This window comes from Pinus tabuliformis, chromosome 3_2 (genome assembly GCF_031772625.1).
Source record: "Pinus tabuliformis cultivar Carrire ecotype Pingquan chromosome 3_2, CPIR1, whole genome shotgun sequence".
In the NCBI taxonomy this organism is placed as follows: domain Eukaryota; kingdom Viridiplantae; phylum Streptophyta; class Pinopsida; order Pinales; family Pinaceae; genus Pinus; species Pinus tabuliformis.
Genome location: NC_142302.1, coordinates 888108706 through 888397063, shown reverse-complemented (window position 1 = coordinate 888397063; position 288358 = coordinate 888108706).

Genomic DNA, 288358 nt, shown 5'->3' with positions numbered 1-288358 from the left:
TTTTGAACAAATCTATCATATAAATTGTATATTTTAATAGTGTTTTGAATTTGTTTTGTAAGGATACTAGAATGGAATGAAATCAGGAGAAATCGACATTACCTGGTTCTGGTTGCTCCAAATATGAGTTATCATATGATCTTGCCTACTTCCCATTTTGCTCATTGGATATTGATGGTGGGTTAAATTATTTATGATTTTGTGTCAAGCCAAATGATTACAAAGTTACTAATTGGATGTGGCTATTAGAAAAAATTGAAAAAATGATAAATGTATGGTGCCATTGTTGGTTATCTCATGCGGGGAGACTAGTTCTCATCAAATCTATGCTTGAGGCCATACATGTATATTCTATGTCATTATCATGGATACCTAAGGGTATCCTTCACAAAAATCAAAGGTTTTGTTGTGGTTTGGTATGGTAGGGAAAAAGGGAGGGTCGTACTTTTGCTTGGATTAGATGGTATATAATAGCTCTTCCTAAGAGATGGGGAGGTTGGGGTATGAAAAAATTATATTCCTTTTCACAAGCTCTAGCTGCTAAAGTGGGATGACGATTGTTAACATCAAAGAGTTTATGGGAATAGGTTGTAATAAGAAAATTTATATCCCCCCTCTCAATGGAAACTTCTGAATAAGAATAGGATGATCATATCAATGATTTAGAGGGCAATATTAATCTCCTTTACATTTATCAGTTCTAGCTTAGCCTAGCATGTGGGATTTGGTGAGAGGGTTCCCAGTGGGATTGATCCATGGTATATAAGTTTCAATTATCACCTCCTTCCACCTGAATTAATTGAATTTTTGTCAGAGTAGGGAAAGAAGACACTAAATTAGATAGTTGACCTAGAAAATTCTACTATTTGGGGAAAAAATGGTTATTGACTCATGAATTGAATTTACCATAGCATTAGAATTAGAGGTGGCACCAATACACAAATGATTTTTTGCATAACATGTAAGATTACATGATAGAGACAATGAACTCATTTAGATCCATTCTTCTCTTGAGAAGTATACACCAAAAGACGGATATCTAATTATATACGCTGACTATCAACCATAAGCGATATCCTAGTGGTAGAGATTGTTATGGAAACTAAAGAACCAAGGAAAAACTAGATTATTTATGTGGTGTTTGTTAAAGAAAAAATCCCCACTAGAGATAATTTGAAAAGGAGATCCTTCCAGGGTCCAATATGGTGTGTGATGTGTAACAATAATGAGGAGAATGTTAATCACCGTTGGCAGGAAAAGTTCCCTAAGGCAAGGGTTGAAAGCCTCAACAGAGAAGGATAATATAATCAACAAAGAGAATTCAGTTAAGTATGCCAAACATATGAATTATCAAACATCAATTTGGAAACATAACTAGAGTCTTATGTTTGAAGATGTTCCCATAGGGTCCAAATCCTCTGCTTCCTCCAAGATGTGCAAACCAAAAAATAAACCACATAAGCATATACATAATGGACAATTCAACATGCATACATATTAATATGTTATATCATCACATATAAACATATAAACTATCATTCTTAATATGACAAAATATATCGGGAAGAAGACATGAGCTTCTTTATTGATTAAAAACAATAAGTATAGGAAAGATACAATTTGATCCATACCAAAGGCACTGACAAATCCTTCCTCAGATCCTTCTAGCCTGAGCCATGAAGGAACCCTCTCTAATAGGTGAAATTAGATGATAGATAAGGATTATGAGCATCTATGCAAAGGAAACCAAGGTTTCCTATAGACTGGGAGTGCAGGAGGCATGGAAAAGGAAGACTTGATATGGGAGAAATAGAGTATAATGTCGATATCCTTCTTCTTGAATGAATTAGGCCTACCCAAGGGTTGTATATATACCACCTCAAATTGGTTATTACAGTTAGGTCCAAAAAATAACATTTTATTATATTTTTTCATATTTTAAAATGTACACGTGGGTATAGCGTTATGGTAGCCACGTATGTACACAATTTAGTATGGGTAGAGTTGCGTATGGAATTTGAGATACAATTTTTTAGTATAAAGTCAAGTGAGCATAGGGAAAGGGATTGCCTAGGGCCATAAAAGAGCATCAAGTCTACATGAGTGTTGAATGATGTTATAACATATGCTCCCTAATATATGAGGTGAGAAGAGGAACATGATGGCCGAAATATATTAAGTATATAGAGAGGATTCATTCGAAAACCCAAGAGGAGATCACCATATTCCAACCCATCGAATACCTGTGGAAGGAGTCATAAAGAAAACTCATGTCTGAGGCGAGAATACCCATGCTTAGAAGTAGTAAAGCATGTATTCTACTGAAGTATAAAGCAGATCCAAAATGTATACATAACTGTATAGAAGGAGCTGAAGAATACATAGTGGATCATCAGATCATAGCCACAAAAGAACACAATGGAACTATGTCTCAATATCACATATAAAATAATATTTGATCAATGATGCTAGAAGATTGTCTGATCAATGATGTTGCATAACTGATCCTCATAAAAGTACCAAGTCATATAGGTGGAATAGTGGTACTACATAAACTCAGGTGCCAACATATAAGATGTTGTTGTGAAATATTGCAACATATAAAGTTGAGAGGTGTCACTGGCAAAAAATTGAAGGAGCTATCAAGTGAACCAAGATGCCGACACAACCCAAGGTCTTCACCAGCTGGAGATGGTACATTTCTAAACTATTGGAATAAATGAGTTGAAGTTGATCATGTGAGAAATCATTTGATTTTTGGTCATTGATGTATATTGTTAACAAACATGAGACAACTTACCAATAATGATAATGAATATCAAGGTACCCTAGTACAATCTAACAAGTGTGAATAAATGTGTTGAAGTCAAATACTTGAAAGAATATATCAATCAGGAGACATTGATGTATTCTTACTGTCGATAGCGAATGAGTCTACCACTGATGACTGCAAACCCTAAGATACTGAAAAATAACTCTAGACCTTGTTCCCATAGCAATGAGTTGGAGTTGACGGGAAAAGATCAACTGGAAGGAAGGCATTAAGGCATCCCACACCAACCAGCGTGAGTGTAACTCGCAGGCCAATAATTTGGAAGAACTTAGATGAAGAGAGATGAAGTAACCAACTCAATGTACATTTCTGGCATACATAAGATGCGGCTAGTGCATGAAAGAAATCCTGTGAACCAACAAATAATGAAAGCTGACACAGAGGCGAGGAATCCACCAATAGGTTCAAATTGGAATCAAGGAACTGCATGAATCCTAATGCGTGATAATGTATGCTAACGTCGAACACAAGGGAAACCACTCAGTTAAAGACCCATAATGTTGATCGATATTGAACATAAGGTCACTTATCAATGATATAAATAGGGCCAGAGTGCAACTCTAGGTCTAATCTTAGAGCAATTTGTTGAAGTCGATAAGAATAGACCCGCCAGTAATGGGGACCTTATTAACCAGCATGAGTAAAGGACCACGTCACTGATGTGATGTTGAGAATAACTTGACAAACTAGGTGTGGCTGACAGAAATGAGTCAAGAGACACTGCAGAATGGGCAACAATAGGTTTACTTCACTTGAATAAAAGAACGACTCAATGTGACTTTTTGGAAGCATAAAATAACTTTGTATAAGTTTTCAATGCAGAAGGCATTAACAAACTCTCCATATGATTGGAAGAGATAACCAACCAATGGAGGGTTGATTCAAGAACAAGGTTATGGCTTCCGTAAAGTCAAACTAAGTCCCATCCTGATGGAGTAAAGAATTATTTTAAGTGCTTTGTTCAAGGGTGACACAACTGACTCTTGCTGCCATCAAATGATTAAGAAATTGTCTCGCTCCCGCTCTTTTTTTGGATTATTTTATTTTATTTTTTATTTTGTATTTATCATATTTAACTCTTGAAAAAGAATAAAATAATGCCTATGGTACAGTGGAGAGAAAAAATGTGAAGGGAAAGTGCACTAGTTCCTGGGACTGGAACATTCCTATGCTCAATGAAAGGTGGCAGATGTTGGTCATCGACACTAAGGGGGTGTTCTGTCCATGGAAAAGGGTGAAAAGTCACAAAGGATAATGAATGCATGGTTTGAACTTGCAGAAAAGTCATGGTAAAAAGTGGCTTATACACAAGTCGAAATGAAGTCGGATTAAGGCCAGAATAGGTGAAAGTGGTGTATATGAAATGCAATAGTACAACTCCACACATGGAACCTCTAGGGTATAAATGTGGAATAATAATGAAGAAGAAGAAGAAGAATGAGACTTCAACACACAGTCATGGAATAACCAAAGAGGACTCTTGAGCCTACTCAATATTTGTAGCATGGGCAACATATGCTAGCGAGGTTATAATTAGGAAGCTCATGGAAGGAAAGGTTCTACCACTATGTTACGATTTTACAAGATGATGAGTGAGAGAGGTTAAAAAATTGCAACATAATGGGGTCGACCATGTGGCTAAATATCGCAGTATGAGGTCAAGATGCATAATGCAATGAAAAATTGATATTTCTTAACCTATATGCCATTTTAGAATATGATACCTGCCACGTTAGGTTAATGATCGTGGAGTGGAAGCAACAGAAAAAGTATCACTAAGTGATAAAAAGTCTTTGTCGCCCTGAAAAGGACCTTTCCCAACACTTCAAGCAAAGGTCAAAAGTTCATAAAATAAAATAATAAAGTTTAAAAAATGAAATTTTGGAAAGTGGGTTTTAAATTTTGACTATAAAATAGAGTTTTAGACATACCCAATTTCATTTTCACCATCCAAGTGTTGAGAAGAGGGATTTTGGAGAAAATTTGGGAAAAATTGATCTGACCAATTCCACCAACGAATCTAAAAAACATGAAATCTAAGTAATTCATGACCTCAAACTCATTCATTTGATAAAAAAATTCATAGATTAGATTGAAATTTTGAGATAATTTTTTAATTTTCAAAATCGCTTTGCATGTATGCGGGTCTGGGCTTTCAAAGTCGCATATAGAAAGTCCTATACATAAGTTAATGAAAGGAAATCTTCATAAATACAAGACTATTTTTTGTAGAAGCCGCGTACGTGCAGAGTAAAATTTAAAAGACAAATTATAATGAATGAAATCTCTCAATTTTTCAAGGTTTCGATCATTTAAAGGGGAGATAGCACACTGATGTGGATAATGAGGTTTTAGATGATCAAGAATCGTTGGATGGATTGAAAAATTGTGGATTTCTCAAATTATTCATGATACCCAATATGAGAGCTCAAAATAAATTATTAGAAATGTTGATTCATTACTGGGACTCGGAGCAAGATAAATTAATCATAGATCAAATTCCCTTACATATCGAAGTAGAGGATATCTACTTCATTATAGGACTCTCCCAAAGAGGAACAATAGATCTGAAGGGGAAGGCCTGTGGCGGCCTTAATGTTGTTGATTACATTGTTGTGTACTATGCACCAGGGACTAACAAAGTCGGTTCACAAGTCCCAAAACATATCATGAACTTGTCGATCAAGGTAATCCTTTTTACCATGGCCAGGATAGTAGGTTCATCTTTGTTGCATCAGGCCTCAAGACCAACTATGTTCTTGGCTGTATAATGCATAAAACTAGTAGTATATGATTGGTGCACAACGCTCCTATTCAATATGAAGAAATAACTGACATCAATGAGACCAGGAAAGATAAATAAATAAATTCAGCTATGGCACAATCCTCTACTAATTTTTATTTGAGTGGATTCCTGCACTATGACCTAGAGTAGCATTTTCTATCAGCAGTCCTAAAGATCTAAGGATGGCCAAATGGGTAGATCTGATCAAGTGACTTCGCGTAGGCGATTTCACTCTAGTGGTCTTTGATGACAAGTTCTTCCACAAGTGGGAGAAATAAGTCGTGGCCATAGGGCATTACCCTTATGTTGGACTAGACTTCTAAGAGGACCCCAAGTTAGCACTACCTGAAGGAGCGCATGGGGAAATATTGGTGAGTTTTTTTTATTTTTAATATATTTGATTTTTTTGGATTTTTGAATATAATCTCAAGAAATTTGAAGTCCTTTTTTGTGAAACAAAAATCCTTACAATGTTAAATGGTCATGGTGTAGATGTGGGAACATTGAGACCTGAGGGTCTACGTAGGATAGGCATCATGGGAGAGACGTAGCGAGAGTAGTAGTTGAGTCTTAGAGAGTCCTCCATATTGTATAGAGGAACTTGGAGGGTCTAACTTGCCAAGTTCTAATGGCAGCGATAGAGGACCTACTCGAGGCTATACAGAGACAAGTGGTTAAGTACCACAAGGGTGGGTGTGACTCTTTTGATGAGTGGTGAATGCCATTGTCTTCTACTAGGATGCTCATCCAGGGCAGGGCCCACAAACTTAGTTTTTAGATGACTGATATTTTTTTATATGGACATGATCGGGCTTAAGCCCTAATTTTGAGGACATTTGTCCACATTTTGTAATATTTTGACACACTTATCTATCTATATACAAATATTTCGTGATGACTTGATCATATATACAAATGATTATTTGATGTTTTGATTTTAATGTGATGAATGATTGATATGCCAATCCAATGCTTGGTTAGCTATAGAATCAACAAATGCATTATTTGATCATGGAATGTGAATGAAAGTAATAAAATTAAATGATCTTTGCAATAATATCACTCTCAAATATTGATGATGTAATAAAGGATCCCTCACACAATAAACATTATTTAATTGAGACACAACCAATTGTGAGTCCAAATAAACTACTAATGATTCAATACCATAAGATATTTCCTCAAAAAGTAAATTAATAACGACATTGTACTCAGCCATATTATTAGAAGCAAGACCAATACACATGCCTCTTGCAACCAACAACTGACCAGATGGATAATGTATTACCCAAGCGGTAGAAGCTAAATTTCGAGTATGTCTACTAGCACCATCTACAAATCCTAAATACATCAAATCGCACATCGAAACATGCCAAAGCAGATCCAAAACACCATCATAACCATGACACCTATAGATAGAAACTAAAACTATATATAATATTTAAAAAACAAATAAAATGCTAGGCAAGAGCCTAGGAATAATATTTCTTGAGATAGAGCCCATTTCTGGGCTCTAACAACACATTCCCTTCAAAATCAATCAATTCATAAGCACCCTTCTTCAAGACCCTTTTAACAATGAAATGATCATACCACATAGGTTTGAATTTTCCTAGCCCCAAGGTATCTTTAACTTGGTTATAGAACAAGACAAAGTCACCTTCAAATAAAACCCTAGGTTGTACGGACTTGTCATATTGAGATTTGACTCTTTTCTTATTGGCCTCATTCATTGTGGTGACATCCCAACGCTGCTCATCAAGATGTTCCAAATGAATAAGGTGCTCTTCAAGACTTGAGGTGTCTGGAAGAAGTTGGACTGCTAACTTGAGAGATGGAATCTCACATTCTATAGGAAAGATCGATTCCAAACCATAAACCAACTGAAAAGGAGTGAAACTCATAGCAGTCTTAACATACATTTGGTATGCCCATAGTGTAGGATATAGCATGATGTGCCAGTTGGACTTTGCTTGATTAATCATCCTTTGCAAGATAGTCTTAAGGGATTTGTTAATGGCTTCAACTTGTCCATTAGCTTGAGGATAATAAGGAGATGAATGGTCCTGCTGAAATCCCAGTTTTGAAGCCAACTTAGACATCATTTTATTTTGAAAGTGGCTACCATGATCAGTGACAATCTCTTTAGGGATACCGAATCATGAAATGAATTGATTAAAAAGGAACAAAGTTATTGTCTCATCATCATTATTAAAAGTGGGCATAGCTTCGACCCATTTCATAAAGTATTCTACTGCTATGATAATGTACTTGTGTCCCTTTTCCGAAGTTGGGTTACAAGTCGTAAAATAAATTCCCCACTTAGTAATTGGATCGACAATGACAATAGGAAAAAGAGGAGCTAGGTGAGCGCACGTTTTTCCAATATAAACTTGACAAGGATGGCATTTTTTAACCACCTCAATACAATCTTTGAAAATCAAAGGCCAAAAATACCTTGTACGCAAGATTTTTTGAGTTGTAGCAAACCCAGATAAATCACCTCCAAAATCCCCACTATGGCAGTCATTCAAGATTGACTCAACTTATTCTAAGGTTAAACATCGTCTAAGAATTGAATCAACCCTGCAACAATATAAAGTATCACCAAAAATTAGATAATTCTTAGCTAGGTGACGTAATTTTTGGCGTTCATCCTTAGAAAAAGAATGAGGAAACTTCGAAGTCTAGAGATATAAAATTATGTCTCCATACTAAGGATATTGTGAGGAGATAAGAAAAATATGTTCATCCAGAAATGATTCTTCATAAGGACCATCTCCTTCAGAAGGAGATTTTGAGATCAATTCTACAAAAACCAAAGACTTCATCGATTTATCTAACATAATTTTGAGATCAAATTCTTGCAAAATAATAATCCATTTATTATATTTTCTACTAATCACTTGGCTACTAAGTACAAATTGAAATGGATTGACGTAAGCTAATACAAATGATTTTCTCAATAAAATTTAATGACGGAGTTGCTGAACAACATGAAATTCTACTAAAGCCAATTTCTCAATATGAGAATACCAGAGTTCAGGATGGACTAAGCCACTACTTATATAATAAATCACTTGCTCTCTAAGGGTATCATCTTCCTAAACCATAACCATACCGATTGTTTATTCTACCACCATGAGGTACAAAAGGAAATCCCTGCTATAATTAGGTGGACTCAAAAGAGGATGAGAGTTCAGTGCATTTTTCAAAGCATCGAACGAGCATTGATTGAATTCGACCTAAAAAAATGGAACTACTTTCTTCAATAAACACATAAATCCTTTTGTGATCTCGGTGTAGTTCAAGATAAATATCCTTAAAAAATGGCTTTTCCTTGGAGAATTTGAAGTTGACAAATATTCGATGGGGGAGGAAACTGAAGTATTGCCTCAACCTTGAAGGGATCAACATGAATCCCTTCATTAGAAATGATGAATCCAAACAACTGACTAGATGTAACTGTGAAAACACACTTATTAGGGTTCAAACAGATTTTATAATAATGACATCTCTTAAAAACTAGGTGAATATTTTTTGGATGTTCCATTATATTTCAAGAGAGAGGATCTAAATCATCCAAATAACCTTCAATTATAGGTCTGATGTTGTGGAAAGCACATGAGATAGCCCGGTGAAAGGTAGCCCCAACATTTTTAAGGCAAAAATTCATTTTCCTATATGAAAATGTACCCCAGGGGAAAATAAAGGTTGTCTTATGTTGATCTTCAAGATGAATTGTTATTTGATTATATCCAGAAAATTCATCCATGAAAGAAAATATTTCATTCCTAGCACACTCATCAATAATATGATCTATAAACAAAGTGGGGAAATTGTCTTTTGGATAGGCTTTATTCAAATCCCTGAAATCAATGCATACACAGATTGTTCCTTTCTTTTTGTCCACAGGGACTAGATTTGAAACCCATTCAGTTAAAGGAACAGGGTAGATGAAACCTGCCTTAAGCAACTTCTCTACTTCTGCCTTGATAGTCACAACTTTCCTAGGGTTGACCAGTCAAATATTTTGACACACAGGCATTTAGTTTTCGTAAGTATTGATCTCATGCTAAACAATACTAGGATCAATCCCAGGAATTTCCTCATAAGACCAAGTGAATACATCTCTAAAATCCTTAAAGAGATCGGTGTAAATTTTGATTTCTTCAGGGGAACACTCAGCTCCAATGAAGATATTCTCGGTAACATTGAGATTCTTGGAAACTTTCATTGAAACAGGTTCTGAAATTTTATTCATCTTATCTTCTGTAAAAATATGTGTTGGAGCCAAAGGGTTTAAAGTTTTATGAACACTTTCTTGAGAACGAGGACTAGATAAACTTGATTCCACTTTATGCAAATCAGGGAGAAAATAGGACCAATGATGCAAATCATCCAATGTTCTCTTTATACCAGTCATTTCTTCTAGGATTGCCTCCTTAAATGGTAAAACAATATCAAGGCAATCCATAGCTAAAGTTGAATCAATTGTCCAAAACAACGCCACATCATCTAATGATAGATTGATATGCAATTTCTGATGTAGGTATATGATAAGCCATTCCACCCACTTTACCTTATTCTAATGTGGTTATAAGAGGGGGCAAGGGCCAAGGATCTGAAAATAATGAGTTCTAAAAGAACATTGTTGAGGGACCATCCAGGAGGATGTAATGGCATTAATATGGGCAACAGGAGGTGGAAGATAAAAAATAACTATAAAAGAGGAATACATTCCAACTCCTAAATTCTCAATAGGTTGTTTGGTATTCTTCACCAAGGGGATAGTGGAGTTAGCAGATTCATTAGGTTCATTGGGAGAAAAGACTAATTGATCAATCGTAACAATTCTCCCTTCATAATGAAAACATAGGATGCGAAATAAACATGATACTATGGAATCCATCGCATAAACCCAATTCTGACCCAACAAAAGATTATAATTAATATTAGCATCAACTTATCTCTACTTCCACATTATCAACATTTCCCCATACATAAATAGGGAAGGCAGGTAGAATCCCATGAGGCCTATGAGAATGACCATCGAATGTGGTTAAGAGAGTATGAGAGGGAACAAATTCAGGGGAACCGATAACTTTCCAACATGACATAGATATGACACATGTGGAATCCCCTTCATCAACTATGGTTCTAAATATGGTTGTCTTGCGATACGTAGATTTAATCTAAAAATTCATATGATGAGAGAGTCTCTTTTTCACATTTGACATATCAAATTTAATCACTAGATATTTTTTCGGGTCAACTACTCTGATTACAGTGAGAAAAGCACTCCTTTGCACAAGACACAACTGGAGTACCTCTAACGCCGAAATAGCACAAGGGATCTGAGCTAAATATTCAACAATGGAATAGTTTTGAGCATCCCTAGCATTTGGATTATAAGTTGATCATTTTGAGGAGCCTTTTGGCATCCAAGGTATAGGTTCAACTGCGGGCCTCTCTATATGAAGAGGTCCTTGAGTATTAGAAAAAAATTTAGCCTTAGAAGATTATGGCTCTTCATAATCATGAGCTCTAGTCAAAATTCAACATGAGACTTAACCATATACACATTAGATGTGGATTCCCCTTCCTGGTTCCCCCTGTAGGGGTTCCAGTTAACATTCACGCCAACAAGTAATTTCTTTACTTGGGGAAAAGCGTTAGTAAGCACAGTCTGTGAACTAGAAAAACCCTGTTGGGCTAACAAGCACTGAGCATCCTCAATATTTGGGTAAATATGAGTAAGATGATCTCCATTGCATAACTTGCATGGGAATTTAACCTTGTTTTTAGACCCCTTCTTACCCTCACCAGTGTCTTCACTAGGTTTATTTGCATTCCCTTTCCCTCCCTTACATTTTTTCTTGCCATGCCCTTTATTCTTCCCATCAGATTGTTGATTTCCTTTAGGATTCAAGGACTAAAAAATATTCACTACTAAAGGTTGAGAAGGAGGTGACACTGATGGCATAGTCTATGTCGCAAAAGTAGATTGTAATGATAACTACTGTAATTGATTTAACAAACTAGTTGTATTACTATTGATTGATCCTACAATTCTGTCAGCATGGGAGCTTGGTTTCAGTTTGGTGAGATTGATTTTCAACCTAGGAGCATTAGGGAAAATATTATAGAGGGCTCCAAACTAGTAATAAATAAGTTCTAATTGTTGGGCTCTAAAGATAGCTCGTTCTTCAATGAACACTCCTGAAATTGACACATCCTTAGATATATTCAATTGTAATGATTTCAGAAACCATTCTAGAACAAGTTCACCACGGATATAAGCCTTGATTAACCTCTTCCTTTTGTGCCACTCTTGAATATGGTCAAAAATATGGGTAGCCTTGTCTTGTTCAAAATTAGCCAAAAGTTCATTTATGACATCATAACAGACAAGAAACTAAAAGTGGTTGAGAAACATTGTAGCTAACTCACCAAACGTAGAAAACGACCCCATTTTTAACTTGATACACCATTTCGTTGCATTTCTAGTTAAGGTGTGTTGAAAGAGTCTCAACCTAATTAAATCATCAATCAAGGAATTTGATGAGCACCATAAGTGGAAAGTGGTTACATGGTTAGTCGAATCCTCACCATAATTCCCTTCAAATTTTTGTATATTAGATGGAAGTTTAGTAGGGACCGAAGGCCAAACCAGGTTGTAGTGGATCAAATCATTAGTCAATTTTGAAAGATTTGGAAAATTAAGAGTTTTTAGGAATGGTAAGTGCATAGGAATAACAAAATTCCAAAATCAAAGAGTGGAATTCCCAACATTCAAAAAAGAGTATCTTGGATTTTGAGAGGCACCAGGCTGCTAAGGATTACTTGTAGAAGCGACTGAACTATAAGGAAAACCTTGTAGTCTAGGGGTATATAGAGGGTATCCACCCCTTACTATAGGATTACTAGTCATAGGAAAATTTCCTCTTGACGGAATATTATATGAAGGGGAGAGCCCCTAGTAAGGATTCCAAGCACTAGCCAAAGGAGGAAAAACCTGTGCAATACCAACAGGAGGGAAGGGCATACTCCCCAACTGACCAAACAAATGAGAGATATTTCCAGACCAAAAACCACTAACAGAAGGATATACCAAGCCCTGGCTCCCTTAAAAAGGATTAACATTTTGAGCATGGCCAGAGAAAGACATTGATCCTACATTTAACAATAGATTGGAAGGAGGAACATGTCCACTTCCAAATGAAAAACCGTGTAAACATGTTGAACCACTAGGCATCAAAGTCATAGATATGGGAGAAACAAAAGGTAAGGTTGATGAGAGTGAAGAAGTCCTACTAGATGGCATTCCAAAGGGATAATCACTAGTGAAAGGAGCATAATAATGGGTTCTCCTACCTGAACCTGGAATGGAGGTAGAGCCAACAACAACCGTAATAGGTGTAATAGTAGAGATAACAATAGTACCTCATCCTACATCTAAAGGAGTATGTACACCAACTGTATCGGCAAACATACTTGTGCTACTAACATTAACCATTACGAAGAAAGAAGGAGAATGGACAGGGCTAGCTGGCCTATGAGTCAAAGTACCCATGTACGATACAATGTAAGGAATATGAGAAGGAAGAGGTTCCATAGGATTCATAGGAGACTCAGAAACATCTTCAATTTCTACTTCATCTTCTGATTAGAAGAGTACTCTAGCAAACACCAGAGCATTTCTACTTGGATTATGGACTAGACTAGGTTCACCTATGAAATAAGAGCCCTTGGAGAAGGATTTGTCTCCATTTCATTAGCTAGAACTAGTTAAAAGGAACCAGGAGAATTACTCCTACACCTTCTAGGTGAAGACTTGACACTTGCAGGTCAAAGCCCATGAAGCCTTCTAGACCGACGAACTAGTCAATCAGCCACTTTTATATATAAATAACAATTAGAGACTCAAATCACCTACGAAAAGCTAGGAGAATTGAGAACTTTGTAAAAAAATTGTAAAGATACAACCAAGCAAGAAAATTCCAAGTATTTTTGCTCTGGTGATTAGGAACGGACAACCAAATACAAGAAAGAAAAGATAAGGACCTCCTAAAGGTATTTTGGGATGATGAGGGCCCAAGGCTACCAGTGAAGGTATCAAAAGCAATTACGTTGACCTCTAAACAATAGCCTTTGTCGGTGCAAGTAACCAAGATTTGCAAGGGCAACCTCTAGAAGTACTATGAAATTGATGAAATGTTTGCCTTAGGTACCATGGAAAGGAAACCTGCAGTCCCTAGGAAACATTCGTGGGAGCGCGATCCAACAATGAAGCCAGGAGGAATAGTTGTGGGAGTGTGATCCAACAAGTAGGAGAGGGTGTATCTCTCTTTCCTTATATTCACACATCCTCGTGCTTGACTCCTGTGTTAGAGGAGCTTTCCTGGATAGCTTAACGACACTGGATTTCCACTCATTAATAAACTTATATACTTTCAGTTTAAGTGGAATTTGAGAGTTTAGTCTCCACACACTTATTCCAAGGCCCTAATATCCCTAGAATAGTTGATGTTTCTATGAAAAAAAGAATAAATCTAGTTCATTTTAATTTTAAGCGCTAATCTTAGTTGGTTTTTATTTAAGACAAGGGAAGCGTAGGTGAAACTGATGATGTTTTGATGCAAAAGAAATCAATAGAAAAATCAGGCTACATGTGAATGAAACATTTATTTTTCTTCAATGAAAGAGATTTCTACAAGGGTTCTATGAGAAACCTAAAAAAGAAAAAACCCTTTTTATTTTTCTTTTAAGAAATCATGCATTCAAAACCTATCAAAAAATACTAAATGATGTCTAAAATGCATCTACCTTAATGCACACTAGAATGTAAATGCAAGATTCAAGAAAAGGTTCAAAGATGAGAAAATGTTATCACAAAGACAAGGGCCAATTGAACAAACAAGGAGAAGAAAATCCCAAAATAAAAATAACTCCTCAAAGAAAAAAGAATCTTAACCTTTAAAACAAGAATTCACACATTTTCCAAAACTCAAAAGACTACAAAGCCAAAAAACAAAAGAAAAGAAACACAAAGAAAATGTTTTTCTTTTTCTTTTAAAGATTTAAAGAACCAAAAAGTTCAGAAATGGAAAGAAAAAAACAATCTCAAGACAAAAAACATGAAAAATACTGAAATCCCACTGGTCACCAATAATCAAAAGAAAAAAACTTGAACAATATTAGATACTTAATCATTTCAAATGATTTGGCTATAAAGATACAAAAGACTCTGAAAATCAGAAAGATTCCAGAGAACTGAAACCTCTCATTCATTCAAGAATCACAAATCCTTTTCGAAAACAAGGAAGAGAAAGCAAAAAGAAGTCAACTTTTGGGTGAAAAAAAAGCAAATCAAAAATTAGGTTATCAAAAAGCAACAAGACCTGTTCTAAAAGCATAGAACAACCTGACTCTTCACAAAGAAGATTTGGAACCCAAATTTAAGCACAAAAAGCCTCAAAGAATACAAACCCTAGATTGACATAGGAATTTCTCAAGAAAGATAAAATACACCAACAACAACAGACATCAAGGTGATTTCGGGCCTCATAAACATCAATATATCATAAAGAAACTTGGTCAAGACCTCAAAAAAAGCCATAAATGAAAAAAAATCAGATTTGTACACAACTATTTAAATACAGTTTCGTGTGTACATGTGACTATGTCTGAAGAAACACGCGTATACAAAGGTTTCTTTGGAAGAAACTACGTATATACACTATTGTTTATAAGAAAAAAAGTGTATAAATGGAAAACCAAGGAAAAAGCAAAAAGAAATCCCAAACCTAACAAATCAGGTTGACTATCCAAATTACTTTAGAATCAAGAAGGCTAGAAAAAACTAAGAAACAACAAACTGAACCCAGATCAAAGAAAAACAATCAGGGAAAATTTTAAGGATGAAAATTTGTCTTCAAGTTTAGAAACCTTGGCGAATCTTACTAGTCCCCAAATTCCAAATTATAAAATGTTTTTTGATATCTTTATAAAAACATGCAAATTTCTAATAGTTTTATATATAGTCCTTGTATAATTTTGGAAATTTTTAAGGTAAAAGATTTTTATACTATAAAATTTGGGCGAATCATTTTTAGAAAAATATGGAAATTGGCGAATCATTTTTTCGGAAAAACCATTGAAAATTAGCTCACTTGCGAATATTAGCCCCTAAAATTTTCCATGAAAACAACCCTTCTAGGAAATACTTGGTGGAATTCCCTAGTGGATTTGCCAATTCTGTTGGTGGGAAAAGTTCCCTAAGGCAAGGGTTGAAAGCCTCACCAGAGCAGGATAAGATAATAAAAATAGAGCACTCAGACAAGCATGCCAAAGGTATGAATTATCAAACATGGATTTGGAAACATACCCAGAGGTGTTATGTTTGAAGATGTTCCCGTAGGGTTCAAACCCTTTTCTTTCTCCAAGATGTGCAAACATGCAAATAAATCATAGAAGAATATACATAATGGATAATTCAATGTGCATGCATATTATTATGTTAGATCATCACATATAAACATATAAACTATCATTCATAAGATGAAAACATATATCAGGAACAAGACATGAGCATTTTTATTGATTAACAACGGTAAGTACAAGAAAGATACAACTTGATCCAGGCCAAAGGCATTGACAAAGCCTTCCTCTAGATCCGTTCAGCCCGAGCCATGAAGACAACCTCTCTAATAGGTGCAAGTAGATGCTAAATAAGGATTTTGAGCATCTATGTAAAGGAAAAAAGGGTTTCCTAGAGACTGGGAGTGTAGAGGGAATGGGAGAAACAAACTTGATCTGGGAGAAATAGAGTATAATGTTGATATCATTCTTCTTGTATGAATTAGGCCTACTAAATGGGTGTATATGTACCACCTCAAATTGGTTATTTCAGTTATGCCATGGGCTCCTGTAGGTGGGATTTCAGTAAAACTTGTAAACCCCAATAACAAAAAATAGTATTTTATTTTATTTTTTCATATTTTAAAAAGTATACTGAAGTATATTATTATGGTACCCACGTACATAGATGATTTAGTATGGGTAGAGTCACTTATGTAATTTGAGATACTTTTTTTAGTATAAAGTCAAGTCTGCATAGGGAAAGGGACCGCCCAAATCCATAAAAGAACATCAGGTCTACAAGAGTGTTGAATGATGCTATAACAATCACTTATTTCTACAATGTACATATTTTTCACAAATTTGGAACCTGATCTATCAATAACTTGATATTCGTATAAGATGGCAAGGGGGATAATATCAATGGTTCTTGGATGTCATGATGGGACACAACACAGTCACATAAACAAAGGAATATCCCTCTTATGGTATCTTGGGGAATATGGCTTGGTAGGAATCAGAAAATATTCCATGACTCGTTTAAACAGCTGGAACAGATCAGAGCTCAAATAAAGGTTATTTACAATATTCTTCCTAACAAATAGCATCAATAGAGACCCCAAAACATTATTTCTCAAAATATTGATCGTACAATACCCTGGGCATATTTTGATGGTTCATCTCAACAAGGAAGAGGTGGAGGTGGTGCAATTCTCTATTTGAATGATAACCATTTTTTCAAATTAACAATAGGTTTGGGTATGTGTACAAATAATTATGCTTAGATATATAGCCTCAGATTGCTTCTCTTGTTTTTCATTGAAAAGGCCTGTCGCCAACTATAGGTCTATGGAGATTCTAGAATCATCATTAATTGGTTTAATGAGCAGTCAATATGTCATGTGCACACATTCACGAATATTTTGGATGAGATTATTTTATTAAAAGCATAATTTGATCATGTTTCCCATCATCACATCTAGAGGAAAAGGAATACACTTTTTGACAGTCTATCCAAGGAGGCCTCACAATAGGAGCATGTTATTTGGTTTATTTCTGAGCATAATGGACCAAAACATTACCAATATTACCATAGACCATTTGTTGATAGGCCTTAGCAAGATGGTGCACTAGTTTGACTTCACATGATCTATTCAGCATTTTAACAGTTTTGTTTATTGTATATATATAAGATGATAGTAGAAGTCATTTATGGACTGATGGTTTGATATATTTTTGTAAATTTTCAACATTTGATCCTGGATTTTAGTTTATATTTATCAATATTAACTTTTTGAGGTAGTTTTGCAGAGTGGTCTCAATAGATCACCATTTTGGATATGCTTTTAAAAGCATATACAACATGTAATTTTCATTATTTTATATAATCTAAATTACGATATTTTCCTTAGGGGAAAAAATTATTTATTATATTTATTTATTTAGAAGGATTACATGAGAATATGAGAGAAAATGGTTAAAATGTTGAATGAACAGAGTTGGGATGATGCTAAATGAAACTATTTAGATTCAAGCTCTATAACACCGCCAAAGAAATTTTTTGTTGCATTCAAAAAATCATGTTGATTTATTATATTCATTTGTAAAATATTTATCTTTTATTACTTATAGATATTTGTGTCTATTTCACTAAATATGATGAGTTGGAATATAGAGGGAGTACCAAAAACCTTAGTTTTATTTTAAAAAATAAGTTTGAAAAATAAAGAAGGCAACATCTTCAAAATGGTAAACTTGACAACACCCTTGATCACTACATTTTGAAAGGGCTCAACACCATCCAATATCAAGTAATATTAGGTGATTGTGAAAATATTGGAAACCTTGGTCCCAAAAGTGATTTCTCACTTTTTATTGTAGATATCCCTCATGATTTCAATATCCAAAACATTGGATATGATTGTCAGCCTTATACTTATTGTTAGCATTCTGTAAATCCCTTAAGGTTGAGGAAAGGGATCCCAGAGGTAACCACAAACCACTTGTAGGTTAAGGTCCATTCCCCCTAACCTTGGAGAGGGCTCTCTCACTGGATCAACTATCAATCAAAAATATTGATAGGATATGGATTTTAGACTAGTTATTAAGCTCAAAGGTAGATAATATAAAATTTGATGAAAATGTTGGAAGTGAAGGCCACTAAAGTATAGGATTATAGCACATTAGGGCATGCATGAGCCATCAAGATAATAGAGGAAAGGAAGGTGCACATTCCAAGTCAACTGTCGATTGTAGTATAGCGAAGCATGAAGGAAACACATAAACATTTAGTCAAATGCGACAGAGCATATGGTCATGAATTCTATTACATAACTAATGGCCAAATATTTATAAGAACCATGACAAAGCAATAAATAATTCTATCATGTATAAGGTCCACATTTATCTTGAGCATATACGAATGAATTCAAGACAATAGCTTCAAAAATGGATATTAGATTAACACAAAAGAAACACAAACTTGATAACGCACACCACAGGAATCTCTGAAACTAATAACTCAGTCTGCTCTGAGCTTTTATTAAAATGTTTATAGTGCCTCTTCCTCTCAACAATTCTCCATCCTCTGTTACACTACACATTTAGCCTTTTATATTATTTAGGCCAAATGCCAGATACATTGCAGTACATCCTAATAGAAACAACAAGATTTGGGACGAAGATAGAAGAGAATTTTTATCCTTATCTGCCCAGCTTGAACAACAACAATCTTACCAAACCTATTGATACAATTGTCCAAATTCTTCTGAAAATATTTATCTGCTTGCTTTGATGCTAAAAATCTTGTTAGAAATCCTTTGAATTCCTTATTGGGTCACCTTCGATCAATCAAAACCATAAGGCATGGCAGAGTATAAAATCATGACTATGGAAAGGATTTAAACCATAAAACTAGTGAGCGGTAACCATAGCCTTGTGTCGCAAGTGTTAAACCCTTTAGCTTGGACAGGGGGGCAATTATTTGTAGTATTATGATATAAAAATGGTTCCACCACATATGACATGGGACCACATATATATGCACCTGGGCCCACACCTTGTGTTGATATCTCTTGGCTCTCTAAACTCTTTATAACCATGGGCTAGCCCCCATATTGAAGCTCATGTCCTGGCAATTCCAATCGGCGGTTTCATTCGGTTCACACATTACATTGTGTTGATTGTGATCACCAATCACCTTTTGCGTGTGGCCCTTGGTCCTGTGAATCTTCATGTGCCCATGTTCAGCCCTCTTATTAGAGCCCCTCTCCCGAAGGTTTTCAATTGGAGGTTTCACTCCGATGCACAACAAGCCTCAACCTCTGATTGTCTATATGTGATTGTTGACATAATCACTTCCACGTCATCACCACATCACTGCCACGTGTCCACCATATGACCACATCATCGTTGATGTCAAACACCACATGGCATATCGAAACCAATGAGCATGCGACATGTGTCTCTTTGGGAGGAGAGAGAAAAGGTCCGACCTTCCCTATTTTGGTCAACCATTCCTTTGTTATTTGGTTTTTGTCCCTCCTAAATATTTACCACTAGAGACCTAGTTTATCGCAATCTTGATGATTTCAAAATGTGACCACACTGCCTCCATTACAAATAATCGATGTGCAATGTTCGATGAAGCTTGGACCCCTGACTGTCGACCTCGCCAATATGTCAATTACCAACATTGCTCTATGATCTGATATGCAATATGCGATGAGCTCTAGACCTTCGAACTGCGAGATGCATGATTTGGAACTGTCGATCGCTGATTTGTGATATCGTTGGTTTTCTATGACTTGGGTTGTTTACCTCTCCAAACCTCCGATATGTGGGATCCACGACCCGTACTTAGGCATTTTCCCTCTGTTTTCAGGTTTTGAAAGGGGAATTTCAAATTGCTATAACTTTTGATTCTGTGGTCCATTTGGGGAGTTCTATATACCATTAGAAATATTCTTCAGAGCACTTTCCAATGGAAAGGGTCCAATGAAGCTTTGAGTCCTTTCGATATTTGAAAAATGACCTCAAAATTCCCTGTCTAGACCAAATGACCTCAAGGACTAATTGACTCCTTGGACAGGCAAACCTTTAGGCTATGACACCTAGTGATTCATAGGCTAAATTGACCACAATGAATAGTGAGAGAATAACACCATTTATTCCTATTATAGGACTCTAACACTTACCAATCTGTAAATACGGTGGTTACATGATTTGTGGAAGTCACAACACCACTACTTTGCATATTTTTGATTTTTCACTAAGACATAGAATTAGGATTAGCACTATCAAGCTTCAAGGGAAAAGTGAACTCAAGAAGGTAGCTTGTTTGGTAAGACATTTAAATTGTAAGCTTATTGGTTAAAATTACAAATTTTTTTACTTAACTACAAGCTAATTGAATTTATACTATCTCATGTTACATGAAACATCCCAACATTAGTATCTTTAGTAGTGCTGTATTTGCACTAGTGGTATTGAGAGCATACTTGTTGTATAAAAGATAAACCTTATAATATTATTATTTTGAATGGAAGACATGGATGAAAAAATAATCATTTAATGATTCATAATTCCATGGTGAATATGAGGGAAATAAATGTGGAAAGGGAGAACGGGGGATTCACTGGGGGAGCAATGCCATACCACTTGCATTCATATTGGGGGATATATATTGAGGAAAAAATGACATAATATATTGAGAATATAATGGGGGGTAAAGGGTTTTTATATTGGAAGGTATAAAAAATGGACCTCAAAGTTAATAAAAAACTATAAAGGGGTATAAAAAATGTATACCTACAATATCTAGTGAAAGTAGGGGTTTTTCAAATTGGGAAGGTGTATTGGGTTCGTATTCATAGGGGCTTAAATAATGTGATTTTTAGAGTTATTTTCCGATGTGTAGTCAAATTAGGGGTATTTTTTAGTATTCCACAAATGCACGTGATATGTTAGAGGTTCATTGAGTGAAGCCCCCATGAAACAGAGATCATTGACATTTATCAAAAGCCACAATCACTTATTAATTATCTTATAAATACATTTCTAGGTGAAAGATATTGGGTTTTGGATTTGTTCTCAAGTTTAGATAAGATTTATGAAATAACATATATAAAATCAAGCTTAGATCTTTATTATTTTCATTTATATCTTTTTACACTAATTTACTCGATTATTTTTTTTGTTTTTGGTGATTAGGAATAAAACTAACATGTTATTACAAAAATGAAGAAATTGCATAACCATTGACATGACCCACTACAATGAGAATTTATTGAGTAAAGGATTAATGCTATTAAAGTTCTTCCAAATGAAATGCAAGAAGCTAGTTTGAGGAAAACATATTTTGGTGAATCATGTGTGAAAAAAATATCAAAAGAACCTCAACCACCATTTTATGGATTGTTTGGAAAGAACACATTTGGGAACTTGTGAACATCAAAGATCCAATAAAAGTGAAAAGTGACCCATCAAAAGCACATAATATAATGGAAGAAAATGTTGATGACAATCTTGAGGATGGCAAATTTGGCATTAATGATGTTGATTTATTTAAGTTGTACTTAAAAAATATGTTGATTTTTGCAAAGTGTTATTAAGTTGTAGTTGTAATGTTTAGACTTTGAAATTTTATTATAAGAATAAATATCCATTTATCATTCTTATATGATGAACATTTTATTATGTTGATACGTGTTCTTATTTCATGTTATGGATGTGGGTTTGAGGAATTTTATTTTTTTAAATGTATGGACAAGATTTCATGAGCGTGGAATATTTTTCGTGGTATAAAGAACTAGAGGACTGTGATTTAATTAACCAGTTTCATCTTGCATGTTACAAAAAGTTTAATAAATATTTGAACATAAAACTTGAAACGACAATTTGTTTACGGGTCATGAACATTATATCAATAGAAAGGGTGGTCTTGTCATGAGCATTACATCGACAGAAAGGTGGCCTCTTGCCTACTCATACATTATGAGTTACCTTACGAAACCAATTCCTTTACGCATCCTCACTGAAGGAGCATTATATTGATAATCAGGTTGCCTCTTGCCTACCCAAGGTGGGAACGTTATGAATTATGTTACCTTGAACCTTGGATGGTAAAATGAGAAATAAAATTTGTATTTTGACATGCATGCTCTTCATCGGAATATTGTGCTATGTTCATGGTCAAGCGCTCAAGCCATCTGGCTCAAAACATGGAGAGAAATTTATGGGATGGAAGAAAGTATCATGGAGCAACATTATTGCAATCAAGGTTCCCATGAAAATATTGTAGAAATTTCTCACTATAGATCACCTAATAATGTAATATACTAAAGCAAAATACTTGATCTACTTCTTCAAACAAACTTGCGGAAGCTTAATCGATTTTGAGCAAGATAAAAAATAACACATATAATAGATGAAGAAGAAACAATTACACATGAACACAGAAGAATACTCTGGGGAAAGCCTCAGCTAAAAACCCCACTATCTGTATTATTATACAAGTGGAAATATCTCAGGATTACACAAAGCTTTAGCTCACAAGCTATCCAGCTCTCAGTACAATCCCTCACTACTACTCATAGATAGAATAGACAACACATATGCCTTCCTTCAATCCTCCAAGCCTCCTATTTCCTTGCACAGTTTCTCCTGGGTCCTCAAGCTGCCACTTGTGTGTAATTACCTCACACACTTCTCTAACCTCTGAAATAACTACGCAATCCTGAAGGAGATGATTCCTTCTACATGGATGAATTTCCTTTATAGGAAAATTGCTCCAACTGATAGTACATTGTCCCTTCCTTTAATCTCAACTGGGTCTCTGTATGAACTGACATGCATGAGTTATTTATGAGAGAATATTCAATTATCTGGAGAACACTAGTTGCATGCATGCATGCATTAACTGACTGAACTCACAATTAGTTCCCCAAACTGTTTGGAGCTAATCTAACTGGACTTAACTCAGTTAATTGAGCTAACTAATTACAACTCAAATAAAACTCATCCTTATCTCCTTAATTAAGAGATAACTTCCTCAATCAAAGGGATAATTTTTGCATGTCGTCACATAGACTTCATGTTTGATTTTCTCCAACTACTTAACTCAAGATGAATTAATTAATTGTTTTTCAAACAGCTAGTAAGACTAAATTCGAATTTTAATTCTCAATTTTAATTCAAGGACTAATTAAAATTGGAATCTATCCCGAAATGCTATTTATAGCAATGTTATTTATAACATTTCTATTTTTTTCTATTTCCAACAAAGTTGGAGTATATCCTTAAATGCTATTTATAGCAATGCTATTTTTAGCATTTCTTGTTGCCATTTTCAACACTCCCTCTCAACAAGAAAGGCATTCAACTCGAAACCTATCCTGAACCTTTGGAATGTTTTGCATGCAACACTTCTCTCAAGTGTTGTTGCTCCAGCAACTCCAGAAACAAAAATATCCAACCTAATTCAGAATGATGCCTCTGTCATCAAAGTCTCTGACTACTATTGCCTTTGTCGACTGAAAACTTTGCACCTCTGTGCTCTTTAGTATCTGACTGCTCTAACCTCTATCACTTTGATCTCTAACTGCATCAATCATACTGATTCCTCCTGCTGCATATGTGTTGTTTCTGATCCTATCTCCCAGCATTGCATCCGCACTGCACCTCCTCTCATCTTGTTGCGTCGTGTTTCCCACTATTGCACTGCAACTCAGTTACTAAGAAGTAAGTAACTGATCTCCCAACTGACCTCCCTGTTGGGCTAGAAACACCCTCTAATGCTGAAGATTCCCTCTTTCACTGACAAGTGCTCCCTCTTTGACCTCTGCACTGCTACAACAACTCCTTTCATCTCGCACCATTGCACACCGCTCTGTGCCATCCTGCACTGGTGCAACACTCCTGTGCCTCTCGCATTACTGCAGTCTGCTAGCTCTGCACTATCTTGGGACTCCTGCACTATAGCTCTCTCTACTACTCCATCCACATTTGTCTCTACCCACTCAGCCAATCCTATTACTCCTCATCAGGGCTCCCATAACAACGTCTAATCAAAGAGGTTGGGTACCTCAAGGATCCTGCCCCTATTTCAGCCTTCTTAGGACTATCACTTCACATCACCCCACTTCCCACCTGGAGGTATGGATGCATGTGATCCCTCTATCCACTTGGCTCGAAATTCCCCCCTACTAGAGGTCTCTGCATGATTGGATGCCTCCACTCGGTCTCCTCTCGGCTTCTCCAGTTGTGGCTGGTCCACAACCTCCTGAAGCTACTTCACTGTTGGCATTATGTTTTTTTGGTATGGCTGTATGTTACAGATGTTGTACTTGATGGCAACTCCCGTGGCAAGGCTCTCAGTTTGTTGAAAATTAAGAAGGACGCAGGAAACCAGTTCAGAAGGTGCGTACCCGCAGGTACACCATGCAGGATCCGCGTCCAGAGACGTAGTCTAGCCGTTCAGGGGGTGCGTCCACCCAGTGCACACTTTTCAAGGCAGAGAAAAAGCACGTGGGGGTTTCTTGTGTGGTATCTAGCCGAAGGTTTTGTGTTTCTATTGTGTCGGATCGTGGTATTGTTCCATGTTTTGAGGAGGAGCTTGCCTATATAAAGCAAGGAGATCATTTGGCTAAGGATGTCTTTGGTTGAATATCCTTTTGGGTGAGATCTGATCTAGATCTAAAGAAGGCGAATCTACTGAAGGACTGAGATCTCTTTGGCGCAAGATCAGATCTGAAGATCTGACTGTTTGGGTTACACTTAAAGTCTTGAAATCATTCATACCCGGAGGGACGCAGGTACGGTGAAAGGAAAGCGCGCCGGGACGCAGTGCAGAATCAGGAGACCTGCGTGGGGACGCAGGGCAGACGAAGTTCAGGTGCGTCTGGGACGCAGTTCAGTAACTGGAGATCTGCGTGGGGACGCAGAGCGATCAAGGTTCAGGTGCGTCTCTGAAGCAAAGGACGCGGCGCGACAGTGTTTTTTGGTGCGTCTCTATAGCAGAAGGACGCGGCGCGATAGTGGTTTTGGGTGCGTCCCTGTAGCAGAAAGACGCGGCGTGATAGTGTTTCTGGCTGCGTCCCTGAAGCAACAGAACGCAGAGCAGTTGAAGGAACAGTGCGTGGGCACGCAGCGCAGCAGAAGGATATCTGTGTTTGGACGCAGAGTAGCAAAAGGTTAGATGCGTCCGGTCGCAGGCCACAGAAGGAAAAACTGCGTCTCTGTTCTATTGATTGTATTTATCTGTTGATAAGGTGTTCTGGGTTAATTCTGTTATTACTGATCTGTAAACTGTAGTAGACAGTAACTGTTATGTACTGGATGATCATTTGATGCTTTATGAAAAGAAGTAGAGAGTTGTAGCTCTCTGCAGGTTGCAGCCTGCGTACTGGTAAAGGACTGCACCAGTACAAAATCATTGTAAAAGGAGTTTCTAATTTGAAAGAAGATAGAGACATATTGCAGCAGGTGTTTTTCACCCACATTGGGTTTCCACCTTACATCTTGTGTTCTTTGGTGTGACTATCTATTTTCTTTGTTCATGCTCATTATTTTATGGTACTGATATGCAAGAATAATTCAAAGATCAAATAAGGAAGATTTATTAAATTGCTAGATAATACTGATTCACCCCCCCCTCTCAGTATTATTTCCAACAATTGGTATCAGAGTAGGTCCTTCAGAGAAGCTTGATCGCTTGAAGGTAGATCGTTCATCATGAGCAACTACGAGAGAGAAGCATCAATCAGGCCACCGATTTTTGATGGGACAAACTTCAATTATTGGAAGGTAAGAGTTACTGCATATCTTCAATCTCTTGGTACAGAAGTTTGGGACATTGTAGAAACAGGCTATGCTTTTCCTTCAGCTACTCCTACAGATCCAGCTGAGAAAAGGAAGTATGAAACAAATGCAAAAGCAGTCAGTACTCTATTAGGAAGTATATCCCAAATAGAATTCATGAAGGTAATGCACTTCAAATCAGCAAAAGAGATATGGGACAAAATGGTCACGAGCTATGAAGGAGATGAACAGGTAAAGCGAGCTAAACTTCAAACTCTCAGGATTCAGTATGAGACTCTTAAGATGTATAATCATGAAAGTGTGGCTAATTATTTTCTTCGGGTAGATGAGATTGTTAATTGTATGAAAAATTTGGGTGAAGAAATAAAAGAGGCTATAGTAGTTGAAAAGATTCTAAGATCATTATCCCCCAAGTTTGAATCTAAAGTATCTGCAATAGAAGAAAAGGAAAATCTCTGAGTTCTCACTATGTCTCAGCTACATGGAATTCTAACTGCTTATGAAATGAGAAAGGGAGGTCCATCAGACAGAAGGGAAGCTGCTTTCAAGGCATCAGGCAAGGAAGATTACTATGAAGCAAGCCATGTTCCAGAAGAAGAGGAAGAAGAATCCAATTTTGTCAGAAATCTTCAAAGGGGTTCTGGAAGGTTCAGAGGTAAGCTACCTTTCAAATGCTTTGCTTGTGGAAGAGTAGGACATTATGCTGCAAAATGTCCTTATAAGGATAAAGGAAAGGAACCTGCTAGATGGAACAAGAAACAAAGTGCAAATAAGAAAAGCTACTACACCCATGAAGATAGTGATGGTCTATCAAACAGTGATGAAGATGAACGAGGTAATGAATATAAGTTATTAATGGCATTTGAAGATGATGATTATATGGATGCTATAGATGTGGATAACCTTTATGATGAAATCACTAGACTCAAGAGATGTATAGAACAAAAGAATGTGATCATTGATACTCTACAATTTCAAATTGATGAAAAGGAAAAACATCTTGAAAAACTAGAAGGAGAAATTGTTGGTCTTAGAAAAGAGATTGAGAAAACAAAAGCTATTAATCTTAAGTTTGTCAAAGGATCTGAAACTTTGGATAAGATTATCAATGTGCAGCGGTCTCCTCTAAACAAGACAGGTCTGGGCTACAATGGAGAAACCTCTCAAGCATCCACCTCAAAGAGTTATCTTGATGCAGCAAGAAGAAATGAGCAAAAGAACAATGAAGATCATCAGGTAAAGCAGGGACAAAGTACAAACAGAAGCTATCAAGGGTAATCCATCTTAAGGGTGAACCAGCCACAGGTAAAATCTTCTCAATTCGGTCCAAGAATAGATGAAAATAGAAATTACAATCAGTTGGCTGGCAGATTCAATAACCGCAGAAGTTTCTTCAATGGACAATGCTTTTCTTGTCATAACTTTGGTCACAAAGCAGCTCAATGTGTTGCATATAAAACAATCATGACTAGGGAAGCTCAAAAACAAAGAAGTATGACAGGGATTACAAAAAGGACCTATAACAACTTTTCGGTTCTTGAAAATGAAGTCGAATGTTCTATTTGCAATAACTTTGGTCATGAAGAATCTGAATGCAGGAGTAGGTTTCAGCAGAAAAAGGAGCAAGCCTCAAGCACCAAAACATGGAGAATAAAGGAACCTCAAACAGAAAGATGTGGAATAGCATTCTATGCAGAGGGACAGGAAAATCTATGGTACATTGACAGTGGATGTTCGAAGCATATGACAGGTGATAAAGAAAAACTTGAATCTTATTCTGCTCTAGAAAAAGGAAAGAAAGTCTCTTTTGGAAATGATACTCCTGCAACTATAAAAGGAAAAGGCATTGCTCAGTTAAAAGAAAAGGTCAAAGCTGGAAATGTTTTGTATGTTGATGGATTGAAGCATAATCTTCTAAGTGTCAGCCAGATGTGTGATCAAAGAACCGAGGTTATTTTCAGATCGAATGGATGTCTTGTTCGTGATCTTGATACAGGTAAAACAGTACTCAAGGGCAAAAGAACTCCAAATAATCTGTACATATTTGAAGAAGGACAACAACAATGCTATCTGAGCAAGGATGAAGAGCACTGGTTATGGCATCGAAGGTTGGGACATCTAAGATTCTCACAAATAAGGAAAGCATGCAAATATCAGGCAGTTCGCGATCTTCCAGATATTAAAATTCCTGACAACACCATATGCAGATCATGTCAGTTTGGAAAACAAACCAGGACTAACTTTCCAGAGAAAGAAGGATCAGCTAGCATGCCTCTTGAGCTAGTACATACAGATACATGTGGCCCATTCAGGAAAAGAACACCTAGAGGAGAGGAATACTTGATATTATTTATTGACGATTTCTCCAGGTTTGTCTGGTTAGGACTTATGAAGCACAAAGATGAAGCTTTCGAAAAATTCAAATCCTTCAAAGCCTTGGTTGAAAATGAATCAGGTCACAAAATTAAGTGCCTCAGATCCGACAGAGGTGGGGAATTTACTTCAAATGAATTTTTCGATTTCTGTGATGAACATGGGATAAGGAGAGAATTCTCTACAGCTAGAACTCCTCAGCAAAATGGATTTGTTGAAAGAATGAACAGAACAATCCAACAAATGGCTCGTGCTATGCTTGATGAATCAGGAACTCCCGCAACTTTCTGGGGTGAAGCTGCACATGTTGCGGTTGTTATTCTCAACAAAACAAATGTCCGGGTGAACAGCACTCAAACTCCTCATGAGCTTTGGAGTGGCAGGACTCCTTCGGTAAAGCACTTCAAAATCTTTGGGAGCAAATGCTATATCAAGAATACTGATGAGCAGCTTGGCAAACTTGAACCTAGAGCAAATGAAGGCATTCTTCTTGGCTATTCTCCACATAGCAAAGCATACAAATGCTACAATAAAAGACTTGGCAGAATTGTTGACAGCATTGATGTAGTGGTTGATGAGAAGGGATACATTCCTAGGCAAGTACATCATGAAGATATAGAAGAAGATGAAGGCTACCCTCAAAGACAGAATAATGAAGAAGAAGAAACCCAAGGAGAACCTCAAGAAGAACCAGAGGAACAGACAAGAATAGAAGAGAAAACTCCATCCAGATATGTTCAGAAGAATCATCCAGAATCTCAGATTGTGGGGCAGAAAGAAGCAGGTGTACAAACAAGAAGAACAGTTGCAGAAGCCTCAAGCTATTTGGCATTACTCTCCTCTACTGAACCACAAAATGTGAAAGAAGCATGCAAAGATGAATGTTGGGTGAAAGCAATGGATGAAGAACTTGAGCAAATCGAAAAGAACAACACTTGGGAGCTGGTTCCTAGACCAAAGGATAAGAATGTTATCAGAACAAAATGGGTCTTCAAAAATAAATTGAATGAAAATGGAGAAGTAATTAGAAACAAAGCCAGACTTGTTTGTAAAGGGTATGCACAGCAAGAAGGAATAGACTTTGAAGAAACTTTTGCTCCTGTTGCAAGACTTGAGGCCATCCGAATGTTCCTTGCTCTCTCAAGTTTTCAAAACTTCAAAGTATTTCAAATGGACGTGAAATCAGCCTTTCTGAATGGAGACTTGGAAGAAGAAGTGTACATTGAACAGCCAGATGGGTTCATTCTTGGAAATGATCCAAATCTTGTATGCATATTAAAAAAGGCCCTCTATGGTCTCAAACAAGCTCCAAGGGCTTGGTACTACCGGTTGGACAAATATCTTCATCAACAAGGTTTTTCAAAAGGTTCCGCAGATAGCAATCTGTATATAAAAGTTGAAAATGACAAATTGCTAATACTTGTTGTGTATGTAGATGACATTATTTTTGGCAGCAATGAAGAAGCTATGAGTCAAAGCTTTGCCTCGGTCATGCAGAAAGAATTTGAAATGTCCTTGCTAGGAGAACTGACATATTTCCTTGGTTTGCAAATCCAACAAAAGGAAGGAGGAATCTTTTTATCTCAAACCAAGTATCTCAAACAGATTTTGAAGAAATATGGCATGGAAGATGCAAAACCAGTATGTACACCCATGGTCACAGGATGTAGTCTCAGTGCAAATGATGAATCTGCAGCAGTACATCAACCAACCTACAGATCTATGATTGGAAGTTTACTATATTTGACAGGTACCCGACCAGATATCATGCATGCAGTTGGAATAGTTGGAAGATTTCAGGCAAATCCGAAGGAGACTCATCTTCAGGCAGTGAAGAGAATTTTCAAATATCTTCAAGGGACTCAAAATTATGGCTTATGGTATCCTAGAGATACAGATCTTACTCTTCATGCTTATACAGATGCAGATTGGGCCGGAAGCGTGGATGATAGGAAAAGCACAAGTGGTGGTGCGTTCTTTATGGGTTCCAGACTGGTATCTTGGTTCAGCAAGAAACAGAGTTCGATTGCCTATGTTGCTGCTGCATCTTATTGCACCCAACTTCTTTGGATGATGCAGACTTCGCAGGATTTTCAAATCACTTGTACACCACCTATCCCCATCTTATGTGATAACACAAGTGCAATCAGCATCTCAAAGAATCCGGTTATGCATTCAAAAACCAAGCACATACCAATCAAATATCATTTTCTCCGGGAACAAGTGCTTGAACAGAAAGTCAAGTTGGAGTATGTTCCTTCTAAGGAACAAGTTGCTGATATTCTCACCAAACCATTGCCCAGGGACACCTTTGAGTACCTCAGGCAAAAGCTGGGGGTTGTTGATGCATCATCTTGTTGTTGAACCTTTTCTGATTGATGGTACAGGTTCAGGGGGAGCATATAATGCATTGTTGGCATTATGGAGGATGGTCAGAAGGAGATCTTGGAAATAGCTGCAATATGTCTCTATCTCTTTCATGGTGGATTATGGTTCTTTGTTACAGATCTGGTTCAAGGGAAGCATGATCTTAGGGGGAGCATACCCCTTTGCCCTTGATGTCAAAGGGGGAGAATGAAGCTGAAGTTTGTGAGGTTGCCATCAAGTCCAAAGGGGGAGATTGTTGGCATTATGTTTTTCTAGTATGGCTGTATGTTACAGATGTTGTACTTGATGGCAACTCCCGTGGCAAGGCTCTCAGTTTGTTGAAAATTAAGAAGGACGCAGGAAACCAGTTCAGAAGGTGCGTACCCGCAGGTACACCATGCAGGATCCGCGTCCAGAGATGCAGTCCAGCCGTTCAGGGGGTGCGTCCACCCAGTGCACACTTTTCAAGGCAGAGAAAAAGCACGTGGGGGTTTCTTGTGTGGTATCTAGCCGAAGGTTTTGTGTTTCTATCGTGTCGGCTCGTGGTATTGTTCCATGTTTTGAGGAGGAGCTTGCCTATATAAAGCAAGGAGATCATTTGGCTAAGGATGTCTTTGGTTGAATATTCTAGATCTAAAGAAGGCGAATCTACTGAAGGACTGAGATCTCTTTGGCGCAAGATCAGATCTGAAGATCTGACTGTTTGGGTTACACTTAAAGTCTTGAAATCATTCATACCCGGAGGGACGCAGGTACGGTGAAAGGAAAGCGCGCCGGGACGCAGTGCAGAATTAGGAGACCTGCGTGGGGACGCAGGGCAGACGAAGTTCAGGTGCGTCTGGGACGCAGTTCAATAACTGGAGATCTGCGTGGGGACGCAGAGCGATCAAGGTTCAGGTGCGTCTCTGAAGCAAAGGACGCGGCGCGACAGTGTTTTTTGGTGCGTCTCTATAGCAGAAGGACGCGGCGCGATAGTGGTTTTGGGTGCGTCCCTGTAGCAGAAAGACGCGGCGCGATAGTGTTTCTGGCTGCGTCCCTGAAGCAACAGAACGCAGAGCAGTTGAAGGAACAGTGCGTGGGCACGCAGCGCAGCAGAAGGATATCTGCGTTTGGACGCAGAGTAGCAAAAGGTTAGATGCGTCCGGTCGCAGGCCACAGAAGGAAAAACTGCGTCTCTGTTCTATTGATTGTATTTATCTGTTGATAAGGTGTTTTGGGTTAATTCTGTTATTACTGATCTGTAAACTGTAGTAGACAGTAACTGTTATGTACTGGATGATCATTTGATGCTTTATGAAAAGAAGTAGAGAGTTGTAGCTCTCTGCAGGTTGCAGCCTGCGTACTGGTAAAGGACTGCACCAGTACAAAATCATTGTAAAAGGAGTTTCTAATTTGAAAGAAGATAGAGACATATTGCAGCAGGTGGTTTTCACCCACATTGGGTTTCCACCTTACATCTTGTGTTCTTTGGTGTGACTATCTGTTTTCTTTGTTCATGCTCATTATTTTATGGTACTGATATGCAAGAATAATTCAAAGATCAAATAAGGAAGATTTATTAAATTGCTAGATAATACTGATTCACCCCCCCCTCTCAGTATTATTTCCAACATTCACCAATTGTGGATCCTCCATAATTGTCTGAAACTTCTTCTGGCGCTGCATGTTGAGAGGTAATGTACTCTCCCTCTCAACCACCAAGTCTCCAACATTTGCCTTGCTCCTTAAGGCTTTGCATGCATCTTGAACCTCAAGAGCATACAAGTTCTTGGCTAGCACACCAATCTGTTTCATTTGTCCCGTCGTCATGAAATTTTTGGGAAAAAGAGTTGATTTTAAATTAGCGATAGCTCCCTCATCTAAACTCCGATTCAGCCAATTTTTTTTGGAATTTGGGTCTTTTTCGGCAAGGAATCCAGATCTTCTATTTGTTTCTGAAAATTTTGCATAATAATTTTTAGATCTACTTTGAAAACTCGCTGCCCAAAACTCAAAACTTTGAAATCTCTTCTGGTATATTGTTCACCGCTTTGATCACCTTTGCTCTGATACCAAGTAGAAATTTCTCACTGTAGATCACCTGATAATGCAATATACTAAAGAAATATACTTGATCTACTTCTACAAAAAAACTTGCGGAAGATTAATTGATTTTGAGCAATATCAAATAGAACACATATAACAGATGAAGAAGAAACAATCACACATGAACATAGAAGAATACTCTAGGGAAATCCTCAGCTAAAAACCCCGCTAGCTGTATTATCATACAAGTGGAAATATCTCAAGATTACACAAAGCTTTAGCTCACAAGCTATCTAGCTCTCAGTACAATCCCTCACTACTTCTCATAGACAGAATAGACAACACATATGTCTTCCTTTAGTCCTCCAAGCCTCTTATTTCCTTGCGTAGTTTCTCCTTGGTCCTCAAGCTGCCACTTGTGTGTAATTACCTCACACACTTCTCTAACCTCTAAAATAACTACGCAATCCTGAAGGAGATGATTCATTCTACATGGATGAGTTTCCTTTATAGGAAAATTCCTCCAACTAATAGTACATTGTCCCTTCCTTTAATCTTAGCTGGGTCTCTGTCTGAACTGACATGCATGAGTTCTTTATGAGAGAATATTCAGTTATCTGGAGAACACTAGTTGCATGCATGCATGGATTAACTGACTGAACTCACAATTAGTTCCTCAAACTGTTTGGAACTAATCTAACTAGACTTAACTTAGTTAACTAAGCTAACTAATTACAACTCAAATAAAACTCATCCTTATCTCCTTAATTAAGGGATAACTTCCTCAATCAAAGGGATAACTATTGCATGTCTTCACAAAGACTTCATGTTTGATTTTCTCCAACTAATTAACTGAAGATGAATTAATTAATTATTTTTCAAACAGCTAGTAAGACTAAATTAGAATTTTAATTCTCAATTTTGATTCAGGGACTAATTAAAATTGGAATCTATCCCAAAATTGTATTTATAGCAATGTTATTTTTAGCATTACTATTTTTTGTTATTTCCAACAGAGTTGGAGTATATCCTGAAATGCTATTTTTAGCATTTCTTGTTTCCATTTTCAACAAAGATATTCAATAAACTCAACTCAAATGTTTGAAGAGTAAATAAATTTCCCATTACAACATTACCTTCCATTTTTTAATATGTTTGTTGTTTTCTTAATTTAATATTTCCAGCGAAATTGACACCATATTGCTTCATTTATGTTTGGAACAGGAACATAAACCCAAAAAAAAGTGTTATTAAGAACATAAGGCAATGATAACTAGATATTTTCTCATGTGTGATAGGTAATCCCATTGATGACTGTTGGCATTGCAACACCAATTGAGAGTGCAACGAAAATCAGTTGCTAGATTGTGGAATTAGATTTGGAATGGAAGCCATTGGTGGAAAAAATGGTAAGTTTTATGTTGTTACGGATACCAGTGATGACGCGATGAATCCATCCAACAGAACTCTGCCTCATGTTCTAATTTAGGATGATATTCGAGAGAGACATGGTCATACAACTCAAAAAATAGCTCATTATGAATAGTTTCAAGACTATTGATGAACGAGGACCCAACCTCCACATTACTAATGACTGCTAAAATTGTTATTATTATCATTTACAGATTAAATTATTAATTAAATGAATAAATGTAGGTGAATTTATTAAAGCAAGAAGATGTTATTTGTCATCGAAAATATTGATGTTGATTTAAAGTTTTAATGTGAGAAACTACATAAATGGAAAATAAAGAACTGAAGAGAATTTCATTTATTTTTCATTGTGGACATCTATAAAAATAGATGTTTAACATAATGCTTAATTTGTTTATATTTTTATTGTAATATTTTGGAGGTACGTTTTGATTTTCCATGCCGAGAAAGGAACCAACCATTTGTTAAAGGAATTAACTAATTCAATAATTGCATTTGTGTGATTTGAAAATGGATAGAAGCTGAAGCAAGCAATGCTCTCCTCAAGATCTAAGTTTCATATACTTCACCAACTTTGATAGTACTAAATTCCATGTTCACTAATATAGAAGAGAAATTTAAATGAAGGATATAATTTAAGGATGAGTATAATGACATTGTAGGTGTTCTCTCTATGGAGTTTTCTAGGAAAACATTGTTCCCCTGGCCAATCCTTGTGCTCTGTTTTCATCCTCCTTCATCCCATCAAAATTTGACACATGGAATATCACCACAAGGAAAGGAATATCTCCTTCCAATGCCTCACCCCTTTCTTCTTTTTTCATTTCAACAACCCTTTCTTCTTTTTTCTTTTCAATAATATCACCACAAGGAAAGTCAATTCTCCTGCCAATACCTCACCCCTTTCTACTTTTGTCATTTCAACAACCCTTTCTTCTTCTATATTTTCAATAATATCACCACAAGGAAAATCGATTCCCCTACCAATACCTCACCCCTTTATTCTTTTGTCATTTCAAAAACCCTTTCTTCTTCTCCTACCAATACCTCACCCCTTTCTTCTTTTCTCATTTCAACAACCCTTTCGTCTTCTATCTTTTCAATAATATCACCATAAGAAAAGTCAATTCTACTGCCAATACCTCAACCCTTTCTTCTTTTGTCATTTCAACAACCCTTTCTTATTCTTGTGCCAATACCTCACCCACCCCTTCTTTTGTCATTTCAACAAACCTTTCTTCTTCCATCTTTTCAATAATATCACCACAAGGAAAGTTGATTCTCTTGCCAATACCTCACCCCTTTCCCTTTTTGTCATTTCAATCAACAACCATTTCTTCTTCTTCTGTCAATACCTCACCCCTTTTTTTTTTTCATTTCAATCAAAGACCCTTTTTTCTTCTTCTGCCAATACCTCGCCCCTTTCTTCTTTTGGCATTTCAACAACCCTTTCTTCTTCTATGTTTTCAATAATATCACCACAAGGAAAGTCGATTCTCCTACCAATGCCTCATCCCTTTCTTCTTTTGTCATTTCAAAAACCTTTTCTTCTTCTCCTACCAATACCTCACCTCTTTCTTCTTTTCTCATTTCAACAACCCTTTCTTCTTCTATCTTTTCAATAATATCACCACAAGGGAAGTTGATTCTCCTGCCAATACCTCTCCCCCTTCCTTCTTTTGTCATTTCAACAACCCTTTCTTCTTCTCATGCCAATAGCTCACCCCACCCCTTATTTTCTCATTTCAACAACCCTTTCTTCTTCTATCTTTTCAATAATATCATCACAAGGAAAGTCGATTCTCCTGCCAATACCTCAACCCTTTTCTTTTTTGTCATTTCAATGAACAACCCTTTCTTCTTCTCTTAGCTAATGCCTCACCCCTTTCTTCTTCTCCTACCAATACCTCACCCCTTTCTTCTTTTCTCATTTCAGCAACCCTTTCTTCTTATATCTTTTCAATAATATCACCACAAGGAAAGTCGATTCTCCTGCCAATACCTCACCCCTTTCTTATTTTTTCATTTCAACAACCCTTTCTTCTTCTATATTTTCAATAATATCACCACAAGGAAATTTGATTCTCCTACCAATACCTCACCCCTTTCTTCTTTTTTCATTTCAACAACCCTTTCTTCTTCTCTTGCCAATACCTCACCCCTTTCTCCTTTTGTCATTTCAACAAACCTTTCCTCTTCTATATTTTCAATAATATCACCACAAGGAAAGTCAATTCTCCTTCCAATACCTCACCCCTTTCTTCTTTTGTCATTTCCACAACCCTTTCTTCTTCTCCTGCCAAAACCTCACCCCTTTCTTCTTTTGTCATTTCAATAACCCTTTCTTCTTCTATCTTTCCAATAGCCACAACCTCATGAAGAGATTCAACTACTGGTAATTTCTTTAACGAGTTTGGCTTCTTCATCCACTTGGGCACCTTCCTTCTCAGACTCTAGCTGGGCCAATCCTACTTTGGGCCCTATTTTCATTCTGTATTTTTGAGGTTGAGGGAGTAAACACATAGGACAACATCAAAACCACTTTGGAAGATTGGATCTAGCCCTGCCAGCTTTAGAGAGGGATATCTCTATTTAATTTAGCTATGTTTTATGTGAATTTTAGGCTAGTTATGAATGTACTTGTTTGTTTTTATTTGATTGGTCTGGTTGATTATACTATCATAATTCCATTAGGCTATGGAGTCTATAAATAAAACTGGATTTTGCATCAATTTTTAGAGGATTTCTCACAGGGCAAGCTAGGTTGCACTATTTGGATCTTTTCAGAAATTAAATGGATAGTGGAATAGTAGAAGTGTAAGGTTTAGTAGAAATCTAGGAGAAATTAAGAATTATGAGATTTGACTTCAGTGGAAAACATTAAAATTACCAACAGCCAAAATAGGGTGCTCTAAATAACAAATCATATTTATCATAGTTTCTGTTAAGTAATTTAGATTTTATAGAATTAAAAAGAAAGAAAAACAATGTTTAAATAGATAAACAGAAGAGGCACAACACCATTTGGTACACCACATGAATCCTGTGAAAGGTCCTTATATTATTGATGCTCCATTGCTTTGAAAAATACAATAAGCAGAAGAAATTACATTCAGAAATCAATCCTTAATACTTCAAATAGTGAAGAATTTATAATGAAAATTACAAAAAATCGTTGTCAAATAGACAGTGTATTATTAGCCTAATTACAAAAAATCTGATCTAATCATGGCAGATGAATAGGCCACGTAGGCAGCTGAAAAAGAAAGGTGGCCATGTTTTGATGGTTTCATTTGCTAAGTCAACCTGAAAGTATGTTTTGTTGTTGAACTGATCACTGTGCTAGCTATTGTGCTAGAAATTGTTTTACTTTTTTTGAATTATCCTTCATTCTAGTAAATCGACCAATTCTTCCCATCCCTTTTCATTTGGTACTGCCAATTTTGTTACCTTGCGGTAAATTTCATCTACCTATGTGTATTTGGCAAAATTCGGCTTAACAGTAAAAATGTGTTTTACCTCATTGTGTACATGGAAATCATTTGACATGGTTTCCAAAAGTACCTTTGCTTTCATACTGCCCTTAATCCCATTGAAATTGATGCTAATTCTATCCATTTCTTTCATCTCTAGGATATATTCTTGTTGAGTGATTAATTTGTAATTTATTACATAAATGTTGGGCAATCCATTATGGATAAATGCTTCAATTCTGTTAGTGAACTATTTACTTGCAGCTCCAAGGTTTAACATATTTCTTCCAACTGATCAATACGGTTCCTCTTTGTCAAGAATTTCTTGACTTCCAGAATGGTGGCAATTCTATCTTTGATCCCTAAATTTTGAAGCTCATACTTGGACTTTGAGTTCAAGAACCTGATAATGTTAGAGGCTTCTGTGGGCATCTCTCCCAACTTCTCTCTTCCCTCCACTATAGTTTATGTAGCCTTTTCTATCAGCTCTTTCTCCTCAAATATGATTTGGATAGAAGTCCAAATATCATTCATAGATTCCGCTATATTCATCCAAATGATTTCCTTGGATTAGGCTGTTTGACCAATTGAAGTGTCTCTCTCTACCTTTTGCAACTTCTCCAACAATTTTTGGGATTTTTGCATTTCAGTAACTCGAGCAGCTTCAGCTTTGGCCTTTTGCACTTCCAAAGCTTTGAGTTGGCCCTACAAAGTATCAATCTATTTTGAATGGAGTGACATGTTCTCCAGTGTCTTTGTTACTTGTTCAACACTCACAATCTGAGTGGAAGAAGTGGCCATAGTGGTTTTCCCTATTGTTGAAAGTTGGGAAATGGGTATGGCATCTAGGGGGACAATAACCATCTTTTGACTATCCTCTTTTTCCTTTATCATTTTCTCCATCTTTGCCTCCATCTGCCTAGTCTGTATATTTTGTTCTATGATCAGTTTCATCATATCTGCCTTCCGTGATTCACTTTCTTCAATGTTCTTGGTCAATGGATCCTTTGTGGCTGGCAGCTTGAGCTGCTTTCTCAAGGCTGCGATGACTAGGTTTTTCTTTTTAATAATCTCCTTAGCAGAATTAAAATCTTTGGGATCATATCCTATCTTAACCACCAAGTCTTCCAAAGACTTTATCCTATTATCTTTGGCTAAGGAGCACACTTTCTCCATATTCAACTATGATTGAACATTGGAAAATGAAACCTGCAATTTAGATAGTGACATAGCAATGTTAATCAAAGTGGAGGATATCATTTCACCAGTTTTCTTGTGCATCTCCATTTGATCAATGGGATGTATGTCTTTAGTGCTGAATTCAAAAATAGTGCTCATGTAGTCTGCTGCTAATTTTGGTCATGGAATTTGGGTCTCAAGAAAGGCCATCTGCATTTCTCCATGCTCTGTGTCAAAGACTAAAACAACCTACTCTATGATCTATAGGTATACTTCCAGAATCGGTTATAGGTACTATTTTTTTAAATCTCATTTCTAAGATTTATCTCCCTGTACCTATCAAAAAATGTCTTCTCCTTTTTTGTTTGGACATTCTGTGATTCTAGCTTAGTTTCCTTGTGACCCTGTGAAGATGAAGGTCCAGTAGGAGATGTTGTGAATTTTCTAGTTGCAGGTGGTGAATCTGTGATTATGATGGCAACCTGCTCCTCAGTCTCTTTGTCCAACTCTACTCTAGGAGTTAACTTTGTTCTCTTCCTGTAGCTGATCCTGAACTCTTTAGCTTCACTCCTAGTTGTTGATGAAGATCCTTCTTCCCTCTGTCTTTTGCTTGATTTTTCCTGAGGAGTGGGTGTCTGCAAACTGGAAGTGGAAAAGAGTTGTTCTTCAGCTTCCTGCAAAGTGTTTTCTGTCCATTCTAGCTGATTGGCATACTGCTCTATTTCTGGCCTTGAAGTATGAATGTAAGGAGTGCTTTTGTTCTCTACTCTGAGCTTTGAAATGATGCCATAGGGGTCATAAGACCATGTAAAGCTCAAACTGAACTTCATTTCTTTAAGTATCTTGTCTGCTTCTTCACCTGTTGTTCTTGTGTTACACACAAATAGGCCCACCTGTGTCTTTATTTTGAATTGTGACTTCTTCTTGGCCACTACAAAGTGGATGTCATCCGAATTCAACATTTGTCTAATATACTCCAGGGAAAAAATCCTCATTGGGAGGTATTTGGGGAGTTTATAGGGTGCCAATTCACAACCATACACCCTGATTTCTGTATAATTTTGGTATAAATACCAATCCCCAATCTTTTCTTGATCTATCAAGTGCAGAATTCTCTTGATTTCCTCACTAATCCTGGGTTGTACTGCACTATTCAGAATGTTCATGGCTAGATGAAAAAAATCCTCAATGAACTTCTTATAAGTGAAATCCTACTGTTCTCTCATGACCAATGAGGTCCAAAAGATCATTGGATACTAATTTCCTGCATCATCAAGCTTCTGTAGTGCAAAACTGAATTTGTTTGGCTGATAGTAAAGGAACATGTAAATCAAAATGGAGGTGTAATTAAACACCTGTTCTGTAGGAAACTTTATGAATTGTTCATGAATACTATCAGCCAAGAATTGACTGAAATTGAACACCAAGGAGGGCTTTCTTTCTATGGAAAATATGGAGAGGAATCATAAATTGGGCTCATCTACCCACTGATCCGATAATAGCCTAAAATGTAGGAAATCATGGATATAATTTGTTTGGCCTAATCAGGGAATATGGATGAAGGATATGGAATATTCATTTTAGGAAATTAGGCATTCTCGGGCAAGAATATCTCAAAGATTATGGCTCTGGTGGCGAAATCCAGCTTCTGATAAAGTTGGGTGAGGGCTTCTAAGGAGAAAGGAGCATTATTTTCCACAGTGGGAGCCAACATCATTTGGTCAATGGATTGGGCAGTAATTGTGAAGAGAATGTCACCTGTAGGGGAAATGATAACTCTTTGGGTAGGGACATAGCATGCTTGACACCTTTTGGTAAATTTTGAGAATTGGAAAGTCAAGGGGAAAATGTAATGGGGGAGGTTGGACTCCTAGAGCCCAATTTCATCGGTCTTATCTGCATGTTTATCTTCTAACCAGCAATATAACTCAAGAAAATCATAGTCACATTGGGCTTCATTAATCCTATAATCCCTATCAGCCAGAGGGGTATGATCTAAGTCTATAGAAGGGGGAATCAAAGGGTTAACAGGTTTGTCTTGGGTTTTGGTCTTTGGAGGCATGATTGTAACAATATGAAAATAACAGTAAGAGAAAAGGTGGCTTATCAGGAATTAGTTGAGGTTGAATGAACTATCAGAGAAAATAGAATAAAATCCAACAAAGCAGATATGTTTCAGGTCAGCAATCTAGTGGGAAAGGTAATCGCTGTGTCAAGCTGTGAATAACCGAGAATTAATAATGAAAAGGATAGTGGAGATGATTAGGGAGGATTTATGAAGGGTGAGGAGTGAAAACCATTGGAGTTGGCATGGGACCATTAAATTTCGAACGGTTACCTAGGAAAATGAAATTAATGTCGAACGATTATTTGTCGAGAGGGCATTCAATAAGCCAATAGTTATGCAACATGATGGGAGGAGAATGGCAGAGGAATCATGGTGGGGTGCGGTAGAGCGGGAGAGGGAAGAGTGGTTTTCAGAGGAGGTAGTAGGCAGTTTGCGATTTTGGTGGTGGGGTGCGAAATCACAAGAGGGCGACACGTACGGGATGGGGCCCAGCAGGAGAAACAACTTTTCGGACCTCCCTGATGGTAAAGGCAGGATGGAGAGGGGGGGTCGAATGTGTATGACGGTCGTGGATGAGGAGTGGGATCTGATCCCGAGGCTGTTGACTGTAGTGTAGTTTAACCAAATACGATAAAGCAAACATTTGTTCATATGTGCTTTTTAACTTTTTCTTTCCCAACTTAGGATAAGAGAAAATATAAAACATATAAAAGTACTTTATCCATGGCGCACATATTTTCCTTTTCATCATATCCTTAAAACTTAGGATAAAAATTACATATGAAAATATTTACCAATAATCTAATCTACCTACCCTTAGCTAAACTAGCATTTTTATTTTTTCTCTAGGGTGCACTTAGACTAGAAAACCCACTTTATTTTCTTTTACACAAAATGAAAACTATCTAACCTATCCCTTATTTCTTCAATTGATCCAGATTAAACAGTTGAATCAATGTCATTTTCTACCTAACTACTGATTTTCCCATATTAAATTGTTGGGCAAATCTTTATTCTCTAACCTAATTTACAGAAATTGAAAGGAGTTTAATCATGATTACATTGTATGATTAAACTAAAAACTAGTGATTGTGGCATTTTGAGCAAGCTGCACACAACCTTTATTTTAATAATAATGAAGAAGTCTAACTATTAGTAGTGGCACTTAAACTTGCAACGCTTTCAGTATTATTCCTTTTTTTATTTTTTCTTTTGTTTGGTGGGGTTCAATATTTTCTTCTTTTTCAATATTCTTGTTTTTCTCTTTGTTTTTCTTATTTAAACCCTCTTTTCATTTTTTACTCTATTTTTCTTTTATTTGGAAATCATTGGCAGATTGACAAGTATTTACAAAATATGATTCTTGAGATACAATAATCAATTACCTTGAGATCCTATAAATTATAGGACCCTAACAGGCCCTTTCACCTCTTATTTAGCCTTGTGATCTTGAGAGTCTCATCAATTTGATCCAACCATAAGCATTCATTCATTAATTGAATGAATGAAATTTTGGGTCGCAGAAATCCGCAGCGGAATATCCTCATCCCTGCACACCAACAAACTCAACTTTATCGAATTTCTCTACCTTTGGTGCAGCTGTGTCCATAGACGTGTCATATCTTGCAGATATTGTCCTAAGGGTCCCGAAACAATGGAGATTCCAAGAAAGAATAAGTGTTGGACAATTGAATATCAAAGCTGGAAAAGAGATAAAATTTGATCATAGCAGGCCTTGCAGTTAAAATTTCTTAAGGATATGTTCTTTCCAACATAAAATCATAATCATATATTATAAAATGATATAAAAATTCTATAATTTCAGCCAAAAATCATAACAAAATATACATAAAGGCCAGAATAGATGATTTTTAGATCCAAATGTTGAAATAAATTGTGAAGACAAAAGTTGTTGAAGGGATAAACAAGCTTACTAAATAGGATTAGATAAACTGCTTGGAATATTTTAAGAACATAAAGGAATAACTATATAAAACCTAATGGGAACAAATGCATTTGGAGATGAACACACATTACATCAAACAAAAAATCAGTAGATACAGAATAATTAATAATAACAGTAGTTTGGAAACCATTGTCAAACAACAAAACTGCAAGCCCATAAGGATTATTGGATGAAAGCAAAGAACCGTTATGGAATGGAATGATGTTTACATGATATGATAGAAAAATAGACAACCAAATATGATAATCCAACATCTGCAAACAGTTGGTGCAAATCTCCAAACCATGGTAATAATGTGGGTGTGCAATAAGCAAGGAGTTACATTTGAGCCCTCAACTTCACCAACTATAAGCATGGAGCAACATTTGAACCTCAGCTTGGCTAACTCAAAAAAGGATAAAAATAAGCATAGCATGAAATAGGCCTTGAATGGAATCCTACCTCAACACAGAAAATTGTAGGGAAACTCCAACGCAGAAATTGCAAACCTTTCCACTGGTTTTAACACCGAAAAATGAGGATAGAAACGAGGACAAGAGATACATTCATAAATACTGAATTACAAGCTCCACTATATGAAATAAAAGAGGTGACCCATCTACTGGAGATGCAAAAGATTTGGTAAAGTGACAGAGAAAAAATGAAGAAATTTATTGTGATATCTTCTGGAAACCAAAAGGAGTCCAGAAGTCAGGGAAACACATCAATCAAATCCAAAGAAGTACACAAAAGCTAAAAAAATTTCATCTATAATCCCCAAATAAGCCTTTCTTCAGACATAAAAACCTGCATAAAAGCATACACAATACATCTTATTTAAATTTCCAAATGTAAGAACAAGCATATGAAATTTAGAAATCGGGGGAAACCCATTACAAAACACACAATAGGGTTTTTTAAGTGTAGAAACCTAGCATGTTCCTACACTACAAATCACCAGAAATCAAGGAACAACTTCAAAAACGAAAGAAAAATTGTAACTAAAAATCACCAGAAATCAAGGAACAACTTCAAAAACGAAAGAAAAATTGTAACTAAAACTTCAAATCTCACTGAAACCATAATCCAAACTGAAAAAATAATAGTAACTGCAAATTTATATAACACTGCAACAAAAATGGAAATGGGAATGGTGATGCCTTTAGCTTTTAGTAAGAATACTTTTATTATATGCCCTAATGCTACTTACAACATTCTCATTGATAACAAGGAGAAATATTCTGAAATTTTATACACCAATTGGGATATTTTTCTAGCAAAACAAATTGAGGATCCTAATGTCAAAAAATAAGAAGACTGGGAAGATAAAGAATACATTCATTACCCAGAAGACAAACAAGTTGAGGGATATGATGATATTTGGTAGGAAATTCCAAATCCATATGCCACAAAGCTAGAGCACTGGGATGATGAGGAGGATGGTGAGTGGAAAGTTCCAACCATTCTGAATTCAGTGTACAAAGTACCCGGGAAGCCAAAAAAACATCAAGAATCAAAAGTACAAGGGAAAATGGGTTGGGGACAATGTGTATAAGGTTTGACATAAGAAGAATTTGACCCTTTAGGCCCTGAATTTAATTCATGGAAATCACAATGAGACTATGAGGAAGAGATGGAAATTCTAAGGAAGACGAAATCCCCATATATAGTGAAATGCCACTGTATTTTCGAGAAGAGAGAAGAAATTTACTTCGTTTTGGAGTAAATGGACGAAGGGTTATAGGAGAAAAGGAAATCCAAGATGGTGTCTAAGAGGTTGTTGTCGAATGTGGCGCGGTAGGTTTTAGAGGGCTTGAGATATCTGCACCATCACAAAATTGTGCACAGAAACATAAATCCCTCCAATCTACTGATAAACAGGAAGTAAAATTTGTAGACTTCAAGGTGAGAAGAATTCTATCTCAAACATTAGATCCCTCCAATACATATGTGGGTACCTGTGCTTACATGAGCCCCAAGAGATTTGACCCTGAGACCCATGGTGGAAGGTGTAACATATCTCCAGTAGAAACAGACTCCAACTAGGCCAATTGTTGCTTCTCTTTGTCACTTTGGAGTGCAAACACAAGAGGGTGGTAAGGCAATCATCTTAGGCAGTAGGGAGGCAGTGCTCAGGAGCAAGCGTGTAATTGATAGAAAGGGAAATTACTCTTGCAACATTGATCATTCAAATGCAGTATGTGTGGAAACAAAACCAAGCTAAAGAGCCCATGATGAAGGCACTGCCATTGAAATAAAGGCGGTGTTGTTGTTGTTTGTAGTATGTACATGCACGTTTGCAATTACTTGGAGCCTTTAAGGTTAATGCAAGGATTTTTTTAAGGTAAACGTTTTTGGGAAGGATTCTTTTCAGGTATCTCTCTTGGTAATTAGCAAACACTTTTTTTATTTATAGGTAAAAGGTTAAATAAATAGTTAACCATGGAAAAAGGGTAAGCAATTTTGAATTTTTGAATATGTTAGGTATTTGGTGTATATTAATGATTTTTAAAATATTTTATAATTTTGAAATAGAATTTAAATTATTTTTATTAGTTAAAAGATGTTTTTTAATTTAGAAAATAAGTTTTTTTTTTTACCTCTTTACATATCATCATTAAATCTAACACCAATAAAAGCTTACTAATTTAATATTATTAAAATTTATTAAAACAAGCCTACCAAATAACCTAATTTTCTTGTTACTCATTACAAACCACTATTAAAAAAATGTATTTATTTGATAAAAATATATATTTTATACTAAAAAATCATATCATATCAATTAATTTCAGTGATGACTTAATTGATATTGATAAATTGTAAACAATAACCATTACATTTTCTTTATTTAATAATACAATTATAATAAACTTTACCCAATTAAAAAAAAACCACACAAATATCTCAATCTTACAACCTCAATTTCAACATAGATATGATCAGTTTTATTGATTGTTTCTAAAAAAACACATAAGAATGATATGGTTTACGGACTTTGGGATCAATATGTGGGGTTGGCGACAAACATTGTTCATCCTAACCAATGAGATCCATCCATTAATTCAATAGTGGGTTGTCGAGATGATCTTTCCAAATCTTCTATTTGTTGAGTGTACCCTTGCACCTTTAGGGGAAATTGCTAGTTTATTTTTGGTTGTTAAATAATTTTAAAGTCTTCCAAATATAAAAGTGTAACTCCTTGTGTATTTAAATTTGCAGTGTCTTAAGAAATTGTGAAAAATATATATATATTTTATAAACTATTATTATTTTTAAATATAATTATATTATTTAAAAGTTATTAGGGCATCTTTTATTGAAAGTTGGTAGGTTATTATTATTTTTTAATTCAAAATTCTATATTTTTAATTATAAATGAAATATGATGGTATAATCTCTTAGTTTCCTTTACATTATAATGGACATAATTTTAAATATCACCTAGACTAAATCTATGGGTACCTTTTCACATTCATTTAATACAATTAGAAACTTACCATGCAAATTATGAAACAACAAATGACATCAAGTAGAGACATGTTTATCTATTCACATTTAAATAATATAATTATCAAATTACCATGCATGATGGTATAATATGTTAATCTCCTTTGCATTAATGGATATAGTTTCAAATATTAACTAGACTAAATCTATGTTTACATTTTCACATTCACCTAATACAATTACACAATTACCATGCAAATTCTGAAACAACAAATAACATCAAGTGAACACATGTTTATCCATCCACTTTTAACTAATACAATTATGAAATTACCATGCAAATTATTAAATAATGAATTTGTTTTATAAAACTAACGATTGGGCTTTAGCCATTAATTTTAAAATGATAGAATTGATGTCAATCAATATATAATAATCATGATTATTAATTTGGATGTGCTATTATAATATATTATTATATATTTCAATGGCATTATTAATTTGGATGTGCTATTATAATATATTATTATATATTTCAATGGCAATATAAGTGTAGTTTAATATATGTCTAATTTATCTATTAGAATTTTTTGTTATTTTGGGTACGTTTTCTAATTTTGTTCCAATCTTAGCTAGTTTTTCTTGGAATAATAACTTTCAGTTGTGTAAATTATAGAATTCTAATGCCTTAAGAATTTTAGAATGATGTGGTAAATCCATTTATGGATTTAAAAACACATTTTAAGCAACTCAAATTCACAATCATAAGAGAAATCATATCGTCTTTAGAAAAAAAGGGAAAATAATCCAATAATTATACTACTCCAAATATATTATTACATGTTCTCAAAACATTGCAATTAAATATATTACATGTAATGAAATGAAATAATAAGATTTCCTTAACAAATTATTTTGGAATTAGAAATTATTTGATACAAAATTTTCACCATTCTTTTAATTATTATAAATTACGTAAATAAAATAAAATAACTTAAAATTTATTCCATATATATCTTCTCTTGAATGTATTTTATATAGTAATGCATTTTGTGAAACTATCACAATCATGTCAATAGTTGAAACAAACAAAATAAAGTGGTATTGGAATAACTATGTTTATCTTTATACATCTTTGATTAAGGTATGTTATTAGGTTTAAAATAGTAATCCTAGGGTTTAAAATATTAATCCTAGGATTTATAATATTAATCACAAGGTTTACAATATTAATCTTAGGGTTTATAATGTCAATTGTAGGGTTTATAACATTAATTATGGTGTTTAATATTAATACCGGGGTTTATAATATTTACTTTAGGGTTTATAATATTAATATTAATATTTGTAATATTAGTCTCAGGGTTCATAATCCTAGGGTTCATAATATTAATTTAAGGTCTTATAATATTAATCTAAAGGTTTATAATATTAATTGTAGGAGGCTTTAAGCATAAGGTTAATAAGATCATTCCTAGGGTTTATAATATTAATAATAGGGATTATTATTAATCTTACGGTTTATAATTGTAGGGATTATAATATTAAGTTTAAGGTTTATAATATTAATATTAGGGCTTATAATACTAATCCTAGGGTTTAATATTAGAGTTTATAATATAGAATATTAGTATATAATATTAAGGTGTATAACATTAGGATTTAATAATAAGGTTTTCAATATTAATCTTATGGTTTATAATAGGGTTTATAAACCCAAAGGATTATTAATATTATAAACCCAAGGGAATAATATTAAATCCAAGGGATTAATATTATAAACCTAAGGGATTAATAAACTCAAGGGATTATATTATAAACCATAGGGGTTATATTATAAACCCTAGGGATCAGTTTTATAAAACCAAGGGATAACTATTATAAGCCCAAGGGATTAATAAACCCAAGGGCACTAGGATCCAACACTAAAATCACGCTCTCCTACCTGTGCTAACATAAGCTCCTCGCAGCCTTCACCTCTTGCCGTAGCCATGGCCCCTTCGGAGCCTCCTTTAGCATGGGATCCCCCTCCAAGATCGCTTCCTTCAGCTCAGCAACCTCCAGAAGAGTCTAATACAACATTCACCAGTTTGATCTCTTCATTAAGACCTCCTCGAACAAGACCCTCTATCTCCAGATTTGTAAAGAAACTCGAAGATATCCCATAAATTGTTTTACCTCCTTCCTTGCCCCGCCAAGCAGCTCTATCGTTATCAAAAATAGGTTTGGTGGGTCATTTTATAGGCCTTTGGCCTTCTCCAAAATCTGTGTGGAAATGGGTTGAACGGAATTGGTTACACTCAACCCATGGGAAAATCTCCATTCGCTTCTGTGGTAAAGGATTCTTCACTTCTCATTTTTAAACTAAAGAGGATAGAGATCTAATATCCAAGAACAAACCCTATTACATGGAAACAAGGGCAATCTATCTAAACAGGTGGACGCCAGATCTTGATCCTTAGTTGGTTGTCCTAATTGTTGTTCTAGTTTGGGTGTGTCTTCCTCACCTCCCCCTCCATTGTTGAGGAGATGAGTCGGTAAACACAATAGGAAATGCAATGGGAAAATACATAAACATAAGTGAACCAAAGGAGAATATGCACACTTCTACAAGGATTTGTGATGACTTTGACCTAGGAAAAGGACTCCCATAATCGGTAAAGATAAAGGTTAATATTTGAATGCATAATCAACAACTAGAATATGATAAGATCCCATTTAAATGCAACTTATGCCACGAGTATGGTCATTTCGCTAATAGATGTCCAAAACAATAAGAAGCCAAAGAAGTAGAAATTCAGGAAAAAAATGGGAACCAGTAAAAACAATTACTGTAAATAACACATCAACCTAGTAAACCCCATCCTCATCAGCTTATATTCCATCAAGCCCCCTCCCCCACCTCTCATTCATCTATCCCGCAACCCCTCTCATTTATTCCCATCCTCAACTCCAATCCCTTTGGACATCTCAATTCTTCCCTCGACCCTCTACTTGCCTCTCTTGAACCCGTTACCCCTTCTTCATCCCCCCCCCATCCCCTCCCCCACCTTGGCCCCTCCTCCCTCCCTCTCATTTCCCTCTTCTCTTCCCCCAATATCCCACCCATCCCCCCCCGACCCTCCTTTGAAATAATTCTCACAAGAAATCAATCAAGAGATTCCTTTCTCTCCTCGGACCTACAAAAAAGACAAGGAAGAAAGACCAAGAAGGAAATAAGGGGCGAAGTAGCTGTAAAGGAAATGGTAATGGTAACACAACAACCAATGGACCCTTTTCTTGAAAAAGTACGAGAAACAAGGCGAAAAACCATCATTCTAATAGAGGGAAAGGTCCCTTTGCACCAAGTCAAAGCAAGTAATGAATTTGGTCTCCTGGAATTTTTTAGGACTGGGACATTCTACAAAATTCAATGCAGCAATATACCTCTTATCAATGGAGAAACCAGATATATTCATGATCCAGGAAACAAATATTAATGAACAAGAAATGGGAAAAATAATACAAAAATTAAGGAATTATGATGGATAAAATGATAAATGTGAATTGCAAAATCAACAAATAGACTAAAATTGGATCAAAACAAACTTAAGAAACAAATTATCTGATTTGAAAATTTTTCTTTACAATGTTTATGCTCCAAATCACTACAAAGATAAAGAGTCATGCTGGAAATCCCTCAAAGGAAACTTACTTCAGGATCAAAACAAAATCATTATACTAGGAGGCAATTTAAACTTGGTTCTGAACATTGAGGAGAAACCTGGAGGTACTTTTCATGTTGATCCATCTCTGGACACCCTTGAAAGTATTATAGAATGTCACAATCTAATGGAAATTCCTCCAAAGGACAAGAAATACACTTGGAATAATAAAAGGATTGGTAAAAGCAATATAAAAGAGAGGTTGGATTGAATCTTAATACAAGACAATATGAAATTTAGCTCTGTTTCATAAAAAATCATCCTCTTAGCTACTCTGATCACAAACCAGTGGCAAGCAGCTTAGGGACAATAAAAAATTTGGGTCCCCTCCTATTTTGATTTTTTCTCTCTTGGAACATCAAATAAGAAGTGAACCAAATCATTGCAGCAACGTGCGTGCAAAAAATCACGAGCTCGCCAAACTATGTGTGGGAAACAAAACTAAAAGCTGTGAAAATTGATCTAAAAGCTTTGGGAAAAAATAATCACAGGGAACCATAGAAAAGAAAGGAATAATTACAAAAATAAACGGAAATAGTTCAGAAAAAGACAGAATGCATGGAAGACACAAAATATGACCAATTGAAGGATAAATAATTACATTGGGAAATCTATAGAAACAATAGGAAAGAGGAAGAAGAATGGAGGCTCAAATCTTGAAATCTTTGGATACAAGCTGGGGACAAAAACACTGCATTCTTCCATAACACAACAAAGATGAGAAGAATAATAAATCAGATTGACACAATAAAATGTGAAGGAGATAAAGAGATCAAAGGGCAAGAGGCACTTAAGAAAGAAACACACAACCATTTCGAAAATCTACTAATAGTTGAGCCAGTAAATTGAGACTTCGAGAGCTTCATAAAGCACATTCCTAAGAGGATAAATGAAGAAAAAAATTCAAACTTTTGAAAGAGGTCGAAGAAAGTGAGATTCAAATAGCTTTATGGAGCCTCTAGCTTGATACAACTCCTAAACCAGACAATTTTTCAATAGCTTTATATCACTTCAATTGGGCCATAATCAAAAAAGATATTATAAGAATGATAAAAAATTTCATTCAGAAAAATAAGTTGGGAAGCTATACAAACTCAACCTTCCTAGCCCTCGTCCCAAAATAAGAAATACCTTCAAATTTCAATCAATTGTGGCCTATATTGTTATGAAACTCATCATATAAAATCATCACCAAAATCCTTGCCAACCACATAAAACCTCTCATATCCAATTTAATTTCAGAAAATCAAGGTGGGTTTGTTCCCAACAGACAAATTGTGGATAATATCATGATCATTCAAGAAGAATTTTGTTCCAGTTTAGCAATAAATGAGCAGGGATTCATTCTAAAACTTGACATGGAAAATGCTTTCGATAGAGTCAATCTGTCTTTTTTATCAGTTCTAAAAAAGATTAGCTTCTCTATTGAGCTTATAGAAATAATAAAAGCATGTATTGTCGGCCCATGGATAGCCCCTCTCATCAATGGAAGGCCGAGTGAGTATTTTCAAAGCTCTCAGGGATTGAGACAAGGCTTCCCCTTGTCTCCCTTCCTCTATATATTAATGGCAAACTCATTGAGTAGAAATCTTGAACACTACAGAAGAAATCACACCTTAATGGGTCTATCAATAAGCTCTGGAATCAAAAGTATAAATCACTCCCTCTTTGCAAACGACACTCTTTTAATGGGAGGAGCTTCTTGTATATTTTCCCAAAGATTAAAAAAAGTCATGGACTATTTTATGGAAACATCACGAGGTCTACTCAGTAACAAAAAGAGCAGAATTTATGGATGGAATGTACTGTCCCTCACCCTCCAAAGAATTGCACAAATTCTGGAGATCCCCCTCCAGGAACGATGGAACCACTTCCCATCTTTGGGACTACCAGTGTCAAAATAAAATATGAAAGAAGAATTGTGGACAAAATACATCAATAAAATGAAAAAAATATAAAATTGGGGAATGATCTGGCTTAATCTAGCCGATAGAGTAACCCTAATATAGTCAATGCCGACAACTCTTCCCATCTACCAACTTGCAACAATTTTAGCCCCGATGAGTATTCACAAGCAAATAAAAGTAACCATAAGGAGCTTCCTTTGGCAAGGAGGGAAATCATAAACGAAAAAATTCAGCCTCATAAAATGGGAACAAGTTACTTCACCCTATGAGAAAGGAGGACTCTCAATAAGACTTTTGAGACTGATGAATTTGGCCCTATGATCTAAAATAACTTGTAGACTCATTACCAGGGATAATTTGTGGTGGAAACAGGTGTTGGAATCCAAATACCTGAAGCATTTTCACTCCTCCCTCCTCTCAGAGAAAAATCTAATCAGACCCTGCACCCAAATGTGGAAACTTATCAAAATGGTCCTACCTCTCATCAAGGAGAACACTTCAAGACTGTTAGGTAATGGTCGAGAGATAAATATATGGGAAGATAGTATAATGGGAAAGCCCCCTCTTTCCATCCACCCAGAAGTTCAAAGGTTAAGAAGATGGATGAGATCAAAAGGGTTATGTACTTTGGAGTCAATATCTCAATTCGTTCAACATGGCAACGAATGGAAAGAATGGAAGATACCTTATTTACCTCAAAATCGTAAACAACAATGGGACTCTTTTATCTCTCTTCTCAAAGGAGTATCCCCAATCAATCAAGAAACCCAAGACTCCTTTATATGGGATCCTTATGGAGGAGATTATACAGTGAAATCAAGATATCTAAAACTTCATGAAAAACAAGGGAACCAGGACTGGTCTCCATGGAAATCGGTTTGGAAAATTGAAAGTCTCACAAAAATAAAATTGTTCATGTGGACTCTTTTAAAAGGAAAAATCCTTACTATTGATAACCTCATAAAAAAAGGATTCTTCAGGCCCTCTCGATGTCCTATGTGTTCCATGGTAGAAGAGAGAAATCCAACACCTCTTCCTTGATTGAAACTTTGCAAAAGAATGTTTGACTATGCTTATAAGTCCCTTGGAACTAGATGTGAACGTATATCGACCCTTCAATGTGCTATATTTAGCATGAAAAAATGAGTATCCTTATTCTCTCAAAACTAAGAACACCATTAAAAGACATTGGATAAGCTTACCCTCCTTTCTCTGCTGGAAAATATGGCTCGCGAGGAATAAACAAATATTCGAGAACTATAAGCCAGAAGTCAGCAAGGTGCTCTCAAAAGCATGGGGGCTAGCAACATAATTCCTATCAGCTAAAGGAACAAAAACCATAGACCTCAATCAACTTCAACAAGAAGAAAGAACGTGGATCAGCTACGCAAACAACAGGCCTAAACTGTCAAACACACCCAAAAGGAAAGAGGTCAATAAGAGCTGGAAAATCTGATTAAAAGAGGAAGAATTCATCCTATGGTTGAACACTCTTAATAGACCATGTCTTTTCTTTAATGGAGCATAAAATTCAAACCCGAGGAAACCAGGTGCGGGCAGCATTCTTATTGACCAAGGTAGCATAATTCCATCACTTTTGAGTGGGGATTGGGCATGATCTCAAACAACAAGGTTGGGGCATATGGACTCCTTTTGGGAGCAAAAAAACAAAAAAATATTATGAACCCAATTATTCTGGGAGAATCCTCCATTCTCATTTAAGCCATGGTCAAGAAGACTAATCTGAAAAATGCAACTCTGAGCCAAATTAAAAACAGGATCAATCAACAACTAAAAAACTTGGGACAGGTCACCTTCATGCATATCTTAAGGGAAAGTAACAAAATTGCAGACACTCAAGAAAATAATGTAGTGGCACGACCCTCGGGAGAAGTTAGCATTGAAAATGAAACATTTTTTCTACCAATTCCATAATCACTCCTCCAACCTCACAATCCAATCACAATCATTTCGAAACCTAGATTGGATTACATTAATATCCACACCTTTCTTATCAAATATGATACATAATCTCATTCAAATATTTATTGTTTATTCTCTCTGCCCAACTTCGATTATCATGATCAACTTTCCCCCTCATTCTTCATGTGATCTCCCTTCATCCTTCTCTCGCTTTTTGTCTCCTCCCCTCTTTCTCCCCTCATATTCTCCCTTCCTCATAGCTCATCGCACTCCATCCCATCACATTTCTTCTCCCCACCACCCCTCCCCCCACTCTGTCTTATCGGTCCTCCATTTGTTCTATTCCCATGTCTCCCAATTGCATTGAGCATCATCTCCTTTTGTTAGCTTAAGACAGGTTGTATTCTTTGCCTCGAGCCTCCTAGCTCTTCGAAATCTATCTATTGCTCAGTATAAGTTGGTGATCCTATTGAACAGCTGCAACTCCACTCAGTCTCCTCTTTCTCTACAAATACTTGTTGATCCAATCCCTCCTTTGTCGAGGACCCTTTCTCCTCACAACTACAGCTAGAAATGTGCAAAGGCCTTCATTCGGTGCAAATGGAACATGGATCCTTTGGATCAAGCATCCAAGAATGAGAAATGTGTCTATTGTAGAACCAACAAGTATATGATTGATCAGTTGAGAGAAATAGTCAAAGAAATTTGGCGCCAATCAAATACGAAAATGCATTTCTAATGGGAAGACTTGCCAGTCATAACTCAGAATTGAAGCTCTTAATAATCGATGTGCACGTCTGGAGGATTCAATCACATTCCTTAAAGGAATTCTCACTAACCAGACTGGAGAAAATTCAGTCTCTAGGGTCAAAGAAACAACAACAAGCCAAAATAAGAACCCTCTGTAAATAAAAAAAATGGGATCTTTTCGTAGTTTTTACCTTGTATCAGCAACCGCAACTCAATTTTTTATCTAATAAGTTTCTATGAAATGTAAATGTCAAGTTTTTTTGCAACAATTTTTAAGAATCTACAAGTAGTTAGAAGTTGGAAAACTAGGATCCTGTGAACTTAGTATCTCATTAGATTGGGATGGTGCCTTATATTTTCATTCCCTCTCAGTCTGGCTGGCTCCAAAAAACCATGCAATGGGAGCTTGCTCCTTTCTCTTTTTTGAATAGAAAAACCAATACCCAACTTTTTCAAAAATAAAAATAAACCCAAGCAATTATTAATATTATAAAACAAAGGGATTATAAAACCAATGGAATAATAATAAACCCAAGGGATTAATCTTATAAACCCAAGGGATTAATATTATTAACCAAAGGGATTAATAAACCCATGTGATTATTAATATTATAAATTTAAGGTATTGATATTATGAACACAAGGAATTAATAAACCCAAAGGATTAATATTATAAACCCAAGGGATTAATAAACCCAAGAGATTATTAATATTATAAACCCAAATGATTAATATTATAAACCTAAGGAATTAATAAACCAGAAGGATTAATAAACTCAAAGGATTGATATTATAAACCCAAGGGATTAATAAACACAAAGGATTAAGATTATAAACCTAAGGGATTATAAACCCAAGGGATCAATAAACCCAAGGGTTTATTAATATTATAAACCTAACAGATTAATATTATTATCCCAAGTGATTATTAATATTATAAACCCAAGGCATTAATATTATGAACCCAATGGATTGGTAATCCCAAGGGTTTATCAGTATTATAAACCCAAGAGATTAATATTAAAAACCATTGGATTAATATTATAAACCTAAGAGATTAACAAACCCAAGGGATTAATATTATAAACCGAGGGGATAAATGTGGTTGACTATGTTAGGATTTATAATATTTATACATTAACACATGTTCATTATCATTGACTATTGTTGACATGGTCAACTATAATCAACAATAGTCAACATATCTCTCATGGTGAACCATACTTACCTCAACAATCATGGTCTATATATAAGTGACCTATAGTGAACCATTGTGGATGGCCATGGTTGATCATGGAGGCTTATAGTGGATAGCTAAGGTTAACAATATTAATCCCAGGGTTTATAATCCTAGGGTTTAATATATTAAACATAGGGATTATAATAATAATCTTAGGATTTATTATATTGGGTTTTATAATGTCCGAATATTGTATTAGGGTGTTGTAGACATTTTTGGGCACTGCAACCCCAATCATACATGTCCATAAACCAAGGGCTCCTAAGTCCCTAAAAGTCTAAAGGAACAAGGTCAGTTGATTACATCATCTCCCAGAAGTTATCCATAGAAAACAGCTCAGAACTGGTCAAAGCAGGACCATACAGACTGCCCAGTGCAGAGGGTGCAATGCATCTCATCTGCCCAGTGTAAAGGGTGCAATTCATACTGGAAATCCCTTCTGTAGGGTGTGATGGGCGAGAGTAGACAAATGGCAAAGGTATTTCGCAAGGTGGATCATCATGGAATCTTCCAGAAACTTCTCCTGTGACACTTGCCTCTCTGAATTCGCCCAGGGATGAGTAATATATCATCAATCTCCAAGTGGAATCAAGAACTATCAGAGAGAGGACACTGATAAAAATCCCAGACGCTGACTCACCCCCCTGCAATCATCTATATATGGATCCCTCATCCCAGAGATCCAGAGGCTGAAATTTTGTATCTTGTAAGGAAGTGCTGTTGGTTTCTTGGTGGAATATCATAGTGTTGGGTGATCTAAGCTTTTCATGAGGTGAAGAAGGGCTTTCATGCTGGGAGGATGATGCTGGGTCAGAACAATTGGTTGTAATCATCTTTGCTATTCTTGAGATTAAAGAAAGCTATTCAAGTTTTCCTCCACATTCTTGTATGTTTGATGATATATGCATTTGTGTGGTCAATATATATCTGGTCCTATATTGTTTATGATTGTAGATCTTTGTTCTTCGATAGTATTATGCTGCTTTGATTCCGCAGGTGCTCTTTGAAGCTGTGTAGACGAAGGCAAAGTGGCAAGGATCTGTCAGAAGGGAGAGGAACCAAGCAAGGAACCAAGTGCAAGACTGAGGTTGGTGTCCTTTGTTCCCCTCTTATCTACTTCTCACAAAGGAAAGCGAAAGTAGTTTTAGTTTTTTTGTTTCTAAGATAGCTACCAGTCTTAGTGGGACTAGCAGCTCCGAGTGGAGACTATATTTCCCGATAATAAAATGGCGACTCCGCTGGGGATCGAATAGATTGTTTTCTTGTCTATATTTTTTTGTTTTATAAACTTACAGACGGAGCCTGAAGTCAAGCCAGCTAGCCTTCAAACTGCATTTGCTATGCAAGTGAAAAGTAGATCAATGTTGCTTCAGTCTATCTCTGGGTTTTGTTTATAAACTGAACAATCAATTTGCGAACCTTCTAATTGCCCTAGTGGTGGCTCTAGTAACCTCATTAGATCAACCCCTATGATTTCTATTTACTGACTATCATTAGCTCGGCCTAAATCCCTGAACTAAGCTGCAAACTGTGACTCGGAACTAAGTTGAAGTCTCGTCCCTAGACCATCGCACTTTCTCCTCTTGGGAATCTAGATGCATTGCACCTCCTGTGTGCAGTAGGTGTGCTACATCGCACTTTCCTTGTGTTGCAGGTGCGCTGATTAGACAATACCTCTTCTGCTCTCAGATTTTGGTTTCTGTGTTCACTCTCTTCAGCTTTATTCAGGAGTTTTGCTGTCTGTGATCAGTATGCCACTGTAGAAACTATCTTCCTTTGCATGATTTTTCCTCCATAGTACAAATAATTGTGAATTTTTTTATGTATTGTGCACCATTTTCAGTTCTCTTTTACAAAGTAGTAGCATAATCAAACTGTCGTCTTTTGATTTGAAAGTGTCGCAAATGTCATTTTCAGTCAAAGAAAAGAATTCTATTGTTCTTGACGGTCGATTATACAGTTACTCTTGTATTTGATTTGAATTAGTAGTTTTTCAAGTGTCGAAAGCAGTTTTCAATTCAAAATATCAAAGTGTCATCATTATCTTCCTTTCATTTTTGAAGAGAAATTTGTTAGTACTGTCGCTTTGAAAAGATAATTCAGATTTGTACTTAGCATTCTTCTTGTCATTCACACATTAAGAAAGCTAAAAACAAATACATGCATGTGCATTTGCATTTAGACTGCTTGTTGGTTTGATTTAGAACAGTGCATCTAGTGTGTGCTCTCTGCTCTATGTTGAAAGAATATCGTCTCTCTTTCTTTAGTAGCTAGGATTTTCATTGCAAAAAGAAGATTAAAGGATTGTTTATCATCTTAGATTGCATTTTAGGAATTGTATATCTACATCACGTGGTGAACCTGAAAGGCAAATTTCTTAAGAAAGATCAACTACAAAATAAATTTAATGAACCTAAAAATGCTTTGTAACCTAACGCACAACATCTAGAAGTCTAGGCTAGAGACGTATTCCGGTGTCATAAAGCCTGGTAACTATCGCTTTCACTGTTGGTTGGGTGATTCCTCCTCTTTGAGACGACAAGTGCTAGTACAGACTTGTGCTTCCATGTACCGTCGAGTATATATTGGGAGACCACAATAGGCTATATCCTTTATCCATAGGAAGCCGTGTCTACCGCCCTATCGATCGCAATGCACTAAACACAGCATTCAGGAAGATTGACTGTCGTACCTAAAAAGGATTCTGCAGTTTTGCGATTGGTTTGGTAATCCATCTGTCTAGATTTCCAGAGTAGTCTCTTTCGTTCCTTTTCAGACTCCTTAAAGGAAAAGGTCCATCTGAGCACTTGTCACTTCAGGCTCATTAAAAATCGAAGGCGACTAGAGTCATCTTTTGTTTTTTCTTGACTCTTAAAAATTGAAAAAACAAGTTGTGTCGAAGCGTCTAAAATTCATTTAATTCGGAAACATTTTCCCCTTTATTTTTAGTTGATTGATTAATCTGCAATTGTGGAAGAAAGTTAATTGAAACTCCGTCGTTCGGGGAGACTTACGAGTCAACCGTATTTGTCTCCAGAATCAAAACTATTCCGGACAAAGCGAACTTGTTTGACCGGATCAAAGTCCCCTGGTCTGGTTGGAACAAGTGTTTCAACACCCTTGGAGACTCCGGTTACTCCAAACATTTCTGGTATCCCTGCCTCTGCAGAAGAAGTTCTGTAGCCACTAGAGGACAGTACAATTGATCCTAGTGTGAGGGTAAACACTTCTATACCTGAACCGGCTCCATCTACAGCTGATTCGGAAGGTGTTATTCCCCAAACATCTGTCGCTGCAGAATCTATACCTTCTTCGGCACCGGAAATATTTTACAGACCTGACGGTCTGCCTCTTCCACCTGGATTGATTGTTATAGAAGAGATTTTGGAGGATCTGTCATCTAGTGCTCCATCGCATTTTGGAGTTGGGGTCATCCTATATCCTTCTTCAGAAATTAGTCTACCGTTATCGGAATTTCCTGTAGAATCGCTAGGAAATCTTTTGGATAGACTAGATATGTCTGAACAACCGTTAACATCTAGGACTATGTCATCTGACACAGCGGTGGCAGAACTTCTTGCTGCCACTCCAACAATGTTCGTCGGCGTACCATCTGTCGCAACTAGCTCTCAATTATTGGATGGGATCCATCCAGGGGCTATTTCGATGGTATGGTCTATTCTCGTTTGTTCGTCCAGAATAATATCTGGAATCTCTTATGTTGAGTCTTAGCAAATTGATCCTTCACAATGTCAATTTGGGCAATTGGGTACTCAAAGGCAAATCATTACCTTAAGCACTAGATTACCGCTATATGGGGGGCAATATGCCCTTCCATTGTCTCCTCCGGGAGGTCAAACATACGAGAGTTCACAACAGAATTCAAGTTATGCTATAATTACATCCAGTGGTTGGATGCCTATACTGCCTCAACAACCAAGAGTTGTATATTCAATGCAACAAAGTTTTCCTATGTCAAACATCCCCACTACACCGGCTATTGTGATGGTGTCACAAGTACAAGTGTTACCTGTTGTATGCCAACCTCAAGTCTCTCAGGTCACAATCCAACAACCCCTTGTCTCTACAATGCCACCACAATCATCGATTAGTGGCTCCTTAACTGGAGTGACCCAAGCTCAAACGGGTACCATTACCCCTCATCTTGGTCAAACAGCCAGTATTGGACAACAGCACATGGTCTCACAACCATGGCTAGTGCAATATCAACAACCGCAATTCCAACAAGTTTACCAAGGATCTGAGCACCAAATCTTTGCAAGTAATGGGCAGCCGTATATTCAAAACGGTCAACGTCAACCATTTCATAATGGTTATGCCCATCAACCTTACCAAAGTTATCAGCATCAAATGCACTATGCTGGTATGAAAAGACCCATTGCTCAGGCAATCCCATCTTATCCTGGGTATGCTTCACCGAACCTGAATCAATAGTTGCCCTTCGTGGCAACTTTAGATTTACCAGATCTAAATCTGCTAACAAACGATCCAATCGCTTATGCACCTTGGTGGCCAACGATTCCTCATAAACTTCCATCACATATTCCTAAATTTAATGGAAATCTCGGTGAAGACCCATTGAATCATGTGATGACCTTTCACCTGTGGTGTTCATCTAACACTGTAAATGATGATTCGATCAGGCTTTGCCTTTTTCAGCGAACGTTAATTGGTCTGGCAGCAAAATGGTATATCGAATTGCCTAGACCTTCGTTTGATAACTTCAGTACCCTAGCCACAACCTTTTTAACCCATATTCAGTTACCCATAAGGTACGAAACAGGAACAGAGCTTCTTACCAATTTCAAGCAAACGATAGCCACTCACATATACGATCATATTCGTGAGTGGCAACGTCGTCATAGAATGGTAAAAACATATGTTCCTAATCAGCTGTTGGCTGAATGGTTTATTAAGTCACTGTTAAATTCTATTACAGAAGATGTGGCAAAGGGAGGAGTCGTCACTAAAGAGCAAGTCATTGCTCGTGTGCAATATTTAGATTTGATCTATACTCAGTCTGGCACGCTCTACGATAAAATCCCTGATGCTCTTAGACCGGAATTTTCCATTCCTCCCTCTCCTAAATCAAACAAAGACTCTCATGCCAGGGACAACGTGATAGGAACAACCAGCACAAAACCCATAAAGGCTAAGTCGAAAAAGGCCTGTACGGTTTCAAGTCAAAATGCAAATGAATAACTTCTTGCCTCGGAAGTAAATTCCGTATCGACTGACAAAGGCAAAGAAACCAAGCAACCAGGAGGCAAGAAGAAAAATAAAGGGAAGAAGAAGAAACAGGGGGAGTTGTCCCCTGAAAAATCTTCTGCAAACCCTTCTGGAGATAAGAAACCAAATCGTCCATGCCTTATATGTGATGAGGATCATTGTACAAGAGAGTGTCCATATAAAGCTGAGCTTAGAAAATTCTTCAAGAATTCAAAAACCTCGGCGGTATTGAATGATCCATTTCCAAATCTAGGAACAAATCTGGTTGCTAGTGACAATGCTTCCCCGTCCCAAGTGCTAATGTTGTTGGTTTCGAAGCAGCAAAATGATGCTTTGATATCGACAAGGAATAAAGATTACGGAAATCCACAGCTGTTAGACAACAAGGCTAATGATCAACCTAGTAGTTCGACAACAACTTTGACCAAAGTTGTGCCACCCCTCATTCCTGAACTAACGATAAAGCCGCCAAAGGGAGTAGTACACAAATTGACATTTAATCCTCATGCCAGAGCAGCACAACATTATAATATAGTGGAGGATCTGGCCAAATCGCCATCCGCTATGTCGACACTTGAGGTACTGCAAAATTTCCCCTCTCAAAAATAGGCTTTATTATCAGCGATAGGTGGGATTGAACCAATGGATTCCAATCCTTTGTCCTTTAATCACAAAGGATATGACCCTCAGTTACCAGCTCAACTAGCTTTCCTGATTCAAGTGAAAGCCCTCAACAAAACTGTTCATCGAACAATTATTGATGAGGGGGCATCTACATGCATAATGTCGATGAGTTGCTGGAAAGCTTTAGGATCTCCACCCTTGTCGCGATCTTCGACAACATTAAAAGCATTTGATGGACGAATGTACACCCCATATGGGATTTTAAGTAACTTGCAAGTCGAACTGGGGGGAAAAACAATAAAAATAGATGTTGAAGTAATCGACAAAAACCTCGATTACAACATCCTATTGGGAAGGCCCTGGATATATGCTATGGCAGCCGTTGTGTCGACCTACTTCAGGAAGATTGCATTTCCTTTTCAAGGAGGAATTACAATCGTCAACCAACAAACATTTCTCCCCAATGGTTCACAAGTTACGGGAAGCATTCCGATGATCCACAGAAGCCCTCATTTGCTTAAAAATATAGGAGTAGGCCTACTAAAAGACCCTATATTAATGGGGACTTTTTCCCTACCGCCTCCAATCAATCTGGAGGAAGTGGCAATGGTGGGAACCTACAATATGATATCTTCTATTCTAAAGATCTCAGAAAACGATATTATCATGGATCATCTGTAGGTATTGCCTCCAAGCCCAATAGAAATATTGTAGCAATCAATGTTTTCAGCATGGGAGGCAAACCCAAATCAATGCTCATCAAGCGTTTGGATAGATAGGTCTAAGGAATATGGTACCCCTTCAGATCCTTGGTCACAAATACACGCTGCAGACGAAGGAATTGTTCAGTCGATGATGACTGATGGGGCGCCATGGGAAGATTACCACCATCATTCCCATCTTCTGGATTACAACGAAGATACTCCTACTGACCTTCATCATCCCTCAGTTTTTGACTTTCTATCAAATACTGTAAACATGGTGGATTCAGAGCGAAACTTGTCCAATATTGAAGAGACTATCGCCATAAATATCTCGACCAAAACAGATGTTGTAGAGAATATTCATGTCAGCAAATCTTGTTCTCCTTCAGAACTAGAAATATATCATGCTCTTTTTCGCGAGTTCAGAGATGTCTTTGCTTGGTCGTATAATGAAATGCCAGGAATTTACTCGAGCATAGTTGAGCACAAAATTAAGATGTATCCAGATGTCAAACCGGTAAGACAATGGCTACGGTAGGTGCACCGCAAGAAAGCCGCTACCATCAAGGCAGAAGTTGAAAAACTTCTCCATGCTGGTTTTATTTACCTGAATCCTCTAACCGATTGGGTATCGAATATTTTTCCTGTAATGAAAAAACAAGGAATGATTAGAGTGTGCATCGATTATAGGGATGTAAATCAAGCTTGTCTGAAAGACAACTACCCTACACCCTTCATTGACCAGATAATTGATGAATGCGCCGGATGTGAAATCTTTTCATTTATGGATGGATTTTCTGAGTATAATCAAATAAATATCCGCCCACAGGACCAATCAAAGACTGCATTTATTTGTCTATGGGGCACATTTGCATATCGCAAGCTACCCTTTGGTTTAAAGAACGTAGGGGCAACATTTCAGAGGGCAATGAAGTATGCCTTCCATGACATCAAAAACATCGTTCAACCATATCTCAACGATCTTCCAGCTCATTCGTGAAAGCAAACCGATCATCCACAGCATTTGAGAGCGATATTTCTACGCTTCCGACACTACAAGATACGACTCAATCCACACAAATGTGTGTTCTGTGTCAGTTCTGGTCATTTAATTGGCTTTGTGGTCTCAAAGGACGGGATTCGTCTCGACCCATGTAAGGTTCAAGCAATCATTGATTTGCCTCCACCTTCAAATTTGCTTCAGATTTAGAAACTCCAAGGGAAAGCAAACTTTCTGAGGAGGTTCATTCCAAATTATGCCGAACTTGCTAAGGGTTATACATGTCTATTGAAAAAAGAAGTACCCTTCGTCTGGGATCAGGTCGCGCAAGCTTCCTTTTATGCTTTAAAGCAATCTCTAATAAAAGCATCATTAATGTACGCTCCTGATTATCAAAAAGACTTTAACCTGTGTCTGGCTGCAGCGGATATGACCATCACAATGGTTTTAGTTCAAGAAGATAATGGAATTGAACATCCTATATATTATTTGAGTAGAAACTTAAATGATACAGAAAGAAAGTACTCCTACGTTGAAAAGCTAGCTCTAGCAGCTGTTCAAGCGATACAGAGGTTTCGACACTATGTCCTCTTTCGAAAAACTACCATTTTGTTAGATTGCAACCCCACGACTTATATATTGTCGCGACAATTTCTGGGGGGGAAATATTCAAAATGGATAGCAATTCTACAAGATTTTGATCTAGAATTTATAAAATCCAAATCGAAGAAATCCCTAGTTTTCGCGGAGTTACTATGCGATCTCCCATCATTGTCCAATGATGTAACATCGGAAGAAGTGATCATGGACGAATCTTTGTTTCTAATATCTTCAAGCCATCCGTGGTATGGAAACATAATAATCTATCTCCAAACCCAAACATATAGGTCTAATAACTCCCGCTCGGAACAACGACGCATTCTATTCCAAGCAAAAGACTACATGATGGTCGGTGATACACTTTACCATCGTGGTGTCGATACAGTTCTGAGGAGGTGCCTCACCCACGAGGAGGCCGAAAAAGTCCTAAATGATTGCCATTCAGGCGCATGTGGGGGGCATCAATTTGGTTACACTACGGTGCAAAAGATTTTATGAGCAGGATACTTCTAGCCAACAATGTTCAAAGATTGCATAACCGCATTCAGAAGTTTCCATGCATGTCAAATCTTTGATCGAAAAACCAGAATAGCACCCGCACCTCTGCTACCATTAGTTGTTGTTGGGCCATTTGCAAAATGGGGCATAGATTTCATGACATGTAACCCCACCTCAGCTAGGGGGCATGGGTATATCATAGTCGCAGTAGACTATTTTACCAAATGGGCCGAGGCGATGCCTACATTAAACAACAACGGCGAAACGACTGCCCTCTTCTTTTTCAATCATGTAGTCTCAAGATTCGGCGTTCCACAGGCACAGATCATGGATCGCATTTTTGAAATCACATGATGGTTGAATTGGCTGCCAAATTAGGGCTGTCCCACGACAGCTCTACTCCATATTATCTGCAGGCCAACGGACAAGTTGAGGCAATCAACAAGGTCCTAAAGCGAATGCTGCAAAGGATGATTGGAGTCCACAAAAGGAGCTGGCACCTGATCCTGTACTCAGCCTTGTGGGCATACTAGACATCGGTGAGGAATACAACTGGGTTTACACCCTTTCAACTGGTGTATGGCCTGGAAGCAATCTTACCAGTTCAGTTTGAAATCTCATCCCTCAAACTTGCGGTCAACCTTCTCCCCGAAACTTCAGAAGATGAGGCTCGTTTCTTAGAACTAATCCAATTGGATGAAACCCATCGTGATGCCACTTTGGCTAACGAAGCCCATAAGAAACGAGTCAAGGCGCAGTTCGACAAGAATGTCAAACCCCGTGTCTTCTCAGAAGGTGACCTGGTCTTACTTTACAACCACGAATCTGATAAATTGGGAGTAGGTAAGTTCAAGTCTTTATGGATGGACCCCTATATTGTTAAGCTTGTACTAGCAAAAGGAACCTATGAGTTAGTGGATTATGATGGGATTCCATTAGCGCAACCCTGCAACGGGTTGTACCTTAAGCGTTACTATGCTTGACTCAAGATAGTAACCCCTATGCTTTTGTTACATTTTTGTTTTCTCTAAGGGTAATTGTTTTGGTTAAGTGACCCACTTTCACATTTGTTTCAGATGTCGGACCTATTGGAATCATTTTTTGGATATGTCGATGGAGTGAGTCGTAGTTTGTAGAACCTATCTTTTGCGGCCTGGGCCATCTTTGATCCAAGCGGCGAGTTAGTGAGTTTTAGAGGGGTATGTATTGGTCGGTCAACGAACAATATTGCTAAATATAGCACATTGATGGAGCTCCTCTCTGATGCCATTACGTGTGGCATAAGCTGACTCATCGTCAGGATAGACTCACAACTCGTCATCCTACAACTCACCGGTATCTACTCCGTATGGAATCCAGCTATCTATCGCATGTTCCTAAGGGTCAAGATTTTGGAAAGGAAGTTTGATTCTATTCAATATCAGCATATTTCCAGAAACTTAAACACATTAATGGACTCATTGACAAATTATGTGTTAGATAGACATTTGCAACATTTATAAAAGAATCATTTCATCAATATTTGCATCAAGATCACATAACTCAACCAAAATAAAGCTCCGAAAATCAAAAATATATATATAACTGTTTATGGTTTATACATAATGTTATGTAACCAAGACAAAATCAGTCAAATGACCCAAAACTCAAAATGCTAGGGGGCACCCTAGTCTAATGATGTTGGTGATAACAAGTCATCACCTGTGCAATCATGCATAAAAGCCTAGTCCATCGACTCGGCACGCCAGTAGTATGTCACTGCAACCTCAGAGGCAGCTTGTCGGTCCTCACATCCGGAATACCAAGAGTGAGGCCCTCGACCTAATCCTGCAATGCTGAAAGAGTCTCGGCCACATCAAGGTTGCGAAGGATAGCCCTCCCCAAAGCCTCTCTGTTGACGGGAAAAGTGTCTATTCAGAACGACCCTATCCCACTAAGGTGTGACAGTGACCTGTTGTGGTCACCAACAACCCCCCTCTTTGTTTGATATTAGCAATAACACCAAGCAAAGGGGGACCCTTAACAAAAAAATCCAAAAAATATTTTTATCAAAATTTTTGTATTTTAACTCCCTAAAGCTAGATCGCATTGCGAAGAGAGAGTGAAGCATTTCCTATGCGCATAAATAAGCTGCGAAGAAGCGACGCGAAATTCATCGCATCGCATATATTGAAAGCGCTCTTAAATGAGAAACTTAAGGAATCGCCGACGGCTGATATGCGAAGTTGCATATCGCAACATCGCATAAGCAGCACACAGTGATTGAATGATAAATCATAGATCTTGCGATCTGCGATGAATGAGACTATCAATTCCTGCGATGACACTTCTTGACATCGTAATCCTCGATACTGCGATGTGAATCGCAGAAACCACTCATCACAAGATTTCCTTGACATAGTCTGTAAACCCAAAATTGAGCGCGCACCTTAAGGGAAATTAATGATTGTACGCCTGAGTATCCAAGAATGATTGTGTTGTGTTTTTCGAAGAGTCAAGTCATTATGAGTGTCATGATTATGCATTCATTATAACTTAAAGCTTTCATGTCAATCTTTTCGTCATTTCTCTTTTCCTTTGCGTAAACTGTAAGGCAGCAACTAATATAAATCAATATGCATGAAACATCTAAGGAAAAGGGGAAAGCGCCAATACTCGGAGAACAGAGAGGAGATGCCTTCGCAAATGGATGCCGCATGCAGCAGGACCGCGGATTCCAGAGTATCACTCAACAGACACTGATGAAAATATACTATCCAAGACTCAGAGTCAAAGGCGCACAAAAGCAGGATGTTTACAAAAGATCCTGAAGCTCGGACTGGGTAAAGCAAAAAGAAAAATGCTAAAGAGGGAGGACGCTCCAGAAAAGCCTGGAACAAAGAACGGAAGCAATTTTCAATACAAAAGATTGTTCAGGCAACGAAATCCCTAACTCATTGAGTCATTCGCAAGGCCAGAAACCGAAATAGCAACAGCACAATCAGTTTGAAAGAAATCTGGGTTATACTAAGTATACACACAGCGAATACATCCAGCCAGAGGAAGATTTTCGAAAATATCTTCTAGTTTGTCAGAAAGAGGTGCCAGCTCTTGTTATTTCTACTTTTATCGCTCGAATGAAAGGAAAAGACAACCAGCCGACTCTGTCCAGGCGAACGTTGCATTGCTTACAACACTAAGGAGCAGATACAGAAACGGTTAGAACTTAGATTCAATTTTTAGAAATAAATTTGTTTTAGTAAAAGGGAAGTCATTTGAAGCCGTTTCCTAAATTTGTGTAATTTAGATTAATTAGTTAGTAGTATTTAACCCTTCTCATGGCATTTGGAGAAGGGTCCGGAAATTTGTCAAAAAACTTGTCCTCAGAACATGCACTTTTGCACCCTCGGAGGGGGTTTTTGATGAATGGATGGATAGAGATTTATTTATGTTTGCATTTTAATGTCTGCTACTGATGTTGCACTTCTGTACTCTTAGTAGATATTAGAACAAGTAGAGATAAATCGTTATTGCTTGAACTTTGTGAGTGAAATCAGTCATAAATGGTACTTTTATCTCTTGACCAATTTCTGCTTATATTCTTAGAGTGATATGCAGCTGAGTTGTTTATATGTTAATGTATGAATGTGTGGGTTACCATTTGGCACTTCTGTACGGTGGAGTCATTTATTTGTGCTTGACATATGAATAACTTATTATGCGATATGTTGTTCACAACTGTTTTGCCTAACTTTTTATGCAGAATGGTTTATCTTAATTGATTTCTATTCTTATGATAGCTTAATGATCTTTATTACCAGTTATTGTTCGAAATCTTTTTAGATCGCATAATAGAGGAAATCTACCACGGGTTAGCATAGATTAGATGTGTTGTTTTTGTTAGATTACAATAGCATAGAGTCAGTTTAGAAGTTAGAGTTAGATTAGCTTAAATTACTTCTAGATCAGCATCATCAAACTCTACACACACACACACACACCCTAGATTGGGAAACTGGTCCCATTATCCCCAGTCGGACCCACTATACCAAACGGACAAGGAGCTTCCAACCAAGTTCCGGACCGGGTGGGTATCCCCCTTGTTGTTGACCCGATTTCCGGGCCCTCAACATATTTGGCGCTAGAAGGAGGGCACGAACTATGAATGGCACCTAAATCAAAATCTAAATACCATTCTGAGAGTAAATCACCCTCATCAACTCCCCCGACTTCTCCAGTACGGTTAAACTCGGAGTTAGAAGTCGCTCGAGTATCCACCGCTGCTACATACCCTAATATTTCAGACCAACTTATCGTTGAACCTCCTGAAATTCAAACTCTGATTCGTAAACTCCAGGGATTCTCTATTTTTAATCAGAGGTCTGATAAATCTCGAAGCAGCGTGACTTCGCAGTACAATCCTGCTCATCCCCTGACCAGATTGAAGAGTGAAAAATTTGGCATCCAACCAAGTGAACTTCCTCTCCCCACTAGGAAAAGAGCAAGGAAAACACCACCAGAGTCTGACAGTGAGACTCTTTCATCTACTTCGTCCATTTCAACTCCCTCACCGCGAAGTCAACCACCCACATCTTCATCCCAGATCACTCATCCATCTTCCACAACCCTTCCTCTTCAATCATCAAAGATCATAATATCTTCATCTTCTCAGCATCAGGGACCATCCTCTGCACTTTCATTAATTAGCAGCTCAACGATGGCCCAGTCTCCATGGAACAATCCTGGGGCGGTTTTAATGCCTCCACCCCTGAGTCCAATACCAGCCCATCCTGAGAAATGGCTACCTAAATTCAATCCAGAAACAGGCATGCTAGCTGAAGAGCATATCAATAATTTCATGCTTTCTGTTAATCTCAATGGAGTTACCAACGAGGATGCTGTTGTCTGGCTTTTTCCCTATACAATGCAAGGAACAGCCGGGTCATGGTACTTTTCGTTACCTTCCGGGTCTATCACAAGTTGGGACATTTTTCAAAGTCAATTCCTTACCAAGTTCGGTGATGACAGATCAACAGCGACATTGATCAATGACCTATCCAATCTTAAAGCTGAGGCTAGGGAACCCATTAAAGATTTCAATTTACGGTTCAATAAGATCCTCAACAAAATTCCCGCTGCTTCTCAACCCAGCGAGGAAGTAAGATGTGAATGGTATATCACGGCCTTACCATCAAACTTGGCTATCTTCGTAGATAGGGCAAACAAGACGACCTTAGTTGAAAACTTGACAGAGGCGTTAGCAGTAGAAAAGCGCGTAGTAGCCCTAGAAAAGAGATCTGCAATAGAGGAACGCAAATCTAAGAAAATCTCTTTCAAAGAAGACACCAAGAAGAAACAAATGAAAGATCCTTTCAACATGGAAGGATTACAAAAAGTGTTAAAGGCCATGTCCAATGAGATGATTGACATAAGAAAACAAGTAGCAGAAACTTCTTCAAAAAATCCCTACAGAGCTTTTAAAAGAAATCCTCCCATGGATGTGAAACCACCCAATGCTGTCTCAAATGTCGAATATGAAGAAGAAGAAGAAGAGAATACCACTGAAGGGCAGACCGATGATGAAGAAGTTGTGGAACTACAAGGAATGTGGGATTTCATCCTCCCACAAGAAGAAGATCAAGAAGCATTTCCGGTTAGCACACGAAGCAAAAATCAACTTGATCCTCCCCAAACTACCCCTAAACAGAAGGGCGCAAGCCCTGCAACAAAAGATAAGGTCGCAACAAAGAAAACAACCGCTAGAGCGACCCAATTTAGCCCAGTCCAATCAGATCAAGCACCTCCATCAAGAAAACTGATAGTGTCGGATGAAATGGAGTATAACATTATCGATGACATGAAAAAGACTAGGGCTAATATCACTCTTTACGAGTTGAGCAAATTGAAACATCAACAGAAAATAATGATGAAAGAATTACATGCCGTGCCTACTACATCTTTACCTACAGCTATAGCTTCCCACAACATGGGAAGACCTCCAACCAACACGATCAATAAGATTGATCCAAATGACATCGCCTTGATTGGAGGAAGATCAAGATCTCATACTCCTCCTTTTCCTCTCACTTATGAAATTTTCAATAAAAACGTGCACAATTGCTTGGTTGATTCTGGTGCTTCAACGAATATTTTACCCAGATCAATATGTGCCAAATTGAATGTTCAACCACAAAAATCCGCAGTGCGCATAGTTCAACTTGATCGATCTCAAGTCGAAGTGATTGGTGAACTTAATCAGGTGACCATAAGATTGTCGTCTAACCCAAAGGTATGCCAGGTTATCGACATTCTAGTAGCTGATATCCCTGAATTCTATGGTTTGATTCTTAGCAGGGATTGGTCCGAAAAACTCCACGGATATTTCTCAACCGACTGGTCGCACATGTGGTTACCCTACAACGGTAAACCGAATCAAATAAAGGTTGAACGAGAGTTGCACCAAAAGTACATAGTGACGGAATTGGAAGGAGAGAATGAAGCAATAGCATACAACAGCAGTATCATAGGCAATTACTCGGTAGATTCTTTCCTCGGCAATTTCAATGCTCATATTTCACCTTACCTAGAAAATTCAGTTTTGTCCCAAGTTGAAATTTTTTCCCAAACTGATAATTCAAAGTGTGTTAATTTTTTTGATAACCTTGTAAGTACATCTTTGTTTTGGAAATTATATTTTGATGGCTCTAAATCTAACGAGGGAGCAGGAGCAGGATGCGTTCTGATTAGCCCAAACGGAAATAAGACCATGCTTACGTGCAGACTTGAGTTCGATTGCACAAACAATACAGCGGAATACGAGGCCTTGGTGCAAGGCCTATACAAAGCAATCGGGTTGAACGTTAAGTATCTTCAAGTTTTTGGAGATTCTGAGATTGTCGTCAAACAGGTACGTAACACCATACATTGCCTGTCAAGTCATTTGAAGCACTATCAATCTTTAGTACAAGATCTGACTGCACATTTCATAGCATTCAATATTTCGTCAATCCCAAGACTCCAAAATGCGAGCGCAGACCTGTTAGCTAACGTAGCCTCTAGACTTATTCCCTCCGAAGATTTTAGTCCAGATAGATTCTCAATAGAATTAATCTTTAGACCATCCATCCCTGACAACATCACCAACTGGAGAGTATTCAACGACGATCCTGACATTGTAAATTTCCTCACTTCTGAAGGATCCTACTCAAGCCAAATAATGGACGAAGACCATCATGATCACCAAATGCTACAAAATAGCACTGATAATGCTATACCTAAATCGGTGGTTGAGTTAGAAGACTTATATGATTTAAAAAGTTGGTTTAAAAGGTCTGCCAATTCTAAACTCTATAGTTCGACTCTGAACTATGAATTAGTGAACCTAGGAACCGATGAGAAGCCACAAAACGTTAATCTAGGCCACAGCCTAGCCCCTGAAGAAAAATCAGCATATATCCGTCTTCTGAGACAATACAAAAATGTTTTTGCCTAGAATTACGATGAGCTGAAGACATACGACACTTTTATCATTCAACACACTATCCCTATGATTGACAATGAAAAACCTGTCCAGCAGAAACTCAGAAAAATCCACCCCAACTTAGAAAATCAGATAAAGACTGGGCTAAATAAGTTGTTGAGAGCCAGAATAATTTTCCCCATCAGACATTCCAAATGGGTATCCAATATGGTGCCCGTTAGAAAGAAAAACGGAGATATTAGGATCTGTATCGATTTCTGAAATCTCAACAAAGCCTGTCAAAAAGACAATTTTCCCCTCCCACCTATGGAGCAAATATTACAGGCAATAGCAGGCTCAGAATTAATGTCTTTTCTGGATGGATTTTCAGGATACAATCAAGTGCTGGTACATCCCGATGATCAGTTAAAAACCACATTCCGAACTAAATGGGGCACATACGCATATCGTAAGATGCCATTTTGTCTGATCAATGCCGACGCTACCTTTCAGAGAGCCATGGACATCGCGTTTAAAGGTTTAGTCAATAAATTGGTAGTGGTTTACCTGGATGATATAACAGTGTACTCCAAGAAGCGAAGCGACCATCTCAAAGACTTGAAACAAATCTTTCAAAGATGTTTAAGGTATGGGATTTCACTTAACCCAAAGAAATCTTTTTTCGCATTAAGTGAAGGGAAATTGCTAGGATTCATAGTGTCAAAAACTGGTATTCACATTGAACCTGACAGAATCAAAGGAATTTCCGAAATATCCATACCCCATAACAAAAAGGCCATGCAATATTTCCTTGGTCAAATCAATTTTGTAAAAAGGTTTGTCCCGGATTTTTCACGTATTATTTCTCCTTTACAAAATATGATAAAAAAGAATTCAAATTTTAAATGGGGTCAAGATGAGCATGAAGCATTCAACTTGATCAAACAAGCTATCATCAACGCTCCATCTTTAGCGACCCCAAATTTTTCAGAATCTTTTATCTTATACACATTTTCCTCAGAGAAATCTTATGCCGCGATTTTAACTCAAGCAAATCAAGAGAAGGCGGAAGCTCCAATCGCATTTTTTAGCTCGAACTTACAAGGTGCTGAACTCAATTATTCAGACGTGGAGAAATAGGCATATGCTGTTTTCAAAGCAATCAAATATTTCAGACCTTTCCTACTTAAAGCCCATACCAAAGTCGTAGTACCATTTCCAGCGGTAAGAAACCTTCTGATACAGAGGGATGTGGGCGAAAAGAGAGCAAATTGGATTACCGCCTTACAAGAATACGATCTTGAGATCAAGCCAGCAAACATTGTAAGAGGCCAGGGCTTCTGCAAAATGTTAGTTGGAGCATCGCAAATTCCTGATAACTCATCTGAAGAGGTACATACATATGAGGTAAGCCTAAACAACGCAGAATCATTATATGCTGACACCATTTATTATCTTAGGAACGGGTATGCTCCATCACACCTGGACCACACCAAGAAAAGAGCTCTAAGATTGAAAGCTAAACAATACCAGCTCATAAATGATGTTCTGTTTAAAAGGAATTACGATTCTGTGCTTCTTAGATGTCTTGAGAAAACTGAAGCCGAAAAGGTTTTGCAGGAGCTCCACGATGGACCAGCAGGTGGACACTATGTTGGAGAAGCTACTGCACATAAAATCTTACGTGCAGGATATTATTGGCCCACGCTGTTCAAAGACTCATACAATTACGTAAGGAAATGCCAAATTTGCCAGACTGCTGCAGGGAAACAAAAGAAATCATCCCTTCCACTACAGCCGGTTAACATCGAGCAACCATTCAACCATTGGGGCTTGGACATAATAGGTGAGATCGTTCCTCACTCTTCTAAGCAGCATAGGTATATCCTCATGGCAACAGATTATTTTACTAAATGGATAGAAGTAGTTCCTCTCAAGACAGCTAATTCTGAAAACATTATTGAATTCATAGATCAATTTATCATCACTAGGTTTGGATTGCCAACGGCCTTAATGTTTGATAATGCATCATACTTTTCTGGAAATACAATGACTGAGTTTGCACTTAAAAGAGGGTTCAAACTGAAGTATTCTGCCAACTACTATCCGCAAGGTAATGGGTTGGCTGAATCAACAAAAAAAAACCTAATCAGGATTATTAAAAGAACAGTCGACCAAAACCAAAAGAATTGGCACAAAGCGCTGGTAAATGCTTTATGGGCAGATAGAATTACGAAGAAAGCTTCAATCGGCACTTCTCCCTTTAATTTAGTTTATGGGAAAGAAGTGGTTCTTCCAACTCACTTAGTCATTCCCTCTTTGTCTTTAGTACAATACATCGATGAAGTATCTACTTCCTCCTTACAATTGAGACAAATGGAAATAATCAAACTAGAAGAACGACGAGAACAAGCTAAGAAAACCCATGCTCACCACCAAGCGCTAATAAAATCCTCTTTTGACTCAAGCATAATGACCAAAAAAAGCTTTCAGATGGGAGATTTAGTTTTAAAATGGGATAAGGCTCATGAAGAAAAGGGCAAACATACGAAATTTCAGAAGCTGTGGCTTGGTCCTTTTCAGATTGTAGAAGTCATAGGCCCATCGACGTTTGTGTTGCAGGATTTGGCAGGTAGAAGAGATTCTTTGCCTGTGAATGGATAGATTCTTAAAATGTATTTTCCATAGAAGATCATTCTTCTATTTTTGTAGGATAGTTTTAGTTTTTTATTTGTTTTTCTCTTTCTTATAAATAAAACCCGTTGTAAATGATCATCAAAAAGGATTCATGAAAGAGCACACCAATTCTCTATCAGATTTTGATTTCGCTTGTACAAGTAGCAAACTTTTCGAAAAATCTGATTTTTATTATTGACAAATAGAGTTAACTTTAGCCTAAATATGATGTTAGTTTCAACCTCAAAAAACTTTGATGAAAGCAGCCTTTGGTAAAAAATTGTTTTATGTCAGCACAATGAAAGGTATCATCAATAATAAAATAAATATTCTCTGTAAAGCTGCTGTTTTCAAACTCTATTATTGTCGTCCAGAGCTTTCTTAAGGAAAAACAATGACTTCCTCCCTACTAAAGGGAACCGCAGCATTCAGAGAAATAATCCGAGAAAACACTATATCTCAAAGAATAAGAGGTCTCATCACGAGCCGGCTTATCATGATCACAGATATTATAACTTGCTGACTTTGCCAATACTGTCTATCAAAACAGGGCAACGACTCAAGATTGTTGCAATCAAAAGACAAGGGGTCTCATCATGAGCCAGCTTGTTCAGCAAAAGTGTAAATCAAGTGAATGACTGTGTCATAATTTGGCCACCAAACCAAGACATTGTTCTTTAGAGAATAAAAAAGGAAAAATTGTCAAAAAGGATTTTTCTCTGAAATGTTGTAAATAACCTCAAGCAGGAAAAAGGATCATTACTGGATAACATGGTAACCCTGTCGAGGCTATGGATACTTGCGGGCAGCAGAGGCTCTACCTACGACAAATGAGCATATTTTAAAAAACCAGTACGCAGAGAAGACCTTATTTTATCTTTAAAAAAGACCGAGTAATGTCTGGTATGAATGCAAGAACTAAGCCTGAGGAAGCAGACAATTGGAATATGAAAAGGTTGAGACAAATTATCATTGACGGGATAAGGAGTAGTGTACTCTATCTGTCCATAACAAAATTTAGGCATATGAAAATTTTTTCTGTTTCGGAAGTGGAAATTCAATAGAAAAGCAGAGATAATTGGTTCTTCACAGTGAATCGCCATTGTTGTGGTCACCAACAACCCCCCTCTTTGTTTGATATTAGCAATAACACCAAGCAAAGGGGGACCCTTAACAAAAAAATCCAAAAAATATTTTTATCAAAATTTTTGTATTTTAACTCCCTAAAGCTAGATCGCATCGCGAAGAGAGAGTGAAGCATTTCCTATGCGCATAAATAAGCTGCGAAGAAGCGACGCAAAATTCATCGCATCGCATATATTGAAAGCGCTCTTAAATGAGAAACTTAAGGAATCGCCGACGGCCGATATGCGACGTCGCATATCGCAACATCGCATAAGCAGCACACAGTGATTGAATGATAAATCACAGATCTTGCGATCTGCGATGAATGAGACTATCAATTACTGCGATGACACTTCTTGACATCGCAATCCTCGATACAGCGATGCGAATCGCAGAAACCACTCATCGCAAGATTTCCTTGACATAGTCTGTAAACCCAAAATTGAGCGCGAACCTTAAGGGAAATTAATGATTGTACGCCTGAGTATCCAAGAATGATTGTGTCGCGTTTTTTGAAGAGTCAAGTCATTATGAGTGTCATGATTATGCATTCATTATAACTTAAAGCTTTCATGTCAATCTTTTCGTCATTTCTCTTTTCCTTTGCGTAAACTGTAAGGCAGCAACTAATATAAATCAATATGCAGGAAACATCTAAGGAAAAGGGGAAAGCGCCAATACTCGGAGAACAGAGAGGAGATGCCTTCACAAATGGATGCCGCATGCAGTAGGACCGCGGATTCTAGAGTATCACTCAACAGACACTGATGAAAATAGACTATCCAAGACTCAGAGTCAAAGGCGCACAAAAGCAGCATGTTTACAAAAGATCCTGAAGCTCAGACTGGGTAAAGCAAAAAGAAAAAAGCTAAAGAGGGAGGACGCTCCAGAAAAGCCTGGAACAAAGAACGGAAGCAATTTTCAATACAGAAGATTGTTCAGGCAACGAAATCCCTAACTCATTGAGTCATTCGCACGGCTGGAAACCGAAATAGCAATAGCACAATCAGTTTGAAAGAAATCTGGGTTATACTAAGTATACACACAGCGAATACATCCAGCCAGAGGAATATTTTCGAAAATATCTTCTAGTTTGTCAGAAAGAGGTGCCAGCTCTTATTATTTCTACTTTTATTGCTCGAACGAAAGGAAAAGACAACCAGCCGACTCTGTCCAGGCGAACGTTGCATTGCTTACAGCACTAAGGAGCAGATACAGAAACGGTTAGAACTTAGATTCAATTTTTAGAAATAAATTTGTTTTAGTAAAAGGGCGGTCATTTGAAGCCGTTTCCTAAATTTGTGTAATTTAGATTAATTAGTTAGTAGTATTGAACCCTTCTCATGGCATTTGGAGAAGGGTCCGGAAATTTGTCAAAAAACTTGTCCTCAGAACATGCACGTTTGCACCCTCGGAGGGGGTTTTTGATGAATGGATGGATCGAGATTTATTTATGTTTGCATTTTAATGTCTGCTACTGATGTTGCACTTCTGGACTCTTAGTAGATATTAGAACAAGTAGAGATAAATCGTTATTGCTTGAACTTTGTGAGTGAAATCAGTCATAAATGGTACTTTTATCTCTTGACCAATTTCTGCTTATATTCTTAGAGTGATATGCAGTTGAGTTGTTTATATGTTAATGTATGAATGTGTGGGTTACCATTTGGCACTTCTGTATGGTGGAGTCATTTATTTGTGCTTGACATATGAATAACTTATTATGCGATATGCTGTTCACAACTGTTTTGCCTAACTTTTTATGCAGAATGATTTATCTTAATTGATTTCTATTCTTATGATAGCTGAATGATCTTTATTACCAGTTATTGTTCGAAATCTTTTTAGATCGCATAATAGAGGAAATCTACCCCGGGTTAGCGTAGATTAGATGTGTTGTTTTTGTTAGATTACAATAGCATAGAGTCAGTTTAGAAGTTAGAATTAGATTAGCTTAAATTACTTCTAGATCAGCATCATCAAACTCTACACACACACACACACCCCCTAGATTGGGAAACTGGTCCCATTATCCCCAGTCGAACCCACTATACCAAACGGACAAGGAGCTGCCAACCAAGTTCCGGACCGGGTGGGTATCCCCCTTGTTGTTGACCCGATTTCCGGGCCCTCAACATGACCCTAGAAACAAACAGAGAAAACTACTTTCGTATTCTTCTTTATGAACTATAAACGAAGAGGAATAGGATGAACCAACCTGTGTCTTGCGCTAGTCCTTTGATCCAATCTCTCTCCTCTTTGACAGCTTCCAGCTACCTGCTCCCTTACTTGCCCAGCTTCACCAAGTTCCTATAAGATCACAGAAGAAGAAAACTACACAAAGACATGGATTTATATTCATAAATAGCTTAGGATCAGATTTAAACTAAACATACAAATGTAACAAACATCAATGATACACAAGCATGTAGGAGAAACTCAAATGGTTTTATTGATATAACAAGAAGATCCAGGAGGATTTACAACCAATGATTCCTGATCCAGCATCAACCTCCCAGCAAAGAATCCCCTCTTCACCTCCAACAAAGCATAAATCACCTAATACTCTGATATCTATCTCAAAACCAACAGCAATTCTCTGCAATGTACAAAATTCCAGCCTCTGGATCTCTGGGATGAGGGATCCATATATAGATGTATGCAAAGAGGATGAATCAGCTTATGATTTGACTAGTGGCTTCTCTCTGTCAGTTCTTGCTTCCACTTGGAGATTGAGAGCCTCTTACTCATCCTTGGTCGAACTCAGTGAGGCAAGTGTCATTGGATAAGATTCTAGAAGCTTCCATTGTCTTTCCACTTCGCGGAATGGCACTGCCATTTGTCATTTCCCGCTCAACGCACCCTGGTAGTGCATTTAGGTGCATTGCAACGCACCTAGCTAGTGTACTTGGGTGCTATGCAACGCAGCTAGCTAGTGGAGCAGCTGAAATGATCCTAATTTGACTGATTCTGAGCAGTTTTTGGTGGAGAACTTCTGGGAGAAGCTGTAATTTGTTGACCTTGTTCCTTTAGGGGTCGGAACAACACTTTTAGGGACTTAGGATCCCTTGGTTTATGGACATTTCATGCTTAGAGCTGTAAGGCACAAAAATGTCTATAACAGTTTCCCCCTAAAGTATGAGGTCGTTTATCGGGTGAAATGCTTTATTAGGAGGATCCGAAGTTCTTTCAATGCTGGGAGGAGACCTGTAATAAGATACAATACAATACATTATCTTCATACTATTTTCATGATCTAGCTGAGGCGGGCATTCCCATGCTCAGCTTTATAAATTCATTTTCATGTACATAGGACAGACAATCGTTTGATGGTAGACTGATGATTCTGATAGAGCCATCATCCTTTTGGTAGGATGATTATCTGTGCTGCAATGCTGTACATTTCAATGTCTTTATTTTTCCTGAATATATATCACAGCCCGGATGGATGAAACTAGATCCGGGGTCTTCAATCTCGTCCGATCTTCACTTGAAGTACAAGTCGATCCATCTGAGAAATGTTTTGAAGTCGAACATGGAAAGACATCGCTTGATTACCAGTCAATGATGTAAATTGTTAACAAGCGCGAGAGGAATCACCGATAATGATGATGACCCTCAAGGTACTGCAGTACAATTCACGTGGTGTGAATAAAGGACTTGGCGTCGAACACCACGCAAAATCTTTCGGTCGAAGGTCATTGATGTATACCTGTCGTCGGAAGTGAGAAACTTTCCATTGAGGCATGCAAGCTTCAAAGTACTGAAGGGGGTGTTCCTAGATCAACTTCTTGGATAATGAGCTGATGTCGACAAGAAGTGATCCGTCAAAGGAGGGCCTTAATGAATCCCACATCAATGACACGGAACGGAGCAAATGATTTTGATGGAGGTGAAAACGATCTGATGATATATGGTTTAGGATGGCGGTCATGAAAGAATGAAGTATAATGTATGGTAGTGGATGGGACACAGGTGACTTCTCTGGATGACTTCTCTTGAACATGTCGGCGACACTTATGTGATGGATTGGTAGCATTTACCCCAAATGTGGATGGTATGGCGTGACCATGGTGATGTGACCGGTGAATGAAACAACCCAACCCGACTCAGGCACGGAGTGGAAGTGTCATGTTCAAGAGCGACTTGCTACCAATAAAGATTCTTTGAGTTTTCTTCCCAATTTTTCCCCAGTCATTGCTGACCAGTACCTATTTATTTTTGTCAAGCTTGAGGAGGATAACATATGCTTGTTCTATAATTTGCCCTTCGGGCAAACCCATCGCTATGTTTTAACGAGCCTAGCGATAGTGAAACTCGTTCTCGTCTAAAGACAAGTTTGTCGCTATTAATCTTTTTAACGAGTTTAACGACAAAGATAACTCGGTCCTTTTCAGTTTTAGAGAGTCTGAAAAGGTACGTAAAGGTAACTCCAAAATTCCTTTTTCGTCATCTAATCCATTAAGTCCGAAAAAGTATAAAACAATACAGAAGGGATGAATTTTCAATAGTTTTAACGAGCCGAACAAAACAAGCGCTCGATCTTTTTGTGCAATAATCCCTCAGGTCCAAAAAGATTAAAATCTAGAGGAGGGATAGCACTTCCCGTCGCTTTAACGAGCTGGAAGGCCAAAACTCGGCAATCTTTTCATATTTTACGAGTCAGTTGAAAAGAGCTTAAAGAAGACTCGTCTTTTGAGGAACGAGTGATAAAATGGGTAGCAGCTGATTCCAGGTAAGGTTTGGAATTTTCCAATCACGGCAATGTCACAAGGATGGCTAGTGAAATCACTCTTCGCAGCTGTTCCTCAAAATGGGTAAACAATCAAATGGAGGTGAATGATCGGCCAATGGAAAAGTGGAGGTGACGGTGTAAACACGACCAAGGCTTTAATGGCTGAAATGATACATTCACGGTGGTTATTTACCGGGGAATAGTTCATTTTTTAACGAGCTTAAACGCGGGTGGAAACATTTTCTCATGTCTTATGTTTATTTTTTAACGAGCTTGAACTATGTGCTAAAACTGCTCGATTAGATGGTTTTGTTTTGATTTTTTACCATAAATAGATTTGTCCTTCCAAAGATAGTACTGTATTTTCAACTGCTTCATCAAACTAGTCAGAAATGAACAATATTTGCTTGAAAATGAGATTAAAACGCTAATATTTTACTTTGAACTACATAAAAGTAATTAAAAAGTGTTTTTACCTCTCATTTTACCATTTCATTTGAACTTGGTTTGTTGGAGCTTTGGAGGTGCTTTTCCCCCTCGATTTTCATCAGTTGATTTCGGGAGATCCTGTGGACGATTCTCGGCACCGTCTGGACTAGGTAGGAGCTAAACCTGAGCACTTTCATTTCATGGTTTCCATTTTGCTTTTTGACCCTGATTCCCTGCTTTTCTGAGCCCCTGGGGTTTGAGGGATTCGTTCTGCCATCAACGCACCCCCAGTGTATCGAAACCTGCGTTGAATGCTGGCTTGTATGAAGGCAGTTTGACATTCAACGCACCTAGAACAATGCTGTAGGTGCGTTGGGCGCAGAAAGGGAATTTGTTGCACAATTTTTGATGGAATTTTTGCTTGTTTTTCACCAAAATCAGGGTCTAACTCCTCTCTTGTTTGTTTTTTCAGAGATTTGGGAGCAAGATGACCCTTACATGGCGAGAATGTGAGCATGAAGAGGAGGACATGATTGCCCTACATGATCCAGTTACAGTGAACGCGCTGCGGAATTGTGGCTTGTTGAAGTTCTTCCGCATTTCTAACATGAGACAGCAGATCAACTTACTGCAGTATTTGCTCGATGCTTGGGATCCTATCAATCAAGTTTTTTAGATTAGGGGAAAATCTATCCCCTTGACTGCAGTAGACATCTATTTCTTGACTGGCTTGTCGAGGCGGGGTGCCCCCATCTCTTTGTCAGGTTCGGCCCGAGGAGGCGATTCTGTGAGAGATTATGTCCGTCGGTATTGCAGGGAAGGATCTCAGCCGAGTAAAGACGGCAAGATCATCATCCGTGATGTCACTGACAGGTCCCTTAGGACTATCCTGTTTACGTTTGGTAGGATGGCCGGTAGTGCGTCTCTTCATGTAGCCAACAGATCCTATATGCAGTATGCCTTGGAGTGCCTCCAACCGAAGGTGTTCAACTGGTGCGACGCAGTACTTCTTGTGATGAAAGAACAGTTGACCAAGATAAAGAATGGGAGGTTGAAGAACTTTGGGTTCGGTTCTATTTTGACCGCCTTTTCCTTGGAGAAGATACCACTGATGCAGCCGTAGTACATTGCACTCGATTTACCTTCTCCTACTGAACCACGTATGTAGAGATGGGTTGACCACATGTCTAGGCATGCTGGCCAGTCTCAGATTTCATTTTCTGATACCTTCTTCAGGTGGTTCGATCGTCAGGAGATGGTTTATTCTGAGTATCCATATGTTGGTATGGACTTCCGGGGTGATCCAGATTTAGTACTGCCGGATGGCGAGCAGTGGGGTGCTATTGGTAAAATCTCTGACCATATTGTTGTTTACTGTTTTTGTTTATAATGTCCTTGTGCTTTATTCTATCAAGACTTTAATCAAACTCATGTGTATATGCAGATGTTGGTCCTGTTCATCCAGTAGTTCGCCTGAGAGTACCAGTTGTTGCCCCAGCATGAGAGGCCGCCGGAAGAGCTATTCTTCGCGACCTCGATGTGGCCGAGACTCTCTCAGCTTTACAGGAGCAGATTGAGGACCTCACTCTCGGTATACCAGATGTGAGGACTGACGAGCTACCTTTGCAGTTACAGCGGCATACTACTGGTGTGCCCAGACGATGGACTCGTCTCTTACACATGATCGCACAGGCCGTGACTTGCTATCACGAGCATCATTAGACTAGGGTGCCCCCTAGCATTTTGAGTTTTTGGGTCGTGTGACTGATTTTGTCTTGGTTATAGAACATTATATGTAAACCATAAACAACTATATATAATTTTTATTTTCGGGGTTTTATTTTGGTTGAGCTATATGATCCACATGTAAAACATTGATGATGTGTTTCTTTTTTATAAATGTTGCAAATGTCTATCTAACACATAGTTTGCTAATGAGTCGGTTAATGTGTTTAAGTTTCTGGAAATGTGTTGGTATTGAATAAGATCAAATTGTCTTTCCAAAATCTTAACCCTTAGGAACATGCAATAAATAGCTGGGTTTCGGACGGAATATATACCATTGAGTTGTAGTATTACGAGTTGTGAGTCTAGCCTGACAATTAGTCGGCGTATACCATGGGTGATGGCATCAGAGAGAAGTTCTATCAACGCGCTATACTCAGTGATGTTATTCGTTGATTGACCGATACATACACCTCTGAAACTTACTAACTCGCCGCTTGGATCAAAAATGGCCCAGGCTGCGGAGGACAGGTTCCGCGAACTACGACTCGCTCCGTCAGCATATCCAACACATGGCTCCAATAGGTTTAACATCTGCAATAAGTGTAAAAAGTGGATTACTCGACCAAAACAAACCCTTTAGCGAAAACAAAAATATAACAAAAGCATATTGGTTACTATTTATGCATAGTAACGCTTGAGGTACAACCCATTACGAGGTTGCACCAGTGGAATTCCGTCATAATCCATTAACTCGTAGGCTCCTTTCGCTAACACTCGTTTAACAATATAGGGGCCCATCCATAAAGACTTAAATTTACTTGCTCCCAATTTATCGGATTCTTGGTCGTAAAGCAAGACCAAGTCACCTTCCGAGAAGACACGGGGTTTGACATTTTTGTCAAACTGCGCCTTGACTCGTTTCTTATGGGCTTCATTAGCCAAAGCGGCGTCACGACGGGTTTCATCCAATTGGATTAATTCCAAGAAACGAGCCTCTTCTTCTGAAGTTCCGGGGAGGAGATCAATTGCGAGTTTGAGAGACGAGATTTCACACTGGACTGGTAAGACTGCTTCCAGGCCATATACCAGTTGGAAGGGTGTGAACCCGGTTGCATTCCTTACCGATGTTCGGTAAGCCCACAAGGCTGAGTACAGGATTAGGTGCCACCTTCTTTTGTGAACTCCGATCATCCTTTGCAACATGCGCTTCAGGACCTTGTTGATTGCTTCAACTTTTCCGTTGGCTTGCGGATAATACGGAGTAGAGCTGTCGTGAGACAACCCCAGTTTGGCAGCTAATTCGACCATCATGTGATTGCGGAAATGCGATCCATGATCTGTGACTATAGCCTGTGGTACGCCGAATCTGGCGACTACATGATTGAAAAAGAAGAGGGCAGCTGTTTCACCGGTATTGTCTAATGTAGGCATCGCCTCGACCCATTTGGTAAAATAGTCAACTGCGACTATGATATACCCATGCCCCCCGGTCGAGGTGGGGTTACATGTCATGAAATCGATGCCCCATTTGGTGAATGGCCCAACAACAACTATTGGCTGTAGAGGTGCGGGTGGTCTTCTGGTTTTGCTATCAAAAATTTGACAAGCATGGCAACTTCTGACTGCGGTTATGCAATCTTTGAACATTGTTGGCCAGAAGTATCCTGCTTGTAAGATTTTTTGTGCTGTAGCATATCTAGATTGATGCCCCCCACAAGCGCTTGAGTGACACTCATTCAGGGTTTTTTCGGCCTCCTCATGGGTGAGGCACCTTCTCAGAACTGTATCAATACCACGACGGTAAATTGTATCACCGACGATCATGTAGTCTTTTGCTTGGTATCGAATACGTTTTTGTTCAGAGTGTGAGGTGTTTGGCCTAAATTTTTGGGTTTGGAGATAAATGATTATATCTCCATACCACTCATTGCTTGTAGATATCAGAAACAAATTCTCATCCACGATTGATTCTTCGAATGTTTCATCGTTGGACGACGATGGGAGATCGCATAATAGTTCTGCAAAAACTAGAGCTTTCTTTGACTTGGATTTTACAAATTCCATATCAAACTCTTGAAGGATCGCTATCCATTTTGAATATTTTCCCCCAGAAACTGTCGCGACAATATATAAGTCATGGGGTTGCAATCTGACAGAATGGTGGTTTTCCGAAAGAGGACATAGTGTCGAAATCTTTGTATCGCTTGAACAGCTGCAAGCGCTAGTTTTTCAACATAAGAATATTTGCTTTCTGTATCGTTTAAGTTCTTACTTAAATAATATATAGGATGTTCAATTCCATCGACTTCTTGAACTAAAACCATTGCGATGGTCGTATCTGCTACAGCCAGATACAGGTTAAAATCTCTTTGATAATCGGGGGTGTACATTAATGATGCTTTCATTAGGGAATCTTTTAAAGCATCAAAGGAAGCTTGCGCAACCTGATCCTAGACAAAGGGTACCTCCTTTTTCAAAAGACGTGTATAACCTTTAGCAAGTTCGACGTAATTTGGAATGAACCTCCTCAGAAAGTTTGCTTTCCCCTGGAGTTTCTGAATCTGAAGCAAATTTGAAGGTGGAGGCAAATTTATGATTGCCTGGACCTTACACGGGTTGAGACGAATCCCATGCTTGGAGACTACAAAGCCAAGTAAACGACCAGAACTGACGCAAAATACACATTTGTGCGGATTGAGTCGTATCTTGTAGTGTCGGCAACGTAGAAATATCGCTCTTAAATGCTGCGGATGATCAGTCCGCTTTCGCGAATGAGCCGGAAGGTCATCGAGGTATGGTTGAACGATGTTTTTGATGTCATGGAAGGCATAATTCATTGCCCTCTGAAACGTCGCCCCTGCGTTCTTTAAGCCAAAGGGTAATTTTCGATATGCGAATGTGCCCCACGGACAAATGAATGCAATCTTTGACTGGTCCTGTGGGAGGATATTTATTTGATTATACCCAGAGAATCCATCCATGAATGAAAAGATCTCGCATCCAGCGCATTCATCAATTATCTGGTCGATGAAGGGTGTAGGGTAGTTGTCTTTTGGACAAGCTTGATTTACATCCCTATAATGGACACACACTCTAATTGTCCCCTGTTTCTTCATAACAGGGACAATATTCGATACCCAATCGGTTAGAGGAACCGGGTAGATGAAACCAGCATGGAGAAGTTTTTCAACTTCTGCCTTAATGGCAACGGCTTTCTTGGGGTGCACCTGCCTTATCCGTTGTCGTGCTGGTTTGACATCTGGATACATCTTAATTTCGTGTTCAACGATACTCGAGTCGATACCTGGCATTTCACTGTATGACCAAGCAAAGACATCTCTGAATTCGCGAAAAAGAGCGTTATATATTTCCAGTTCTGAAGGAGAACAACATTTGCCAACATAAATATTCTCTACAACATCTGTTTTGGTCGAGATATTTATGGCTATAGTCTCTTCAATGTTGGATAAGTTTCACTCGGAATCCACCGTATTTACAGTATTTGATAGAAAATCAAAGACTGAAGGATGATAAAGGTCATTTTGAGTCTCTTCTTCACAATCCGGAAGAAGGGAACGATGGTGGGAATCATTCCATGGTGCTCCTTCAATTACCATAGATTGGACAATTCCTTCGTCGGTGACATGCACTCGCGACCAAGGATCTAAAGGAGTACCATATTCTCTAGACCTATCTATCCAAACGCTTGATGAGCGTTGATTTGGGTTTGCCTCCCATGCTAGAAACATTGATTGCTATAATATTTCTATTGGGCTTGGGGACAAAACCACTGCATGATCCATGTCGATATCGTTTTCTGATATCTTTGTGGAAGATATCATGTTGCAGGTTCCTACCGACGCTACTTCCGCCAGGTTGATTGGAGGTGGAAGAGCGAAAGTTCCCATTAGTATAGGATCTTTTAGTAGGCCTACTCTGATATTCTGAAGTGAATGGGGGCTTCCATGGATCATGGGAATGCTTCCTGTAACTTGAGAACCATTGGGGAGGAAGTTTTGTTGATCGACGATTGTAATTCCTCCTTGAAAGGGGAATGCAATATTTCTAAAATAGGTCGACACAACAGCTGCCATGGCATATATCCATGGTCTTCCTAGTAGGATGTTGTAATCAAGATTCCCATCGATGACTTCAACATCTATTTCTACCGTTTTTCCTCCTAGTTCAACTTTCAAGTTATTTAGGATACCATATGGGGTATATGTCCTTCCGTCGAATGCTTTTAATGTCGTCGCAGACCGCGACAAGGTTGGAGATCCTAAAGTTTTCCAGCAACTCATCGACATAATGCATGTAGATGCCCCCTCATCAATAATTGTTCGATGAACAGTTTTGTTGAGGGCTTTCACTTGAACAAGGAAAGCTAGTTGAGCCGGTAACTGAGGATCATATCCTTTGTGGTCGAAGGATACAAGATTGGAATCCTTTGGATCAATCCCACGAATGGCTGATAATAAAGCCTGCCTTTGGGATGGGCAATTTTTTAGTACTTCAAGAGTCGACATAGCGGATGGCGATTGGGCCAAATCTTCCACTATGTTATAATGCTGCACCGCTCTAGCGCGGGGATTAAATGTCGACTTGTGTACTACTCCCTTCGGCGGTTTTATTGTCAATTCAGGAATGGTGGGTGGTACAACTTCTGTCGAAGTTGTTGTCGAACTACTTGGTTGATCTTTATCCTTGTTGTTCGACAGCTGCGGATTCCCGTAATCTTTGTTCCTTTTCGAAATCAAAGCATCATTCTGCTGTTTTGAAATCGACAACATCAGCACTTGAGACGGGGAAGCATTTCCACTTTCAACCAGATTCGTTCCTGGGTTTGGAAACGGATCAGTTAACACTGCTGAGGTTTTCGAACTCTTAAAGAATTTTTTAAGCTCAGCTTTGTATGGACACTCTCTCGTCCAATGATCCTCATCACATATATGACACCCCGCAGAGGGTTTCCTTTGCCCAGAAGGGTTTGTAGAAGGTTTTTCAGGAGATGACTCATCCTGTTTCTTCTTCTTCCCTTTGCCTTTCTTCTTGCTTCCTGGTTGTTTGGTTTCTTTGCCCTTATCTTTCGATACGGCATTTACTTCCGAAGCAAGAAGTTCGTCTTTTGCATTTTGACCTGAAATCTTACGGGCCTTCTTGGACGTAGCCTTTGTCGATTTCGTGTCTGTTGTGCCCATCACGCCATCACCGGCGTGAGAGTCATTGTTTGATTTAGGAGGAGGAGGAATTGAGAATTCCGGTCTAGGGGCGTCAGGTATTTTGTCGTAGAACGTGCCGGACTGAGTATAGATCAAGTCCAGATATTGTGCATGAGCGATAACTTGCTCTTCCGTTAGGACTCCCCCCTTTGCCACATCTTTCGTGATGGAAGGTAGTAATGACTTGATAAACCATTCAGCTAATAGCTGATCGGGGACGTACGTTTTTACCATCCTACGACGACGTCGCCACTCATGTATATGATCAGATATGTGAGTGGTTGTTGTCTGTTTGAAGTTGGTAAGGAGTTCTGTTCCCGTTTCGTACCTTATCGGTAATTGAAAATGGGTTAAAAAGTTTGTGGCTAAGGTACTGAAGTTGTTGAATGAAGCTCTAGGCAATTCAATGTACCATTTTGCCGCTAGACCCGTTAATGTCCTCTGAAAGAGGCGAAGTCTTATCGAATCATCATTTAAGGTGTTTGATGAACACCATAGATGAAATTTCATCACGTGATTCGATGGATCTTCACTCAGATTTCCATTAAATTTAGGAATATCTGATGGAAGTTTATGTGGAATCGCTGGCCACCAAGGGGCGTAAGCAATTGGATCGTTTGTTAACCGGTTTAAATCAGGTAACTCTAAAGTTGCCATGAATGGTAATTCCGGATTCATATTAGGTGAAGCATACCCAGGGTAAGATGGGATCGCTTGAGCAGTTGGTCTTTGCATGCCAGCATAATGCATTTGATGCTGGTATGACTGATAAGGTTGGTGGACATGACCATTGTAAAATGGTTGATTTTGACCGTTTTGAATGTACGGTTGTCCACTGTTCGCAAAGATTTGCTGCTCAGAACCTTGGTATACTTGTTGGAATTGTGGTTGTTGGTATTGCACCAGCCATGGTTGTGAAGCCATGTGCTGTTGCGCTATACTAACCGTTGGACCAAGATGTGGGGTAATTGTACCCGTCTGGACGTGTGTTGCCCCACTAGTTGGCGATTGTGGTTGAGTCGCAGGGTCAAGGGGTTGTTGCATTACAACCTGAGAAATCTGAGGTTGGCATACAACAGGCAGCGTTTGAACTTGTGACACCGTCACAATAGCTGGTGTAGTCGGGATATTCGACACAGGTACACATCGTTGCATCGAATACACAACTCTTGGTTGTTGAGGTAGTATAGGTACCCAACCACTTGAGGTAATTCCAGTATAACCTGAATATTTTTGTGAAATCCCGTATGGATATCCTCCCGGAGGGGATAATGAAAGGGCATACTGCCCCCCATACGGTGGTAATCCTGAACTCAAGGGAATTGTTTGCCCTTGGGGACCGGACTGCCCAAATTAAACTCCAAACGGATCAATTTGTTGAGACTCAACATAAGAGTTTCCGGGTATTATTCCGGATGAACAAATAGGAACAGACCATACTGTCGTAATAGCCCCTGGGTGGGCTCCTTCTAGAGGTTGAGAGCTAGTTGGGACAGATGGTATGCCGGCGAACATTGTTGGAGTGACAGCAGGGAGTTCTGTTGTCGCTGTGTCAGATGACACAGTCCTAGATGTTGATGGTTGTTCATACATTTGTAGTCTTTCCAAAAGATTACCTAGCGATTCTACAGGAGCTTCCGCTTGTGGTAGAATAACTTCTGATGAAGAAGGATATAGAGTGATCTCGACTCCAAAGTGCGTTGGAGTACTTGTTTGAGGATCTTCTACAATTTCTTCAATTGCAATCAGACCAGGTGGAAGGGGAAGACCGTCAGGTCCGTAGAATATTTCTGGTGTCGAAGAAGGTGTGGAATCGACAGAGACAGATGTTTGAAGAGCAAGACTCTCCGAACCGGTTGTAGATGGAACTGGTTCGGTAACACAAGTGTTTACTCTCAGACTAGGATCAGTATCACTGTCCCTCTATGGCTGTTGAACTTCTTCTATAGAGGCAGGCATTCCAGAAATGTTTGGAGTAACCGGAGTCTCTGATGTCGTTGGAACACTTGTTCTAACTTTAATAGGATATTTGGAACCGATTAAACGAGTTCGCTTTGTCCGTACTGGTTTCGATTCCGAAGACAAAGACGGTTGACTCGTAAGCCTCCGCGAACGACGGGGTTTCAATTGACTTTCTTCCACGATTGCGGATTACTCGATCAACTAAAATAAAAAGGGGAAGTATGTTTCCGAATTAAATGAATTTTAGACGCTTTTGACACAACTTGTTTTTTCAATTTTTAAGAGTCGAGAAAAAACAAAAGATGACTCTAGTCTCCTTCGATTTTTAATGAGCCTGAAGTGACAAGTGCTCAGATGGACCTTTTCCGTTAAGGAGTCTGAAAAGGAACGAAAGGGACTGCTCTAGAGATCTAGGTAGAGGGAGTACCAAACCAATCGCAAAACTGCAGAATACTTTTTACGGTACGGCAGTCAATCTTCCCGAATGCTGTGTTTGGTGTATTGCGATCAGTAGGGCTACCGACACAGCTTCCTATGGATAAAAGGTTTTAAGCCTATAGGGGTCTCCCAATATATACTCGAAGCACAAGTCCGTACTGGCACTTATCGTCTCAAAGTGGAGGAATCACCCAACCATCAGTGAGGACAACAGTTACCAGGCTTTATGACGCCGAAATACGTCTCTAGCCTAGACCTCTAAATGTTGTGCATTAAGTTCCAAAGCGTTGTTAGATTCATTCAATTTATTTTAAGTTGATCTTTCTTATGAAGTTTGCCTTTTGGGTTCACCACGAGATGTAGATGTAATTCCTAAAATGCAATCTAAAGATGATAAGCAAACTTTTATCTCTTTTCAGCAATGAAAATCCTAGCTACAAGGGGAAAAGAAAGACACAATCTTTTCACAAAGAGCAAAGAGCACACTGTAAATGCACTTTCCTAAATCAAGCCAAACAGACTTTCAATATGCAAATGCACATGTGCATGTATTTGTTTTTCACTTTCTTAATATTGATGCCTAAAAAGAAAGTTGATGTACAAATCTGAATTTGCTTTCAAGTGATAAGCACAAACAAGCTTCTTTTCGAAATCAAAAGGTAGAGATGATTACGACACTTTATGATTTTGAAATAAATACTCGTTTCGACACTAGAAAGTCACAAATTCAAACCAAAGGCAAAAGTGAAAGCATAATCAACTGTCAACAGCAAATAAACTTTCTCCTAAGATCAAAATCGACAATTACGACAGATCTAAATCAAAGGACGACAGTATGACTATTCTACTTTTGCAATGGAAAACTGTAAATGATGTAACAAACACACAAAAACATCTACAGTATTTTTGTACAAAGGAGGCGGAATTAAGGCAAAGAAAAGGGGTTTTTAAACAGACACATATACTGATCACAGGCTGCAAAAATCAGAGACAAAACTGAAAAATGAAACACAGAACCTCAGCTGCACAAGGCTAGGCTGATCAGCGCACCTGTTACACAGAGAAACTGGATTGCAGCGTAGGTAGCCCTCTCGGGAACTGCGTTGAAATGCAGAATCTCTTCACAGAGCCTGCGCTGGGGCAGAAATGAGAATTCTATCCGGGTTCTGGGTCACGGTTTGCAGTTTAATTTATGGTTTTTGGCCGAGTAAAAGCAATCAGTAATGCACAATCAGAGGGTAGATTTAAAGGAGGTGTAAGAGCTATCACAAAGGGCAATCAGATCATTTGTGAATCAGCTGTTCAAATCATAAACAGATCTAGTGAATGGATTGAAGTAGCAGATGTCTACTTTTCATTTGTTAATGGCAAATGCAGTTCGATTGCTACTTCTAAGTTTATGAAACAAACAACAAGAGAAACACAAATAAACTAATTAGACATGATCCCCAGTGGAGTCGCCATTTTGTTGGCGGGAAAAGTGTCTATTCAGAACGACCCTATCCCACTAAGGTGTGACAGTGACCCTAGAAACAAACAGAGAAAACTACTTTCATATTCTTCTTTATGAACTATAAACGAAGAGGAATAGGATGAACCAACCTGTGTCTTGCGCTAGTCCTTTGATCCAATCTCTCTCCTCTTTGACAGCTTCCAGCTACCTGCTCCCTTACTTGCCCAGCTTCACCAAGTTCCTGTAAGATCACAGAAGAAGAAAACTACACAAAGACACGGATTTATATTCATAAATAGCTTAGGATCATATTTAAACTAAACATACAAATGTAACAAACATCAATGATACACAAGCATGTAGGAGAAACTCAAATAGTTTTATTGATATAACAAGAAGATCCAGGAGGAGTTACAACCGATCATTCCTAATCCAGCATCAACCTCCCAGCAAAGAATCCCCTCTTCACCTCCAACAAAGCATAAATCACCCAATACTCTGATATCTATCTCAAAACCAACAGCAATTCTCTGCAATGTACAAAATTCCAACCTCTGGATCTCTGGGATGAGGGATCCATATATAGGTGTATGCAAAGAGGATGAGTCAGCTTATGATTTGACTAGTGGCTTCTCTCTGTCAGTTTTTGCTTCCACTTGGAGACTGAGAGCCTCTTACTCATCCTTGGTCGAACTCAGTGAGGCAAGTGTCATTGGAGAAGATTCTGGAAGCTTCCATTGTCTTTCCACTTCGTGGAATGGCACTGCCATTTGTCATTTCCCGCTCAACGCACCCTGGTAGTGCATTTAGGTGCATTGCAACGCACCTAGCTAGTGTACTTGGGTGCTATGCAACGCAGCTAGCTAGTGGAGCAGCTGAAATGATCCTGATTTCACTGATTCTGAGCAGTTTCTGGTGGAGAACTTCTGGGAGAAGCTGTAATTTGTTGACCTTGTTCCTTTAGGGGTCGGAACAACACTTTTAGGGACTTAGGATCCCTTGGTTTATGGACATTTCATGCTTAGAGTTGTAAGGCACAAAAATGTCTATAACACTCTCCTGCGGGAACGGCAACTGGTGCTCTCAGACATACTGCTGGCCGAACTGGTCCAATATCTGCATCAACACGTGAGTTTTGATTAGTATTGATAGAAGAAAGCACGAGAACATTATAAAAATAAACAATAAACAGAGATATGGTCAGAGAATTTACCGATAGCACCCCACTGCTCACCAGCCGGCAGCACCAAATCCGGGTCACCCCGGAAATCCATACCAGCATATGGATACTCGAAAAAAACCATCTCCTGATGGTTGAACCACTTGAAGAAGGTATCAGAAAAGGAAACCTGGGACTGACCAGCATGTTGGGCCATAAGGTCGACCCATCTCTGCATCTGTGGCTCAGTCGGTGGAGGTAAGCCAAGTGAAATGTACTGCGGCTGCATCAGTGGGATCTTTTCCAAGGCAAAAGTGGTCAAAATGGAACCATAGCTGAAGTTCTTGGATTTTCTACTTTTTACCTCGGTCAGTTGATCTTTCATCACAGGGAGTACTGTGTCGCACCAGTTGAACACCTTTGGTTCAAGGCATTCCAAGGCATACTGCATATAGGACCTGTTAGCCATGTGAAGAGCCGCACTACCAGCTAGTCTAGCAAAAGTGAATAGAATGGTCCTTAAGGACCGGTCAGTGACATCTCGAATGTTGATCTTGCCGTCCCTACTCGGCTGAGATCCCTCTCTGCAATACCGGCGAATGTAATCTCTCACGGATTCGCCCCCACGAGCGGAACCTAATAATGAAAGAGGGGCACCACGCCTCGATAAACTGGTCAAAAAATAGATGTCCACGACAATCAAGGGGATAGATTTGCCTCTGATCTGAAACACCTGGTTGGTAGGATCCCATGCATCGAGAAGATATTACAACAAGTTGATTTGTTGCCTCATGCTAGAGATGCGGAAAAACTTGAACAGGCCACAGTTCTGCAGTGCAGTTACCGTAATTGGATCATGTAAAGCAAGCATGTCCTCTTCTTCATGCTCGCGTTCTCACCATGTAACAACCATTTTGCTCCGATGAATCTCTGCAAAACAAGCAAGAGAAGAGTCAGGGTCCTGATTTGGAAAAAAACAGGCAAAAATTCCATGAGAAAACAGTGCAAAAGTTTCCCTTCTCACGCCCATCGCACCCCAACAGTATACTGGGTGAGATGCATACTAAATAGCCAATGGCCAAGCCAGTATGCATCACACCTTCCGATATAGAAAGGGTGCAATGGAGCCAGGGCGAATTTTCAAACCCCAGGGGCTCAGAAAAACAGGGAAACATGCTCAGAATTGAAAAAGGAAGGAATGCATCTTAAGAGCTCAGGTTTAGCTCCTACCTAGTCTAGACAACACCGAGAATCATCCACAGAATCTCTCAGAATCAGCTCATGAAAATCAAGGGGGAAAAGCACCTCCAGAGCTCCAACAAACCAAAGTTCAAATGAAATGGTAAAATGAGGGGTAAAAAGCCACTTTTAAATTACTTTTCATGTAATTCGAGTAAAATATTAGTGTTTTAACTCATTTTTCAAACATATATTGTTCATTTCTAATCGGTTTGATGAAGCAATTGAACAAGCAATACAACCTTTGAAGGAACAAAGTGGTTAGCGGTGAAATCAAATAATCAATGACCATTACCATGAGCAGTTTTTATGAGGAGTCCAAGCTCATTAAAAATTAAACCTAAGCAATGAGAAAATGTTTCACCCAGAGTTTAAGCTCATTAAAAAATGAACCAATCCCCGGTAAATAACCATTGTGAATGCATTATCATCAGCTTTTGAGCCCTGGTCGTGTTCTTACCATCACCTCCACTCTATTTTAGCTGATCATTCACCTCCATTTGATTGTTTACCCCTTTTGAGGAACAGCTACGACGAGTGATCCTGTTAGCCATCCTTGTGACACTGCCGTGATTGGAAAATTCCAAACCTTACCTGGAATCAGCTGCTACCTGAAATTATCACTCGTTCCTCAAAAGACGAGTCTCCTTTAAGCTCTTTTCATTTGACTCGTAAAATATGAAAAGATTGCCGAGCAATTGGCCTCTCTAGCTCATTAAAGCTACCGGAAGTGCTATCCCTCCTCTAGATTTTAATCTTTTTGGACCTGAGGGATTATTACACAAAAAGATCGAGCGCTTGTTTTGTTCGGCTCATTAAAATTACCGAAAATTCATCCCTTTCGTATTATTTTATACTTTTTCGGACTTAAGGGATTATATGACGAAAAAGGATTATTGGAGTCTCCTTTACGTCCCTTTCAGACTCTTTAAAATTGAAAAGGACCAAGTTATCTTTGTTGTTAAACTCGTTAAAACCAAATAGCGACAAACTTGTCCATATAGACAAGAATAAGTTTCACTGTCACTAGGCTCGTTAAAACATAGCGATGGGTTTGCCCAAAGGGAAAATTATAGAACAAGCATATGTTATCCTCCTCAAGCTTGACAAAAATAAAGAGGTACTGGTCAGCAATGACTGGAGAAAAATTGGGAGGAAAACTTGAAGAAACTTTATTGGTAGCAAGTCGCTCTTGAACATGACACTTTCACTCCACGTCTGAGTCGAGTTGGGTTATTCTGTTCACTGGTCATATCACCATTGGTCCATCGCACCATCCATATTTGGGGTTAATGCTACCAATCCATGTTAGTGTCACCAGTATGTTCAAGAGAAGTCGCTCAAAGAATTCACCTGTGTCTCATCCGTTGCAATACATTCACGCTCCATTCTTTCATGACCGCCACCCTAAACCCTGTATCATCAGATCATTTTCATCTCCGAAATCATTTATTCCGTTCCGTGTCGTAGATGTGGGATTCATTAAGGCCCTCCTACGACGGGTCACTTCTTGTCGACATCAGCTCATTATCCAAGAAGTCAACTTAGGAACAACCCTTTCAATACTTTGCAGCTTGCATGCCTAAATGGCAAGTTTCTTACTTCCAGCGATAGGTTTACATCAATGGCCTTCGACCGAAAGATTTTGCGTGGTGTTCGACGCCAAGTCCCTTTTTCACACCACGCGAATTGTACTATAGTACCTTGAGGGTCATCATCATTATCGATGATTCCTCTCGCGCTTGTTAACAACTTACATCGTTGGTTGGTAATCAGGCGATGTCTTTCCATGTTCAACTCCAGAACATCTTTCACATGGATCAACTTGTACTCCGAGTGAAGATTGGATGAGTTTGAAGACCTCAGATCTAGTTTCATCCATCCGGGTTGTGGTATATTCAGGAAAATAAAGACATCAAATGTACATCATTGTTGCACAAATTATCATCCAAATCAAAGGATGATGACTCTATCAGAATCATCAGTCTGCCACACAGACGGTTGTCTATCTTATGTACATGAGAATCAATTTATAAAGCTGAGCATGGGAATGCCCGCCTCAGCTAGATCATGAAAAATATTATGAAGATAATGTATTGTATTATATCTTATTACAGGTCGCCTTCCAGCTTGAAAAAACTTCAGATCCTCATGATAAAGCATTTCACCCGACATCAAAAGATTAACGACCTCATGCTTTAGGGGGCAACTGTTATAGACATTTTTGGGCATTGCAACCCCAATCATACATGTCTATAAACCGAGGGCTCCTAAGTCCCTAAAAGTGTTGCTTCACACCCTAAAGGAACAAGGTCAGTTGATTACATCACCTCCCAGAAGTTCTCCACAGAAAACGGCTCAGAACTGGTCAAAGTAGGACCATACAGATTGCCCAGTGTAGAGGGTGCGATGCATCTCACCTACCCAGTGTAAAGGGTGCGATGCATACTGGAAAGCCCTTCTGTAGGGTGCGATGGGCGAGAGCAGACTAATGGCAGAGACAGTTTGCAAGGTGGATCGTCATGGAATCTTCCAAAAACTTCTCCTGTGACACTTGCCTCTCTGAATTTGCCCAGGGATGAGTAAGAGATCATCAATCTCCAACTGGAATCAAGAACTATCAGAGAGAGGACACTAATCAAAATCCCAGAAGCTAACTCACCCCCCTGCAATCATCTATATATGGATCCCTCATCCCAGAGATCCAGAGGCTGGAATTTTGTATCTTGTAAGGAAGTGTTGTTGATTTCTTGGTGGAATATCATAGTGTTGGGTGATCTAAGCTTTTCATGAGGTGAAGAAGGGCTTTCATGCTGGGAGGATGACACTGGGTTAGAATAATTGGTTGTAATCCTCTTTGCTATTCTTGATATTAATAAAGTTATTCAAGTTTTCCTCCACATTCTTGTATGTTTGATGATATATGCATTTGTGTGGTCAATATATATCTGGTCCTATATTGTTTATGATTGTAGATCTATGTTCTTCGATAGTATTATGCTGCTTTGATTCCACGGGTGCTCTTTGAAGCTGTGTAGACGAAGGCAAAGCGGCAAGGATCTATCAGAAGGGAGAGGAACCAAGCAAGGAATCAAGCGCAAGACTGAGGTTGGTGTCCTTTGTTCCCCTCTTATCTACTTCTCATAAAGGAAAGCGAAAGTAGTTTTAGTTTGTTTGTTTCTAAGAGAGCTACCAGTCTTTGTGGGACTATCAGCTCCGAGTGGACACTAGATTTCCCGATAACATATGGTTTAATATTGTGACATTGGAATGGTACAAAAATATATCCAACATCGCATTATGACAAACATTATCTCAATGTGATAATCAATTTGACAATTATTGTCACAATGTTACATTACATTACAATTTATTCAACATCACATTTTAACATTACAAAATGGGATTTAAATTATGGTTTATAATATTAGGATTTTTAATCCTAGGGCTTATAATCCCTTGGGTTTAAAATATTAATCCTACATTTTAATATTATTCCCTTTGATTTATAATCCCTTGGGTTTATTAATCCCTTGAGTTTATAATATTCGCAATTCCTTAGGTTTATAATATTAATAATCCATTGGGCTTAAATATATAGAGGAGAAACACGGTCTCTGTGGGTTGCCTTATTGTGGCAGCCAGGTTTTGGCTCTAACCAAGCATCGTCTTCCTTGTAATATCCCCTATGATGGGTTTTCCTTTCCATATTTCACCTCTGCCTCTGTCCAGGGCCCTTCCCTTTTGAGACAGGTAGCTCATTTCATTGTTCGTTGACCATTGCGACCTACTTTTCTCTCACCATGGATTCGTTAGGGACTAATATGGCATCTCAGCCTACCAAATTATGAGCTTGACCTCAAGTTCTCATGGGGTAAAATTTGTCAATGCCTCTTCTATGGAAGGTCCTATAGAGAATATTTGTAATGCTCCCTTGTCGTCAAGTTTGGCATCAATGTCTGAGTCTTCATGCATCGTGCTTCCTCCAAACCAGGTTGGCTCCTAAATGGAGGTGCCCCCTCAAACCTTGTATGATGTCATCAATTTATTTATTGGATGTCCCACTTCAGGGTCGTCTCCTTCACATGGTAAAATAATAGTCATCTCTAGATCCCTCTCCAATGTTTCCCTTGTTCATGATTCCCCTATCATTGAGGTACCACTTATGGCTGAGTCTATAATTGAGGCTTTTTTTCTCTGAAGCTAGACTAATATGCAGGTTCAACGGTTTGTGGCCAAATTTTCTTGAACTCCATTCTTGGATATTTGAGCAATGGAAACCGATTATCTCAAACATTGTGAACATTTACCCTCTGGAAAGGGATTTTTTTATAACAGTTTTCAACAAAATAGATGACATAGATTTTATTGTTGGTTCTAGTGCATGGTTCTTGGGAAGTGCAGGTATGTAACCTTGGTTCCCCTCCTTTGACCTCTCTCAGCTTCAATTTCATCTACTCTGATTTGGGTAAGGCTCCCCAAGCTTCCCTTTCATTTGTGGAACCTTAACTCTTTGACTACAATTGGCAATGCCTTAGGAAAATTCTATTGCCAAAGTGAGGACATAAGACTTTATTCGAAGCCGAAATATGCTCACATATGTGTGGATATGGATTCCAGTGATGGATTTCTTGCAGAAATAAAGTTAACAAGTCTCGGATTCTCATGGATGAAAACATTAGACTATGAAAACATCTCATTACATTGCACATCCTACTACGAGACTGGTCATAACCTCAACTCTTTCCCCAAAACAAATATGAATAAATAAAAGAAATCAATTCAAAAACCTCGATGGCAGGAGGATGCTAATTTTGATCACTATTCTATCTCTAAGGAGAATCCTCCTCACACTTCTTTCAAAGAGGACAAACCTTAAAATTGATTCAAACTGTGTAGAAAAATCTCAAGAAAGGAAAAGCACTAACGTTGAAGCTCACATTAATTCAAATGATGACAACACATCAATAGATTCTCCAAGTCTTTCATTGGAGCACAATAGTGGGAAAAATGTTGTTGAAGTAGATCAATCAAGATCAGATCAAGGTAAGAATGTATCTAAGCCGAACCCTCTTGGATATGTCCTTTCAGGAGTTAAATTCAATGAAGTCTCTCAATGGGCAGACCAAGTGGACTCAAATGAGTATTTATTGGTGATAATAAAGATTACTCGGAAAACATTGGTTGGGCCCTAATTGGAAAAAAGATGAAAAATACCTCTCTAAGGTTAACTAGAAGTCAATCCAAGTCAAAATGAATCCATGTTAAAAATGGGAGGCAAATATATTTGGATTTTAAGAGTGTTTTGGAAAGTTTTTAGTTGGAGTGGGAATAAATTTTGTGTATTGTGGGGTTCTCATGCAAGGTTTTGGGATGTTCTTGTGTGTTCTATCCCAAACCTTCAAGGAATTAAGGTATCTTTATCTTCAGAAAAATTGTAATAGTTTGGGACAGATCCCACCCTTATTAATACAATTCCAATACATGTTTCTTAAAAAAAAAAAAATTAATCCCTTGGTTTTATGATATTAATCCCTAATATGTATAATCATATATTAGGGTTAATAATATTAATCTTAGACTTGTTATATTAGTCTTAAGGTTTATAATATTAATCTTATGGTTTATTATTAATCCCTTAGGTTTATAATATCTTGGGATTATAAAATTAATCTTAGGATTTATATTCTTAGGGTTTAGTATCAATTTTAGGGTTTATAATATTAATCCTAGGGCTTATTATATTAAACTTGGGGTTTATAATAATAATCCATTGAAAATATTAGTGAGAAAGGTTCCTTGATTTGTGCCTTAATCAAAGGGACCTCAACAAGTTCTTCCTTAACATGATCTAATTCCTATAAGTTAGGAGATAATTCCTATAATTAGGATGAATTCCTAATATTTATGATAATCCCCTACAAATTAGGATTAGTTATGAAGTAGTTAACTAATGTGAAAAAGTGGAAGGTCGAGTTTCGTGTCTTCTAGTGCGAGTTAAATTGGGAAAAGGACAAGTAATTGAATATCAAGTTCTAGAATTGAGATGAGACGAGTTGCATGAGTTAGTTCAACTTATTTAACTCTCCCATCACAAAATCAATTCCTAAAATATAATTTTCTAGATTTAGCTATTCAAAAAACTTATAAGGAGGAATGAAGGCACAATTGTATTGATTCTTGAGCACGAGTTTGTGAGCTTGTGAGGGAAATAATGTGCAATAGGATCTTGTGTGAGTATTGAAGAATGAAGAATTTCCTTGGGAATGTGCTAGGAAATAGGGGCTAATTCCTAATAAATAGGAGCATCCCATGCGCTACGAAATAGGGGCTTGTTTCTTAGGATTTGCACAAGGATTTTGGGCTCATTCAAGCAAGGAAAGATGGCAAGAACATAATGGGTCTTGCAAATTGTTTTAAACTTAGTTCAAGTAGGGAGATAATTATATTCTCTATTAAAATAATATTGTATTGTAAGAGATCTATTTCTCATTATTCTATCAATAAAAATCTCAATCAAGTAGAGGGTTTTCCTAGTTGGTTCCCTAGAGAATTTGTGTTGTTGAATTGTGTGATTGTGTATTTATTTATGTTCCTATTCCACTGCAAAATAAGTAGACAAATTATGTGTCTATATGAAAAGAAACTAGTTTTCAGATTGTTCATATTAGAAATTGCAAAAATTCATGGATTTTCTACATGGTATTAGACTAGTGAACATAATTGACCAACACAAAAATTTCATATTTGGTTTATAAGTTAGTTTCATATTTATGACAATTAATAGGTCTAATTATGGAGCTCTATGATAGTCATCTTTGACACAATGAAGTGGTTGTAAGTGGGTGGTAAAAGAAGACCTAATGTACAACATTCATTGAGGATCTAATGGGTTTTTAGGAGGTAGTTTGGTAAATCCCTAGTTTAGTGAGTACAGGGAGGCATCTCACTGATAAGAGGGCCCAAAGATGGTAAGAATGTGATCCTTTGGAGCAGTAGAGGATATTGTTAGTGGGGAGCTTGGAAGTCCCTAAGAGCTTACAATATTTAAAGAGCATGAGAGAATCTAGTGGGCAGTTTGAGTAACCTATGTTTAGTCTTCTTAGATCAACTAAGAGAGATTGCTAGTGGTAGCTTTGACAGTTGGAGATGCAATCATTCTGAAGTAGAAGAAGTTGTAGTGATCAAAAAAAGAGGAAAAGTACATGCCACATGTGTTAAGGAGCATCCTTCCACATGACTGGGAACAAGAATAATTTTTGCCACTTGAAGGAGAAGGACATGCAGTTTCAAATTGAGCTAGGAGATGATGGTTAGTATGTATCTAGAGGAGTTGGTACTGTCACTTTCCAGAGGGATTCAGGTAATCCTCTTCATCTCAGAGATGTTCTATATGTTCTAGGATTGATGAAGAATCTTGTTTCGGTAGCTACCCTTGAGGATAAGGGATATGATATCATCTTCAAGAGAGGTAAGTAATACCTCCAACACTTAGTTTCTAGATGTATGAATCAGAGAGGCGTGAGGGTGAAAAATATCTAAAAGTTGCAGGTAGAGATAGATGCAACCTTGAGCAACAAGGCGGGGAGATCTCAAAGTAAAGAAGTGGTGGTTGAGCGAGAGAAGGATAGAGATCTCAAGATGGAGCCTCAACTAGTATCTCATTTTGAGTCTAAAATAGTTGGAAGTTGGTCTGACCAACAAGATGATGAGGAGTAGAGCCTAGGGCGAGTGGAGGCATTGACTCAGTCAGAGACTCCCAATATAGGGAGAGTTCGAGCGAAGTGGGTAAAATATTTAGTTAAGGGAGATCATAAGAGAGTTAAATCTTCTAGTATCACTTCCAACAAGAGGAAGAAACCACATAGGTTAGCAGGGTACATGGAACTTATTACTAAAGTGATGGACTTACAAAACATGGTGGGAAAGAACAGGTCTTCAAAGTAGGTTCTGCGGAAGAAAGTAGGGAAGTCTTCTAGTTCAGAGGGAGCAACTACAACAATGGAGAACATAGCAGTATTAGAGATAGATCTAGGTGGATGAGGTTCTTCCAAAAGCACCTTCCTCAGTAAGAGAGTTTTGAAAATAGTAGTGAGAAAGTTTCCTTTATTTGTGCCTTAATCAAAGGGACCTCAATGAGATCTTCCTTAACATGCTCAAATTCCTATAAGTTAGGGTGAATTCCTAATATTTAGGATAAGACCCTACAAATTAGGACAATTTCCTATAATTTAGGATGAGTTCATAAAAGTTAAGACGAGTTCTGAAGCCATTAACTAATGTGTAAAAGTGGAAGGCTAAGTTTCTTGTCTTCTAGTGTGAGTTAAATTGGGAAAATGAAAATCGATTGAATACTAAGTTCTAGAATTGAGATGATATGGGTTGCATGAGTTTGTTCAACTTAGTTAACTCTTCAATCACAAAATCAATTCCTAAAATAGTTTTCTAGATTTAGCCATTTGAAAATCTTATAAGGAGGAATGACGGTACAATTGTATTTCTTCTTGAGCATGAGGTTGTGAGCTTGTGAGATTGTGAGGGAAAGAACATGTAAGAGGAGATTATGTGAGTATTGAAGAAGGAAGAATTTCCTTGGGAATGTGATAGGAATTAGAGGTTAATTCCTAGGAAATAGGAGTAGCCCATGCGTTAGGAAATAGGGGCTTACTTCCTAGGATTTTCTCAAGGATTTCGAGCTCATTCAGACAAGGAAAGAGTGCAAGCAAATCAGGGGTCTTACATATTTTTTCAAGATTAGTTCAAGTAGGGAGATCATTGTATTCTCTATTGAAACAATATTGTATTGTAAGAGATCTATTGCCCATTTTTTTATCAATAAAATTCTAATTCAAGTAGAGGGTTTTCCCAGTTGGGTTACCTAGAAAATTTGTGTTGTTGAGCTGTGAGATTGTGTATTTAATTATGTTCCTATTATGCTACAAAATAAGTAGAGAAATTTTGTGTCCATATGAAAAGAAACTAGTTTTCAGATTGTTTGTATTAGCAGTTATAGAATTTTGTGGATTTTCTACATAATCTTAGGGTTTATTATATTGGGTTTTATAATGTCAGGATTTTGTATTAGGGTTTAACATTGTGACGTTTGAATGGTACAAAAATCTATCCAACGTCGCATTGCAACAGACATTGTATCAATGCAACAATAAATCTGAAAATCATTGTTGCAATGTTACATTACATTACGAAATTGAGGTTTAATATTAAGATTTATAATATTCATATTTTTAATAGTAGGGTTTATAATCCCTTGGGTTTATTAATCCCTTGATTTTATAATATTATTAATCTCTTGGGTTTATAATATTAATCCCTAATATGTATAATAATTTATTAGGGTTTATAATATCAAGGTTTATAATATTATCTTAGGTTTGACATATTAATCTTAGTGCTTATAATATTAATCCCTTAGGTTTATAACGGGGCCTTGGGATTATAATATTAATCTTAGGATTCATATTCTTAGGGTTTAACATCAATTCTAAGGTTTATAATATTAATCCCTTGGGTTTATTAATATCTTGCATTTATAATATTAATAATTACTTGGTTTAAATAATCCCCTAGGTTTATAATATTTATAAGTTAACACATTTTAAGTATTGTTGACTATTGTTGACATGGTCGTCTATCTTCAACATGGGCATCATAGTCAACAATAATCAACATGTCTATTTGATCTGAACTTAAATAGGAACACAACAAATTACAGATATAACCATAAATATAGAGATGCAATAGAAATAACACTTCATTTCCTTAATATCAAATACTGAAATGTGCTTACAAATAGAATGGAAATAATACTAGCTTGGGTGATGGTAGCTTATCTCTGAGAAGAGATGTGGTGGCTACATGCCTCTGAATTGTGTTACAATGAGGCTCAAGAGCCTATTTATTATTTTAAAACATGAGAAAGTCCTAAACAACAAAAACCCTAACCCCAGGAGATGTAATGCCAAGAGTTTGTGGGCCCCATTGGGTTAGTTGGGTGGCCAACTTCCTAGGGTCATAATTTGGTCATATTATCTCTATTTGGAACGTACTATACCTTGTTGGAATGGTCTCTCTAAGTACTACAATATTCTCCATAGGCACCTACCACAGGCTTGCAATAGACCTAAAAAAAAAGTCATTTAGGGGGGTCAAACTGCTTCGGAGGTCCAGGTGGGATAGGTGAGTGGCCATCAATATCCAACTGGATCATTCCTCCCCCCCTTAGGAAGCAATGGTCCCCATTGCATGCAGAGCCTCCATGAGGTGAGGAAATTTCTATTGAGCCTGGTCCCTGGTGAGCCACTTCCCTTAGTGTAGGAGTTGGCGAGCGTTGACAACCTGATATAGTTGGATCTTTTGCTGGTGAGTGTTTTTGACCTATGTGTCCATAATCTAATCAGTTGTGGATTTTTCCATGCAGTCTAGGTTTAACTCTATTACTATGATTTTTTCTGCAATTTATGATGTGTCTAGCAAGGATGGGAAGTATGGCCGAAAGCGGTCCACATTGAACAGTGGGTGCAAGCCAAGGAATGGGGGAATGATGAGCTAAAAAGAATTGTGTCCAACAACCTTGGTAATGGTGTAAGGACCATATCAGAGTGATTTGAGCTTCTAATGGGTTCAGGTAAGGCATTCTTTCTGCAAATTCACCCAGAATTTATTGCCCACCTGAGAATTGTGTGGCACCCGATGTCGATCATGTCGCTGCTTGTACTTGGCATTTGACTTCTCTAGGATGTCATGAACTTGCTGGCAGATGTGTTGGATGCGTTCAATAAATTTGTTTGATTTATCAGCCTCAGATACTACATGTGTGGATTATTTCTATGTAGTTGCATGAGGCATGGCAACATCAATTGGACACAATGGTTGAAATCCTAGAATCACTTGAAAGGGACTTCAAGCAGTCGAGCTATGGAGAGATCTATTATAACTTTGTTGCACATATGGAAGACTCTCATCCTAGGTTCGAGGATGCTTGGAGTTGTACATGTAGATTATGTGCACTATCATCCTATTGATGACCTCTGTCTGGCCATTAGTCTAGGATGGAAGGAAATCAATTTGGTGATCTTGGTGTCCAATAGTGTCCAAAGGATTGACCAAAATGTGCTCAGGAACCTGTTATCCCAATCTGACATAATTGTCTGCGGGATCCCAAAATATACCCATACTCATTCAAAGAATAATTTGGCAATGTCCTTTGTTGATACTCTTCTTGCAGGCTGCCAATATATCCATCTTAGAAAATTTGTCCATGAGAAAAAATATATAGTCATTACCATGCTTGGTATAAGGGAGGCCAGACATATATTCCATGGAGATGGATTCCCACGACTAGCTAGGAATAGGTAGAGGAGTGTATAGGCCTTGCTTCTTGATGGTTCGCTTGGCGATGGTGCAAGAAATGTAGGATCTGATATATTTCCCAACATCCAGTTAGAGTTTGGGCCAATAAAAGTACTTTTGTAGTACAACCACAACTTTCTCCACACCAAAGTGTCGTGCGAATTAACTGTAGTGCGCCTCCAAAGTCAACTTGGCACGCTCACTTGAAGGAACACAAAGGTGGCATAGGTAGCATAATAATGCATCCTGGAGGTGGAAATCAAGAACTTTCTTTCCAGCTACTAGCATCTGGTATGTCGAGGTGAACTCTAGATCATTTTTGTATAGTTTCCGCCATCCAAAGGTTTCGTGACCACAAGATTTGAGAATAGTAGTCAGTGTTCCAACTAAGGGTCGATTAAGGTAGTCTGCAACATGATTAGTGCTGCCCTTTCTGTATTTAATGTTCAAGTGGAATTTTTGTAGATATGTAGACCACTTCTAATGGTGATCGTTTTGCAACTTCCCCTATGTTTGTATAAACTGAAGAGGTTGGTGATCAGTGTGGATACCATCTCCTTCCCCAAAAGGTAGTGCTTCCATTATCAAAAAGCCTACATGGTGGAATACATCTCTTTATCATAGGTGGGGTACTTCTGAATTTTATTGGAAAGTGTCTCACTATGATAGGCCACTGGATTTCCATGCTAGGTGAGGACTGCACCAATATCATAGTCTGAGGAGCCTATCTCGATTTCAAATGGTTGTTGCAGGTCTGGCAGTGTGAGTACTGATGCAGAGCAGAGGTGGTGCTTCATCTCAACGAACACCTTCTTTTGGGACTTAGACCAGGAAAAAATTTCTTTTGCCCCACCCTTAGTAATCTGACTCAAATTCCAAGTGATATGGGAGAATCCCAACACGAACCTCCGATAAAAATTTGCAAGGCCCAAAAATCTGCGAAGCTTTGTAAGAGTGGTCGGGGCTGGCCAATCCCAAATGACTTGGATCTTGGTCGAACCCACATGCACACCACGCTCATCTATGAAGTAACCTAAGTATTAGACCTAGCTCATGCCAAAGGTGCATTTCTCCAAGTTGGTACATAATTTGTGTTGCCGAAGTGTTTGAAGGACCTGTCGAATGTGTTGCAAGTGTTCTTCTCAGCTCTTGTTGAAGATTAGGATGTCATCCAGTTAAACCACCATGAACATGTTGGTGAAGGGATGCAAGATGTCATCCATTAGCCTCATAAAATTAGCAGGTGCATTTTTCAACCCGAAGTGCATAACCAATCATTCAAAAAGGAATTCCTTGGATTTAATGTTTGTCTTCCATACATCTGTGGGATCTATTGGAACTAGGTTATAGCCAGACTTTAGATCTATCTTGCTAAAATACTTAGCCCCATTGAGTCGGTCCAGCAGGTCATCAATCCTTGGGATTGGATACCTATTCATGACATTGATTTGTTTAGTGCCCAATAATCAATGGACAGCCTCCAGGTCCCATCCTTCTTCTATTCAAGTACAATCAGGCTCCCAAAAGGTGAGGAACTTGGTTGGATGTGCCCTTTTTGTAGCAACTCCTAGATTTTCTATTTGATCTCTTCATTTTCCAGAATGGAGCGGTAATATATCAACTCGTTTGGTAGAGGTGCTCCGGGAATCCGATTGATTGAATGCTTTCCCTGACAATGTAAGGGTACCCCTGTGGGTGAGGAGAAGATGTCCCTGTATTATTCCATGACTGTATCCACCTACTTATGCTACTTGGAGGAACCCTTCCTGGGGGGCATGGATGTGGCTATGACCTTCCCCTTACTTTGAGAGTGAATCACAAAGAAAACAAATTTCCTAGTTTGGGAGATGACCTTACTGCATTGCTTAGCAAAGATTAAAGAGATGGCGATAGGTGGGGCTACCTCAGGTATCCTGTATAACTTTGTACCCAAATAAATAATAACATAAAAAGGTCTAGACTCATATACAACATGACGCTTCCATAAGTATGGTTATCCTAATAATACATCACAAACTTCAAGAGGAGCAACATCACATAGTACCTCATTCGTGAAGGGCTTAATGTTGTAGGGAAGGTGATACTGTTGACTGACGCAGAGATCTCATCCTTGGTGAAGGTACTCGATGGTGTATGGCTGTAAATGTGTTGTAGTCAGTAGGCCCAACCACTTCATGACCTATGCTGAAATGAGGTTCTTTTGGCTCCCGCTGTCAATAATAAAATTCAGTGGAGAACCCTTCACCCACATCTTTGAGTGGAATAGGCATTTCCCCTCTTTTGTATCTTTACGCTCAATCTTTTGGATCTTGGTGGTGGCCACAGTGACACTGGGCTCTGAGCCACTGATTTTCTTTCCTTTATTATTCCCCTTGTCAGGCTCTGACTCAGAGCTGGAACCTACGTTGGACTCAAAATCCTTCAGCTCGGCCACCAGTGATTTCTTCACTCGACACTCACTTGTGTTGTGAGTGTGTTACATGTCAATTTGTTGCCATGACACTTGATCAGTTTATGGGTCTTTTTACCATTCGTGAACATGTTTGAACTAGCTCCCTCACAAGTCAAACAACCTAAAATATCTTCTAGTAGATGAGAAATTTGGGGAAAATAGTTGTCACACCTTGTTAAGTTCCACCTACACTAATTTTTCTAGAGTTTCTCGTGCATTCACTAGAATTAACTCTGAGAACAACACAAAGTTGTGCTCTGTCTACCACTATAAACCTGTGGAGGTGAATTCAAGAAAGTAAAAATAAAAAGTACATTCTAGAAACATAGTTGGTGGAATATTTTCCAACTAAAATCTTCCAAGTGATGACTATTCAGACAATAACCCTTAGATGATGCATATTAATCCCTTTTCTCATGGAAACCTAATCCGTCAATTAAGGAGTCTCATCCTCTTCTTTTGGATCTGAAACTTCTCCCTCTTGGCCTATAAAATGACTAGAGGGTAGAGGGATTGAGGAGGTTAGAACTCAGAGAAGACAAACTTATGTTATTAGTTTGAGATTGGAAAGATTGTCATCTAAGGAGGAGATTGAAGGCATTTGGGAGGTACCTCACGACATCAAGGCAAAGGTTGTAAGTCTCCTCTTAATATTTTATTAATACAAATGAACACTTTCTCTCATTGATTTGTCTTATTGAAATAATGAATGGTTTATAATTGTTTATAATGTTTATTAAGGAAACTTCAATTCCTAATTTCCTTGATCATTAGGTTAATTTGTTTGGATTATTATATCGCATGTGATTTTGATCCTTTAATGGTCGATGTTTAAATATCTCATCAAGCATTGAAGAGCTGCATCGAATCACAACAAGGGATCTTCATTGAGCATTTCGTGAAATAGGTAAGAGGCTCATTCATTAGCTTTAATTCTTATAATTCAAACAAGTTCAACTTAGGGAAAGGGTCGGTTCAATTGTCTTGCTTGTTTCTAGTTTCTAGCAAGAATCTAGGGAGATAGCTCTTGTATGCAAGAGGGATTTGTCCGTTGTAACAAATTGGCGACCATACTGGGGAACATCTTTCTTCTCGTATTTTTCCTTAGTTTTTCTTTCTAATTCTTCTTATCTATCTAGACCCGAGTCTTTATAAATTGATGACCTTTCATATCTGTGTGGTTAATTCTTTGAATTTTTATTTTTTCTTGAATTTTTTACCCCTACGTTGTTTTTGTTTGCTGACAGAGCACAGTTTTGTGCTAGTTTATTCTTAGCAACCAGGTGCATGCGCTCTATTTTGCACTATTACCCGCACAAGCCTTGAGAATTTTTTAAAATATACCTTTTGCTTCAACCCAGACCTGAGTTTGTTTAAGTGTCATTATCTTTGTTTAGACTGTGTTGTGTCTCTTCTGAACTCATTTGAGTTCTTCGTTAATGTTTTTTGAGAATTAGGTCTTTTTGAAGAATTACTTAGGGGTTTTCTAGGTTGATTTGTTGATTGATCAAAACAAGATAGGTTGTCCTTTTTTTTTATGATATTCTTATTTTGATCTATCAAATACACAAATTAGCCTTAGTTTTTTGCTTATTTTTGGTCAAACGCATATTGAATTGCAAATTAGGGTTTCTTGAGACGTAGTGATTTTGTGAAGGAATTGTGGTCATTTTTGCTTGATAATGGAAATTGTTGCTTTCATCTTGGAAATTTCTCACAATTACATTGTTACTATCATTAAATCAAAGAATTCATAGGGAAAATGTGTTTCCTCCAACTCTCTCTATTGATTTCTATGTGTTTGAAAGTTTTGAGTGATAAGATAAAGAGTATTTTGGCTTATTTGACATTTAGGGAAATCTAGAATTTGGTTTGTTTCCAACATTTTCATTACATTAAAGTGAAATTGGTTGTTTTAGAAAAAAATGGAAAAGTTGTGAGTTAAATTTCATTTCATTTCGAAAAATCAAAGAAACTCTTTCTTTTCTCTAAATAGGATTTCATCGAATTTGAAAGTTTCTATTGCATTTTTTTTTTCATTAAGATTTTGAGTCATGTCATAACATCATAAGTTTTACCTTCACCACCTATTGAGTAAATAACAACTTAATAATACAACATTAATTAAAATTCATCTATAATTTTACATTTTTTAGGGCTTTTTCCACCTACAGTAGCTTAAGTGTAGGGATTTGGAATAGGAAGGAAGTAAACTTTCGAAAGCTACAAACGAACAATAGAATCTTGAGTTAGGGAGAGAAAATCCAATTATTTCCATTTTGTTCTAGGAAGCTCTTATTGTACATGAGTTAAGCACGATATCATGTCGAATATGATGAAGTGATAATATCCACTTTATTGGCCTAGATATAGTGATATTCACATATTAAGACGGTACCAAATGGTACTTGGGGTCACTTGAAAGTAAACCTCCATTTGATCATGTGGAAGAGCCTTCAAGGGGATTGAGCTTGTTACTCTGCTCTTGCGTGTACATCCGATCTGCAACTGTTCCCCCGGGTAAAATTATTGTATTTGGTGAACTTAGTGACTATAATCCTAGGGCTCTACCTAAGGTGATGGTAGAGGGAAGGTCCTGCGTACCTGGAACAGATGTTGACTAGACTCACTTGGAATTTTTTGAGGGTACTCTTTGCTTGAGATGGTTTATAGTAGAGTTACTTGCACCAGACTATTTCATTAAGCATTTTGTCAGGGTAACTGGTACCAAACACTTGTTTCTATAAATATTTTCACCTGGATCACTACGACATTGGATTTAATTACCAACTAGTAATTATTGATCTCTTTGAAGAGTTAGTTTGTATGGCTTGAACTCCTAGATTTTTAGCCTGTGTTACTTTCTGTGTTGTTTTTTTACGTTTTAAAGACTTTAGGTGTAATTAGATATTGTGTAATTTATTAATTTATGAATTATCAAGACAACCACGTAGGATACTCGGGGACCCCCTAGAGTACACACTGAGTCAATTAGAAAGACAAAAGCTGAAAAATCTAAATCATCAGGATTTGGAACTGCAATAGAAATTGAAACTTCTACTATTATATACTCTAATGTAAAAGGAATTGAATTTAATGAACTGGCAACATATACTATTTTAGGCCTTGAAGTGACAGAAACTGAATTTAATCAAACTCAAAAATTAAAATCACACTTAGAAGGAACTAGTTTACAAATTACTGAACTCATTCAAATGGAATCAAATACTAGAGACTTTTCAGATACAAATCCCATTTCTGAACCAGTTATTGACGAACCTAAGTCTGATATTTCTAAACTTGAGACTTATACGCCTGCTACAATGCATATTCTGGATCCTCCACATTCACCACATGTGAAACTTAATATTATTGAAAATGTCGACACATGACATGAATCATTTTTAATCTTAGAACATGCTTCTCGATGTAAACTCCTCAAAAGAAACTTCTAAGAACCCTTTTGAATAAACTACGAGATTCCGACAGAAGATGGGGAAAAGTAACAAAGGAAGCGAATGGTAATTGATGGAAAAATCTCGGAGTCTGTCACCTTAGAAGATTGAAGCGGAGGTGCATGGCTTGAGTTTTTAGTGAGATCTGAAGTCCGATATTTAATATTGTGGTGACGAGGCTAGTTGCATTGCATGGAACATGAGAAAATTTAAACGTCGTGAATTATAAAACGGGTCTTCCCTTACAGGTTAACACATGAAGCCTTAGTCTTAATAGCTATTGAAAAAGCCTTGAGCCTGATGGTTTTGGTGTAAGATAAGCCTGTTTCGGCTGCAGTGGTTCTGGATTTGAAGCATTTGGGGCTAAAAACGTCAAATCTCACTCACATAGAAATTTAAATGTTTAAAACTTACACCATCATAAGACTATATTGGGGCATGCAATGTCTCACCAACCCTCCTCTTAAGATGAATCCATTTTATCTTATGCCTTTGACTTCTTTAATTTCCAACCAAATGGGAAATTTTCTCTCCCAACAACTATACCATAATACTAAGCCAAAATTCCTAAAGGAAAAAGGTACACATTCCACTTCTATTAATGACGAGTGCCTAATAGACTTTCCCACTACAAAGAAATAAGAAATGTACACCCTTTCAGATTTTAAGAACATTTAAAATTACAAATCTAATTGTAATATATTCATGAACTATCAACATTAATATATTTGACCCAACAAAATAAAATAATTAATAAATTACAAAACAATGTTTACCATTCAACTCAACTACATAAACATTTAAACATTTAATGCTGAAAGAAATGTTTACCCACTCATAATTTTATATATTTTCCTTATTTAAAATTACAAACCCAATTATAATATATTAATGAACTATCGACATTAATATATTTAACTCAACAAAATAAAATAATTAATAAATTACCAAACAAAATTTACCACTCAACTCAACTACATAACATTTAATGCTGAAAAAAATATTTACCCACTCCACTCAACCCAATAACGCGGAGCGGGGTAGACAAATAGAATAGAACTATTTGCTTCCACATTGCAATAATGGCTCGTGACAATTTCCGACTGACCTGATGGTAGTCGGTCATCCTCATTCATTCAATAACGCGGAGCGGGGTAGACAAATAGAATAGAACTATTTGCTTCCACATTGCAATAATGGCTCGTGACAATTTCCGACTGACCTGATGGTAGTCGGTCATCCTCATTCATTCAATAATTTGAACCATCCTCATTGATTCAATAATTTGAATTAGTACTTTTATAACCATAAAAGGAATGGTCTTTAGTTTGAACTTTTTGGATTTTTTAGTGTTGGAATTTTGCAAGAAAAATTTTAGGTGTAATTTTTTGTGTTGTTTAAACTGGTTTTTTATTGTATATATAAATTCAGCGTCCTAAAAAAATTTTAAAATATTTTTAGTGTGTCAAATTTGTGATTTCAATAAATATTTACCAAATTTAAAAGAAAAAATAAACTAAAAAAACCTAAAAAAAAATTCCAAAAATTCTAACTTACTCACACAATGCAAGAAATTTCTTTTACCATCCATACTCCGTTGTAATCATAATGGCGGTCGAATTCAGCACCGAACTTGTAGTCCTTGGTCATTTAATAATCTGAGTTTATTCAACTACTCTGAAATATCTTTGTTTAACTATTATATTTTTAACAATTAATTGAAATTTGTAAACATTATGAAACGGCTTTGTTTAATTATTATATTTTTAAAAATTAATTGAAATTTAGTAAGATTTTTTTTAATTAGGTTGTTAGTTTTTTATGATTTTAAATGTGTTTTAAATATATAAATTAATTAAATTTTTTTTTGTCAAAATTAAATTTAATATATATATAAAAAGTCAAAACATAGAAATGCAATAATCACAGATATCGGTGTCGTCCTAATTGGTTTCAACATAATTACCCTGTAATTCAACACTGAGATTAAGTTAATTTAAAATAAATTAATAACACAGGTATATATATCAAATATTTTGATGAAAATTATTAATTTAAAATATTTAAACAAAAACATTTTTTATATATAATAGTTTTGATGAAAATTGTTGATAAACGTTAATAGCTTTCATCACATAAAACGAAAAAACCAATGATCTTGATTATAATATCAAAGTTAACTATGCCACAGTCAATTAATTAAAGGAATGTGAAGGGCTTTAATTCAACGTGATCAATAACATTAATTTTTATGAAAAAGTTTTAATAAGATATATCAAAGTGGTTGATTTTTAATAAATTAATAATTTCAATCAAAACTATTAATATGTATTTAGTTTTTAATTATTTTTTATATTATTTATTAATATTAAACTTGTTTACCAGATCATATGGTCTTGTAAAAAACATTTACCAATCAAGATGTATTTTAATTAAATGTAATTAATAGATTTAATTTTGGAATATATGAAAGTGGGAAATAGTATTATTTTTTATAAAAATAAAATAAAATTAATGTTGTTTCTTTTTAACTGAGAATTTTCTCCAAAATCTTAGCTTCTGGACATAATTAGGGTAAGTCGAATATCGTAATAATCAATAATCAAGTGGGCTTCTGGAAATACTTAGGGTAAGTCAAATATCGCTCCACAATTTTATCCACAAAGACTTGCGCTCTTTTTCTTCTTCTTACTCTCTAACCTCTCCACACAATCTTACTCTTCTACCCTGTCTAACCTATTACAAAATGACTTTTACATTCATATATAACTCAACGTACAATTTTACATTTAATTCATGACAGAGCGAAATTAATTTTGATGTTGTTGTTGAGTGTGATCAGAGTCGCGCAGGTGTTCCTGGAGTGTGGGCAAGGTTGTTGAATTAATGCTTGCCCATATTTGTTTATCTAAGTACATAATTTCTTTCAATGCCTTTTCTGAGTTTCTATATGGTTCGCGTCTGGCTTCGGTCCTTCTATATTCATGCTGAGACGCAACCTGCAAAAATGTCTTCAAGCAGAGACGCAACCTACAAAAAGTACGTCTGACAGGTATGGTTGTTGTCTAACTGTTTATTGCGGTGGTTGGGATTATTATTTCCAACACTCCCCCTTAATCACAATTGTCGCCATTGACAATTCCCAAACAGTTTCTGAGATAAGCAAAATTTTCTCCTGCCAATGGCTTTGTGAAAATATCAGCAAGCTGTTCATGTGACTTGCAGTGCTGCAACACAATTTCATCATTGTTAATCAACTCTCTAATAAAATGATATTTAGCATCAATATGCTTGGTCTTTTTGTGGAAGACATAATTCTTTGACAATGCAATTGTTGAGGTGTTGTCGTAGAAAATAGTTGTTGCGCCCTCTTGGTCATAACGAAGATCCCTCAACATCCTTCTCATCCAAACTGCTTGACACGCTGCTGCTGTTGCTGTGACATATTCAGCTTTTGCTGTTGACAGTGACACTATTGGCTACTTCTTGGAGGCCCATGAAATGGCTCCGGAACCCAAATGAAAAACATATCTTGACGTGCTCTTTCTGTCATCGACACTGCCTGCCCAATCACTGTCAGTGTAACCAACTAACCTGAAATCACTTGTTGCTGTGTACAAAATGCCATACTGTTTTGTCCCATTGACATACCTCAGAATCCTTTTCGCTGCTTGCCAATGTGTCTCCTTGGGTGTCTCCATGAACCTTGACACCAAACTTACTGCATACATTATATCTAGCCTAGTGGCGGTCAAATACATCAAGCTGCCTATCATGCTTTTGTATAATGTCAGATTGACATTGCTGCTGCAATCTTCTTTGCTCAACTTCAACCCTATGACAGTTGGAGTTGGTGCGCACTTGCTGTTCTGCATTTTAAACCTCTCCAAAATTTCTACCACATACTTTGCTTGAGAGATAAAAATGTCATTTTCTGTTTGCTTCACTTCTATGCCCAGAAAATATCTTAGCAATCCCAAGTTAGTCATTTCAAACTCACTCTTCATGACTTGCTTAAAATCAGTGATGAGGAAATCATCACTGCCTGTAAAGATCAAATCATCTACATATAAGACGACAATGAGAATCTTACCTTCGCTCTCTTTGATGTAGAGAGTAGGCTCACCGTCACATTTGTCAAAACCATTGTCCAACAAGTAAGCATCTATCATGTTGTACCATGTGCGCGGTGCTTGCTTCAATCCATAAAGAGCTTTCTTTAACCGATATACTTTGTCCTCTTGTCCTTCAATCTCATAACCAAGCGGTTGCGCGACATACACTTCCTCATTCAACACTCCATTCAAGAACGTTGACTTTACGTCCATCTGACACACTGTCCATTTACGCTGCGCGGCAATCGCCACAACTGCGCGCATTGTCTCCATTCGCGCAACTGGTGCAAACGTCTCCGCGTAATCTCTTCCATGTTGCTGCTTGTATCCTTTGACAACTAGCCTTGCTTTGTGCCAATCTTTCCTTCAATGTTGCTTTTGGTTTTATAGACCCACTTCACTCCAATGACATGTTTTCCTCTCGAAGGCTCACTAAATCCCATGTGCCATTCCTTTCTATTGCTTCTATCTCTTCCTCCATTTCCGCAACCCATTTTTCTTCTTTGACTGCATCTTCAAAGTGAATTGGGTCATCTACATGACAAAATAATGCAAATAAGGAATTCAGACCTGCGCCACTATCAACTTCATCTTGCTCATAAATTTCATTTAAATTTCTGAATTTTGGCCTTCTTGTGCTTGTTGAAGATGGGTTTGACATGTCACTTGGTGTCGTGCTTCATGGTGTGCTTGGAGAAGCACTTGCTTGGCTGCACGAAACTGTCCTATTATTTGTTGATGGTGTTTCTTGTTGCCTGCTTTGCTGCACTTGAATAGGAGTAGAGGGAGTCACTGTTGAGGAATTACTTGTTGTTGTTAATTCCTCTCTGTCCTCATTTGGTATGCATGCTTTGACATTGACTGTCTTTTCTAAACTTCCATCCCATGCTTCCTCTTCTATGAACTGCACATCTCTGTTGATTATGACCTTCTTGGTTAATGGATTGTAGAGTTTGTATGCCTTGGATTCATCACTGTATCCAACAAATATGCATTTCTCCCCCTTGCTGTCCAACTTCTTTCTCAACTCATCCAGGACATGTGCATAAGCCACACATCAAAAAACTCTCATGTGAGTGACATTTTGTTCTCTTCCACTCCATGCCTCTTCGGGAACAATGTTCTGGACGCTTTTGGTTGGACATCTATTCAAGATATATGTTGCACACGCGACAGCTTCAGCCCAATATTCATTTGGCAAATGCTTTGCCTTCAACATACTCCTTGCCATCTCCATAATGGTCCTATTCTTCCTTTCTGCCACACCATTTTGTTGTGGTGTATATCTTGTTGTAAACTGCTTATGAATTCCATGCTCCCTGCAAAATTGAAGGAAGTTATTTGAGATGTATTCTCCACCTCTGTCTGTCCTAAGGACTTTGATGAAATGTCCGCTTTGCTTTTCAACAAGAGCCTTGTATTGGCAAAAGCGCTCAAACACTTCGCTTTTCTGTTTTAAGAAAAAGACCCATGTCTTCCTTGTGTAGTCATCTATGAAGGTTAATACATAGTGATTGCCACCAATTGATGGTGTCTGCATTGGTCCACATAAGTTTGAGTGGACAATCTCTAAAGGTGCCTTTGCCCTCACTGACTTTCCTGCTGGAAATGTCTCTCTATGTTGCTTGCCCAAGATACATCCTTCACATATGTTGTCTGGTTTTTCTATGAGTGGTAAACCCTTCACCATGTCTTTCCTATGCAGCAAATTCAAACCTCCAAAGTTGAGATGTCCAAATCTCAAGTGCCATAACTAGTTTTCATCTTTTACCTCTGCTTGAAAGTTTACTTGTGTGACAACTGCTCTTTTTCTTCCATTTTCTTGTGAGTTCATTGATAGTTGTGCTTGTGCACCTTTTTTCTGCAAATCTGATCTTATTTTTAGGGGAAACATTCTATTGTATGTCATCTGAACCTTTGCAATCAACTGTCCTCTTGGAGGTCTATCCAAAATTGTGCACACATCATTTTTGAAGAGGACATTGTAGCCTTTCTGCATGAGCTATCTAACGCTCATGAGATTATGTTTCAGACCGGGGACAAAGTAAACATCAGAGATGTATTTCTTCTCCCCCTTCTTTGTTAGGATATTAACTCTACCTTTTCCCATGACAGAGACTTTGCTATCAATCCCTAATGTCACTTCAGATTTCACACTTTCATCTAGATCAGAAAACATTTCTATGTTTCCTAACATGTGGTTGCTACACCCTGAATCTAGATACCATATATCACTCTGTTTTTCTTGTGCTACATTACAAGCTAAAAACATGTTGTCATGTTTCTGATTTTCTCTTGTGAAATTTACACTTGGTTTGTTACTAATATCATATTGCTTCTTTCTACATTCATTTGCATAATGACCATACTTCTTACAGTAATGACATTGAACTTGAGATTTATCATACCTCTGACCTTGTGCTTGATTTTGGCTTGGGCCTTGACTTGGATTTTGATTGTTGCCTCTTCCATTTGAGCTTGAAGGGCTGCTTCTTCCACCTCTGTGTGGGCTTCTTCCTCTTCCTCTAGCATATGATCTTCCTCTGCCTCGACCTTGTGAAAATGATACTTATGTCTTGAAGACATGCTCCAATGAGGAGCTTGTTGCTTTGTTCAGTCTATGTTCATGAGAAATCAGTGATGCATTGAGCCCATCCACTGAAAACTGTGAGAGATCCTTTGTCTCTTCTATGGCCACAACAATGGCTTCAAACCTTGCTGGCAGACTTCTCAAAATTTTCTCAACTATTCTTCTTTCCTCAAGTGTCTCACCATGAGACCTAATTTGAGTAACCAACCCACTTACATGTGTAAAAAATGAGTCTATATTATCGGACTCTTTCATACAAAGTGTTTCAAAATCTCTCCTCAACATTTGCAGCTTCATTGTCTTGACTTTTGCCATGCCTTGGTACGTTGTCTGGAGGATGTCCCATGCTTGCTTGGACTTCATTGCTGCTGCAACCCTTGGGAAAATACTTTCATGAACTGCTTGAAAGATATAAAACAAGGCTTTTGAATCCTACTTCCTCTTGTCCCTTAACACATCTCTTTCTTGTTGAGATAAGGCATTGTATGTTGCTGCATCTGTTGGTTCTTGAAAACCATTTTCCACCAAATCCAAAATATCTTGAGAAGAAAACATGGCCTTCATTGTAATAGCCCAATAATCATAATTTTTGCCATTAAACTTTGAGGATTAGTCAATCTTGTGCTTGATGTTGCCATTTCTGAGCGTAAAAACAAACTTTCTACCTACTGGTAACTATGCTAAACACAATCTGCGCTCAAAACAATTTCACTATTAGTAAAAACAATTGTTTTTACACTAATAGAGTTTAACCCGCTCTGATACATGATGGAAATATTTCGCGAATTTAATTTTCGTTTTCGCGGAGGGGAGAGGTAGAGAGTTGTGACTTTCGTGAAGCTATTTTCGCGAAACTAGGTTCGCGCACCTCTAAACTATTTCAGAGACTTAAAGAATATTCGCAGTGAAATTAACAAGATAGGTTTGGAGCAACACAAAACTTAGTATTCATTTCTTCAACATGAAAATACATCTACATGAGACTGCCGCTCATTTACAAAGTAAAATAAAATTTTACAGAGATTTAAACTTACACGCAACACTACACAGTAAAACACAATAATTGTTGTTTTACGTGCCCACCAAAAATTTCTCCACAATTTTCTCCACAGAGACTTGCGCTCTTTTTCTTCTTCTTACTCTCTAACCTCTCCACACAGTCTTACTCTTCTACCCTGTCTAACCTATTACAAAATGACTTTTACATTCATATATAACTCAACATACAATTTTACATTTAATTCATGACAGAGCGAAATTAATTTTGATGTTGTTGTTGAGTGTGATCAGAGTCGCGCAGGTGTTCCTGGAGTGTGGGCAAGGTTGTTGAATTAATGCTTGCCCATATTTGTTTATCTAAGTACATAAGTTCTTTAAATGCCTTTTCTGAGTTTCTGAATGGTTCGCGTCTGGCTTCGGTCCTTCTATCTTCACGCTGAGACGCAACCTGCAAAAATGTCTTCAAGCAGAGACGCAACCTGCAAAAAGTACGTTTGACAGGTATGGCCGTTGTCTGGCTGTTTATTGCGGTGGTTGGGATTATTATTTCCAACATGGCCAAACATGTTCGGGAGCTTCAAATAGTTCCTCGGTTGAAAGAAGAGTTGAAGGATCCACTCAAAAAAGCAACGGAACTGGTACTGGAAGCTCCCATCCTTTGCTGCGCTCAAATAGATTCTTCAACATTTGCCAAGTGAGCATCCATGCTATAAATGTTGTGTTTAAATGGGTATGTTGTGGAAGCTCCTTTTTTGTATGCATGCATCTAAGTTCAGAGTCCTATTCTGCAGTTTCTTCATTGAATTTTACTCATTGCAGATTTTTCTCAATACCCGACAACAAGAAAAACCTGCTTCAGTTTCAAAAGGAGTTAAAAGCCATGTACAGAGATCTGGACAATCGAAAGTTTATGTGTGGATATAATGTCCTCGGTGATATTGCCAATAGTCAAAAGAGGCGGAAGGCAGTGCCCATAGAATATCCCCAAGACACGGGTAAGCTGTAATATGTATTATAAATTATTTATTGTTTTAAGGTTTGTCAGAGTTATGTGATTTACTCCATGTTTAATATTGTTAAACAGTTGGAATGGATGAACCATTGAGAAAGGTTGTAAAACTTCTAGACTGGGAAAGTGAGAAAAATGCTTTAGCAGTTGTTGTCCATGGTTTTGGTGGATTGGGAAAGACTACCCTTGCTGATGTTGTGTATGCAACACTATTTGATACCAAAGAAGGATGTCAATACTGTATGGTTAAACTATTTGATACCATAGAATCGACTCCAAATATAATAGATTTGCAAACACAAATGATAAAAGATCTGAGGAGGGGAACAATAGAAGAAGCTGAGGCTATGCCAGAGATCAAAACATTTGAAGAAGGACAGCGAGATGCACTTGAACAGCTTCTCCCTAAGAATATGAGGAAAGCAAGAAAATTGACAGCTTCTCACTGCACGAGATGCACTTGAACAACTTCTCACTGCATGAGATGCACTTGACAACCCTCTTTGGATACTCTGGATCTAACAGATTGCCATATGTTGGAAGGGAAATCGATGGAGGGTATTGTAAAGTTGAAAAAGCTACAGACTGTGTTGATCAGAGGAAGTCAGTCGTTGCTGGAGGAATGGGGCGAAATTCAAAAGCAACGTGATCAATCATGGTCCTTTGCAGTGGAAACAGGGCAGGTGATTATTGAAACATGATTTTTATCCACAATATAGTTGCTAAGCATACACTAATTTTCCTTCCCACTCACGTATGATTTCTCTTCAGGGTTCATTGCAGGCAAGAGATCATTTCAACCTCACTAATGGAAAAGCATTCAATATTTCCGATCTTCCTCTGAACATCGATCTACTTGTGTTGTTTGATTGCCAATAAGAATTCGGTCATTGTTCCACATTGACATTAATTGAGGAGAATATGGATGATAATTTGGAAATGATTTATTTTGGAAACCATTTTAGTAAGTTGCCTCACAAAGTGGCAGGTGGAATTCGCGGCCATGCTCCTGCTGAATTGTTTGGACAGCTATTCCCACACCTTGCTTATCAACAGGAGGAGAAGTTTGAATTGTCTACGATTAGAGTGAAGATTGTGCGCGGCGAAAAAGGTTATAACAACCTTTCTTGTGGCAAAATTTTAAGGAAAAGGTCCATGGAGAAATTTGTGGTGAAGAAACACCGAAGATACCTTAAATTTAAACAACTAGTGAAAACACCTGGAGACAGTAATATGGAGTTGTTAAGAGAGCTCTTCGCAAATGGAGAAGAGAAAACTAGTTATGGATTTCTTAAGAATGGTACATCAGCAAAGGTATATTCAAGTTTTATATTTTATTTTGTTTATAATTCTTCCTTCAAATATTTTGGTGACTAATTGTTTATTTTTCTTTTGTTGATATGAAAATTGTAGGTCGGGGTGAAGGAATTGAAAGGGAAAAGAATTTTATTAGATATGAGGCATGCCAACCTTTGTTATGATATTCCACTTCAGTCTTTAGTGGATCTATATAATGTTGCGTAGAAAGAGATATTTGATTTTTAAATTATAACAATTCCAATGATGCAAGAAAATACAAGGAGGGATGTATCTAACAGCTTTTCCAGAGAAGTTCCATGGTTGGTCCTCCAAAATCCGTGGGACCTGCCAAATGAAAGTAAATATTTTCTCGTTGAGGGCAGCAAACGATTGGATCCGTGGTCCTGGGCATCGTGGTCCTGGCAAGAGTGGTACCCCAGTAAAATGAGGATAACAGAAAGCAACGGGACAATTGCAGCCAGGGTTAAATTTGACGCCCGTATGGACGTATTTTGCATTTTTACCCGTAAAATACGTTTTATTTTTGAACCTCCACGTCATGCGGAACTTGCCATTCATTTTCAAAACCGTCATATTGACGGGCATCTATAAAAATTAAAAGTTTTAATTTTTTTTATAATTTTTCTTTATATATATTTTGAAAGAAAATGAGACTTGAACCATCGTTGCCCCATCACAATGTATCCATTACATAAATAATTGTTTAAGTTGCATATAATTTTCTTTTTGGTACTACGAAAGCATTGTATGTACCCACGTCAAGTCTACTCGAACTTTATCATCCGTAACCTTTCAAGCCGCAGGCTTCAAGTAATTCATGGTTTCTCTGTTAACTATTTCTGTTGAGGCGTTTTTAGTTTCACATTTGACTTATCATTTGATTGAAGGAATAGAAGTTTGCCTACATTCTTTGGGTTTTACATATCCTTGAAGGAATATCTACAAGGAATATCTACAATAGAATCCCTTATTCATTATATTCTTTTACGGGTTCTGTCAAAAATCTCTTGCCGAGGCAACAATTGCTTAAGGTTTAATTCTTTAAAGAAATTTAGAGTGCATCTGCTCCCTCTCATACCTTTCTCACCGCAAGTACGCATGTCCAGAATTGATACATTAGAATTTTAGTTAAAATAATTATCTCCCTGTAACATTCTATCAAGGTTTTCCAATAATAATAATGTGAGGGTTTTCTTTTGCATTTTTGATATAGGGTTTCTATTGAGGGCTTTTATCGTCGAAGAAACCCTTTTCGACATAATACCAGGCTTGCAATGGTCAAAGATGGTTTGACCAAATAACCAATTATACTCAAGTTATCCCTCTCTCATTCTTAGAGTAGGTTTTCATGGGTCTTCAAGACATTTCTTCATGTGTGGGCATAATTTTAATTTTGATCAATGTCTCTATCTTAAGTAATTATAGGATATAACAGAATCTTATATTTAGTTATTGTCAGGTTAGTATTTGGGTTTTCAAAACCCCAATATATTGTTTGGGTTTTCCAAATCCTCATGAATGATTATGGTAGAGATATGGGTTTATAATTAAGAATTCCAAGTTTTTCACTTTGATAATATATTTAGTTTTCCTAATTATTTATATGTTTTCTAACATATTTTCAACATCACAGCAACTTGGAAAACTTTCCAGATAAATTAGTTGATGAGATTCTTATTTCATGTTTTTGGTTTGAAAATTATTTCACAACTATTGTTCTTTTATTGTACAATTTGAAATTAGATGAAACTTGTACAAATAAATTTTAAAAGTCATATGATGGGCAGTTTAAAAATAAAAACGTCATAAAAAAATTCCTTGACGAGTAGGGTCACCCGTCAAATTTAACCCCTGATTGCAGCTTACAATTCACCGGGTGTTTTGTGTATGGTGAACACATGGGGGACAGAAGATTTTCATTTTACAGAGGAAAAAAAGGAGGGAATTAATAGATAAAGAAGTGAAACAAGGAAAAGGAATGTCTAATTTGATGTTCTTATTATATTATAAATTCGGGAAAAAAATATCTGTCATTTCTCATTTACCCCCCCTTGTGCCGATGATGCAAAGGTGGAAAATGCGAGATGCGACAACAAAAAAATGTTCTGCTTGCGTGTCGGTGATTGTACAGTTCTTATGAAGAATATGAGGGTGGAATGATAACATCTACACCATTTATATTCCAAATTTTTATGCTCGTCGAGGAGAAAAGGAAACTGCATATTTCACTCATGGTAGACGTGAAGTATATAGGCCTTTACAACACCCTACGGACGAGTCACAAGTCGAGATGGAAGGGATGTCTTCATTAAGTTTATCTGAGCACGAGGCTATCAGATTTTGGGCGCGGACTTATTCTTTATCCCTAATAATCGTTCAACGATCAGAACTTACAAACTTTACTTGGCTTAAGGAAATTTCCAGATTTAAACATCCATGTATGATTATAATGGATGGAGCTGGAAATCTGATAACAATGCAAAGGAAAAGAAATAGAATTATTACATGAAGAACATTCACATGACAAAGCAAAGGGTTTGGTGCAACAATTGATCAAGGGTGACAAAGAAAGTAGAAAAGATACCTTCATTGAATTACAACAATTGATGAAAGGGGACAAAGAAAGTAGAAAGAGGCATTGATTGAATTGCAACAATTGATGAATAATGAATGTTGAAAGTAGAAAGGAAATATGGGTTGAATTTGAATAATTGTTACATTTTTAGTTCAAAATCTTAGATTCAACAATGTCCAATTCTTTTAGGCATTCTTTTTTATTTCCAACTATTTTATTTAGTTTTTTTTATATGTAACATGTAATTGTATATTTCAAATTTTTTTCTAATCCTTGGGCAGTGTGCATTTTGAATGCAACCATTGTATTTTTATCTTCATTGTTATTTGGTTACCCTAATAAACGAAGGCATTTTGCCTTGTGGTTATATATTTTTGTAACTCTTCAAACTTTTATTGCTTTTGGTAAATTATTGTCTTAAATGGTCCACTTCACTTTTTTGGCTATATATTTTTTATTTGATTTAATTAACACATAACTTTACCTTAGTTTTTAATTAATTTTATTTTACTTCTAATTAATTTTAAATTTATCTATTTTTTTAAGTAAAGTTGTCTCATAAATATAATATTCTAAATTATATTTTAATTTTACATCGAGATAAATAAAGTAATTGAAAGTTAAAAAAATTTAAATTGCAATTGTTTTTTAACTTTTTAGTATGAGCAATATGGATAATTCCTTCACAACTCAATATGGAGTTCACAAGTGACATCTAAAAATAGCATTACTCATATTACAATTCAATATGAATGATATGGGTCATTCATTTCTATTGATATGTGACATTTAAAACAAAAATACGTTAATAAAAAAAATTATTTTAATAAGTCATAAATAAAAAAATTCAATATCTACATTAAATATCATAACTTTCTCTTTTCTTTTTTCTTTCTAACTAGGCTGACCTAACCCCAATGTTGAAATTATTTATTTGGTTTTGGTAAATTATTGTCTTAAATGGTACACTTCATTTTTTTTTTGGCTATATATTTTTATTTGATTTTTTTTTTTGGCTATATATTTTTTATTTGATTTAATTTTTTTTGGCTATATATTTTTTATTTTTTATTTGTCCGAGGCTCTCTCTCTCTTTCTATCTCTTCCCTCCCACTTCCTATCCCCCTCAGTTTCTCGTTATCTCTCCCTTCTCACTCGCTCTCTCTCTCCACCTTTCTCTCTTTATGTATTTATTCTTCCCTCCCTCTCTCTCCCCCCTGCAACTCCATCTCTCTCTCTCTTTGCCTCCCTCCCTCCTCTTTCTCAAGTCGTCTCTCTCTTCCTTCCTCTCTCTCCCTTTTTATTGCACCTCCCTTTATTCCACCCCCCCATCACTCTCTCTCTCTTCACCCTCCAACTTTGTCACTATATCCCCTCCCCCTCTCCTTCTCTCGATCCCTCCCCCTCTCCTTCTCTCTATCCCCATCTCTCTCTCTTCCTTCCTCTCTCACCATCTCTTTCTCTCTCACCTCCCCTACCCTCTCTCTCTCTCTCTCTCTCTCTCTCTCTCTCCAGCTCTGTCACCATCCCCCTCTCTCTCCCCCTATCTCCCCCATTCATCTCTATATTTCCCTTTCTCTCTCTTCCCCTTCTCTCCCTCTCTCTTCTTTCCTTCTCTCTCTCTTCCCTCCTTCTCTCCCCCACTCTCTCTCATTAATGAAATTTTGAGGTAAAAAATGGGTCTCAAACAAAAATGTACATAAAAATTAAACTTTATAAGAACCAATAAGATTCAATATGATGATGTCATTCGTGGGGGATGATTCATCATTTTTTGAGTAAAAGGTTAAAAAAATAAAAAATAAAAATTTCAACTTGTACTTTCAACTTATATCCCTACGATTTTATTCAAATTTCAAGCGGAAGCACTCATTGGATGCGAAATTTTATTTTTCATCAAAGGAGTACCCATGTTGCATACTTTCAATGGACCTTGCTACACGAAAATTGTGAAATACATGAAAAATGGTGACCTCATGTATTTCACATTTTTTATGTAGTAGGGTCCATTGAAAATATGTAATATGGGTACTCCTTGGATGAAAAAATAATTTATGCATCCAATGAGTGTTCTCGGTCGAAATTTGAGTAAAATCATAAGAAGATATGTTGAAAAAATTAGTTTTTATTATTTATTTATTTTTATTTTTTTTTGCATCCAAAGCTTGATAAGGTGATCTAATATTATTATTTTATTTTTTTTCTAGTTAAGACTAACCTAAGTACCCACGGGGGATTTGAACCGGTGACTTATCACAAGGAGTGGCTTAACAACGCACCCATTCACCGTCAATCCAAAGCCCCGTGGGCATCTAATATTATTTTATTATTTCCACTATTGTTTTATAATATTCTTTAGGAGGTCCATTTTAGACCTCAAAATTTTTCTAATTCCATCTCTCCCTTGTCACTCCCTCTCTCTCTCTCTAACTCTATTTCTCTATTTTTTTGTTCTTCCCTCCCTCTCTCATCCTCCAGCTCCATCTCTCTCTCCCTCTCTCTGTCCTCTCTCTCTTCTACCATGCAAGCCACCCAACAAGGGGGAGGAGGGGGCAGGGGCGCCACCCGCCCTGTGACCCCCATGCTATGCCCAACGCAACTGATTTGAAGGTAAATTCCATTTGCAGACAGATGTGATCCCTCTAGCCCAATGAGTGGGTTTAGCAACAATCAAAACAAACTAACATACACTTTCCTAGCTTATGTTTAACAAATGCAGAGAGAGAGAGTGGCCTACCTCGCTCTAATGCTAATTGCTCAAACCTTTTGAAGATGAATTTGATTCTTTCGCTCCAGGCCTCGCTTTTTAGTTGTTCTTCACATCCGAGTACCCATAAGGAAGATCAAAGAGCTGCGCAAAATACAAGAGCATATATGGCACACATCAAACATAAACTACTTAATAGATCAAGGAGTATTGTTGTAGAGGTAAATCCTCTCTACGGACAGAGACGATCCCTACTAGCCCAGACCGGGTCTAGCAACAATCACACAATGTTATCACGCAAGTTCCTAATTGCAAATAAGAAGCGGATGGTGAGAACCTACTTGGATTCCAATGCTAGTGTTCGTAGAAGAGATATCGCGCTCGTTCTTTTGCCTTAGTCGGTCACGATCCCCACGATCTCCGTGATTGGACACCTGCATGTGCAAAGAACAACACGAAAACAAGCATAAAATCTAGTAGATGCAATTATATATCAGTCAGAAAATATATAACTCAACATCAAACATGAAACAATGAGAGTGGAACCATAATGATAGTCATCTATTATTAATAAATAACAGAGAAGAATACAACCAAAGTTCTGACGTCAAATCCTTCTCAAGAGGGTCCAGCCAGCAAGTCTCTTAAGCATTCACCCTTGGAGGTAGATCTCCCAAGACAAAAACTCTCTCTCACACAAGTTTACACAAGAAAGGAACACTTCACAACCTTCCTTAAGCTCTCTAGCAATCCCACACTTGTCACACCAACTACCTATCAAGTTCACACACTAGCAGCAACACTCCAAGCACTATCAATTCCAAACTAGCTGCTCATGGCAATGGTAGAGGCTTAAATAAGAGAAGGAGTCTCCATGAATGGTGGGAGGATGAGCTTATCTCCAAGGAAGGTGGCTCAAATGACGAAACAGACATGCCAGAGAAAGGAGGGCGACATTTACAAGGCCAACAACCAGGTCTGGAGTCATCTGGAAGGCCGGCTGTTAGAACAAACTCGCCCAAACTGGATCAGCGCGGGTCCATAACTACACTGGAGCGCTGACATCGCAGCTGAATAACAAAGAAGGTCATGTCAGCGCGATCATATATGAATAACAGACGCGCTGTCTGATGAAATTCGACCAGCGTGGGAAACACGTGTTCTTCCGCGCTGGCAACGCATTCCGTCTGTTATGGAGCGCCCATCAGCGCGTTTATCTTGACAACAGTCGCAATGATAGTAAAAACTTTGGCAAAGTGGGTCATTTGGCAACATTAGAGAGCATGAGCATGGATGAATTGGACTCATGACACAGTAGGAAGACTGATAGGGAGACAGTGACAAATTACTGTGTAACAGATGCCCCCTAAAGCATGAAGCCCGAGAGAGTGGGAGGTGTTATCACTAGGAACTATAGTTCATGTATATAAGAGTGTCCATAAGTTTTTATAAAGTATTGAGGTCTTGTAAATAGGTTTGTTAGTTGATGTCAATTTCAAATTTGAAATTCAAGAGTTGTGGATGAGAATTCGTGTAAAGGCAAGATCATTAGACACCCTCCATCATTGTTAGTTATGTCATGTCATGTCATTGGTACTTTGCGCAGTTTCGCAGCGCGGGTATGATGTCTTTGGTACTTGCGCAGTTTCGCAGCGCGGGTGTGATTGGTCAGTTTTGCTGCGAAATAATGTTTGCGTGTTTTCGTAGTGCTCTGTTTGTCAGCGATTTCGTAGCGCATCCTCTTAAATTTGAACTGCCCGCGCTACGAAATCGGAGTTTCAGGGTTTTTTGCAGCGTTTTTCTCTGAATGTCTAATCCAAGAGTAGTGAGTCACAAATCTGGTTATGATTGTCTTTTCACACCCTTTCTATGTCATGATTAGCCATTATTTTGCCATAAGGTCCGAAGTCATATAGTTGTGTGTCAGTTTGTAGGACGTTATAGGGGGTGGTCATTCCATAATGAGTTCTTCATATCATATGAATGTTTTTGCTCTATGAAAAGCCTGAGCTTTGTTTTAAACGGACTACTGCAAGCGAGCCTGCTCTCTACAGCTAAAGATTGTCTTCGTGCTGCAAACCACCGTCATTCCCTTGTGTAAAATTACTCAAAGAAGCATGGAAAGAAGGGAACATCGTTCGGGTAAATGTGTGAGAACAGAGCCGGAGGGGTTAGATGTAACCCTCAGGGATGAGGAGGTAGCAAAGGCGTTTAGAAGTGCTGGTTGCTGGCAATTTTGTGAAAAATTAAAGGGTGGACATGCAGAAGTGACCAAGGCATTTGCATTGAACTTCACTGGACTGAATTCGAAGGTGGCCATGTTGGAGTTTCCGGTGTCCCCTGAAATCATTTCTTCTGTCACAGAAATCCCGAGGGGTGGCCAAGAGTGGTTCAAGAATTTCAAGTTTGACATGGGTCTGTGCAAGGAGTTCTTGAAGGCACCATATGTAGACGAAGATCTTACTAAAGCTGTCCCAAGGAGCTATCTAAAGGAGAATTATGCTATGCTATTGACATGTATCCAGAAGTACCTGACGTGTGAGGGTCGGTACAACAAAGTCTACTCATACCATTTTAAGCTGCTGCTACACTTCACTGGTAAGAGCTCAATAGACATACCTTTTTACTTATTCAGAAGTATTAGCAAGATGTGTGATAAGATTCAGTTAAAGAAGGAAGCTTATGAAACATCTCTTTTTCATCATGGTCTGGTTAAATTACTGGTGTTGGATAGCCTACATAAAATTGGTAAAGACTGGGATTCATTTGTGTTCATGGCCGGTTTCCCAAGTAAAACGGGCCTAACTCCATTACCTGTAAGAGAAAGAGAAGAAAAGAGTGAGGAAACTACTTTGGCTGAGATTAGGAAAGAAATAACAGACCATAAGAAGCCCAAAGCTAAAACAAAGAAATCAGAGAGGTCTGTAACAGTCAAAGAAACACCTGAAGCATCAATGAAGAAAACTCCTAAGCCAGCAGTTAAAGAAACACCTGAAGCATCAGTAGATAAAACTTCAAAATCATCTAGAGTATCTGAAAAGGAAACCCCTAAGTCATCTCCTAAAGAAACACCTCAGTCATCAAAACAGAAGACTCACAAAAGAAAGGATGAAATTAAATCTAGTGAAGTTGAAAGGGTTTCAAGGGTGAGAACTAGAGGCCAGCTAAGCAAAGAAAAAGGAAAGTCAGCCCCTGTGGAAGAGAGTCCTATTTCTAAGGGCAGTTTAAATGACTTACTGGAAGCCATTGAATTAGAGCAAGACCATCCAATTCAAATTGAACCACTTGAAATTGAGCAAGATCAATTGGTATCACCAATGCATATTGATCTAACACAATCCTCACCTGAAAGTTCTAAGAAGTCAAAGGCTTCTAAAAGATTAAAGTTTGAAGAACCAAGTGAAGAGTATGCCTTTAAACCACGTAGACCAATGACTAGAAGGCAAATGAAAGAAGTGGAAAAAGCTCAGAAAGAGAAAGCATCTTCAGAGATGCCTAGGACAGAGGCACTTGAAGTCTTCTCTGAAATAGTCCAAGCAGCTAAAAACAAGAACAAGGATAATAAGGTTGTTATCAGTCAAAGTGGAAATGTGATTGCCATTAAGAAACAAGCTGAAGCAAGTAAGGAAATACCTCAGGTTCAAAATGTTTTTAGAGAAAAGGCAGTAAGATTTACAAGCTATAAGAAAGCTGTAACGAAAGGTAAAACAAGTTTGATCAGTCAAGCTAGCTCAGTATCTGATGCCTATGTATGGACAGTGCCAGCTCTGAAGCAGGCGAAGACTATGAAACAAATAAATGCAGGTCTAAGAGCAGAGAACAAGAAGTTGAAGGAAGAAGTCATCAGCCTGAAAGAGAAGCTAGACAAACTAGCTAAATGATTCAAGAAGGGATGTGTTTTCCAAATTTTGATATATTTTGGCCATCGTCTTTTTAAAAGCTTTTTGAGACTTTTTGATGTCTTTACACCTGTATAGAATGACTGAAGAAATCACAGACTCGAGTTATTGTTGCTTTAAGGTTCATGTATTTAATTTTGATGACCTACAGCAGTTTCGTAGCGCGCTACGAAACTGCTGTAGATGACTGGTTATGTTAAAAACTTGAGTTTGAATGCTGAGGTCAGCAAATATTTAAAGAGATGACTTAATGCCAGCATGGAGGATTATAGAAGGTCAGTCAGATATTTAAAAAAGGTTGCCAGGTGTAAATATTCGAAGAAAAGGTGAAGTTTTGTTTCTTATTGAAAGTTTCACTTTATGTCCGAGTTTTTAGGGTTGTGATAGAGCTGCTGAGGTGTTAAGTGATACACTTGTCTAGTTATGGGATGGCCAGATCATGAGTTTTCTTCAGTCACACGGGACTATCCAAGGATTAAATGGCTTGAAACTGGATCATTAATACATGAACACCGATGGGAGGCAGCAACCGAGAATATAGGCTTCATTTTCTTATTGGTTGATGAATCATCTATGCATCAGGTATCCGGAGCTGTCCATACATTGAATCTGCTTTCAGTTTGGGTTTGGTTATTATTGTAATGCTACAGGTGGCAAGCTCTGAGAACGCAGCAAAGTATACGAGGAGAAAGACTTAAAGTGCCAATGTGACAGAGTCCTCTGTTTTCGTAGCACCATATCTCTTGTAATCAATTAGTTTGTTTATGATATAGTTAAGGTCATTAATGTCAAAATTCCGAGCTCCCTTCATGCTTGTTGAGGAGTCTCGTGTAGTAGTGTTTTGATTGGCTATATATAGGAATAACTTTTATGTAAAAAAGGTTGGATACTTTATAGAAAAACAGTGTTGTTTTGGGCCATTGTAAGACCTTTTTGACAGTAATAGTAAAACAGAGTTATTCTCTTCTCAAGATTCTCGAAGGATTGTCATGTTCAAATGTAGTGATGGTGTTTTATACTTTATGTTATTTTATAGTCTTGTTGTATGCAATCACTCAGAATTCATAATTATATGCTCTGACTTCCTGTGTATTCAGCAAGCTATGTTTTGGTGGAGTATGTTTGACATGTAATGCTAAGAGCCTTGATTTCCATGAGATCACTGTGTTTTCCTTGTTTACTTAATATTATAGACTCCATAGCCCAATGAGAGCCAGTTTGATGTGTTTCCAACCAGTTATGCTTTCATAAGTGAATAAAGAGTTAGCCATCTAGTGTTTGAAGGATTTTATCAAGAGTTGTGAGAGAGCCCTCTCTGATTAGGAAGGCTAATTCCTAATCTAAAGTATGGTCTGAAACAGTTACATGAAACTTTGCTTGGTTGCAGCCCCTAGTTCTGGTTTTGTGATAACAGGAGGGGTGAAATGCTTTACGAAATTGGCTGAACTGGAACACCACTAAGAAGAACCTGCACGTATGTACAACTAATATCTATGATAATCAATGACATGTAGTCCAGGCATGGGCGCAGCCATCCAAAAGACATACGAAGGAGGTCCGTGGTATGGACGAAGCCACCCAGCTAAAGAGACCATGATGATAATAAAGGTATGGGCGCAGCCATCCATGAAGACTCAGGTATGGGTGCGGCCATCCATCAATGAGTCATGCAAAGATCATAATAATCCACAAAATCACAACCTGGATTGCAATAGACAAAATCTAGGGTCTTGCGCTCCATCTCGACCCGAACAAAGTACAAGTTCAGGCATGCGAATACATGAGTTGAAGTCGAACATGCAAGAACATCGTCTGGTTACCAGTCAATGATGAAAACTGTTAACAGACGCGAGAGGTACCACCAATAATGACAATGGCCCTCAAGGTACTATAGGTACAATCTGCGGCGTGCAAATAGGTGAGTTGGCGTCGAACACCCGCAGAATCATTCGATCAGAGGCCAATGATGAAAACCTCTCGTCGAACATGAAGAACCTGCCATTGAGGCATGCAGGCTCCAAGGCACCGGAGGGGAGTCTCTAGATCAGCTTCCTGGATAATGAGCTGAAGTCGACAGGAAGTGACCTTGATCAAAGGTGGGCCATAGTGTTTCCCACATCATTGACACGAGACAGAGGAAAGATGTTGTGGTGATTCAGAATTATGTGAGGTATCAGAGGGAGGTTGTAATTCTGTAGAGGTCAACTTCTCTTGAACATATCGGCGGCACGACAATGGACTTGGCAGTATCTGACATCAAATGAGCAGAGGTCATGGTGACAAGGCAATGAGCAGATGAGAGGTCAAATAGGATAACCCAAACCCACAGAGGCTAGTGTAAAACAAGATGAGATGTCCCCACCCGGACATGAATGCAGACAAGTGCCATGTTCAAGAGCGACATACAGCCGACACGACAATAATTATGGATCCGTTTTCCCCACCATTTCTGGCGAGTACCCCGATTATTTTTTGATGACAAGCTTGACAAGGATAGCATATGCTTGGAAGGCATCATTTTGACAGAACCCGATGTCATTAAGTTTTAACGAGTCTAACAAAGGAAGAACTCGGCGTCTTTTCCTGTTTAGAGAGTCTGAAAAGACAGCAGAAAAGAAAACTCCAGGGGGGTCCTTTTTCGTAAAGTTGTGTCTCTCGAGCCCAAAAAAGTATAAAACAATGCTCGAAAGAACCACCCGATCAGTATGATCGAGGAGTACTTTTCGTAAGTAGTGACTTCGACCCGAAAAAGTAGAAAAGCGGTCAGAGGTACGTCGTTTTGGAGCCAACAACGAGTTCGAAACGACAAAAACCCGACAATCTTTTTTAGTTTAAACGGTCGAAAAAAGAGCTTTAAAGGCGACCGCCTCTCATTCTTTTTAACGAGCTGAGAGGGGGGCTCGGCCATCTTTTCTTATTTCACGTCGAAAAAGAGCTTAAAGACGACGTTCCGGGACCAAGTGTGTATAGAACCGTCGTAATTCCACCGACATGAGAATCTGCACAAGAAACACCGCACACGTAAACCTGTTCGAGATAATATGGACCACACGCATAAAAACATAACAGAACTATGTTGGCACCAAGCACATGGTAAAAATCATCACAAAAAACCCACATTTATGAAAAATAATACTTAATTATGAAATTTTACCATAAATAGGGGGGTAAAAAAGTTTTTTACCATTGTTACCATTTGGAGCTGTGGAGGACGTGGTGGAGCTGCGAGGTTGACGAACCAAATTCCATCCCGTGCACACATCAACCATCCCGAAGTCTGTTCCAGGTAGGTTCACCCTCCTCTGCGCTCCATTTTGAAGTATTTTAGTTGCATTCTAACGGTGGGAAGTGCTAGTTTGGGCGAATTTTTTGAACTTCAATTCGCTCTCGGTCAGCGCGGATTTCCTTATCGGGTCCGCGCTGATCGAAAAATATTTACACAGACCACCCCCGAATTAGCGCGGAAGAGTGATGTACTTCCGCGCTGACCCAGGAAAATATCAAAGGGCGCCATTATCAGCGCGATTGTTTTAAAAACAGTCACGCTGACGTCGCGAAACAAGTTTTTTAACAAATTGAACGTATAAAACTTTATGGACACGGCCCTAATGAATTTTTGTGATCATGCAGGGTAAAATGGCATTCGTTTGGCAGGAGCGAGCTCATGATAATGAGGACATAGCGGCATTTGCCGATGCTGGGTGCCGTAATGCAATGCGGGCGTGCGGGTTGCTCAAATTTTTCCTAACTCCGCGCCTGCGAGCACAGCCTGACCTTCTCGAGTTCCTGATCAGAGCCTGGAATCCCACTGATGGGAAGTTTGTGATTCGAGGCCGAGATATTGAGTTCGACTATACAGATATCTATTTTTTGACCGGGTTATCACGTCGAGGTGAGATGCCCATCCTGGAGGGGCAGCGACCTAGTGGTGATACTCTGGATATGCTGATGGCCCGGGTGTGCCCACAGGCACGCAAGACGCGGAGTGGGAAAGTAGCTATTCCTACGATGGAGGACATCGTCCTTTGAAACATACTCTTCATGGTGACTCGGGCAGCGGGCTCCTTGGCCAATCACGAGGCTTCGAAGGCCCATCTTCTATTGGCTCTCGAATGTTTAAATCCCACTATATTCAACTGGGCAGCAGCAGTAACAACCAGTATGAAGAGACAGCTGACCAACTGCCGACGTGGTGAGTCGAAGCAGTTTGGCTATGGGTCGATTTTAGTCCCGCTCATGCTGGAGCGGGTACCGGCATTACAGCTACAGGACATGGTCGTGGATCCACCCAGAGGCCCCCGAGAGACGAGGGCTAGTCGATGGGGCCATGTCATGCCACGAGGAGGTGGCGGCCGACCAGTGGCATGGGGAGTATACTTCCGAGAGTGGCTGGATCGGCATACTATTTTTGTGGAGGACTAGCCATATGCTGGCATAGACTTCCGTGGAGACCTAGACATGCCGCTGCCTGCTGGAGAGCAGTGGGATGATGGTGGTAAGCCACTTGATCTCTTTTTGATTTTTTATTTTTGTTAATGTTTTTGATTTTTCATGTACATGTCTTAACGATGAATGCTATGGTATGCAGATGTAGGACCGGCGAGACCCCTTGGTTTGGCCCCAGAGGCACGGAGGGATGCACAGGGCATTGGAGCTCTGGCCCTGGCTCCTCCGGGAGTCGATACGATGGAGACCGTGATACGGAACCTCGAGGGCTTACTGTCAGGGATCCCAGATTACCAAGGGATAGAGGAGGTCCCCATAGCATCTCAGATCCATACAGTGGGGGTAGAACCCAGGATGCATCGCCTTTTGAGGCGGGTGGCACGGGCGGCTACAGATTATAGAGAGCATAACCCACCCCAGTAGACATCTAGGTCTTTATTTCCTACTGATGGTTTTTTGAGAGACATGTGTCTCAGATGTACTGAGAACACAGGCCTTATCTAGACATATACACTTATTTTTTGAGCGCCTTGGTGCGCCATACGATATATATATACATATTCCTATGGTTTATTATTGTGCTTTTATGTGCTTGCTTGTATGATGTTTTGATTATAAATTACGCAAATGTCTATCTAATACATGATTAGCCAATGCATCAGATAATGTGTTTAATCGTCGTGGAATATGCTAATATGTGATAAAATCAAAATTCCTTTCTAACAATTTAACATGTAAGTACAACCTTAAAATGTGACGGTCTCTGACGGAATACCGCCCATTGAGCTGATGGACGACAAGTTGAGAGTCTAGGTTAACAACCAATGTACGAATATTGAGATTAATCGCCTCGGCTAATAATTCAATAACAGCACTATATTCAGCGACATTGTTTGTAGTACAACCTAAACACACACCTTGAAGATCTATCAACTCACCGTGAGGATCGTAGATCACCCACGCCGTAGAGGACAAATTGCGAGTGCTGCGGCAGGCACCATCAACGAAACCAATATAAGGTGCACCTGACATCTGCACAAGAAGCAAAAACACAATAAGGAGCAATCACGCTTTTCACACCAAGCCAAAAAACATGAAAACATACACACACACACACACTTGCTAAGACACACACATGTATAAATCGAAGCGCATGAATCATGCATAGTACTTTTTCAAGTACAACCCATTACGGGGCTTATCAAGAGAATTACCTTCGTAGTCAACTAGCTCGTACGCCCCTTTTTGCAATACTCTTTTTACAATATAGGGGCCTAGCCACATGGGCTCGAGTTTGCCTGCCCCCAGCTTGTCATTTGCTTGGTCGTATAGCAGGACTAGATCTCCCTCAACAAAGGAACGAGGATGAATGGTATGGTCAAAATGAGTTTTGACTCTCTTCTTTTGAGCTTTGATGGCTAGAGAGGCTAAGCGACGGGTCTCGTCTAACCGTTCTAGATAAAGAAGCCATTCCTCTACCGGAGTAGTGTTGGGAAGCAACTCGACGACTATTTTCAACGAAGGAATTTCGCATTCTATAGGAAGGGTAGCCTCCAGTCCGTAAACTAGTTGAAATGGAGTGAAACCGGTGGCATCCTTCACGGAGGTTCGGTAAGCCCACAAGGCGGGAAACAACATCAGATGCCAATTAGACTTATGCATGTCAACAGTATGTTGAAGCAACGTAACCAAAATCTTGTTCACGGCTTCAACCTGGCCGTTAGACTGAGGATAGTATGGGGTCTAACTATCATGCCGTAAGCCTAGTTGGGTTGTCAGTTCAGTCATCATGTGATTACGGAAATGCTTTCCGTGATCTGTGACGATGGCCTGTGGAACTCCGAACCGCGTAATAACATGATTGAACAAAAACTGCGCCGCTGTATGATCGTCTTCAGTTAATGTGGGCATCGCCTCGGCCCATTTTGTAAAGTAATCGACGGTAATGATACTAAACCCATGCCCCCCGACCGAGCGAGGCTTACAGGTTGTATAATCAATGCCCCATTTTGCAAAAGGGCCTACGGTCACTACAGGGTGCAGCGGGGCTGGTGGCGCACGCATCTTCCGCTGGTATATCTGGCATGCATGACATGAGCGGATAGCAAGAATGCAATCCTTAAAAATGGAGGGCCAGAAATAACCAGCGCGAAGGATTTTTTGAGCTGTGGCATATCCGGACAAGTGGCCACCACAGGCACCAGAGTGGCAGTCATTCAGAACTTTCTCAGCCTCCTCGAGGGTGAGACATCGGCGGAGAACGGAGTCAACGCCGAGACGGTACAGGGTGTCCCCTATGATCCGATAGGGTTGAGATTGATGGTGGATCTGCCGCCGAGCATCTTTGGATACAGCGGGGCGGAAAGAGGACGTTTGCAAATAAACGATAATATCCCCGTACCAGGGATCGAGGGTGCTGATTAGAAAAAGAGTTTCGTCCGGGATATGATCCTCTGAAAGAGAGGGTGCAAAAGGAGATGGCAAAGAACAGAGTAATTCAGCAAAGACCAGAGACTTCTTAGACTTGGCAGCAGTAAATTCCAAGTCAAACTCTTGGAGGATTACGATCCATTTTGAGTATTTGCCCCCCAGCAACTGACGCGACAAAATGTACGTCATCGGGTTGCAGTCAGAAATCACGGTCGTGGTGCGCAATAGGATATAATGCCGGAAACGTTGGACGGTGCACACAGCGGCCAATGCCAACTTCTCAACGTAAGCGTAGCGAGTTTCTGTATCCAGGAGGTTGCGGCTGAGGTAATAGATAACGTGCTCATTGTCGTCATCATCATCCTGCACTAGAACCATGCCGATAGTGGTATCGGCGGCGGCCAGATAGAGAGTATAATCACGATGGTAGTTCGGAGGTCTCAATAATGGAGCGGAAACAAGGAGACCCTTGAGACGCTCGAAAGACTCCTGAGCGGTAGCATCCCAATGAAAGGGTGTGTCTCGCTTCAGTAATCATGTAAAACCCTTAGCCACCTCGGCATAATTCGGAATGAATCGTCTGAGGAAATTTGCTTTGCCCTGCAAGCTCTGCAACTGCTGCAAAGAAGCAGGGGGAGGAAGATTCAGAATGGCCTCGACTTTGAGGGGATCCAGACGGATGCCTTCTCAGGAGACGATAAACCCGAGTAGTCGGCCTGATTCAACGCAGAAGACACATTTATGAGGATTGAGCCTAATACGGTAGTGTCGACAGTGGAGAAAAATTTCGCGAAGATGGGAAGGATGATCCTGACGTTTGACTGAATGAGCTGGAAGATCATCCAGGTACGGCTATACAATGTGACGAATGTCATGAAAGGCATAGGACATTGCACGTTGGAAGGTAGCGCTGGCATTCTTTAAACCGAAAGGGAGCTTCTTATAGGCAAAAGTGCCCCAAGGACAGATAAAAGCCGTCTTATGTTGATCAGCGGGTGCAATGTTGATCTGGTTATATCCAGAAAAACCGTCCATAAATGAGTAAATTTCGCTTCCTGCACACTCATCAATGAGCTGATCGATGAAGGGTGTAGGGAAGTTATCCTTAGGATAGGCGCGATTGATATCACGGTAATCAACACAGACTTGAATAGTGCCCTGCTTTTTGTTCACAGGGACTATATTAGAAACCCAATCCGTCAGTGGAATGGGGTAAATGAAACCAGCCTTGAGAAGCTTTTCGACTTCTGCTTTGATGGTTGCAGCCTTTCGGGGGTGCACAGGGCGTAGGCGTTGACGAACAGGCTTAGCACCTGGATACGTAGGTATCTCGTGCACCACTATACTAGGGTCGATGCCAGGCATCTCTTCATAGGACCAAGCAAAGACATCACGAAATTCGCGAAATAGGTCAGTGTAAAGTTGAACTTCCTCTGGAGTGCAAGTGACTCCAATATGAATGTGCTCGACAATCCCTGGTTTCACAGAGATGTCGATGGGTTGGGTCTGCGTAATGTTTCCCATATTGCCCTCAGAAGACACTTGGTAAATTTGAATAGGTGTTTGAAGAGGCTGGAATGGGATACACGAAGCAAACCGTTCGAGACATGTGATCATTTCTTGATGGGCAGGGAGAAACGAGGAACGGTGGTGATGATCCGACCAAGGGGGTTCCTCAAGAGACATGGTCTCTAGGATGGCTTCATCGGAAGGAAATATTTCCTTTAATGGATCCGAAGTAGCATCATCTCCAAGCCAAGGGGAATGAACATATGAATCGGGAACACCGCTCGGAAGAGCAGGTTTGGGAGGGGGAGCCGATGCAGCAACGATTTCGATGTAGTTGAGCTCGGCAGGACTCAACGGCATCATATCGCCCCAGGATTCTACCTGATTAGCGGGAGGAAGGACCCACGGATCAGAACGCACGGAAATCATGTTAATAGGGGCGAGATTCAGAGGTGGGAGTGGAAAGACACCCATTAGGGCGGGATCCTTAAAGAGCCCAGCTCCCACACTCTCGAATGATTTGGAGGTATGCTCCATGAAAGGCACATTTCCTTCAGAAGAAGAGGCGAAGAAGGAGATCTGGTCCACTGTGACAATCTTCCCTCGATGAGGGAAACGAATGACACGGAAAAGGGAGGAAGCCATGGCTTGCATGGCGTATGTCCAGCTACGTCCGAGGAGGAGGTTGTAGGTAAGATTAGCGTCGACAACTTCGACCTCCACTTCTACCGTCTTCCCTTCCAAGGAGATGGGAAAGCGTTGGAGGATACCATAAGGACGGGACTCTCTTCCATCAAAGGCTTCTAACGTCGTAGGAGACTGGCTCAATGTTGGAGAACCAATAGCTTTCCAGCAAGCAACAGACATGATGCAAGTTGAGGCACCTTCATCAATGACTGTACGATGAATCGTTTTACCATTGATGATGACCTGTATAAGGAAAGTGATTTGGTGAGGCAGTCTCGGCGTATAGCCCTCGAGATCAAAAGAAATCAGATCCGAGTCAGTCGGGTCTATGCCACCGATGGCCGATAGCAAGGACTTCCTCTGGGAGGGGCAGCTCTGGAGGACTTCTAGAGCGGACATAGCAGATGGAGCCTGGGCTAAGTCCTCAACAATGCTGTAGTGCTGAGCAGCACGAGCATTCGGGTTGTAAGAAGACTTCCGGAGTACACCTTTTGGAGGGGGTCGGATCGTCGTCTCAGTGCTAGGTCGTTCGATGTGGAGTGGACCAGAACTGGATGGAGGAGCGCTGGAGGGGACCTCCGGCTCTTTCCCAGCATGAGATGGATATTCTTTCGCTCGAGTAGTGACATGGATGGGAATCGTCCCAGCCATGAAGACTTGAGAGCCGAATGAAGAAGAGGGTTGCGATGGATCTGCCACCATTTGAGTTTGCTGTGAAGGGAAAGGTTCTTTAAGCACAACAGGAGTCCTAGGAGCACCTTTCAATAATCGACTAACTTCAGACCGCCTAGGGCAGTCTTTAGTGTAGTGATCCTCATCACAGATAAGACAAGGATACTTAGGTTTACGTTTGGCTCCTTCCTCGGGTGGAGGTTTAGGGGAGTCCTGTTTGGGCTGTTCGGATTTATTCTTGGCTTTCCCTTTCTTTTTCCCTTTCGAGGATTTATCCGCCGTGGTGGACTGAACGACGTTAACCTCGGAGGTACTTCCAGAATTAGACTGACCCTGAGAAGTATTTCCATTAGAAGCATTCTGTTTTTGCTTCCCAGGGTTCGCGGATGACTTCTTTGAAGACGCGTTTACAGAGCCAATAACTCCGTCAACAGATGGTTTTGGTGGAGCTTTGGATGTTCCGGGTCTCGGGGCGTCTGGCAAATAATCATATAAAGTACCTGACTGAGAATATACCAAGTCAAGGTACTGAGCACGCGCGATAGCTTGCTCTTCAGTTACACAAGCTCCCATGGCGATGTCTCGTGCAATTGCAGGGACAAAGGAAGTCGTGAACCAATCGGTCAGGAGCTGATCAGGAATCCAAAATTTGATCAAGCGATGACGCCGTCTCCATTCATGTATATGATCGGATATATGCGTGGCCATGTCCTGTTTGAGAGACGTAAGGAGATGTGTCCCTGTCTCATACCGAATGGGTAACTGAAAATGAGTTAGGAATTCCATAGCCAGCAAGTTGAAATCTTGAAACGTTCCGCGATTCAACTCAATATACCACTTAGCGGCCGAGCCGGTGAGAGTCCTTTGGAAGAGGCGGAGCCGGATGGAGTCATCAAGCCATGAGTTGGATGAGCACCAAAGGTGATAGGTCATGAAATGGGCTTGAGGATCTTCACCAGCTTTGCCATCGAATTTTGGGCAATCACCGGGTATTTTAGTTGGAACTGGCGGCCAATATGGATTATGAAGAATGGGATCATTTGTCAACTTGGACACATCTGGAAGTTCCAACGTCGCTAAGAAAGGCAACTGAGGATTAAAGGACATTTGTGGCTGTGGAAGAGAGGTAGTACCAGGGTTCCAACCAGGTGGTGGTTGCCCACATGGACTTTGTCCAGACGGGCCTGGCCCATAAGGGTTCTTCCCATAGGGATTTTGTCCATAGGGGTTCTGTCCATATGGATTCTGTCCATAAGGATTCTGTCCATATGCAGACAGTTGACCCTGGGTCTGCCCCCAACACCCCATGGATTAGCAACTTGACCTGCAGGTGCAACGTACTGTTGCTGATAATTCTGGTAAGGAGTGACCTGCATTTGTTGATAATTTTGATAAGGGGTAAATTGAGTTTGCCCCTGGGGTTGCTGGTAGCCATACGTTTGCTGAGCTCCATACTGAGCTTGATAAGAAGGCTGCGCTTGGTAAGAAGGTTGGGGTCATGGCCCTCCTTGCATTTGATAACCAATTTGAGTCTGGGGCCCAGAAGGATGTCCTTGAACAGGTTGGGCATGAACCACCTGGCCGGAAGGTTGGCCTGGTTGGGTTTGGGACGGACCTATTTGCCCAGAAGGATGTGCTTGCTGGGTAGCGGGTTGTCCTTGAGCAACCAAGGGTTGTCCTTGCGGAACAGATGGTTGAGCAGGCTGGACGGCCGGTTGACCTTGAGGTTGGCCAGCCTGTCCAGAGGGATGACTAAGCTGGGCAGTGGGTTGGCCTTGCTGTGCAGAAAGCTGGCCTGCTTGCCCAGAAGGATGACTAGGCTGAGCAGTGGGTTGGCCCTGTTGGATGTAAGGCTTCCCCCCTTGCCCAGAAGGATACCCCTGTTGGACTGCCGGTTGACCTTGCGGAATATAAGTTTGTCCAGCTTGTCCAGAGGGATAACCCTGCTGGATACCAGGTTGGCCTTGTTGGATATAAGGTTGTCCTGGTTGTCCAGACGGGTAACCTTGCTGGGTACCAGGTTGCCCCGGATAGCCAGAAGGTTGAGTCAGATAGGTAAAAGATGGACCGCCAGTGGCCGAAGGTTCTCCCTGATAGGGTTGTCCTTGTAGGCCCCCAGGTTGTCCTGGGTAAGACTGGCCATAATATTGCTGCCCCTGGGGGGTTTGCACATAAGATGGCTGGCCTTGGTTAGGTGGTCCCTGAAGCTGTGTAGGCATTGCTTGGCCCCCATGGAAAGAGGTGGTACCAGGGTTCCAAGCAATGGATAATGGTACCGAAACCTCAACAACAGGTTGAGTAGGCAAGGGTTGAGAGAGTTGAAGGTATTGACCGGTAGAATCGTAATAAAAGAATGGACCCTGCGCATTTGGATCCTGAACAGCTTGTCCAGAGGCATCATATGGCCCCCCTCCTGGAACGGGACCAGAAGAGGGTGGAGCACTTTGTGCAGGGTGGACAACTCTAGGCGAGAGTGCCGGCTGGCCATTACTCACTTGACTGTGAGGGGGACCAGCACCAGTGTTCAAGGCTGAAGATGTTGTTACGGCACTAACAACCGGAGTTGAATGCGCTACACAAACAGTTGGATTCGTCGGAACTGAAGTGACAGGTGTAGTGTGGACTTGTGAAACAAAAGATCCCGTGGTGGGAGTGATATGGGGATCCCACATGGTCGAAGCGGGGGTCCTGGCACTTACCCTATCCCTCAACGACTGATAGCGTGGGGGGAGCGGAGAAGTAGCTGGGATGGGAGTGTCGATATTCGACAACACAGGTGTCTCACTCACTCTAGGAGATGTCTCATCCATGTGAGAGGTAGACATTGGAGACGAAACACCAGGGGGGGTAAAAGGAATATCGTCCTCGTCAGGCTCCCAGATGGGGTTCCAATGAATTTCGTAACCTTCGTCGTCCGGAGCGTGAGAGTTGATCGGTTGGATACTCGGGATAACAGGAAGAGTATCACTTACAACCAGTACCTCAGGAGCAGTGGAGGACGGAGACCCTTGCTCACTTGGAACGGGAGTCGATGGTTCAGCCAGGATGACAAACTTCGAACAAAACCTAAGGGAATCTAACGATAAAGGACCCTACTCAAACTAACGCACACAAGATCTAACCAGGTAATGTTTATCGTGGCCAAATGAATTTTAAGACGCAAAGACACAACTTGACCTTTTCATGTTTTAAGAGTCGAGAAAAGGACAAAAAGGTGACTCTAGTCGCCTTCGAATGTTTTGTGAGCCCGAAGTGGCAAACTGCTCAAGTGAGCCTTTTCTTTTAAGGAGTTCAAAAAGGACCAAAAGTGACTACTCTAGAGAGACTAGGCAAAGGGTTTACCAAACAAATCCGTAAAACTGCATATACACCTTGGCAATCATATGAAAACCAAGGACTTCCCGTACGGCAGTCAATCTTCCCGAATGCTGTGTTCGGTGCGTTATAGCTTGTAAGGCGGCAGACACGGCTTCCTGTGGATAAAGGATGATAACCTAGTGGGGTCTCCCCTATATACGCGATGGTACGTGGGAGCTCAAGTCCGTGCTAGACCACTATCGAGTCACAAAAGGAGGAATCACCCAACCGTAGTGTGAAACAACAGTGACTAGGTTTAACGACGCCGGAGCACGTCTCTAGCCTAGACCTCTAATCAGTGAGCGTTATGTTCCAATGCGTTTTTAAGTTCATTCAGTTCATTTTATGGTTGATCTTCGATTAAGTTTCAATTTCCAGGTCCTACCGTATGTAATCTCTCACAATTTCCTGAATGCAAACTATATGCCAAAGAATATCATTTCGTTCGATGAATACTAACTACGAGAGAGTTAAGGATTTTTCAAACAAAATGACCACAAACAAACAAGAGCTACTCTAATGCAGCTAATGACAAATAAACGAAACTTTTCTTTGTTTTAAATCGCTTAATCAATGAAAAGCTTCTAATCTCAATTAACTAATTCAACGCAAAAGAGATTGTTCGTTTTCTTTTCAATGGCAAAGTGCACTAAACAAACTTTTGAGAAATAATAACAAACAAATGTGAAAAGAACCGGTTGACCCCAAACAACTGTGATCCGTGTCCGGGTAGTGAGAAGTAATCGAAACAATGCAAAGACTGGTTCAATAACAATCACCTAAACAACCAAGCAAAAGCAAGCAAAGAGGAAGGTTTCACAAAACCAAAAGCAAGTAGTAAATGGACGTTTGTTCGCGAGTAACCAAGCAAAGCCGATCCAACGAAATTGGAATGATAAAACTAGGTCACAAGACACAAAAACAAGATCCGCTCAACAAGACTTCTCAAGAAAGTGCTTCAATCTTCAGACAATGGAAATCAAGTCATAAACCAAGTGAAAAAAGCAGGGGATAGCAAAAACAACAGGCTCAGGAGGCAGAATTGAAGAAATTCAATTCTACAGGTATCAGTGCGGGTGATACACAGCAACAAAGCGTTGATCAGAAATCACGCGTAGCAACAAAGCGCTGTCAGCGCGGAAGTACACGGCTTAACCGCGCTGGTCCAATTTTCAGAACCATCGCGACTGTTCAGTGTATAAACGCGATGATCACGAAGTCAAAGAAACAGCTATGCAATGGCAACGCGACTGTTTTATTATAAACCGCGCTGAAGCTAAAAAACAGGCACAATCAAGCCAAAATCTCCCAAACCAAGGCAATCACTCTTTAAACAATCAAGGCACCTCCCAGACTGAACCAGGAAATCCAAAAACAGAGAACTAATCCCCAATCTTTGAAAAGAGAGCAAAAATCAAAATCCAAGGACAAAAAGTGAACACAAAGACAAAAGCCAGCTCCAAGCTGTTCAGTTCGTAAACCAAACCGGAGATGGACTGAAGTGGCTTTGATCTACTTCGCTAATGCAGAGCAATAGCGTTTCGAAGGCTATCTGGCCGTGCTTCAGGCTCCGTCCAAAGTTTACAAATCAAACAACAAGGTAAAGAAACTCCCCAGTATGTTCGCCAAATTGTTGTAGAGGTAAATCCTCTCTGCGGACAGAGACGATCCCTACTAGCCCAGACTGGGTCTAGCAACAATCACACAATGCTATCACGCAAGTTCCTAATTGCAAATAAGAAGTGGATGGTGAGAACCTACTTGGATTCCAATGCTAGTGTTCGTAGAAGAGATATCGCCCTCGTTCTTTTGCCTTAGCCGGTCACGATCCCCACGATCTCCGTGATTGGAGACCTGCACGTGCAAAGAACAACACGAAAACAAGCATAAAATCTAGTAGATGCAATTATATATCAGTCAGAAAAGATATAACTCAACATCAAACATGAAACAATTAGAGTGGAACCATAATGATAGTCATCTATTATTAATAAATAACAGAGAAGAATACAACCAAAGTTCTGACGTCAAATCCTTCTCAAGAGGGTCCAGCCAACAAGTCTCTTAAGCATTCACCCTTGGAGGTAGATCTCCCAAGACAAAAACTCTCTCTCACACAAGTTTACACAAGAAAGGAACACTTCACAACCTTCCTTAAGCTCTCTAGCAATCCCACACTTGTCACACCAACTACCTATCAAGTTCACACACTAGCAGCAATACTCCAAGCACTATCAATTCCAAACTAGCTACTCATGGCAATGGTAGAGGCTTAAATAAGAGAAGGAGTCTCCATGAATGGTGGGAGGATGAGCTTATCTCCAAGGAAGGTGGCTCAAATGACGAAACAGACATGCCAGAGAAAGGAGGGCGACATTTACAAGGCCAACAACCAGGTCTGGAGTCATCTGGAAGGCCGGCTGTTAGAACAAACTTGCCCAAACTGGATCAGCGCGGGTCCATAACTGCACTGGAGCGCTGACATCGCAGTTGAATAACAAAGAAGGTCATGTCAGCGCGATCAGATATGAATAACAGACGCGCTGTCTGATGAAATTCGACCAGCGCGGGAAACACGTGTTCTTCCGCGCTGGCAGCGCATTCCGTCTGTTATGGAGCGCCCATCAGCGCGTTTATCTTGACAACAGTCACGATGATAGTAAAAACTTTGGCAAAGTGGGTCATTTGGCAACATTAGAGAGCATGAGCATGGATGAATTGGACTCATGACACAGTAGGAAGACTGACAGGGAGACAGTGACAAATTACTGTGTAACAAGTATTAAGCTAAAAGAATAAACATTTACATAATTATGGAAAGTGAACATCAGATGTATATATTAATAAGCTAAAAAGGGAAACATGCCACCTATGCCTTGATGTTGGAGACCTCTTTTTGGTGGATGTCCAAGTCCAAGAAAAGACTCTTCAAGCACTCCTTATCCAAGCTAGAATGGGTAGGACGTAAGCATAATCTCACCATAGGAATGCAGCAGTCAATGACCAACCATTTGGGGATGGAAGGGAGTGAATTTATAGGAAGGGAGAGGGAGTTAGGGATCCATAAAAGAGGGAGGGAGGTCCACAACTCAAGGGGAAAGCTGATGATGATAAGATCAAGAGGTCCAAATGGGAGAGCTGGATCATATCAACAACAACCAATATCCAGCTCATTATTATCGAAGGTTCTAGTGTGCAAAGATTCTCCTCCAGTTTTGGAAAACTTTCCAGGGGAGGTTCAGCATGGTTTTTCATATGAAAACCCATGCTGATAGTGCTAGTGTAGAACTGTGCAACCTGCCTTCAACACGAGTAGCCAATGTAGCAAAACAAGCTCATGCTAAAATTAATTTTTTTAGTCAACCTTCTTCAGAATGGATTCAGGGCAGTTTTCGTTTGATTCTTCACGGAGGTTTTGGTGTATATATGATGATGGATATGCTGCACAGTTGTCAATGTTTTGGCACTTCGGGATATGGAACAGGAAGTGAACAGGAGGTGTGACAAAATATTGTGTAACAAATGCCCCCTAAATCATGAAGGCAGAATAGGGAGTGATGGCTAAGATGCTTTACAAGTCACTGCAAAGATGAGAACAACACTGTCAGGAGACCTACAAATCAATCATATACATATATGACACCTCTAATGATCATGCCTAATGATACATGAATTTGCGATATGGACGCAACCATCTGAAAAGAAGAGATCATGTGTACAGATCATCGGTATGGTCGCAGCCATCTGAATAGAAATGATCATGAATATGGACCAACGGTATGGTCACAACCATTTGAATATAAAGAATCATGAATATGGAACCACGATATAGTCGTATCCATTTGTCCAGAGGAATCATGTGTACAATCATGAATAACTCATAACTCCATGCAACCTGGATTTCATCAGACAGAATCCAGGGTCTTGTGCTCCGTCTCGACCCGATCAATGTACGAATTCTAACATGTGAATAGATGTGTCGAAGTCGAACATGATAGAAAACCACCTGATTACTAGTCAATAATGTAAACCATTAACAGGAATGTGAGAAACCACCAATATTGATAATGGATCTCAAGGTACAATCAACACAATCCACGAGTGTGAATAATAGAGCTAAAGTCGAACACCCATGGAATCACTTGATCGAAGGTCAATGATGTAAACCCATCGTTGAATGCGAATAACTGGCCATTGAGGCATGCAAGATCTAAGATACTAGAAGGAATTTTCTAGATCATCTTCCCAGATAATGAGCTGAAGTCGATAGGAAGTGATCTGTCGAAGGAGGGCCATAATGAATCCCACATCATCGACACAAAATAAAAGGATGTAGTAGAGTAGATAAGTGTAATCCAGGACAGTGGCAGAAAGTAAGAAAATGTATAAGCGATAAATAACTATAGATAGGACTTCTTTTGAACATATTGGCGACTCGATTCTGGAGTTTGGCATCATTTAACTCAACATAGGATTAAAGGTCACAATGAAGAAATGGTATAATCAGGTAAGAGGGAAAATGGATTTCCAAAACCCAGGAAGGCAAGTGACTAAGTGAGGATGTCCTAGACCCGATACGAGCAACAAATGAGTGTCATGTTCAAGAGCGACATGTTGCATTTACAAAATACAAGAGATGACCGCTCTCACTTTTTCCCCACCATTTTTGGCGAGTACCCTATATATTTTTTATTGCAAGCTTGAAGGGGATAACATATGCTTTCCATATAAGTTCATTCTTCAGATGATCCATCCTAGTAAGTTTTACAAGTCCTAATAAGAAGAAAATCGGTCTCATCATTGATCCGGATTTAAACAAGAACGCAACAAATTACAGAGATAACCATAAACACAGAGATGCAGTGAAAATAATACTTCATTTCATTAATGTAAAATACTGAAATATACTTACAAACAACAATGGAAATAAACCAGCTAGGGCGATGGTAGCTTATCTCTGAGAAGAGATGTGGCAGCTACATGCCTTTGAACTGTGTTATAATGAGGCTCGAAGGCCTATTTATTGCTGAGAAACAATGGAAAACCCTAAACATCCAAAAACCTAACCCTAGAAGATGAAATGCCAAACTGTGGGCCCTGTTTGGGTAAATTGGTACATCAACTTCCCGGGGTCGTAACTTTGGCATATGATCTTTGTTTGACGTGCACAATATATGCTTGGAAAGATCTATCCGAGAACTACAACTTTGGGAAGAGCAACATCCGTCCATGGACCGATGTTGCTCCCAGTTTCCCAAAAAACGTCGTTTAGGGTCTCAAAACGGCTCCAGAAGTTTAGGACTCGAAAAAATGCCAAAAATAGTAAATTGTGCTACAATTAAGGAAACTAAAAAGCTTAAAGAAACAATGTTGGGGGTCTAAGTGGACTTGGCAGGTAGCCACCAATATCCACCTGGATCATTCCTCCCCCCTTAGGAAGCAATGGTCCCCATTGCGTTAAGTTCCTCAATGAGATGAGGAAACTTCTGCTAAACTTGGTCCCTGGTGAGCCACTTGCCCTGGTGAAGGAGTTGGCCTGCTTTGACAACTCGATACAGTTGGATATTCTGTTGGTAAGTGTGCTTGATCTATGTTTCCATGATCCGATCAGTTGCAACTTGTTCCATGCAATCTGGATTTAACTCTGTGGGTGTGAGCTGTTCTGCAATGTCGGATGTGTATAGTAATGGTGGAAAGTATGGCCGAAGGCGGTCCACATTGAACACTGGGTGCAGGCCAAGGAATGGGGGAATGCTGAGCTCATATACATTGTTTCCCATAGCCTTGGTAATGGTGTAAGGACCATATCAGTGTGGTTCGAGTTTCCGATAGGCTTCGGTAAGGTGTTCCTTTTGCAAATACAACCAAACTTTGTCGCCCACCTGAAACATGTGTGGCACCCGATGTTGATCATGTAGCTGCTTGTACTTGGCATTTGATTTCTCCAAAATGTCATGGACCTGCTGGCGAATATGTTGGATGTGCTCAATGAAGCTGGTTGCCTTATCTGTTTTGGACTGGACATGAGCCAAATCTGCATGAGTAGCTGCAAATGGCATGGCCACATCAATGGGACATAGTTGCTGGAATCCCAAGCCCACCTAAAAAGGGTTGTGGCCAGTCGAGCTGTGAAGAGCCTGGTTGTAGCTGTGCTTAACATAGGGGAGATTCTCATCCCATGTGCGTGGATTCTTTGAGTTATACATGTGCAGAATGTGTACAATCATTCTATTGACAACCTCTCTCTGGTCATCAGTTTGAGGATGGAAGGTTGTGGACTTAGTGAGTTTGGTGTCCAGCATTGAACAGAGACTGGACCAAAATGTACTGAGGAACCTACTGTCCCCATCTGAGATGATAGACTGTGGGATCCCAAAGTGTACCCACACTCATTCAAAGAAGAGTTTAACAGTGGCTTCTGTTGTGATATTCTTCTTGCAGGCCGCCATAATGGCCATCTTTAAGAACCTATCGATGACCACAAAAACACAGTCGTTTCCATGCTTAGTGGAAGGAAGGCCTCACATGTAATCCATGGAGATGGATTCCCAAGGTCGACTAGGGGTAGGTAGTGGGGTATAGAGGCCTTGCTTCTTGATGGTCAGTTTTGCAATGGCGCAGTCAGTGCATGATCTGATGTACTTCCCGACATCTTGTCGAAGATTTGGCCAATAGAAATACTTCTGCAGTACTGCCAACGTTTTCTCGACCCCGAAATGCCTAGTAGCCCGACTATAGTGTGCGTCCCAAATTATCTTGGCATGCTCACTTGAAGGAACACAAAGGTGACCTAGGTGGCATAATAGGGCATCCTGGAGGTGAAAATATGAAACATGCTAACCCTCCAAGAGTGTCTGGTATGTGTGGCCGAATTTTGGGTCGCTTTTGTAGAGAAGTGGCCAATCAGAATTCTCGTGCCCACAAGAGTTGAGCACAATGGTTAACACCATGATCAGTGTTCGATTAAGGAAATATGCAACATTATTGGTGCTGCCCTTCTTATACTTGATATTCAAATGGAACTGTTGTAGGTATGTGGACCACTTTTGATGGCGATCATTCTGTAATTTCCCTTGGGTCTGTATGAACTGCAGGGGTCGGTAGTCTGTGTGGATGACCATTTCCTTCCCCAAAATGTAATGCTTCCATTGCCGGCAGGCGTGCACAATGGAATACATCTCTTTGTCATAAGTGGGATACTTTCGGACCAAGACCATAGCAATGGTGCTAAGGGTCGCGTCTAGGTAAAGGAAGTAATCTCAATAATAGTCCAGCGGATGTAACAGAGGAGCATTTACGAGGACGGTCTTGAGATCATCAACAGATTTTTGGGCCACCTCGTTCCATACAAAGGGCGTTCCTTGTTTGGGCAACCGGGTAAATCTTGTGTCTAGCCCAGCATAGTTTGGTATAAAACAACGGAGAAAGTTAGCCTTTTCTTGCAGGCTCTGGAGTTGGTGCAGTGAGGATGGAGGGGGTAAATTTACAATGGCCTTGAATTTTAGCGGATGCAGGCGAACACCGTCATTGGAAATGATGAAGCCGAGGAGTCATCCTGATTCTATGTAGAAAACACATTTGTGCGAGTTTAAATAAATGTTATAGTGTCTGCAGCGCAGAAAAATCTATCGAATATGGTCTGGGTGATCTTGGCACTTACGAGAATGGGCAGGAAGGTCATCCAAGTAAGGCTAGAGAATGTGGTGAATATCATGAAATTCATAGGACATTGCCCGTTGAAACGTGGCTCCAGCATTTTTGAGGCCGAAAGGGAGCTTCTTGTACGCGAACATACCCCACGGACAAATAAAGGCTGTCTTTTATTGGTTAGCCAGTGCGATGTTGATCTAGTTATAGCCAGAAAAACAATCCATAAAGGAAAAGCTCTCGCTCCCGGCATATTCATCAATGAGTTGATCAATGAACGGAGTAGGATAGTTGTCTTTAGGACAGGCACAATTGAGATCTCGATAATCCACGCAAAGGCGGATCGTGCCATGTTTTTTAGTCACCGAGACAATATTGGACACCCAGTCTATAAGGGGGATGGGATAGATGAACCCAAGTTTGGGAAACTTTTCAACTTCACCCTTAATAGCGGCAGCCTTCTTAGGGTGCACCGGGTGAAGCCGTTGGCGAACGGGCTTCGCATGCGAATACATTGGTATTTCATGCACTACAATGCTAGGATCAATGTTGAGAATTTCTTTGTAGGAACACACAAACACATCATAGAATTCCTGAAATAAATGAGTATATGTCTTGATCTCATCCAGAGAACAAGATACCCCAATATGAACGTGTTCAACGATACCGGGTTTGATAGAAATGTCAATCGGCATCGTTTGGGTAATATTACCTAGATTTCCTTCCAACCATACTTCATGAGTAACAATCGGTGGGGGAAACAGAGAAGAGAACTCTTCGAAAGTAGTAGACATGACCGCAGGGCGAGGCAGGAATGATGAGTGATGGTGAGTATCGATCCATGGTGGTTCCTTGAGAGACATGATTTCCATGATACCTTCATCAGCAAGGAAGGTCTCGACTAAGGGATCAGGTGATTCCAAAGTGCCAAGCCAAGGGGATTGAGAGTACGTATCGAGAGAGGTCTTCTACATATGAGAATAAGAGGATGTAGAGTTCAAAGCTGAAACAATTTCCATGTAATTGACTTCGGTGGGACTAAGCGACACAATCTCGCCCCAAGTATCAACAAGATCTGGTGCAGGTATGGCCCAAGGATCAGATTTGACTGAGATCATGTTGACAGAGGCAACATGAGGAGGTGGGAGTGGAAAAATTCCCATTAAGACAGAGACTTTAAAAAGACCTTCCCCCACACTCTCATAGGGAGCACTAGTGTGCTTGACGTATAGAACATTTCCATCTGAAGGGGAAGAGGCAAAGAAAGACAGTTGGTCAACGATGACAATCTTCCCTTGATGGGGAAAATGAATCACGCGAAATAAAGAGGAGGCCATGGCATGCATGGCATGGGTCCAACTTCGGCCAAGTAGAATATTATAATTGAGATTGGCGTCAACAATTTCTACTTCGACTTGCACTGTCTTGCCTTCCAGGGTGATGGCAAGGTTAGGTAAGACACCAAAGGGTCACGAATCGCACCCATCGAAAGCTTCCAAAGTGTTCAAATATTGGTTCAGTGTAGGAGAACCAATAGCCTTCCAACATGCAGTCGACATGATGCAGGTGGAAGCACCTTCATCGATGACAATCCGATGGATGGTCTTCTCATTGATGATTACCTGAATAATAAAGGCAATCTGATGAGGGAGTCATGGGACATGGTCCTCTAGATAAACCATATCAAATTGGAATCAGTGGGATCAATGCCCCCGATAGCTGATAGCAAATGTTTCCGCTATGATGGGAAGCTTTGGAGTACCTCAAGAGTCGACATGGCTGACAACACCTGAGCCAAATCCTCAATAATATTGTAGTGCTGAGCAGCTTGGGCGTTGGGATTATACGAGTATTTCCGCAACACACCTCGAGAGGGTGGCCTCATAGAGGAATCCGGGTTAGGGCGCTCAATATGAAGAGGGCTAGAACTCAGGGTCGAAGATGAAGGTGTGGCTTCTTTTTCTTTCCTAGCTGCCGAAGCAGGAGTTTGATAGTCTTTCGATCTAGTAGCCACATTAATAGGCGTACTCATCATGAACACTTGAGATCTGGAGGAAGCAGATTGGGGTTGGTCTACCATTTGGGTCTACTAAGATGGAAACAGCTCTTTGAGGACAGCAGGGGTCCCTTTGAGCAGGCGAATAACTTCAGATCATCAGGGACAATCCTTAGTGTAGTGATCTTCCTCGCAAATGAGGCAGGGATACTTAGGTTTCTGTTGCGAAGATTCACCAACAAATGATTTGGGAGGACCCTATTTCAGGGCATCGGCTTTAGCTTTGCCTTTTCCTTTATTTTTCCCTTTCGAGGATTTGTCCACTGCGGTAGACTGGACAATGTGGACCTCTAAGGTTTTACCAGGGCCAGGTGGATTCTAGGATGAACTATTAGGGACAATATTTGAGACCGACTTCTATTTGGAAGAAGTTTTAGCAGGGGTCTAGGATACTAAACTAATAACTCCATCAACGGGAGGTACAGCTGGTGACTTTGATGTTGCGGGATCAGATGATGGCCGTGGAGCATTAGGTAATAACTCATATAAAGTGCCAGACTGAGAGTAAACTAGATCCAAGTACTGGGCATGAGCGATGGCCTGCTCTTCAGTGACACATCCACCCATATCTATATCACGAGCAATTGGGGCCACGAAAAATTTGATGAACCATTCAGTGAGAAACTGATCAACAATCTCGAATTTGATTAGGTGACGTCTACATCTCCATTCATGGATGTGATCAAAGATGTGTGTCGCAGTATCTTGCTTAAGCGATGTGAGAAAATAGGTGCCAATTTCATAGCGAACTGGCAACTGAAAATGTGTGAGGAAAGCCATGGCTAAAGAGTTAAAGTCATGGTAAGTACTTCGAGGTAGCTCAATGTACCACTTTGCTACAGCACCCATGAGGGTTCATTAGAAAAGACGGAGATGAATGGAATCATCCACATACAAGTTCGACGAGCACCAGAGGTGATATGTCATCACATGGGCCTGAGGATCTTCTTTAGCTTTCCCATCGAACTTTTGGCAATCAATTGGTATCTTGGACGGCACCGGAGTCTAGTACGGAATGAAGGATCAGATCATTCGTAAGGCGAGATACATCTAGCAACTCGAGTGTAGCTAAGAAAGGAAATTGGGTGTTAAAAGGTATGGGAGGTCAATAAGCAGGCCCATAGGGACGAGCCCATCCCTGTTGGTAAGGATTTTGGCCCCACAATGGGGGATTTTGGCCATATGGAATTTGAGGTCACCCCCGTTATGGATTACCTTGACAGTAGGGAGGATTTTGACCTTGAATACCTTGGAACTGTCCAGCCATAGGTTGTTGATAAGCAATGTACGAGTCAAAAGGTTGTTGAGCCTATTGACCTGGGACATATGGATATGGGACCTATTGTCCTTGAACATACAGGTGATGAACCTATTGTCCCTGAACAAGAGGGTTTTGGACCTATTGTCCTTGGGCATAAGGTTGATACACTTGTTGCCCTTGGACATAGGGATTCTGTACCTGATGCCCTTGGCTAGCAGGATTCTAGACCTGTTGACCTAGGACATGAGGATTTTGAGCATATTGCTGTAGGACTTGACCTTGAACCTCCCCTGCAAGGGTTGACCTTGTTGGTATGTATACAAGGGTTGTTGCTGCCCTGGTAGGTTTTGTTGCTGCAAGGGTTGAACTTGCGGTTGTAAAATTTTTCCCTAGGGCTGCAAAGGTTGGCCCTGCGAGGACATGTGTTGAGAGGTGTGTGGAGCATATTGCATCTGTTGTTGCGCGGCTTGTTGCAACTATTGCAAGGGTTGACCATGCGGTTGTTGCAGTTGACCTTGCTACGGGATCATTTTCCCTTGTTGTTGCATGGAGATCCCTTGCTGCAACAAAGGTTGCCCTTGCGGTAACAAAGGTTTCCATTGTTGTTGTAGAGGTTTTCCTTGCTGCTGCAAGGGTACTTGAACAGTGCCCGGGAAATTGCCGAACTGAATCTGGCCATAGCCAGGCTAGATGTACTACCCAGATTGGAGGGTGTAAGGTTGATTAACCATTCCTTAAGAACCATATGGAACACAAGGATTTTCGTATTGGACCTGAGCCACATAGGGCTGCTGATACTGAACATTGCTCGACCTAGACAGACCAATGGGATTCTGAACCTGTCGGTACTGGACATTGCTTGATCCAGTAGGATCAGCAGGGTTATGAATAATACCAGAAGAAGACTGGTTTATACCAAGCATGTGAGCTTGTGAGCCACTCACATTAGTGGCACCTGACACCATAGAAACATTCAGGTTCTGCCTCCCAGGTGGTGGCAACCTGGCCACTTACTAGAGGGACGGAGGAACTGACAGAGACATTCTTTGAAACTATCGGTTGTGCCTAACAGGTAACTGGGATTGACGATACAAGGGTATTCAGAATGGTGGGTTTCACGGGGGCTGAGGTAACAGCCTGTTGGGAAGTCATATTCGTCACGAATGGACCTGGTGTAGGCATGGCGACTGATGCCCAAACAGGGTTATGGTAAAGTGATGAGGCACTAGGTGTACCTAAAACCCAGTGCGCTGAAGACACATAGTTGGGTGGAAAACTAGTGGGAATACCCCCTGAAAAGGGGAAACCCTTAGGAGGAAAAGGAAATTATTTCACCTCGACAGTTCGTGGAGTAGAAACTTCAGACTCATCCAAAGATGTGACTAGAGCATCGCCTTCGGGTTCCATGTCTGAAAACAAATGGCGATGAATGGCAGAACGAGTACGAGGGGATAGCTCCAAAGGAACACCTGGCTGGTCGTACGAACTGTAAGGACGCTATGGTGATATCACAACAGGGTCAAACAAAGGGTTCGGAGGGTAGATAACCAGTCCAAGCTAACCGTCGGTGGTCGGTGAATTCTCTGGAGTTTAAATGGGATTGTTCGGAGATTCCAGGCCAAGATCAGCGGATGACCTAGTATCGAAATTAGGTTGAGGATGAGATGAAAATAGTTGAATGCTCAGAACAGTTGTGAGTTCAACATCTTGGTCCTCAAGTGACTCTGGTAACTCAGGAAACGACTCCTCAAACAATCTTTCAGATGGAGGAGAGGAAGAGGAATTGGGTGAACTAGGTGGTTCAGCCACGATGACCTTGTCTTAGTCGACAAAAAAATTAACTTCAAGGATTTAAAATGTTATTTTATGGAAACTCACAATTTGGTCTCAGAAAAAGACTAATAGGGTGTTTTGGATCATGGGCAATCAATTATTAAGACGCATAAAAGACAGTTGCTCTTTCATTTTTTTAGAGTCAAGAAAGAAACAAAGATGACTCTATCGCTTTCGACTGGAAACGAGCTCGAAAGGAAAAGTGCTCGAATGATATTTTAATTTTAAAGAGTAAAAAAGATCAAATGACTGCTCTGGATGATCTAGGTAAACAAGATTACCAAGCAACCATGAACTACAGAATATCTCCTGACGAACCAAGAAGTACGAGCAGGAAATCGCCCCGAATGTTGTGTTCGGTGTATCACATTTGCAAGGCAGCCGAATCAGCTTCCTAAGGATAAAAGGATTGCAGCCTAGTGGGTTCTCCTGTTATATATTCGACTGTACGGGGAGCACAAATCCATACTAGCGTTGTCTAATGCTGAAGCTAACGACAAATTCTAGGTTTAAAGATGTCGGAACATGTCTCTAGCCTAGACCTTCTAGATATGATCATTAATGTCAAATGTGCCTTAGGTTAATTGAATTCATTTTAAAGTTGATCTTGAGTTATGTTTCAGTTTTCAGGTCTTAGCAATGCGACACGAAAAACCTTAAATGCAAATAAATGAGACAAGACCCTTTCAATTCGATGAAATTCCTACACTAGAGAGGGTAGAAACTACTCAATCAAATGTAAACAATCAAACAACTGAAAACAAAATGATCTTTTACTACCTTATTTTTTTTTAAATAAACAAATGAAAAATGCATTCCAATTCCTAATTTCCTGACAAGCACTTATCTATTATTCCTTTCAAAAACAAAAAAGTTTTCTTCCTTTTTCAAATGCCGATGGAATTCTAGTCTTTTAATGATGTAAATTATCGCAGCACAATGATGCAACAAGATAGAATTTCATACTTTTTCATGAAACAATGAAACAAACATTTTGCATATAACCTTTCAATGAATTTTTTTTCAAGACAATAAGCTCTTTAAGCAGATGAAAACATGAAAATAGAAGTTCACTCAGATCAATGAAACATCGACTTTATCAACCACAAGACAAGAAATGTAATCCATGCCAGAAAAGAAACGTTTAGGCAAGCAAACAAAAACTTTTCAAACTTGTGCAAAAGAGGTCAAAGTCGTAAAAAGGACCAAAAACAAAATGCAAAGAGTAGGCACACTACAACCCGACTTACTGAGTTCACAAACTGTAGAATGGATGACCAACTAGATTCCCTACTGTCGCTAGCCACTCAATGACTGAATCAAGCAGAAAGATGATAAGCCAACAAGCAAACAAAACCAAATGAAAATTAGCTTTCTAATCAGGGAGAAAACGGTCCAAGAGGCTTACGAGGTCAAAACCACAAGAGCAAATCACACTGGCCAAGATTGGGGTTAGGCCCTAATCTTCACTTACAGGCATCGAAGCAACTGCCTAACTGACAACAAGTGCCAGAGGCTGGACAACGCGACTGTTTCTCAGCAACTCGCACTGATCGGCGCGACTATCAGCAAATTAAGCATGTTGATCGAGGGAGCCAAGGAAAAAATAAAAAAATATGAAACAAGGACCAGATCTGCTACTCTGAATATTTAGACTCAGACTAGTAAGCAGGAGAAAAGAAACAAAACCAAAGGGAAAATGTGGAACTAGAAAAGTTCTCACGAAATCATGAAATCCAAGACAATCACACGGATTGGGACTCCCCAGCGGAGTCGCCAATTTGTGGCGAAGTAAAATTATAAGTGCGAACACAAACAAATTCCTCTAACCCGATAATGGGTCTAACCATAACAGATACATTCTATGGAAGATTTCCTTAGGTTAGAACCAATCAAGAGGGCTTACCTCTTGGTTTGCTTATCCCGCTTGATGATGTCCTTGCTTGCTCGCTCCAGCTATCTCTCGCTTCCTTCTTCAAGTACCTCAAACAAGTAAACAACAACAAATGAAAAACGTAATAATAGACAAATTGTAATTCAACCTACTTAACAAGTCAACAAACATTAAGCCATGAATATGTAATATTACAAAACATGTAGGAAATCAATCAATAGTTTCATATATTAATATCAAAGAGAGATTACAACCATTTGTCTTGGCGTTGCAGCCCTCCTCTGACAAGACCAGGTTCCCACACACTTCTGCTAGAATTCAATGATGGCCTTAATCAACAATAGTTTTAAGGCTCTTCCCTTTAGGCTTCACTCCAAACTAAATCACACTTCTCCCTCACACAACTAGATAGCTACAACTAGTAATAGCTTGATGTCTACTCCAAACCAAATAGCATTAGCACACCAATATCAACACTCAGCCAAAACTAGCTTGTGATTGAGAAGAAGGGAGGTTTATATAGGAAAAATGGATGGGAGATGGATCCTCTTCTAATGGGAGAAGGTCATATCCCTTGAAGTAGTTCCATTTTTATAGGGGAAAGGAGCCCAAACTGTCATCCTCGAACCCATTCGGCCAAACCATTTACCATAATTCCGTTACGAAGCTTTTAGAGCTAGAAGCTTCGGCTCCTAATTTAAAAAAACTTTCCATAATAGGACCGACGTGACTGGAACACAGCTCAGTCGCTTCGATCGGTGCGAGGCATAGTTCTAATCTCTGCACATCAGCGCGGGGAAGACAAATTTCGTTAGCGTCGGTCTTGTAAACTGGGCAAAATAGAAGTTTTAGGGCAAATGGTGCAAAAGGGAATTTATCTGCTCATGAAGATGGACACAATGGGGCAAAGCATGTGGGGTTCACTGTAGAGGTCCTCCATGATCAAGGAACAGGGAGTACAGGGACAGTGACAAAATGTTGTGTAACAATAGGCCTCCTCTTTTGTTCTATATTTCAATCATAATATAGGAAGATGTCTAGTTTATTGTCCTCTCAAGTTGCTAGACCCACTCCTTGGGCTTGAGGGATCATCTCTGTCCGCAGAGAGGATTAACCTTGACAACAAAATGGTGATTCCATTGAGGAGCCTATGAGCTTTTCCTTCCTTTCCTTCACCTTGTCTTTTGATGAGTTTGGTCAATCATTGATTTTTAGACTTCATTTCTCGCTTGCAGTCAGTTCCATTACCTGGTAGATGTCTAAAGATTGTTAACTTGAGCTGTTTTTTAAAATTTTAGATTTATTTACCCTTTTTCTCAACGATCGCAGATATGAGCCTGACAGTCACGATGATATCGTGGGTATTTTAGTTACAATAGCGATTATCTCTACTTAATTGCTGATAGGTGCCACGATTGCAGAAAACTTAGAAATTTAGGGTTTTCTCTGTGATTTTCAGTGTCAATTGTCTTCTCCTTGTGATTTACTAGTGTGTTTGTTTAGTGACTCTCTCATTGTCTGCTTGCAACTGCATTTTTGACTTAGCTTGAGTGTTTTTGAAGTTTGATTAGTCGTTTATGGTTCTAGGTCTTCTAGGTCAACCTTAGTACACTTGTCAGTCTTCTGATCAGAGATTGATTGCCTGCGTTAAAAAGTATTTGTGTGTTTAAACGTGCTAGCAGATTACTTTCGGTTCTTGTGACTTAAGTTGTTTTCATTAGAGGATATAGTGAAATTTTCTTAAGCTTAATTCAACAAATGATAGATTACAATTCAGTTGTCTCACTAGGATCAAAAGAGAGTGTTTTCTTTGAAGTTGTTTATGTTTCAAACTCAAAGTGTAAGTGTAATTATTTTCCTATTTTTTGGAACATTTTGTGTTGCATTCTAATAATTGATGTGAAAGTGATTTTCATACTTCTTGGTTTTCTTGCATTCTCTTTCCCTTTGCACTAGATTACATTTGTTGCATTTTAAAAAGAGAGGAAACAAAAGTCATCATTACATATTAAGGGAATTTTGCTTTAAGATTTGTCTTGACATTACATTTGCTTATCATGTGAAAGATTAGATTTCATATGTTTTATTTAGCATTTGAAGATGGTCATAAATGCATATTGCATCTGGTTTGATGCATTATTTGAGTGATTTTCTTCCCTACATAGCTAGCCTTCATCGAATTGAAAGATTTCATTTCATCATCTAGTTTTCATTTTAAGAAGAAAAATCATCGTTAAGGCCTTGAAATTGAGACATAATTACAAGATCAAATTTAAAATATATCAATCAACCTAAGGAGCATTTCAAACATTAACGATCATATCTAGTGGTCTAGGTTAGAGACGTGTTCCAACATCTTTAAAACATAGTAGTTGTCGTTAGCTTTGGCATTAGACAACGCTAGCATGGACTTGTTCTCCCCGTACCGTTGCGTATATAAAGGTAGACCCCTCTAGATTGCAATATTTTATCCATGGGAAGCCAAGTCTGCCACCCTGTAAATGTGATACACCGAACACAAAATTTAGGGAGATTTCTTGCACGTACGTCAAGTCCTTGGTCAATTTATTGGTTGAGGTGTATATTGTAGTTCACAGTTACTTGGTACTCCTTTTACCTAGATTCACCAGAGTAGTCATTTGATCTTTTCTGACTCTTTAAATTTGAAGAGATCATCGAGCAACTTGTCCTTTCACGCTCGAAAAACTATTGAAAGCGACTAGAGTCACCTTTTCGCCCTTTTCTCGACTCTTAAAAGATGAAAAGGCAATGTTTTTGTTTCTAAAATATAACTGCCCACGGTAAACATGACATCCCAAGAAGTTGCTTCTTAGACCAAATTGAGTAATTCCCTGTTAATTTCAAGATTGTTAAAGCCTTAATCAATTTGTTTCCTTTCCTTTTTTTTGTTGAGGGGAAGCCATTATGGCTGAACAATTGAGTCCATCTCATAATTCCCCTTCATTGTCTGGTACTGAAGGGTCCTCCCAAGAAGTTCATCTAGAACTTCCTCAGTCGCTTGAGAATCAAGGTGTTGAACTTGGAATTGTTCTGAACTTCCAACCTTTATCTTCTCGCCTGCCTCCATCAGATTCTGGGTCACCACAAGAATTTGATCTAGATTCCTCTGTTAATCCCATCCGGACACGCGAGAGTCCGTAGACTCTAGAAATTCCTCCAAGAATAGTTGTTTATCCACCAAACCCATTGTTCGATCCTGTTGTGATATCTCCACAACGCTTGTACAGTTCGTACAATTGGCCTGGTATTCCTTTGGAGTTATCTCCTTGGACATCTATGGTTCCTCGTCGCCAGTTGTTTCCATCTATGGAGTCATAAGGCGAGATCCCAGTCTCCTCTCCGGGTCATTCGGAAGTTTCCGCTACACACACTCCTTAAGTAGATGATGAGCAGGGATACGAGTTCCCTCCAGAAGGATTTCCTTTTATGGGAAGAGTCCCATCTCTCTCTTATCTTGAGTTTACTGAGCCCATATTGCCGCATGGTTATACCTCTCTAGCTGAGTTGGTTTTTGGAATTCCTAGTGCCTCGTCATTGTATCAGAACCCCATCTGGTCTTCTGGCACCATGCCTACATTGGGTCTATTAGTTCAGAAAATGACCTCTCGACCGATTGTGCAAACTGCAGTCACTTCAGTTCCAGTTCAACCTACCATTTTGTCTCAACCCATCTTGTTGTTTCGAACGACTCTTTTGGTTCAACCAACAGTCTCAGGTCAGGTCGCGGTAAGCTCTTCTATCCCTCCAATGAGTGGACAGACTATGCCACTGCCTAGGGGGCAAGATCTGAATATCCCCATGATGTCTGGCGAAACAAGTGTGAGTGGATTACAAACTCACATGGTTGGAATGAATCAAACCTTTTACGGTGTTATCCCTAACCCTGTTGTTCCATCCGAATCAGGTAACATCCAATACCAGCAGCCATATAGGGCTTAAGTCCCATTCCAACCGACTTATGTCCCATATGGTTTGCAAGCTATGGTAAATCCACCTTACATTCCTCAAGCTAGGCCTTATGTTTAGCCTGGCCAATACATTATGCCTGGTGGATATGGCCAGATCCAATTCGGGAACTATCAATACCCTCATGGTATCACCCTAGGAACTATCCAGATACCCTTGCAGCAACAAGGACAACCTTCGTACCAGCAAGAGAAACCTTCGCAAAAGTAAGCGCAATCTTTGCGGTAACAAGGGCAAGGATTGCAGCAGCAAGGAAAATTGCTACAACCGCAAGGGAAACCTTTGCAATAGTCGCAACAAACTTTGCAGTCGTAGACGCAGTTTGTTCAGGAGTCCTCTCAACCTTTTTCCTTGCAAGGCCAACCTTTGCAACCGCAGGGCCAACCTTTACAGCAAAAAAGCCATCCTTTGCAGCAACAAGGTCAACCTTAGCAACAACAAGCCTTATATGCATATCAATAACATCAGCCTTTTCAAGGTTAGGGTCAGCCCCTGCAACAACAAGTTCAAAATCCTTACATCCAGGTCAACAGGTTCAGCAACCTTATACCCGTATTCCGTATACAATGCTCATCAGTGGCCTATGGGAGGGCAGTATCAAACCTACTGAGGATAGAATCCTCCTTATGGGCAAGGTAACCCTCAGTGGGGACAAAATCATATTCCATATGGACAAAATCCGCCACTATGGGGGAAAAATTCTTACCATCAAGGATGGACTCTAGATTTTGTGTCTCCTCAAAGGCCCTATATGTCGTTCAACACGTAATTGCCTTTCTTGGCTATGTTGGAACTTCTTGATGTTTCCAGGCTCATGAATGATCTCATTCTTCATTCACCATACTGGCCTCCAATTCCATCGAATATTTCGAGCGATTTCCCCAAATTTGAGGGAAAAGCGAAGGAGGATCCACAAGCCCATGTGATGACATATCACCTCTGGTGTTCCTCCAATTTGTATGTCGATGATTGTATCCGTCTTCAACTCTTTCAAATAACTCTCAAAGGTGTTGCCACCAAGTCGTACATCGAATTGCCTTGAGTTACCTATGGTGACTTCAACTCTCTTGCTATGGCTCTTCTTACTCACTTCCAACTACCGGTTCACTATGAAACTGGCACCCATTTGCTTACATCACTAATGCAAGATACTGCGACCCATATATCTGATCCTATCCATTAATGGAGACGTTAGCGTCGCCTCATCAAGTTTTAGATTGTTGATGATTTGTTGACAGAATGGTTCACAAAATCATTTGTTAGCAAGATTGCTAAGGACAACCATGGGTGGATGTGTTACCAAAGAACAAGCTATCACTCGTGCTCAGTATTTAGACCTCGTCTATTCGCAATTTGGCACATTGTATGAGATGTTAACTAATGCTCTGAGACCATCATTGGATTTGACAACATAAAAGTCTTCAGATACGCCACATGTTGATGGTCTGATTGGTTTTGTGTCTCAGACCCCCGCGAAAGCTTCTTCGACGCAGAAAACAGTCTCGAAAATTGGTTCCAATAATCCCTCTAAGAATTCATCTAGTCCTGGTAAAATGTCTGAGGTACATGATGTCCAGTATACCGCAACAGATAAATCTTCTAAAGGTAAAAATAAGGGAAAAGTTAAAGCCAAAGCCGATGCCCCAAAATAGGACCCTCATAAACCCTTTTTTGATGATGCTTCTTGAAGAAAGCCAAAGTATCCTTGCCTCATCTGTGTGGAGGATCACTACAATAAATTGTCTGTGATAATCTGAAGTTAGTCACTTACTAAAAGGGACTCTAGTTGTCTTAAAAGAATCTTTTCCATCACAATAGACCCAATTAGTAGACCAGCCTCAGTCTTTTGCTTCCTCAGGTTCCCAAGTGTTCATGATGCAAGGTTCATCACCTATCTCGATCACTACTTGAACCAAGGGCTATAAAGATATGTCTTCTATTTCTACTCCATCCTATTCTCGTTCACTCCATATCGAGCGCCCTAACAGTGAGTCCGTCATCCGGCCACCCCCTAAAGTAGTTCTTCGGAAGTCATCTTTCAATCTGAATTCCAGAGTTGCGCAACATTACAATATCGTTGAGGATTTAGCTCAAGAACCTTCGGCGATGTCTGCCTTGGAGGTTCTTCGATCCTATCCAATGCAATGGAAATCACTGTTGTCTACTATAGGTACTATCGATCCTGTTGATTCGAGTCTGATTAATTTCAATCTAGAGAATCATGTACCTCGTCTTCCTCATCATGTCGTATTTCTAATCCAGGTCCTTAACAAAGGAAAGACAATTCAACGAACGGTTATTGATGAAGGTGCTTCAACCTGCATCCTGTTAGTTTCATGTTGGAAATCCATTGGCTCTCCTCCTCTTAACCAATCTCCGAACACCTTGGAAGCCTTTGATGGCATAGGTTCGTGACCTTACGTATTCTCACGAACTTACTAATTATGTTGGAAGGAAAGACTACTGAATTAGAAGTAGAAGTTGTAGATGCCAATCTCAACTACAATCTTCTTATCAGGCGAAGCTAGACTCACGCCATGTCTTGCGTAGTGTCTTCTTTGTTCTGCATACTTCGTTTTCCTCATGAAGGGAAAATCGTCACAGTTGATCAACTTTATTTCTTTTCTTCTGGTTCATCCAATCGTAATGTTCCTTATGTGGGACATACTGAGATTCCTTATGAGAGCATGGACGCGGGTCTCTTCAAAGAATCTGCTTTAATGGGTACTTTTACTCTCCACCTCCACATGTTCATTCTGTCAATATGATCTTGGATTCCAAAGATCCTTGGATTATCCCTTCCAAAGATCAAATTGAATTTTCTGGTGCTACTATGCCTTTAAGTCCATTGGAGATAAATTATCAAGAAATTATTTTAGCTTCAATGGCCGCTTCAGAACATTATATTGTCTTCAGTGTCAACCTAGTCACTTATGTGCCATCCCCTTAGCTTGGTTCTTGGGATTCTCCGAATCCCTTGACCGAGACATTCCCCACTGACGAGAGTATCATGGAGGTCATGTCTTTGGGGGAAGTTCCATGGAATGGTTTCCATCATCGTTCTTCCTTTCTCCCTCTCCTCGATGAGATGCCTTATTTTCCTGAAGCGTATGTTTATCATCCTTTTACACCTCCATTTAAAACTCCTATTCAGGTACATGAAATTTTATCGGAGGATAATATGGGGAACATCACTGCAATTATATCTGTTGACATTTCAATTTACCCTGAAATGATCAAAATCTTTCAATTGGGGGCACCCTTTTCTTGTCATGAGATCAAGTTTTTCATGCCTCCATTCATGAGCTTTTTTCACCGAGTTTCTACCATTTTCCCATTATTGCAATGGGTTTTTCATCTTATGACTCGCAAACCTCACTCGCCTGGGGGGCATGGGGGCAAAGCCTTTTATGAGTTTTACTCTATTGTTTGGCCGAGTCGATGCTTACATGTCATGTCCATGGTGAAACTCTGGTTTTATGCTTTGTTGATTGATTACCCGAGTCCAGAAATGGACTCCATCTAAAGTATTATGCATGAGATTCGTATGATAAATTTTGTACATTAGTATGCTAATTCATTAGTGTGCGTTTTGATTTTTGGTGATTTTGTTTGCTTTGGAGACATATGCTTTTCTGCTTACCCTGTGTTCCACTCGATTTGCAGATGTCATCAAGTCATTACATTGGTTTTGTTGATGGTGCTTGTCGTAGCACACATAACCTCTCTTCCGCAGCATGGGTACTCTATGACCCTAATGGAGAGTTGATCAACTTACAAGGTATCTTCCTTGGCCGAACAACCAATAATATCATTGAGTATAGTGCAGTTATTGAACTCTTGTCAGAAGCAGTTGCTCTTGGCATTAGGGATTTAGTTGTTAAGTTGGATTCACAGCTCGTTGTGTTACAATTGAACAATCATTATTCAGTAAGAAATCCACAAATATTGTGTATGTATCTACGTGTTAGATTGCTGGAAAGAATTTTGATTACATTACATATCAACATATTCCACGTAATTTAAATACATTAACTAATGCATTAGAAAATTTGTTCTTGATATACATTTGTGTTATTTGTGAAACTGGATCATGTTACGAACACATAAGTAGAAATAAAACACACACACATATATATATATCGTGTTTGTCAGAGTGTTTACATCAAAATGTCAAAAAATAAAGTGTTCTGAGACACTTGGCTTACACAGCCTACAAAATGTGTAAATGGCTAGGAGAGCTATCAAAATGTTAGATGCTCATGGTAGCATGCGACTGCTCTAATCACTCGACCTAACAACTGACGCAGTCTCGCAGAGACTCCGAATTTATGTCTCAGCCAGCGAAGTGGAACATCATCAATGGTGACATAATCTAGAACCCCTCAGATAATTGCCTCCAGATTGTCCTCCATCTCGGCTAAGGGGTCAGCCCCTTCTTCTTAGTTTGAAACCACTATCGAATGGGCAACTCGCCATGCTGTTGGCGAGATGCCTGTCGGTCTCTCTGGTCCCACTTCTGCACATTTGTCATAGATTGAGTCTTAGATTACATTCTCATAAAAATTGTAAAATCTTGAAAATAATAAAAAAATGTTGTTAACTGCGTCGGTCCACTTTTCTCATGGTGGCAAAGGTAGATCTGGATCCCCTTTGAAATCTGTGCCAACATAAGCATATTCATCCACCATAAGTATTTGGTGTTCAAGCCATGCAAAGAATTGTGGAGGGTAGTGCATATGTTAGCTCATGCCTCCTCGAGGCATGAGCTAGCTCCATCTCACGAGCCTTAGATCTCGGGGGGCGGGAGGTGGTACTTCTACCCACTAGTACCAGAAGAGCGATATTCGCTCCAAAAATAAGGTCACTAGTATGGAACCAAACCCGAACTGCTTCAGGTGTTCGTTCTTGCCTTTGGTTAGTTAGCGCTTCATGTTCGCCAAAAGACCTCCACACCAGTTGAAAATGGTGGGGGTCAAACAAGTAATAGTGTACTGGAACTGAGACTTGGAAGTCTTGTGAAGAGCTTGCATGCCAGATACACATGCCATGGTGAACAATATTGTTCTCAGGATGAGATTATTGGTGATAGTTGCAATTTTCACGTTGCCTCCGTTCGTTATCTTGGCACCAAGACAATATCTATGGACCAGACTCTTGGTACTTTCACCTCCTTGGCAAGATCCAAAGGGTTGAATGGCTTCCTCTCGACGGGACAATCCTGTGATGAAGTAAATATCCATTTATTCTAGTTCCACTCCTACCCTTTGATGATGAATATCTCTTGATCTACATGCCAAAGGCTGATCAAATAAGGCAACAACTCCATCTGTGCCCTCAGCCCTTTGGTCTAGAAGAATTTTAGTAGGACAAAATCCCACAAAGAATTTATACATGCCAGATTTTTAGATGCTTGGTGATCCTTGATCTCATGGCCTCTTTCTTTCCATTCTAGGACCATATTTTTCCTGCAAACAACATTTAAACCCATTTTAGTGCTTTTTCCATGGATAAAATCAACAGTTTTTGCTTTAAAAATGAGTTTTTAATCTCTAAAAGTTGCTCTTGGCGCCATCGCATGAGCTTTTGGGATCTAGCGAGCATTGCGGGTCCGATGACCATACCCGCAATGGTCATCAGTGACCTAAATTTTAAAAATCCTCTTTTTTAGCTTGAAATTCACCGTTAAAATTGCATAAAAAGGTAATGAAATGCAAGAGCAGGGATGAGGCTCTTACCTATCGTAGATGGATCGTAAAATGGTATCTTGGATCTCCCGTAGTAGCCACTGGAAAATCAAGGAAATTAGGGCACAAAAGCACTTTCAGAGCTAAGTTTGGTAAAATGGTAAAAAATGAAATTACTTTTGCCTATTTATAAGTTTTGAAAGTCATTTTGTCGAATATTTTTGTAATATTTTAATATTTTCTCGATATCAGTGATGGGTGTGTTTCATGTGTAGTTACAAGTGCTTTCGATGTGAACAATGATCATTATTGACCGATTCTCGGAGTTTTATTTTATCTCCTTTTTGGACTCCTTAAATAAATGAAAAAGGAACCTCCCTCGAGTCATCTTTCAACTCTTTCGGACTCTTGGAAATTCAAAAGATTACCGAGTACTTGCCGTTTCGTACTCGTTAAAGTAAATGAATCGATGTCGCCTCAGTATACGTTTACCCCTTTTTTGGGCTAAGACTGACTATTTATGAAAAAGGTACACCTTGATCGACATGGTCAAGAGGTTCCCTCGGATATTGTTTTCTACCTTTTTAGGTTCGAGGGAAAAATTACGAAAAGGGACATGATGGAGTTTTATTTTTCGTTTATTTCAAACTTTCTAAACATGAAAAATATGTCGAGTTATTCTTCTGTCGAACTCGTTAAAATTTTATGACGAAAGGCTTGTCAACCATGACAAGACCGATCTTCTCCTTCCTAGGGCTTAGAAAACTTACTAGGATGGATTCATTCAAAGAATGAACTTACATGACAAGCATATGCTATCCCCTTCAAGCTTCATATAAACATAATTGGGGTACTCGCTAGAAATAGTGGGGTAAAATGAAGATGAGACATCATTTGTATAGGTAGCATGTCGCTCTTGAACATGACACTCTTCTGCTCTCGTGTCGGGTTTTTGATATCCTCACTTAGTCACTTGTCCTCCCGGTTTGGGTAATCCATCTTGCCTCTCATTTGACTATTCCACACTGTCATCATGAACTTTAGTCCCATGTTGAGTCAGATGCTACCACACTCTGGAGTCATGTCACCAATATGTTCAAGAGAAGTCCCATCTACAGTTATTTACCTATACATTGTTTGAGTCGTTGCTACAGTCCTGAATATTATTCCACTTTATTCCTTGTTTCATGTCGATGATGGGGGATTCATCATTGCCCTCCTTCGACGGGTCACTTCCTGTCGAATTCAACTCATTATCCAGGAATATGACTTAGAAACTCCCTTTCAGTACCTTAGAGCTAGCATGCCTTAATGGTCAGTTCTTCGTATCCAACAACAGGTCTTCATCATTGGATTTAGATCAGGTGATTCCACGAGTGTTCGACATCATCTTCATTATCACATTCATGGATTGTACTATTTTACCTTGAGGGCCATTGTCATTATTGGTGGTTTTCTAGCATGTTTGACATCAACACATTTTCGTGTGCTGGGATTCGTATATTGATCAGGTCGGGATGGAGTGCAAGACCACGAGTATTGTATGTTATGGCTCACGCTGCGTGGAGTTTTATGTTATTCATGATTGTACACATGTTTCTACTATACAGATGGTTGTGACCATACCGTGAGACTTAATATTTATAATGATCCTTGTTATCTGGATGGTTGCGCCCATACCATGGATCTTTTTATATAGTCTTCATCATCTGGATGGCTGCATCCATGCCATGGATTCATGTCTTAATCTCAAATATGTATATGTATATGCGTCCTTGATTTGCAGGTCTCCTGACAGTGTGCGTCCTTATCCTTGCCAAAAGCTCGTAAAGCATTTCAGCCATCACTCCTCGTTCTGCCTTCATGCTTTAGGGGGCATCTGTTACATAATATTTTGTCACACCTCCTGCACTTCCCTGTGACATACCCTGAAGTTCCTGAAACATGATCATTATACAGTATACTCATCAATGTATACAACTCAGATCCCTCCTTTAACTTTGCTTGGAAAATATCTAGAGCTTTCCCTAAAGAAATGGCTCATGAAACCCTAAAATGAGAATCATCACCCTTATGAAGCTCAAAACCACGATGATTACCTATGGCACCTTGTTAAGCCACTAATGGAATCTCTTTGTTCTCTCTCATACTCATGATGGTCTCAAAAAGGAATTTTTCCCAAAGAGGATGAGAAACTTCGTGATCTAGAAGCTTCCAGAGCAGTGAGCAGGAGGTGGTTTCGCATAGATGAGGTCGAATCCTCCTATCCTCTTAATTTGACATCTTGGTCTCATCCCTATGAGTTACCTCCTTAAGATGTGGGCCTAATCCTATCTTTGGAGGAGGTATAACTCCCTCTCCCAGCCTATAAATTTCCCCTCTACCATTCCCAAATGGTTGATCGAGTTCCATTTGCACGCCTATGCTGAGCATGTGCTAGAGGCCATTCATTAGACTTGGAGAAGGAGTGTTGGAGAGTTTCTTGGCTTGGACTTGGATTACCACTCAAGGAGAGACTTTCAACATCAAGGCTATGGTTGCAAGCTTCCCTTTTGTTCTTTAAATAATAATAAAACTGCTGGTTCATCTTCCCAATATATATGTTCATGTATATATTTGTTTGGCATTCCTTGATCAACTAAATAGATTATTATTGGATTTTCCATTGCTTTTGGCATGCTTTTTGTCTCTTGGTTGTTTGTGTAGGTACATAAGCGCTGAAGGAATTAGGAACAAGACCTTGACATAAGCAGTTCGAGGATTTCAATAAAGGCAATCAGATTAGCATCAGAGCAAGGTAGTTCTCCTCTCTTGTTCTATTTTTCAATCATAATCTAGGAAGATGTCTATTTTATTGTCCTCTCAAGTTGCTAGACTCACTTATTTGGCTAGAGGGATCGTCTCTATCCACAGAGAGGATTAACCTTGAAAATAGGAGCTAAAGTGACAACTCAGGGAAGAACAAGAGCTGCACGAAAGAGAGAAGGAAGCGCATCAGGAATAGGTACAATAGGAGGAAAAACACGAACATATTGATGAAACTGCACCCATACAGGTTGTAGACTCATCCGAGTAGCTGAGATAGAGAATACAGGGTGAATAGTAACACGAGAAGGACTTAGCTCAAGAAATTGAACAGATGCTAGAGTAGATGGACATGGATATGGTTCAGCCAGAGTCAGATCAGGATATTGACCTCATGCCTCAGAACCAAGAGGTCACCCCACTAGATTCACCAAATCCAGAAGAAGAGCAAGTCCCAAGCGATCAAGGAGACACAGAGATCCTTGAAGATAATCTGGAAGTGGAGATGCACAACATATCTTTCGATGAGTCACAATATAGAGTTGTGTAGTCACATAGAGTGCCCACTCTGGATGTCCATATATCTCCTGTGTAGTTTGAAGAATGAGTGATCGTATCCGATGTGCTTAAGAATCCATCAACATTGGCCGATGCTACGAAAGCATATGCCGAAGCCACCAATTCGAGCGTTAGATTCTTGATAGCTGAGAATGAGTGTATGGCTAAGGAATTACAAGCAACCAAGCAGGGAGGAGAACAGGTTAAAACATCCGCCAGATCAGAGTTGAAGAGAGCGATATTAGATGAAGTACCGTCTCTCGAGACAGTCATGCGGACGTTCTACTCCAGATTCATCATTGTGCATAAGTCAGTTGTCCATCTCAATGATTGGCAACAACGTTGTGCTAAGAGAGCACGCATCTTTTCAAATCTACACACTGATTTCGATCGCGTGCAAACATGGAAAATGAGGTACAAAGGAGACCCATTGCACTTGCCCAAGATGATGAAGCCAAAGGAGGTAGAGTTGAAAGCACACATATGGAGTCATATCCAAAACCATGAGAAACTCCCACAATTCATCACCAGTTTGCAGGCTTCACATGCACGGGTGTTTAGGAGCATGGATGTCATTGTATGCATGCATGCGATACCATCCATTGGCACACTCACCGAGGTGAAGTCAAAGAACCAAGTCTGATTGGAGCTGAACATGTAATTTAATGGGTTGATGCGCGTAGCCACCAGCATAGACTTGGAGATGAATATGGACAATATGCATCAGTATGTTGCTGGTCCAAATGCACTCAAAACTGTGATGTGCATGTTATCAGATGAGTTGGACAAAGGTGCCAAATCAGTGTACCTGGATGCAAGAGAGGCAAGAGTTCGCTTTCAGAGGGATGTCACCATAGAGCACGTAGACACCATAATGGACTATCAAACTTGGCATTAGTTCTTCACTGTTGATCATCGTGAGGATGTCGAAGAGTTGGTCTTCCCACAACTCTGCGAGTCTTAGTGATGTCTTGCATGGATTACTCAAGCCTATTTTGTCTCACATGGGTACATGTGTAGATTGTAATGAAAAATATTGTAAAAGTGAAAGACCAAGTGTCGATAGTAGAATGTAACAATCATGTAGTAGTAGAGGATTCATGAGGGTAGGTGAAGATTCACAAAGAGGAATGTCAAAGGTCACCCCACACTTTGCTATTTATAGAACCTCACAACTCATTGTACATGCTTTTGGGAGCCAAGCTTCCTATAGGTGTAACTTAGAAATCTTGGAGTATATTGTAACGAGCCTTGACATCTCCATAGTGTAGAGCTAGTATATCTCTTTGGAGGAGGAGACAACAGTGACTGTAATGTTCTACTGTTGAGACTATTGGTTGGTCATGGTTACTCTTTTAATATAATAGAGCCATCACGTTTCATGCATATGTTGTTATTATAGTTCAACTATCTTGGTTACTCTACTAATATGTGTGGTTGTTATTTACGCATGTATGTATGGACTATTCTGTATATGTTTGTATGAATCTTATCGAAATGTGTTGTTGGTATAACCATCACTTTGGATCGCCGGCTAACCTACTTTCCAGCTTGTGATGTCTTGTTGCTTGTGTGTTCCCTTTCAAGTTGCGTGCTATCACAGCGTTCTAAGGTGCGCAGTCATCCCCCCGTTCCGTGTGTTAGAGCGTTTCTTGCACCCTCCTTGACTTGCTGCAAATTTCACACCCTTGCTACCAACAAGGACATCTTACTAAACTCTACGCGCAACTACAGTCAAAGCGATACCGTACTACCCCACTGCTAGGAGTCCTACACCAAACAGTCTGAGGTCTAGTTAAGACCTCTTACCGTGGAGATCCCCTGACATGTTGGTGTGTCCAGCACTGTCAACAAAACCAAACAAAGGTATTTATCTCAATCCACTACAAAATCTATTGAAAGAGCACTAAATGATCAAAGCGTAGATATACCATTGATTATTTATTCAATCAAAGATAGACAAGCATAAACCCCTTAGAAAGCCCCAATATTTTAGTAATGATTCAAGCAAAGAGAGATAAATATAATTCCTTACAATAACACTAAAAGGCATATAGATATATGATTGGCCATAAGTGTATTCAATGTTTTGCAGTGCAAGAGAGCGTGTAGACAAATACCTTATTCTCTAAGTTGAAACAACCTTTGAAGTCTAAATTTCTTAATGATCTAAATATCCATAGATTAAGAGATTCAACAAAAAATGAAATTCATCCACTAATTTGTCACAATGGATTTTTTTTTTCTCAATTTAACAATGTCCAAGTATAATAAAAGAACATAGGAAATGCAACAACCATGACGATTGTTTGCATCCCTTTTTTATTTCTAACAATGAAAAATTCTAAATTTCATCAGTTGGGAACCAAATGAAGATTTCCATCTTGAGCCATGGCACAAGCTATGATGAGAATGTCAAATAAATAGAAATAAGAGATCACATATACCATAATTTTTTATTTTTTATTTTCTTAAAGAAAGGGATTTATAAATAATAAAAGGCCTAAAGGTGGTGACACTTAGAATTACAATGGCCCAATAGCAAAGAAAATGTTATGTGGAGAAATTTATAGAGAATAGAAGCACAAGCCACAGATGCACAAAATGTCAAGAAATATAACATGCCTAAATGCTCACAATTTTTTCATCTTTATATCAATTTACAATTAACCCTGAAATTTCCAACCTAGCTTGCAAGCCCTAAGTGTACACTTGTAAAAAAAACACAAAGCAATTGGCACAAACGCCTACAACACATACAGTAAGAAATATGTATAGGGAAATATGATTCACCATACTAAACATAAACCAATATGATTCACCAAACTAAACCACAAGGACATGTTGGCATGGAGCAGTAGTGAATGAAGAGTTCCACTCATCACACACAAGGACCACAATAACCCATATTCAATTACAAGGGAAAAATAATCATAAATCTCCATTGCAAAAAGTAATATATTCTGGGACTATCCATAAATATAATGTTTCTCCATTTAATCAAATATGAGCAACCCCAAATTGCTAAATAGAGTTATCATTGCATAACTTTAAATTACTAAACATAGTTATCATTGCATTTTTTGCCATCTATGTAGAGCCTAATGTTGAATTGAAGAATGACATCAACAACCGACCAAGAAAGCATCATGATGATGAATTTATTGATTGTTTTATATTTTTTTAAATTAAAATTAAGTATACTCTTATTATTACTATTATTTATTTATTATAGATGAGATTTTTTAATTTAAAGAATATTATTTTATTTTTAAAAAGGATATTTGTCAATTTCAGTTGAGTATGGATTGAATCACACATTGCTTTCATATTGGGTTCTAGAATGCACCTCTCTCTCTGCTAAATTATTATTCACTACATTTGAAGGTTAATTCTTTGTTCACATGTGTCAACTCCACATTCAGCGTGGAAAAAATCACACATCACCCTCATACTTGCTATATTATTATTCACTATATTTGAAGGCTCAATTTATATGTCGTGGAAATCTTCTTCATTATTCAATGATTTTGTCTTGTTTTGTTAACCATAAGTTTAAAACAATCCAAAGTTTTGTAAAATTGAATGCTTGTTAAAGAGGTGTGGTGTGTATATATATGGAAGATAAAGTGCTTCATTAAAATTTCTAGTTTTTTTTTTCAACCGTGGGAAATTCTATCATAACTAAGTTGGCAAACTAGCAGCAACTAGGACAATCATCTCTAGCTACTATCACAAATGTAGGGTGATGATCTACAAATGTAGGTTCACTAATCATCAAAAATACTTGCAATCTCATATATAAAGGGAGACCCCTCTAAGTTGCAATCTTTTATCCATAAGAAGCCGAGTCTACCGCCCTGTAAACGTGATACACCAAACACAGCATTCAGGGAGATTTCTTGCACGTACATCAAGTCCTTGGTCAATTTATTGGCTGAGGTGTATATTGTAGTTCGTAGTTACTTGGTACTCCTTTTACCTAGATTCACCAGAGCAGTCATTTGATCTTTTCTGACTCTTTAAATTTGAAGAGATCATCGAGCAACTTGTACTTTCACGCTCAAAAAACTATTGAAAGCAGCTAGAGTCACCTTTTTGCCCTTTTCTCGACTCTTAAAAGATGAAAAGGCAATGTTTTTGTTTCTAAAATATAACTACCCACAACAAACATGACATCCAAGCAGTAGCTTCTTAGACCAAATTGAGTAATTCCATGTTAATTTCGAGACTGTTAAAGCCTTAATCAATTTGTTTCCTTTCATTTTTTGTTCTTGAGGGGAAGCCATCATGGTTGAACAGTTAAGTCCATCTCATAGTTCCCCTTCGTTTTCTGGTACTGAAGGGTCCTCCCAAGGAGTTCATTCGGAACTTCCTCAGTTGCTTGGGGATCAGGGTGTTGAACTTGGAATTGTTCTGAGCTTCCAACCTTTGTCTTCTTGCTCGCCTCCATCAGATTCCTGGTCACCACAAGAATTTGATCCAGATTCCCTTTGACAATCCCATTCGAACACCCGAGAATTCACAAACTCTAGAAAGTCCTCCAATACTGGTTGTTTATCCACCGAACCCATTGTTCGATGCTGTTGTGATATCTCCACAACATTTGTACAGTCCATACAATCGGCCTGGTATTCCTTTGGAGTTATCTCCTCAGACATCTCTCGTCCTCGTCGCCAATTGTTTCCATCTATGGAGTCAGAAGGCGATATCCCATTCTCCTCTCCGGGTCATTCGGAAGTTTTTACTACACACACTCCTCACATAGATGATGAGTAGGGATACAAGTTCCCTCCAAAAGGCTTCCCTCTTACGGGAAGAGTCACGTCTCTCTCTTATCCTGAGTTTAGTGAGCCCATATTGCCACATGGCTATATCTCTCTAGCTAAGTTTGTTTCAGGCACTCCTAGTGCCTCGTCATTGTATCAGAACCCCATCTGGTCTTCCGGCGCTATGCCTACATCAGGTCCGTTCGTTCAGAACATGACCTCTCGACCGATTGTGCAAACTACAGTCACTTCAGTTTCGGTTCAACCTACCATTCTGTCTCAACCTATCTTGTCGTTTCGACCGAATCTGGTTCAACCGACAATCTTAGGTCTGGTCTCGGTAAGTTCTTTTATCCCTTGAGTGAGTGGACAAACTATGCCACTGCCCGGGGGGGAACATCCAAATATCCCCATGATGTCTGGCGAAACCAGTGTGAGTGGATTACAAACTCACATGGTTGGAATGAATCAACCCTTTTACGGTGCTATTCCTAACCCTATTGGTCCATCCGAGTCAGGTAACATCCAATACAAGCAACCATATAGGGCTCAGGTCCCATTCCAACCGGCTTATGTCCCATATGATTCGCAAGCTATGGTAAATCCACCTTACATTCCTCAAGCTGGGCCTTATGTTCAGCCTGTCCAATCCACTGTGCTTGGTGGATATGGCCAAATACAATTCAGGAACTATCAATATCCTCAGGGTATCACCCCAGGAACTGTCCAAATAACATTGCAGCAACAAGGACAACCTTCGCAATAACAAGGGCAACCTTCGTAATAGCAAACACAATCTTTGCAGCAAAAAAGGCAAGGATTGCAGCAGCAAGGACAACTGCTACAACCACAAGGGAAACCTTTGCAATAGTCGCAGCAAACTTTTCAGTCGCAGACGTAGTTTTTTCAACAGTCCTCTCAACCTTTTTCCTCGCAAGGCCAACCTTTGCAGCCGCAGGGCCAACCTTTACGGCAGAAAATCTAGCCTTTCCAGCAACAAGGTCAGCCTTTGCAGCAACATGCCTTATATGTGTATCAGCAAGGTCAGGGTCATCCCCTACAACAGTAGGTTCAAAATCCTTACGTCCACAGTCAACAGGTTCAACAGCCTTATAACCCGTATTCCACGTACAATTCTCATCAACAGCCTATGGGAAGGCAGTATCAAACCTACCCAGGACAAAATCCTCCTTATGGGCAAGGTAACCCTCAGTGGGGACAAAATCAGAGTCCATATGGACAAAATCCGCCACTATGGGCGAAACATTCTTACCATCAAGGATGGACTTCGCATTTTGTGTCTCCTCAAAGGCCCTATATGTTTTTCAACACATAATTTCCTTTCTTAGATATGTTGGAACTTCCCGATGTTTCCAGGCTCACGAATGATCCATTCTTCATTCGCCATAGTTCCATCGAAGATTCTGAGCGATTTCCCTAAATTTGAGGGAAAAGTGAAGGAGGATCCACAAGCCCATGTGATGGCATATCACCTCTAGTGTTCCTCCAATTCATACGTCGATGATTCTATTCGTCTTCAACTCTTTCAAAGAACTCTCATAGGTGTTGCTGCCAAGTGGTACATTGAATTGCCTTGAGTTACCTACGGTGACTTCAACTCTCTTGTTATGGCTTTTCTTACTCATTTCTAGCTATCGGTTCGTTGTGAACTTGAAACCCATTTTCTTACGTCACTAAAGAAAGACACCGCGTCCCATACCTCTGATCATATCCATGAATGGAGACATCAGCATCACCTCATCAGGTTTGAGATTTCTGATGAGTTGTTGACAGAATGGTTCACAAAATCATTCATCAGCAAAATTGATAACGAAATAGCCATGGGTGGATGTGTTATCGAAGAACAAGCTATCGCTCGTGCTCAGTATTTAGACCTAGTCTATTAGAAATTTGGCACATTGTATGAGATGTTAATTGATGCTCCGAGATCGTCATCGGATTTGACAGCGTCAAAGTGTCCTGATATGCCACCTGTTCACGGTGTGATTGGTTCCGTGTCTCAGAATCCCACGAAAGCTTCTTCGAAGCAGAAAACAGTCTCGAACACTGGTTCCAATAATACCTCTAAGAATTCATCCAGTCCTGGTAAAACCTCTAAGGTACATGTTTTCCAGTCTACCGCAATAGATAAATCCTCTAAAGGTAAAAAAAAGGGAAAATGTAAAGCAAAATCCGATGCCCCAAAACAAGATCCTCCTAAACCCTTTGTTGATGAGGCTTATTGAAGAAAGCTGAAGTATCCTTGCCACATCTGTGAGGCGGATCATTACACTAAATATTGTCCCTGACAATCTAAAGTTGGTCGCTTACTAAAAGGGACTTTGGTTGTCTTAAAAGAACCTTTTCTGTCAGAACAAACCCAATTGGTAGACCAACCTCAGTCTTCTGCTTCCTCAGGTTCCGAAGTGTTCATGATGCAAGGGTTGTCACCTATCTCAATCGCTACTCGAACCAAGGGCTATCAAGATAGGCCTAAATAGACCACGGAGAAAGAAGTCCATGATACTCCTTCTACTTCTACTCCGTCCTCTTCTGGTCCTCTCCATATTGAGCACCCTAATAGTAAATCCATCATCTGGCCACCCCCTAAAGGTGTTCTTCGAAAGTCATCTTTCAATCTGAATTCCAGAGTTGCACAACATTACAATATTGTCGAGGATTTAGCTCAAGAACCTTCGGCGATGTTTGCCTTGGAGGTTCTTCAATCTTGTCCAATGCAATGGAAATCACTGTTGTTTTCTATAGGTGCTATTGATCTTATTGATTCGTGTCTGATTAATTTCGATCTAGAGAATCATGTACCTCGTCTTCCTCATCAGATCACATTTATGATCCAGGTCCTTATCAAAGGAAAGACGATTCATCAAATGGTTATTTATTAATGTGCTTCAACCCGCATCATGTCAGTTTCATGTTGGAAAGCCATTGGCTCTCCTCCTCTTAACTAATCTTCGAACACCTTGGAAGCCCTTGATGGTAGAGGTTCGCAACCTTACGTATTCTCACGAACTTACCGATTACATTGGAAGGAAAAATTGTTGAATTAAAGTATAATTTGTAGATTCCAATCTCAACTACAACCTTCTTCTTGGTTGAAGCTGGACTCATGCCATGCCTTAAGTAGTGTCTTCTTTGTTCCGCGTACTTCGTTCATGAAGGGAAAATCGTCACGGTTGATCAACTTTATTTCTTTTCTTCTAGTTCATCCAACGGTAACATTCCTTATGTGGGAAATACTGAGATTCCTTACGAGAGCATGGGCACGAGTATCTTCAAAGTATCTGCTTTAATGGGTACTTTTACTCTCCAGCCTTCGCATGTTCATTCAGTCAATATGATCTCGGATTCCACAGATCCTTGGATTATCCCTTCTGAAGATCAAATTGACTCTTTTGGCGCTGCTATGCCTTTAAGTCCATTGGAGATAAATTATCAAGAAATTTTTTTAGCTTCGATGGCCACTTCAGAAAGTTATATTGTCTTTAGTGTAAACCTGGACACTTATGTGCCATCCCCTTGGCTTGGTTCTTGGGATTCTCTGGATCCCTTGAACGAGACATTCCCCACTGACGAGAGTATCGTGGAGGTCATGTCTTTGGAGGAAGTTCCATGGAATAGTCTACATCATCATTCTTCCTTTCTCCCTCGCCTCGATGAGATGCCTTCTTGTCCTGAAGCATCTGTTTCTCATCCTTTTACAGCTCTGTTTCAAATTCCTAATCGAGTATATGAAATTTAATCGGAGGGTAATACGGGGAACATCACTGCAATTTTATATGTTGACTTTTCAGTTTACCCTGAAATTATCAAAATCTTTCAATTGGGGGCACCTTTTTCTTGTCATGAGATCAATTTTTTCATGCCCCCTTTCATGAGGTCTTTTCACCAAGTTGTTGAAAATAGCAACAAGAAATGCTAAAAATAGCATTGCTATGGATAGCATTTCAGGATAATCCAACTTTAATTTGTCCTTGAATTAAAATTGAGAATTAAAATTCGAATTTAGTCTCACCATCTGTTTGAAAAATAATTAATTAATTCGTCTTAAGTTAATTAGTTGGAGAAATTCAAACATGAAGTCTTTGTGAAGTCATGCAACAATTATCCCTTTGATTGAGGAAGTTACCCCTTAATTAAGGAGATAAGGATGAGTTGTATTTGAGTGTAATTAGTTAGCTTAGTTAACTCAGTTAAGTCTAGTTAGATTAGTTCCAAACAGTTTGTGGAACTGATTGTGAGTTCAGTTAGTTAATGCATGCATGCATGCAACTAGTGTTCTCCAGATAACTGAATATTCTCTCATAAATAACTCATGCATGTCAGTTCATACAAAGACCCAGTTGAGATTAAACGTGGTGACTGTGTACTATCAGTTTCAAGAATATTCCTATGAGGAAATCTCTTGCATGCAGAAGGAATTCATTCCTTGAGGATTGTGCAGTTTCTACAGAGGTTAGTGTAGTGTGTGAGATGAGAATCACACAGGTTGCAGCTAGATCACCCAGGAGAAATAGCGCAAGGAAATAGGAGGCTTAGGGGGCAGAGGAGAAGGTTTGTGAGAAGCCTTGTTTGCCTATGAGCAGCAGTGAGGGATTGTACTGAGATCTGGATAGCTATGAGAGCTAAAGCTTTGTGTAATCTTGAGATATTTCCACTTGTATGATAATACAGATAGCGGGGTTTTTAGCTGAGGCTTTCCCCAGAGTATTATTCTGTGTTTCATGTGTGATTGATTCTTCTTCTCTGTTATACGTGTTCTGTTTGATCTTACTCAACTCGATTAAGCTTCCGCAAGTTTGATAGTAGAAGTAGATTAAGTATTTTTCTTTAGTACATTGCATAATTAGATTAATCTACAGTGAGAATTTCTACATGGCATCAGAGCTGTGAACAACATATTGAGAAGGGAAAAGTTCGAAGTTTGAAGTTCTTGATTGCAGGTACAAAATTGATTTCTTATCACACCTCAAAGTTCACCAATGGCGTTCAATGGCTTGAGACTTGAATATGCCCTGGATGGCAACTCCGATTACATAACATGGAAGGATTGCATGTAAGTGGTATTAGAAGACAATGGTTTGAAGGATTTCATTGATCAAGAAGTCCCCAAGCCAGTAGCAGCTAATGCCCAAGAATTTGCGGAATGGAAGAAGTGTGTGGCGAAAGCGAGGAGGATTCTTCTGGAGGGAGTTTGAGACCATATTGTCTCGAGTCTCCATGGGAAGGAGACTCCATTCTCAATGTGGAAGAAATTGAAGGGCCTATATCAGAACAACAACGACCAGAGGACGCCGGCGCTCAAGGACAAGCTTCGGAAAATCAAGTGTGAAAAGGGTGACACTATTTCTACATACCTGAACAAGCTCACCACCTGCAGAGATGAGCTTGGGAGTGTAGGATTAACGAAAACCGATGATAATATGTTAAGCATTGCTCTCCTCGGTCTTCCAAAGAGTTGGAATAGCTACCAGGACTTAGTGAATGGAAGAGAGAAACTGCTGGATTAGGAACGCTTGTGGTTGGATCTGATGCAGGAGGAGATCAGGAGAAGCACCAGAGATGGTTCTTCATCTAAGCATGATGATGAAGAAAATCTAGACTTAGCGAGTAAGGAAAGGAAGGGGAAAGGGAAGGATTCCCATTCCAAATCGAGTTCTTCCCATGGTGGGAAGAAGATTGACAAATCTAAAGTGAGATGCTTTAATTGTCATGAGGTGGGCCATTATGCAACTAATTTTCCATTGAGGAAATCCAAGAAGGGATCCTCGAAAGGATCAGAAGGTGAGGCACTGGCCTCTCAGTTCGAATTGGATTTTACCCTCGTCGCATGCATGGCTTCATCGATGGCGGGTTGTGTTTGGTACCTGCATAGTGGAACCTCATTCCACATGACCGACGATAAGAGTTTATTCAATACCTTGGAGGAGAAAGACCTCAAGATGTGCATAGAGATGGGCGATGATGGAAAGTACCCTGTTTTAGGTGAAGGTACGGTTGTTTTTCAGAGGGAGCATGGAGCCTCTCTCACCCTGACTGGTGTAAAGTCTGTGCCTAGACTGAAGAAGAACTTGTTATCAGTCACGAAGTTGGAAGACAAAGGCTATGATGTAGTCTTCAGGAAAGGAAAGGCGTTCCTGAGACACATAGCCATGCATTAGACCAAGAGGATTGGGATTCGAGTGAAGAATCTCTATAAGCTGGAGGTAGATGACTGTGCTGCATTGAGTTCCAAAGCAGAATTGGTGCAAAGCCAAGATATTTGCGAGTTATGGCATAGACGGTTGGGCCACTTACATCATGGGGCCTTGAAGATAATGCAGCAAATCTCTACCGGACTTCCCAAAGGTAAACTTGAGCAAGTGGACACATGCAAAGGTTGTACCTTGGGTAAGTATGCAAAATATTCCTTTCATGATCAATACAGTCGAGCTAAAGCAATCTTGGAGCGAGTTCATACAAATGTGTGTGGACCATTCTCGACAACCTCCACCACTAAACAAAGGTATTATATGATTTTAATTGATGATTTTTCTTGTAAATGCTGGATCTATTTCATGCAGAAGAAGGATCAAACCTTCTCAAAGTTTTGTGAGTTCAAAGCTTTGGTTGAGAAAGAATCAAGGAAGAAGATCAGGGCTTTGAAAAGAAACAATGGTGAAGAGTATGTCTCTCAAGAGTTTAAGGACTTTTGTGCTGTATAAAGAATTAAACAGGAGTTGACAACACCTCATAACCCACAACAAAATGGGGTCACCGAGAGGAAGAACAGATCGATTGTGGGGGCAGCTAGGGCGATGCTACATGACCAAGGCCTACCACTTTATTTGTGGGCTGATGCATGCAACACAACAGTCTATTTGCAAAATAGAAGCCCACATCGCATGCTTGGGATGAAGACACCAGAGGAAGCTTTCTCTGAGAAGGGACGAGATGTGGGTCACTTCAGGATCTTTGGCTTATCGGTATATTTCCATGTGATCAAGGATGCCCAGGAGAAACTTGAGCTGATAGCTGATTTGTGGATACTTTTGGGGTACACTAATACACCCCAAAACTATCGAGTGTATTTTCCTACCAGTCGAAAGACAGTGGTTCGCGGAGATCTTAAGTTTGATGACTAGAAGGCCATGCGAGTTTCCATTGAGAGGGAGCTCCAACTACAGGCTGTGGAGGAAATTTTGGTTCCTAAGGAGGAGGAGCCCCAAAATGATACGGAGCAGCCACATGTAGAGGTTCTAGGAGTGGAGACATCCATTCAAGTAGAGTCTTCCAAAGATGGGCGGAAGTGCACGAGAGAAGCTGACAGATTGTTGTCAAATGCAAGAGAGAATGTGGGAGAACCATTTTCTCAGTGCAGACAGAGGAGGTCACCTGATAGGTACACTGGATACATGGCCCTTGTTGGGGAATGTGTTGAGACCGAACCATCTTCCTTTGAGGAAGCAATGCAACAGCTGATTTGTATTGATGCTATGGTGGAGGAGTATGACTCCATGGTTCAGAATAGTGTTTGGCATGTGGTTCCAAGACCGGAGAATAAGTTAGTTGTGAGTTCCCATTGGCTTTACAAGGTAAAGCAAGCTGCTGATGGTGGTGTGAAGAAAAACAAGGCAAGATTTTCTGGCCGTGGTTTCTCACAGGTCGAGGGGATCGACTATGATGAGACTTTTGCCCCTATAGCAAGGTACTCATCAATCAGATCGATGTTGGCACTATCAGCACAGATGGGTTGGAAGATCCATCAGATGGATGTGAAGACTGCATTCCTCAATGGAAAGACTGAGTAAGAGGTGTACATAGAGTAGCTGAAAGGTTTTGAGACCTTCGATCGTGAGTTGCATGTGTGCCAACTCAAGAGAGCTTTGTACGGGCTGAAGCAAGCACCTCGTGCTTGATACACTAGGATCGACAACTACTTCACCGGGGGGCTTCACAAAGAGTGAAGAAAATGTGAACTTGTACCACATCATGGTGGAAGGTAAGCATTTGATCATTGTTCTTTATGTTGATGATCCGATATTGACAGGTGATGATCAGTTGATCATGTCTTGCAAGGAGGACCTTGCAAGAGAGTTCAAGATGAAAGACCTGGGTCTCATGCACTAATTTTTAGGCATGGAAGTGTGGCAGAAGGATGGGGAATTGGTTGTGTCTCAAGGCAAGTATGCCAATGAGATACTCAAGAGATTCCACATGGAGAAGTGCAAGGCCATGCAAACTCCTCTAGCCGGTAACTGGAGGAAGGATGATGCTACTTCAGGAGAAGTAGTAGAAGCTATTGTGTATAGGCAGCTTGTGGGATCACTGATGTACTTAGTGAACACATGACCAGATTTATGCTATGTGGTGAACCAACTTAGTCAAGCTATGGTTCAGCCTACCAAGCTGTTTTGGAAGGCAGCGAAGCATGTTTTGAGATACCTCAGAGGCACATCTCAATATGGATTATGGTACAGACAATTAGAGGGAGTGAAGCTACAGGGCTTCACAGATGCAGATTAAGCAGGGATTCCATTAGATTGGAAGAGCACATCGGGAGGAATTTTCAACCTTGGTTCAAATGCAATTTCTTGGTATATAAGGAAACAGAGGTCAGTTGCACTCAGCTCAGCAGAGGCTGAATACATGGCTGCAAGTCAGGCAGCATGTGAGGCCATTTGGATGCAGAAAATTCTAGTTGGTTTGTTTGATCAAAGGATGGATCCAACTGTGATCTATTGTGATAATCAGAGTTGTATCAAACTCTCTGAGAATCCAATATTTCATGACAGGTCCAAGCATATCGACATTCAATATCATCATCTCAGAGACTATGTGGTGAGGAGGATCATGTTGTTGCAGTATATTTCGACCGAGGAGCAAGATGTTGACATTTTGACTAAGGCATTGTCAAAGTGTAAATTCGAGTTCCATAGAGATAGGATCGGGGTGGCAGATAATACCTTTCTTGTTGAGAGGGAGTATTGAAAATAGCAACAAGAAATGCTAAAAATAACATTGCTATAGATATCATTTCAGGATATTCCAATTTTAATTTTCCCTTGAATTAAAATTAGAATTTAGTCTCACCAACTATTTGAAAAATAATTAATTAATTCATCTTGAGTTAATTAGTTGGAGAAATTCAAACATGAAGTCTTTGTGAAGTCATGCAACAATTATCCCTTTGATTGAGGAAGTTATCCCTTAATTAAGGAGATAAGGATGAGTTTTATTTGATCTGTAATTAGTTAGCTTAGTTAACTAAGTTAAGTCCAGTTAGATTAGTTCTAAACAGTTTGTGGAACTGATTGTGAGTTTAGTCAGTTAATGCATGCATGCATGCAACTAGTGTTCTCCAAATAACTGAATATTCTCTCATAAATAACTCATGCATGTCAGTTCAGACAAAGACCTAGTTGAGATTAAAGGTAGGGACAATGTACTATCAGTTGCAAGAATATTCCTATGAGGAAATCTCTTGCATTGAGAAGGAATTAATTCCTTGAGGATTGCACAATTTCTACAGAGGTTAGTGTAGTGTGTGAGGTGAGAATCACACAGGTTGCAGCTAGATCACCCAAGAGAAACAATGGAAGGAAATAGGAGGATTGGAGGGCAGAGGATAAGGTTTGTGAGAACCTTGTTTTCCTATGAGCAGCAGTGAGGGATTGTACTGAGAGTTGGATAGCCGTGAGAGCTAAAGCTTTGTGTAATCCTGAGATATTTCCACTTGTATGATAATACAGATAGCGGGGTTTTTAGCTGAGGCTTTCCCCAGAGTATTCTTCTGCGTTTCATGTGTGATTGATTCTTCTTCTCTGTTATATGTGTTCTGCTTGATATTTCTCAAATCGATTAAGCTTCCGCAAGTTTGATAGTAGAAGTAGATTAAGTATTTTTCTTTAGTACATTGCATAATCAGATTAATCTACAGTGAGAATTTCTACACGAGTTTCTACCATTTTCCCATTATCGCAATGGCGTTTTGATCTTATGACTCGCAAACCTCACTCGCCTGGGGGGCATGGGGGAAAAGCCTTTTATGAGTTTTACTCTATTGTTTAGATGAGTCGATGCTTACATGTCATGTCCATGGTGAAACTCCAGTTTTATTCTTTGTTGATTGATTACCCGAGTCCAGAAATGGACTCCATCTAAAGTATTATGCATGAGATTCATATGATAACTTTTGTACATTAGTATGCTAATTCATTAGTGTGCGTTTTGATTTTTGGTGTGTTTGTTTGCGTTAGAGACATATGTTTTTCTTCTTACCCTGTGTTCCACTCGATTTGCAGATGTCACCAGGTCATTACATTGGTTTTGTTGATGGTTCTTGTCGTAGCAAAAAGAATCTCTCTTCCACAGCATGGGTACTCTATGAACCTAATGGAGAGCTGATCAACCTACAAGGTATCCGCCTTGGCCAAACAACCAATAATATCATTATGTATACTGTAGTTATTGAACTCTTGCCATAAGAAGTTGCTCTTAGCATTATGAATTTAGTTGTTAAGTTGGATTCAAAGCTCATTGTGTTACAATTGAACAATCATTATTCAGTAAGAAATACACAAATATTGCATATGTATCTACGTGTTAGATTGCTGGAAAGAATTTTTATTACATTACATATCAACATATTCCACCTAATTTAAATACATTAACCGAGGCATTAGCAAATTTTGTTCTTGATAGACATTTGTGTCATTTGTGAAACTGGATCATGTTATGAACACATAAGTATAAATAAAACATACATACATACAAACATACACACACACACACACACACACACACACACACACACACACACACATATATATATATATATATATATATATCACGTTTTTCAGAGTGTTTACATCAAAATGTCAAAAAATAGAGTGTTCTGAGACATTTGGCTTTCAAAGCCTACAAAATGTGTAAACAGCTAGCAGAGCTATCAAACTATGCGATGCTCATGGTAGCATGTGACTCCTCTGATCACATGGCCTAACAACTGACGCAGTCTCACAGAGACTCTGACTGTATGTCTCTGCCAACAAAGTGGAACATTGTTAATGGTGGCATAATCTGGAACCCCTCAAACAATTTCCTTTAGGTTGCGCTCCATCTCGGCTAAGGGGTCAGCCCCTTCTACTTAGCCTGCAACCACTATCGGATGGTCAGCTTGTCGTGCTATTGGAAACATGTCTGTCAGTCTCTCTAGCAGTCTCTCTAGTCCCACATTTGCACATTTTTCATTAATTGAGTCTTAGATTACATTCTCATAAAAATCATAAAAACTTTAAAAAAAATCAAAAAACAAGTTTTTAACTGCGTCGGTCCACTATTCGCCTAGTGGCAGAGGTAGATCTGGATCCCCTTTGAAATATGTGCCAGCATAAGCATAGTCATTCACCATAAGTAATTGGCATTCAAGCCATGCAAATAACTGTGGAGGGTAGTGCATATGTTGGCCTGTGCCTCCTTGAGGCATGAGATGGCTCCATCTCACGAGCCTTGGATCTCGGGGGGCAGGATGTGGTACTTCTACCCACTAGTAACATAAGAGTGGTATTTACTCCAAAAATAAGGTCACTAGTATGGAACCAAACCCGAACTGCTTCGGGTGTCCGTGCTTGCCCTTAGTCAGTTGGTGCTTCATGTTCGCCAAAAGACCTCCACACTAGTTGAAAATGGTGGAGGTCAAACAAGAAATAGCGTACTGGAACTGAGACTTGGAAGCCTCATGAAGAGCTTGTGTGCCAGATACACGTGCCATGGTGAAAAATATTGTTCACAGGACGAGGTTATTAGTGATAGTTGCAATTTTCACATTGCCTCCGTTCGTTATCTCAGCACCAAGACAGTATCTATAAACCAGACTCCTAGTACTTTCACCTCCTTGGCGAGATCCAAAGAGTTGAATGGATTCCCCTCGATGGGAAAATCCCGTGATGAAGTAAATGTCCATTTCTTCTAGTTCCAGCTCCTGAATTAAAAAAACATTCAAAAATCTGACAAGTCAATTAGAAAAAATTAATTACTATTAGTCAGTCTTTCATGACAGCCAATTCTGCGATCAGGTAATTTTATTGTTTAACTGAAGGAAGAACCTGACAAATTCCTAAAAATCTGACAAATTCCTATAGAAAAAGATTATTTACTATTACAGCCAATTCTGCGATCAGGTTGTATTGTTTATGAGATCGTGGAAGAGACTTGCAAATATAATACAATATCAACAACCGACCAAGAAAGCATCACGATGATGAATTTATTCATTGTTTTATATTTTTTAAATTAAAATTAAGTATATTCTTATTATTACTATTATTTATTTATTATAGATGACATTTTTTAATTTAAACAATATTATTTTATTTTTAAAAGGGATATTTGTCAACTTTACTTGAGTATGGATTGAATCACACATCGCTTTCATATTGGGTTCTACAATGTATTTCTCTGCTAAATTATTATTCATTACATTTGAAGGCTAATTCTTTGTTCACACGTGTCAACTCCACATTCAACATGGACAAAATCACGCATCACCCTCATACTTGCTATATTATTATTCACTATATTTGAAGGTTCAATTTATATGTTGCGGAAAGCTTCTTCATTATTCAATGATTTTGTCTCGTTTTGTTAACCATAAGTTTAAAACAATCCAAAGTTTTGTAAAATTAAAAGCTTGTTAAAGAAGTGTGGTGTGTATATATATGGAGGATAAAGTGCTTCACTAAAATTTCTAGTTTTTTTTCAACCGTGGGAAAGTCTATCATAACTGAGTTGGCAGACTAGCAGCAACTAGGACAATCATCTCTAGCTACTATCGCAAATGTAGGGTGATGATCTAAAAATGTAGGTTCACTAATCATCAAAAATACTTGCAATCTCGTATATAAAGGGAGACCCCTCTAGGTTGCAATTTTTTATCCATAGGAAGCCGAGTCTGCTGCCCTGTAAATGTGATACACCAAACATAGCATTCAGGGAGATTTCTTGCACGTACATCAAGTCCTTGGTCAATTTATTGGCTGAGGTGTATATTTCAGTTCGTAGTTACTTGGTACTCCTTTTACCGAGATTCACCAGAGCAATCATTTGATCTTTTCTGACTCTTTAAATTTGAAGAGATCATCAAGCAACTTGTACTTTCACGCTCGAAAGACTATTGAAGGTGACTACAGTCACCTTTTCGCCCTTTTCTCAACTCTTAAAAGATGAAAAGGCAATGTTTTTGTTTCTAAAATATAACTGCCCACGATGAACATGACGTCCCAAGCAGTTGCTTCTTAGACCAAATTGAGTAATTCCATGTTAATTTTGAGACTGTTAAAGCCTTAATCAATTTGTTTCCTTTCCTTTTTTGTTATTGAGGGGAAGCAATCATGGCTGAACAGTTGAGTCCATATAATAGTTCCCCTTCATTTCTAGTACTGAAGGGTCCTCCCAAGGAGTTCATCAGGAACTTCCTCAGTCGCTTGAGGATCAGGCTGTTGAACTTGGAATTGTTCTGAGCTTCCAACCTTTATCTTCTTGCTCGCCTCCATCAGATTCCTGGTCACCACAAGAATCTGATCCAAATACCTTTGATAATCCCATCCAGACACCCGAGAGTTCACAAACTCTAGAAAGTCCTCCAAGACTGGTTGTTTATCTACCAAACCCATTGTTCGATGCTGTTGTGATATCTCCACAACGTTTGTACAGTCCGTACAATCGGCCTGGTATTCCTTTGGAGTTATCTCCTCAGACATCTTTGGTTCCTCGTCGCCAGTTGTTTCCATCTATGGAGTCAGAAGGTGATATCCCAGTCTCCTCTCCGAGTAATTCGGAAGTTTCCGCTACACACACTCCTCACGTAGATTATGAGCAGGGATACGAGTTCCCTCCAGAAGGCTTCCCTTTTACGGGAAGAGTCACATCTCTCTCTTATCCTGAGTTTAGTCAGCCCATATTTCCACATGGTTATATCTCTCTAGCTAAGTTTGTTTCGATCATTCCTAGTGCCTTGTCATTGTATTAGAACCCCATCTAGTGTTCTGGCGCTATGCCTACATCGTGTCCGTTAGTTCAGAACATGACCTCTCAACCGATTGTGCAAACTACAGTCACTTCAATTCCGGTTCAACCTACCATTCTATCTCAACCTATCTTGTCATTTCGATCAACTCTTCTGGTTCAACCGACAATCTTAGGTCAAGTCTCGATAAGTTCTTCTATCCCTCCAGTGAGTGGACAGAATATGCCACCGCCCGAGGGTCAAGATTCAAATATCCCCATGATGTCTGGCGAAACCAGTGCGAGTGGATTACAAACTCACATGGTTGGAATGAATCAACCCTTTTATGACACTATTCCTAACCCTATTGGTCCATCCGAGTCAGGTAACATCCAATACAAGCAGCCATATAGGGCTCAGGTCCCATTCCAACCAGCTTATATCCCATATGGTTCGTAAGCTATGGTAAATCTGCCTTACATTCCTCAAGCTGGGCCTTGTGTTCAGCCTCTCCAATCCATTGTGCCTGGTGGATATGGCCAAATCCAATTCAAGAACTATAAATACCCTTAGGGAACACCCTAGGAACTGTCCAGATACCATTGCAACAACAAGGACAACCTTCGCAACAACAAGGGCAACCTTTGTTGCAGCAAGCGCAATCTTCGCAGCAAAAAAGGCAAGGATTGCATCAGCAAGGACAACTGCTACAACCACAAGGGCAACCTTTGCAACAGTCGCAACAAACTTTGCAGCCGCAGACACAATTTTTTCAATAGTCCTCTCAACCTTTGTCCTCGCAAGGCCAACCTTTGCAGCCGCAGGGCCAACCTTTACAGCAGAAAATCCAGCCTTTACAGCAACAAGGTCAGCCTTTGCAACAACATGCCCTATATGCATATCAACAAGGTCAGCCTTCGCAAGGTCAGGGTCATCCCCTACAACATCAGGTTCAAAATCCTTACGTCCACGGTCAGTAGGTTCAGCAGCCTTATAACCCATATTCCACATACAATTCTCATCAACAACCTATGGGAAGGCAGTATCAAACCTACCCAGGACAAAATCCTCCTTATGGGCAAGGTAACACTCAGTGGGGACAAAATCAAAGTCCATATGGACAAAATCCGCCACTATGGAGGAAACATTCTTACCATCAAGGATGGACTCCGCATTTTGTGTCTCCTCAAATGCCATATATGTCGTTCAACACGTAATTGCCTTTCTTAGATATGTTGGAACTGCCCGATGTTTCTAGGTTCATGAATGATCCCATTCTTCATTTGCCATATTGGCCTCCAGTTCCATCAAAGATTCTGAGCGATTTCCCCAAATTTGAGAGAAAAGTGAAGGAGGATCCACAATCCCATGTGATGGCATATCACCTCTGGTGTTCCTCCAACTCGTACGTCGATGATTCTATCCGTCTTCAACTCTTTCAAAGAACTCTCACAGTTGTTGCCGCCAAGTGGTACATTGAATTGCCTCGAGTTACCTACGGTGACTTCAACTCTCTTGTTATGGCTTTTCTTACTCACTTCTAGTTGTCGGTTCGCTGTGAACTTGACACCCATTTTCTTACGTCACTAAAGAAGGAAACCGCGACCCATATCTCTGATCATATACATGAATGGAGACGTAAGCATTTCCTCATCAGGTTTGAGATTTATGATGAGTTGTTGACATAATGGTTCACAAAATCATTCGTCAGCAAAATTGCTAAGGACATAGCCATGGGTGGATGTGTTACCAAAGAACAAGCTATCACTCATGCTCAGTATTTAGACCTTGTCTATTAGCAATTTGGCACATTGTATGAGATGTTAACTGATGCTCCGAGACCATCATCGGAGCTGACAACATCAAAGTATCCTGATATGCCACCTATTGACGGTGTGATTGGTTCCCTGTCTCAGAATCCCATGAAAGCTTCTTCAAAGAAGAAAACGATCTCGAACACTGGTTCCAATAATCCCTCTAAGAATTCATCCAGTCTTGGTAAAACCTCTGAGGTACATGTTTTCCAGTCTACCGCAATAGATAAATCCTCTAATGGTAAAAATAAGGTAAAAGGTAAAGCGAAATCCGATGCCCCAAAAAAGGACCCTCCTAAACCCTTTGTTGATGAGGCTTATTGAAGAAAGCTAAAGTATCCTTGCCTCATCTTTGAGGAGGATCATTACACTAAATATTGTCCCTGCCGATCTGAAGTTAGTCGCTTACTAAAAGGGACTCTGGTTGTCTTAAAAGAACCTTTTCTATCACAACAGACCCAATTGGTAGACCAACCTCAGTCTTCTGCTTCCTCAGGTTCCAAAGTGTTCATGATGCAAGGTTCGTCACCTATCTCAATCGCTACTCGAACCAAGGGCTATCAAGATAGGCCTAAATAGACCACAGAGAAAGAAGTCCATGGTACTCCTTCTACTTCTACTTCGTCCTCTTCTATTCCTCTCCATATCGACCGCCCTACAGTGAGTTCGTCATCTGACCACCCCCTAAAGGTGTTCTTCGAAAGTCATCTTTCAATCCGAATTCTAGAGTAGCGCAACATTACAATATCATTGAGGATTTAGCTCAAGCACCTTCGGTGATGTCTACCTTGGAGGTTCTTCAATCCTGTCCAATGCAATGGAAATCATTGTTGTTTGCTACAGGTACTATTGATCTTGTTGATTCAAGTCCGATTAATTTCGATCTAGAGAATCATGAACCTCGTCTTCCTCATCAGATCACATTTTTGATCTAGGTCCTTATCAAAGGAAAGACGATTCATCGAACGGTTATTGATGAAGGTGCTTCAACCTGCATCATGTCAGTTTCATGTTGGAAAGCCATTGGCTCTCCTCCTCTTAACTAGTCTTCGAACACCTTGGAAGCCTTTGATGGCAGAGGTTCGTGACCTTACGTATTCTCACAAACTTACTGATTACATTGGAAGGCAAGACTGTTGAATTAGAAGTAGAAGCTGTAGATTCCAATCTCAAACATAACCTTGTTCTCGGGTGAAGCTGGACTCACGCCATGTCTTGTGTAGTGTCTTCTTTGTTTCGTGTACTTCGTTTTCCTCATGAAGGCAAAATCATCACAGTTGATCAACTTCATTTCTTTTCTTCTAGTTCATCCAACGGTAACATTCCTTATGTGGGAAATACTGAGATTCCTTACGAGAGCGTGGGCATGGTTATCTTCAAAGAATCTACTTTAATGGGTACTTTTACTCTCCTACCTCCGCATGTTCATTCAGTCAATATGATCTCGGATTCCATGGATCCTTGGATTATCCCTTCCGAAGATCAAACTAACTCTTTTGGTGCTGATATGCATTTAAGTCCATTGGAGTTAAATTATCAAGAATTTTTTTTAGATTCGATGGCTTCTTTAGAACGTTATATTGTCTTTAGTGTCAACCTCGACAATTATGTGCCATCCCCTTGGCTTGGTTCTTGGGATTCTCTGGATCCCTTGAACGAGACATTCCCCACTGACGAGGATATTGTGGAGGTCATGTCTTTGGAGGAAGTTCCATGGAACAGTCTGCATCATCATTCTTCCTCTCTCCCTCACCTCAACGAGATGCCTTCTTGTCTTGAAGCATCTGTTTCTCATCCTTTTACAGCTCTGTTTCAAACGCCTGTTTAGGTATATGAAATTTAATCGAAGGGTAATATGGGGAACATCACTACAATTTTATCTATTGACATTTCAGTTTACCCTAAAATTATCAAAATCTTTCAATTGGGGGCACCTTTTTCTTGTCATGAGATCAATTTTTTCATGCCTCCTTTTATGATGTTTTTTCACCGAGTTGTTGAAAATAGCAACAAGAAATGCTAAAAATAGCATTGCTATAGATAGAAATTTAGGATATTCCAATTTTAATTTGTCCTTGAATTAAAATTGAGAATTAAAACTCAAATTTAGTCTCACCAGCAGTTTGAAAAATAATTATTTAATTTATCTTAAGTTAATTAATTGGAGAAATTCAAACATGAAGTCTTTGTGAAGTCATGCAACAATTATCCCTTTGATTGAGGAAGTTACCCCTTAATTAAGGAGATAAGGATGAGTTGTATTTGAGTTGTAATTAGTTAGCTTAGTTAACTCAGTTAAGTCCAGTTAGATTAGTTCCAAACAGTTTGTGGAACTGGTTGTGAGTTCAGTAAGTTAATGCATACATGCATGCAACTAGTGTTCTCTAGATAACTGAATATTCTCTCATAAATAACTCATGCATGTCAGTTCAAACAAAGACCCAGTTGAGATTAAAGGCAGGGACAATGTACTATCAGTTGCAAGAATATTCCTATGAGGAAATCTCTTGCATGTAGAAGGAATTCATTCCTTGAGGATTGCACAGTTTCTACAGAGGTTAGTGTAGTGTGTGAGGTGAGAATCACACAGGTTGCAGTTGGATCACCCAGGATAAATAGCGCAAGGAAATAGGAGGCTTGGGGTGCAGAGGAGAAGGTTTGTGAGAAGCCTTGTTTTCCTATAAGCAGCAATGAGGGATTGTACTAAGAGCTGGATAGATGTGAGAGCTAAAGCTTTGTGTAATCTTGAGATATTTCCACTTGTATGATAATATAGATAGCGGGGTTTTTAGCTGAGGCTTTCCACAGAGTATTCTTCTATGTTTCATGTGTGATTCATTCTTATTCTCTGTTATACAATTTATGTTTGATCTTGCTCAAATCGATTAAGCTTCCGCAAGTTTGATAGTAGAAGTAGATTAAGTATTTTGCTTTAGTACATTGCATAATCAGATTAATCTACAGTGAGAATTTCTACATGGTATTAGAGCAAAGGTGATTAGAGTTGTGAACAACATATTGAGAAGGGAAAAGTTCGAAGTTTGAAGTTCTTGATTGCAGGTACAAAATTGATTTCTTATCACACCTCAAAGTTCACCAATGGCATTCAATGGCTTGAGACTTGAGTATGCCCTAGATGGCAGCTCGAATTACATAGCATGGAAGGATCGCATGGAAGTAGTATTAGAAGACAATGGTTTGAAGGATTTCATTGATCAAGAAGTCCCCAAGCCAGCAGCAGCTAATGCCCAAGAATTTGCGGAATGGAAGAAGTGTGTGGCGAAAGAGAGGAGGATTCTTTTGGAGGGAGTTCGAGACCATATTTTCTCGAGTCTCCATGGGAAGGAGACTCCGTTCTCACTGTGGAAGACATTGAAGGACCTATATCAGAACAACAGTGACCAGAGTAAGTTGGCGCTCAAGGAAAAGCTTTGGAAAATCAAGTGCGAAAAGGGCGACATTATTTCTACATACCTGAACAAGATCACCACCTGCAGAGATCAGCTTGGGAGTGTAGGAGTAATGACAGCCGAGGATAATATGGTGAGCCTTGCTCTCCTCAGTCTTCCAAAGAGTTGGAATAGCTATAAGGACTCAGTGAATAGAAGAGAGAAACTGTTGGATTGGGAACGACTATGGTTGGATCTGATACAAGAGGAGAACAGGAGAAGCACCAGAGATGGTTCTTCATCTAAGCATGATGATGAAGAAAATCTAGCCTTAGCGAGTAAGGAAAGGAAGGGGAAAGGGAAGGCTTCCCAGTCCAAATCAAATTCTTCCCATGGTGGGAAGAAGATTGACAAATCTAAAGTGAGATGCTTTAATTGTCATGAGGTGGGCCATTATGCAACTAATTGTCCATTGAAGAAATCCAAGAAGGGATCCTCGAAAGGATCATAAGGTGAGGCATTGGCCTCTCAATTAGAATTGGATTTTACCCTCATCGCATGCATGGTTTCATCTATGGTGGGTTGGGTTTGGTACCTGGATAGTAGAGCCTCATTCCACATGACCGACGATAAGAGTTTATTTAGTACCTTGGAGGAGAAAGACCTTAAGATGTGCATAGAGATGGGCGATGATGGAAAGTACCATGTTTCAGGTGAAGGTACGGTTGTTTTTCAGAGGGAGCATGGAGCTCCTCTCACCCTGAATGATGTAAAGTATGTTCCTAGACTGAAGAAGAACTTGGTATCGGTCGCGATGTTGAAAGACAAAGGCTATGATGTAGTCTTCAATAAAGGAAAGGCGTCCTTGAGACACATAGCCATGGGTTAGACCAAGAGGATTGGGATTCGAGTGAAGAATCTCTACAAGTTGGAGGTAGATGATTGTGCTGCATTAAGTTCCAAAGCAGAATTGGTGCAAAGCCAAGATATTAGCAAGTTATGGCATAGACGGTTGGACCACTTGCATCATGGGGCCTTGAAGATAATGCAACAAATCTCTACCTGACTTCCCAAAGGTAAACTTGAACAAGTGGACACATGCAAAGGTTGTACCTTGGGTAAGTATGCAAAATCTTCCTTTCATGATTGAGATAGTCGAGCTAAAGCAATCTTGGAGTGAGTTCATACAGATGTGTGTGGACCATTCTCAACAGCCTCGACCACTAAAAAAAGGTATTATGTGATTTTCATTGATGATTTTTCTCGTAAATGTTGGATATATTTCATGCAGAAGAACGATCAAACCTTCTCAAAGTTTTGTGAGTTCCAAGCTTTGGTTGAGAAAGAATCAGGGAAGAAGATCAGGGCCTTGAGAAGCGACAATGGTGGAGAGTATGTCTCTCAAGAGTTTAAGAACTTCTGTGCTATAGAAGGAATTAAACGGGAGTTGACAACACCTCATAACCCACAGAAAAATGGGGTGGCCGAGAGGAAGAACAGATTGATTATGGGGGCAGCTCGAGCGATGTTGCATGAGCAAGGCCTACCACTTCATTTTTGGGTTGAGGCATGCAACACAACGGTCTATTTGTAGAATAGAAGCCCACATCGCATACTTGGGATGAAGACACCAGAGGAAGATTTCTTCGGAAAGAGAACAGATGTGGGTCACTTCAAGATCTTTGGCTCATTGGTATATTTCCATGTGACGAAGGATGCCCAGAATAAACTTGAGCTGACAGCTGAGTTGGGGATACTTTTGGGGTACACTGATACACCCGACAACTATCAGGTGTATTTTCCTACCAGTCGGAAGACAGTGGTTCGCAAAGATCTTAATTTTGATGAGTAGAAGGCCATGCGAGTTTCCCTTGAGAGGGAGCTCCAAATATAGGCTGTGGAGGAACTTTTGGTTCCTAAGGAGGAGGAGCCTCAAACTGATGCGGAGCAGTCGCATGTAGAGGTTCTAGGAATGGAGACATCCACTCAAGTAGAGTCTTCCAGAGATGGGCGGAAGTGCATGAAAGAAGCTGACAGATTATTGTTAGATGCAAGAGAGAATGTGGGAGAACCATCTTCTCAGCGCAGACAGAGGAGGTCACCTCATAGGTACACTGGATACATGGCCCTTGTTGGGGAATGTGTTGAGACCGAGCCATCTTCCTTTGAGGAAGCAGTGCAGTAGCTGATTTGGGTTGATGCTATGGTGGAGGAGTATGACTCCATAGTTTCTAATAGTGTTTGGGATGTGGTTCCAAGGCCAGAGAACAAGTCAGTTGTGAGTTCCCGTTGGCTTTACAAGGTAAAGCAAGCTGTCGATCGTGGTGTGGAGAAAAACAAGGCAAGATTTTCTGGCCGTGGTTTCTCACAAGTCGAGGGGATCGACTATGATGAGACTTTTGCTCCTGTAGCAAGGTACTCATCTATAAGATCATGTTGGCACTATCAGCACAGATGGGTTGGAAGATCCATCAGCTAGATGTGAAGACTGCATTCCTCAATGGAAAGATTGAGGAAGAGGTGTAAATAGAGCAGCCGGAAGGTTTTGAGAACTTTGATCGTGAGTCGCATGTGTGCTGACTCAAGAGAGCTTTGCACGGGCTAAAGCAAGCACCTTGTGCTTGGTACACCAGGATCAAAAACTACTTCACCGGGTTGGGCTCCACAAAGTGTGAAGCGGATACGAACTTGTACCACATCATGGTGGAAGGTAAGCAGTTGATAATAGTTCTTTATGTTGATGATCTGATATTGACAGGTGATGTTCAATTGATCATGTCTTTCAAGGAGGACCTTGCAAGAGAGTTCGACATGAAAGACATGGGTCTCATGCACTACTTTCTAGGCATGGAAGTGTGGCAGAAGGATGGGGAATTGTTTGTGTCTCAAGGCAAGTATGCCAATGAGATACTCAAGAGATTCCACATGGAGAAGTGCAAGCCCATGCAGACTCCTCTAGCCAGTAACTGGAGGAAGGAGGATGCTACTTCAGGAGAAGTAGTAGAAGATATTGTGTACAGGTAGCTTGTGGGTTCACTGATGTACTTAGTGAACACACAACCATATTTGTGTTATGTTGTGAACCAACCGAGTCAAGCTATGGTTCAACCTACCAAACTGTTTTGGAAGGCAGCGAAGCATGTTTTGAGATACCTCAGAGGCACATCTTAGTGTGGATTATGGTACATACAGTCAAAGGGAGTGAAGCTATAGGGCTTCACAGATGCAGATTGGGCAGGGAGTCCATTAGATCGGAAGATCACATCAAGAGGCATTTTCAACCTTGGTTCAGCTGCAGTTTCTTGGTACAACAGGAAACAAAGGTCAGTTGCACTCAGCTAACCAAAGGCTGAATACATGGTTGCAAGTCACGCAGCATGTGAGGCCATTTGGATGTAGAAAATTCTAGTTGGTTTGTTTGATCAAAAGATGGATCCAACTGTGGTCTATTGTGATAATCAGAGTTGTATCAAACTCTCTGAGAATCCAGTATTTCATGATAGGTCCAAGCATATCGACATTCGGTATCATCATCTCAGAGACTGTGTGGTGAGGAGGATCATGTTGTTGCAGTATATTTTGACCGAGGAGCAAGATGCTGACATTTTGACTAAGGCATTGTCAAAGTGTAAATTCGAGTTCCATAGAGACAGGATCGGGGTGGCAGATAATACCTTTCTTGTTGAGAGGAAGTGTTGAAAATAGCAACAAGAAATGCTAAAAATAGCATTGTTGTAGATAACATTTCAAGATTTTCCAATTTTAATTTGTCCTTGAATTAAAATTGAGAATCAAAATTCGAATTTAGTCTCACCAGCTATTTGAAAAATAATTAATTAATTCATCTTGAGTTAATTAGTTGGAGAAATTCAAACATGAAGTCCTTGTGAAGTCATGCAACAGTTATCCCTTTGATTGAGGAAGTTATCCCTTAATTAAGGAGATAAGGATGAATCGTATTTGATCTGTAATTAGTTAGCTCAGTTAACTGAGTTAAGTCCAGTTAGATTAGTTCCAAATAGTTTGTGGAACTGATTGTGAGTTCAGTCAATTAATGCATGCATGCATGCAACTAGTGTTCTCTAGATAACTGACTATTATCATAAATAACTCATGCATGTCAGTTCAGACAAAGACCCACTTGAGATTAAAGGCAGGGACAATGTACTATCAGTTGCAAGAATATTCCTATGAGGAAATCTCTTGCATGCAGAAGGAATTCATTCCTTGAGGATTGCATAGTTTCTACAGAGGTTAGTGCAGTGTGTGAGGTGAGAATCACACAAGTTGCAGCTAGATCACCCAAGAGAAACAGTGCAAAGAAATAGGAGGCTTGGAGGGCAGAGGATAAGGTTTGTGAGAAGCCTTGTTTGCCTAGGAGCAGCAGTGAGGGATTGTACTGAGAGCCGGATAGCTGTGAGAGTTAAAGCTTTGTGTAATCCTGAGATATTTCCACTTGTATGATAATATAGATAGCGGGGTTTTTAGCTGAGGCTTTCCCCAGAGTATTCTTCTGTGTCTCATGTGTGATTGATTCTTCTTCTCTGTTATATGTGTTTTGCTTGATATTTCTCAAATCGATTAAGCTTCCACAAGTTTGATAGTAGAAGTAGATTAAGTATTTTTCTTTAGTACATTGCATAATCAGATTAATCTACAGTGAGAATTTCTACACGAGTTTCTACCGTTTTCCCATTATCTCAATGGTGTTTTGATCTTATGACTCGCAAACCTCACTCGCCTAGGGGGCATGGGGGAAAATCCTTTTATGAGTTTTACTCTATTGTTTGGATGAGTCGATGCTTACATGTCATGTCCACCGTGAAACTCTGGTTTTATTCTTTGTTGATTGATTACCCAAATCCGGAAATGGACTCCATCTAAAGTATTATGCATGAGATTCGTATGATAACTTTTGTACATTAGTATGCTAATTCATTAGTGTGCGTTTTGATTTTTGGTGTGTTTGTTTGCTTTAGATATATATGTTTTTCTTCTTACCCTGTGTTCCACTCAATTTGCATATGTCATCAGGTCATTACATTGGTTTTGTTGATGGTGCGTGTCATAGCACAAAGAACCTCTCTTCCATAGCATGGGTACTCTATGACCCTAATGGAGAGCTGATCAACCTACAAGGTATCTGCCTTGGCCAAACAACCAATAATATCATTAAGTATAGTGCAGTTATTGAACTCTTGTCATAAGCAGTTATTGAACTGTGACTGTATGTCTCTGCTAGCAAAGTGGAACATTGTCAATGGTGGCATAATCTGGAACCACTCAGATAATTTCCTCTAGGTTGCACTCCATCTCGGCTAAGGGGTCAACCCCTTCTGCTTAGCCTGCAACCACTATTGGATGGTCAGCTCACCATGCTATTGGTAACATGCCTGTCGGTCTCTCTGGCGGTCTCTTCAGTCCCACATCTGCACATTTGTCATTAATTGAGTCTTAGATTACATTCTCATAAAAATCATAAAAACTTTAAAACAAATCAAAAAACAAGTTTTTAATTGCGTCGGTCCACTGTTCGCCTGGTGGCAGAGGTAGATCTGGATCCCCTTTGAAATCTGTGCCAGCATAAGCATAGTCATCGACCATAAGTAATTGGCATTCAAGCCATGCAAAGATCTCTGGAGGGTAGTGCATATGTTAGCCCGTGCCTCCTCGAGGCATGGGATGGCTCCATCTCACGAGCCTTGGATCTCGGGGGGCAGGATGTGATACTTCTACCCACTAGTAACATAATAGCGGTATTTACTCAACAAATAAGGTCACTAGTATGGAACCAAACCCGAACTGCTTCAGGTGTCCGTGCTTGCCCTTAGTCAGTTGGCGCTTCATGTTCGCCAAAAGACATCCACGCCAGTTGAAAATGGTGGGGGTCAAACAAGAAATAGCATACTAGAACTGAGACTTGGAAGCCTCGTGAAGAGCTTGCATGCCAGATACACACGCCATGGTGAACAATATTGTTCTCACGATGAGGTTATTGGTGATAGTTGCAATTTTCACATTGCCTCCGTTCGTTATCTCGACACCAAGACAGTATCTATGGACCAGACTCCTGGTACTTTCATCTCCTTGGTAGGATCCAAAGAGTTGAATGGCTTCCCCTCGACGGGACAATCCCGTGATGAAGTAAATGTCCATTTCTTCTAGTTCCAGCTCCTACCATTTGATGATGAAGATCTCTCGATCTACATCCAAAAGGGTGATCATATAAGGCAGTGACTCCATTTGTGCCCTCAGCCCTGTGGTCAGGAGAATTTCAGTAGTCCACAATCCCGCAAAGCATTTATACATGCCGGATCTTGAGATTCTTGGTGATCCTTGGCCTCATGGCCTCTTTCTTTCCATTCTAGGACTATATTTTTCCTTCAAACAACATTTGAACCCCTTTTAGTGCTTTTTCCATGGATAAAATCAACAGTTTTTGCTTTAAAAATGAGTTTTTGATCTATAAAAGTTGCTCTCAGCGCCATCACGTGAGCCTTTGGGATCTAGCACAACCATCGCGGGTCCGATGACCATACCTGCGATGGTCGACAGTGACCTAAATTTTAAAAATCCTCCTTTTTAGCTTGAAATTCACTGTTAAAATTGCATAAAAAGGTAATGAAATGCAAGAGCATGGATGAGGCTCTTACCTGTCGTAGACAGATCGTAAAATGGTATCCCGGATCTCCCGCAACAGCCATTAGAAAATCAAGGAAATTAGGGCACAAAAGCACCTTCAAAGCTCAGTTTGGTAAAATGGTAAAAAATGAAATTACTTTTACCTATTTATAAGTTTTGGAAGTCATTTTGTTGAATATTTTTGTAATATTTTAATATTTTCTCGATATCAGTGATGGGTGTGTTTCATGTGTAGTTATAGGTGCTTTCGATGTGAACAATGATCATTATTGATTGATTCCTGGAGCTTTATTTTACCTCTTTTTCGAACTCCTTACATAAATGAAAAAGGACCCCCCCGAGTAATCTTTCAACTCTTTTCTGACTCTCAGAAATTCAAAAGATTGTCGAGTACTTGTTGTTTCGAACTCGTTAAAGTAAATGAATCGACGTCACCTCAGTATATGTTTACCCCTTTTTCGGGCCGAGATTGACTTTTTATGAAAAGGGTACACCTTGATCGACATGGTCAAGAGATTCCCTCGGATACTGTTTTCTACCTTTTCGGGTTTGAGGGACAAATTACAAAAAGGGACATGATGGAGTTTTATTTTTCAAACTCTCTAAACATGAAAACGATATCGAGTTATTCTTCCATCGAACTTGTTAAAATTTTACGATGAAAGGCTTGTCAACCATGACGAGACCGGTCTTCTCCTTCCTAGGGCTTGGAAAACTTACTAGGATGGATCCATTCGAAGAATGAACTTACATGACAAGCATATGCTATCCCCTTCAAGCTTCAAATAAACATCATTGACCGGTAATCAGGTGGTTTTCTAGCATGTTTGACTTCAACACATTTTCACGTGCTGGGATTTGTATATTGATCAGATCGGGATGGAGCGCAAGACCCTGAGTCTTGTCTGTTATGGCTCAAGCTGCATGGAGTTTTGTGTTATTCATGATTGTACACATGTTTCTACTATACGGATGGCTGTGACCATACCGTGAGACTTAATATTTATACTAATCCTTGTTATCTGGATGGTTGCACCCATACCATGGATCTTTTTATATAGTCTTCATCATCCGAATGGTTGTGCCCATGCTGTGGATTCATGTCTTAATCTAAAATATGTATATTTATATGCCTCTTTTATTTGCAGGTATCCTTACAGTGTGCGTCCTCGTCCTTGCCAAAAGCTCGTAAAACATTTCAGCCATCACTCCTCGTTCTGCCTTCATGCTTTAGGGGCCATTTGTTACACAATATTTTGTCATGGCTCTTGCACTTCCCTATGACATACCCTGAAGTGCTTGAAACATGATCATTATATAGTATACTCATCAATGTATACAACTCAGATCCCTCCTTTAACTTTTCTTGGAAAATATCTGGAGCTTTCCCTGAAGAAATGGCTCATGAAACCCTAAAATGAGAATCATCGCCCTTATGAAGCTCAAAACTGCAATGATCGCCTATTGCACCTTGTTAAGCCAGCGATGGCATCACTCTATTCTCTCTCATACTCGTGATGGTCTCAAAAAGGAAGTTTTCCCAAAGAGGATGAGAAGCTTCGTGATCTAGAAGCTTCCAGAGCGACGAGCTGGAGGTGGTTTTGCATAGATGAGGTCGAATCCTCCTAATTTGACCTCTTGGTCTCATCCCTATGAGCTACCTCCTTAAGATGTGGGCCTAATCCTATCTTTGGAGGAGGTCTAACTCCCTCTCCCAACCTATAAATTTCCCCTCTACCATTCCCAAATGGTTGATCAAGTTCCATTTGCACCCCTATGTTGAGCTTATGATAGAGACCATTCATTAGACTTGGAGAAGGAGTGTTGGAGAGTTTCTTGGCTTGGACTTGGATTACCCCTCAAGGAGAGACTTTCAACATCAAGGCTACGGTTGTAAGCTTCCCTTTTATTCTTTAAATAATAATACAATTGTTGATTCATCTTCCCAATATATATGTTCATGTATGTATTTGTTTAGTATTCCTTGATTAGCTAAATAGATTATTATTAGATTTTCTATTGCTTTTGGAATGCTTTGTTGTCTCTTGGTTGTTTGTGTAGGTACATAAGCGCTAAAGGAAGCAGGAACAAGACCTTGACACAAGTAGTTCGAGGATTTTAACAAAGGAAATCATATTAGCATCAGAGCAAGGTAGGCCTCCTCGTTCTATTTTTCAATCATAATCTAGGAAGATGTCTATTTGATTGTCCTATCAAGTTGATAGACCCACTCATTGGGCTAGAGGAATCGTCTCTGTCTACAGAGAGGATTAGCCTTGACAACAGGAGTTGAAGTGACAACTCAGGGAAGAACAAGATCTACGCAGAAGAGAGAAGGAAGCACACCAGGAATAGGTACAGCAGGAGGCAGAACATGAACAGATTGATGAAACTACATCCATATAGGTTATAGACTCATCCGAGCAACTAGAATAGAGAAGACAGGGTGAGAAGTCGTAGGAGGACTTAGCTCAAGAGATTGAATAGATGCTAGAGCAGATGGACACAAATATGGTTCAGCCAAAGTTAGATCAGGATATTGACCTCATGCCTCAGTACCAAGAGGTCACCCAACTGGCTTCACCAAATCCGGAAGAAGAGTAAGTCTCAAGCGATCAAGGTGACATAGAGATCCTTGAAGACAATCTAGAAGTGGAGATGCACAACATATCTTTCGATGAATCACAAGACAGAGTTGTGCAGTCGCGTAGAGTTCCCACTCTAGATGTCCATATATCTCCTGCGCAGTTTGAAGAATGAGTGATCATATCCTATGTGCACAAGGATCCATTAGCATTGGCCGATGCTACGAAAACATATGCTGAAACCACTAGCTCGAGTGTTAGATTCTTGATAGTTGAGAACGAGCACATGGCTAAGGAATTTCAAGCGGCTAAGCAGGGACGAGAACAGGTTACAACATCCACCAGAGAAGAGTTGAAGAGAGTGATATTGGATGAAGTACCATCTCTCGAGACAGTCATGCGGACGTTGTACTCCATATTCATCACTGTGCATAAGTCAGTTGTCCATCTCAACGATTGGCAACAACGTTGTGCTAAGAGAGCACACATCTTGTCAAATCTGCACACTGATGTCTATCGTGTGCAAACATAGAAAATGAGGTACAAAGGAGCCCCATTACACTTGCCCAAGATGATGAAGCCAAAGGTGGTAGAGTTGAAAGCATGCATCTGGAGTCAGATCCGGAACTATGAGGAACTCCTGCAATTCATCACCAGTTTGCAAGCTTCACATGCACGGGTGTTCAGGAGCATGGATATCATTGTATGCACACATGTAATCCCATCCATTGGCACACTCACCGAGGCGAAGTCAAAGAACCAAGTCCAACTGGAGCTGGACATGCTTTAATGGGTTGATGCGCATAGCCACCAGTGCAGACTTGGAGATCAAACACAGACAATATGCATCAGTAGGTTGCTAGTTCAAATGCACTCAATACTATGATGCACATGTTATCAGACGAGCTGGACCAAGGTTCCAAATCAGTGTTCCCGGATGCAGGAGAGGCAAGAGCTCACTTTCAGAGGGATGTCACCATAGAGCACTCAGACACCATAATGGACTATCAATCTTGGCATCAATTCTTCACCTTTGATCATTGCGAGGATGTCGAAGAGTTGGCCTTCCCACAAATCTCTGAGTCTTAGTGATGTCTTGCATGGATTACTCAAGCCTATTTTGTCTCACATGGGTACATGTGCAGATTGTAATGAAACATATTGTAAAAGTGAAAGACCAAGTGTCGATAGTAGAATGTAATAGTCATGTAGTAGTTGAAGAGTCATGAGGGTAGGTGAAGGGTCACAAAGAGGAATGTCAAGGGTCACCCCACCCTTTGCTATTTATAGAACCTCATAACTCATTGTACAGGCTTTTGAGAGCCAAGCTTCCTATAGGTGTAACTTAGAAATCTTGGAGTATATTGTAACAAGCCTTGGAATCTCCACAGTGTAGAGCTAGTATATCTCTTTGGAGGAGAAGATGACAATAACTGTAATGTTCTGTTGTCGAGAGTAGTGGTTGGTCATGGTTACTCTTTTAATATAATAGAGCCATCACGTTTCATGCATATGTTGTTATTGTAGTTCAACTATCTTGGTTACTCTAATGATATATGTGGTTGTTATTTATGCATGTACGTATGGACTATTCTGTATATGTTTTTATGAATATTATCGAAATGTGTTGTTGGTATAACCATCACTTTGGATCGTCAGCTAACCTGCTTTCCAGCTTGTGATGTCTTGTTGCTTGTTTGTTCCCTTTCAAGTTGCGTGCTATCACAGGTTTCTAAGGGGCACAGTCATCCCCCATTCCATGTGTTAGAGCCTTTCATGTACCTTCCTTGATTTGCTGCAAATGTCACACCCTTGCTACCAACAAGGACATCTTACTGACCTCTGTGCGCAACCGCGATCAAGGCGATTGCGTCGAAAGCTTCGTCCTTTAAAAATCACTTGAAAATATATGAAAATTATTACTTATCGATCACAACAACTCATTACTGATTTAAGAAATAATTCTCGTTGTCTCTGGATCAGGTTGGAGAACCCCTAAATTAAAAAAACATGCAAAAATATGACAAATTCCTATAGAAAAAGATTAATTATTATTACTTAGTCTTTCATGATGATGAATTTATTGATTGTTTTATATTTTTAAAATTAAAATTAAGTATATTATTATTATTATTATTTATTTATTATAGATGACATTTTTTAATTTAAAGAATATTATTTTATTTTTAAAAAGGATATTTGTCAATTTCAGTGGAGTATGGATTGAATCACACATCGCTTTCATATTGGGTTCTATACTTCACCTCACTACATTTTGAAAGCTAATTCTTTGTTCACACGTCTCAACTCCACATTCAGCATGGACAAAATCACTCATCACCCTCATACTTGCTATATTATTATTCACTATATTTGAAGGCTCAATTTATATGTCATGGAAGGCTTCTTCATTGTTCAATGATTTTGTCTTGTTTTGTTAACAACAAGTTTAAAACAATCCAAATTTTTGTAAAATTAAATGCTTGTTAAAGAGATGGGGTGTGTATATATATGGAAGATAAACTACTACATTAAAATTTCTAGTTTTTTTTTTTTCAACTGTGGGAAAATCTATCATAACTGAGTTAACAAACTAGCAGCAACTAAGACAATCATCTCTAGATACTATAGCAAATGCAGGGTGATGATCTACAATTGTAGGTTCACTAATCCTCAAAAATACTTGTAATCTCGTATATAAAGGGAGAACCCTCTAGGTTGCAATCTTTTATCCATAGGAAGCCGAGTCTGCTGCCCTGTAAATGTGATACACAAAACACAACATTCAAGGAGATTTCCGACATGTATATCAAGTCCTTGGTCAATTTATTGGCTGAGGAGTATATTGCAGTTCGTAGTTACTTGGTACTCCTTTTACCTAGATTCACCAGAGCAGTCATTTGATCTTATCTGACTCTTTAAATTTGAAGAGATCATCGAGCAACTTGTACTTTCACGCTCAAAAAACTTTTGAAAGTGACTAGAGTCACCTTTTCGCCCTTTTCTCGACTCTTAAAAGATGAAAAGGCAATGTTTTTGTTTCTAAAATATAACTTCCCATGACAAACATGACATCCCAAGAAGTTGCTTCTTAGACCAAATTGAGTAATTCCATGTTAATTTCGAGACTGTTAAAGCCTGAATCAATTTGTTTCCTTTCCTTTTTTGCTGTTGAGGGGAAGCCATCATGGCTGAACAGTTGAGTCCATCTCATAGTTCCCCTTCGTTTTCTGGTACTGAAGGGTCCTCCCAAAGAGTTCATCCGGAACTTCCTTAGTCACTTGAGGATCAGGGTGTTGAACTTGGAATTGTTCTGAGCTTCCAACTTTTGTCTTCTCACCCTCCTCCATCAGATTCCTGGTCACCACAAGAATCTGATCCAAATTCCTTTGATAATCCCATCCAGACACCTGAGAGTTCGCAAACTCCAGAAAGTCCTCCAAGACTGGTTGTTTATCCATCGAACCCATTGTTCGATGCTGTTGTGATATCTCCACAATGTTTGTACAGTCTGTACGATAGGCCTGGTATTCCTTTGGAGTTATCTCCTCAAACATCTCAGGTTCCTCGTCGCCAGTTGTTTCCATCTATGGAGTCAGAAGGCGATATCCCAGTCTCCTCTACAGGTCATTTGGAAAATTCCGCTACACACACTCCTTACGTAGATGATGAGCAGGATACGAGTTCCCTCCAGAAGGCTTCCCTTTTACGGGAAGAGTCACGTCTCTCTCTTATCCTGAGTTTAGTGAACCCATATTGTGACATGGTTATATCTCTCTAGCTAAGTTTGTTTCGGGCATTCCTAGTGCCTCGTCATTGTATCAGGATCCCATCTGGTGTTCCAGCACTATGCCTGCATCGGGTCCATTAGTTCAACACATGAACTCTCGACCGATTGTGCAAACTGCAGTCACTTCAGTTTCGGTTCAACCTACCATTTTGTCTCAACCTATCTTGTCGTTTCGACCAACTCTTCTGGTTCAACCAGCAATCTCAGGTCAGGTCTCGGTAAGTTCTTCTATCCCTCCAGTGCATGGACAGACTATGCCGCTGCCCGGGGGGCAAGATCCGAATATCCCCACAATGTCTGGTGAAACCAGTGTGAGTGGATTACAAGCTCACATGGTTGGAATGAATCAACCCTTTTACAACATTATTCCTAACCCTGTTGGTCCATCCGAGTTAGGTAACGTCCAATACAAGCAGCCACATAGGGCTCAAGTCCCATTCCAACCAGCTTATGTCCCATATGGTTCACAAGCTATGGTAAATCCACCTTACATTCCTTAAGATGGGCCTTATGTTCAGCCTGTCCAATCCACTGTGCCTGGTGGATATGGCCAAATCCAATTCGGGAACTATCAATACCCTCAGGGTAGCACCCTAGGAACTGTCAAGATACCATTGCAGCAACAAGGACAACCTTTGCAACAACAAGGGCAACCTTCCCAGCAGCAAGCGCAATCTTTGCAGCAACAAAGGAAAGGATTGCAGCAGCAAGGACAACTGCTACAACCACAAGGGCACCCTTAGCAACAGTCGCAGCAAACTTTGCAGCCACAGATTTTTGATGAGTTGTTAACAGAATGGTTCACAAAATCATTCGTCAGCAAAATTGCTAAGGACATAGCTATGGGTGGATGTGTTACCGAAGAACAAGCTATTGCTCATGCTCAGTATTTAGACCTAGTCTATTAGCAATTTGGCACATTGTATGAGATGTTAATTGATGCTCCAAGACCATCATCGGATCTGACAGCATCAAAGTGTCCTGATATGCCACCTGTTGACGGTGTGATTGGTTCCACATCTCAGAATCCCATGAAATCTTCTTCAAAGTAGAAAACGTTCTTGAACACTGGTTCCAATAATCCCTCTAAGAATTCATCCTGTCCTGGTAGAACCTCTAAGGTACATGTTTTCCAGTCTACCGCAATAGATAAATCCTCTAAAGGTAAAAAGAAGGGAAAAGGTAAAGCCAAATCCGATGCCCCAAAACAGGACTCTCCTAAACCCTTTGTTGATGAGGCTTATTGAAGAAAGCTGAAGTATCCTTGCCTCATCTGTGAGGAGGATCATTATACTAAATATTGTCCCTAACGATCTGAATTTAGTCGCTTACTAAAAGGGACTCTGGTTGTCTTAAAAGAACCTTTTCCATCACAGCAGACCCAATTGGTAGACCAACCTCAGTCTTCTGCTTCCTCAGGTTCCCAAGTGTTCATGATGCAAGGTCTGTCACCTATCTCAATCGCTACTTGAACCAAGGGCTATAAAGGTAGGCCTAAATAGACCATGAAGAAAGAAGTCCATGATACTCCTTCTACTTCTACTCCATCCTCTTCTGGTCCTCTCCATATCGAGCACCCTAACAGTGAGTACGTCATCTAACCACCCGCTAAAGGTGTTCTTCGATAGTCATCTTTCAATCCGAATTCCAGGGTTGCGTGACATTACAATATCATTAAAGATTTAGCTCAAGCACCTTCGGCGATGTCTGCCTTGGAGGTTCTTCAATCCTGTCCAATGCAATGGAAATCACTATTGTTTGCCATAGCTGTTATTGATCTTGTTGATTCGAGTTTGATTAATTTCGATCTAGAGAATCATGTACCTCGTCTTCCTCATCAGATCACATTTCTGATCCAAGTCCTTATCAAAGGAAAGACAATTCATCAAATGGTTATTGATTAAGCTGCTTCAACCCACATCATGTCAGTTTCATGTTGGAAAGCCATTGGCTCTCCTCCTCTTAACTAATCTTCGAACACCCTGGAAGCCTCTGATGGCAGAGGTTCATGACCTTACGTATTCTCACGAACTTACCGATTACGTTGGAAGGCAAGACTGTTGAATTAGAAGTAGAAGATGTAGATTCCAATCTCAACTACAACCTTCTTCTCGAGTGAATCTGGACTCACGCCATGTCTTGTGTAGTTGCTTCTTTGTTTTGTGTACTTCGTTTTCCTCTTGAAGGGAAAATCGTCATGCTTGATCAACTTTATTTATTTTCTTCTAGTTCATCCAATGGTAACGTTCCTTATGTGGGAAATACTGAGATTCCTTACGAGAGTGTGGGCACGGGTATCTTCAAAGAATCTGCTTTAATGGGTACTTTTACTTTCCCACCTCTGCATGTTCATTCAGTCAATATGATCTCGGATTCCACAAATCCTTGGATTATCCCTTCCGAATATCAAATTGACTCTTTTGGTGCTGCTATGCCTTTAAGTCCATCGGAGATAAATTATCAAGAAATTTTTTTAGCTTCGATGGCCGCTTCAGAACGTTATATTTTCTTTAGTGTCAACCTAGACACTTATGTGCCATCCCCTTGGCTTGGTTCTTGGGATTCTCTAGATCCCTTGAACGAGAAATTCCCCATTGACGAGGATATTGTGGAGGTCATGTCTTTGGAGAAAGTTCCATGGAACAGTCTGCATCATCATTCTTCCTTTATCCCTTGCCTCGATGAGATGCCTTCTTGTCCTGAAGAGTCTGTTTCTCATCCTTTTACAGCTTTGTTTCAAATGCCTGTTTGGGTACATGAAATTTAATCAGAGGGTAATATTGGTAACATCACTACAATTTTATCTGTTGACATTTCACTTTACCCTGAAATTATCAAAATATTTCAATTGGGGGCACCATTTTCTTGTCATGAGATCAATTTTTCATGCCTCCTTTCATGAGGTTTTTTCACTGAGTTGTTGAAAATAACAAGAAGAAATGCTCAAAATAGCATTGCTACAGATAGCATTTCAGGATATTGCAATTTTAATTTGTCCTTGAATTAAAATTGAGAATTAAAACTCAAATTTAGTCTCACCAGCTGTTTGAAAAATAATTAATTAATTCATCTTAAGTTAATTAGTTGGAGAAATTAAAACATGAAGTCTTTGTGAGGTCATGCAACAATTATCCCTTTGATTGAGGAAGTTACCCCTTAATTAAGGAGATAAGGATGAGTTGTATTTGAGTTGTAATTAGTTAGCTTAGTGTTAGATTAGTTCTAAATAGTTTATGGAATTAATTGTGAGTTTAGTTAGTTAATGCATGCATGCACGCAACTAGTGTTTTCCAGATAACTAAATATTCTCTCATAACTAACTCATGCATGTCAGTTCAGGCAAAGACCCAATTGAGATTAAAGGCGGGGACAGTGTACTATCAGTTTCAAGAATAATCCTATGAGGAAATCTCTTACATGTAGAAGGAATTCATTCCTTGAGGATTGCGCAGTTTCTACAAAGGTTAGTGCAGTGTGTGAGGTGAGAATCACACAAGTTGCAACTGGATCACCCATGAGAAATAGCGCAAGGAAGTAGGAGGCTTGGGGGGCAGAGGAGAAGGTTTGTGAGAAGCCTTTGTTTGCCTATGAGCAGCGGTGAGGGATTGCACTGAGAGCTGGATAGCTGTGATAGCTAAAGCTTTGTGTAATCCTTAGATATTTCCACTTGTATGATAATACAAATAGTGGGGTATTTAGCTGAGGCTTTCCCCAGAGTATTCTTCTGTGTTTCATGTGTGATTGATTCTTCTTCTCTGTTATATGTGTTCTGTTTGATCTTGCTCAAATAGATTAAGCTTCCACAAGTTTGATAGTAGAAGTAGATTAAGTATTTTTCTTTAGTACATTGCATAATCAAATCAATCTACAGTGAGAATTTCTACATGGTATCAGAGAAAAGGTGATCAGAGTTGTGAACAACATACTGATAAGGGAAAAGTTTGAAGTTTGAAGTTCTTGATTGCAGGTACAAAATTGATTTCTTATCACACCTCAAAGTTCACCAATGGCGTTCAATGGCTTGAGACTCGAGTATGCCCTGGATGGCAGCTCAGATTACATATCATGGAAGGATCACATGGAAGCGGTATTAGAAGACAATGGTTTGAAGGATTTCATTGATCAAGAAGTCCCCAAGCCAGCAGCAGCTAATGCCCAAGAATTGGCGGAATGGAAGAAGTGTGTGGTGAAAGCGAGGAGGATTCTTCTGGAGGGAGTTCGAGACCATATTGTCTCGAGTCTCCGTGGGAAAGAGACTCCATTCTCAATGTGGAAGACATTGAAGGACCTATATCAGAACAACAACGACCAGAGGAAGCTAGCGCTCAAGGACAAGCTTCGAGAAATCAAGTGTGAAAAGGGCGACACTATTTCTACATACCTGAACAAGATCACCACCTACATAGATGAGCTTGGGAGTGTAGGAGTAACGACAGCATATGATAATATGGTGAGCGTTGCTCTCCTCGGTCTTCCAAAGAGTTGGAATAGCTACCAGGACTCAGTGAATGGAAGAGAGAAACTGCCAGATTGGGAACAACTGCGGTCGGATTTGACGCAGGAGGAGATCAGGAGAAGCACTAGAGATGGTTCTTCATCTAAGAATGATGATGAAGAAAAACTAGCCTTAGCGAGTAAGGAAAGGAAGGGGAAAGGGAAGGCTTCCCATTCCAAATCGAGTTCTTCCCATGGTGGGAAGAAGATTGACAAATCTAAAGTGAGATGCTTTAATTGTCATGAGGTGGGCCATTATGCAACTAATTGTCCATTGAAGAAATCCAAGAAGGGATCCTCGAAAGGATCAGAAGGTGAGGCACTGGCCTCTCAGTTCGAATTGGATTTTACCCTCATCGCATGCATGGTTTCATCTATGGTGGGTTGTGTTTGGTACCTGGATAGTCGAGCCTCATTCCACATGACCGACGATAAGAGTTTATTTAGTACCTTGGAGGAGAAAGACCTTAAGATGTGCATAGAGATGGGCGATGATGGAAAGTACCGTGTTTCAGGTGAAGGTACGGTTGTTTTTCAGAGGGAGCATGGAGCTCCTCTCACCCTGACTGATGTAAATTATGTGCATAGACCGAAGAATAACTTGGTATCGGTCACGATGTTGGAAGACAAAGGCTATGATGTAGTCTTCAGTAAAGGAAAGGTGTTCCTGAGACACATAGCCACAGGTCAGACCAAGAGGATTGGGATTCAAGTGAAGAATCTCTACAAGCTGGAGGTAGATGACTGTGTTGCATTGAGCTCCAAAGCAGAATTGGTGCAAAGCCAAGATATTGGTGAGTTATGGCATAGACGGTTGGGCCACTTGCATCATGGGGCCTTGAAGATAATGCAACAAATCTCTACCGGACTTCCCAAAGGTAAACTTGAGCAAGTGGACACATGCAAAGGTTGTACCTTGGGTAAGTATGCAAAATCTTCCTTTCATGATCGAGATAGTCGAGCTAAAGCAATCTTAGAGCGAGTTCATACAAATGTGCGTGGACCATTCTCGACAGCCTCCACCACTAAAAAAAGGTATTATGTGATTTTCATTGATGATTTTTCTAGTAAATGTTGGATCTATTTCATGCAGAAGAAGGATCAAACCTTCTCAAAGTTTTGTGAGTTCAAAGCTTTGCTTGAGAAAGAATTAGGGAAGAATATCAGGGCCTTGAGAAGCGACAATGGTGGAGAGTATGCCTCTCAAGAATTTAAGGACTTCTGTGTTGCAGAAGGAATTAAACAGGAGTTGACAGCACCTCATAACCCACAGCAAAATGGAGTGGCCGAAAGGAAGAACAGATCGATTGTGGGGGTATCTTGGGCGATGTTGCATGACCAAGGCCTACCACTTCATTTGTGGGCTAAGGCATGCAACACAGTGGTCTATTTTCAGAATAGAAGCCCACATCACATACTTGGGATGAAGACACTAGAGGAAGCTTTCTCCGGGAAAAGACCAGATGTGGGTCACTTCAGGATCTTTGTCTCATCGGTATATTTCCATGTGACCAAGGTTGCCCGGAAGAAACTTGAGCTGATAGCTGAGTTGGGGATACTTTTAGGGTACACTGATACACCCCACAACTATCGGGTGTATTTGCCTACCATTCGAAAGACAGTGGTTCGCAGCGATCTTAATTTTGATGAGCAGAAGGCCATGCGAGTTTCCCTTGAGAGGGAGCTCCAACTACAGGCTGTGGAGGAATTTTTGGTTCCTAAGGAGGACGAGCCTCAAACTGATGCGAAGCAGCCGCATGCAGAGGTTCTAGGAGTGGAGACATCCACTCAAGCGGAGTCTTCCAGAGATGGGCGAAAGCGCCCGAGAGAAGCTGACAGATTGTTGTCGGATGAAAGAAAGAATGTGGGAGAACCATCTTCTCAGCGCAGATTGAGGAGGTCACCTAATAGGTACACTGGATACATGGCCCTTGTTGGGGAATGTGTTGAGACCGAGCCATCTTCCTTTGAGGAAGCAGTGCAGTAGCTGATTTGGGTTGATGCTATGGTGGAGTATGACTCCATAGTTCGGAATAGTGTTTGGGATGTGGTTCGAAGACCGGAGAACAAGTTAGTTGTGAGTTCCCGTTGGCTTTACAAGGCAAAGCAAGCTGCTGATGGTGGTGTGGAGAAAAACAAGGCAAGATTTTCTGGCCGTGGTTTCTCACAGGTCAAGGGGATCGACTATGATGAGACTTTTTCTCCTGTAGCAAGGTACTCATCTATCAGTACAATGTTGGCACTATCAGCACAGATGGGTTGGAAGATCCATCAAATGGATGTGAATACTACATTCCTCAATGGAAAGGTTGAGGAGGAGGTGTACATAGAGCATCCGGAAGGTTTTGAGACCTTTGATCGTGAGTCGCATGTGTGCCGACTCAAGAGAGCTTTGTACGGGCTAAAGCAAGCACCTCGTGCTTGGTACACTAGGATCGACAACTACTTCAACGGGTTGCGCTTCACAAAGAGTGAAGTGGATGTGAACTTGTACCACATCATGGTGGATGGTAAGCAGTTGATCATTGTTCTTTATGTTGATGATCTGATATTGACAGGTGATGATCAATTGATCATGTCTTGCAAGGAGGACCTTGCAAGAGAGTTTGAGATGAAAGACATCGGTCTCATGCACTACTTTCTAGGCATGGAAGTGTGGCAGAAGGATGGGAAATTGTTTGTGTCTCAAGGCAAGTATGCCAATGAGATACTCAAGAGATTCCACATGGAGAAGTGCAAGCCCATGCAGACTCCTCTAGCCGGTAACTGGAGGAAGGTGGAAGCTACTTCAGGAGAAGTAGTAGAAGCTACTGTGTACAGGTAACTTGTGGGTTCACTGATGTACTTCGTGAACACACAACCAGATTTGTGCTATGCGGTGAACCAACTGAGTCAAGCTATGGTTCAACCTACCAAGTTGTTTTGGAAGGCAACGAAGCATGTTTTGAGATTTCTCATAGGCACATCTCAGTATGGATTATGGTACAGACGATCAGAGGGAGTGAAGCTATAGGGCTTCACAGATGTAGATTGGGCAGGGAGTCCATTAGATCGGAAGAGCACATGAGGAGGCATTTTCAACCTTGGTTCAGCTGAAGTTTCTTGGTACAACAGGAAACAGAGGTCAGTTTCACTCAGCTCAGCAGAGGCTGAATACATGGCTGCAAGTCAGGCAGCATGTGAGGCCATTTGGATGCAGAAAATTCTAGTTGGTTTGTTTAATCAAAGGATGGATCCAACTGTGATCTATTGTGATAATCAGAGTTGTATCAAACTCTTTAAGGATCCAGTATTTCATGACAGGTCCAAGCATATCGACATTCAGTATCATCATCTCAGAGACTGTGTAGCGAGGAGGATCATGCTGTTGCAATATATTTCGACCGAGGAGCAAGATGCTGACATTTTGACTAAGGCATTGTCAAAGTGTAAATTCGAGTTCCATAGAGACAGGGTCGGGGTGGCAGATAATACCTTTCTTTTTGAGAGGGAGTGTTGAAAATAGCAACAAGAAATGCTAAAAATAGCATTGCTATAGATAGCATTACAGGATATTCCAATTTTAATTTGTCCTTGAATTAAAATTCGAATTTAGTCTCACCAGTTGTTTGAAAAATAATTAATTAATTCATCTAGAGTTAGTTAATTGGAGAAATTCAAACATGAAGTCTTTGTGAAGTCATGCAACAGTTATCCCTTTGATTGAGGAAGTTACCCCTTAATTAAGGAGATAAGGATGAGTTGTATTTGATCTGTAATTAGTTAGCTTAGTTAACTCATTTAAGTCCAATTAGATTAGTTCCAAACGGTTTGTGGAACTGATTGTGAGTTCAGTCAGTTAATGCATGTATTCATGCAACTAGTGTTCTCCATATAACTGAATATTCTCTCATTAATAACTCATGCATGTCAGTTTAGACAAAGACCCAGTTGAGATTAAAGGTAGGGACAGTGTACTATCAGTTGCAAGAATATTCCTATGAGGAAATCTCTTGCATGCAGAAGGAATTCATTCCTTTAGGATTGCACAGTTTCTACAGAGCTTAGTGCGGTGTGTGAGGTGAGAATCACACAGGTTGCAGCTAGATCACCCAAGAGAAACATTGCAAGGAAATAGGAGGCTTAAAGGGCAGAGGATAAGGTTTGTTAGAAGCCTTGTTTGCCTATGAGCAGAGGGATTGTACTGAGAGTTCGATAGCTGTGAGTGCTAAAGCTTTGTGTAATCCTGAGATATTTCCACTTGTATGATAATACAGATAGCAGGCTTTTAGCTGAGGCTTTCCCCAGAGTATTCTTCTGTGTTTCATATGTGATTGATTCTTCTTCTTTGTTATATGTGTTATGTTTGATCTTTCTCAAATTGATTAAGCTTCTGCAAGTTTGATAGTAGAAGTATATTAAGTATTTTGCTTTAGTACATTGCATAATCAGATTAATCTATAGTGAGAATTTCTACACGCGTTTCTACCGTTTGCCCATTATCGCAATGGCATTTTGATCTTATGACTTGCAAACCTTCTCGCCTGGGGGCATGGAGGAAAAGCCTTTTAAGAGTTTTACTATATTGTTTGGATGAGTCGATGCTTACATGTCATGTCCACGGTAAAACTCCGGTTTTATTCTTTGTTGATTGATTACCCGAATCCGGAAATGGACTCCATCTAAAGTATTATGCATGAGATTCGTATGATAACTTTTGTACATTAGTATGTTAATTCATTAGTGTGCGTTTTGATTTTTGGTGTGTTTGTTTGCTTTGGAGACATATGTTTTTATTCTTACCCTTTGTTCCACTCGATTTGCAGATGTCGTCAGTTCATTACATTGGTTTTGTTGATTGTTCTTGTTGTAACACAAAGAACCTCTCTTCCACAGCATGGGTACTCTATGATCCTAATGGAGAGCTGATCAACCTACAAGGTATCTGCCTTGGCTAAACAACCAATAATATCATTAAGTATAGTGCAGTTATTGAACTCATGTGATAAGCAGTTGCTCTTGGCATTACGAATTCAGTTGTTAAGTTGGATTCACAGTTCGTTGTGTTACAATTGAACAATAATTATGCAGTAAGAAATCCAAAAGTATTTCATATGTATCTACGTGTTAGATTGCTGGAAATAATTTTTATTACATTACATATCAACATATTCCACCTAATTTAAATACATTAACTGATGCATTAGCAAATTTTGTTATTGATAGACATTTGCGTCATTTGTGAAACTGGATCATGTTATGAACACATAAGTATAAATAATACATACATACATACATATATATATCGCATTTGTAAGAGTGTTTACATCAAAATGTCAAAAAATACAGTGTTCTGAGACATTTGGCTTTCAAAGCCTACAAAATGTGTAAATAGCTAGGAGAGCTATCAAACTGTGCGATGCTCATGGTAGCATGTGACTGCTCTGATCACTTGGCCTAACAACTAACGCAGTCTCGCAGAGACTCTGACTGTATGTCTTTTCCATCTAAGTGGAGCATCATCAATGGTGGCATAATTTGGAACCCCTTAGATAATTTCCTCTAGGTTGCACTCCATCTCGGCTAAGGGGTCAACCCCTTCTGCTTTGCCTGCAACCACCATCAGATGGTCAGCTCACCGTGCTATTGGAAACATGCCTGTCATTCTCTCTGGTGGTCCCTCCGGTCCCACATCTGCACATTTGTCATTAATTGAGCCTTAGATTACATTCTCATAAAAATCATAAAAACTTTAAAAAAATCAAAAAACAAGTTCTTAATTGTGTCGGTCAACTGTTCGCCTAATGGCAGAGGTAGATCTGGATCCCCTTTGAAATCTGTGCCAGCATAAGCATAGTCACCGACCATAAGTAATTGGCATTGCAGTCATGCAAATATTTGTGGAGGGTAGTGCATATGTTGGCCCGTGCCTCCTCGAGGCATGAGATGGCTCCATCTCATGAGCCTTGGATCTCGGGGGCAGGATGTGGTACTTCTACCCACTAGTAACATAAGAGGGTATTTACTCCAAAAATAAGGTCACTAGTATGGAACCAAACTCGAACTGCTTCAGGTGTCCGTTCTTGCCCTTAGTCAGATGGTGCTTCATGTTCGCCAAAATAACTCCACACCAGTTGAAAATGGTGGGTGTCAAACAAGAAATAGCATACTGGAACTGAGACTTGGAAGCCTCGTGAAGAGCTTGTGTGTGAGATACACATGCCATGGTGAACAATATTGTTCTCAGGACGAGGTTATTGGTGATAGTTGTAATTTTCACATTGCCTCCATTCGTTATCTCGGCACCAAGACAGTATCTATGGACCAGACTCCTGGTACTTTCACCTCCTTGGCGGGATCCAAAGAGTTGAATGGCTTCCACTCGACGGGACAATCTCGTGATGAATTAAATGCCCATTTCTTCTAGTTCTAGCTCCTACCCTTTGATGATGAAGATCTCTCAATCTACATCCCAAAGGCTGATCAAATCAGGCAACAACTCCATTTGCCCCCTCAGCCCTATGGTCCGGAAAAATTTCAGTAGGCTACAATCCCACAAAGCATTTATACATGCCGAATCTTGAGATTCTTGGTGATCCTTGGCCTCATGGCCTCTTTCTTTCCATTCTAGGACCATATTTTTCCTACAAACAACATTTAAACCCCTTTTAGCGCTTTTTCCATGGATAAAATCAACAGTTTTTGCTTTAAAAATGAGTTTTTAATCTCTCAAAGTTGCTCTCAGCACCATCACGTGAGCCTTTGGGATTTAGCACAACCATTGCAAGTCCAATGACCATACCCGCAATGGTCGACAGTGACCTAAATATTAAAAATCCTCTTTTTTAGCTTGAAATTCACCATTAAAATTGCATAAAAAGATAATGAAATGCAAGAGAATGGATGAGGCTCTTGCCTGTTGCAGACGGATCGTAAAATGGTATTCCAAATCTCTCGCAGTAGCCACTAGGAAATCAAGGAAATGAGGGCACAAAAGCACTTTCAGAGCTCAGTTTCGTAAAATGGTAAACAATGAAATTACTTTTACCTATTTATAATTTTTGGAAGTCATTTTGTTGAATATTTTTGTAATATTTTAATATTTTCTCGATATCAGTGATGGGTGTGTTTCATGTGCAATTATAGGTGCTTTCGAAGTGAACATTGATCATTATTGACCAATTCTCGGAGTTTTATTTTATCTCTTTTTTGGACTCCTTAAATAAACAAAAAAGGATCCCCCCGAGTAATCTTTCAACTCTTTTCTGACTCTTGGAAATTCAAAAGATTGTCGAGTACTTGTTGTTTCGAACTCGTTAAAGTAAATGAATCGACGTCACATCAGTATATGTTTACCCCTTTACGTTTACCTCAGCTTGTTGTGTTACAATTGAACAATCATTATTCAGTAAGAAATCCACAAATATTGTGTATGTATCTACGTGCTAGATTGCTGGAAATAAATTTGATTACATTACATATAAACATATTCCACGTAATTAAATAAATTAACTGATGCATTAGAAAATTTTGTTCTTGATAGACATTTGCATCATTTGTGAAACTATATCATGTTACAAACACATAAGTAGAAATAAAACACACACACACAAATATATATCACGTTTGCCGGAGTGTTTACATCAAAATGTCAAAAAATAAAGTGTTTTGAGACACTTGGCTTACAAAGTCTACAAAATGTGTAAACGGCTAGGAGAGCTATCAAAATGTTCAATGCTCATGAGAGCAAGTTGTTGGCGAGGAGGATCATCATCATCTCAGAGACTGTGTTGCGAGGAGGATCATGTTGTTGCAGTATATTTCGACCGAGGAGCAAGATGCTGACATGTTGACTAAGGCATTGTCAAAGTGTAAATTCGAGTTCCATAGAGACAGGGTCGGGGTGGCAGATAATACCTTTCTTTTTGAGAGGGAGTGTTGAAAATAGCAACAATAAATGCTAAAAATAGCATTGCTATAGATAGCATTTCAGGATATTCCAATTTTAATTTTTCCTTGAATTAAAATTCGAATTTAGTCTCACCAATTGTTTGAAAAATAATTAATTAATTCATCTTGCGTTAATTAGTTGGAGAAATTCAAACATGAAGTCTTTTTGAAGTCATGCAACAATTATCCCTTTGATTGAGGAAGTTATCCCTTAATTAAGGAGATTAGGATGAGTTGCAATTGATCTGTAATTAGTTAGCTCAGTTAACTAAGTTAAGTCCAATTAGATTAGTTCCAAACAGTTTGTGGAACTGATTGTGAGTTCAGACAGTTAATCCATGCATGCATGCAACTAGTGTTCTCCAGATAACTAAATATTCTCTCATAAATAACTCATGCATGTCAGTTCAGACAAAGACCCAGTTGAGATTAAAGGCAGGGACAGTGTACTATCAGTTGCAAGAATATTCCTATGAGGAAATCTCTTGCATGCAGAAGGAATTTATTCCTTGAGGATTGCACAGTTTCTACAGAGGTTAGTGCAGTGTGTGAGGTGAGAATCACACAAGTTGCAGCTAGATCACCCAGGAGAGACAGTGCAAGGAAATAGGAGGCTTGGAGGGCAGAGGATAAGGTTTGTGAGAAGCCTTGTTTTCCTATGAGCAACAGTGAGGGATTGTACTAAGAGTTGGATAGTTGTGAGAGCTAAAGCTTTGTGTAATCCTGAGATATTTCCACTTGTATGATAATACAGATAGCGGGTTTTTTAGCTCAGGCTTTCCCTAGAGTATTCTTTTGTGTTTCATGTGTGATTGATTCTTCTTCTCTGTTATATGTGTTCTGTTTGATCTTTCTCAAATCGATTAAGCCTCTGCAAGTTTGATAGTATAAGTAGATTAAGTATTTTGCTTTAGTATATTGCATAATCGGATTAATCTACAGTGAGAATTTCTACACGAGTTTCTACCATTTGCCCATTATCGCAATGGCATTTTGATCTTATGACTCGCAAACCTCACTTGCCTGGGGGTCATGGGGGAAAATCCTTTTATGAGTTTTGCTCTATTGTTTGGATGAGTCTATGCTTACATGTCATGTCCACGGTGAAACTCCGGTTTTATTCTTTGTTGATTGATTACTCAAGTCCGGAAATGGACTCCATCTAAAGTATTATGCATGAGATTCGTATGATAACTTTTGTACATTAGTATGCTAATTCATTAGTGTGCGTTTTGATTTTTGGTGTGTTTCATTGCTTTGGAGACATATTTTTTTCTTCTTACCCTGTGTTCCACTCGATTTGCAGATGTCATCAGGTCATTACATTGGTTTTGTTGAAGGTGCTTGTCATAGCACAAAGAACCTCTCTTCCACAGCATGGGTACTCTATGACCCTAATGGAGAGCTGATCAACCTACAAGGTATCTGCCTTGGCCAAACAACAAATAATATCATTAAGTATAGTGCAGTTATTGAACTCTTGTCATAAGTAGTTGCTCTTGGCATTATGAATTTAGTTGTTAAGTTGGATTCACAACTCGTTGTGTTACAATTGAACAATAATTATTCAGTAAGAAATCCAGAAATATTGCATATGTATCTACATGTTAGATTGCTGGAAAAAAAAATTATTACATTATATATCAAAATATTCCACCTAATTTAAATACATTACCTGATGCATTAGCAAATTTTGTTCTTGATAGACATTTGCATCATTTGTGAAACTGGATCATGTTATGAACACATAAGTATAAAGAAAACATACATACATACATACATACATACATATATCTATATATATATATATCGCGTTTATCGGAGTGTTTACATCAAAATGTCAAAAAATAGAGTGTTCTAAGACATTTGGTTTTCAAAGCCTACAAAATGTGTAAACGGCTAGGAGAGCTATCAAACTGTGCGATGCTCATGGTAGCATGCGATTGATCTGATCACTTGGCCTAACAACTGACGCAGTCTCGCAAAGACTCTGATTGTATGTCTCTGCCATCGAAGTGGAACATCGTCAATGGTGGCATAATCTGGAATCCCTTAGATAATTTCCTCTAGGTTGTGCTCCATCTCGGCTAAGGGGTCAGCCCCTTTTGCTTATCCTGCAACCACTATCGGATGGTCAGCTTGTCGTGCTATTGGCAACATTCCTATTGGTATCTCTGGCAGTCTCCTCAGTCCCACATCTACACATTTGTCATTAATTGAGTCTTATATTACATTCTCATAAAAATCATAAAAACTTAAAAAAAAATCAAAAAACAAGTTTTCAATTGCGTCGGTCCACTATTTGCCTGGTGGTAGAGGTAGATCTGGATCCCCTTTGAAATTTGTGTCAGCATAAGCATAGTCACCGAACATAAGTAATTGGCATTCAAGCCATGCAAAGATCTGTGGAGGGTAGTGCATATGTTGGCCCGTGCCTCCTCGAGGCATGAGGTGGCTCCATCTCACGAGCCTTGGATCTCGGGGGGCAGGATGTGGTACTTCTACCCACTAGTAACATAAGAGGTTATTTACTCCAAAAATAAGGTCACTAGTATGGAACCAAACCCGAACTGCTTCAGGTGTCCATGCTTGCCCTTAGTCATATGGCGCTTCATGTTCACCAAAAGAAATCCACACCAGTTGAAAATGGTGGGTGTCAAACAAGAAATAGCGTACTGGAACTGAGACTTGGAAGCCTCGTGAAGAGCTTGTGTGCTAGATGCACACGCCATGGTGAGCAATATTGTTCTCAGGACGAGGTTATTAGTGATAGTTGCAATTTTCACATTGCCTCAGTTCGTTATCTCGGCACCAAGACAGTATCTATGGACCAGACTCTTGATACTTTCACCTCCTTGGCAGGATCCAAAGAGTTGGATGGCTTCCCCTCGACGGCACACTCCCATGATGAAGTAAATGTCCATTTCTTCTAGTTCCAGCTCCTACCCTTTGATGATGAAGATCTCTTGATCTACATCCCAAAGGTTGATCAAATAAGGCAACAACTCCATTTGTACCCTCAGCCCTGTGGTCCAGAAGAATTTCAGTAGGCCACAATCCCACAAAGCATTTATACATGCTGAATATTGAGATTCTTGTTGATCCTTGGCCTCATGACCTCTTTCTTTCCATTCTAGAACCATATTTTTACTTCAAACAACATTTAAACCCCTTTTAGTGCTTTTTCTGTGGATAAAGTCAACAGTTTTTGCTTTAAAAATGAGTTTTTAATCTCCAAAAGTTGCTCTCAGTGCCATCGCGTGAGCCTTTGGGATCTAGCACAACCATCGCGGGTCCGATGACCATACCCGTGATGGTCGACAGTGACCTAAATTTTAAAAATCCTCTTTTTTAGGTTGAAATTCACCGTTAAAATTGCATAAAAAGGTAATGAAATGCAAGAGCGTGGATGAGGCTCTTACATGTCGCAGACGGATCGTAAAATGGTATCCTGGATCTCTCACAGTAGCCACTAGAAAATCAAGGAAATTAGGGCACAAAAGCACTTTCAGAGCTCAGTTTGGTAAAATGGTAAAAAATGAAATTACTTTTACCTATTTATAAGTTTTGGAAGTCATTTTGTTGAATATTTTTGTAATATTTTAATATTTTCTCGATATCAGTGATGAGTGTGTTTTACGTGCAATTATAGGTGCTTTTGAAGTGAACAATGATCATTATTGACCGATTCTCAGAGTTTTATTTTATCTCTTTTTCAGACTCCTTAAATAAACGAAAAAGGACCCCCCCGAGTAATCTTTCAACTCTTTTATGACTCTCGTAAATTCAAAAGATTGTCGAGTACTTGTGGTTTCGAACTCTTTAAATTAAATGAATCGACGTCACCTCAGTATACATTTACCCCTTTTTCGGGCTAAGACTGAATTTTTATGAAAAGGTTACACCTTGATCGACATGGTCAAGAGATTCCCTCGGATATTGTTTTCTACCTTTTCGGGTTCGAGGGACAAATTACGAAAAGGGACATGATGGAGTTTTATTTTTTGTTTATTTTTCAAACTCTCTAAACATGAAAAATATATCGAGATATTCTTCTGTCGAACTTGTTAAAATTTTACAACGAAAGGCTTGTCAACCATGATGAGACCGATCTTCTCCTTCCTAGGGCTCGGAAAACTTACTAGGATGGATTCATTTGAAGAATGAACTTACATGACAAGCATATTCTATCCCCTTCAAGCTTCAGATGAAAATAATTGGGGTACTCACTAGAAATAGTGGGGGAAAATGAATATGAGACATCATTTGTATAGGCAGCATGTCACTCTTGAACATGACACTCTTCTGCTCTCGTGTCGGGTTTGGTATATCCTCACTTAGTCACTTGTCCTCCGAGTTTGGGTAATCCTTATTTCTTCTTATTTGACTATTCCACACTGTCATCATGACCTTTAGTCCCATGTTGAGTTAGATGCTACAATACTCTAGAGTCATGTCACCATTATGTTCAAGAGAAGTCCAATCTACAGTTATTTACCTATACATTGTTTGATTCGTTGCTATAGTCCTGAATATTATTCCACTTTATTCCTTGTTTCGTGTCGATGAAGGGGGATTCATCATTGCCCTCCTTCGATGGGTCACTTCTTGTCAACTTCAGCTCATTATCTAGGAAGATGACTTAGAAACTCCCTTTCAGTACCTTAAAGCTGACATGCCTTAATGGTCATTTCTTCGCATCCGATGACAGGACTTCATCATTCAATTTCGATTGAGTGATTCCACGAGTGTTTGACATCATCTTCATTATCACATTCACGGATTGTATTGTTGTACCTTGAGGGCCATTGTCATTATTAGTGGTTTCTCTTGTACCTATTAACAGTCCACATCATTGACCGGTAATCAGGTGGTTTTCTAGCATGTTCGGCTTCAACACATTTTCACATGCTGGGATTTGTATATTGATCAGATCGAGATGGAGCGCAAGACCCCGAGTCTTGTCTGTTATGGCTCAGGCTGCATGGAGTTTTATGTTATTCATGATTGTACACATGTTTCTACTATACGGATGGCTGTGACCATACCGTGAGACTTAATATTTATATTGATCCTTGTTATCTGGATGGTTGCGCCCATACCATGGATCTTTTTATATAGTCTTCATCATCCGGATGGTTGTGCCCATGCTATGGATTCATGTATTAATCTAAAATATGTATATGTATATGCATCTTTGATTTGTAGGTATCCTGACAGTGTGCATCCTCATCCTTGCCAAAAGCTCGTAAAGCATTTCAGCCATCACTCCTCATTCTACCTTCATGCTTTAGGGGGCATCTGTTACACAATATTTTGTCATGCCTCCTGCACTTCCCTATGACATACCCTGAAGTGCCTGAAACATGATCATTATATAGTATACTCATCAATGTATACAACTCAGATCCCTCTTTTAAACTTTTCTTGGAAAATATCTGGAGCTTTCCCTGAAGAAATGGCTAATGAAACCCTAAAATGAGAATCATCACCCTCATGAAGCTAAAAACTGCAATGATCGCCTGTTGCACCTTGTTAAGCCAGCGATGGCATCGCTCTATTCTCTCTCATACTCGTGATGGTCTCAAAAAGCAAGTTTTCCCAAGGAGGATGAGAAGCTTCATGATCCAGAAGCTTCCAGAGCGACGAGCTGGAGGTGGTTTCGCATAGATGAGGTTGAATCCTCATAATTTGACCTCTTGGTCTCATCCCTATCAGCTACCTCCTTAAGATGTGGGCCTAATCCTATCTTTGGAGGAGGTCTAACTCCCTCTCCCAGCCTATAAATTTTCCCTCTGCCATTCCCAAATGGTTGATCAAGTTCCATTTGCACCCCTATGTTGAGCTTATGCTTGAGGCCATTCACTAGACTTGGAGAAGGAGTGTTGGAGATTTTCTTGGCTTGGACTTGGATTACCACTCAAGGAGACAATTTCAACATCAAGGCTATGGTTGTAAGATTCCCTTTTATTCTTTAAATAATAATACAACTGCTGGTTCATCTTCCCAATAAATATGTTCATGTATGTATTTCTTTGGCATTCCTTGATCAGCTGAATAGATTATTATTGGATTTTCTATTGCTTTTGCCATGCTTTGTTGTCTCTTGGTTGTTTGTGTAGGTACATAAGTGCTGAAGAAAGCAGGAACACGACCTTGACACAAGCAGTTCGAGGATTTCAACAAAGGAAATTAAATCAGCATCAGAGCAAGGTAGTTCTCCTATCTTGTTCTATTTTTCAATTATAATCTAGGAAGATGTCTATTTGAATGTCCTCTCAAGTTGATAGACCCACTCATTGGGCTAGAGGAGTCATCTCTGTCTCCAGAGAGGATTTGCCTTGACAACAGGAGTTGAAATGACAACATAGGGAAGAACAAGATCTATGTAGAAGAGAGAAGGAAGCGCATCAGGAATAGGTACAGTAGGAGGCGGAACATGAACAGATTGATGAAACTGCACCCATACAGGTTATAGACTCATCTAAGCAGCTGGCATAGAGAAGACAGGGTGAGCAGTCATAGGAGGACTTAGCTCAAGAGATTGAATAAATGCTAGAGCAGATGGACACAGATATGGTTCGGCCAAAGTCAAATCAAGATATTGACCTCGTGCCTCAGAACCAAGAGGTCACCCCACTGGCTTCACCAAATCTAGAAGAAGAGCAAGTCTCAGGCGATCAAGGTGACATAAAGATCCTTGAAGACAATCTGGAAGTGGAGATGCATAACATATCTTTCGATGAGTCACAAGACAGAGTTGTGCAGTCGCGTGCAGTTCCCACTCTAGATGTCCATATATCTCCTGCGCAGTTTGAAGAATGAGTGATCATATCCTATGTGCACAAGAATCCATTAGCATTGGTAGATGCTACGAAAACATATGCCGAAGCCACCAGCTCAAGCGTTAGATTCTTGATAGCTGAGAACGAGCACATGACTAAGGAATTACAAGCAGCTAAGCAGGGGTGAGAACAGGTTACAACATCCACCAGAGTAGAGTTGAAGAGAGTGATATTGGATGATGTACTATCTCTCGAGATAGTCATGTGGACGTTGTACTCCAGATTCATCATTGTTCATAAGTCAGTTGTCCATCTCAATGATTGGCAACAAATTTGTGCTAAGAGAGCACGCATCTTGTCAAATCTGGACACTGATGTCGATCACGTGCAAACATGGAAAATGAGGTACAAAGGAGCCCCATTGCAGTTGCCCAAGATGATGAAGCCAAAGCAGGTAGAGTTGAAAGCATGCATCTGGAGTCAGATCCAGAACTATGAGGAGCTCCCACAATTCATCACCAGTTTGCAAGCTTCACATGCATGGGTGTTTAGGAGCATGGGTGTCATTGTATGCACACATGTGATCCCATCCATTGGCACACTCACCGAGGCAAAGAAAAAGAACCAAGTCTAACTGGAGCTGGACATGTACTTTAATGGGTTGATGCGAGTAGCCACCAACGCAGACTTGGAGATCAACACAGACAATATGCATCAGTAGGTTGCTGGTCCAGATGCACTCAATACTGTGATGCACATGTTATCAGACGAGTTGGACCAAGGTTCCAAATCAGTGTGCCTGGATGCAAGAGAGGCAAGAGCTCGCTTTCAGAGGGATGTCACCATGAGCACGCAGACAACATAATGGACTATAAATCTTGGCATCAGTTCTTCACTGTTGATCATCGCGAGGATGTCAAAGAGTTGGTCTTCCCACAAACCTCCAAGTCTTAGTGATGTCTTGCATGGATTACTCAAGCTTATTTTATCTCACATGGGTACATCTGCAGATTGTAATGAAACATATTGTAAGAGTGAAAGACCAAGTGTCGATAGTAGAATGTAATAGTCATGTAGTAGTTGAAGAGTCATGAGTGTAGGTGAAGAGTCACAAAGAGGAATGTCAAGGGTCACCCCACCCTTTGCTATTTATAGAACCTCATAACTCATTATGCAGGGTTTTGGGAGCCAAGCTTCCTATAGGTGTAATTTAGAAATCTTGGAGTATATTGTAACAAGCCTTGGCATCTCCATAGTGTAGAGCTAGTATATCTCTTTGGAGGAGAAGACGACAATGACTGTAATGTTCCGCTGTCGAGAGTAGTGGTTGGTCATGGTTACTCTTTTAATATAATAGAGCCATCACGTTTCATGCATATGTTGTTATTGTAGTTCAACTATCTTAGTTACTCTAATGATATGTGTGGTTGTTATTTACGCATGTATGTATGGACTATTTCGTTTATGTTCGTATGAATCTTATCAAAATGCATTGTTGGTATAACCATCACTTTGGATCACTGGCTAATTTGCTTTCCAGCTTGTGTTGTCTTGTTGCTTGTGTGTTCCCTTTCAAGCTACATGCTATCACAACTTTCCAAGGGGCGCAGTCATCCCCCCATTCTGTGTGTTAGAGCATTTCATGCACCCTCCTTGACTTGCTGCAAATGTCACACCCTTGCTACCAACAAGGACATCTTACTGACCTCTACGCGCAACCGCAGTCAAAGCGATACCGTACTACCCCACTGCTGGGAGTCCTACACCAAACAGTCTGAGGTCCAGTTAGGACCTCTTACCGTGGAGATCCCCTGACATGTTTGCAGGTCCAGCACTATCAACAAAACCAAACAAAGGTATTTATCTCAAGCCACTACAAAATCTATTGAAAGAGCAGTAAATGATCAAAGAGTAGATATACCATTGATTATTTATTCAATCAAAGATAAACAAGCATAAACCCCTTAGAAAGCCCCAATATTTTAGTAATGATTCAAGCAAAGAGAGATAAATAGAATTCATTACAATAACACTAAAAGGCACACAGATATATGACTGGCCATAAGTGTTTTCAATGTTTTGTAGTGCAAAAGAGCGTGTCGACAAATACCTTATTCTCTAAGTTGAAACAACCTTTGAAGTCTAAATTTCTTAATGATCTAAATATCCATAGATTAAGAGCTTCAACAACAAATGAAATTCATCCACTAATTTGTCACGATGGATTTTTTTCCCAATTTAACAACGTCCAAGTATAATAAAATACCATAGGAAATGCAACAACCATGACAATTGTTTGCATCCCTTTTTTATTTCTAACAATGAAAATTTCTAAATTTCATCAGTTGGGAACCAAATGAAGATTTCCACCTTGAGCCATGGCACAAGCTATGATGAGAGTGACAAATAAATAGAAATAAGAGATCACATATACCATAATTTTTTTTATTTATTTCTTTTTCTTAAAGAAAGGGATTTATAAATATTAAAAGGCCTAAAGGTGGTGACACTTAGAATTACAATGGACCAATAGCAATGAAAACGTTATGTGGAGAAATTCATAGAGAGTAGAAGCACAACCCACAAATGCACAAAATGTCAAGAAATATAACATGCCTAAATGCTCTCAATTTTTTCATCTTTATATCAATTTACAAATTAACACTGAAATTTCCAACCTAGCTTGCAAGCCCTAAGTGTACACTTGTAAAAAACACACAAAGCAATTGGTGCAAACACCTACAATACCTACAATAAGAAATATGTATAGGGAAATATGATTCACGATACTAAACATAAACCAATATGATTCACCAAACTAAACTACAAGGACATGTTGGCATGGAGCAGTAGTGAATGAAGTGTTCCACTTATCACCCACAAGGACCACAATAACCCATCTTCAATTACAAGGGAAAAATAATCATAAATCTCCATTGCAAAAAGTAATATATTCTAGGACTAGCCATCAATATAATGTTTCTCCATTTATTCAAATATGAGCAACCCCAAATTACTAAATAGCATTATCATTTCATAATGTTAAATTACTAAACATAGTTATCATTGCATTTTTTTGCCATCTATGTAGAGCCTAATGTTGAATGGAAGAATGGCATCCCTACTAGTGAGATGATGTCACTAGGATTATGTTCCTAGGAACTCCATGGGATAAATCTATTTCCCCACAAGAAACTCCTACATCAAATTCTCTCCATGAACTTTGAACTTAAAGCCTAATAAAAACTAAACCCCACATGAACCAATTGATATACACCCCGTAAATCATAACATTAACAATCACAACCACTACTTAAACACGCCTTTATTTTAAATATTATTACTATTTAATATTAATAAATAAAATATTTTTCAAACTTCCTTAACTAATAACATAATAACACTCTATTTTAAAATAAATTTTATTAGTATTATACTTTTATAACTAATAACGTTGTAACAACTTTATTTTAAATTAAATTACAATAATATTATACTTTTATAAAAACCTTTGAAATACCTAAACTGCACGATTGCTATAATTACATATAATTATTGGCCTTGGCCATTACAAATGGAAATTAAATTATTAAACATTAAGAATGGCATTAGAATTATATAAGTTGACAAATAATACTGACAAAAAATTCTGTAATACTATTATTGTTTATAGTGAATCACAAGCTGTCACACAACATCTTTTCCATCAAGGCCAAATTATTAATGGTCACGTCATCACTAACATCCACATCATGTCAGAAGCTTCGTCCTTTAAAAATCACTTGAAAATATATTAAAATTATTACACGTGTCAACTCCACATACAACATGGACAAAATCACTCATCACCCTCATACTTGCTATATTATTATTCACTATATTTGAAGGCTCAATTTATATGTCATGGAAAGCTTCTTCATTGTTCAATGATTTTGTCTTGTTTTGTTAACAACAAGTTTAAAACAATCCAAAGTTTTGTAAAATTAAATGCTTGTTAAAGAGATGTGGTGTGCATATATATGGAAGATAAACTACTACATTAAAATTTCTAGGTTTTTTTTTTTTTTTTTTTTTTTTTTTTTTTCAACTATGGGAAAATCTATCATAATTGAGTTAACAAACTAGTAGAAACTAAGACAATCATCTCTAGATTCTATAGCAAATGTAGGGTGATGATCTACAATTGTAGGTTCACTAATCGTCAAAAATACTTGCAATCTCGTATATAAATGGAGAACCCTCTAGGTTGCAATCTTTTATCCATAGGAAGCCGAGTCTGCTGCCTTGTAAATGTGATACACCAAACATAGCATTCAGGGAGATTTCCTGCACGTACATCAAGTCCTTGGTCAATTTATTGGCTGAGGTGTATATTGCAGTTCGTAGTCACTTGGTACTCCTTTTACCTAGATTCACCAGAGCAATCATTTGATCTTATCTGACTCTTTAAATTTGAAGAGATCATCGAGCAACTTGTACTTTCACACTCGAAAAACTATTGAAAGTGACTAGAGTCACCTTTTCTCCTTTTCTCGACTCTTAAAAGATGAAAAGGCAATTTTTTGGTTTCTAAAATATAACTTCCCACGACAAACATGACATCCCAAGCAGTTGCTTCTTAGACCAAATTGAGTAATTCCACGTTAATTTCGAGACTATTAAAGCCTGAATCAATTTGTTTCCTTTCCTTTTCTGTTGTTGAGGGGAAGCCATCATGGCTGAACAGTTGAGTCCAACTCATAGTTCCCCTTCGTTTTCTGGTACTGAAGGGTCCTCCCAAAGAGTTCATCCAGAACTTTCTCAGTCGCTTGAGGATCAGGGTGTTGAACTTGGAATTGTTTTAAGCTTCCAACTTTTGTCTTCTCGCCCGCCTCCATCAGATTCCTGGTCACCACAAGAATCTGATCTAGATTCCTTTGATAATCCCATCCGGACACCTAAGAGTTCGCAAACTCTAGAAAGTCCTCCAATACTGGTTGTTTATCCATCAAACCCATTGTTCGATGCTATTATGATATCTCCACAACGTTTGTACAGTCCGTACGATCAGCCTAGTACTCCTTTGGAATTATCTCCTCAGACATCTCCGGTTCCTCATCGCCGGTTGTTTCCATCTATGGAGTCAGAAGGCGATATCCCAGTCTCCTCTCCAGGTCATTCGGAAGTTTCTGCTACACACACTCCTCACGTAGATGATGAGCAGGGATATGAGTTCCCTACAGAAGGCTTCCATTTTATGGGAACAGTCACGTCTCTCTCTTATCCTGAGTTTAGTGAGTCCATATTGTGACATGGTTATATCTCTCTAGCTAAGTTTGTTTCGGTCATTCCTAGTGCCTTGTCCTTGTATCAGAACCCCATATGGTGTTCTAGCGCTATGCCTGCATTGGGTCCATTAGTTTAGAACATGACCTCTCGACCGATTGTGCAAACTACAGTCACTTTAGTTCCAGTTCAACCTACCATTCTCTCTCAACCTATCTTGTCTTTTCGACCAACTCTTCTGGTTCAACCGGAAATCTCAGGTCAGGTCTCGGTAAGTTCTTCTATCCCTCCAGTGAGTGGACAGACTATGTCGCTGCCCGGGGGGCAAGAGCCGAATATCCCCATGATGTCTAGCGAAACCAGTGTGAGTGGATTACAAACTCACATTGGAATGAATCAACCCTTTTACAACGCTATTCCTAACCTTGTTGGTCCATCCGAGTCAGTTAACGTCCAATACAAGCAGCCATATATGGCTCAGGTCCCATTCCAACCAGCTTATGTCCCATATGGTTCGCAAGCTATGGTAAATCTACCTTACATTCCTCAAGATGGGCCTTATGTTCAACCTGTCCAATCCACTGTGCCTGGTGGATATGGCCAAATCCACTTCAGGAACTATAAATACCCTTAGGGTATCACTCCAGGAACTGTCCAGGTACCATTGCAGCAACAAGGACAACCTTCGCAACAACAAGGGAAACCTTCGCAACAGCAAGCGCAATCTTCGCAGCAATGAAGGCAAGGATTGCAGCAGCAAGGACAACTGCTACAACCACAATGGCAACCTTTGCAATAGTCGTAGTAAACTTTGCAGTTGCAGGCACAGTTTTTTCAATAGTCCTCTCAACCTTTGTCATCGCAAGGCCAACCTTTGCATCCGCAGGGCCAACCTTTACAGCAAAAAATCCAGCCTTTGTAGCAACAAGGTCAGCCTTTGTAGAAACATGCCTTATATGCATATCAGCAAGGTCAACCTTTGCAAGGTCAGGGTTAGCCCCTAAAACAGCAGGTTCAAAATCCTTACGTCCACGATCAGTAGGTTCAGCAGCCTTATAACACGTATTCCACGTGCAATTCTCATCAATGGCCTATGGAAAGACAGTATCAAACCTACCGAGGACAAAATTCTCCTTATGGGAAAGGTAACCCTCAGTGGGGACAAAATCAAAGTCCATATGGACAAAATCCGCCACTATGGGGGAAACATTCTTACCATCAATGATGGACTCCGCATTTTGTGTCTCCTCAGAGGCCCTATATGTTGTTCAACACGTAATTTCCTTTCTTAGATATATTGGAACTACCCGATGTTTCCAGGCTCATGAATGATCCCATTCTTCATTCGCTATATTGGCCTCCAGTTCCATCGAAGATTCTGAGCGATTTCCCCAAAGTTGAGGGAAAAGTGAAGGAGGATCCACAAGCCCATGTGATGGCATATCACCTCTGGTGTTCCTCCAATTCCTACATCGATGATTCTATCCGTCTTCAACTCTTTCAAAGAACTCTCACAGGTGTTGCTGCCAAGTGGTACATCGAATTGCCTCGAGTTACCTATGGTGACTTCAACTCTCTTACTATGGCTTTTCTTACTTATTTCTAGCTGTCGGTTCACTGTGAACTTGACACCCATTTTCTTACGTCACTAAAGAAAGACACCGCGACCCATATCTCTGATCATATACATGAATGGAGATGCCAGCATCGCCTCATCAGGTTTGAGATTTCTGATGAGTTCTTGACAGAATGGTTCACAAAATTATTCGTCAACAAAATTGCTAAGGACATAGCCATGGGTGGATGTGTTACCGAAGAACAAGCTATTGCTCGTGCTTAGTATTTAGACCTAGTCTATTAGCAATTTGGCACATTGTATGAAATGTTAATTGATGCTCTGAGACCATCATCAGATCTGACAGCATCAAAGTGTCCTGATATGCCACCTATTGACGGTGTGATTGGCTCCATGTCTCAGAATCCCACAAAGCTTCTTCGAAGTAGAAAACAGTCTTGAACACTAGTTCCAATAATCCCTCTAAGAATTCATCCAGTCCTGGTAAAACCTCTGAGGTACATGTTTTCCAATCTACTGCAATAGATAAATCCTGTAAAGGTAAAAAGAAGGGAAAAGGTAAAGCCAAATCCGATGCCCCAAAATAGGACCCTCCTAAACCCTTTGTTGATGAGGCCTATTGAAGAAAGCTGAAGTATCCTTGCCTCATCTGTGAGGAGGATCATTACACTAAATATTTTCCCTAACGATCTGAAGTTAGTCGCTTACTAAAAGGGACTCTGGTTGTCTTAAAAGAACCTTTTCCATCACAGCAGACCTAATTGGTAGACCAACCTCAGTCTTCTGCTTCCTCAGGTTCCCAAGTGTTCATGATGCAAGGTTCGTCACCTATCTCGATCGCTACTCCAACCAAGGGCTATCAAGATAGGCCTAAATAGACCACGAAGAAAGAAGTCCATGATACTCCTTCTACTTCTACTCCATCCTCTTCTGGTCCTCTCCATATCGAGCGCCCTAACAGTGAGTCCGTCATCTGACCACCCCCTAAAGGTGTTCTTTGAAAGTCATCTTTCAATTCAAATTCCAGAGTTGTGCAACATTACGATATCATTGAGGATTTAGCTCAAGCACCTTCAGCGATGTCTGCCTTGGAGGTTCTTCAATCCTCTCCAATGCAATGGAAATCACTGTTGTTTGCTATAGGTGTTATTCATCTTGTTGATCCAAGTCCTTATCAAAGGAAAGACAATTCATCGAACGGTTATTGATTAAGGTGCTTCAACCCGCATCATGTCAGTTTCATGTTGGAAAGCCATTGGCTCTCCTCCTCTTAACTAATATTCAAACACCTTGGTAGCCTTTGATGGCAGAGGTTCACGATGTTACGTATTCTCACGAACTTACCGATTACGTTGGAACGCAAGACTGTTGAATTAGAAGTAGAAGTTGTAGATTCCAATCTCAGCTACAACCTTCTTCTTGGGTGAAGCTGGACTCACGCCATGTCTTATGTAGTGTCTTCTTTGTTCCGCGTACTTCGTTTTCCTCATGAAGGGAAAATCGTCATGGTTGATCAACTTTATTTCTTTTCTTCTAGTTCATCCAACGGTAACGTTCCTTATGTGGTAAATACTGAGATTCCTTACGAGAGTGTGGGCATGGGTATCTTCAAAGAATATTTTTTAATGGATACTTTTACTATCCCACCTCCGCATGTTCATTCAGTCAATATGATCTCAGATTCCACAGATCCTTGGATTATCCCTTCCGAAGATCAAATTGACTCTTTTGGCGCTGCTATGCCTTTAATTCCATTGGATATAAATTATCAAGAAAAAAATTTAGCTTCGATGGCCGCTTCAGAACGTTATATTTTCTTTAGTGTCAACCTGGACACTTATGTGCCATCCCCTTGGCTTGGTTCTTGGGATTCTCCAGATCCCTTGAACGAGAAATTCCCCACTGACGAGGATATCATGGAGGTCATGTTTTTGGAGAAAGTTCCATGGAACAGTCTGCATCATCATTCTTCCTTTCTCCCTTGCCTTGATAAGATGCCTTCTTGTCCTGAAGCATCTGTTTCTCATCCTTTTACAGCTCTGTTTCAAACGCCTGTTCAAGTACATGAAATTTAATCGGAGGGTAATATTGGGAACATCACTGAAATTTTATCTATTGAAATTTCAGTTTACCCTGAAATTATCAAAATCTTTCAATTGGGGGCACCATTTTCTTGTCATGAGATCAATTTTTTCACACCTCCTTTCATTAGGTTTTTTCACCGAGTTGTTGAAAATAGCAACAAGAAATTCTAAAAATAGAAATGCTCAAAATAACATTGCTATAGATAGCATTTCAAGATATTCCAATTTTAGTTTGTCCTTGAATTAAAATTTGAATTTAGTCTCACCAGCTGTTTGAAAAATAATTAATTAATTCATCTTAAGTTAATTAGTTGGAGAAATTCAAACATGAAGTCTTTGTGAAGTCATGCAACAATTATCCCTTTGATTGAGGAAGTTACCCCTTAATTAAGGAGATAAGGATGAGTTGTATTTGAGTTGTAATTAGTTATCTTAGTTAACTTAGTTAAGTCCAGTTAGATTAGTTCCAAACAGTTTGTGGAACTGATTGTGAGTTCAATTAGTTAATGCATGCATGCATGCAACTAGTGTTCTCCAGATAACTGAATATTCTCTCATAACTAACTCATGCATGTCAGTTCAGGTAAAGACCCAGTTGAGATTAAAGGCAGGGACAATGTACTATCAGTTTCAAGAATAATCCTATGAGGAAATCTCTTGCATGGCGAAGGAATTCATTCCTTGAGAATTGCACAGTTTCTACAGAGGTTAGTGCAGTGTGTGAGGTGAGAATCACACAGGTTGTAGCTAGATCACCCAGGAGAAACAGTGCAAGGAAATAGGAGGCTTGGAGGGCAGAGGATAAGGTTTGTGAGAAGCCTTGTTTGCCTATGAGCAGTAGTGAGGGATTGTACTGAGAGTTGGATAGCTGTGAGAGCTAAAGCTTTGTGTAATCTTGAGATATTTCCACTTGTATGATAATACAGATAGCGGGTTTTTTAGCTGAGGCTTTCCCCAGAGTATTATTGTGTGTTTCATGTGTGATTGATTCTTCTTCTCTATTATATGTGTTATGTTTGATCTTTCTCAAATCGATTTAGCTTTTGCAAGTTTAATAATAGAAGTAGATTAAGTATTTTTCTTTAGTACATTGCATAATCAAATTAATCTATAGTGAGAACTTCTATACGATTTTCTACCGTTTGCCCATTATCGCAATGGTGTTTTGATCTTATGACTCGCAAACCTCACTTGCCTAGGGGGCATGGGGGAAAATCCCTTTTATGAGTTTTACTCTATTGTTTGGATGAGGCGATGCTTACATGTCATGTCCGCGGTGAAACTCCGGTTTTATTCTTTGTTGATTGATTACCCGAGTCCGGAAATGGACTCCATCTAAAGTATTATGCATGAGATTCGTATGATAACTTTTGTACATTAGTATGCTAATTCATTAGTGTGCGTTTTGATTTTTGGTGTGTTTGTTTTCTTTGGAGACATATGTTGTTCTTCTTACCTTGTGTTCCACTCGATTTGTAGATGTCATCAGGTCATTACATTGGTTTTGTTGATGGTGCTTGTCGTAGCACAAAGAACCTCTCTTCCACAGCATGGGTACTCTATGACCCTAATGGAGAGCTGATCAACCTACAAGGTATCTACCTTGGCTAAACAACCAATAATATCATTAAGTATAGTGCAGTTATTGAACTCTTGTCATAAGCAGTTGCTCTTGGCATTATGAATTTAGTTGTTAAGTTGGATTCACAGCTTGTTGTGTTACAATTGAACAATAATTATTCAGTAAGAAATCCCCAAATATTGCATATGTATCTACGTGTTAGATTGTTGGAAAGAATTTTTATTACATTACATCTCAACATATTCCACCTAATTTAAATACATTAACTGATGCATTAGCAAATTTTGTTCTTGATAGACATTTGAGTCATTTGTGAAACTGGATCATGTTATGAACACATAAGTATAAATAAAACATACATACATACATACATACATACATACATACATACATACATACATACATACATACATACATACATACATACATACATACATATATATATATATATATATATATATATATATATATATATATATATATATATATATATATCGTGTTTGTCTGAGTGTTTACATCAAAATGTCAAAAAATAGAGTGTTCTAAGACATTTGGCTTTCAAAGCCTACAAAATGTGTAAATGGCTACGAGAGTTATCAAACTGTACGATGTTCATGGTAGCATGCAAATGCTCTGATCACTTGGCCTAACAACCGACTCAGTCTCGCAGAGACTCTGACTGTATGTCTTTGCCATCGAAGTGGAACATCGTAAATGGTGGCATAATCTGGAACCCCTTAAATAATTTCCTCTAGGTTGCGCTCCATCTCGGCTAAGGGGTCAGCCCCTTCTGCTTAGCCTGAAACCACTATCGGATGGTCAGCTCGCCGTGCTATTGGCAACATGCCTGTCAGTCTCTCTGGCGGTCTCTCCGGTCCCACATCTGCACATTTTTCATTAATTCAGTGTTAGATTACATTCTCATAAAAATCATAAAAACTTAAAAAAAATCAAAAAACAAGTTTTTAATTGCGTCGGTCCACTGGTGGCAGAGGTAGATTGGATCCCCTTTGAAATTTGTGTCAGCATAAGCATAGTCACCGACCATAAGTAATTGTCATTCAAGCCATGCAAATATCTGTGGAGGGTAGTGCATATGTTGGTTTGTGCCTCCTCGAGGCATGAGATGGCTCCATCTCACGAGCCTTGGATCTCGGGGGGCAGGATGTGGTACTTCTACCCACTAGTAACATAAGAGGGTATTTACTCCAAAAATAAGGTCACTAGTATGGAACCAAACCCAAACTGCTTCAGGTGTCCGTGCTTGCCCTTAGTCAGATGGCGCTTCATGTTCGCCAAAAGAAATCCACACCAGTTGAAAATGGTGGGTGTCAAACAAGAAATAGCGTACTAGAACTGAGACTTGGAAGCCTCGTGAAGAGCTTGTGTGCCAGATACACACACCATGGTGAACAATATTGTTCTCAGGACGAGGTTATTGGTGATAGTTGCAATTTTCACATTGCCTCCGTTCGTTATCTCGGCACCAAGACAGTATCTATGGACCAGACTCCTGGTACTTTCACCTCCTTGGCGGGATCTAAAGAGTTGAATGGCTTCCCCTCGATGGGACAATCCCATGATGAAGTAAATGTCCATTTCATCTAGTTCCAGTTCCTACCCTTTGATGATGAAGATCTCTTGATCTACACCCAAAGGTTGATCAAATAAGGCAACAACTCCATTTGTGCCCTCAACCCTGTGGTCCAGAAGAATTTTAGTAGGCCACAATCCCACAAAGAATTTATACATGCCGAATCTTGACATTCTTGGTGATCCTTGGCCTCATGGCCTCTTTCTTTCCATTCTAGGACCATATTTTTCCTTCAAACAACATTTAAACCCCTTTTAGTGCTTCTTCCATGGATAAAATCAACAGTTGTTGCTTTAAAAATAAGTTTTTAATCTCTAAAAGTTGCTTTCAGCGCCATTGTGTGAGCCTTTGGGATCTAGCACAACCATCGCGGGTCCGATGACCATACCCGCGATGGTCGACAGTGACCTAAATTTTAAAAATCCTCTTTTTTAGCTTGAAATTCACCGTTAAAATTGCATAAAAAGGTAATGAAATGCAAGAGCATGGATGAGGTTCTTACCTGTCGCAGACAGATCCTAAAATGGTATCCCGGATCTCTCGTAGTAGCCACTAGAAAATCAAGGAAATTAGGGCACAAAATCACTTTCAGAGCTCAATTTGGTAAAATTGTAAAAAATGAAATTAATTTTACCTATTTATAAGTTTTGGAAGTCATTTTGTTGAATATTTTTGTAATATTTTAATATTTTCTCGATATTAGTGATGGGTGTGTTTCATGTGTAATTATAGTTGCTTTCGAAGTGAACAATTATCATTATTGACTGATTCTCAGAGTTTTATTTTATCTCTTTTTTGGACTCCTTGAATAAATGAAAAAGGACCCCCCCTGAGTAATCTTTCAACTCTTTTCTGACTCTTGGAAATTTAAAAGATTGTCGAGTACTTGTTGTTTCAAACTCGTTAAAGTAAATGAATCGACGTCACCTAAGTATAAGTTTAGCCCTTTTTCAGGCATAGACTGACTATTTATGAAAAGGTTACACCTTGATCGACATAGTCAAGAGATTCCCTTGGATATTGTTTTCTACCTTTCCGGGTTCGAGGGACAAATTACGAAAAGGGACATGATGGAGTTTTATTTTTCGTTTATTTTTCAAACTCTCTAAACATGAAAAATATATCGAGTTATTCATTCGTTGAACTTGTTAAAATTTTACTATGAAAGGCTTGTCAACCATGACGAGACCGTTCTTCTCCTTCCTAGGGCTCGGAAAACTTACTAGGATGGATTCATTCGAAGAATGAACTTACATGCCAAGCATATGCTATCCCCTTCAAGCTTCAGATAAAAATAATTGGGGTACTCGCTAGAAATAGTGGGGGAAAATGAAGATGAGACATCATTTGTATAGGTAACATGTCACTCTTGAACATGACACTCTTCTGCTCTCATGTCGGGTTTGGGACATCCTCACTTAGTCACTTGTCCTCCGGGTTTGGGTAATCCATATTTCTTCTCATTTGGCTATTCCACACTATCATCATGACCTTTAGTCCCATGTTGAGTTAGATGCTACCATGCTCTAGAATCATGTCACCAATATGTTCAACAGAAGTCCAATCTGTAGTTATTTACCTATACATTGTTTGATTCATTGCTATAGTCCTGAATATTATTCCACTTTATTCCTTGTTTCGTGTCAATGATGGGGGATTCATCATTGCCCTCCTTCGATGGGTCACTTCTTGTCAACTTCGGCTCATTATCCAAGAATATGACTTAGAAACTACCTTTCAGTACCTTAGAGCTGACATGCCTTAATGGTCAATTCTTCGCATCCGACAACAGCTCTTCATCATTGGATTTCGATCGGGTGATTCCACGAGTATTCGACATCATCTTCATTATCACATTCACGGATTGTATTGTTTTACCTTGAGGGCCATTGTCATTATTGGTCATTTCTCTCGTACTTGTTAACGGTCCACATCATTGACAGGTAATCAGGTGGTTTTCTAGCATGTTCGACTTCAACACATTTTCACATGCTGGGATTTGTATATTGATCGGATCGAGATGGAGTGCAAGACCCTGAGTCTTGTCTGTTATGGCTCAGGATGCATGGAGTTTTATGTTATTCATGATTGTACACATGTTTCTACTATATGGATGGTTGTGACCATACCATGAGACTTAATATTTATATTGATCCTTGTTATCTGGATGGTTGCGCCCATACCATGGATCGTTTTATATAGTCTTCATCATCTGATGGTTGTGCCAATGCCGTGGATTCATGTCTTAATCTAAAATATGTATATTTATATGCCTCTTTTATTTGCAGGTATCCTAACAGTGTGTGTCCTCGTCCTTGCCAAAAGCTCGTAAATCATTTCAGCCATCACTCCTCGTTCTACCTTCATGCTTTAGGGGCCATCTGTTACACAATATTTTGTCGTGGCTCCTGCACTTCCCTATGACCTACCCTGAAGTGCCTGAAACATGATCATTATATAGTATACTCATCAATGTATACAGCTCAGATCCCTCCTTTAACTTTGCTTGGAAAATATCTGGAGCTTTCCCTAAAGAAATGGCTCATGAAACCCTAAAATGAGAATCATCGCCCTTATGAAGCTCAAAACTGCAATGATCGCCTATTGCACCTTGTTAAGCCAGCGATGGCATCGCTCTATTCTCTCTCATACTCGCGATGGTCTCAAAAAGGAAGTTTTCCCAAAGAGGATGAGAAGCTTCGTGATCTAGAAGCTTCCAGAGCGACGAGCTGGAGGTGGTTTTGCATAGATGAGGTTGAATCCTCCTAATTTGACCTCTTGGTCTCATCCCTATCAACTACCTCCTTAAGATGTGGGCCTAATACTATCTTTGGAGGAAGTATAACTCCCTTTCCCAGCCCATAAATTTCCCCTCTGCCATTCCCAAATGGTTGATCAAGTTCCATTTGCACCCCTATGTTGAGCTTATTCTTGAGGCCATTCATTAGACTTGGAGAAGGAGTGTTGGAGAGTTTCTTGGCTTGGACTTGGATTACCACTCAAGGAGACACTTTCAACATCAAGGCTATGGTTGTAAGATTCCCTTTTATTCTTTAAATAATAATACAATTGCTGGTTCATCTTCCCAATAAATATGTTCATGTATGTATTTGGTAGGCATTCCTTGCTCAGTTGAATAGATTATTACTTGATTTTCTATTGCTTTTGGCATGCTTTGTTGTCTCTTGGTTGTTTGTGTAGGTACATAAGCGCTGAGGAAAGCAGGAACAAGACCTTGACACAAGCAGTTCGAGGATTTCAACGAAGGAAATTAAATCAGCATCAGAGCAAGGTAGGCCTCCTCTCTTGTTCTATTTTTCAATTATAATCTAGGAAGATGTCTATTTGATTGTCCTCTCAAGTTGATAGACCCACTCATTAGGCTAGAGGAGTCGTCTCTGTCTCCAGAGAGGATTAGCCTTGACAACAGGAGTTGAAATGACAACTCAGGGAAGAACAAGATCTACGTAGAAGAGAGAAGGAAGCGCATCAGGAATAGGTACAGTAGGAGGTGGAACATGAACAGATTGATGAAACTGCACCCATACAGGTTATAGACTCATCTGAGCAGCTAGCATAGAGAAGACAGGGTGAGCAGTCGTAGGAGGACTTAGCTCAAGAGATTGAATAAATGCTAGAGCAGATGGACACAGATATGGTTTGGCCAAAGTCAGATCAGGATATTGACCTCGTGCCTCAAAACCAAGAGGTCACCCCACTAGCTTCACCAAATCCGAAAGAAGAGAAAGTCTCAAGCGATCAAGGTGACACAAAGATCCTTGAAGACAATCTGGAAGTGGAGATGCATAACATATCTTTCGATGAGTCACAAAACAGAGTTGTGCAGTCGCGTGGAGTTCCCACCCTAGATGTCCATATATCTCTTGTGTAGTTTGAAGAATGAGTGATCGTATCCTATGTGCACAAGAATCCATTAGCATTGGCGGATGCTACGAAAACATATGCTGAAGCCACCAGCTTGAGCATTAGATTCTTGATAGCTGAGAACGAGCACATGAGTAAGGAATTACAAGCGGCTAAGCAAGGACGAGAACAGGTTACAACATCCACCATAGCAGAGTTGAAGAGAGCGATATTGGACGAAGTACCGTCTCTCGAGATAGTCATGCTGACATTGTACTCCAGATTCATCACTGTTCATAAGTCAGTTGTCCATCTCAACGATTGGCAACAACGCTGTGCTAAGAGAGCACGCATCTTGTTAAATCCGCACACTAATGTCGATCGCGTGTAAACATGGAAAATGAGGTACAAAGGAGCCCCATTGCACTTGCAGAAGATGATGAAGCCAAAGGCGGTAGAGTTGAAATCATGCATCTGGAGTCAGATATGGAACTATGAGGAACTCCCGCAATTCATCACCAGTTTGCAAGCTTCACATGCACGGGTGTTCAGGAGCATGGATGTCATTGTATGCACACTTGTGATCCCATCCATTGGCACACTCACCAAGGCGAAGACAAAGAACCAAGTCCGACTAGAGCTGGACATGTACTTTAATGGGTTGATGCAAGTAGCCACCAGCGCAGAGTTAGAGATCAACACAGACAATATGCATCAGTGGGTTGCTGGTCCAGATGCACTAAATACTGTGATGCACATGTTATCAGACGAGTTGGACCAAGGTTCCAAATCAGTGTGCCTGGATGCAAGAGAGGCAAGAGCTCGCTTTCAGAGGGATGTCACCATAGAGCATGTAAACACCATAATGGACTATCAATCTTGGCATCAGTTCTTCACCGTTGATCATCGCGAGGATGTCAAAGAGTTGGTCTTCCCACAAATCTCTGAGTCTTAGTGATGTCTTGCATGGATTACTCAAGCCTATTTTGTCTCACATGATCACTTGAAAATATATTAAAATTAAAATTATTACTTATCGATCACAACAACTCATTAATGATTTTAAGAAATAATTCTCATTGTCTCCGGAATTAAAAAAACATTCATAAATCTGACAAGTTCAATTAGAAAAAATTAATTACTCTTTCATGACAGCCAATTCTGCCATCAGGTTGTATTGTTTAACTGAGGGAAGAACCTTCAACGGCAATTGTTTATGAGATCGTCGAAGAGACTTGCAAATATAATACAATATCAACAACCGACAAAGAAAGCATCATGATGATGAATTTATTGATTGTTTTATATTTTTTTTAAATTAAAATGAAGTATACTCTTATTATTACAATTATTTATTTATTATAGATGAGATTTTTTAATTTAAAGAATATTATTTTATTTTTAAAAAGGATATTTGTCAATTTCAGTTGAGTATGGATTGAATTACGCATGGCTTTCATATTGAGTTCTAGAATGCACCTGCTTGCTAAATTATTATTCACTACATTTGAAAGTTAATTCTTTGTTCACACGTGTCAACTCCACATTCAGCATGGACAAAATCACTCATCACCCTCATACATGCTATATTATTATTCACTATATTTGAAGGCTCAATTTATATGTCATGGAAGGCTTCTTCATTGTTCAATGATTTTGTCTTGTTTTGTTAACAACAAGTTTAAAACAATCCAAAGTTTTGTAAAATTAAATGCTTGTTAAAGAGATGTGGTGTGTATATATATGGAAGATAAACTACTACATTAAAATTTCTAGTTTTTTTTTTCAACTGTGGGAAAATATATCATAACTGAGTTAACAAACTAGTAGCAACTAAGACAATCATCTCTAGATACTAGAGCAAATGCAGGGTGATGATCTACAATTGTAGGTTCACTAATCATCAAAAATACTTGCAATCTCGTATATAAAGGGAGAACCCTCTAGGTTGCAATCTTTTATCCATAGGAAGTCGAGTCTGCTGCCCTGTAAATGTGATACACCAAACACAGCATTCAGGGAGATTTCCAACACGTATATCAAGTCCTTGGTCAATTTATTGGCTGAGGAGTATATTGCAGTTCGTAGTTACTTGGTACTCCTTTTACCTAGATTCACCAGAGCAGTCATTTGATCTTATCTGACTCTTTAAATTTGAAGAGATCATCGAGCAACTTGTACTTTCATGCTTGTTATCACTCAAGTTGTCCCTCAGGTTGGAGTAAAGGGATACGGCCGAGGTAACCACAGACCAATCTTTAGACTACAGATTCTAGCCCACCTGCAGTCAGAGAGGGCTCTCTCTTTCTGATTTAGCTCTGTTGAAGATGATTTTAGGCTAGATATTGAGTTCTAGGGGTTTTGTTTTGATTTTGGTGGGAAAATTGATATTTTCAAGTAAAGAGGCAGGTATAGTGTGAAAGTTTCGAACCATTGGGCATGGAGTCAAGGAGTGGGACTGCTGGTGCATTTTCTTGGTCAAAAGAGAGAGATATGGAGCAAGGTAGTTGCACATGGAACAATATTTCAGGTTAAAAGGATGGAAAGAATGCTGAGGAATGAGAGGCAATTAAGAATCTCTTAATCAGCTTAACAGAGAGGCGAATGAGCTCTATCTAGGAGCAGTAAAGAATCCCTAGACAATAGTCATACACAAGTGAATTAGGGTAAATATGAGCCTTAGGGAATTCATATTCATGTCCAATTCATTTCAGATGAAAACATAAAGAAACAGCAGAAAATGAGCCTAGAGTGCAGTTAAACAAGTTCTAAGCTAATCTTTCTTTCTACTATTTAGATGGTGCAAAAATGAAAACAGAGGTAAGAGGCACTTATTGAGTCATGTTGCAGCACAAGAATTCCACATTTACTTCCTCAGACCATTAGACACAGAGCAGACAGTCATTCCTCCAATCTTTTCAGCAATCTTTGATTAATAAGGAATTTAGACTTCTGTGATCCATAACATTGTTCAGAAACTCTTCGGCAAAATCACATAACCAATCTTTTGTCGACGTGTTTTGAACCAACCAGTGTGGTTCAAAAACCCTATTGACCCTATTGACCCTAAAGACATGAAGGGCGTCTATGTCATTCCCTGTTCCTGTGGGACCCCTTACATTGGTGAGACTGGTCGCTCTATCAATCAACGGATTAGCGAGCATTCGGCTGACTTGAGACATGGTAGGACCAAGTCCTCAGCCTTGGCTGAGCATGCGGGGAAGACTATGCATCATGTATGTATAGAAGAGGCTCAAGTCATTGCCAAAGTTGCGCAGTTTCACCATCGCAAGTTTAGAGAGGCCCTGGAGATTGAGAAGAGGCCGAACAATCTTAATAGGGATGATGGCTGGAAGATTAGCAGTTGCTGGGTCCCAGCCTTATCTTCCTAGCCTCCTCTTCCCCTTTCGTTAAGTCGTAAGGTTTTTTGGCGGTTGTCCCTCCTTTCTTCCCGGGTTTTCTCCCCATTAATCCTGGTATTCTGCGGTTTAGTCCTATGATTATAGGGGGTATGAGTTGTGAATAGGTTATTAATCAATTTCGGGCTATTTACCGTATTAACCTGATCCCGTTTATGATACTATTAGGTATATTAAAAAGAGACTAGATTTCTGCTATTATACTTTATGATTGTGATTGTCTTATATATTTAATTAGTGTAATTCCTTTTTAGACCTTATAGGTATTAATGACATAGTCAATTTTAATGATTTCATAACAAATTATTGAATATATATTGATTTTTTAATGAATATAAATTATTAATTGAATTAAATTGGGCCTTTATGTTTAAATGGTAAATAAGAAATTATTATTAATAAATATATGTTATACCTATTGAGTTAGTTATTTTATTAATTAAACATGTACTTTAATGTATTTCTCAATTGTAACTAAATTCTAAGTATAATAAAGATTTAACAGAATACTATTGTTTGCTTGAAATTATAAATTACTAAGTAAATATAGATAAATATAAATTACTATATATAACATATTATTTAAATTCGAATGGGCCATCATATTTATATAATAAATAAAATAAAAATAAAATAATATATTTTACCAATAGATTGAAATAATTATTGAATAATTATACAATTACCTAATAGTTATTTAAGACTATTTGCTTATATTTAAATAATGTTGGAATAATAACAAATATAGATTATTTAATTATTTATTAATTTATTGACCATTATATTCAAATAGTAAATATGAATTATATAAATATTATATGCTATACCTTTTATTAAACATAGTCATTTAGTTAACAAATGAATTCTTTTAGGTTTAGCTAATAATAATAAATTATATATTATTTGGTTTTAGATATACATTTATTAACAAATGAATTCTTTTAATATATTATTTACCAAATTTAGCTGTTTTCTAAGAATAATAAGAATTTATTATATCAAGAATATTAGTGGTTTGACTTTGTCCATTAGGTCAAAATTAGCCGTTGGCAATATAGCCGTTGGAGTCTCTGCACGCTCTATTTAATCAAGCTAAGCCGGATTAGTTCTTCAACTTGTCCTGACGATGAACCACACTGGTTGGTTCGAAACGCGTCGACAAAAGATTGGTTATGTGATTTTGCCGAAGAGTTTCTGAACAATCTTTGATTAAGTAAACATATCAGGTATACAGTGCGAGTCTCTAGTGAAAATTACCAATCGACCCACCCTTGAAACAATACAGAGGGTCGTATATATAGGAAAAATTCTCCAATATTGTTTATTACAGTTGTGACCTAAACAGGTCTTAAAGTAAATAATTACTTTAACCTAAACCTATCAGAAATAAATGCTGGAAAATATCTATGGGCTGCACTGAGGGCAACTGTATCAAAACTGAATTAATGCGTTGTCCTCGGTGGCTTGATGCAGTGCTTCTATAATAACTGTGCATGGGATTCTGCTCCATTGTAGCTCGGTGGCTTTAAGTGCTTTAACTGTGATTTGAGAGCTGGGATGGGCTTGCACCACCTGATTTGACTTTGCTGGAGGCCATTCAATGTTGACCTGCTTTGGGAACTGAAGATTTTCATTAAAAAATGAACTGATACTCTTTTCCGCTTCATCTTTCCTCTAATACTCTTTGACAAATGAATCGGGCCAGTTTTCTCCTTTGTTGTGGGTCAAATCAAAACTTAATGGCCGCTGTTCGGCCCTCTGTTTCCCTTAGAACTGTCTTTTGCTCCTTTCTGAAAGCTTCGCGAAGAAAAATGGGTCATTCGGTGCCTTTCGGGCTTGCTGGGGGCTGCGCGATGAGGGGCTTTCCACTTTGGCCCTTTTCCCGTAGCCATGCGCGATTAGCGCTAGGTGCTAATCGCGCATGAAAAACTGCCTCAGAATTTGAATCTGAGCTTCCTAAGCACGATTTTCGCCTCTCGCGCCAAAATTGATGATGACGTCAGCGGGTGGGACCCAGTACGACGGATTACGTCAGCATGGTGACGTCAGCATGTACGGCGGGTGACGTGGCAGGGACACGGTGGAAGTGACGTGGCAAGGGTGACTTGGCAGGAGGCCGATGTGTGCAGATGACGTGGTAGCGTCCTGGTGCACTCGTCAGGGGGAGGGACAGAAGGCGGTTTGTGGTTTTCATCGGACCGCCTTCTGTACGAGGGCGGTAACTGTCAGAGCGGCTCCGATGCAATCACGGGCGGACGCGCGTCCTCCTGTACGACGGAAAAACCGCCGGGCTATCGGGCGCTAACGGTCGGGCAACGGGACGGCTCCGAAATCGCCGAGAGCCGTCGGATCTGGGAGGGGCGGATCGGAGGGCTGACGGGAGACGGAGCTGGCGGCAGGTTTATACGGGGGATCTGCGCGAATATTCGGATCTTAATAAAATGTCGCGGGGAGGGTTAAACTTTGGTTTTGTGGGTTTTATGGGTTTGTACAAGCGGGGGAGAACAAAACTTAATGTTTCTTAAAACTTTTAAACATTATCTTTGTGCAAATGATTGCGGGGGGGTAAAGTTACAGGGTTTTGAGGACAGAGAGGTGGGTAATGGTTCTTGGTCTATCCAGAGGTTTAGACCAATCCCAGTTTCTTGACACGGATGGGTTCACAATAGCCCCAGGTGGACTACTATGTCCCAGGACTGAAAAATACATAGCTATAGTGCTATAAGGTGGGATATTTACATAGGGGAGTTATTAACATAGATTTAGTAGGGGAGGGGAAATAGATAGGGGGCTATATAGTACAGTCAGTAGTTAATATGACAAGTGATAAGAAAGCGCTAAGGTAAGGCACCTTAGGCTATTTTGGGGAAAAGTGACTTATAGAGGAAGGATGGAAATCCTTGAGTGAAGCAGATCTTCACCAAGGCCAATGTTATGGAACATGATGAAACTAAGAGGCATCAAGCAGATCTTGACCTCTTTGGGGAAATCAGTGAGTGATTTGGGGAATAAGAAGAAGGGGGAGTTAGTTATGTCCAGCTTAAGCTCCTCCAGATGAAAAACTGCATCATGATTGTGATCTGAAAATATATAACACTTTGAAACACAAAATTGATCATAAATCATCATTCTGCAACCTCAAAACTACCTACCCAGCCTACTTTCCTAGCATTTTTTCCTTCTTTTTGGTTTGGGTGCACTTAGACTTGCAGACCCAGCTTTACAATTTTTCTTTTTTCTGTCCTCCTATCTAAGTCTACACTTATTTCTGCCAAGGGCCCAGATTAAGCAGTTGGGCTCCTTTGATTCTCTACCTATCTACAAATCTGCCAAGATTAAGCTGTTTGGACAGATATCATTCTCTATATTCTAAAACAGGAAATTGAAACCCAGGGAGACCAAGGTTAAGCTGTTTGGCCTTCCCTTAACTGAAAAATTCTTCAAAAATGGAACAACTCATCAAAAATTGAAGTACAGAGGCACTTGGACTAGCACACTTTTATGACTTCTTCCTTGGCTTTCTTTAAGGAAATATGGAACCTTGCAGCATGAAAGATGACATATTTGGCATGTAAAAAATGTCAATCATGAAATATGAACACCTGTTGCAATAGGGGGCTAACAGTGGCTCCACTTGGGGATGGATTTTCCTTGTGAAAAGCCAAGAACAGCAGGTCAGAATGCCTGATCTTCTGTTGTTGTTGTGGATTGAAGAAACTTCTTTGTGCTGGCTGTTAGATAATTGAAACTTTGTAATATGAACAACCTTCTCCTCAACTGAAATATTGTGGAATGCATAGCACTGCCTGCTTTCTTCTGCGTGCTTGCTATTATGTAGAATGTTGCTTGAGCATTGTACCTTTGAAACATTCTCAAAGCATGGATCAAAACTGATGTGTTTGCTTTACTTTTGCTTTGACCAAGGGTGCTGATATGAAACTAAAACACTCCTCTGTTTTGATATTTTTGACTGAAGACTGCAAACAGCTTCCCTTTACCATGAATTGTTGTGATGTGACTGTGCTACCCTTTGTTGTTTTGTTGAGGTTAGTGCAGGGACAGATTTACTGCCGCTCCTTTAACATTCGGAAAATAAAACAAAATGTTGATATATACAAATATTACTGTACAAAAGATATATACAAAGCTGCACTGTATCCCTTAAAAGGGATCATGGTAATGTTTCAGCATACGGCCATTCACAGGGCCTTCTTCAGCAGTGTTGCCTTCTACAGATTTGAGAAAATATGTGTTATTTCCCTGAACAGCAGAAATAACGAATGGTCCTTTCCATAAAAAATCAAACTTGGCATGTTTGCCCTTGTCTTCTCTTCATGAGTCCCACCTTAGAACTTTGTCACCAATGTAGAAATCCTCAGCCTTAACTCTCTTATCAAACATCTTTTTGAGTTTTTCTTGCAAAATTTGAGCTCTGTCATAAACTTGCTCTCTGGTTTGCTGAAGGTGAATGGTCTGATTAATCCTTCTTTGAATGTCATTTGGTTCAGCCTGAATTTCCTGTAATAGTCTGATGGTCGGAATGCCCAGGGATGATGGAAATCTGGCCTCCATGCCATATACCAGCTCATAAGGGCTCATTCCAATGGATTTCTTGCTTGAAAGTCTGTCTGCCCATAGGGCATTTACCAGCTTTTTATGCCAGTTCTTCTTGTTTTCTTCTAGCACTTTCTTTATGATATTGATGAGGCTTTTGTTGGATGATTCGGCCAAGCCATTACCTTGAGGGTAATAGGCTGTAGAGTGGCCCAGGGTGATATGGAATTTGTGGCAAAAACTAACCATTTTTTTGGATTTGAAGGCAGCAGCGTTGTCAGTGATGATTTTCTCAGGGCAGCCAAATCTAGAAAGGATATTGCACTCAAGGAATTGGATAATGATGGTGTCATTGGCTTGCCTGCAGGGGATGGCTTCAACCCACTTAGTGAAATAGTCGGTGGCTGTTAGGATCCATTTGTGCTGGCCTGAGGAAGAGGGATGGATTTCTCCAATGAAGTCAAGACCCCATTGTTGAAAAGGTTTTTCTGTTGAGATGGGTTTAAGGGGCAAAGGTAATAGCTTTCTCTTGCCCTCAAAGATTTGGCATTTGTGACACGTCATGGCAAACTTCTTTACATCTGCAAAAAGAGAGGGCCAGTAGAAACCAGCTCTTAAAATTTTATCAGCAGTGGACTTCCAATATAGATGTCCTCCACAGTCACCTGCATGGAATTCTTTCATGACATTGTTAGTTTCATTCATGGTTAAACAATTAAGCAATATGCCTTCATGATTTCTCCAAAATAATGCACCATCTATGACACAAAACTTTAAAGCCTTCATTTTCAAAAATCTTTTCTTGGTTCTGGACAATCCTGGGGGAGCAAACAGGTTTAACAGTACAAAACATATATCAGCATACCATGGAGATTGCAAAAAGGTTTCACTGATCTGTGGAGTCGCCAGCTCCTGTTCATTGTCCATTTGGTTGATGTCTAAGGCTTGAAAGTTTGTTTCGGACATCAGTTTGGCTAAACCTTGTCCCTTTATCAGTTTGGTTGGTTTTATTTCTATGTCATACTCAAGGATATTTGCAATCCACTTGCCTCTTTTGCCTTCTAATCCCTCTTGGGTTAGTATGTCTTTTACAACAGCATTTGGGACATAGGCAATCACGTGCGAATATAAAATGTACACCCTGAAATCCTTGATGGCCTTAACAAGCGCGTAGGCCTGCTTCTCCATTATTGGGTACTTCAAAGGGGCATCTCTTAAGGCTCGGCTGAAAAATGCAATCAGCTTTTCAGCTCCCTATTCATCCTTTTGCAGAAGGACAACAGCTATAGTATGATCAGATGCAAAAGAAAAAATGATAAAATCTTTGTCAAATTGTGGGCTGGTGAGGACAGGGGTTTGTGTTAAGGCAGATTTTATACTCTCAAAGGCTTGTTTGGTTTCAAGAGACCACTTTACCTTGGCATCTTTCTTTAGCATGTCGCTCAACAACCTTATCAGTTCAGCTAGATTTGGAATAAATCTCCTTAGGAAATTGATCTTTCCAAGGAATGCTTGCAGCTCTTTTATGTTTCTTGGATATGGGATTTGGAGGATGGCTTGGATTCTTTCAGGATCAATTCTAATCCCATCTTTTGATATGATGTGGCCAAGTAATTTGCCTTCTTCAAGGCCAAAGAGAGACTTCTTGGGATTCAGGGAGATGCCATATTTCCTGCATGTCATGAATATTTGTCTTAAGTGTTTGAGGTGCTCTTGATCAGATTTGGAAAATGGGGTCAAGTCGTCAAGGTAAACAACTAGGAAATCATGTATTTCCTTGGCAAATGCAATATCCATTGCTCTTTGAAAGGTAGCACCAGCGTTTTTAAGTCCGAATGGCATCTTAACATACTTAAATGTTCCCCATGGTGTGGTAAAGGCAGTTTTGTCCTGGTCGTCCGGGTGAACAAGTATTTGATTGAAACCAGAAAAGCCATCTAGCAAAGAGATTCTAGATGACCCCACTACTCTTTGTAGGATGTGGTCCATCTTGGGCAAAGGATAGTGGTCTTTTAGGGAGACTTGGTTTAAGTTTCTCAGATCTACACAAAGTCTAATCTCACCTGTCTTCTTTCTTGTGGGAACAAGATTGGAAACCCATTCAGAGAATCTGATGGGTGCTATTATGCCTGCTTCAAACATCCTCTTTACTTCCTTCTCAATCATGGGAAGAAGCACAGGGTTAATTCTTCTAAGTTTCTGTTTGAAGGGTTTCTGGTTTGGTTTTAAGGGAATTGTGTGTTGGATCACCGAGGTGTCATAGGATTTCAAATCCTCATAGCTCCAAGCAAATACATCTTGGAACTCTTTAAACAAATCAATGTACTTGGGCTTTTGATCAGGTGGCAAGTTTTTGGATAGTTTGATCATTTTGGGCTTCTCTGTTGTCCCAATGTTGTGTTCTTCTATAGCAGCGTTTAATGGTTGTAATTTTGGCTTTCTGGGAACATCATTGGCGTCAAACATGTCTTCTAATGGGGTTAGGCCAGCAGGCAGAAAATTATCCTTTAAGTCAATGATCTCTGCCTCTGTTTTGGCAATTTCTTCCAAATGCATTTGTTTCAGCTGTTCTATGTTTGTTTTGTCAAAAACAGTCGGGTTTAGGATTTGTTTGGCTGTTGCAGCTGTTACAGCCTGTTGTTTTTCATTTGTTTGCTGTTGGGCATCGTTCATAGCATCCATGTCGATGTTAATATTTGAAAACTCATGCTCAAGGGTGAGGAAATTATTAATCTGGGCATCATTTTCGAACACTTGCCAATCTCTAACGTTATTTGGGACAGCGGGCCTATGTTTTATTTCAGCTGTAAAGTGATGGTTTGGCTCAAAGGGAAGCTTGCATGTACTAGCAAAGGTGGCTAGGCTGTGTGCATGAATGTTATGATTTCTTGCAATCTTGGTAAGCTCGAATTCAGTGAATGCATTGAGTATATTAGTGGCAGCAGTCCTATAGGCTCTCATTCTATTGTCATTGGTAACAAAATTACCTTTCATCTGTTGTATGATTAAATCAGAGTCACCTAGAATGGACACTTTTGCAGCTCCTAAAGCTTTGAGCAGTTTAAGGCCTAAAAGCAGAGCCTCATACTCTGCCATGTTATTTGTGCATTTGAAATTCAGTCTGTAGGCATGCCCTTCTGCATGATTATTATATGTATTGTGAATCCAGACACCTGCCCCTGCTCCTAACTTGTTGACAGAGCCATCAAACTCTAAATACCATGTGATTTCTTGCTTGTGGTTGGTACTAAGAGTTTCAGTCATTCTTGCAGCGGGCAGATTTGAAATTTCTGTTTGGGGAGGTTTTTCTAGCCTGCTGGTTGCATTAACTGTTGTGACAGTCTCACAAGTATGTGCAACCGATTCTTCATTGATTTGTGCTTGTTGTTCTAGAGCCAAAGGCTCATCATCAGTTGGAGAATTTGTATTATCATTAAACAAAATAAAAGAATCCATATCAGAATGGATTGAGTAGATGGGAAAATTTTCAGGCTTGCTCTCACTACTTACCACATATTTCATAAGTGTTTCTCTGTACAGTCTCTTTGGTTGCCCAAAGACTGAAATGGTGGCATAGGAGAGGTCTAACTGAAGGGATCCTTGGAGCTTTGCTCCCCATGACCTTGATAGGAGCATACCGTATTTTGGTGGGATATCAGCCACCACTACATCCATGAGGATGGTCTTGTTGGGATATTGGACTAAGGAGACACACAAGTCTTTGATGAGGCCTAAACACTTGACTTGACTTGAGTCAAATGAGTACAAATCTTTGTAGGGTCTTGTAACATCAAGGTTCAGCTTTTCCATAACTGCTTTGGGCATCAGATTGTGTGATGCCCCTGAATCAAACATGGCATTGTGCAAGATTTTGTCATGTACATGTAAACTGACATAAAAGGGCAAGACAGATCCATATGTTGACTTTCCATTAACCTCTGGACCAAACAGCAGTTCAGGGGTATCATCCAAAACATTTACATCGTCCTTATTCTCTGGGATTTGAAGTGATCTTTGAATTTGTTGCCTATATACATCGTGTTTGGCTAGTTCTGAGAGGGGGATGGATATCTTAAGTTTTCCAATCTCTGCCTCTAAATTAAAAGGCTTCTCCAATGGAGTCTTGGTATTGATAATGGCAGTTTTTTCTGTTTCATTTGAATTATCAGTGATTTTCTCTTGTTTATCAGCGTTATGGGAATTGATTGCTTGCGGTTTTTCAGTTTTAGGAGAGCTTTTTGGAACACTGGTCGAATTTTGCACAGAGGAAAGAGGTGGCAGAGGCTGATCGATAGAAGGCTGCATTTCTGTTATGTCTTCTACAGTCACATGATGCGGGTTTGGGACAGGTATATCAGCTGGTTCTGTTACAACAGCCTTGCTTTTAGTCTTGTTGGGTTGTTTGCCATCCTTTGGTTTGCTAGGTTCAGAAATATCAATGGTCCTAGTTCTCAGCTTATATTGTTTGTGGACCTCATACACAGCAGTATCATAACCTTGTTTAAAATCAAAAGACTCACCAGACTTAGTCTGAAATTGACTGAAGTCATGCTCATCTTGGTCTTCTTGGCTCAGGAAAGTTTGATGCTCACCCTTTAGATCCATCAGATTCATGTGAGTGTCTTCTATGGGTTCACTGGAAGTGGATGCCTCAGCATAGTTTTCTTGGAAAGGGGGATCTGGGCTTGATCTACCAACATTTGTATTCTGCGTTTTCCTAAAATTTGGGTTCCTTATGGTATTGGGCTGTTGTCCTTCCCATGATGACTTCCTCTCAACACTTTCTACTCTGTCTCCCAGCCTTTGCATGCCACTGATAATAGCATCAAGCTTTTGTTCTAAGGCTGAGGGTTCTTCCTTAAAGGTGGTTCTTCTTTCCATTCTAGCTCTGTTTCTTTTGGCAATTAGGTTAGCCTCTACACTAACAGCAACATTTTGCATGTCTGCAAAGGTCTTAGCTCTTTCTTTTAACTGATATGCCATATCTAGGTCGAATCCATCAGGGAATTTATACAAGGCAAGGTCAGGTGGGGGTCTTAAGTTCTGTGGTATTGCATTATAGACATTATTGAATCTTGCACAGTACTCCAAAACAGTCTCTTGAGGACCTCTTTTAATTGTATCATATTCGGCTAGTATGTGTAAGGGGTCTTTCTTCTTCTCCCATCTATTGGTAAAAGCTTGGTACAGTTCATCTGGAGTAGTTATAGAATTTGCGGCAAGTGATCTGAACCAAGTTCTTACATCACCTGTTAGACTTTGAACAAAAATTTTCATTCTCACGCTATCATCATCTATTTCGTAGTTTTCAAAATAGTCCTGCATCTTCTTGGTATGCTGTAGTGCAGTGAAAGGACCAGTACTATCAAAATATGTAATTTTGGATTGGTAATCTTGAGGCAAGGCCCCAGGATTAGCAGGAAATTGCAGGGGTGCATATCTATTAGCCATATTCGCAGGGATAAATGGAACAACGGGGATGACAGGGATAAGCGGAGTAACTGGAACAGCAGTAGTGTTAGTTGTAGTAAGTGCAGTGAATGGAGGTGTGGAAGGAGTGCTTTGAGATGTGGATGATGAACAAGGGGAAGTAGGGGTTGAACGAAATAAAACTTTGACAGGAGTTGGAACACAGCTTGGGTGAGCTGTTTCAGGACTCAACTCAGCAAAATCTTCTTGTCTTTCTTGCTTCCTAAGGATCTTTGGGATTAAGTTCGGATTTTCAAAAGCAGCTGGGGGATTTGGGTCTGGATTTGACCTTGTGTATCGTGGATTCTTCTTGGGAGCCAGCTTCCGAATTGCTTTTGGTATTTTTCTGGAAATGCTTTTAGAATCGGCAAGGGACCGATCAAATTTTGGAATAGCTGTGTATAGCCTAGAACTAGCATGAAGATTGACTGAAGCAGCTTTTATTTACTTCTGTTAATGCAAAGCAAAAAACAGTTTCAAAGGCTTCCTGGCTGATATTCAGGCTTCATCTGTAGTTTTAAGGAATATACAGCAATTAGAAAATCGATTTTTCCAACCTGTTTTATAAAATTAACTGAGGATGATTCCCCAGCGGAGTCACCATTATGTTATCACTCAGGTTGTCCCTCAGGTTGGAGTAAAGGGATATGGCCGAGGTAACCACAGACCAATCTTTAGACTGCAGATTCTAGCCCACCTGCAGTCAGAGAGGGCTCTCTCTTTCTAATTTAGCTCTGTTGAAGATGATTTTAGGCTAGATATTGAGTTCTAGGGGTTTTGTTTTGATTTTGGTGGGAAAATTGATATTTTCAGTAAAGAGGCAGGTATAGTGTGAAAGTTTCGAACCATTGGGCATAGAGTCAAGGAGTGGGACTGCTGGTGCATTTTCTTGGTCAAAAGAGAGAGATATGGAGCAAGGTAGCTGCACATGGAACAATGTTTCAGGTTAAAAGGATGGAAAGAATGCTGAGGAATGAGAGGCAATTAAGAATCTCTCAATCAGCTTAACGGAGAGGCGAATGAGCTCTATCTAGGAGCAGTAAAGAATCCCTAGACAACAGTCATACACAAGTGAATTAGGGTAAATATGAGCCTTAGGGAATTCATATTCATGTCCAATTCATTTCAGATGAAAACATAAAGAAACAGCAGAAATTGAGCCTAGAGTGCAGTTAAACAAGTTCTAAGCTAATCTTTCTTTCTGCTATTTAGATGGTGCAAAAATGAAAACAGAGGTAAGAGGCACTTATTGAGTCATGTTGCAGCACAAGAATTCCACATTTACTTCCTCAGACCATTAGACACAGAGCAGACAGTCATTCCTCCAATCTTTTCAGCAATCTTTGATTAAGTAAACATATCAGGTATACAGTGCGAGTCTCTAGTGAAAATTACCAATCGACCAACCCTTGAAACAATACAGAGGGTCGTATATATAGGAAAAATTCTCCAATATTGTTTATTACAGCTGTGACCTAAACAGGTCTGAAAGTAAATAATTACTTTAACCTAAACCTATCAGAAATAAATGCAAGAAAATATCTATGGGCTGCGCTGAGGGCAGCCGTATCAAAACTGAATTAATGCATTGTCCTCGGTGGCTTGATACAGTGCTTCTGTAATAACTGTGCATGGGATTCTACTCCATTGTAGCTCGGTGGCTTTAAGTGATTTAACTGTGATTTGAGAGCTGGGATGGGCTTGCACCACCTGATTTGACTTTGCTGGAGGCCATTCAATGTTGACCTGCTTTGGGAACTAAAGATTTTCATTTAAAAATGAACTGATACTCTTTGCCGCTTCATCTTTCCTCTGATACTCTTTGACAAATGAATCGGGCCAGTTTTCTCCTTTGCTGTGGGTCAAATCAAAACTTAATGGCCATTGTTCGGCCCTCTGTTTCCCTTAGAACTGTCTTTTGCTCCTTTCTGAAAGCTTCGCGAAGAAAAACGGGTCATTCGGTGCCTTTCGGGCTTGCTGGGGGCTGCGCGATGAGGGGCTTTCCACTTTGGCCCTTTTCCCGTAGCCATGCGCGATTAGTGCTAGGCGCTAATCGCGCATGAAAAACTGCCTCAGAATTTGAATCCGGGCTTCCTAAGCACGATTTTCGCCTCTCGCGCCAAAATTGATGATGACGTCAGCGGGTGGGACCCAGTACGGCGGATTACGTCAGCAAGATGACGTCAGCATGGTGACGTCAGCATGTACGGTGGGTGACGTGGCAGGGACACAGTGGAAGTGACGTGGCAAGGGTGACTTGGCAGGAGGCGATGTGTGCAGATGACGTGGTAGTGTCCTGGTGCACTCGTCAGGGGGAGGGACAGAAGGCGGTTTGTGGTTTTCATCAGACCGCCTTCTGTACGAGGGCGGTAACTGTCAGAGCGGCTCCGATGCAATCATGGGCGGACGCGCGTCCTCCTATACGACGGAAAAACCACCAGGCTATCGGGCGCTAACGATCGGGCAACAGGACGGCTCCGAAATCGCCGAGAGCCGTCGGATCTGGGAGGCGCGGATCGGAGGGCTGACGGGAGACGGAGTTGGCGGCAGGTTTATATGGGGGATCTGCGCGAATATTCGGATCTTAATAAAATGCCGCGGGGAGGGTTAAACTTTGGTTTTGTGGGTTTTATGGGTTTGTACAAGCGGGGGAGAACAAAACTTAATGTTTCTTAAAACTTTTAAACATTATCTTTGTGCAAATGATTGCGGGGGGGGGGGGGGGGTAAAGTTACAGGGTTTTGAGGAAAGAGAGGTGGGTAATGGTTCTTGGTCTATCCAAAGGTTTAGACCAATCCTAATTTCTTGACACAGATGGGTTCACAATAGCCCCAGGTGGACTACTATGTCCCAGGACTGAAAAATACATAGCTATAGTGCTATAAGGTGGGATATTTACATAGGGGAGTTATTAACATAGATTTAGTAGGGGAGGGGAAATAGATAGGGGGCTATATAGTACAGTCAGTAGTTAATATTACAAGTGATAAGAAAGCGCTAAGGTAAGGCACCTTAGGCTATTTTGGGGAAAAGTGACTTATAGAGGAAGGATGGAAATCCTTGAGTAAAGCAGATCTTCACCAAGGCCAATGTTATGGAACATGATGAAACTAAGAGGCATCAAGCAGATCTTGACCTCTTTGGGGAAATCAGTGAGTGATTTGGGGAATAAGAAGAAGGGGGAGTTAGTTATGTCCAGCTTAAGCTCCTCCAGATGAAAAACTACATCATGATTGTGATCTGAAAAAATATAACACTTTGAAACACAAAATTGATCATAAATCATCATTCTGCAACCTCAAAACTACCTACCCAGCCTACTTTCCTAGCAATTTTTCCTTGTTTTTGGTTTGGGTGCACTTAGACTTGCAGACCCAACTTTACAATTTTTCTTTTTTCTGTCCTCCTATCTATGTCTACACTTATTTCTACCAAGGGCCCATATTAAGCAGTTGGGCTCCTTTGATTCTCTACCTATCTACAAATCTACCAAGATTAAGCTGTTTGGACAGATATCATTCTCTATATTCTAAAACAGGAAATTGAAACCCAGGGAGACCAAGGTTAAGCTGTTTGGCCTTCCCTTAACTGAAAAATTCTTCAAAAATGGAACAACTCATCAAAAATTGAAGTACAGTAGAGGCACTTGGACTAGCACACTTTTATGACTTCTTCCTTGGCTTTCTTTAAGGAAATATGGAACCTTGTAGCATGAAAGATGACATATTTGGCATGTAAAAAATGTCAATCATGAAATATGAACACCTGTTGCAACAGGGGGCTAACAACGCTCAAAAAACTTTTGAAAGTGACTAGAGCCACCTTTTCGCCCTTTTCTTGACTCTTAAAGTATGAAAAGGCAATGTTTTTGTTTCTAAAATATAACTTCCCATGACAAACATGACATCCCAAGAAGTTGCTTCTTAGACCAAATTGAGTAATTCCATGTTAATTTCGAGACTGTTAAAGCCTGAATCAATTTGTTTCCTTTCCTTTTTTGCTGTTGAGGGGAAGCCATCATGGCTGAATAGTTGAGTCCATCTCATAGTTCCCCTTCGTTTTCTGGTACTGAAGGGTCCTCCCAAAGAGTTCATTCGGAACTTCCTTAGTTGCTTGAGGATCAGGGTATTGAACTTGGAATTGTTATGAGCTTCCAACTTTTGTCTTCTCGCCCTCCTCCATCAGATTCCTGGTCACCACAAGAATTTGATCCAAATTCCTTTAATAATCCCATCCGGACACCTGAGAGTTCGCAAACTCCAGAAAGTCCTCCAAGACTGGTTGTTTATCCATCAAACCCATTGTTCGATGCTGTTGTGATATCTCCACAAAGTTTGTACAATCCGTACAATCGGCCTGGTATTACTTTGGAGTTATCTCCTCAAACGTCTCTGGTTCCTTGTCGCCAGTTGTTTCCATCTATGGAGTCAGAAGGCAATATCCCAGTCTCCTCTCCAGGTCATTCAGAAGTTTCCGCTACACACACTCCTTGCGTAGATGATGAGCAGGATACGAGTTCCCTCCAGAAGGCTTCACTTTTACGGGAAGAGTCACGTCTCTCTCTTATCCTGAGTTTAGTGAGCCCATATTGTGACATGGTTATATCTCTCTAGCTAAGTTTGTTTCGGGCATTCCTAGTGCCTCGTCATTGTATCAGGATCCCATCTTGTGTTCCAGCGCTATGCCTGCATCGGGTCCGTTAGTTCAAAACATGAACTCTCGACCGATTGTGCAAACTGTAGTCACTTCAGTTTCGGTTCAACCTACCATTCTGTCTCAACCTATCTTGACGTTTCGACCAACTCTTCTGGTTCAACCGAAAATCTCAGGTTAGGTCTCGGTAAGTTCTTCTATCCTTCCAGTGCATGGACAGACTATGTCGCCGCCCAGGGGGCAAGATCTGAATATCCCCACAATGTCTGGTGAAACCAGTGTGAGTGGATTACAAGCTCACATGGTTGGAATGAATCAACCCCTTTACAGCGTTATTCCTAACCCTGTTGGTCCATCCGGGTTAGGTAACGTCCAATACCAGTAGCCATATATGGCTCAGGTCCCATTCCAACCAGCTTATGTCCCATATGGTTCACAAGCTTTGGTAAATCCAACTTATATTCCTCAAGATGGGCCTTATGTTCAACCTGTCCAATCCACTGTGCCTAGTGGATATGGCCAAATCCAATTCGGGAACTATCAATACCCTCAGGGTATCACCCCAGGAACTGTCCAGATACCCTTGCAGCAACAAGGACAACCTTCGCAACAACAAGGGCAACCTTCACAGCAGCAAGCGCAATATTTGCAGCAACAAAGGCAAGGATTGCAGCAGCAAGGACAACTGCTACAACCGCAAGGGCAACCTTAGCAACAGTCGCAGCAAACTTTGCAGCCACAGTTTTGATGAGTTGTTGACAGAATGGTTCACAAAATAATTCGTCAGCAAAATTGCTAAGGACATAGCCATGGGTGGATGTGTTACTGAAGAACAAGCTATTGCTGATGCTCAGTATTTAGACCTAGTCTATTAGTAATTTGGCACATTGTATGAGATGTTAATTGATGCTCCAAGACCATCATCGGATCTGACAGCATCAAAGTGTCCTGATATGCCACCTGTTGATGGTGTGATTGGTTCCGCGTCTCAGAATCCCACGAAATCTTCTTCGAAGTAGAAAACGTTCTCAAACACTGGTTCCAATAATCCCTCTAAGAATTCATCCAGTCCTGGTAAAACCTCTAAGGTACATGTTTTCCAGTCTATGGCAATAGATAAATCCTCTAAAGGTAAAAAGAAGGGAAAAGGTAAAGCCAAATCCGATGCCCCAAAACAGGACCCTCCTAAACCCTTTGTTGATGAGGCTTATTGAAGAAAGCTAAAGTACCCTTGCCTCATCTGTGAGGAGGATCATTACACTAAATATTTTCCCTAACGATCTGAAGTTAGTCACTTACTAAAAGGGACTCTGGTTGACTTAAAAGAACCTTTTCCATCACAGCAGATCCAATTGGTAGACAAACCTCAGTCTTCTGCTTCCTCAGGTTCCCAAGTGTTCATTATGCAAGGTCTGTCACCTACCTCGATCGCTACTCGAACCAGGGCTATAAAGGTAGGCCTAAATAGACCACAAAGAAAGAAGTCCATGATACTCCTTCTACTTCTACTCCGTCCTCTTCTGGTCCTCTCCATATCGAGCGCCCTAACAGTGAGTCTGTCATCTGACCACCCCCTAAAGGTGTTCTTCGATAGTCATCTTTCAATCTGAATTCCAGGGTTGCGCGACATTACAATATCATTGAGGGTTTAGCTCAAGAACCTTCAGCAATGTCTACCTTGGAGGTTCTTCAATCCTGTCCAATGCAATGGAAATCATTCTTGTTTGCTATAGGTGTTATTGATCTTGTTGATTCGAGTTTGATTAATTTCGATCTAGAGAATCATGAAGCTCGTCTTCCTCATCAAATCACATTTCTGATCCAAGTCCTTATCAAAGGAAAGACAATTCATCAAACAGTTATTGATTAAGCTGCTTCAACCCGCATCATGTTAGTTTCAATTTGGAAAGCCATTAGCTCTCCTCCTCTTAACTAATCTTCGAACACCGTGGAAGCCTTTGATGGCAGAGGTTTGTGACCTTACGTATTCTCACAAACTTACCGATTACGTTGGAAGGCAAGACTGTTGAATTAGAAGTAGAAGTTAAAGATTCCAATCTCAACTACAACCTTCTTCTTCAGTGAATCTGGACTCATGCCATGTCTTGTGTAGTTTCTTCTTTGTTCCGTGTACTTCGTTTTCCTCATGAAGGGAAAATCGTCATGGTTGATCAGCTTTATTTATTTTCTTCTAGTTCATCCAACGGTAATGTTCCTTATGTGGGAAATATTGAGATTCCTTACGAGAGTGTGGGCACGGGTATCTTCAAAGAATCTGCTTTAATGGGTACTTTTACTTTCCCACCTCTACATGTTCATTCAGTCAATATGATCTCAGATTCCACAGATCCTTGGATTATCCCTTCCGAAGATCAAATTGACTCTTTTGGTGCTGCTATGCTTTTAAGTCCATCGGAGATAAATTATCAAGAAATTTTTTTAGCTTCGATGGCCGCTTCAGAACGTTATATTTTCTTTAGTGTCAACCTAGACACTTATGTGCCATCCCCTTGGCTTGGTTCTTGGGATTCTCCAGATCCCTTGAATGAGAAATTCCCCATTGACGAGGATATCATGGAGGTCATGTCTTTGGAGAAAGTTCCATGGAACAGTCTGCATCATCGTTCTTCCTTTCTCCGTTGCCTCGATGAGATGCCTTCTTGTCCTGAAGCCTCTGTTTCTCATCCTTTTACAGCTCTATTTCAAATGCCTGTTTGGGTACATGAAATTTAATCGGAGGGTAATATTGGTAACATCACTGCAATTTTATCTATTGACATTTCATTTTACCCTGAAATTATCAAAATATTTCAATTGGCGGCACCATTTTCTTGTCATGAGATCAATTTTTCATGCCTCCTTTCATGAGGTTTTTTCACCGAGTTGTTGAAAATAACAAGAAGAAATGCTAAAAATAGAAATGCTCAAAATAGCATTGCTATAGATAGCATTTTAGGATATTCCAATTTTAATTTGTCCTTGAATTAAAATTGAGAATTAAAACTCGAATTTAGTCTCACCAGCTGTTTGAAAAATAATTAATTAATTCATCTTAAGTTAATTAGTTGGAGAAATTCAAACATGAAGTCTTTGTGAGGTCATGCAACAATTATCCCTTTGATTGAGGAAGTTACCCCTTAATTAAGGAGATAAGGATGAGTTGTATTTTAGTTGTAATTAGTTAGCTTAGTGTTAGATTAGTTCTAAATAGTTTGTGGAATTAATTGTGAGTTTAGTTAGTTAATGCATGCATGCACGCAACTAGTGTTCTCCAGATAACTAAATATTCTCTCATAACTAACTCATGCATGTCAGTTCAGGCAAAGACCCAGTTGAGATTAAAGGCGGGGACAGTGTACTATCAGTTTCAAGAATAATCCTATGAGGAAATCTCTTACATGTAGAAGGAATTCATTCCTTGAGGATTGCGCAGTTTCTACAAAGGTTAGTGCAGTGTGTGAGGTGAGAATCACACAAGTTGCAGCTGGATCACCCAGGAGAAATAGCGCAAGGAAGTAGGAGGCTTGGGGGGCAGAGGAGAAGGTTTGTGAGAAGCCTTGTTTGCCTATGAGCAGCAGTGAGGGATTGCACTGAGAGCTAGATAGCTGTGAGAGCTAAAGCTTTGTGTAATCCTTAGATATTTCCACTTTTATGATAATACAGATAGCGGGGTTTTTAGCTGAGGCTTTCCCCAAAGTATTCTTCCGTGTTTCATGTGTGGTTGATTCTTCTTCTCTGTTATACGTGTTCTGTTTGATCTTGCTCAAATCGATTAAGCTTCCACAAGTTTGATAGTAGAAGTAGATTAAGTATTTTTCTTTAGTACATTGCATAATCAGATCAATCTACAGTGAGAATTTCTACATGGTATCAGAGAAAAGGTGATCAGAGTTGTGAACAACATATTGAGAAGGGAAAAGTTTGAAGTTTGAAGTTCTTGATTGCAGGTACAAAATTGATTTCTTATCACACTTCAAAGTTCACCAATGGCGTTCAATGACTTGAGACTCGAGTATGCCCTGGACGGCAGCTCGGATTACATATCATGGAAGGATCATATGGAAGCGGTATTAGAAGACAATGGTTTGAAGGATTTCATTGATCAAGAAGTCCCCAAGCCAGCAGCAGCTAATTCCCAAGAATAGGCGGAATGGAAGAAGTGTGTGGCGAAAGCGAGGAGGATTCTTTAGGAGGGAGTTCGATACCATATTGTCTCGAGTCTCCATGGGAAAGAGACTCCATTCTCAATGTGGAAGACATTGAAGGACCTATATCAGAACAACAACGACCAGAGGAAGTTGGCGCTCAAGGACAGGCTTCAAAAAATCAAGTGTGAAAAGGGCGACACTATTTCTACATACCTGAACAAGCTCACCACCTACAGAGATGAGCTTGGGAGTGTAGGAGTAACGACAGAAGATGATATTATGGTGAGCCTTGCTCTCCTCAGTCTTTCAAAGAGTTGGAACAGCTACCAGGACTCAGTGAATGGAAGAGATAAACTGCCGGATTGGGAACAACTGCGGTCGGATTTGATGCAGGAGGAGATCAGGAGAAGCACTAGAGATGGTTCTTCATCTAAGAATGATGATGAAGAAAATCTAGCCTTAGCGAGTAAGGAAAGGAATGGGAAGGGGAAGGCTTCCCATCCCAAATCGAGTTCTTCCCATGGTGGGAAGAAGATTGACAAATCTAAAGTGAGATGCTTTAATTGTCATGAGGTGGGCCATTATGCAACTAATTGTCCATTGAAGAAATCCAAGAAGGGATCCTCGAAAGGATCAGAAGGTGAGGCACTGGCCTCTTAGTTCGAATTGGATTTTACCCTCATCGCATGCATGGTTTCATCGATGGTGGGTTGTGTTTGGTACCTGGATAGTGGAGCCTCATTCCACATGACTGGCGATAAGAGTTTATTTAGTACCTTGGAGGAGAAAGACCTCAAGATGTGCATAGAGATGGGCGATGATGGAAAGTATCGTGTTTCAGGTGAAGGTACGGTTGTTTTTCAGAGGGAGCATGGAGCTCCTCTCACCCTGACTGATGTAAAGTATGTGCCTAGACTGAAGAATAACTTGGTATCGGTCACGATGTTGGAAGACAAAGGCTATGATGTAGTCTTCAGTAAAGGAAAGGTGTTCCTGAGACACATAGCCACAGGTCAGACCAAGAGGATTTGGATTCAAGTGAAGAATCTCTACAAGCTGGAGGTAGATGACTGTGTTGCATTGAGTACAAAAGCAGAATTGGTGCAAAGCCAAGATATTGGCAAGTTATGGCATAGATGGTTGGGCCACTTGCATCATGGGGACTTGAAGATAATGCAACAAATCTCTACCGGACTTCCCAAAGGTAAACTTGAGCAAGTGGACACATGCAAAGGTTGTACCTTGGGTAAGTATGCAAAATATTCCTTTCATGATCGAGATAGTCGAGCTAAAGCAATTTTGGAGCGAGTTCATACAAATGTGCGTGGACCATTCTCGATAGCCTCCACCACTAAACAAAGGTATTATTTGATTTTCATTGATGATTTTTCTCGTAAATGTTGGATCTATTTCATGCAGAAGAAGGATCAAACCTTCTCAAAGTTTTGTAAGTTCAAAGCTTTGGTTGAGAAAGAATCAGGGAAGAAGATCAGGGCCTTGAGAAGCGACAATGGCGGAGAGTATGTCTCTCAAGAATGTAAGGACTTATGTGTTGCAGAAGGAATTAAATAGGAGTTGACAGCACCTCATAACCCACAGCAAAACGGAGTGGCCGAGAGGAAAAACAGATCGATTGTGGGGGTAGCTCGGGTGATGCTGCATGACCAAGGCCTACCACTTCATTTGTGGGCCGAGGCATGCAACAAAGTGGTATATTTTTAGATTAGAAGCCCACATCACATACTTGGGATGAAGACACTAGAGGAAGCTTTCTCCGGGAAAAGACCAGATGTGGGTCACTTCAGGATCTTTGTCTCATCGGTATATTTCCATGTGACCAAGGATGCCCAGAAGAAACTTGAGCTGATAGCTGAGTTGGGGATACTTTTAGGGTACATTGATACACCCCACAACTATCGGGTGTATTTGCCTACCATTCGGAAGACAGTGGTTCGCAGAGATCTTAATTTTGATGAGCAGAAGGCCATGCGAGTTTCCCTTGAGAGGGAGCTCCAACTACAGGCTGTGGAGGAACTTTTGGTTCCTAAGGAGGAGGAGCCTCAAACTGATGCGGAGCACCCGCATGCAGAGGTTCTAGGAGTGGAGACATCCACTCAATCGGAGTCTTCCAGAGATGGGCGGAAGTGCTCGAGAGAAGCTGACAGATTGTTGTCGGATGTAAGAGAGAATGTGGGAGAACCATCTTCTCAATGCAGATAGAGGAGGTCACCTGATAGGTACACTGGATACACGGCCCTTGTTGGGGAATGTGTTGAGACCGAGCCATCTTCCTTTGAGGAAGCAGTGTAGTAGCTGATTTGGGTTGATGCTATGGTGGAGGAGTATGACTCCATAGTTCAGAATAGTGTTTGGGATGTGGTTCGAAGACCGGAGAACAAGTCAGTTGTGAGTTCCCGTTGGCTTTACAAGGCAAAGCAAACTGCTGATGGTGGTGTGGAGAAAAACAAGGCAAGATTTTCTGGCCGTGGTTTCTCACAGGTCAAGGGGATCGACTATGATGAGACTTTTTCTTCTGTAGCAAGGTACTCATCTATCAGTACAATGTTGGCACTATCAGCATAGATGGGTTGGAAGATCCATCAAATGGATGTGAATACTGCATTCCTCAATGGAAAGGTTGAGGAAGAGGTGTACATAGAGCATCCGGAAGGTTTTGAGACCTTCGATCGTGAGTCGCATGTGTGCCGACTCAAGAGAGCTTTGTACGGGCTAAAGCAAGCACCTCGTGCTTGGTACACTAGGATCGACAACTACTTCAACGGGTTGCGCTTCACAAAGAGTGAAGCGGATGTGAACTTGTACCACATCATGGTGGATGGTAAACAGTTGATCATTGTTCTTTATGTTGATGATCTGATATTGACAGGTGATGATCAGTTGATCATGTCTTGCAAGGAGGACCTTGCAAGAGAGTTTGAGATGAAAGACATGGGTCTCATGCACTACTTTCTAGGCATGGAAGTGCGGCATAAGGATGGGAAATTGTTTATGTCTCAAGGCAAGTATGCCAATGAGATAGTCAAGAGATTCCACATGGAAAAGTGCAAGCCCATGCAGACTCCTCTAGCCGGTAACTGGAGGAAGGTGGATGCTACTTCAGGAGAAGTAGTAGAAGCTACTATGTACAAGCAACTTGCAGGTTCACTGATGTACTTAGTGAACACACAACCAAATTTGTGCTATGTGGTGAACCAACTGAGTCAAGCTATGGTTCAACCTACCAAGTTGTTTTGGAAGGCAACGAAGCATGTTTTGAGATTTCTCAGAGGCACATCTCAGTATGGATTATGGTACAGACGGTCAGAGGGAGTGAAGCTTTAGGGCTTCACAGATGCAGATTGGGTAGGGAGTCCATTAGATCGAAAGAGCACATGAGGAGGCATTTTCAACCTTGGTTCAGCTGAATTTTCTTGGTACAACAGGAAACAGAGGTCAATTTCACTCAGCTCAGCAGAGGCTGAATACATGGCTGCAAGTCAGGGAGCATGTGAGGCCATTTGGATGCAGAAAATTCTAGTTGGCTTGTTTGGTCAAAGGATGGATCCAACCGTGATCTATTGTGATAATTAGAGTTGTATCAGACTCTTTAAGAATCTAGTATTTCATGACAGGTCCAAGCATATCGACATTCAGTATCATCATCTCAAAGACTGTGTAGCGAGGAGGATCATGTTGTTGCAGTATATTTCGACCGAGGAGCAAGATGCTGACATTTTGACTAAGGCATTGTCAAAGTGTAAATTCTAGTTCCATAGAGACAGGGTCGGGGCGGCAGATAATACCTTTCTTTTTGAGAGGGAGTGTTGAAAATAGCAACAAGAAATGCTAAAAAAAGCATTTCTATAGATAGCATTTCAGGATATTCCAATTTTAATTTGTCCTTGAATTAAAATTTTGAATTAAAATTCGAATTTAGTCTCACCAGTTGTTTGAAAAATAATTAATTAATTCATCTAGAGTTAATTAGTTGGAGAAATTCAAACATGAAGTCTTTGTGAAGTCATGCAACAGTTATCCCTTTGATTGAGGAAGTTATCCCTTAATTAAGGAGATAAGGATGAGTTGTATTTGATCTGTAATTAGTTAGCTTAGTTAACTCAGTTAAGTCCAATTAGATTAGTTCCAAACAGTTTGTGGAACTGATTGTGAGTTCAGTCAGTTAATGCATGTATTCATGCAACTAGTGTTCTCCATATAACTGAATATTCTATCATTAATAACTCATGCATGTCAGTTTAGACAAAGACACAGTTGAGATTAAACGTAGGGACAGTGTTCTATCAGTTGCAAGAATATTCCTATGAGGAAATCTCTTGCATGCAGAAGGAATTCATTCCTTTAGGATTGCACAGTTTCTACAGAGCTTAGTGCGGTGTGTGAGGTCAGAATCACACAGGTTGCAGCTAGATCACCCAGGAGAAACATTGCAAGGAAATAGGAGGCTTAGAGGGCAGAGGATAAGGTTTCTTAGAAGCCTTGTTTGCCTATGAGCAGTAGTGAGGGATTGTACTGAGAGTTGGATAGCTGTGAGAGCTAAAGCTTTGTGTAATCCTGAGATATTTCCACTTGTATGATAATACAGATAGCAGGGTTTTAGCTGAGGCTTTCCCCAGAGTATTCTTCTGTGTTTCATGTGTGATTGATTCTTCTTCTTTGTTATATGTGTTCTGTTCGATCTTTCTCAAATCGATTAAGCTTCTGCAAGTTTGATAATAGAAGTATATTACGTATTTTGCTTTAGTACATTGCATAATCAGATTAATCTACAGTGAGAATTTCTACACGAGTTTCTACCGTTTGCCCATTATCGCAATGGCGTTTTGATCTTATGACTCGCAAACCTCACTCGCCTGGGGGCCATGGAGGAAAAGCATTTTAAGAGTTTTACTATATTGTTTGGATGAGTCGATGCTTACATGTCATGTCCACGGTAAAACTCTGGTTTTATTCTTTGTTGATTGATTACCCGAATCCGGAAATGGACTCCATCTAAAGTATTATGCATGAGATTTGTATGATAACTTTTGTACATTAGTATGCTAATTCATTAGTGTGCGATTTTGATTTTTGGTGTGTTTGTTTGCTTTGGAGACATATGTTTTTCTTCTCACCCTTTGTTCCACTCGATTTGCAGATGTCGTCAGTTCATTGCATTGGTTTTGTTGATGGTGCTTGTTGTAGCACAAAGAACCTCTCTTCCACAGCATGGGTACTCTATGATCCTAATGGAGAGCTGATCAACCTACAAGGTATTTGTCTTGGCTAAACAACCAATAATATCATTAAGTATAGTGCAATTATTGAACTCTTGTCATAATCAGTTGCTCTTGGCATTACGAATTTAGTTGTTAAGTTGGATTCACAGTTCGTTGTGTTACAATTGAACAATAATTATTCAGTAAGAAATCCAAAAATATTTCATATGTATCTACGTGTTAGATTGCTGGAAAGAATTTTTATTACATTACATATCAACATATTCCACCTAATTTAAATACATTAACTGATGCATTAGCAAATTTTTTATTGATAGGCATTTGCGTCATTTGTGAAACTGGATCATGTTATGAACACATAAGTATAAATAATACATACATACATACATATATATATCGCATTTGTAAGAGTGTTTACATCAAAATGTCAAAAAATACAGTGTTCTGAGACATTTGGCTTTCAAAACCTACAAAATGTGTAAATGGCTAGGAGAGCTATCAAACTGTGCGATGCTCATGGTAGCATGCGACTGCTCTGATCACTTGGCCTAACAACTGACGCAGTCTCGCAGAGACTTTGACTGTATGTCTTTGCCATCTAAGTGGAGCATCATCAATGGTGGCATAATTTGGAACCCCTTAGATAATTTCCTCTAGGTTGCACTCCATCTCGGCTAAGGGGTCAACCCCTTCTGCTTTGCCTGCAACCACTATCAGATGGTCAGCTCGCCGTGCTATTGGAAACATGCCTGTCGGTCTCTCTGGGGGTCTCTCCGGTCCCACATCTACACATTTGTCATTAATTGAGTCTTAGATTACATTCTCATAAAAATCATAAAAACTTTAAAAAAATCAAAAAACAAGTTTTTAATTGTGTCGGTCAACTGTTCGCCTAATGGCAGAGGTAGATCTGGATCCCCTTTGAAATCTGTGCCAACATAAGCATAGTCACCGACCATAAGTAATTGGCATTCCAGCCATGCAAATATTTGTGGAGGGTAGTGCATATGTTGGCCTGTGCCTCCTCGAGGCATGAGATGGCTCCATCTCATGAGCCTTGGATCTCGGGGGGCAGGATGTGGTACTTCTACCCACTAGTAACATAAGAGGGTATTTACTCCAAAAATAAGGTCACTAGTATGGAACCAAACCCAAACTGCTTCAGGTGTCCGTGCTTGCCCTTAGTCAGATGGCGCTTCATTTTCTCCAAAATAACTCCACACCAGTTGAAAATGCTGGGTGTCAAACAAGAAATAGCATACTGGAACTGAGACTTGGAAGCCTCGTGAAGAGCTTGTGTACGAGATACACATGCCATGGTGAACAATATTATTCTCAGGACGAGGTTATTGGTGATAGTTGCAATTTTCACATTGCCTCCGTTCGTTATCTCGGCACCAAGACAGTATCTATGGACCAGACTCCTGGTACTTTCACCTCCTTGGCGGGATCCAAAGAGTTGAATGGCTTCCACTCGACGGGACAATCCCATGATGAAGTAAATGTCCATTTCTTCTTGTTCCAGCTCCTACCCTTTGATGATGAAGATCTCTCAATCTACATCCCAAAGGCTGATCAAATCAGGCAACAACTCCATTTGCGCCCTCAGCCCTATGGTCCGGAAGAATTTCAGTAGGCCACAATCCCACAAAGCATTTATACATGCCGAATCTTGAGATTCTTGGTGATCCTTGGCCTCATGGCCTCTTTCTTTCCATTCTAGGACCATATTTTTCCTGCAAACAACATTTAAACCCCTTTTAGCACTTTTTCCATGGATAAAATCAACAGTTTTTGCTTTAAAAATGAGTTTTTAATCTCTCAAAGTTTCTCTCAGCACCATCACGTGAGCCTTTGGGATTTAGCACAACCATCGCAGGTCCAATGACCATACCCGCAATGGTTGACAATGACCTAAATATTAAAAATCCTCTTTTTTAGCTTGAAATTCACCATTAAAATTGCATAAAAAGATAATGAAATGCAAGAGCATGGATGAGGCTCTTACCTGTCGTAGACGGATCGTAAAATGGTATTCGGATCTCTCGCAGCAGCCACTAGAAAATCAAGGAAATGAGGGCACAAAAGCACTTTCAGAGCTCAATTTGGTAAAATGGTAAAAAATGAAATTACTTTTACCTATTTATAATTTTTGGAAGTCATTTTGTTGAATATCTTTGTAATATTTTAATATTTTCTCGATATCAGTGATGGGTGTGTTTCATGTGCAATTATAGGTGCTTTCGAAGTGAACAATGATCATTATTGACCGATTCTCGGAGTTTTATTTTATCTCTTTTTTGGACTCCTTAAATAAACGAAAAAGGACCCCCCCGAGTAATCTTTCAATTCTTTTCTGACTCTTGGAAATTCAAAAGATTGTTGAGTACTTGTTGTTTCGAACTCGTTAAAGTAAATGAATCGACGTCACCTCAGTATACGTTTACCTCAGCTTGTTGTGTTACAATTGAACAATCATTATTCAGTAAGAAATCCACAAATATTGTGTATGTATCTACGTGCTAGATTGCTGGAAAGAAATTTGATTACATTACATATAAGCATATTCCACGTAATTAAATACATTAACTGATGCATTAGAAAAAAAGTTTCTTGATAGACATTTGCATCATTTGTGAAACTAGATCATGTTACGAACACATAAATAGAAATAAAACACACACACACACACACATATATATCGCGTTTGCCGAAGTGTTTACATCAAAATGTCAAAAAATAAAGTGTTTTGAGACACTTGGCTTACAAAGCCTACAAAATGTGTAAACGGCTAGGAGAGCTATCAAAATGTTCAATGCTCATGAGAGCAATTTGTTGGCGAGGAGGATCATCATCATCTCAGAGACTGTGTTGCGAGGAGGATCATGTTGTTGCAGTATATTTCGACCGAGGAGCAAGATGCTAACATGTTGACTAAGGCATTGTTAAAGTGTAAATTCGAGTTCCATAGAGACAGGGTTGGGGTGGCAGATAATACCTTTCTTTTTTAGAGGGAGTGTTGAAAATAGCAACAATAAATGCTAAAAATAGCATTGCTATAGATAGCATTTCAAGATATTCCAATTTTAATTTGTCCTTGAATTAAAATTGAGAATTAAAATTCGAATTTAGTCTCAACAATTGTTTGAAAATAATTAATTAATTCATCTTAAGTTAATTAGTTGGAGAAATTCAAACATGAAGTCTTTGTGAAGTCATGCAACAATTATCCCTTTGATTGAGGAAGTTATCCCTTAATTAAGGAGATTAGGATGAGTTGTATTTGATCTGTAATTAGTTAGCTCAGTTAACTAAGTTAAGTCCAATTAGATTAGTTCCAAACAGTTTGTGGAACTAATTGTGAGTTTAGATAGTTAATGCATGCATGCATGCAACTAGTGTTCTCCAGATAACTAAATATTCTCTCTTAAATAACTCATGCATGTCAATTCAGACAAAGACCTAGTTGAGATTAAAGGCAGGGACAGTGTACTATCAGTTGCAAGAATATTCCTATGAGAAAATCTCTTGCATGCAGAAGGAATTCATTCCTTGAGGATTGCACAGTTTCTATAGAGGTTAGTGCAGTGTGTGAGGTGAGAATCACACAAGTTGCAGCTAGATCACCCAGGAGAAACAGTGCAAGGAAATAGGAGGCTTGGAGGGCAAAGGATATGTTGGAAATAATACTGAGAGGGGGGGTGAATCAGTATTATCAAGTTCTTTTAAAAAATCTTCCTTATTTATTCTTTGAATTATTTTTGCATGTCAGTACCATAAAATAATGAGCATGAACAAAGAAAACAGATAGTCACACCAAAGAACACAAGCTGTAAGGTGGAAACCCAATGTGGGTGAAAACCACCTGCTGCAATATGTCTCTATCTTCTTTCAAATTAGAAACTCCTTTTACAATGGTTTTGTACTGGTGCAGTCCTTTACCAGTACGCAGGCTGCAACCTGCAGAGAGCTACAACTCTCTCTCGTTTTCCAGTCTCTCCTGGAAGGGAGCTACAACCCCCTACTTCTTTTCTTTCAAGGACCACTTTTCATAAATTTTCAAACTCCGCACCTGCACCTTCTGTGGCGCTGCGACCACCGCACCTGCGCCTTCTGTGGCGCCTCCGCACTGCGCCTTCTGTGGCGCCTCCGCACTACGCCTTCTGTGGTGCCTCTGCACTGCGCCTTCTGTGGCGCCTCCACACTGCGCCTTCTGTGGCGCCTCTGCACTGCGCCTTCTGTGGCGCCTCCCCACTGCGCCTTCTGTGGCGTATCCGCACTGCTCCTTCTGTGGCGCCTCTGTGGCGTCTCCGCACTGCGCCTTCTGTGGCGCCTCTGTGGCGTCTCCGCACTGCGCCTTCTGTGGTGCTTCCGCACTGCGCCTTCTGTGGCGCCTCTGCACTGCGCCTTCTGTGGCGCCTCTGTGGCATCTCCGTACTGCGCCTTCTGTGGCGTCTCCGCACTGCACCTTCTGTGGCATCTCCGCACTGCGCCTTCTGTGGCGCCTCCACACTGCGCCTTCTATGGCGCCTCCGCACTTCCACAGCTGCAGCGCTCGAGAGATCACCCTTCACAGATTCACTTTCAACTTCCCTTTCATAGATCAAACTTTTAAAACAATAACCCAATATTTCAGATCTTAAGATATTCGATTTGTAAGGATGAATTAGCCAAGTGATCTCCTTTGCTTTATATAGGCTTAGGCCTTTCACAATACCACAGGCCAAAACCATAGGATCAAAAAACTATTGGACTAATTACCATGGACCAAAGGTAAGTTCTCCAACATATACGCGCTTTTCCTCATAGGTTCAAATACCAAGGACTAACTACCATGGACCAAAGGTAAGTCTCCAACATATACACGCTTTTCCTCATAGGTTCAAATACCAAGGACTAACTACCATGGACCAAAGGTAAGTTCTCCAACATATACGCACTTTTCCTCATAGGTTCAAATACCAAGGACTAACTACCATGGACCAAAGGTAAGTTCTCCAACATATACGCGCTTTTCCTTGCATGAAAATGCGTGAACTTTTTCTCTACATGAAATAAACTTTTCTCTGCATATAAGTGCGTGAACTTTTCTCTACACTATAATTTATTATCTGAGATGAGTGGGTTGCCATCAAGTACAACATATGTATCATAATGCCAACAATCTCCCCCTTTGGACTTGATGGCAACAACAACCAATCACTCTCCCCCTTTGACATCAAGGGCAAAGGGTTATGCTCCCCCTAAGAACATGCTCCCCCTGAATATGAACCAGATCTGCAAAGAAGAACCATAATCCACTAAACACCATAAATGACCATGAAAGAGATAGAGACATATTGCAGCTATATTCAGACCAACATCCATGAACTCCTTCTGTACATCCTCCATAATGCCAACAATGCATTATATGCTCCCCCTGAACCTGTGCCATTCAATCTTCAACCAATCCGCAACCTAGCACATGTACGCATATACCCCAGATGAACCATACGTACAACCATCAATCAAAAGAGTTTCAACAATAAGATGATGCATCAACTACCCCCAGCTTTTGCCTGAGGTATTCAAAAGTCTCCCTGGGCAATGGTTTGGTGAGAATATCAACAACTTGTTCCTTAGAAGGAACATACTCCAACTTGACCTTCTGCTCAAGCACTTGTTCCCGGAGAAAATTATACTTGATTGGTATGTGCTTGGTTTTTGAATGCATGACTGGGTTCTTTGAGATGCTGATTGCACTTGTGTTATCACATAGGATGGGAATAGGTGGAGTACAAGTGATTTGAAAATCCTGCAAGGTCTGCATCATCCAAAGGAGTTGAGTGCAGCAAGAGGCAGCAGCAACATATTCCGCTTCAGTTGTAGACAAGGCAATCGAACTCTGTTTCTTGCTGAACCAAGATACTAGTCTGGAACCCGTAAAGAATGCACCACCACTTGTGCTCTTCCTGTCATCCACGCTTCCGGCCCAATCTGCATCTATATAAGCATGAAGTGTGAGATCTATATCTCTAGGATACCATAAGCCATAATTTTGAGTCCCTTGAAGATATTTGAAAATTCTCTTCACTGCCTGAAGATGAGTCTCCTTCGGATTTGCCTGAAATCTTCCAACTATTCCAACTGCATGCATGATATCCGGTCGGGTACCTGTCAAATAAAGTAAAATTCCAATCATAGATCTGTAGGTTGGTTGATGCACTGCTGCAGATTCATCATTTGCACTGAGGCTACATCCTGTGACCATAGGTGTACATACTGGTTTTTCATCTTCCATGCCATATTTCTTCAAAATCTGTTTGAGATACTTGGTTTGAGACAAAAATATCCCTCCTTCTTTTTGTTGGATTTGCAAACCAAGAAAATATGTCAATTCTCCCAGCAAGGACATTTCGAATTCTTTCTGCATCACCAAGGCAAAGCTTTGACTCATAGCTTCTTCATTGCTGCCAAAGATAATGTCATCTACATACACAACAAGTATTAGCAATTTGTTATTTTCAACTTTTATATAAAGATTGCTATCTGCTGATCCTTTTAAAAAACCTTGTTGATGAAGATATTTGTCCAAACGATAGTACCAAGACCTTGGAGCTTGTTTGAGACCATAGAGAGCCTTTTTCAATCTGCATACAAGATTTGGATCATTTCCAAGAATGAACCCATCTGGCTGCTCGATGTATACTTCTTCTTCCAAGTCTCCATTCAGAAAGGCTGATTTCACGTCCATTTGAAATACTTTGAAGTTTTGAAAGCTTGAGAGAGCAAGGAACATTCGGATGGCCTCAAGTCTTGCAACCGGAGCAAAGGTTTCTTCAAAGTCTATTCCTTCTTGCTGCGCATACCCTTTACAAACAAGTCTGGCCTTGTTTCTAATTACTTCTCCATTTTCATTCAATTTATTTTTGAAGACCCATTTTGTTCCGATAACATTCTTATCCTTTGGTCTAGGAACCAGCTCCCAAGTGTTGTTCTTTTCGATCTGCTCAAGTTCTTCATCCATTGCTTTCACCCAACATTCATCTTTGCATGCCTCTTTCACATTTTGTGGTTCAGTGGAGGAGAGTAATGCCAAATAGCTTGAAGCTTCTGCAACTGTTCTTCTTGTTTGTACACCTGCTTCTTTCTGTCCCACAATCTGAGATTCTGGATGATTCTTCTGAACATATCTGGATGGAGTCTTTTCTTCTATTCTTGTCTGCTCCTCTGATTCTTATTGAGGTTCTTCTTCTTCATCATTCTGTCTTTGAGGGTAGCCTTCATCTTCTTCGATGTCTTCATGATGTACTTGCCTAGGAATGTATCCCTTCTCATCAACCACTACATCAATGTTGTCAACAATTCTGCCAAGTCTTTTATTGTAGCACTTGTATGCTTTGCTATGTGGAGAGTAACCAAGAAGAATGCCTTCATCTGCTCTAGGTTCAAGTTTGCCAAGTTGCTCATCAGTGTTCTTAATATAACATTTGCTCCCAAAGATTTTGAAGTGCTTTACCGAAGGAGTCTCACCACACCAGAGCTCATGAGGGGTTTGAGTGTTGTTCACCCAGACATTTGTTTTGTTGAGAATAACAACCGCAGCATGTGTAGCTTCACCCCAAAAAGTTGGGGAGTTCCCAACTCATCAAGCATAGCACGAGCCATTTATTGGACTGTTCTGTTCATTCTTTCCACAACTCCATTTTGCTGAGGAGTTCTAGTTGTAGAGAATTCTCTTCTTATCCCATGTTCTTCACAGAAATCGAAAAATTCATTTGAGGTAAACTCCCCACCTCTGTCGGATCTGAGGCACTTAATTTTGTATCCTGATTCATTTTCAACCAAGGCTTTGAAGGATTTGAATTTTTTGAATGCTTCATCTTTGTGCTTCATAAGTCCTAACCAAACAAACCTGGAGAAATCGTCAATGAATAATATCAAGTATTCTTCTCCTCGAGGTGTCCTTTTCCTGAATGGACCACATGTATCTTTATGTACTAGCTCAAGAGGCATGCTAGCTGATCCTTCCTTCTCTGGAAAGTTAGTTCTGGTTTGCTTTCCAAACTGACATGATTTGCATATGGTGTTGTCTGGAATTTTGATATCTGGAAGGTCGCAAACTGCTTGATATTTGCATGCTTTCCATATTTGTGAAAAGCTTAGATGCCCCAACCTCCGATGCCATAACCAGTGTTCATCATCCTTGCTTAGATAGCATTGTTGTTGTCCTTCTTCAAATATGTATAGATTATTTGGAGTTCTTCTACCTTTGATCACTGTTTCACCTGTATCAAGATCACGAACACGACATCCGTTTGATCTAAATATCACCTCGGTTCCTTGATCACACATCTGGTTGACTCTTAGAAGATTATGTTTCAATCCATCAACATACAAAACATTTCCAGCCTTGACCTTTTCTTTTAACTGAGCAATGCCTTTTCCTTTTATAGTTGCAGGAGTATCATTTCCAAAAGAAACTTTCTTTCCTTTTTCAAGAGCAGAAAATGACTCAAGTTTTTCTTTATCACCTGTCATATGCTTCGAACATCCACTGTCAATGTACCATATATTTTCCTGTCCCTCTGCATAAAATGCTATCCCACATCTTTCTGTTTGTGGTTCCTTTATTCTCCATGTTTTGGTGCTTGATGCTTGTTCCTTTGTCTGCTGAAACCTGCTCCTGCATTCAGAATCTTCATGACCAAAATTATTGCAAATAGAACATTCAACTTCATTTTCAAGAACCGAAAAGTTGTTATAGGTCCTTTTTGTAATCCCGGTCATACTTCTTTGTTTTTGAGCTTCTCTAGTCATGATTGTTTTATATGCAACACATTGAGCTGCCTTGTGACCAAAGTTATGGCAAGAAAAGCATTGTCCATTGAAGAAACTTCTGTGGTTATCAAATCTTCCGGCCAAATGATTGTAATTTCTATTGTCATCCATTCTTGAACCAAATTGAGAAGATTTTACCTGTGGCTGGTTGTAGCTTTTGTTCATCCTTAAGATGGATTGCCCCTGATAGCCTCTGTTTGCAATTCGTCCCTACTTTACCTGATGGTCTTCATTGTGCTTTTGCTCATTCCTTCTTTCTGCATCAAGATAACTTTTTGAGGTGGATGCTTGAGAAGTTTCTCCATTATAGCCCAGACCTGTCTTGTTTAGTGGAGAACGTTGTACATTGATAATCTCATCCAAAGTTTCAGATCCTTTGACAAACTTAAGATTAATAGCTTTTGTTTTCTCAATTTCTTTTCTAAGACCAAAAATTTCACCTTCTAATTTTTCAAGATGTTTTTCCTTTTCATCAATTTGAAATTGTAGAGTATCAATGATCATATTCTTTTCTTCTACACATCTCTTGAGTCTAGTAATTTCTTCATAAAGGCTATCCACATCTATAGCATCCATATAATCATCATCTTCAAATGCCATTAACAGTTTATAGTCATTACCTCGTTCATCTTCATCACTATTTGATAGACCATCACTATCTTCATGAGTGTAGTAACTTTTCTTATTTGCCCTTTGTTTCTTGTTCCATCTAGCAGGTTCCTTTCCTTTATCCTTATAAGGACATTTTGCAGCATAATGACCTACTCTTCCACAAGCAAAGCATTTAAAAGGTAACTTACCTCTGAATCTTCCAGAACCCCTTTGAAGATTTCTGACAAAATTTGATTCTTCTTCTTCTTCTTCTGGCACGTGACTTGCTTCATAATAACCTTCTTTGCCTGACGCCTTGAAAACAGCTTCTCTTCTGTCTGATGGACCTCCCTTCCAATAATTGAAGTTTTTCCCATCAAAAATTGGTGGCCTGATTGATGCTTCCCTCTCATAGTTGCTCATGATGAATGATCTTCCTTCAAGCGATCAAGCTTCTCTAAAGGACCTGCTCTGATACCAATTGTTGGAAATAATACTGAGAGGGGGGGTGAATCAGTATTATCAAGTTCTTTTAATAAATCTTCCTTATTTATTCTTTGAATTATTTTTGCATGTCAGTACCATAAAATAATGAGCATGAACAAAGAAAACAGATAATCACACCAAAGAACACAAGATGTAAGGTGGAAACCCAATGTGGGTGAAAACCACCTGCTGCAATATGTCTCTATCTTCTTTCAAATTAGAAACTCCTTTTACAATGGTTTTGTACTGGTGCAGTCCTTTACCAGTACGCAGGCTGCAACCTGCAGAGAGCTACAACTCTCTCTTGTTTTCCAGTCTCTCCTGGAAGGGAGCTACAACCCCCTACTTCTTTTCTTTCAAGGACCACTTTTCATAAATTTTCAAACTCCGCACCTGCACCTTCTGTGGCGCTGCGACCACCGCACCTGCGTCTTCTGTGGCGCCTCCGCACTATGCCTTCTGTGGCGCCTCTGCACTGCGCCTTCTGTGGCACCTCCGCACTGCGCCTTCTGTGGCGCCTCCGCACTGCGCCTTCTGTGGCGTCTCCACACTGCTCCTTCTGTGGCGCCTCAGTGGCGTCTCCGCACTGCGCCTTCTGTGGCGCCTCCGCACTGCGCCTTCTGTGGCGCCTCTGTGGCGTCTCCGCACTGCTCCTTCTGTGGCGCCTCTGTGGCGTCTCCGCATTGCGCCTTCTGTGGTGCCTCTGTGGCGTCTCCGCACTGCGCCTTCTGTGGCGCCTCCGCACTGCGCCTTCTGTGGTGCCTCCACACTGCGCCTTCTGTGGCGCCTCTGTGGCGTCTCCGCACTGCTCCTTCTGTGGCGCCTCTGTGGCGTCTCCGCACTGCGCCTTTTGTGGCGTCTCCGCACTGCGCCTTCTGTGGCGCCTCCACACTGCGCCTTCTATGGCGCCTCCGCACTTCCGTAGCTGCAGCGTTCGAGAGATCACCCTTCACAGATTCGCTTTCAACTTCCCTTTCATAGATCAAACTTTTAAAACAATAACCCAATATTTCAAATCTTAAGATATTCGATTTGCAAGGATGAATTAGCCAAGTGATCTCCTTTGCTTTATATAGGCTAAGGCCTTTCACAATACCACGGGCCAAAACCATAGGATCAAAAAACTGTTGGACTAATTACCATGGACCAAAGGTAAGTTCTCCAACATATACGCGCTTTTCCTCATAGGTTCAAATACCAAGGACTAACTACCATGGACCAAAGGTAAGTTCTCCAACATATACGCTCTTTTCCTCATAGGTTCAAATACCAAGGACTAACTACCATGGACCAAAGGTAAGTTCTCCAACATATACGCGCTTTTCCTCATAGGTTCAAATACCAAGGACTAACTACCATGGACCAAAGGTAAGTTCTCCAACATATACGCGCTTTTCCTTGCATGAAAATGCGTGAACTTTTTCTCTACATGAAATAAACTTTTCTCTGCATATAAGTGCGTGAACTTTTCTCTACACTATAATTTATTATCTGAGATGAGTGGGTTGCCATCAAGTACAACATATGTATCATAATGCCAATAGGATAAGTTTTGTGATAAGCCTTGTTTTCCTATGAGCAACAGTGAGGGATTGTACTGAGAGTTGGATAGTTGTGAGAGCTAAAGCTTTGTGTAATCCTGAGATATTTCCACTTGTATAATAATACAGATAGCGGGTTTTTTAGCTTAGGCTTTCCCTAGAGTATTCTTCTGTGTTTCATGTGTGATTGATTCTTCTTATCTGTTATATGTGTTCTGTTTGATCTTTCTCAAATCGATTAAGCTTCTGCAAGTTTGATAGTAGAAGTAGATTAAGTATTTTTCTTTAGTACATTGCATAATCAGATTAATCTACAGTGAGAATTTCTACACAAGTTTCTACCATTTGCCCATTATCGCAATGGTGTTTTGACATTATGACTCGCAAACCTCACTCGCCTGGGGGGCATGGGGGAAAATCCTTTTATGATTTTTACTCTATTGTTTGGATGAGTCTATGCTTACATGTCATGTCCATGGTGAAACTCCGGTTTTATTCTTTGTTGATTGATTACCCGAGTCCGGAAATGGACTCCATCTAAAGTATTATGCATGAGATTTGTATGATAACTTTTGTACATTAGTATGCTAATTCATTAGTGTGCATTTTGATTTTTGGTGTGTTTGTTTGCTTTGGAGACATATGTTTTTCTTCTTACCCTGTGTTCCACTCGATTTGCAGATGTCATCAGGTCATTATATTGGTTTTGTTGAAGGTGCTTGTCATAGCACAAAGAACCTCTCTTCCACAGCATGGGTACTCTATGACCCTAATGGAGAGCTGATCAACCTACAAGGTATCTGCCTTGGCCAAACAACAAATAATATCATTAAGTATTGTGCAGTTATTGAACTCTTGTCATAAGTAGTTTCTCTTGGCATTACGAATTTAGTTGTTAAGTTGGATTCACAGCTCGTTGTGTTACAGTTGAACAATAATTATTCAGTAAGAAATCCACAAATATTGCATATGTATCTACATGTTAGATTGCTGGAAAGAATTTTTATTACATTATATATCCAGATATTCCACCTAATTTAAATACATTACCTGATGCATTAGCAAATTTTGTTCTTGATAGACATTTGCGTCATTTGTGAAACTGGATCATGTTATGAACACATAAGTATAAATAAAACATACATACATACATACATACATACATACATATATATCTATATATATATATCGCGTTTGTTGGAGTGTTTACATCAAAATGTCAAAAAATAGAGTGTTCTAAGACATTTGGCTTTCAAAGCCTACAAAATGTGTAAACGGCTAGGAGAGCTATCAAACTGTGTGATGCTCATGGTAGCATGCGACTGATCTGATCAATTGGCCTAACAACTGACGCAGTCTCGCAAAGACTCTGACTGTATGTCTCTTCCATCAAAGTGGAACATCGTCAATGGTGGCATAATCTGGAACCCCTTAGATAATTTCCTCTAGGTTGCGCTCCATCTCGGCTAAGGGGTCAGCCCCTTCTGCTTAGCCTACAACCACTATCGGATGGTTAGCTCGCCGTGCTATTGGCAACATACCTATTGGTCTCTCTGGCAGTCTCCTCAGTCCCACATCTGCACATTTGTCATTAATTAAGTCTTATATTACATTCTCATAAAAATCATAAAAACTTTAAAAAAATCAAAAAACAAGTTTTTAATTACGTCGGTCCACTATTTGCCGGGTGGCAGAGGTAGATCTGGATCCCCTTTGAAATTTGTGTCAGCATAAGCATAGTCACCGAACATAAGTAATTGGCATTCAAGCCATGAAAAGATCTGTGGAGGGTAGTGCATATGTTGGCCCGTGCCTCCTCGAGGCATGAGATGGCTCCATCTCACGAGCCTTGGATCTCGGGGGGCAGGATGTGGTACTTCTACCCACTAGTAACATAAGAGGTTATTTACTCCAAAAATAAGGTCACTAGTATGGAACCAAACCCGAATTGCTTCAGGTGTCCATGCTTGCCCTTAGTCAGATGGCGCTTCATGTTCACCAAAAGAAATCCACACCAGTTGAAAATGGTGGGTGTCAAACAAGAAATAGCGTACTGGAACTGAGACTTGGAAGCCTCGTGAAGAGCTTGTGTGCTAGCTGCACACGCCATGGTGAACAATATTGTTCTCAAGAAGAGGTTATTAGTGATAGTTGCAATTTTCACATTGCCTCCGTTCGTTATCTCAGCACCAAGACAGTATCTATGGACCAAACTCCTGGTACTTTCACCTCCTTGGCAGGATCCAAAGAGTTGAATGGCTTCCCCTCGACGGGGCAATCCCGTGATGAAGTAAATGTCCATTTCCTCTAGTTCCAGCTCCTACCCTTTGATGATGAAGATCTCTTGATCTACATCCCAAAGGTTGATCAAATAAGGCAACAACTCCATTTGTACCCTCAGCCCTGTGGTCCAGAAGAATTTCAGTAGGCCACAATCCCTCAAAGCATTTATACATGCCGAATATTGAGATTCTTTTTTATCCTTGGCCTCATGACCTCTTTCTTTCCATTCTAGGACCATATTTTTCCTTCAAACAACATTTAAACCCCTTTTAGTGATTTTTCCATGGATAAAATCAACAGTTTTTGCTTTAAAAATGAGTTTTTAATCTCCAAAAGTTGCTCTCAATGCCATCGTGTGAGCCTTTGGGATCTAGCACAACCATCGCGGGTCCGATGACCATACCCGCGATGGTCTACAGTGACCTAAATTTTAAAAATCCTCTTTTTTAGCTTGAAATTCACCATTAAAATTGCATAAAAAGGTAATGAAATGCAAGAGCATGGATGAGGCTCTTACATGTCGCAGACAGATCGTAAAATGGTATCCCGGATCTCTCACAGCAGCCACTAGAAACTTAAGGAAATTAGGGCACAAAAGCACTTTTAGAGCTCAGTTTGGTAAAATGGTAAAAAATGAAATTACTTTTACCTATTTATAAGTTTTGGAAGTCATTTTGCTGAATATTTTTGTAATATTTTAATATTTTCTCGATATCAGTGATGAGTGTGTTTCAGGTGCAATTATAGGTGCTTTCGAAGTGAACAATGATCATTATTGACCAATTCTCATAGTTTTATTTTATCTCTTTTTCAGACTCCTTAAATAAACGAAAAAGGACCCCCCCCCCCCCCCCCCGAGTAATCTTTCAACTCTTTTCTGACTCTCGGAAATTCAAAAGATTGTCGAGTACTTGTGGTTTCGAACTCGTTAAAGTAAATGAATCGACGTCACCTCAACATACATTTACCCCTTTTTCGGGCTGAGGCTAAGTATTTATGAAAAGGTTACACCTTGATCGACATGGTCAAGAGATTCCCTCGGATATTGTTTTCTACCTTTTCGGGTTCGAGGGACAAATTACGAAAAGGGACATGATGGAGTTTTATTTTTCGTTTATTTTTCAAACTCTCTAAACATGAAAAATATATTGAGATATTCTTCTGTCGAACTTGTTAAAAGTTTACAACGAAAGGCTTGTCAACCATGATGAGACCGATCTTATCCTTCCTAGGGCTCGGAAAACTTACTAGGATGGATTCATTTGAAGAATGAACTTACATGACAAGCATATGCTATCCCCTTCAAGCTTCAGATAAAAATAATTGGGGTACTCACTAGAAATAGTGGGGGAAAATGAAGATGAGACATCATTTGTATAGGCAGCATGTCACTATTGAACATGACACTCTTCTGCTCTCATGTCGGGTTTGGTATATCCTCACTTAGTCACTAGTCCTCCGGGTTTGGGTAATCCTTATTTCTTCTTATTTGACTATTCCACACTGTCATCATGACCTTTAGTCCCATGTTGATTTAGATGCTACCATACTCTAAAGTCATGTCACCAATATGTTCAAGAGAAGTCCAATCTGCAGTTATTTACCTATACATTATTTGATTCATTGCTATAGTCCTGAATATTATTCCACTTTATTCCTTGTTTCATGTCGATGATGGGGGATTGATCATTGCCCTCCTTCGATGGGTCACTTCTTGTCGACTTCAGCTCATTGTCTAGGAATATGACTTAGAAACTCCCTTTCAGTACCTTAGAGTTGACATGCCTTAATGGTCAATTCTTCGCATCCGATGAAAGGTCTTCATCATTTGATTTCGATTGAGTGATTCCACGAGTGTTCGGCATCATCTTCATTATCACATTCACAGATTGTACTGTTGTACCTTCAGGGCCATTGTCATTATTGGTGGTTTCTCTCGTACCTATTAACGGTCCACATCATTGACCGGTAATCAGGTGGTTTTCTAGCATGTTCGACTTCAACACATTTTCACGTGTTGGGATTTGTATATTGATCGGATCGAGATGGAGCGCAAGACCCCGAGTCTTGTCTGTTATGGCTCAGGCTGCATGGAGTTTTATGTTATTCATGATTGTACACATGTTTCTACTATATGGATGGTTGTGACCATACCGTGAGACTTAATATTTATATTGATCCTTGTTATTTGGATGGTTGCGCCCATACCATGGATCTTTTTATATAGTCTTCATCATATGGATGGTTGTGCCCATGCTGTGGATTCATGTCTTAATCTAAAATATGTATATGCATATGCCTCTTTGATTTGCAAGTATCCTGACAGTGTGCATCCTCGTCCTTACCAAAATCTCGTAAAGCATTCCAGCCATCACTCCTCATTCTACCTTCATGCTTTAGGGGCCATCTGTTACACAATATTTTGTCATGGCTCCTGCACTTCCCTATGACATACCCTGAAGTGCCTGAAACATGATCATTATATAGTATACTCATCAATGTATATAGCTTAAATCCCTCTTTTAAACTTTGCTTGGAAAATATCTGGAGCTTTCCCTTAAGAAATGGCTAATGAAACCCTAAAATGAGAATCATCGCCCTTATGAAGCTCAAAACTGCAATGATGGCCTGTTGCACCTTGTTAAGCCATCGATGGCATCGCTCTATTCTCTCTCATACTCGTGATTGTCTCAAAAAGGAAGCTTTCCCAAGGAGGATGAGAAGCTTCGTGATCCAGAAGCTTCCAGAGCGACGAGCTGTAGGTGGTTTCGCATAGATGAGGTCGAATCCTCATAATTTGACCTCTTGGTCTCATCCCTATCAGTTACCTCCTTAAGATGTGGGCCTAATCCTATCTTTGGAGGAGGTCTAACTCCCTCTCCTAACCTATAAATTTTCCCTCTGCCATTCCCAAATGGTTGATCAAGTTCCATTTGCACCCCTATGTTGAGCTTATGATTGAGGCCATTCATTAGATTTGGAGAAGGAGTGTTGGATAATTTCTTGGCTTGGACTTGGATTACCACTCAAGGAGACAATTTCAACATCAAGGCTATGGTTGTAAGATTCCCTTTTATTCTTTAAATAATAATACAACTGTTGGTTCATCTTCCCAATAAATATGTTCATGTATGTATTTCTTTGGCATTCCTTGATCAGCTGAATAGATTATTATTGGATTTTCTATTGCTTTTGGCGTGCTTTGTTGTCTCTTGGTTGTTTGTGTAGGTACATAAGTGCTGAAGAAAGCAAGAACAC